Raw genomic sequence first — 243,793 nt, 5'->3', positions numbered from 1 at the left:
TTTTGGTCTCCAGATTTCAGTGACGTCTGTGTAATGACTACATTTGTTCCAGCATTTACAAGTTTGAATTACACTTGTTTTTGATCAGTGACGTTTTGCAAGAGGGTTCGCCGGGGAGTAGTGTGTAACACGGAGTGTGAGAAATATCAAAACACATCTGGGTTAGAGTAAGTTACTCCACACAGTAGTAAGCCAGCCGAACAAGAAACGAGTTGTTGACAGATCTAGACAGGCACCTACGGAGCCCTCCACTTCTAAGACTCGGCCACGGGGTAACCTCATCTTTTGCAGCCCTGGGAAGCTGTTTTAGGAATAGCTGTTCGTTAGCTGAAAGGCAGCCAAGGCCATTCTCGTACCGCAGTTTACCAGGTGTGTTCACAAACTTTAGTTCATGAACTTCTTTCAAAAGTCTGAAAACTGTTCCGTCCATTGGCTGGAGGATAGAAAAACAAATCAGTAATAGGAAGGAAAATTTGAGCGAAAAGACAAACGGGCTGGAGCTCGTTTGGGCGGGAAGCCCAAAGCCCGGCGTAGCGGGGTTGCGCGTCCCGCCGGGTCTCAGGCCAGCGCCGGCAGCGAGGACCCGGCCGGCGGTGGCGGACGGCGGCGGGTCCCGGGCTCGGGGCGGTGCCGCGGCCTCTGGCTCCTCCCGGGGGCGGGCGGGCTGGGGGCAGGAGGAGGAGCCGCCGCACAGCGCGAGAAGTAGCCGCTCTGGGAGCGCATAGCGCCCGCGCTTCTCCTGCCCGAGATGGTCTGAGTCGCGCCGCCCGCCCGCCCGCCCGCGCCGAGTCAGTCCTGCTCTCGCCGGGTCCCGCGGCGCCGGTCTCAGGGCGCAGGACACCGTCTCGCGCGTTCCCCGGGAACGGCCGCGGACCGGCTGCCGCGCCGGGGAGATGTCCGGCGGCCGGAGGAGGGGCGGCGCCCCCTGGCACAGCTTCTCCCGGTTCTTCGCTCCCCGAAGCCCTTCCCGGGACAAGGAAGAGGAAGAGGAGGAGAGGCCGGGGACAAGCCAGCCGCCCGCGCCGGGCCGGGGCGCAGCCAGGTGGGAGCTCCGGGGGGGACGTCGGGGGGCCCTGCGCCGACTCGCGGGACGGGGGGCTCCTGGCCCCGGTGCCCGCAGCCAGCCGCTCTCGGCCAGGCTGCGCTCGTCACTTTCTGTTCTTCCTCCATTGCTCAGGTTTCGTCCTTCTCGCCCAGTTCTCGTGCCGCATCGCTTGGTTTGTTAAATCCGGGTGAAGTTCGTGACCCGAGGCCGCGCCAGCCCGCGGGGCGCTCTGCCTCCCCACCTCCCCTCCCCGGATGTGATTCGGTTCCCGTCCCACAGTCGCGTCTGCTCTCCAAGTTCTGCGGCAAAAGCGAGTCCCCCGGCGTCCTGCCGACAGTAATGGGGAACAGTTGTGAGCCGAGCCATCCGCCAGGGCAAAGAGGGCGCGATCCTAAAACCACTTCTGTGGGAAAGGTAACGCTTTGGAGCGCCACCCCCTTGGCTGGGATTTTGCCATTTTTTTCATAGTTTCTCAAAATGATTTTTTTTTTTTAAAAAAGAATGGTGATGCTGAGTTCCCAAGACTCCATCAAAATGTAAAACCCTCGCTAGGCTTATTTACCATTGCCTGACATTTAAATGATGCCGCCCTTCTCTCCCATGTCTCTTCGGAAACATCTGCCTCAAGTTCCCAGACAGATTCCAGAAACCAGGACTCGAGCTGTCTTGGTTTCAGTAATGAAAACTTGCCCCTTCTCTGCAGTCTTTTTTTCCTTCTCCACCTGCTGCTGTAAAATCGAAATTAAAAAAAAAAATTCATGTCTAATAAAACTACCTATTCCTGAGTCCTTTCATCTGTCCCGAGGGAGGAAGAGGGGTTAAGTGATATACAACTCGCTGTTTTAAACTTTTGATGGCAAGAGAGGCTTACGGCTCCGTCTTCCCCCAATTTGCGCTAGAAGGTCACTCATGTGATTGAAAGGACGCTCTCCAGAAAGCTGTGTTTACTTCAGATGTTAAAGGCTTCGTGGAGGGCTTCAAAGAAAAATGGATAGGAAACAACTGTAACTGTAACTGAGCTGATTCCATCAATATTTATTCAGGTCTTGTGATTTGATTCTAGTCGTTTATCTGTTCCTCAGTTTCCCTATTTGTGAAACATTTCCATTATGACCATCTGTTAATAAAATGCCACATCTTTCCAAGAAAGCTCCTATAATATTTGGAAAACTTCTCCTGGGAAGCTTCAGCTATTATTGCCCTATTAAGAGAAAATTTAAAATTCAGAGTTAACACAGTAGTTAAAAATAGTTTTGAAGTCTGACAGGACTCATCCAGAATGTCAGAATGCTGGTGTGGGCAGACAGCCTGTGGTGCCTGCCATCACTGCAACAGCACTAACAGTCTTGGATAATATGGAGGCAGTGTTTAAAAGAAATCCCAAGTAGACTCAGCAAAAGTTGGAAACTTGTGTCAGTGTTAGCAGGGAACAGGCAGGCCAATTTCAGGTTTATATCAGAATTGTCCTGAAACCCTGCCTGCTGCCCTGCCCTATTTTGGCTTTTTAGGCACTTCTCAAATCTCTTTTCTGTCTGGAGCTAACCACTGCAGCAACTTGTCTCTTGTCTCCTTACCACTTCTCCATTCTCATCTCCAGAGAGGCACCCACTGTGGCTTTTTGACAATGAGAAATTTAATTGTGCTTATATGAACACTAATTGTGTCCTCATCTTTTTTAGAACTTGCCAGATGTTAAGGGGATAGCAGATAATCCTTTGTGTGGGTGTTTCACCTTTTAAATGAGTTTAAATCTTTCTTTTCAAGGATATAAACAGACACAAAGCCTTTATTGAAAGTTTAATGAAACAAATGGAAACAATGTCCTAGTAACACAACACCCTGGTGTTAACAAGATTGGAAACAATTGCGATTTGTCACTGTGATCTTATTTCAAAATGAAGGGGGTTTTGGCTGTTTATTTTAGAGGCAGTAAGAACTTCTGGTTTTAGTGGGAGGCTGGTTTACCTTTTGTACTGGTGATTTTAGATGCAGGGGAGTCTGTTCAGACACGAGGGGCTTGGTGTGGCAGGGATGTAAAGATGACTGAGAAAAAGGTCCTTTCTCTCAAGGAACTGGGAGAAGGGAAGAAGACCACTTGAAAACAGTCATCCTACCATCTATGGTGTGTCTGGCACATTACAATTGACAGAGTATTTTAATAATATTACACTTTGAGGTTGGACAGACCTGTACAATCAGTATTTTCATTTTACTATAAGAAACAGTTAAAGAAACTTCCCCAAAGTCACACAGCTGCTTTTCAGTTAATGAACAAGTATTAAGTCCTATGCAGTGCCTGCAACTCTGAGCCCCCTTAACATACATTAAGGATTAATCTCTGCATTCTGACTTTTTCATGTACTCAAAACAAAATGCATTCTCTCAAACTTGGGTTGTATAGTCTCTGTTTCTGCACTTCCAGTGTTGGCTTACGTGAATTTTGTGACGTAACTTGTGTGTGTACAAATACCAATGGGACATAAATTCCTTAAGAACAGAATTCCTTAACAATTTCTTAAGAACAGAATTAAAAATTAAACACAAACGTAACCACAAGACCAATACAAGTAAAATTTACAGCATTATCCTAACAGCTGTTTTTTGGCTACTCACAAAATGCATGTGGTACCGACTGGGACAAACACAAGTTTTTTGGGGATTGCTAGGACTGTAGCACTGTGTACCACGCCATGATTCAGGTTGTCCAATATTTCCCTATTTGAACCATAGGAAAACTTTTGCTTTCATGGTGTGCTGTAATTTATTTGGGCATCATTTGCTGTGAACACATCATTTTTATATTGTGTTCATTGCTGTTCTCATTAACCTTCAGCAGTTAAAGAAGGCCTGTTTGCATCAACACTGTTGTATATGGGAATTCAGGTGTTGGCAATGGAATTACATTTCAGTACTTATGTCTTGGGTGGTTGACTAGATCCAGGAAGTGTTTATATTAATTTGTTTTAGGTTTTATAGAGATGAAAACTGCAACTGAATTCAATTCACTGCTCTAATGTTTAGCCCAATTTATGAGCATGCAATGAATGGACTCATTAGAAGTGATAGGGGAGAGCAGGGAGGGCTTCATGGTGGAGGTGGTTTTACCTGGGCCTTCAAGGCACTGGTGTTTTCCACAGATAGAGAATTTAGCCACGAAGAGAGAAACAGGGAGTGGGTCTTCTAGGCTGAGCAAAGGCCTTCAGAGGTTATGATCTCTTCGGGGCTGTATACATTAGTGGGGCAGAGTGAAAGAGGCGTTAAGAAAGCTAGATTAGCGCTGGGCCACAAAGAGTGTTTGGCTCTCGATTTAAAGCTTAGAGAATTTTTGTGAAGGTCTTTTAAACAGATACTGCTAAACTGAAATTTGGAGGATACCTGCCTTCTAATTTTCCCCACTTTGAGAAGATGATTGCTCAGTTTTGTTTCTTTGCTATATCACACATGATGGACGTGTTTAAAATGAGCTCTGTACAATGTTCGTAAACTCGGGAGGGAGATAGTAAGGCGAGAGCAGCATTTATCAGGGGCCCACTGTGCACTTCCTCCTGGGCTGGGTACTTTTACTTGCATTGTCTCATTTAAATGTCACTCTCAGCCTGGAAGGTTGGTATGCTTATCACTATTCTGACAGTTGAGCAAACTGAGGATGATAAGGTTCTTAGGTGTGGACACTGTTGGCATCTTGGGTGGAACAATTCTTTGTCGAACTAGGCTCTCCTGTCCTTTGCAGGACATTTGGCATCTGTAGCCCCGCCCACTAATTGCCAGTTGCATCCTCCAGTCATTGGGAGAACTCAAAACACCTCCACCCAGGTGGGTGGCAGGGAGAGTGATAGCACTGCCAGTGGAGAACGATTTACTCCAAATCATGACAGGAGTAAGTTTCAGGGGTGAGATTTGAAATTGGGTCTCTCAGACTCAGAAGCTCTGATTCTTTTTGCACACCATTCTGCCCACCACCCTGCTGAACTATGCTCCTTCAAAATACATCTGAATATGTAAGTCAGTTGGACCTTTCCTTCCTTTATTCCAGAATGGGTAACGCTGTGGCCCATTTCACATATACTCTTTTTGGCTGTTCCTTTGAGCATCCCAATATAGTGCTATTGATAGAAGGTAAGACAGGATCACTAGACCCAAGGCAGGGCTGTGTCTCATCTTGGTGTCCCCTTTACCTAGCTCAGGTGAGGGAGTGAATCTCTGTTGAGGAGCATTAAAGCACTTATTACTGGCTTTAAGCGAGGGTTAGTACACTCGTACCCTTACGGTGGGCATTTTGAAACATGGGGGCACCATAAAGCTCTCTAGACAGAGGGTTTGGCTATTGATTTAAAGTTCAGAGAATATTTGCTTTTCACCATGGCTGAGTGTGATTGATAAATGGGTAGAGCCAGGATGCTAATGGGATGTAGTGCAGGAGATAGTCTCATAAAAAATGTCAATAATGCCCCTGATACCAGCATGAGAACTGTTGGCCTTCAAGTTAAATGTTGACCACAGCATCAGTTATGTAAGGAAAAGGAGCTTTGTTCTCCGAATTTTTATCATGATTGCATTTTCATTGATTTGAAAGCACTATAGAGAATAATTGGTAACTAGTTTAGTGGAATAAGAGATACCTATGTGGTGTTGAAGGACCACATCTGTAGTTCATGCCTGCAGCAATAAAGGTGACTGGAAAATTCCAGAAGTCCTCAGCCCTGTGTATTTTGTGAGAATCTTGAGCTTCCAGGTTAATGGAAAGCACAGAACCTACCTATGGCAGTGGAGTAGAAATATAGACTGTTTTATGGTGTTGAAACCATACTTTTATTCAAGTGAGATTTCTGACTTTTGGGCTTAACAGGGTGTCTGCCAGATGTCTACCTTGGGGATTCTGTTTCTTGCTGAGGAAACTCCTTGAAAGCTAACTCAATTGTACACTGTAAACGGGTTCAAGTTGCAAGTGTACCTCAAATTGGCCTGCAGTAAATTTAATCAGCACTTCTAACTTTGAAAGTTCTGATTAAGCAAACATTTTGGGGGTTTTTTTTTCATCTCAGTGGAAAATATGTAAAAAGGATAATAGCACATTCCGTAAAGTAAGAGGAAAATAATACTCCCTCAGTAAAATATTTTGTTTCCTAACCAGAGTTTTGATGAAATACACTGACATGCAGATATACCAGAAATGCCAGTACAACTGTGGTAGTAAGAAAACATAGGTTGACATAAATTGAAACTCAGGAAAGTAATCCAGGCTCTCTACTGAAAAGAGAGTATCAGCATGAAGTAAAAGTTAGAGTCTTATATTTTTTTAGTCTGTTCATTCCATAAATTTGAGTGACTGCTACTTGTCAAGTATGTTGCTAAGGAGTGGGATACAAAGATGAATGAAAGACCAAAACTGCCCTCAGAGAGTTCCTAAATTAATGGAGGAGATAAACATGTATGTCTCTATTTTCCAGATGAGCTCATTATGTGCCAAACATGTATTTGGGGCGTGTGACATGTGGTTCAGAACGCACGTACTGTATCATGAGGGTCAGACGTGGTATGAAGACTTTCTCATACGAAGTGTCCTCTCGCTGCTCTGACCTTCTCTCTGAGCGTGGTTTGATGAGCAGCCTTGGCCAAGGCAGACTAGTGGGGAGGTGTGGCAGTAACTATACCAGCAGGGATGGAAGTGCTTTCCCTCAGTCCCACCTGCTCCTCCTTGACTCAGCAAGTCTTACATGGAAGCAGAAAAGCGCATCCTTTCAAAAATCAGCATTCCAAGTAAGCGGAGATCCTTATACAAAATGGCTTGGTGTTGATAGAGAAATAAGTTGAAGTTTTGTGACCAGAAATAACTAATTCTTACTGTTTACTTGGCAGTTGTGAAGGCCAAGTACTGGTACAACTCCAGCAGGATTACCTCTCAGTGTTTAATCCCTGGGGGTCTGTAATTGGAAATATCCCAAAGCAGCAGAAACAACAGTTTGCTTAGTCAAGTGTTTCTTTTTGCCTGACAGATTAATGATGACAAAAGTAAACCACCCTTAACCGGGAGATTGGGATTGAAATATATATACATGAATGAAATATGTAATGAAATAGATAACTAATATGTATGAAATAGATAATAACCTGCTGTATAAAAAATAAATAAAATTCAAAAATTCAAAAATTTAAAAAAAACAAAAACCTAAACCACCCTTAATTGAGGCCCTAATAAGATCCAAGCCCTATGCTTGGGGCTTTAAACATATACATTCACTTAATCCTCAAAGCAACCTTGTGAGTGAGGAATCTTTACTCCATTTTACAGATAACGTAATTTAAGGCTTGGAGAGGTCCAATAACTAATCAAAAGTGTCAACATCTTGTGGTAGAGTAAGGAGTCGAATTCTCCTTCCTGAATTCAAAGCCTACAGCATTATGTGACTACATCCCCTGCTTAACTTGGGAAGACCCAAACAGAAGGCAGGCCTTAGAAAATGGTATTGAATGGAAATAAAAAACAATGGCATGCAGCTGGATGTCTGCCCAGATGGCCTGGGTCAGTGCTCTGTACAATAAAGAATTTATGGTCCTGGCAGTTGAGAGAGGAAAATATATACACTTATACAACTTATAAATTTATATTTGAACACATAAAAAGAGTCAATCATCTCCTTCGAAAAAGATACAAATTACGACTAGCAAGATACCATATTCCACCTGTTTGATAATCAAAACTTGAGTTTGTTGGCAGGAGCTCTCATACACTACTAGAGGGAGTGTAAATTGATACACCACTTTGGAGGGCAATTTGACAAGTTCTATCAGTATTATACATTCACATACTCTGATTTAACAGTCCCCTTCTAGGAATTCCATTGGCTGTATACAGTTTGCAAACAGGCCAAAAGTTGCCTCTACAAGTTTAGTCATTGCAGTGTTGTTTTAATTAGCAAAAGATGAAAAATAAAGTGTAATCCCATCAATAGTGGACTAATTGGTAAATCGTGTTATATCCATGTAGTGGAATATTACACAGCTGTCAAAAAGAATGATAAAGCTTTTTATGTACTGATAAGAAAATGTCTCTTAGATACATTAAGTAAAAAAATAAAAAAAGCAAGATACAAACCACTGTGTATAGTATGCTCCTGTTTGCATATGAAAATGGGGGAGTATGAAAAAAGTCTGTTACTAGTGTTGTGTTAACTACTTAGGGAGGATGAGAGACTGGGTGAATTAATGAGGAACAGGAGGGAGAATTTTCATTTTAGACCTTCTTATACTTAAAAAAAATTATGTGAATTATCTATTTCAGAAAAAAAAAAAGACTGGTTATGACCTAGTGAATATCTCTGTATAAAAGAGGAAAAAAGAGAGAGAATTTATAATCCTGAGTTGGCAAAAATTCTCCAAAGAAAGAATGAACTCCATTAACTTGTTCAAGTGAGAAAAGTTATGATTAAGGCTATAAGTAAATGGAATATTTATAATGCATAATAATTAGATATTTTGATACTTCCTACAGGTATGAGGAAGGCTTATGCATTATTAATCTGCAATGTGAAACTGGGTGGAGTTAACAGAGCATCAAAAATATCAGCTCATTTTTGTGAGATCACCTAAATCATCTGCTTTAAGTAGCAGTGTGACTCTGGGCAATTCATTAGCTCTCTGTCTTTGATTATAAAGCGAGGGAGGTGGACCTCATTGCTAAGGTCTCTTCCAGCTTTATCATGCCAGCCAAAACTCCATAGGGTAATAGATGTGTAGATTAGGAAGACTTTTGTTTTACTGGAAAGGTTACATATGAATATGCATTGGGTATTTCCTCTCTGTAGTTCTAACATTTTCATCTGTTGATTTGAAAACCTCACCAATGTTTTAACAAGAATTCATTTGGTACCACTTGTGCCAGGCCCTGTACTAGCCTCTGGGAATCCAGTGCAGCATGGTCTTTGGTTCAAAACACTCCTGCAGTTTTGTGGGGAAGGCAGACATAGCACAAATCTTTCTTTTCCTCTTAAAATAAGTACCAAGGTGTCTCACGGGGCTGTGGAGCATTTAACAGGTGTAGGCCCATTCTTGAGACTCTCTTCTTAGAGGAAGCAGTTTTAATCTCGTTTAAGCTGTTTCTTCTGGCCTTTCTGTACATGTGTCTATTTACTATTCTTTCTTGATTTGTAAACTTTAGACAGTTTATATTAATTTCTGGTGATGGTAGATGAGGACTTAGCTATTTTACACCTCTTCCCACTTCCCTTTATTCATTCAGCCAAGATAAGTGTTATAATTTTGGGATTAAATCAAAAGTCAACCTTTCCATGTATATAAAATACAGTTTTGTTTAGAGTAGTACAACATGCTTTTGAAGGAGCACATCTTTTATGTGTTTTTTATGGCAAGTAGCACAAATGGTAGTGCCAGAAATGACATGAAAATGGTATTTGAATGCTCTCACAAATACTAATTTTGTGTGATTTCTACATGATATGTTAGAAATTTCTGCTTTGCTCTTTGTACTAAAATTTATACAAAACATGGATGCTCCCCTTAGTGGCAGATCATAATTTTTTATAACTTCCATGCTTCTTATGACAAGGAATGAAATACTTTGAATTTTAAATTTTGATAACTGGGAATAGGTTGGGTGAGATGTAAACTCTCAGCCTTTTATTGTCTTCGTTGTCGAAGCAAGAAGGATCATACCCTGGCTGGAGGGGTGGCATTGTGCTGTATTTCAGTCAAAGCTGAAAATATGTATGGTAATAATTTTGATTGTTCCATTGTTCTAGGTAGGCAGATAGGGATCTTATTTGGCAATGTTGTGTTTATTATGATACAAAGAAATTGCCATTATGAAATATTTGTACTGTTAGTATTTAGTTATTTGTCTACTTTAAATTTGCTAGCATTTTTTCACTAAGTTGTTTTTATGTTTTAAAATCAACTACAATACTTGTTTTTTCTTCCTTTTGATAGTAATATATGCTTTTCTAAAACAGCTATGAAATTATAAGAAAATCAAAAAGAAAAAAAGCACAACTCATACATAACCCTATCCACCCAGAGACGAGTACTCTTCTTCTAGATCATTTCCTATGTGCATGTCCACATGCATGTATACATATTTTTAGAAAAGTAGAAGTTCTCTTCAGGATTTTGAAACCTGAATTTTTTTTTCACTTAACAATGGTGCTTTGTCATTTTCTACAATAGTACATATACTTCTACAAATTATAAAGATAATTTTCACCCTTTGAAAAATCTTAGATGGGTCATTACTTTTCAGAATCTAGTTTGAATATCTAAATGTGTCTCTGCTTACAGAGGGTTTGTATTCCGATGGGAAAGTTATCTAGATTTATATATAATGTGCTTTGAAGTAAAATAAAGCCGGGTGAGGGAAGAGGACGTGATGGAAGTAGTGAGTCTGTAATAAGGTACAGAGAGGATGGTCATGAAAGGCCTCTCTATTGGGTAACATTTGACCCAAGACCTGCATGATATTTGGAAGTAAGGACATGAGCAAATCAGAGGAAAGGTCTTTCCAGGAAGAGCGAAGAGCCAGTTTCAAGGTTCTGGGGCAGGACCATGTTGGCACAGATGCCAGAATAGGCAGAGACAACAGAATGGAAGGGAGCCAGGGGCCAGATGAGGTAGGTCTTGGTAAGGAGTTGAGACGATGAGATTACTTTTTTTAAAAAAAAGTAATCACTGGGGCATGGGTTTATATGTATTTGTATGTTTGTATATTCTCACACAGTTTATCCGCTTATTGGTATCCAGAAGAATTGACAGAGGAGGAAGAATTTGAGCTGGGGGCAAGGTCAGCCTTGGTCGGCTCTGGGAAGACCCAGTCTCACCTGTCCTTGGATCTCCAGTGCTCCTCCCTCAGGACAGTTTGTTGAATGGTACACGAATGGGTGTCCCATTTTAGACAGCAGCTAGAATACTGCTTTGAGTTCACGTCACAGCAAAAGTTCAGGGTATTGATTCTTTTTTTTTTGTTTGTTTTTTAAAGACATCTTATTACTCTTTTTTTTTTTTTTTAATTTTTATTTATTTATTTATTTATGGTTGTGTTGGGTCTTCGTTTCTGTGCGAGGGCTTTCTCTAGTTGCACCAAGCGGGGGCCACTCTTCATCGCGGTGCGCGGGCCTCTCACTATCGCGGCCTCTCTTGTTGCGGAGCACAGGCTCCAGACGCGCAGGCTCAGTAGTTGTGGCTCACGGGCCCAGCTGCTCCGCGGCATGTGGGATCTTCCCAGACCAGGGCTCGAACCCGTGTCCCCTGCATTGGCAGGTGGATTCTTAACCACTGCGCCACCAGGGAAGTCCCCTGTGCTCCAGTCTTATATTAAAAACAAACAAACAGAACACGGTTTCCCCAAAATACCGTATTCTCTATCACCTCCTGCCTTTGTACGTCCTCTGTGGGCACTTGACTGAGCAGGCAGAATCACTGCCTCTTGTTTCCTCTGTGCTCCATGGCACTTCTTTCATTCAGCAGTTATAACTTGTATCAAGTTGTATTATTTGTTTGTTTGTGTATCAGTCTCCCCTACTAGACTTTTTACAAAGACCCTGACCTACTCCTTCTTAAATCCTCAAGGCCTCGCACAATCCCCAGCACATGGTAGAGTGTCATGATAACCTTTAAAGTGGAGCTACTCAATTTGTCTAGGATTATCAAAGTATGGAAAGAAAATAATATGTAAGCATAGAGACATAAATATTTAGATCTAAAACGTATGTGTGCCTAATAGGCAAAATAGGTTATTGTGACATCTCATAAGGCATCTGTGAAGGTATTCCAGACAGGACAATTAGAAGTGACTATCTGGAAAATCAGAATTTTAAGGGGCCATCTGGGACACATTCGGGGTTAGATAAACCTGCATCTAGTTTGAATATCCCCAGAATTCGCTAGATGACCCTATACATTTATAAAAATTTGCTGAGTAGAAATATATTCCAAATAACACTCAGCATAGGCATTAAAGAAAGATTACACTGTGGAGAGCCTTAATATAGATAAAATCAACGAAAGGTAACACTTTCCAAGATTATGATAGCTGTACACTGGTGCTCCTTTGTTCAGGTGCATCATTAGTGTGATGCTGGTCGTCAGCATAAGAAAATACAGCGCAGAATGGACTCACAAAAATGTCTGGAGCCTGGATGAGCATTTTCAAATGTGTGTTTCAAGTGTAGAGACTCCTATCAACATCTTCTTAGTATAACACTTTGTATATGAATCTTTTGAGCATGGCAGATATAAAGGACCTTTCAGTTTTTTCATTAAACACAGAAACTGTATGATTTTAGTAATTCTCTTTTAATTTCAAAAGAAACTGTGGTTTTTATTTTTCAGTGTTGAAAATGAGCCCATGAGCACAAGTCAGAAAAAGGAAAATGTACTTTCATCAGAAGCAGTAAAGGTATAGTTTTAAATTAATATTATTTTATATCAAGCAAATATGTTTCTTAGTTTCTGCTGTTTCTTATTCTTTTAGATTCTGTCATCTCATTTTATGTTTCAAAAAGAGCATAAAGTCTTATTACTTGATGTGGAACTCCAGCCCAGCTCTACTGGACAGTTGCATCTTGGGGTGTGGGTAGGGGGAGAGGACTGAGGAGAGACTTGAGGCAGTGGTGCTCTTACCCCAGCCTAGCCACTAACCAACTGTGAGGCCTTCAGCTGAGGCATTTAACTTCTTTGTGCCTTGGTTTTCTAATCTGTAAATTGGATCATCTGACCTCCACAGTCTCTTTTCTCTAGGAACTTCTTTGATTTATGTTGTGTTTTCTCAAATGCTTCTGACAACTAAGAGTGCTTTTGAGGGCGTAGAAGTTAATGACATGTTCGTACATGTCATTAGTATGTGATGATATGTTTGTCAGCTCATATATGAACTGGCTTTTCCTGCATCTACAGGACAAGCATGAAAAGAGTATAAGGTACACTTCTACACAAATAGTTACTAAAAAGTGTGATTAAAAATCCTGGAAAACCACTAAACCTTATAACATTTCTTTTTAGTCATAAGTGATTTTGTAGAAATTGGATGTTTGTGTTGTTTGGGGATGTGAGGCCAGGTATGTGATCAAGTTTTGGTAGCTGTCTCCCATTCATGGAGTTTGGTCCCAGTTAACTTTCTTTTTAAACGATTTATGACAGTCAAGGAGAAAGCTTGTGCTTTCCAGGGATTTCTGGGTACATTAGCTTGGTCAGTGGAAGGACCAGAAAGTCATCTGAATTCTTCATTACTGATATGGGGACTCTTAAACATTATATGAGATCCAAAGACCTTAAATATGGTAAAGATAAAGCTGTTTTCATTCTTTATTCCCTCCTCTATCATAGTTAGCAATATAAATATTTTTTTGAAAGAAAAAAAAATCAGAATCTGATTTTTTTTAAAAACTTCATTGAAAGAAAAAAATCAGGATCACCTTGCTTCCCTTCCCTTTCTTCTTCCTTTGTGAATTTGGCTACTAAATCCTGCTCCCAGGTTTTATAACACCTGCTACCTATTCTGTTTCAGCCAGTCGTTAGCCAGCTTGCTGGTTTACCACTGCATGGGCTCCGTAGCTTCCTCCCTCTTGCTCAGTTTTTACATGTCCTGAGTTGCCTTACTTCAAGATTTTTCCTTCTAACTCTATACGTGCAACCTTGCTCTTGAGTTGCTTCGCAGGAAGTACGTATGTTACTTCTTTTTTTTTTTTTAATAAATTTATTTATTTATTTATTTATTTTTGGCTGTGTTGGGTCTTCGTTTCTATGCGAGGGCTTTCTCCAGTTGTGGCGAGCGGGGATCACTCTTCATCGTGGTGCGCGGGCCTCTCACTGTCGTGGCCTTTCCCGTTGCGGAGCACGGGCTCCAGATGCGCAGGCTCAGTAGTTGTGGCTCACAGGCTTAGTTGCTCCGCGGCATGTGGGATCTTCCCAGACCAGGGCTCGAACCCGTGTCCCCCGCATTGGCAGGCAGATTCCTAACCACTGCGCCACCAGGGAAGCCCCGTATGTTACTTCTGAGATCTCACACTTCAAAGTTGCTTTGGCTGCCAGCTCCTGTCATTCTCTCTCTTAATCCCTCATTACCTCTGCACCCACCCTTGAGCTTCAGAGAACCTTCATGTTTTCCCTGCTTTTTTCTCCTCTCTTGGTCTCTACTTGTTTGTCTGCTTAGCCTGGAACTGATATGTAACACTTCAGCTATTAATCTCACTGAAAGAAACCTTTAGTCTTCACACTTGGCCCTCAGACTTTAATTTCCAGTAGTCCTGCTTTCCACCTGCAGAGTTTTGCTCCAGAAAGTTACATCTTTGTGGCTTCAGTGTCTATGTGGTGGCAGATATAGTGGCTGGGCCTCCATGATTATGATCTTTTCTATCCATTCTTAGTATCTTGGTTTGAGTGCCCAGGATAATTTCAGTTAGGGATTTGGGCCTCCAAGTAAACAGGGCTCATGTTGTGAAACTGTTTCTCTTATGGTTTGAGGCCTATAGGATTACTTATACTTGGGCAGTTTTGTTAACCCATGATAGAAGGGCACCATGGCACTCTCATTGGACCATGTAACTGTATTTTTTTACTTTCTGGAAATTATTGGTAGGATTTCCTCAACCTCGCTACACAGACCCAGTTGTTCTGGGACCTGCTGCTGCCAGGCATCAAAAATACTTACATTTTGCAGATTATATTCCATTATAGGTTATGACCGGATATTGGGTATAATTCTCTGTGCTATACAGTAAATCCCTGTTGCTTCAATTAAAAAAAGAAAAGAAAAGAAAAAAGTACATATTTTGATAATATCAATAGTCAGCTGCATACCTAGGGGGAAAGAAAGGTTAGCAACAATATCTATGATCTTATTATTTTAAATAGCCTCATTTAAAGTTTTTTATTTAGCAATTAGCATAAAACACGCATTTACTTTCTTTGTAACGAATGGTTTTCTGAAACATAGCACTCCACTGTAATGTGACATTTCTTGCCATGCTTCCATCTTCTTAACCTGAATTTTATGATAATGCCTTCCATGATAAGGAAAAATGTGTACCATTTTTCCTCTCCAGTGTAAAATGTAACAGATTTATGTATAATGAATGTTTTTAGTGCATTTCTTTTTGTATTTGACCTTGAGATACCAAATCAAGATATTGATTGTTTTGTTATAAATTTAAGCTACAAAAAATTAATTATATTTTTCAAACAACTGGAGACTGTAGAAGCTTTATATTATCTTTGGACATAATTAGATTCTTAGTTCTTAAAATATCATTTATACGCTATACAAATTTTGCTGTTTTGCTAACATTGGAATCTGTTTCTCACATGTGCAGCTACCGTTCCACTGAAATATATATTTCTTCTATGTTAATCAGTTTTTGTATCTAGCTGGCAAAATTCCAGATATTTAGTCCATATTCTATGTTTATTTCTCTATAGGGGATGTAGATTCTTGTCTTGCAGCCTTAGACTCTTGCTGTGTTCATGTCTACTGTTATTTAAAAGAAAGGGAAGGCATGTTATAATGCCCTGCTCCCTTCTGCCTGCTTCAGAGGACTGTTCATCCCTTCCTGCCTTCCAAGGCTAAGCTCCCTAAATCCCCCTGCTAGTGGTACTGGTCTCTAATTTCCCACCTTCTTTTGGACTTCGCTTTGCACTGCATCCATCTCTCCATCTTCACTGGCTTCCTCTATTTCTCTCTAAATATATAAAATTTTAAAAAATATTTTTTTTTCCTTTCATGGGTCTGGTTTCCTTTCAGGCTGTCATTTCATTTTACTGCTACCTTTAACTCAAAGATTTCTTATGAAAGTTTGTCATAATCACTGTTTAATTCTTAATGCTTTCTAATCTGACTCCGGTCTCTCTCCTGGTTCCCTTAGACATTGGAAAATCAGTACTGTGCCTGCCATACATTGTCATAGTTGTTAAATGAGTGAGAGTCATTCCATGAAACCCTGACCTCTTGCTAAGATCAGTGGCCTTTTCTTAGTTCTTATTGTATTTAACCAGTTGAGACACTTGATTTTCCAAGTCTTGTCTCCTTTCCAGAAAGTTTCTTTTTTATATTTGCACTTATGATATTGTACATTCTTGTTCCAATTCCTGCCTCTGGCCATTCCCTTCTGTTTCCTTCACTGATTCTCTTCTGGCTAAATTACTTTTCATGTAGATGTTTCTCAAAGTCCTCAACCCTCCTCAACATCAGTCTTTCAAAGTAGTATCTTCCAATCTTATTACTTCATCTTTTGGCTCTCAAATCTCTACCCGACATCCCTCTTGAGCTCTAGACTTGATTGTCAGAGTTCCAGACATTTCTACATGGATGGCCTTTGATACTGCAAACTCAGTCCGCCCAAAAGTCTCAATATTTTCAGAGATGTTCTCTCTATATAAATTTGTTTGGGAGATAGAGGTGTTGGGAGGTAGGGAGGATCGTTTAACTGCTTGGGATGGAGGAAGAGCCCTGGGGGTCAAGTACTCCATTTGGAGATTTTCAACCAAACTCTGCTCTTAAGCCCATGTCTCATATTGCCCTAAGTAGTACCTAGAGTCTTCAAATCCTGAGCTTTTCCAGGTGGTCTGCTGACAATCTGTCTGTAGATTGTTTCCCCCTTATGATCAAAGTTCCCTGTTGCAGACACTTGGGTGGAAGCTTCTTCTGGTCAATTACCATGCCTTCATCTGCTTTTGCCTCCTAAACTTTTTCTGAAATCTCTTATCTGCTAATATCTACTCTCTTCCTCTCCTTGTATTTATAACTTAAAAAAAACCCTTTACTGTCATTTTAGAGTGTTTTGTACAAGACAAGAAATCAGTGTGTGTGGTTTATCTCCAGTGTTAATCAGAATTTTTATCTGTTTTTCTCTTTATAAATTTATTTATTTATTCATTTATTTAATTTTTGGCTGCATTGGGTCTTTGCTGCTGCGCGCAGGCTTTCTCTAGCTGCTGAGGGGGGGGGGCTACTGTGTTGCGGTGCACAGGCTTCTCATTGCCGTGGCTTCTCTCGTTGCAGAGCACAGGCTCTAGGCACACGGGCTTCGATAGTTGTGGCTCACAGGCTCAGTAGTTGTGGCTCGCAGGCTCTAGAGCGCAGGCTCAGTAGTTGTGGCGCATGGGCTTAGTTGCTCCGCGGCATGTGGGATCTTCCCGGACCAGGGCTCGAAGCTGGGTCCCCTGCATTGCCAGGCGGATTCTTAACCACTGTGCCACCAGGGAAGTCCAGAATATTTATCTCTTAATAGTTGAGGAAAGTGAATCTCAGAGAGATTGTCACTTGACAAACTCATATTATTATTGAGAGGAGGCAGGAGAATTCAGATGCAGTTCTATACCATAGTGCTTCCCATTTGTGAACTTAATTTGTTAAGGTATACTTATAAACTTAATTTACCAAAAAGAAATCCTATTAAAAATTAAAAGAGCTGTGGCAGTAAGTCTGTTTTCAGAATGAGTCATGAGCTAAATAAAATGAATTAAATCTGAACCATAGGTTATAGATTTTCCAAACCAGGCCTGAATAACTTGATGATTATTAGGCTTGTTCTCAGTAGCTTGGCGTCTGCTTTATATAAAGTTTAACTCTTGCCCCATTTTAGAATTGTTGCTCATAACTGATCATACAACTTTGGTGAAGGTTCTGGTATTTTTTAAGAGATGTCTGGTTGCTATATGCCTATGATGTTTCTAGGGACAACCGAGGAGTGTCAATCTAGTGCATATTACTGTTAGTTGTTAATAATTCATAACCCTTATTTTTAATATTATCATAAATAATTTACTAGAAAGAACCACGCTTTTTTTTTTATTGTTGCCACTGTTCACTGATATGTAAAACTGGGAGAATTGTAGCTCAAGAGTATCTCACTGAATAAAAATAGTCACAAATTGTCCTTTATATCAATGCCTATATTGAGGGTACAGTACTGTTTAGTAAGGTGAATATATTAAATTATGCATTTGTTTATATTTTGATTTGTGTAACTCTTCTTTCCTTATTGGTCTTTTTCAACTCTTTTTTGGCCAGAGGTGAAATGGTAGTCAAATTTAAATATATTAAATGTTTGCATGGTTAGGAGAAATATAATTACTGAACTAATTTTTAAAAATAAATTATAGCCTTAATGCATGCTTGCTGTCCTTTTTTTGTCAGCGATACAAATAGCAATATGACGTCAATTTAATATCAAGATTTTAAGATTTTTCTTTTTCAAACACGGGAACTCTCTTTTTAAAAATTTCAACTATAGTTGGACTTGGAAGCCCCTATATAAACAGATTCAAGCAACGCTCCCCTGTTGATGATGGGGAGGAGTAGCCTGGAGCCTCTGAGTCGGCCACTGTTCCCTGCCTCTGTCAGCCACGGCACCTCCTTGGAACAGTTTTAAAATTACACGTGCAGTGATGGAAAGAACACACTCTTTGGAATCAGACATATCTGGGCTTAAATCCCAGGTCTCCATGTGGTAGCTTTCTAACCTTGGAAAATTTACTCAACCTCTCTGAACTTTGGTTTGCTGCTCTGTAGTGGGAGGTGTCAATCCTTATTTTAGAGAAGTGTTTTAGAATTAACTGAGATAACACGTGCTGCACTGCACGATACCCAACACAATTTAGGTACTGAGGAAAAGAGCTGTCTTCTTGCCATATACAGTCTGACAACAACTTAGAATCTAACTCTTTGCTTAAGAATGGTGCTGACTTTTTCTGGGTGAATGGTATGGAAATCAGCTATTAGAAACATTGATTCTCTGTAACATTTGAAAAGAAGACATAAATGAACGTATGTATGCACACTGAACTTTAGCTAGAAGTCAAAAACTCTCACCCTTGATTGCTTCTATAAAGACTGGGTGCTGTCAGGGTGCCTGAAGTGGAGATTGCACTGCATGTTACTGCGCCATTCACATGACCAAAGGGGCTGCCAGGGCTTAAGCCTGTTGATATGGCTGGTGCTGCTCTGGGGCCTTGATATCTCAGAGTTCTTGGATGTTGAATGTATTGCATGGTATCTGGTTCGATTTGCAGCGGCTCCAACCTCTCATAGACCTGGAATAGTCCTACTTTGTGGTGTGGTGGCATACCTTATGAAAATGGAAACTGGGGATGAAGGGTCATGTACATACTCTAGATTTTTGTGAGTAAATTTGCCTCCCCAGGTGCCAGATACTGATTTGAGAGCTCCAAAAGGCTCTCATAGAATTAAAAACATTTATTATTCTGGCCCAGTGTTTTTGTTGGAGAAGTGTTTATACCATAACAAGAAGGAATGGTTTTCCCCTACGTTATGTCATCTTGTTCTTTTCTCTTCTCACCTTACACACCTGCCCTGGTTGATTTGATTTTACCTACATCTTAGCCAATGACAAAAATCACATCTGTCCCTCCAGCCCAATGTGTTCTCCTGAGCTTCAGGGTGATGGAGCCAATTCTTTGATGGACCTTTCCTGTGAAGGTCACTGAGTATGAGATTTGACTTACTCAAAGTTGAATTCAGTGTGTTTTATCCTAATTTCCTTCTGTTCCTGTATTCCCGGTCCTGCTGAAAGGTGCCACCAGTTACCCAATCTTGATATCAGGGAATGATTCTGCCAAGTAATGTGTTGTGGCCAGATATCTTAGGAGAAAACTAACTAGAATTGTCTAGTAAGCAGCTGGGTTTAGTTTATGAATGCCAGATTTTGGTAACTGTAAGTAATCTAGGTAATAGTCCTACTCATGCTGAAAGCATAAAGTTGTTTGCCCTAACCTTGTGGTGACAAGGAAAAATAGGGTGTTAGAGTTGTTTATTGGAAGAACACACACACACACACACACACACACACACACACACACACACACACACTCATGCACGCATGCACGCATAAGTGTAGGCAGTTTCCATTCTGAAAAGCTTTTGAGTTGTAGTAGGAATTTCCCAGGCAAAGAGGGCAAGGGAGAAATGGTCTCAGCAGTGGTAATAGCTTTGTGCAAAGACATACCTGTAGTAAGAGAAAGAGGAAGCAAGAGGAGAGGGGGGAGAAAATAGGCTCCCATGAATGCCTGAGACTGCATATGGTGACATTAGGCACTGTGAGCATTGCGAGTGACAAGAGATCGAATCAAAGAGGGGCTAGATCCACCAAGACCTTAAATGCCATGCTAGGGAGTTTGGATTTTATCCTGACAAGGGTGCACAGCCAATGGAGGCCTTTAAGGATGATTAGATTTGAAATCTAAAAGATTGCTGTGGCTTTTATCTGGAGAGCAGACTGGGGAACTTTAGGAATGGAAGCAAGGAAACAAGTCGTTCATTGCTGGCAGTATTCTAGGAGAGAGGTCACGGTGTTCTGATGTTTCATCTGACTTTTTAACAAGTGGGAATGTTACAGTTTACAGAAAATGGAAGAATGGAGACACAGCATGATTAAGTTCAGTTTGGGATGTATTGAGTTTGAGGTGCCAGTGAAGCATCCAGGTGGGTATGGATGTTGGGTTGATCGTTGGATATACAGTCTGAGTTGAGAATACAAATCTGGCAATCATCTGATTAATCTGTGAGAAATGAGACCTCATAAGAAGATCATGAAGGTAAAGTAGCCCCGGGCTAGAAGTTGGAGAAACATGATATGTAGGGAGTGGCTAGAAGGATGTGAACTTGAAGGAGATGGAGAGAGCATTAAGAGAGGAAGAAGGGAAACCTCAGGGTGATGTCATGGAAGCCAAGGAAGATTGGTTTTCAGGATCAGATTCAGTCTCACCTCCTGCAGACACATCATATGAGACCAGGGCAGAAAAAAAGTACATTGAATTAGCAAGTAGGACAGTGTCTCTGAGAGATAGTGGTCAGAGCACAACTGGGGCAGAAGCCAAATTGCAGGGGCTCAAGGAGTCACTGGGAGGAAAGGGAAAGAAGATGGTGAGGGTTGGTGACTCCTTTTAAGGAGGTTGGTCGTGAAGGCAGAGGAGAAGTCTGTCCCTGGACTTAGACTTTTGAATGGTGGGCTCGCAGAAGGGGCAGACGAGGAAGTGGGGTTCCTTAGGAGACATCAAGCGTTATGATGAAGTGTTGCCCTGGTGGATCCTTAGAGGAGGAGTCCTTCATCCCTTTATGGTGAGGGTGAGTGAAGGAAGTGGGACAGATGTGCTGTGAGGCAGGTAGAGGAGGGGTGGAGGCAGGACCATAGGAGAGCATCTCCATGAAGTAGAAGGTAGGTGCCTCTGCTGGGCGACGGATGGGATGGTGGAGGGGGCGTGGCTTGAGGGGCGTGGCAAAGGTTTGAAATAGCTGCTGTGGAAAATGGGGACTGTTGCAGACTGATTTCCAGCAGAGGCTGTAAATCGTGAATTATTGGCAGCCTACATCTGCATAGTTGTGCATATCCCTGTGGATTTTTAAAGCAAGATGCGTTCACTTATGTGGAAAAGATAAAGCTGGAATCTTTCCGGGTGGGGATGACCAGAGAACAAACAAAAGAGGCTCTGAGGGTGTTAGCCATATTTGATGGCTGGATAGAAAAGATACGAAAATTTGTGGGAGCTGAAAGGGACAGAGTGAGAGAGGCCGGAAGCTGTGATGAGGCAGGAGGACTGGTGTGGTGGGTGCACCTGGGACAGTGGGTTAAGAGAGCTGGAAAGATGACAGGGTGTGAACACTTGGGGATGCCTGAGATTGAGGTTCACAGGCTGGGTGATTATGGGTAAAGACAAGGGTCAGGGGTTGCCAAACTGTGAGGTCCGGCGGAAGTGGAGGTCATGGGAGTTGAGGACGCTAAGGAGCTGCAGGTCAGGGCGTTGTAAGGATTCTCCCTGCTGCGTGCAGTGAAGGCAGAGCCTGCGCGGCGGAGGATGACCGAGCCGGGTGCTTGAGACACTAAAGGAAGGGCCATCTGGCTCTTCACTGTTTCTCACTCAACAGACTCTTTGGTGACACTCTCTACCCCTTGGCCTTCTTGACCTTGTTCCCTGTGCCAGTCACCAGGTTGGGACAGCACCGGCCACCTGTTAGAGGCTGATGAAGGAGGTGACAAACTAATGCCAATTAGACCTGAAAATAAGTTCTCACATCCCTAGAATGTAGGCTCTGTGAAAGCAGGGCTCTTGGTATATTTTTTTTCACTGTTGGATCAAAGCACATAGAGTAGTATCTCACTGTTCATCATTTATATAAGAATGAATACCTTAAAATTTGCATTGACCCCGACTGTTCCTTGGTACACCTGGTCTCAGCCTGTTGCTGCATTCCCCCAAACGCTCTTCCAAGTCTTCTCTATTTTGGGAGCTCAGATCCCAGCTCCACCTCTGTGTCCCTTCAGCTAAGCATCTCTCCTCTCACTTTAGTGAGGTCAGAGCCACTTGTGGGACCTTGCTCATAGTCTTCTCCCCCTTACAGAACTGCTCAGGCTTTAGCCACTTCCTTATCACTGTAGCTGGAAGAGGAAGTGCCCCTACTCCGCTCCAAGGCTCGTGCTTCCCCTTTATTAGGAGTATTAGAGACTGTACTGGTCTCTTCATCTCATCACCTTCTGCTTTCCTTTCTCAAATCCGTCATCCTTCTGTTGTACACCCGTTACTCCCTTCCCACCAGGTGTAGAGCTGAGCCACAAAACAAGAACAAAAAGTCATTTCTTCTGTCTTGGACCTTAAACTGTCACCTTTTTACCTTTTCTCTAGTTAAAAAAAAAATCTCTCAAAAGTGTTGCCTTCTATTGAATTATTTACCGAGTGTTCCTATTTCTTTGCTCTGTGTTCACTGTTTAACACCTTGCATTTGGGGCTGTACTCACAAATTCCTGAGCTGTTATGACTATTTCTCCTGCATTCCTAGGGCTTTTCTATGGTCTTCATTCCTTCGTTTATTAGTCCAACAAGTATTTAAGCACCCCTTATCGTCAGGCACATTTCAAGGTGCTAGAGATAACAGCAATGAATAAAACAGACAAAAAACCCTGCACTTGTGGCTTTTACTTTCTAGAGGAAGAAACATATTAAATAATATGTGTGTGTGTGAGATGTGTGTATTTGATACTAGCAAGTACAAAGGCGAAAAATAAGGCAGAGAAGGGATATAGGCCGTTTCAGAGTGGAGGAGTTTACGAGTTTAGATAGAGTGACTGGGGAAACTTCAAATGAAGAGATGACAGTTAATAAAGGTGTGAAGGTGGTGAGCGGGTGTGAGTCATATAGCTCTGTGGGGGAAGCACATTCTAGGCAGAGAGAAGAGTGAATGCACAATTCCCGAGGGATGAGTGGGCCTCATGGTTTTGAAGAACAGTGAGGAGGACAGTCCTCATCTTTCTTGACCTTACAGTGGCGTTTGGCATTTGCTCCCCTTTGCTTTTGGAAATATCCTTCGGCGTTTGCCTTTGGAGACCAGCATTCTGGTGGGATGACTGCTCTGGTTTTGGCCTTCCCCATCTCTTTCACTGATTGTTTTCTTCTTTGTGCCTGCCTTTTAATCTTTTCTCCCCAAGGCTCTTTCGTTGGTCCCCCTTTCCCCTGAACACACTGTGTGTCGCCAAATTGTGTTCTTAACTGTGCTCTGACTGCTTCACCAGGGGACCACAGATTCTACACGTTTGACATCTAGTTTGTTTCCTCACCTCCCCCAAACCCCACAAAGGCTCTAATCTCACCTTTCCTTCTATTTCCCGTATCCATTTTTGTCTTAACTACTTAGATAGTTTCCCAATTTAGAAAACTTAATCATCTGTGACTTTGTTATCTCTCACCCTCCACTTCTAATTGGTCATCTTATCGACTTCATTCTCTATCCTCTGTGCCCCAGTCTTCTTCACCCACGGCCCTGCCGTAATAAACGTCCTTCACACTTCTGTGTGCTCGACCCAGGCGCTACCTTATGTCTTGAATGCTCTTCTCACCCTTCAGGAGCAAGCTCAGACATCACCTCCTCTGTGTAGTGGATTCTCCCCATCCCCAGCCAAATTAATTTTGTCTTCCATTGTGTCCATATCTCTCCTGTGCCCCACACAGTGATATAATGATGAGTATCTTGCTACACTGTAAGTTCCTTGAAGCCACAGCTGAGTCTTATTAATCATTGTACTTAATGCTTTCCTGTGTTTCCCTGTATTGGGCACATAGCAAAGAGCATAGATAGATAGACGGATGAATTTGGACCTAAGGACACTGCGTTACAACATATTGAGTATGAAGGGGAAAAAAAATTAAATTCCCAAGATACATGTGCCTTCATTAGTAGCCTTTATATGTTATATTCGTAAGCCCAACATCTTTGAGGGCAACTGGAATCGATGTTTTGTTAACGCTTGCTTGAATCCCGAGTGCTTTCATTCTAGTACTCTAGTATTGGAACAGTGGCAGACAGTCCTATTGGCGGGTGACATTGGCCCTAGCTTGTGGCAGGCTGAACTTCATTGTTGTCTAGGCTGAGGGCAAAGAGCAGCTATTTTATATCACATTTTAAGATGTATTATATAAATCCTGGGTTTGTTGTGTTAACTTTGAATAGCAGTGCTCTTTCGTGCTAACTTTTGTCTCTAAATTTAAATAGTTTTTTGGTGGTGGTGTTGAAGGTATTTTAATTACTGATACAAATTTCTTATAAGATTAGTAGGCAGAAATTAAGCAACTAAGACATTAAAATGCTCTGAAGTACATTTAAGATACAGGGATTCTGGAATAGCAAAGAAGTGATAATTGAGGGGAAGGAGAAACAAGTGATTTTATTTTTTTTTTTTAAAGAGCTCCTGACTTATTTATTTATTTATTTACTTTATTTTTTTGGCTGTGTTGGGTCTTCATTTCTATGCGAGGGCTTTCTCTAGTTGTGGCAAGCGGGGGCCCCTCTTCATCGCGGTGCACGGGCCTTTCACTGTCGCGGCCTTTCTTGTTGTGGGGCACATGCTCTAGACGCGCAGGCTCAGTAGTTGTGGCTCACGGGCGTAGTTGCTCCGCGGCATGTGGGATCTTCCCAGACCAGGGCTCGAACCCGTGTCCCCTGCATTGGCAGGCAGATTCTCAACCACTGCGCCACCAGGGAAGCCCGAAACAAGTGATTTTTAAGAATTTTATATGTATCACTCTAAAAACGTTAAATGGGAAGGCTTTCAGTGGTTTAGCAAAGTGTATTTTCCTTGTTGAGACAGCAGTCCATTATATTTTGAAAGGAATTGTCAAGTAAAAATAATTGAGGCAGTGAAATTGTATTTTTGACAAATTATTTGCCTTGAGATTTTATGGATGTCAAGAAATGTAATTTCTGTGTTCTCTAAGTTTTCCTTTTCTAAAAACCATTGCCCCAATTTTATAGAACTCCTTTGTGAATCTCTAAAGCATTTTAGGAATATTTGTGTTATTTTAGTGAGTAGCTTGTGGTTCACATTCCTCGGGTAGCCTCCCAGGATGAGTGATCATACTCGTTGCAGAAAACAAATCACTCTTCTCTTCGTGTTGCAGTCTTAGTTCATTTTGAAGCAGGAAGAAATATTGTGGATGGCCATTACAACAAATTAAATGGAGTAGTTGAAGGCAAAAAATATATGTCTTTCATACACATGATCACTTTCAAAATGTCAACTAGCATATTTTCTACTGCTGTACCGAGAGACCATTTATGCTGTCAACACGAGGAGAGGGCGCAGTTAATTTATAGCGCAGACCCCCATAAACAGCAGGAGGCTGGGTGGATGAGGTGGAGGCACGTGGGATTGAGTTGCCGTTGAAACCAGTAAAAGGTGAGACTTTGAGTGACTCTGGAAGGCTGGTGCTACTCTAAACGTAGAGACTCACAAGTTATATTAAGGACGTAACACATAGAAAAATGCTATGCTGTGTGTTTCCTCAAAAATATCCCTGACTTCTAAGGTGGGAACAAACAAAAGATATTGTTCGCTTGAAATTAATTTCCTGGGCTAATGGGTTCTAAACATTTTCTCAACCATTCATATGCCAAATATTATTAGTGGTTAGTGGAACACTCCTTTAAACTGTTTTGAATTTGGATTAAAACAGGGAAGGGAGGTGAACAAATGACATTATACTTATGATGTTCTTGCCTTCTTGAAGATCAGCTTCTTACAAAACTTTTTCCTGTGAACCTACAGTGGCCTAAGTTGGTCTCACCTTGGTGTCCTGATATTTTTCTGACTCACACTTGAGCTTTCCTTTTATAAGGACTAGTGAGTGAGTGTGACATCTGACAGATACTGTCAGACCGCATTCCTTTTACAAGTAGGTTGAGTAAGCATGCTGGGGAGGCCGGCTGAGCCGGCCCTTGGCCTGAAGCTAAGGAAGCTTTCGGGAGCAGTGTGCCCGGGAATGCCAGCGCGCACTCTGATGGAGCAGCTCGGTCTCCTCACACAGGGTACGCGTGAATGGGAGCTCGCTTCACTAGTAGGTTAATCATGAGCAGGTAGAATGCACCCCTGAAAGTGTTTAACTAACGTCTGCAGGAATTCCCGGTGCTGCCCACCGTTTGCATTAATGCACATATCAGGGCTTTGTGTTTTACCTTGAAGAGTTTATAGCGGGCTTTTCCTCTAAATTGATACACCATGTTGCTGTCTTTCCTCATCTTCTTGAGGAACAGTCTTCCACCGTGTGGCAGCTTCAGGGGTTAACACAGTACTGAAATGATGCAGTCTATTTAGGTGTTGTCTGAGGTACCGAGTGGGTGAAAATACTGTCCATTAGCTCTGTAATAATAAAGGCTAAATTTAAACACCTCTGAGGTCTGCCATGATCTGTCCTTTTACTTATCTCTCCATACTTACTTTTTGCTCTTCTCATTTTACACTCTTATCTCCAGTCATTTTAAACTCCTTAGAAGCTGACACCTCTCTAAATGCAGAGAGACGGGGAGAAGAAGGTGCAGGGAGCGGAGAACAGAGAGTGAGGGAGGTGCACAGGCATCACATAGGCACTTTTTAGGTCTCCTTCAGAGGGCACTTCCTTTAGGAAGTATCCCCTGAGTTACCTCCTCTGCTCTCGCCGCAACCGAATCTGGACTAGTTACTCCTGGGTCCCCACGTGGGCTGTACTTCCCCCTTTGTGACATTTACTATATAGCTTTGTTAAAGTTGCGCTGATGGTGCCCTTCAGTAGCTTGTAAACTACTAGGGAACAGAAGCCATCTGTCTTAGTCACAGATGTATCCCTGGCGTCTGGCACAGAGTGTGTCATGTAATAGGTTATCAGTTAGCCTATGTCATTTTTTAAATGATGTTGCTTAATATTCTCTATTTTGTTTTCAAAGATTCCCCAAAGTGAGGACAAAAGGAACCATGCTGAGAAGCTAATCACTCTTCCAACACAGGAAGATTCCAAAAAGCCAAATGACCTTTCCGGTTCCACTTCAGATGCCAAAATGGGAGAAAGCGATAAACAGCCGAAAGAAAGCTTTTTTCAGTTTCTTGGTAGCTTATTCAATATCTCAGGAAAATCATCTCTTGGTGAAGCCAAGCAATCTTCTTTCAAAGATGAACATGACAAAACTGAGAAAGACTTACAAAATCCCAGTGACCATCTTGAGGAAGGGGTCCAAAGGGAGAGGGCTGTTGTCAGTGGCTCCCTGGGAACCCTGGCACTTCCAGCAGAAGCACAAGAGTCCAACTCAGCTGAATTCTCAGATGCCTTTTCTTTGGATACAACACAAGACAGTGAACAGGAAACCAATGATTTGCTAAGAAAGTAAGTTTAAAATCTACTTATCCAAAAAAACTGAGCTTTTGGACCTAGCTTTTGAGCCTTAGTTCTACCACTGTTCATTAAGGGGATTAGAAAAAGTATTCTGTAACGTCCCTGCTACTAGGTGAAAAATTATATGATTCTGTGTACCATACACATATCTAGGGCCCTTTGAGCTATTTTAGGGGGTGGTACTAATACCTTTTAGGTGCTAACTTTGTCATAGTAAACAATTTATTTCTGATTTAAGACTTCCTTAAATGGGAGTGTTTTCTGTTGTCTGAATTCTTCTGTAGTAGGACAGGCAATGTGTTCAACATCTGCATTTTGGGAACAAAAATAATCCTACGGTTTGTGTTCACATTCCATCAATATCTTTTCTTTGTGGAATCCAATTAAAGGGGTTAAGAAAAGAAATTAAATTGACTTTATTCATGAATTAGCCTTTTGAACCTTTCCCACAGCTCCAAGAAACAAATCTTGAACAAATTTAAGGAGCATTTCACCACCCCTTTTTTCTTTCTTTGATTTACAAATGAGCACTAACTTGTTTTTCTTTTACTCACATGAGCTAGAAGGAACATTTTCTATCCAGAAAATGTTTATAACAATGTTGAGTCCATTAGACATTTTGTGTAACATAAAAGTATTCATTCGTAACTGATAAGGATCTGTTTTATTTCATTTTAAAAAATTTATTAATTTATTTATTTTTGGCTGCATTGGGTCTTCGTTGCTGTGTGGGCTTTCTCTAGTTGTGGCGCTCAGGGGCTACTCTTTGTTGCAGTGCTCAGGCTCTAGGCGTGTGGGCTTCAGTAGTTGTGGCACAAGGGCTCAGTAATTGTGGCGCAAAGGCTTAGTTTCTCCGCAGCCTGTGGGATCTTCCTGGACCAGGGCTTGAACCTGTGTCCCCTGCATTGGCAGGCGGATTCTTAACCACTGTGCCACCAGGGAAGCCCGAAGATATTCTTAACTATGTAATTTGAAAGGAAATAAATCTTAATGCTAAAAAAGTAGCTTAATCATACTTACTAAAGTGAATTAGATATACTGAATACTTTTGCTCTAACGCTATTATTTTCAGGTTGCCTTTATAGAATTTTCTTTGTAGAATGACACATGTCTTTGGTTGACCTTTGTAGTATCAGATGTATTAAGTTTACAGCCATACGTAGTACTTGGAGGCTTAATAAACGTTCACATGATAGGTAGTTATGTTTGGGCTGAAATGCATAAAAACCTTTCCAGATTTTCAATATGTATGTCTATTCCCTTAAATATTTGAAATGTCTAGATATTTTACTTTTTCCTTAGTATTGTTTGGATCACATATCTCTAATTATATTGGATAAGCTACAGATCCCATGCACAATTGCATAATACATGAAATGAATATGTTCTTTATTCAGTTTGTGAAAATAAACCTTTTTAATTTTCCATCTTTCGTTTGTTTGTAAAGTTATGTATTTTTGACATTTCCATTTTCTTTCTATTTTTCTTTATTAGGGAAAATCTTAATTAAAGGACAGTTTTATGTTCTTAATACTATTCAATTATGAAGACTCAACTACAACCTGTGAAAGAATGTTGTAGAAAACAGACTATCTTGGCATGACTAACCCTTTACAACATGTGAGTGTAGCTCATTAGTACCTGAAAGGACTAATTATAATACATGAAGCTAAGCTTGAAACTTTGATGTTCAGTGCTTTAAACATGATAATATAGTTGTTTAGTATAAAGGGTACATATTTTAGTCACAAGCATATAACATTTCCACCTAGGGTGCTGAGGGAGATTATTTCATTAGAAATTTATACTGGTTCATATAAATCAGTTTAATCATTCTAGTTGACAGTAACCAGAAAGTTCCCAAGACGGGAATGGAAAACAATTATCCGCCCCTCCTCCCCCAAAAAGGACTCCAAAACTACCAAAAGGCATTCTTACAGTGAAATGAAATTTTTTCTGGAGTGGATTTTTCTCTGTGCTTTATTTTAATAGAAGTTCTTTTAGAGCAAAAGTTGCATTATTGGATTGATGTAGAATAAAATGCCTTGACGTCTCGTTAGGATGGAGTTGGTAGTAAGAGAACCTGAGTTTACCATACTTGAAGAATAAACTTCCGATCCTTATCTCTCGAGTCTTATTTCTTTGGACATCATGTACATTTTGGTGATCTTTTAGGGAAAAAAAATTTGCAGCCTTGAAAGTAGGTTTTAAGTACAAAATTTAAAAGCTTTGAAAGAAAAATCAAACAATAAAACTTCTTGTCATCTGTTCATACTTCTGGATCTTTGTGTATTGTTCTGAAAGGCTCTTGTATTTTCTAAATAATTTACGCATTTCGATATAGGATTTTACCAATAACATTAATTTACCTATATATATTTTTTCTTCTTGTATGTTTTCTTAGATAGGTTCCCTTATCCAACTTTTAACTTTGTTTATAACTGTCTTTGATCTAGCCTGAAATTTGTGTAGCAGCTAAAATCACTTCTCCAAGGCAAAGCTTTTCTCTATACATCTCCTGTAGCTGTTTTAAAGTAGACAGTAAAATGAATGTAACTAATACAAATTTTTACAATAGTGGTGTGGTAGGATTTTAGAGGCCAGCAATTATATAGATTGAAATAAATTATTTCAGCTAAAATTTAAGAACTACGTTAAGGGGCACAGTTAATTGAGATTTTACATGTCAGAGGTTTACTTTGTGTTCTATCATGTGGACAAACCTAGCATTCTTCATGGTGTTGCTTTAAAGTTGGGGAGAGGGCTTCCCTGGTGGCGCAGTGGTTAAGAATCCGCCTGCCAATGCAGGGGACACGGGTTCGAGCCCTGGTCCGGGAAGATCCCACATGCTGTGGAGCAACTAAGCCCGAGTGCTACAACTACTGAGCCTGTGCTCTTGAGCCCACGAGCCACAACTACTGAAGCCCACGTGCCTAGAGCCCATGCTCCACAACAAGAGAAGCCACCGCAATGAGAAGCCCACACACCACAATGAAGAGTAGCCCCTGCTCTCCGCAACTAGAGAAAGCCCGTGCGCAGCAATGAAGACCCAACGCAGCCAAAAATAAAAAATAAATAAATAAATTTATTAAAAAATTAAAAAAATAAAGTTGGGGAGAAAATACGTCATTTTTATATACTGGAATACTGATAACTGGATTTCTTAGTTATTCATATGGGTTCTATAATGTTTTGTTTTCTTTTTAAAAATTTTATTTATTTATTTATTTATTTATTTATTTATTTATTTATTTATGGCTGTGTTGGGTCTTCGTTTCTGTGCGAGGGCCTTCTCTAGTTGCGGCAAGTGGGGGCCACTCTTCATCGCGGTGCGTGGGCCTCTCACTATCGCGGCCTCTCTTGTTGCGGAGCACAGGCTCCAGACGCGCAGGCTCAGTAGTCGTGGCTCACGGGCCCAGTTGCTCCGCAGCATGTGGAATCTTCCCAGACCAGGGCTCAAACCCGTGTCCCCTGCATTGGCAGGCAGATTCTCAACCACTGCGCCACCAGGGAAGCCCTCTCTATAATGTTTTGTTAATTATATGTTTAACCTGAAAAAATTAGAGCATACATCAAGTTTTTCTACCATACATTTTTGTAGCTGGGACCCTAAAATGTAACTGGAGAGCAGAATTGAAAACACTTCTGTATCATCTATAAGGATTAAGACAGTCAGAAACAAATTACTTAGCATTTAGTATCATTGCTTTACTTAGCATTCATTAATTCACAGAAAGTTATTAAACATACATCATTTGCCAAATCTTATGTAGGGCACTTAAAAATATGAAAATGAGGAAGATGTAGTGCCTGCCTTCAAATAGGCACTAGGTTAGTGGGGAAATAAATCAGTGCATAGATCTTTATGATCTGATATGGCAAGTGATGTGCTCAGGGCCCTTTGTCCCCACAGATCAGAGGCTAACTGCCCGTTCTAGCAGTAATGGGGTCCTGGGGTAGGTTTGCATTGGGGATAACTTGGGAACTGAGTCTTAGAGGACAGAAGTTTCTGTCTGGGGCTGGAATTGAAGGGGAGAGAAAGGTGTGTGTTAAGGGCTGTAAGGCAGCATAGCATAGCATCCGAGCTCCCAGGGGTAGATTCTCCAAAAGAAGTTAGATGCTGAGGACATCAGGAACTTTATGCTAGGGTTGAGAAACAGTAGGGAACTTGTGCTAGAAATCTTTTTTGATTTCTGCATTCACCCAGCCAGTTTAATACTTACTCCGCTAATTGAAGAACTTAACAGGAGAAAGGATTTTTAAGGCAATTCTGTCATTTATTGACTTAAATATATATTGAGTGCTTACTGCAGGCTAGACATCTTGCCAGGTGTTTTCTTTACAACTTCTCTAACTCTGTGCTAAAAGTTGCTGTTCCAAATTCACATCTAAATAAAGGAAGAGAAACTCGCTACGATGCTCTGATATGGTGGAGAAACCAGTGATTAGCCATGAGGTACCAGTATGAGGCACAAAGGCAATGTGGTTCCTTCTAGTCAAAAACTCCTTGGAGATCAGAGCTAGAACTCAAGCCTCAGGCTTGTCAGCCCATGTTCTCTCCATTAACCACCGTGAGAGAGACAGATGTAATCAGGTGAGAGGGACAGTTCTGAGGAGCTCAGACATTCATGCTGGCTTAACATTCATGTGCTGCTGGTCACGTCTGTATTATGCTTAATAACGATAGGTTGAACTAAAATATTCTAGGATTTCCTTCCCAAGTTTGGACATATGAAGAATAGGAGTGTTTGAAAGATATACTTCACCATGATTTCTGGAATTACTGTTAAGTGTTACTAATTATATTTCCTGATACTCTCATGCTATTTCTTTTTGCAGACAAATGGATGGTAAACCAGAGAGGCCTTTAGTAACATATGCAACGTACCGAGGCCCCAGACAAATTAGGAAGTATTTGAAGCAGCAGACGGCGCTGGAAACCTTGAATCCCTTAGACAGAGAAAATGAAAGTTCCGACTCTAGTACGAGCACACATATTGGCGCTGGAAGTGAGATAGAGGCCGGGATGGTGTCATTGTCATCAGCTAGCACAGACGTTTCTGTGAAAGGACAAGGCCTGATAGAAGACTCTGATTATAATAAAACAAATATCAACCCAGAAAGCCATTCAACAAACAACCGAGAACTGTCTGACACTGCTTCTTCTAGGGATGTTTTAAATAAAAACGATCCTGGGGGACCTGAGAGAAGTCGGTCATCCTGTTCTGAGACTAACTCTAGCTCCACTGATGGAGAAGTTGACTCACAGCACCACTTAAGTTGTATACCAGTTTCTCAGACTGACAGAAATTTGGTATGTTCAGCATTGTTTACAGAAAGTAACAGTAGCAAAATTCCTTGCAGTCCAGACTTGCAGAGGACAGCGACACCAGAAACTACGGTGATAGAAAACAGCTCGATGATGAGTGATGGGACAGTGGTGCAAAGAAAGGAGTGTGCTGAGCCTGAGAACCCTGCTATTCCCGACCTCTCTGGTAGTAAATCTGATGGGAGTGACACTGCCAAACGTGGAAATACAGATTTGCCAAGTCCAAATAAATCAATTCAGCGTGAAGCTCTGCAGTGGCCAGAGAGGAAGTGTTCTGACAAGCACACCGAAGGTAACTCGTCAAAGCACGCTGCCAATCACACCAGCAACATTGCTCTCCAGAGACATGCTGTAACAGACGCAGAACTTGTAAGTGAAGAAAACAGATTGTCTGCCCTGGACACACAGGAAAATTTGGCTCCTACAGAAATCAAGCAAGAAACAGAAAGCACCTCAGTCGGTGCACCCATAACTTCAAGTCATGTAAAAGCTCCGGAAGATAGAATCGAGTCGTTACCCAAAGGTACTGACAAGTTGTTGGTAACAGAAGCCAAAAAGCTTGTTAGGCCACATAGCAAAACGCCTCCCATTATTAGAATGAATCAAGAGGACGCTGCCTCTGTAAAACACACCAGTGAATTAGCAGTTGTAGCATGCTTAGAAAATAACATATCACCTGAACTGGATAGAAATCACATTTCAGAATCTATTCTTGACTCTGAGAGTCCTCAGCAAGCCAAAGCATCACCTGATGCCAGGCCATCTCTTAACCTTGACCATAAAAAATCAGATTTCAATACTTCATCTCCTACCTTTGTTTCCCGAGTTGGCATGCTGAGCAGGTTGGCTATTCCTATTTTAAAGAATGAAGGCCCTTCTGTGCTCATTGAAACTGGGGATGTCAACATCATTGGTATTTCCCATCAGCCTAGTAAGTGTCAAGAAGAAAATGTGGCAAATCATGCTGAGGCCACAGACAGGAAGAGTCTCCCTGCTTGCCTTCATCCTGAGCATGCATCTGCAATTCTTGAGTCCAAGGAAGTTCTTCCTGATAGTGAAAAATGCCAGTTTCCACTAGGTCTTGAAGCCAGTGACACCCACTTAACTGCAGTGGACTTGAGCTTTGAGTCCGAAAGCCTCTCTAAGGACCACAGTTCCACTTCATCTCAAGACCGTGATAAAGCAGAGTTAATGCTGTCAAACACCAAAGCAAGTAAGGGCACTATAGGCAAGTCTGATTCTTTTTTCTCCTTGGAAACCAAAACTGATAACCTTGCAGAAATGTTATCAACATCTGAAGTTGATGGTCAGAACAGCGTTCCTGTTGGGTCACGTTCTGGAAGAGGAAAAACTCTAGGTCTCTCCAAGATACCTGTTCCCCAAACAGAGCCCAGAGACATTTCTCAGGATAAAATCTCTTCTCCACTTGAAATTACAGATGTGCCAGCGAGTCCTATTTTATCAGAATTGACTTCCCTAGAAGTTGAACAGGACAGAAGTTTTCAGTTAGTGGGTCATAAAGAGATTAAATATTCAGATGCAAGCCTTAAAGAGAATTGCCAAACTGAGGTTTCTCCTTCTGCCTCCAAATATCAAGGTACACAGGAAACAGAGGTGGAAGCCTCAGGTGATCCTCCTGCTCGTCTCCAAAGTCATATACTTGGGACTTTACCTCCTGTTCATGATGGAAAAGTCACTAGGCAAATGGCACAGAACTGCGAAGCCAGCCCTTCTGTGATTCATCAACCTTCAGTTATTTGTGGGACCAAAAAGATTTCTGGTTTTTCAGAAATGGCAGAACTCAGTTTAACTAATACTTCCCCAAAATTCCAAGAAACTGACAGCACAAAAATAAATGCACCTTTTCTGGGTTCCGGTATGAGTTTGGAAAAAAATGCGTTTGCATCTGAGGATTCAAATTTTCGTACTAATCCTTCTGTGCTGAGATCAGAAAAGAGAGCCTCATCTCACAGAAAGAAAGAGCGTGCTCATTTCCTAAGTGGTGGTATTGATGGCATGCCTTCTTCCTCCAGTAACTCTGAAGAAGTTAGCACGGTTACAAGTTCACAGAATCCCCCAAATAATTTTAGTTCTGTAAAAGTTACCATAGATGTCCCACATGAAGGTACCTCCTTAACTAACCTGCTGTACCCTAATAGCTCTTATTTGGAATTTGAAACATCTATCCCAACAGGGGCAGAAGTCACCCCACTTCAGGACCATTTTGGGGATCACACTGGGATGGTATTACTTGATTTCCCAACTGCTGCCCAATTTGAGAATCCTATGGAAGCAGAGACTGGAGCAGTTGCTGGGGCCCCAGCGTCAGTTAACAGCTCAAGCCAGCAGTGTTCTGAAGCATCTGCTGAGCACATAGAAGCAAGGAGGAGAGCACATGAGCAACTTTTGGACCTCGAAAGTGGTTTATGTAAAAAGGCTGATACATTGATTGGTGAGATCTTTAATTCTGTCAGGGAAGAGCTAAAATCCAGACACACAGTTGGTACCTGCCAGGAGTATATAGCCGTAGACAGCATAATGAATCCAAGTACCCTAAGAGAAGACATCCCTGAGAAAAACCCATCAGAAGTGACACGGACAGGGATCCAGCTGACGGAGCATTTGGAAGAGCAGGCCATGGAAAATATGCCTGAAGTCCAAGGGGAAGAACAGGCTTGTGCTTCACCTGTGGTTGGTGAGAAGAGTCTCCTTTTTGATTCTGATAGAATGAATGTATCTTGGTTGTTAGAAGATGAAGCTAGGGGATTAGTCAATGAGATTATTTATTCAGCCCAAGAAACCTTAGCAAATGATGCTCAGGGTACCCGGGATTCTGAACTTCAGGCTAATACTTCAAAAATTCTGAAGAGTGATAGTGTTAAGCCGCTTGATATGGTAAGGGAGTTCTTGGTGTCAGAACAGGCAGTAAATCAAAGCACATGTGAAATTAGTGAAAAAGTATTAGGTAGATTCTTTGCTGTAAGTAACTTAGTTAGTGACACAGAGTCAATTAAAGGAGGAGAAATTGTTCTCTACCAAAAATCCCCTTTTTCAGGAAATAGAGGTAGACAGTCTGATAGTATAAGTTTGCAGGAGTCAGATACTGTTTTACTAGCTGAAGACACACCCCATACCGGGTTAGATGATAAGGCAAAAACACATTCGTTTCTCAACGAGGACTGTAAAGAAAAAATGGAAATAAAGTGTGTTGATAATCACAAAACTGAGACAGAGGAAAGAAGAACTCTTGTATTAAATTACACATGGCCTCCATTTGTGAATGATGGCATCCATGTACCTGAGACATCTACAAGCAGTTTGTCTGATACTCTTTTATGTATATCTGAAAAAAGCTTGCCAGGACACGGTAATAAAAGCGCACCCCTTGCAGTGTCAGAAGTAGGGAAAGTACACAAGAAGGATACTGAAGTAAATATAGGAAGAATTGAGCTTATACCTTCCATGGTAGAAATGGGAAAACCAAATAAGAAGGATGTTGAATTGATTATTATGAAATATGAGGCAGTCCCCCCTATGTCAGAAGTGGGAAGAGCACATAAGGAGGATGCTGAATTGCGTACCTCAAAAACTGAGCCAGCAACTGAAATTCTTAAAATGAGAGAAGCGTACCAAATGGATGCTGAGAGGTATATTGAAAAAACTGAGGGACTACCTGCCATTTTAGGAATGGGAAAAGCTTATGAAATGAGGGATACTGAAGGGGATATTGGCAAAACTGACATGACACCTGATATGTCAGAACTGAAAAATGTCTACCAAAAAGATGCAGAGGGAATCACTGGAAAGACTGAAGTGATACCTGCTACGTTAGAAATGGAAAATGTTTACCAAAAGGATGCTGAAGGGGATATTGCAAAGGCTGAGGTGACACCTGTTACATTAGAAATGGAAAATATTTACCAAAAGCACGCTGAAGGGGATGTTGGTAAGACCGGGGTGACTTTGGTTATGTCAGAAATGGACAATTTCTACCACAAGGCTGTTGAGGGGACTGCTGAAAAGGTTGAAATGATACCTGCTACACTAGAAATGGAAGATATTTACCAAAAAGATGCTGGAGGAAAGATGGACAAAACTGAGGTGATGCCCATTACATTAGAAGTGGTAAATATCTACCAAAAAGATGGTGAGGGGATCACTGGAAGGACTGAAAGACCTATGATGGACATGGAAAACACTTACCAAAAGGATGCCGAAGGGGCTATTAGGAAAACTGAAATGGTACCTCTTGTGTTAGAAGTGAAAGAAGCACACAAGAAGGCAGTACCTGCTTCCTTAGAAATGGAAAAAGCATGTAAGAGAGATGCAAAAGAGACAGTTGGGACGATTGTGTCCATGCCCTCTAAGATAGAAATGGAAAGAACATCCCCAGAAAATTCTGATGGGACTATCAGGAAGCATAAAGTGTTGTCCACAGTGGTAAACATTGAGAAAATATATGGAACAGATCTAGAATTGCCCGTTACACAAGAAGAGGCCACGCCTCCCATATCTGAAGCTGAAAAAGCAGCCCAAGAGGTTGCTGAAGGGAGTGGTGGAGAAATGGAGAAGGAGCCTCCTGAAATGAAGGCATGCTTGATAGCGTTTGACACTAGACTCGCCTCTTTCAGGGGTTATGAATCACCTACGCTAAGTAAGGACTATGAAAGCTACCCGGCCTTAGCAATGCCAGATTTTCAACCTGAGGCTACCATAGGAAAGCTAGACAGAGGAACCTCTGTTACTGCAGTACATAAGAAAATAAAAGATCTAGATTATGGAGCTGAAAAGGAAGAGCCTAACCTAGTCTTCATTTCTCAGGATGAACAAGAAAATTCTTCCTTTACTATATTATATGAAGAGCCTCTTCAAGATGAGGACAAGTACGCTACTGCAGAAGTAAGAACACATTCCCTCCTGATTGCTGACACATCTACCAACAGCATGCCTGTTTTCGCGTGTGAAAGGTCTGAGAGTAGAACTGACCTCGTCCATCATTTTGAAAAGGAAACTAAATTAGGTGAGACATTCGATGATGATAGTTCAGAAATGTTCTTATCAGTAGAGGCCAAAAGGTACAAGATTTATCCCTTAGCTTTGTCTCCCATTTATGAGGATGACAGCTCTCAGGAGGACATTCTATCCAGCGAAATCTCACCTGGTCATCATGGCTCCACGAAATCAAGAGAGAGTGCAAACCAGCCCTCTTCTGTTTTATCGCTTCTCCAGTCAGTATCGGAGCGTTTAAAGATGAATTTTGATGAAGATGACAGACAGAGAGGAGGGGAAGAGGAGGAGGAGGAAGAGGAGGAAGAGCCATTGCATAAAGGAAGTCTGAGAGCTAGAAGGCGGGAAACTGTTATCTTCAAGCTGCCAGATTCTTCTATTGCATTTTGCCCTGATGATGACCAGGAAAGTACTGGCGTTTCTAAGAGTCCTTATGTGATGTCAGATGAGCCTGCTACCTCTAATCTGCAGATTGGTCTGTGGCCAGAAAAGGCCTCATTTCTACAAAAATCTGACCTTACTTCCAAACTACATTCTTCTTTAAAGAGTGCTTATCATCAGTATTTGCAGACTTCCAAAATCCATTCCTCAGAAAAAGGAGCCAGATTTGGTGGAATTTTTCAGGAGCCAGTGTCAAAATATTTCCGTGCTCAAGACACCTCAGGCCGATTAAGCTCATTCGCAGAGGTAAGTTATTTTGATTATTAACTAGTGAAGTAGTGCTTTGGGTCATGAAATGATCTAAAAGTTTATTAAGAAAATCAGTGTTTTGAGGTTGTGAAAGATTGTTTTAAAAAATACCAGAGGTTACTTTGTTCTTTGAAGTGTATCATAACTCATGTATTTTATCTGGACTGTTATATTTGAGAAAACAAAATTGCTTCATCAGAATTTAAAAGGCATAAGAGAGAAGCAAGTTATATCCCAGTTCTTGGCTAATTTTTAGTTTTCAAACTAAATTAAGTGACAGCATTCTGAGTTTTTCAAGGTACTGTATGTAGAAAAATTGTCACTTGCTGTTGAGCTCATGTGTCTCATGAAAATATTTCACAATACTTAAAAATATTTTAACTACTTAAAATATTTTAAGTCTTTGCTTGACAACAGTCTCTCACTGTAGTTGGTCTTGTTCTTGTTCATACATAGCAGGGCGATGAACAGACTAATTCAGAGAGAAGGAGATGAAAACATTATAGCTGGAAAATGTCTTGAAATTCAATTACACTTTTCTTCAACTTAGAAATATTTAAATGTTTACTATAGACTATTCATTGAATATGGGACATTCCTTTTATTTTTTTAATATATTTATTTATTTATTTTTGGCTGTGTTGGGTCTTCATTGCTGCGTGCAGGCTTTCTCTAGTTGTAGCGAGCGGGAGCTACTCTTCATTTCGGTGCATGGACTTCTCATTGCGGCGGCTTCTCTTGTTGCGGAGCACAGGCTCTAGGCATGTGGGCTTCAGTAGCTGTGGCTCGCGGACCCTAGAGCACAGGCTCAGTAGTTGTGGCTCATGGGCTTAGTTGCTCTGCGGCATGTGGGATCTTCCCAGACCAGGGACCGAACCCATGTCCCCTGCATTGGCCGGCGGATTCTTAACCACTGCGCCACCAGGGAAGTCTCAGGACAGTCCTTTCTGACATTCCAAGATCATGGAACTTTCTCTAGGATTCCCAAGGACTGTTATCTGTACTTTGAATACCCTTAGTAGCAAGTACTAATACTTGAATACCAACCAATAGCTTGCAAGGCAAGGTCCTTTTAAAAGAAAGCTTGGTATTTGAAGAAATGTTTCTTTAATGGTTCCCGATTTCCTTCTAAGTCAAGTGCAACCTCTTCACTCTATGACGAGGTCCCCAAGTCTTGTTTGCTCAGCGTTGTCTCTTTGTGCACTGGTTCCACGCCCTGTATGATGTCTGCACTTTTTCTCAAGATGGTCTCTTCCTGGAATTTTTTTCTTTACTACCTCCACACCAACCCGCCACATTTTTTCACTTACTGAAGTCCTGTTTTTCAAGGTCTGCCCCATACCACTTCCTCACACAAGCCTCTTGGGAACCTTCTTCTGCCATCACCTCACCTCCATGCTGGTGCCATTTCTCTTGACTTCCATAACTTGGCATTTTGATTGTATTTTACCTGAGGGTTTAACTTAATCCCCCACCTGGAAGAGACATGGGAATGTGATCCTCTGTTTCCCCTTTCTAAGCTGTAAGCTTCTTGAGGGCAGAGACAAAGCTTTATTTTCCTTTGTGTTTACCTTTATATCCCTTATGGTACCTAGAGGTGCACCTTGTAATGGTGCTCACTAAATAAATATGCAATAAATTGGATCTGTGACTGCTAAGAAAGTGAACTGTATATCTTTCTGTTTATGTTTCTTACGGCTTACTTCTTCCACTTTTATTATTTCAGAATGTTGACAAACAAACTCTGAAGTGTAACCCAAGACCTGGGAAGGTAAGCATAAGTTTCTTAGGTAGACTAAAATAAAATATAAGAAGTAAGGTTACTTTTACGTTTGGGAGTTTAAAGTAGGTACTTTTAACTGACTTAGAACATGATTGTTTTACTCAAGGATTTAGCATCTAAAGTAATGTTTACTTTTATATATTTAGGATGTTTTATTTTCTACATTCTAGGACATTTTGGAATTTTAAATGCATTCTTAAAATTAGTTATTGTGCCTACTTACTGTGTGTTGCAGATGGTTATCTATGATCTCCATGGAAGTAAATATAAACAAGAGATCTACTGTAATATTCCCGACGCTACATCTTGGTCCTTTCCGAATGGGGTACTGATAAAAGTTGTAAGGGGCTGGTAAGAGATCTCTTAAAATTTATAGCATTTTCCCCCTAAATTAAGTGTTTTCTCGCTGTTTATGCTTTATGTTTTTTGTATTGAGGTCACATTCCTTTTCCTTTAGAATAACTGTTTGAAACGTTATTTGTATTTTATAACTTAATTGTTCTCTTTATTTACTGTGACAGAAAATATAGGTTGTTTTTAGTACTTACAGCCTGCAGTAAGTAGTAAGTCCTAATATATATAGTATATATAATCAGTACCATTTTGTAACTGCATTATTAGGATAGATTTGGCAAGTTTAGTTGAAGGCTTCAATTGGATGAAGCATAGCTTTGAAAATGAGTTCAAAATTTGTGGGACACTAAGGAATGTGAAGGCCACATGCTTAAAGTCATTTGTATCGGGCTTCCATGGTGGCACAGTGGTTAAGAATCCGCCTGCCAGTTCAGGGGACATGGGTTCGAGCCCTGGTCTGGGAAGATCCCACATGCAGTGGAGCAACTAAGCCCGTGCACCACAACTACTGAGCCTGCGCTCCAGAGCCTGCGAGCCATAACTACTGAGCATGCATGCCACAACAACTGAAACCCGTGCGCCTAGAGCCCGTGCTCCACAACAAGAGAAGCCACCGCAACGAGAAGCCCGCGCATCGCAATGAAGAGTAGCCCTCACTCTCCGCAGTTAGAGAAAGCCCGCGCACAGCAACAAAGACCCAACGCAGCCAAAAATAAATAAATAAAATAAATTTTTTAAAAGTCATTTGTATCACTGATATGCTCAAGAAGTGAAAGATTCTTTGTATGGTGTAAAAATGATGGAAAACCTCATTTGTTATTATGGACCATGTCCCCTGGACATGTGGGGGCCAGAGTTTCTTTGTCCAGTGTTTGCGTTACCCACTGGTCAGTAGTCACATTAAAGCAGTGTGGTGTAGTGTATCTTCATGTTATAAAATGAGACACGTGAGCTCTATTGTCCAATGACGGGAAAATTAGGGTAGAAGTGGAATTTGGAATTGTTAAGCTATTGTTTTTAATGTAAATGTGTATACAGCATCTGTAAAGTGTATGTATACATAAATATAGGCACAGGCATAGACTGTGGTGCTGTGTTCAGGAAGTATTACTTCCACGTTCTGTGCACTTTTATTCTTCACTCTTTGCTTATCCTTACATTAGCGTATTTATCATTGTTTCAAAATAGGATTATATGCTAGTAGTGGAAAATAGCCCAGATATTAAAATTTAAGTAGAGAAGATGGTCTGTGAATTATAAATATCATTTGTTTTATGCCTCGTTTCTTAGAAAATTAATTATAACTGATCATGCTTTCATATTTGTTCAGCTGGATTTTATATGAGAAACCACATTTCCAAGGTCAGAAATGTGTACTAGAAGAAGGGGAAAAGGTGTTAAATCGTGACTGGATCCTTCAGAACAGAAAACATCCACAAAGAAACTTTGTATTGGGGTCTATCAAACGTGTCTTAAAGGTAATGGAACAGTTGATTTTATCCCTATTTTTTATTTTGTTTTGTTTATCATGTAGTAAAGCTGTACTTTGGTCCAGCAATGCTTAAAAATGGTTGCTAATATTTGTGCTAATTTTATTAATCTTCATTATCATATTGATAATTTTTTGACCAGATATGTATAAAGTGTTAAGTGAATGAAAATTTAAAATATTACATGTAATCTGGCACATAAAATGTTACATGTTGTAATATATATATGTATTTTTAATAGTAGTAGGAGTATACCATCCAGACATCTTTAGGATAAGATATTTCCAAATATATCTTTTTCTAGTGGTAGATTTCTACTCATTGTAGCTCTGTGTGTGTGTGTGTGTGTGTGAGTGTGTGGTGTTTATGAGAAAGGGGGAGAGAGACGAGTGTTAGAAGAAATTAGAGAAGGAAGGATGGGGAGAGGAAGCGAAAAAGTGTTGCTTTTTTATTTTCTGTTTAGAAAATATTATTTAATACTAAGATGAGGAAGGTCTTGCCATATAATGAAACATTTTGTGGGAAGTGCCTTGGTGGTTTAGAGGAGGGGTGAGTTAGTGATAATGACAGAATTCTCCCATGTGTTCTTAAGAGTTCCTTCAGCAGTAATGTAGTACATGATTTAGCGCAGTTAACTCCTGTGACAGTCGTGGACATATATATTTTTCAAATTATGGAGATTCCATTTATATGCTAAAAATGTCTAAATTGGAGTGGACCCTATCATGATGACTTGAATCAACATTATTTAACCCTTGATAGTTGCAGATAGCATACAGAAAAATAAGAGAGCATACAGGAAAACTCATATTATCATAAAGGGGTGTCTGCATGAATTAATACCTTCTGCAAAACCGTTAAACAAACTTGTGCCTAACAAATGTTTGTGTCTTCTTTTGGACCCAATACTGTGATAGGCACTGGGAATAGAAATACAAGTGATGTACGGTCTTTTACTTCAGATTGCTCAGAGTCTAGGTCAGAGACAGCTGAATCACATGACCATATGATGTGAGAAGTACTATGCGGGGCCCTACAGGTGCTCGAAGAAGAGGTACCTCACCCAGAGGAGGTGGTACCTGATTGGCATCTTGACAGAGTGAACAGGAGTTAGGCAGCACGGGGGATGTGAGGGAGTCCCTAGCAGAGCCACATGTGTCAGATACTGAGGTGAATGTTGGTGGCTTGCTGGTACTTCAGGGAGATTGATGGCTACAACATAGAGGGCAGTGTTCATTTTCGTTGAAAAATCTAATTGCAAGCAGTTCAGCTCAGCAAGCAGCATTTGAGTGCTCACGTAATTAGCTAACTCACTAGAAATTCCTTGAAACAGATAATTAGTTTGTAGGTGGAATCTTCTAAGGTTTAAATAATGTGTGGTTTTGTGCCTGCCTTGTGAATGTCAGGCACTGTGCCAGGCCTAGTGGGGGAAAAAAAAAAAGAAAGATGAATAAAGTATTGTAAGCAGCAACCTCCACCCAGAATCAAACAACAATAAAATCAAACAAAAATTCAATCTGTTGAGCCTGGGTATATAAATGGGTATTTGCACTTCCGCCATTTGCTTCGATATATTATAAGAAAGAATAAGTCATACTTGCATTTTTTTCTTCTTCCACTGTTTGTTTGTGGAGTCATTTTTTAAATTGCAGTGTTAGTGCCCACTTGTCTTGGACATGCTAGCAACTTTTAGTGAGGAAGGAAAATAAAACTATTGAGCATTGAATGGAAAAAGCATTAGCATTGTTCTAAATATTTTACAAAGCAAGAGTCAGGCATCAAACTGCTTCCTTTCTCCCACCTTGTCAAAATTCTGCCTATCGATAGCTTCATTTTCATGGCAGCCATTCCAAATTCACCTAGGCCTACGCCAGCTTTATCTTGTTTCATCATCTTCTAGTGGCTCTAATCTGAGTAGTCAAACTTTTAATGTTCTTTAAAGAAAATACTTTCATGATGTCTTTGTTTTGCCATGAATAGATAGAGCAAGTAACAGAAGATGCCATCAGTCATCAGCAGCTGTAGATTCTGCTCAAGGGTCATCTTTGCCCCCAGTGGAAATAATTGGAGGTGGGGTAAGCAGTGCAGTGAGTCTTGAGTCAAGTGCTTTCTTTTCTCAAATAGAAAAAAGGAATATTGCGCATTACTCTGTTTATTATGCATTTAATATTTATTTTCAAAGAATGACGTTTCCTTCTTTCAGAAGTTACTTCGGTTGTGCCCTCATTAATGAGCTGGGAAGAGAGAGATCTGTTGTTAGATCAGGGACTGAAGGTATTTTATGTAATTAGTGGAGGCAAGTTTTTCTTACTGTTTTTGTAATTCATTCCCACCCTGTTTCTCTCTATAGCTTTGTCTCCATTCCTACTAGTTGCTTTAATAGTCTAAGCTTGTAGATTTCACCGAGATATTATAAAGTATATCATGACTAGGAAAGTCTGGGGCGAAGCCATATAAATTCTACTAAGAGTAAACTGCTTATTGTTGCTAGGTTACTATAAGGCGCCCTTCAGTTGCTAGTGTTTACTGCCTTTGTCTGTCAAGAATTATACAAATCTTGCAAAAGACATTACTTCTGTGAATAGCCACCATGGAGAAAATAGAACTTATCAGTGAAATCTTTTTCAGTCAACTAGAGAAAAAAATTTGTCCTCTAGTAAAGATAGTTGAGAACATAAGCATTCTTATTTTTATTTTCAATTTTTTAGCCACCATTATGCTTTTTCCATTATCTGTTTCCTTCTGTGTTGTGGTAGACTCATGCCTCTTAGCTTTTTCCCTTTTAAAATACACCACCCAAACACTGTTTGTATAACGCAATGCAGAGGAAACTTATTTGTGTGAGACACTTAGTTATGTATTCTGTTACTGTACCTCAGATCCCTGGGGGAACATTAATATGGCAGCATTTTAAATAACGTTACTAGAGCTCTATTTTTAATAGCGAACAAGAGTCTTGAAGATTGGCAGGTGACTTATGGAGATTTCTGGCTATTTTTTAAATGAAACTTTAGAAGGAAATATACCTTTTATACTTTAAAGGATATTTTAGGTTATACCTTTTTACCATATTGCATTTTAGAACTAACTTTCTGAAAACAAGATGTATCAATTTGCTTGCTTTTACATATTAATAAGAATGATTAATAAGAGAACTCAGGTTGAAGAAAGATTAAAAAATCAGAAAATTGCAGTTTTAAAATTGCAAAGCAGATTATAATAAAAATATAATTGTTTAGTCTAATAAATGTCACCTCTAATTGCTATTGCATTTACCTATTTCATTAAAGCACAATCATTTGAATTTCACAATGTCTGGGATAAGAATTATGCTACTGAAACTTGAGTTTTGTAATTAAACACTCATGATTACTGAGATAGATTGTGTGTTCAGACAGAAGCACATCTGTAGTTTTAGAGAAGAGAAAAATAATTGTGGTTTTGATTCTTTAAGAAACGATAAGGTATTTTTTAAAATTAATTTATTTTTGGGGGGGTCTCTCCCATTATTCTTTTTTTAAATTTTTTTAATTATTTTTTTAAACATCTTTATTGGAGTATAATTGCTTTCCAATGGTGTGTTAGTTTCTGCTGTATAGCGAAGTGAATCAGCTATACATATACATATATCCCCATATCTCCTCCCTCTTTCGTCTCCCTCCCACCCTCCCTATCCCACCCCTCTAGGTGGTCACAAAGCACCGAGCTGATCTCCCTGTGCTATGCGGCTGCTTCCCACTAGCTAGCTATTTTACATTTGGTAGTATATATAAGTCCATGACACTCTCTCACTTCGTCCCAGCTCTTTTTTGAGTTAGGACTTGACTACCAAAAACAAACTTATGGTTTGCAAAGGGGAAACGTGGCTGGGAGGGATAAATTAGGAGCTTGGGATTATCATACATACTACTGTATATAAAATAGATAACCAACAGGGACCTACTGTGTAGCACAAGGAACTCCACTCAGTATTCTGTAATACCTATGTGGGAAAAGAATCTGAAAAAGAATGAAAATATATATATATATATATATATATATATATATATAACAATCACTATGCTATACACCTTAAACTAACACAAGATTGTAAATCAACTATATTCTGATAAAATTTAAGAAAAGATTTTCGTAAGTAATAATACAGAAAATTTTGTCTTTAGTTACAATAAGGGAAACATTTACAAAGCTTAGAGAGGCCAGAAGCAGAGGTAGTATGGATACCAGTATGACTGAAGAGTTGTGGGGAGTTAGTATAGCTCACTGGGTTGTTGCCATATTATAGAAAGGAAAACAGAAATATAAATTTGAAATGCTTGGGTCTTGAGCCAAGGAGTATGATGAGGGAAGTGGTGTTCTCACAAGCCCAGTTGTATAAAGAGTAAGCTTACTCGACTGGTGGTCTAGGCCCATAATCAAAGTCTTGGCCTTGATGAAGAACCTTGACAGTAGAAATTTTAAAGGAAAGTTTGACAGGACATGGTGACCGTGGATGTGTGACGGAGTATAGGTTCAAATTTCATAATGCCTTTCTTCTTCAAACCAACTTGTACTAAAGAAAATAAATACCACAAGTAGGAAAACATTTCCTTTACCCTCACCTCTAATTCCTATTTCTTTTGTCAGTGTAAATTGGATAACATGCTGAGGGAGCAGTGCCTCTCTGTTATTTATTTTTTATGTTCCCCATGAGATCAGCTTTTATTTAACTCCCTTCCTCCCTATGGCTTTGTTATGCTTCTAAGAAGGAAGGCTTACAGACTCTTGGCACTCAGATAGTTTGGTAAATCGGAACCTTGGTTAATGGAGCAAGACGTTTAAAAACAAAGCAGAGAGAATTGGAGTAATACTTTTTCAATCAATAATATTTATAATTTTCATGTTATCAATGTAACTCCTTAGAAAAATTTATTTTAACAGACTGGCAAGGAGAAACAGTACTTCCTTTAGGCTGCTTTTGGATAGAAATTCAACTGAACAATGAGAATAATTGTAACTGCATGTCCAGGGTGTTGAGAATACTGGAGTGTGTGTCTCTAGATATTTCAAAGCCATTTTTTTTTTCAGGATTGCAGCATTCCAGAGATAGAACTTTGCCCACAGTCTGACCCAGCATGTTGTCCTATCTACCTACAGCGAGCAGTCCCCAATTTGGAAGAGCTGAATATCCCCAAATCTGTGTCTTTTACTGTGAAATCAGGAGTGTACGTATCCGTTTCTCTTTATTACAGTGATTGGTGGTTACCAAAGTTAACTTTGTGTTTAATGTTTCAACTGGTGACATACACATTTCTGAAGTTTTAGTTAATTTTACTGTTTATACTTCTGGATACCCAAGAAAGACTTTTGCAGGGATTACAACAGATTCTGTTTTTTTCAGATCCAATTAAGTCTTTGATATATGACTCAACAGGAGCAGATACAGATTCTCAGACGTAGTTCTTGATAGATGCATCCATTGTCTTTTCATCCACCAGACTGTGGGACTGAGAAATAAATACATGTCCCTGGCCTAAAATTCTGGAGCCTGAGCTATTTGTAGAGTGTTTCAGTGCTGATAGTTATTGAGGGCCTTCGTAGGACCAGGGACATGGCACTTTTTTTATTACTCCTCTATTCCTGGAAGACAGGTAGAGCTACCCTCATGTCATAAATGAGGAAATTAAGTGGCTTGTCCCAGGCTACCAGCTGGTAAGCGTTAGATTTGATACTAGGCCTTTCTGATTCCAAAGGTATCTTCAAGACTATGGATCTAAATTCAATCTTAATTCAGTCCCAGATTGGCTTAAATCATAAATTTTGTGATGCCTGGTTCAACATGGATCCTTCTTCTCTCTTTCAGCATTTTCATCTGCTCTGGAGATGGTTAGTGTTGAATTTGGGGGTCACTGTTGGACATCTTTCTTCATCTCCCCCAAGTGTAGATTAGAACTGTTGGGCAGACCCAGTAATTGACACGATCCTGAGAAATGTCTGTAATTATCAAGTTTAGCTGGTTGCTAAATGGGTCTTTAGGAATCTTATTTCAAATACTGTTCCTGAGGCAGCCCAAGAACTGATATTGATTCTAAAACTGTGGGTCAAAGGTAGAAAATGCTTAGTGGAATCCCTACCTCTTATTGTTCTAGTTTAAAAAAGAATGGAATATAGTGGAATGGTTTTTATTTTTCAGTTACATCCTAATTGAATTAAAGGTTTCACACCTTTTAAATATTGGAAAATTCTAAGGAAAGCAATGCCAGTGCTTGGAAAACATATAATAAACTTAGGATAGTATCTGAATGTAAGTAGTTAACAACTTGTTAACTCATTGTCATATGCTGTCTGGCAATGTCACTTTGAATGTGTTTTACTAGTGTAATTCTGTGACAGAGGTTTCTTTTACTTTTTGTAGCTTTTTTTTTTTTTTTTTTTAAACTTTCAACTCTTACAGAACCAGATTAAGGTATTCCTATTATACTTTAACCAACCATTCATTTCTTACTTAGTTGGCTTGCCTACCCGGATATTAATTTCAAGGGGCAAGCTACAGTTTTGGAGGAAGACCATGGCCTCTTTGAGATTTCTGCAGCAGAAATGAAATCGTTGCATCCACTTCAAATGGTAAGCAGATTTAAAAAGAAGCATTTTCCCAAGTGTCCATGAATTCAGAATTAAGATAGCTCTGATGATTGGTCATGCATCTCGGTCTTGAGAAATGTATATGTATACTACTGAATGGGCAAACTATTCATATATTGTTTTTCTGTTTCTTTCAGTGTGTGTGAAAATATTTTAATGTTTTCTAGAAGACAGATGTCTGAATTTACTTTGTGCTAAATTTATCACAATACAAGCAGTTTCCTTATAGTAGTATTCTGTGAAATTTTGCATACTTTAAAAAGTTCTGAATTTGTTTTTTTGATGCTTATTAGAAAATTGCTTGTTGTAAATTATACTCTTCCATTGCAGTAATGAATGATAAGTTCCGCATTAATAATAAATGGGCAGTTCTGTCAATGGTTGCTTTCTTAAAAGTAATAAATGCCTGCATTAATGATTTATTTTGTTGCAAACATTTTTACTTGAGGGGCAAACTTCAATTAAATGGTACTATGTGATAAACCATTATGGTTCTGCTGTGCCTTTAAAAAAAACAACAGGAAAAACTGAGAAATTTTAAGGAATATCACAGTGTGGAGTAGCACTGGAAACAAGGAAATTACAAACTAGAGCTTTTGTGGGGAGTGGGTTACCTTTTATGCTGTACATCCATGTGGTCACAAAGATAGTAAGTGTGATACGAAGTGTTGATAGAACTTGGAAGAGGAAGTGCTCTCTCTAATGTAGAAAGCCCAAGCAATTGTAGAGAAGAAATTTAGTATTAAGTGGTTTAGAAATCTACTCTGCCAAATGAAAGTTTTAAATCTACTAACAACTCCACTGTTCTGAGACACTCTGCTGTGGGATTAAATCTTTAATGGGTCACATGTACTTAAGCACTAAAGTTTGGTTTCCTTCCTTGTAGTGGTTATACTGTGGGAAGTATCTTTTAAGATTTCTTACCCCATCTACACTGATGTAGAGTAGTCCGACTTGACTTTGACCACTGTGGAGTTCGCTACTTAAATTTTTAAATTTTAAAATACACAACTTAAATTTGGTATGTAATCTTCACTAATCAGATTTTTATATGACCTACATACACCACTTAGTTACTTTTGAGTATTTTAAATATGTGTATGTCTAATATTAAAATTTCTTGTCATCTTAAGGGTGGACTGAAAGTGGAAATGCCTATGAACTTAAAGGTGAGTCTTAAACACACTTTGGTAGCAGGCTAAAAAGTTTGAGTATTAATCTTTAAGTATTTTGGACTATTAAAATTAAAAAAATGATTACCTGAATGTATGCTAATAATAGCTAGCTAATGCATATTGGGGTGGTGGGAAGTGACTGCACACAGTGGTTGCTGAGAGCCCAGGCTTGAATGAGGAGAGGGCTCAGTATGCAAAGGTGGAGGTCTGTTCTGACAACCTAGTCAGACCCAATAAGTACCTCCTAACAGGGTGGAAAGATGACAGGTTTGATATTTGTTTTGTGGAGTGGTTGAGGGTGATAGCTAGACATTCAAGTGGAAATACCTGGCAGGCATTTGGGAGTGATGCTGAGGATGGAGATGAAGGATGATCGGAAGGAGATGTAGGCAGCTCCTATCAGGTGATGTCAGTTTGAAAGTATGAGTATCTGAAGGGAACGGTAGAGGCAATGAAACCTGGGGTAGTAGTAATGCCAGGATTAAGTACGTTTTGGGAAAGGAAAAGAAATGGAATTATAAAATGATTGTAAAGAGAGATAGGAAGAAAACCTCTGTTTAATTAAGTTACAGCATTTCCAGAGACAGGCAGTGAGACGGGGATTCATCCTCCTCTCCTCCAAAACAAGGCACAACTCCTCCGGCTTCCCCATTTCTGGGCTTCCTAATTTGTGGAATTGACTACCGTTCTCTCAATCACATAGATGGAGTTTTTTAAAACTTAGTATCTGACTGTCTCTAATACACCTTGGCTGTATGTTGGAATCATACATATGTGAGTTTTAAAAAAATACTTATGCCTGGGTTCCACTGGGAGAGATACTTTTTTGGTCTGGGGTGTGGTTAAAATTTTTCAAATCTTCTTAGGTGATTCTAACATGCAGCCAAGGTTTCGAACCAGTGACGTAATAGATGCAGAATTAGTTGTGACACAGTTAGTTGTGACACTCCCTGAGTGATGTCTCAATCTCCTTGTCTGCTGAATGAGAACTTCAGGTGCGACAGGCTGGGAGTCTGACAGGTTGTAGAGGTGTGTGAAAGGAATACCTATCCTAGATAGTCACAATTTTCAAGTTGTTAGGTGTTGGCTTATGACTTACTCATCAAAGAATTATTGCTTCTTACTTAGTTTGAATGTGTTCAGCATATGTAGCATGTATTAAACCCAAATAATACTTCATCACTTCCAATAAACACTCTGAAAATTTAATACGTAGAAAACAGCAGGAGCAGTACTACATATATTTTTCAGTCTGTGTAACGTTCTCAGTTTTGTTTTTTTTTTAATAAAGAAGCTATAACTTGCTGGTTCAGTGTGTCTAAGCATGGGTCTTATTTGCCAATTGTACACAAATTATGCCATTAGCCATAAGTAGGACCAGGTGGTAAGAGTGTGAATAGATGAGCGCTGTTACCACTCTTCTCACTTTCCTGTACTAAGGGCAGCTTGTGTTTGGGAAGTCAAGAGCATCAGAATGGTAGAAGAGAAGCACTTGTACCAATACAAGTTTGAAGTAAATGAAATGCTAGAAATCTGTTTCCTACTACATTCCCTCCTCCCCCGTTTGAACCAAATATCCAAGAAAAATACCAAAATTCTTTCAATCATTTCAAACTTTTAGGAAGTTTTGTATTTAAATTCAGGAATTTGCATATCTAATTCTTCTCAATGATTAGTAGTGACCATACAAGCAGTGCTACAAGAAACAGCATGTTTTCTCAAACCAGTAGATAATTTGTCATTATGCCCTGGAACCTCTAGAGAGTTTTTATTTCTTATAGAGGAAATTAAATAAATGTAAGGCAGGTCTGTATCAGATTTTGAACAGAGAGAAAAACGTAGAAAGATAATTCAAGAACCAGTTATAAGACAGTTTACTACATGAGATGGTCCTAGGATTTGGGTAACTAGAACAATGTAATCATACTTGAGTATAGTGATACGAGAGAAACATATTATCAAGATGTTTTAGCTTTATGATAGTAAAGACTCACATATTCCTTGTGAATGTCAGACAGTGTGCTATATTTTGAGTATGTATTAATGAAGAAAATGGACAGTGGCCCTTAATTCAGGTTGTGGCCTTTAGTGTCACTTAAGTAAATCAGTATGTATCTATTCTAAAATATGAGCATGCTAAGTAATTTTCTTTCATATTTTTCAGGTTATTATTTATGAAAAACCTCACTTCCATGGACAGGCCAAAGAGTTTAGTGAACATGTAGATTCTGTCCCTAATTTTTTAAAAAATGATGTAGACTTTCATGGAATTGGATCAATTCGTGTCATCGGTGGAGTGTGAGTGTTACATTTTCAATATGTGATTCAGTTGTCCATTTTTGAAGATCAGCACAAAAAATGTGCTAAGCAGAGCAAAAACAACCTACCTTAGTCTAAAAATATACATCCCTTCTGAAATGTAGGAAATAAAAAATACTAGTTACTGACAGCTTCCTGTGAACTCTTGTTAGTATTAGAGATTTTGAGATGGATTAAATGAAGAAAACAGTGTCTAAAACTTAAACAATATTTCTAAACACAATATAGAATATAAGAATTGCAAGATAAAATTATTTTTTTGACAGATTGTGCACATGAATGAGAGCCCCAATTTTTACCCCCTATTCTACCTTAGTTGACTTTCTGTGCTGAGGATCTTGGCAGTGAGTCCTCCCTCATTAAAGAAGTAGCCTGGATTGTGTGTTTACAAAGTCAAGGATTCTTGACACTGGTTATCCTCTGGCCCTGCATTGTTTTAAGAAAGCTCCCTAAGAACTTCTAAGTACAAACCCAAGTGTAACCATCATGCTACTATCCCAGTCTCAGTCGGCAGTTACTGGGGCAAGAACCCCAGAAAATCCATGACTGCCCTGGGATGTGCCTTTGTATTTGTATCCTGGCAGGTAAAACCATAGAGAAGAAGCCTTCCTCAGAGCTTATTTGCCATTGTCAACTCAGTGCTAGAATTCCTTCAGACACATTGTGTTAGTCTCTCTGTTGATAGGTTGGATTGTTTGGAATGATGGTTTATTTTAATTTAAACATCGATATCTCTTATTATTTGCAGTAATAACATCATATAACTTGTTCATGCTATTCTAGCAAAAGATGCTACTCAAATATTTTATTCATAGAAGTTAAATAACTTGTTTAAGATCAGTCAAGGGTCTACATTTAGAGACTTAACCTTTGCAATTTCTGACAGTAAATCAAACAATGGCCACACTAGCCAAAATGGAAATATAAGAGAGTATGCAATGCGTTAGATATGTAGGTCATGTCCATAATTGGTCTTGTTACCGACCAGGGTTCTTGGCCTCTTTAATCAATAGGAGGCAGACAAGAAATTCAGGCAAGGCTTCATTGGGGCCCCCGCTGTAGCAGCGGGGAGAGAGAACAAACAACAGATTCCCTTGCTTGCTCACTCCCTGAGCGGGTGGCGAGCTTGTTCCTTATATGGGGTGAGGGTAAGGGTGTGTCCAGGGGTCGAGCCAGAGGGGTGGCTTAGGTAGTTTGCCCACCCCTTAGGTGGTGTTGTGTGCAGGGGGCATGGGCAGTACCCTGCCTTTGCTCCCCAGCCCCCTGCCTTTGCTCCAGGCACTTCAAAAGTGGCAGTTGGGTTTTTTGGTCTCTTTGTATCTTTTGTCCAGAATTTGCCCCAACTGCACATGTACTCAGTTATTTTTAGTCCCATATAGTTTCTTTGTATTTTGTTGCTCCAGGAGAGGTTTGTTCAGGTGCAAGCATTGTAGCACTGCAGCAAAGGGTCCCAGGTTCCAGCCTGTCTCAGTCTGACATATTAGTAATCAGCTAATTCCTTATCTTTGAATTTTAAAAATTTATTAGAGGCTTGAAAAGCACATCTCTTTTAGATAAACAAATTTTTATTGTGTTGTATTTAGTTGCAGTGTTCTCTGATCTGTGGACACACATGCTTCTTGTTAATCCTGCTATAAAATATTTTTTGCCTTTTCTTTCCTTTAGTATCTGAATGGTTTTATCATTAACTATATAGTGATTTGCATTGTTATTTTCTAAGTGTATTTGCAGTTATTTTTAAAAATCTCAAAATATTATGGCTGGTAAAACAGTATACACACTTTCATTTTTTATATGACACCTGCAGGAGAAAAATGTGATGTCCTAATTTAAAGATGAACAGCTGACTTCGTTATTTTTTCACTATTTCTACTATTTTTTTGTTTTGTTTCATTATTTTCACTTTTAACTTTTGAACTTTATTTGTAAGTAATAGGAACTCTTCCTCACCTCTGTCTTGTCTCGAGGAATCTAGGGAAAGTGAGGTTGATGTGTCTTAATTTTTCTCAGATAACATCTATTTTTAAATATCCCAGATAGATATATAAATTGAATACTAATCAAAACTTAATCTACTGAGAAAAGCTGGGCAGAAGATTTTTGAACTGTCATTATATAATAATTACTGATCTGTCCTTTAATATTAGATCTTCTATATCATATTATTTTTCCCATTCAGGAGTATTAAAAGCATGTTTCAAATAGCCACATTTATATAAACTTAGAATTTGAAAGTTCTCTTGTGAAATTTATTTTCACATAATAGTATAAGAATAAAATAATGTTAGTTTCTTTATATGTTACAAATTAACGAAGATGTATAAAATGTTTTTTCCAACTCATGTGGACCCTTTCCCTGCCATATGCACTAAGGAAGTTGGAGACAGGTTCATGATTACTGAGTGGCCACTGTTATTTTTGTACCCTATGAAAACGGTTCTTTGGAATATTTTTTGTATCTTCCCAAAATAATCGTAGTCAGCCCTACCTGGCTTCATTTTGTCAAGCTCCAGAATTCAGAGGTCCCCAACCCAGGAGCCCAAAATAGTCACCCTTGAAATCTGCCCCATTGGAGGGGGTCCCACTCTAGTTACACAGTGCCAGCTGAAGGCAGATTTAAGCAGGTCAACGTGTGTTTTGAACCATCTATGCCCACGTTGCATTAGCTACTGTGGATTGCTCCAAATAAAGGTAAGTTTCCTGGAGGACTAATGACTAACGGTGTTTATCAGTGTTCTGTACTGATAATTTTAGAAGTCAAGAAACCTGTGTCCCTGGAAAGACTGCCACAGTGCTTCCAGTTTCCATTATCACCACGGATAAACTAGTGGGAGCAACATTTCCTACCCATACATATTTACAGAAGTCTTTGTATATATTTAGGCCATGAGGGCTAATACCAGCCCAGTCGCATTTCCCAGTTCTTGCTTGCTAAACCCACCTGTAATGTGTTTCAGATCTGAAGCTGGTAACAGGTTCCTTTGATTTAAACCCTAAATAAATACTTAATATAGTAATCATTCTGTGGTTCCAGCAGGGCTTAATCAGAAAAATAAGACTGATTATCTTTGAATCTCAGTGTAGGCTTGCAGTATTTCTCATTGGCTATTTGTGCTTTCCATTATTTTTTACTCGGCAAACTATTCTCTGACCACGTTGAGATGTGGTATCGGGTCATGCCACAAACATTTAATGAGAGTTCCTCTGTTGCAATTCTACAACAGTTAACCTTTTGTTGGGAAAAGCCTCCAAACTATAAAAACTATTGATCCATGAGGCATACACCATTTGTTTGTCTTTGTAAATGGTAGCAAAATAAATGTGTTGCTTTTTAAAATATGGTGATGTGCAACTAGGTGCTTTATTACGATTTTCTCTCTTGCTTTCTTGACTGCAGTTTTATTAATGACTCAGTTGGATGTCCTCTGTATTTCTAGGTGGGTTGCCTATGAAAAAGAACATTTTAAAGGCCAGCAATTCTTGCTTGAAGAAGGAGATTTTGAAGACAGTAGTGCCTGTGGGGCGTTAAGTGGTTCCATCTTGTCTTTCCGGTACTTACAAGCTGTGAGTTAGCCTCCTTGTTCTTAATTTTCTATTTTGTTTTTAGCTTTCCATGAAAACTGGATATGACCTCTGGTAGAACATAAGATTATAAAATGTTTCTAATACCTGAGAGCATTAAACTGAACGGCTTATGTGGCTTGCATGCCTTTCTTAACTGCCATGATTAATGTAGAATATTTATGTTTAGTTCTCATCCATTGATTTCATAATCGTTTTTGACCACCTGCTTTGTTAGATGTATTGTGTCAGGTGCTGGAGATATGGTGGCCAGAGACTCAGTCCCTGCCTTCGCAGAGCAGGCAGTCTGATAGGGTAGATAGCACCTATATAAATGTTTGCTATTGTTTGCCTATGACTGGGTTAAGCACAAAGTACTCAGGATACCCAGAGAAAGGTCAAGTACTTCCCCTTGGAAGTAGAGAGGAAAAGAGGGCAACTGAGTTGAAATTTCAAGTTTGAGAGTTAACCAAGTGAAGAAATTTTGGGACAGGGTGAAGAGGAAAGACAGGTGTTTTAGCAAGAGGTTAACATATAAAAAGGCAAGGATGTAAGCCAGTGGTTCTCAGCTGGGGGTGATCTTACCTAGGGGGCATTTGGCAGTGTCTGGAGACATTTTGGACTGTTATGACTTTGGGGTGGGGGGTGGTACGGCATGCTCCTGACATCTAGCGGGTAGAGGCCAGGGAAGCTGCTAAGCCCCTGCAGTTCACTGAACAGCCCCCCACAACAAAGAATCATCAGCCTAAAATGCTAATAGTGCTGAGCTTGAGAAACCCTCATGTCAGTGAACCTGGTGTGTTCTGGAAATGCAGCAAAATCAGGATATTAGGCAGAACTTTGGGAAGATGAATCCAGAGCCAGATAACGAAGGGCCTTATGTGCCATGTTGAGGAGTTCACACTTTTTTTCTTGACCTTCTTGGCATGAGGTGAAGAAGGTAAGTAAGCTTGGAGGCAGGAGGTCTAGAATGTTCCAGGACTCCAGGTGGAAGCTGATGAAGGCACAGGGAAGAGGAGATAGATGTTAGAGAGTTCTGCAGGATATCAGGGCTTATCAAATGTTGCTCATTTTTCTGACCAGCTCTGGAGACTTTTTTAGTGTGTTCAGAGGGGCATGTTTTCTCATAATTCAGGAGTTATACCACTGCAGTGTATTTCCAAAATAATCTTTACCCATATAAACTCTAAACTATCTGGCATGGCCTCCAAAGCCTCCTTTAGAAGGAATTGATAGTGAAGTGAAGGGTGATTATTGGGTCCACGTGGGCTTTGCATGAGCACAGGGGTTATGTGCTCTGTTCCTTAAGTTTCTGTCTGCCGGGGGCCACCAACACCACTGTTGCAAACCCTCAGCTGGTCGGGCATGAGGAGCCCGAATGGGAGAGAAGAAGCACAGGGAACAGGAGAGCTTTTTTTTTTTTTTTTCCATGAATGATCCTTGTTAGTAAGAAAGTGAGTTGGAAACCGGTTCTACCGAAAAGAAATGTAGCACAGTCCACTGAAGGTTGGGCACTGAGTTTGCATGAGCAATGGATAGATAGCTTTTGAGGTAGTTAGTTCACAATTCTAATGTACAAGGGCCACGGGTTTTCTCTACATAGCTACTCCTTACTTGAGCACTAAAAGGCAAGCCAGACAAAACACGATACAGCCTTTTTTTTCTTTTAGGTCATTGTGACCACATGCGTTGAGGAAGCTAAGGGTTGTGATGCAAAGCATCTTCCACCAAGTATTGAGTAATTTTTAAAATTTTCCCTCCTGATTTAAAAAAAAGAGTTGGGTGGAAGTGTTGCTCCTAGAAATGTTCAGCAGTGAATATGATGGTATCTTCCAAAGATGACCGTGACTAAAACAAAAACCAAAACCCCAAGATTTCACTAGTTGAACTCTCCCAATAGTAGAAAATGTAAAAATAAAACATACTGTATAACTATGTAGCTAAAAATTTAGGAGATATTTGATATAGACAGTCTGATAAAATACATTGGAAAAATTAGCAGAGATTGGCATGTCAATTACCTCTGCAAACAAAAGTTTTGGGTATTTACAAAAATGATGACACAGTTTTTGTACGAATAAGTAAGACTTTCCTTCAAAGAAAATCTTTTTAAATTAGATTTTTAAAAAATTAGGACTATGGGGCTTCCCTGGTGGCGCAGTGGTTAAGAATCCGCCTGCCAATGGAGGGGACACGGGTTCGAGCCCTGGTCGGGGAAGATCCCACAGACCGAGGAGCAACTGGGCCCGTGAGCCACAACTGTTGAAACCTGCGCCCCTAGAGCCCGTGCTCCGCAACAAGAGAAGCTACTGCAATGAGAAGCCCACGCACCATGACGAAGAGTAGCCCCTGCTCGCCTCAGCTAGAGAAAGCCCACGTGCAGCAACGAAGACCCAACACAACCAAAAAAATTAGGACTAGTTTACCTTGTAAAGATGTTAGCATAATCCTCATTATAATAATCCTAACATTTTCAGGTACTTATTAATGGCTTTACATGCATACTTGCACTTAATCCTCACAAAAATGAAGAGATAGAGACTCACGATTCCCATATTATAGATACAGAAACTGAGGATCTAAGATGTTCGGTACTGTGCCCAAGTGTAGAGCTGTGATTTGAGGGGCAAGTCTGTCTTACTCTAGAGCCCATGTCATATTACCCATTTTCCTTTGTTTGAATGATTAGAGTAAAAAATTTAAGCACTTCAAGAGTAGAAAGCTGGAATCTCATTCAGCCAAAGGATTATTAGCATTGCATTTGTAGCTATAAATATATAGTTACTCTGCAGACTAATACACATGTATAATAAATAATTATTTACATAATTTTCAGATTATTTATAATTTAAATTTATGTTCACGAAAATGTTTTCAGATGAAATATTTTACACTCTCCAGGTACAGCATATAATTGGGGAGGAGTTCTTTTTTTAAAAACCACTTTATTGAGGTATGATTGACATGTAAAAAGCTGTACATATTTTTTGTATACAACTGAGGAGTTTGGGGATAAGTATACACCCATGAAACCATCACTACCATCAAGGCCATAGACATATCCATCTCCTCTCAGTTTCCTCGTGCCCTCTTTATAATTATTATTAATTTTTTTGTGCTATAAGACACAACATAAGATCTATCCTCTGAAAATTTTAAGTATATGATACAGTATTGTTAGAAATAGGATTTAAAGCTCTTGGGGTTGTCACCTATGCCAACCTATGTGATTAGCAGGCAGAGTTGATGTGAGACATCTTTTCCCCATGTAGACTCTCAGAGGTCTCTAACCTGGGAAGAGTGAAGCACTGCATTTAAGATCTAAGCTGAAATAATAGAAAATAAACAGAGGACAGATAGAAAAGTTGCATAACACAATGCAGTCTTCTAACATCCTGGCTCTGGAACACTCTGGATCTACGAAGGTCAGATCCTGGATATGTTCCTTCGGGATAATGTGATCTGCGTCATGGATTGCTTTGGAGAGGACAACCAGAAATGTGTTTCTAATTCCAAATGAGTCAAGCAGATATATTGACTTGGAGTTGATTATTTTCTAAAGCGAAAAGGACCAGAAGGAATTTAGCAGTATTTAGACTCCAGGGATTAAAGAAGGAATGTTTATTCCTTGGCTTCCTCTATAAAACTTTCTTGGGATGCTTGTTTTTCCTCAGTTTCATGCTAGCCTAACTTTTGGATTTGCTTTTGTTATGATTTTCAGACTTGGGGCCTCTTTTTAGATCTCTGAAACCAGGTGGTATGCAGCAGACACTGTTATGTCTCCTAAATTAATGGATACACCAGATCTCCGCTGGTGTCTCGTATTACTCTGCCCACCCCGGGGGGTTGTAGCGTAAGAGTTCCAGGGCCCAATGAGCTGAAGGATTTTATGGAATTTAAGAATAATCAAATTACTGATCCTTAAGACTTATTTTTGGTCCTGAAGCAATGGCTCGTTAGCTTGCTGTAACAGTGGGGAGTACTGTACCTGAGACCATATTAGACTACCCAGATTTTTCATTGGATTTAAGTGCTTTAAAAATATAAAATGGAGTACAGATTTGAGGTTGTTCCATCATTATTCATCCTTCTGGAGCAACAGAGCTCCACTTAAATCTGTGTGACTTTCAAAGTTATTTAATAAATTTAAATATTACGTAATTGTGCTTATAGTTGGAATGACAGTAACCTAGTAACCTCACAGGACTTGTGTCCTGTTGCAGTCACCTCATGAGCAAGGCAGTTAGAAGTTTTGTTTTTTTGTTTTTGTTTTCTTGCATATTTTATCCCATACTTTTTACATGTGACCCTTGAGATTTAGCCCCAGATGACTGGATTTGGCTTGGAGTTAAGAGCTCTGACCAGCAGGGACACCATATTGATGGCAACTAGTCAACTGGATCAGATATTATATATTTGGTAGGTTTGAGTGAAAAATGCAGAGAGGGTCAAAGCCAGAAGCCTGGCTCAGAAACATACTTAGAAAAAGATGGAAGGCAGAAGCTACAAGGCATGAATAAACAAAAGCAGGAGATTAAGAAAGAGAACAATGTCACTTAGGAGTCTCCTGTGGCCCTTGGCCACATCTCTGGGAATGGTAGCCAGAGTAGGAAGGACACAAACTCAAGCCACATGAGTAAATTTATTAGTGAACCCATGTGCTGCCAGCACTTGTACTTGGCACTGGGTCCTGTGACAGTGGGTCCCTCCTCCTCTGCTCAGCTCCCGGCTGCATCATTGCCAAATGGCCTGGGCCTTCAGCCTGCTTCCCAGCTCACCCTCCTCACTGCTGCCACTCTCCCACGACCCACACAGTAGGGTTTGTGCAAATCAGTGCTCAAATAAAGTCCATGACGCCATAACACAAGTGATTTCTCAATGGAAAGGCACAATCACAGCACATGTGCACATATCTGTGATTATCTTTGTCTTTGTCCCGTTTCACTCCAACGTGACGCAGTGACCCACGGTTTATGTCAACTTATCCCCACTCAATTCCTACAACCCTAACAGGGAGTAGAGAACAGTTGTAGGGGCAGAGGAGATAAAAGCAGAGATGCAGCGTTCCAGAATCACCAGAGTAGGGGAGGAGGGGTCCATGTGTGAGAGCTGCTGAAGACCTGCCCATTGTCATTGGGCCTGACTTGGTCGGTGGCTGTTGATACCAATTCCTGACCAGGACCCAGATGGGCGCCTTCAGTTATCATTACCGTATTGTATTCTCACAGCCGCCTGGAGCTATTTACACACTTTCAGGTTGCAAGAAACGGAGGCATGTTCATGTTCCTTGGATGATGGAAGTTTATGTTGTCAATATAACCAGGTTTGTTGATGTGGCGCCCAGGCTGTAAAATGTCATTGGGGAGGCTTGTCCTGGAGACCTTAAGGCAAATCTCTTCTAGGATGTTGAAGCCTTGATTTTAATATACGTATATTCTAGATTTGTATCTGGAAAATGGCAGATCTATTATCTGTAACAAGATAGATATAGACATCTATGTGTATATGTGCACGTATATGTATATATATATGTGTGTATATGTACACATATGTATGTAAAATAAGGGTTTAAGGGAGCTCAAAAGAGATAACAAGTGCAAGTGTTTTGAAAAGTGTTCTATTAATAAAATGAGGGATGGTGGGAGTCATGAAGAGTAAATCCACCCTGCTCCCGTTTTTTTAAGAACCATGAGAAAGTAATGAAGGTGACAGGTGTTCTCAGCTTCCACATGTTTACTCTCAAGGAGGAACTGAGAACACGAATATGGGTTAGAAATTATTTTATAATAAAAATTTCTGGTAAAAAGCCTTTATCTTTTAAAGTTTCAAATGAAATTTGACCCAGCTGTGTCAGCAGTTTTTAAATCCTTCAAACTTGACAAGTTGTAAGGGCAAGAGAATTTTTTTTAAATGTGTTTTCTTTCTCTCCTCATAGGTGCTTTGTTTTTATTGGACACTGTTTTGCTTGTTCATGTAAAATGAATGGTTATACTAGAAATCTTAGATGATATTTATAATAATAATCATCATAATGAGAAATTTGATGGTGTTTGAGATGTATAGAAGCTGATAACTTTTTTCCATAGGTCTAAGACTTGAGTTACAAACAATGAAATAGTAGGCAGAAAGGAAGAGTCTTTGTTTTTTGGTTTTTTAAAAAAAATATTTACTTATTTATTTACTTGGCCGTGCCAGGTCTTTAGTTACAGCACGCGGGATCTTTAGCTGCGGCACGTGGGAATCTTTTAGTTGGGGCATGCAGGATCTAGTTCCCTGACCAGGGATTGAACCGGGGCCCCCTGCATTGGGAGTGCAAAGTTTTAGCCACTGGACCACCAGGGAAGTCCCTTTTGTTTTGTTTTTTCATTTTTTAATGCATTCTGTATTTTCCATTTAAAAATATACCTATTATAAAGTTTTGAAAAAAATATAGGGTAAAATTGTTCAACTTCTGGACCCAAAGATAACCACTCTTGGTGTTTTCTTTTTTTTTCTTCTAGTCTTTTTTTGATGGAAGTTGGGGGTTTTTTGAGAACTTGTAATCTTACCAAGTTTATAAGTTTTCGTTTTTGTCCTACTGTTTCATCCTTACATTTATATCTGACAGTGATTAAGAGTTTAGAGTAGACAAGTAGACAGATTTGGACTCAAATTCAATCTCTGCCACTCAGTAGCTGTGTTATATCAGGCAAATTACTCAATTTTGTTAGCTGTAAAATGGGAGTGATAGTAATATAATCACACTGGAAATAAGGCATGTAAAGCTCCTGGCCAGTAGTAAGTGTATGATATAATTTTTAACTGTTAGCTTGTTAAAAACTCTGCTTAGTTGTATTTATTCCATCAAGCAGTGGATGCATAAAGGTTTATGTTTGTAAATCTTTTGGACATTTACACTTTGTACAGCTTTTCACTATGATAAATAATTCATCTTTGCATATAAATTGGCTATCATTTAGTTTTAGGAAACTTAAGAAAAAAGGAATTTCAGACTCAAAGAATGTAAACAATTTCAGTCTTTTAAATATATATCTAAATTATTTTCTAAAGTAGCTGTAAAATTTATATTTCCACCAGGAATGTTCCCTGGTAAAACTGGGTTTTTAGATCTTTCTTAACTTAAAAAGTGAAATTGTATCTGTTTTAATTTGAATTTCTTTATTTTTACTAGTGAAATTATACATTTGTTTGTTTTTAACATTAATCTTTTTTGTGAATTATGGGTGCCTTTTGCTGATTGTCAAGTTGGGTCTTAGAATTTTTCTGTTATTTTTGTTTTAAATATGCCGTCTGACTATACGGAGGTGTCCTCTGATTTTAATTTTTAAAAAACAATTTTTTTGTCAAGCAGATTTTATTTTTTCTGTTACATTTAAGCTCATAAAATCCTCTCCCACAATGCCCACAGTACATTGTGTGTTTACTTTCTGGTTCATATGGCTTTTGCTTTTTAGGCACAAGTGATACTTTAGTTTCCTTTACAATTAGTGTTATATATGATAGTCTGTAAGTCCTGGCAATTTACTAACTGTTGACTAATTTCCAATTTCATAAAAATGTGTTTTCCTGATTAAAGTAAATTCAGACTTATGTTTTTCTTTAAAGTATATAGGAGTAGTGACTATTAAAATTGTTTTCAGTGCCATTTAAAATTCTTCCTGGATTTATTTGTGTGAAAATTATCCCACAAGTGTGTGAAAATTGCTAAAATACAGCAATCCATAAAACAAAATACCATTGTTCTCCTAAACTTTCCTCTTCCTCCTTTTAGAATTTCATGGAATCTTCTATCACACTGTTTGAATCTGATCTAGAAAGTGGGAAGGTTATTGACATTACAAATCAGGAAATTTCTGACTTAGAAGAAATGGGTTTTGGCAGTGAAACAAGATCCATTCACGTTAAAAGTGGCGTGTAAGTTGTCTCCTATTCTGAGAACCTAGAGCTTCTTTGGTGTTTAAAATTATTGGTTACTCGGTTCTGTGTCACCTCAGTTCTTTTTACTTTTTATCTTGCTAGATGGGTTGCCTACCAGCAGAAGTTCTTCTGTGGAGAACAATACATTTTAGAGAAAGGGAAATACAAGTGCTTTTTTGACTGGGGAGGATCAAATAATATAATCATGTCAATACGACCTATCCAACTGGTGAGTTAAATGTGAACATAACCAATGCCAGTGGCATGTAATGGCATACAATTGAACACATGGAACAGGCTTTTATAAAGTGGAGCTGTTGGGTTATTTTGTATGTATCTATAGAGAAAATGCAACAGCATATGGGTTTCTGCAGATTCCATAGAGAGCTAGTAGATGGCATTAGCACCTCGATGATTAGGGCCTCTGTAATTTGATCAGTTCATTCATTCAGTAGCATTTATTTAGTGCCTTTGCTGTGTCAGACAGGACTGATCACTGGAGATGAAAGATGAATAAGACTGCCCTGTCTCAGTCTCTTAGAGAAGACAGGCATATGCACAATTGCTTATGGTATGACTAGTGAGAAGATGAAGTGTGTAGGCAGTGCTGAGGGACCAGGGGAAGGGAGAATGGAGAGCCTGGCGAGCTGGGACCATGCCTCTCCTCAAGAAGAGGATGCATTGAGTGATGTCTTAGAGGATAAAAGCAATTTTGCCAGGAAGGGAAGTGGGGCAGAAAAGGCAGCTCACCAAGAGGGAATCATCTCCTCATGTGCAAAATTATGAAGTTATGAAAGAGTGTGGCCAGTGTGGTCAATAACAAACACTGCAGCACAATAGGGTGCCCAGGAGATAGTGATGGGAAAGAGAATGTTGGCAAGTTCAGACTCTATCTTTCTAATGGACTATTGGGGCACATTTTTCTTCTAGCTATAATATGACTCAAAATGAATTAGTAATAAACATTAAAATTATAAGCTAATCTAGTAGATTATTTGAGGGTCCTAACCAGTTCAAGGAACCTAGTAAATCGGTCAGACCATATATTTTTTCATTTTTCAAAGGAGATTTTCAGCACTTTCAAAGACAGCTGTGATTATATGATTATAATTTTTAAAATGTTTTAATATATGTTTCAGGAACCACTTGGGATAAATGAGCCTCCACATTTGGTATGTTTAAAAATATTCTTAACTTATAATTGTTAAATTGTTTACTAAAAACGTATGCCCTTTCTCTCAAGTCTGTCCCTTTCCCTCAGATAACTTTTATGGGTCTGTATGGCAGGGCAGCTTCTATCGTCCTAGGAACCTGTGAGCACAAGAGTACCCATCTTTGTTACTGGTCATATTGACCTGGATTTGTCACGGTTCCTTTCTTTTTCTCCTACTAGAGCTTCAGCACTGACCACTTTGGGTTCGTTTTGAACCTCTGCCACTCCTTCTTTCCTGTTGCCCATCCATTCCGCGGTGTCACGTTCATATTCAGCACAGTACGTTATGCTGTCTGTGGAGGAGCAGACTTACCATGGAGAAATGGCATGCTTATTATGTAAATGTATTTCTAATACCTAAATCCCATATTTCTTAAAAGCACTGATAAAACTGCAACCCTACTCTTTTATTTCTAGTGTGTTAATGGTTTGAAGGATTGGGTAATACTCTGGAGCCTAAATGTTTGTTTATTATCCATTGAGGGCTAGAAATTGTGCTTATTTAGTGCTTCTAATAACTCTGTGAGGTCAGGATTTATTCCCATTTATTAGTGAGAAAGCAAAGATTTAGAATTTAAGTAAGCGTCATTTCACACAGCTAGAAGTAGCAAAAGAGGCATTTTTTTAGTACCTAATTCCAAGATTTTATGTCAAAGAAAGATATATCATGATATGAGCAGTACAACCATAAAAGAAAGGGGATGAGTTACAGTGCTTCCTCTGTCTCATTTTAAATAACAAATTTAGAAAAATTTCTTCAGAAAACCAAATACAATGATTAATTTTAAATATTTGAAATTTGCTAGTTTTCCATAACACTGAATCTTTTTCTCTGAGTGCGTATGTTTTTCGTGTTCATGTCAGTGTTTATATATTTCAAATCAGCTTAGTTTAACTGTGATTCTGTTCACAATGCTTCCAGGTTTTATTATTTTCCGATTAGCTCAGGCCTATTGGGAACATTTCCTCTCTGAATATAACTCAGTTGCTGTTCTGGAGACACTTCCTGCCAGATCTTTATTTTGAATCTTAGAAAACTCCAACTGTGGACTTCCAAAGCACTTTTTCACATGAATCAACACAACATGAGTAGATAAAGAGGTAAAGTGGGGTAATTCCAAACTGCACATTCTCTGAGTTTTAAGTGCAGATAAAAAAATCACATTCTTTTAAGCTCTGTTTCTCCCCCTCCTACATCCCTGTTCTTTCTTATGAACTTCCTTGTTTGGGGCAGATTGCTCAGAGGATTTTCTTTATAGTATTTACAATCCAACTTGAAGAGAAAGTAAGCAGCAGCAAACACCCAGTGAAATTGGCCCTGCTTATTTTTCTCAATATAGCTCAGCCACTGCCCTGTGAAATACAGGTCTCTGACTAGTGTAGGACAGCTGGATATTTGGTAACATGCAGACAAAGCCTCCTTAGTTTACCCAGTACTGAAGCCCTTATTATTTCCATTGGACCAAATTTTCAGAAAGTTTTGCTTGTTTTCACTTACCCAAATAAAAACAAACAGATCTTGGCTGATAGTCTGGTTCCATTCAGTAACTAGAAGGTATCTTCTCCTTCGCAAGTAGTTGTGACAGTCAGGTTGACAATGCAGAAGCTGTGTTCATATGGGGTAGTTAATTTCCCTATCTAACGTATAAGGAGGAAGTTACATCTCAAGTTAAAGTCAGAGAGGGAATTCTTGTGTGCTGGTGATTTGAAAGGAAACCTCAAGCAACCTAAGAAGGGAAAAGCCAGAAGATATACGTGTGTAGAAATTAATATATAGCATGAGAGTTGTGCCAATAAAAATATTATTGCTGATGTGTAAGCATATTATGATGATATATGTCTTTTTTGGGGACACACAACACCACCTTTTATTGAGAAGATTATTTTTTCCTGTGGCTGAAGATTGATCACCAAGTCTGATTGCCAACTCCCAATATTTGATACAATGACAGGATCATTATAGAGTTCTTCATAGTTAGCAGCTGGCATTTTATTTTTGTTTTTATTTTTTCCCAAACAAAACAAAAAACAAACAGAATGTGGATTATGTTCATAATGTCCTCATCTCTCTCTTTTAGCAAGTCCTGAATATCAGAAATCTCACTAGATTAAATCTTATAAAAGTGAGTTTCGTTTCCAGAGAGGCTGTAGTCAGGCATCCATTCTCTAGAAATTCTAACCAGTTCCCCACTTTGACCCAACCAAGGACCTTTCTTTCCTTGAATCTTTTAAAAGTCCATTTGCAAATATAATTAGAAGTTTGGATTTCTTTAAGTACTGAGCCTCTGTTCCATTTTATACATGATTCTAGCTGAGAAAAAGCAACTGAGTATTTTCTTCTATGGGATAATTCGGCCAAATTGAATTTTAGAGCGATCACAGGATCTTTAACAGTGGTGGTTACTGTTATCATGTATGGAGGATAAGAAAACAATAGTTTTAGTCAAATATCAGTAAGATTTAAGAGCAGTAGAGGAAAACATTTTTTTGGTACTACGACCAGATCATTTTTATAGAATCCAGAGACCAGAAATACTCAGGAAGGTAGTACTTACCTAAGTAAAGAAAGCCTTCTATGAGTAAACAGGGAAGTAAAATTATTATAGAATATGTAATTGATGTGAAAACTACATAGCACTGCATTATGAGACAATGTGATGTAATGGAAGAGTGGAAACAAAACTGTTCTTTGTTTAACAATCAGTACATTTATTTGAGGGAAGTCCAAAGGGCTGCAGAAAGTCTTGTTTAGACAGGATAGAATGTTTCTCAGAGAAATTATTTTAGCATTGGGATAAATAAAATTACGTTCAAAAATTTTTCTGATATTGTGAAATAAATTGAGAAAGCACAACTGTTGTTCAGTAATTAAGTTCTTGAGGTTTTAGTTTGTCATATTGAAGAACTATTACATCTATTTCTGTATATCATAAATGAAAAGTACATAGTAAACAAAGGATTTTACAAAATTTTCATCATAAAGGGGTGATAATATCTGCTTCAAAGGGTAGTTCTAAAGAAGATAAAAGATAGATATGTGAAAAGGCACCTTGGAAACCAGTGATACACTGTTGTTTTTTTCTTCCTCCATACAGTTCCATTTGGTGCTGGTAGGGATTAAGCCATGCTCACATGGCACGGAGGAATGGGGATAGTTCGAAATACACTCATTTCTTGTTCATCTGACTATTCATCTGTGTTCTAAGCCACCTATCCGAGTTGTTTTGTACATTTATTCTCCATTAACCTGGAAAGGAAACCAAAATAGTGAGTCACCCAGCTAGCTTTTCACAAGACTTATTTTCACCAAGGCACTGCCACTTAATTTCACCAAGGGTAGAAACCACAGATTAATTATTACAATTAGAAAGTGCAGAGTTGGTTTCGGGTGGTCCATCCTGAGGACATTATTATGAGAATTATTCTATTCTGAGGCATTTGTAAGGTACTCGGAATGGGGTGTTACTTTTCTGGGGTTGGACAAATCTTGAGTGAACTGTGTATCAATACCATACCTCATTTGGGGGGTAAAGATAAACTCAGGTCAATATAATAGTCCTTTTTTTTAAATTTGGGTAAAGAGTATTTTAAATCATCAAATCAAAACAGTACTTTATGGCAGAGTGAGTGTGTGTATGTGTGTGAATTTTAGTGCTTCTGGGTGTGATGACTGAGACTGAAAAGTATAGGTGGCTGCTACATACACCATCTGCAGTATGATTCGCTTGCATTGTCAGTTGTCCAGGATTTGACATTTCACGACTTCATGGTGAAATACCGAAGTGTAAGTCTTAGGCTCAGCAATATGAATATAATTAATTCAACAAACTGGGAATACACGTAGTGAGTCAGACAACCGTGATGTCTGTTCTCATGTGCCTTTTCTGATTCTTATTGTGAATAAAGATAATATTTGTCTGTAGGAGAAATTACTCCACATTTTTGGGAGTTAAATGCGATTTACTTTTTAGCCTCATGTTTTATAAACCTTTAAGTTAAAAAACGTAGTCTGAAAAACCACTAACTAAAATATACGCTCTTATCAAGGAATCCAGGGCAGTTTGCCTGGACATGTAGAATTGTTCTTATACAGGGAATCAATCGTTCCAGAGGTTTGTATTGTTTTGGACTTGCTTTTTCTTTCTATCCCCTGTATCCACCGAAGGACCATGGTGTAGGAACTTGACGGATCACACTTCCTTAAGGCAGGGAGTCCCTTGGTGTTTTAATGCTCCAAACACAGCCTCGTTTCACGTTAGGAAATTGTATTGTGCAAGCCCCGGTTGGTCAGGGGGAATGGGTTCTCTCGGCTTTCTGGTTTTGGCTTCGCTTTGATATCAGACCTAGCAAGGTCAGAGCAGGATGAGATAGCTAAGAAACAATTCCTCAGAACTCAGAGACCACCCGTCTCTAAGAGGACCCGTGGGAAAATGAAGGTGAACATCAGCTGCTCAAAGAAGCCGTGTTCTCCGTGACAGCCGTGGCAGGAGAGAGGGCGGTGCTGTAGATGATTATCATGATGCACTCTTAGCTACGACGCAGGCCTCTTGGTGCCGGGTGGATCTGGGGGCCGTGTTATTTCAGGGCTCCACTGTATTATGAAATATTTCTAGGCCTCATTCATTTTTGCATACTTATTAGAGATCCAAGGCCACTAGTGTTGCAGATTATTATATCTCTGGTCTAAAGGGAATTATAGTTGAGACTTCTTGAATTTTCCTTGACAAAAAAGGACTAAAGCAGACATGTAGTTATATAAAGCTGTAAGCTGTGCATTTAAGATACTCTTAAGGTAAGCGGAAATATACGGCACAGACATCTTTCTTTCTTCACCATAAATCTTCCGCTAATCCCATCATTACTGTCTTCTCTGCCATCTGCTGCTATGGTCTCACAGGCACCCTCATGCTCATTTACGGGCATGCGCTTGTGCTTTCTCCTTCTCCCTCTTATTAACTGTGGATCAAGAAGGCTTGGGGAGAGAAAGGGCATAGCCACCACACCTCATACCAATCCAAACCGCCTTCGTGTTTAGCACTAAATTGCTTCTTATTTTACACATGTAGTCTCACCACAGGGGATAATAATTGCTTGATACAATGGACAAGGACCACATTTTAGTAGAGGAGGGATTCTGATTTACTCTTATAGGTAGAATTATTTTCTAGGCCTCTGTGCCCAGTATCTGATGCAAGAGATGGATGGAGATGATAAATAAATCTTGACATTTCTGGCAAATACGTAAGGGGAAAAAAAGTGAGTTTAAGGAGAGTGTCATCCTTAACATGGATTCCTTGTTAATAAATAAAACACGAGTCTAGTATTTTGCTGAATTTTTATAAGTACATGAAACAAAAGGTTTTCATTTGCTTTGTGATGGTGTCAAGCAACTGTTTTCTGTTTAATTGTTGTGTTGTTGCTGTTACAGCTCAAAGCATTCAGTAAACCAGGGTTCCAAGGTGAATGTATAGATTTTACCAAAGAAATTTCGGATTTGACTTCATCATTCACACCATGTTCTTTTAAAGTTCTTCGGGGTTGGTAAGTATGCTTATGGAATGATTTCTGCTGTTGTTTACATCACTAAATTTCTTTTAAATTTACAGAGATTTAACTTTATTTTTTGCGTATACAGTGAAATAAACATATTTAATCATTAGTCAACTGCTAATTTGCCTATATGATCTTTGCCCAGCTTGTATTACAAGCTACTGTGAAATAGAATGCTGATTAGCCAACTTTGGGAGCATTTTGGTGGGTTTTTTTTTCTCATTGTTATCTTAGATTATTTCCTAAATATTTTGAATGTTTATATTGTGTGTTTACTGTGTAGTATAATAGAATGCTATAAAAATTAGCATTTTTGTCCAGATAAGACATATTACTCCTAAATTTAAAAAAATTTAAAAACTTTTTGTTTGTTTAAAGTATTTGTTGTCCCCATTTCACAGATGAGGATTCCTGATTCAGAGTTAGTTTCCCAAGGTCACACACCAAATGTCACACCCAGGATTGTTGGGCTGTTTTTTTTGTTTGTTTGTTTTTTTATTCTGTATTCTTTCAACTGCGGCAACGTACTGGACCTTTGTCACATGTATATGAGACTGTATGTGATTCTCCATTTATATTCTAATATATATTCTATGTATCATTTTTTATTGTGGTACAATATGTATAACATGAAATTTATCATTTTAGCCACTTTTAAGTGTATGTATCTTTACAGTGGCATCTCTGTATGTCAAGTTATCTACCTAATAACTCATCAAAGTCTCTTTTCTCCCTTCAAAATATCTTGGATTCATCCGTTCTCCTCCATTTCTCTTGAACCGGTAGAGACAGGGGTCCCATCTTCCACTTGAGGAATTTCAGCCCCCTAATGAGCCACACTCCAGTGTCATCTTTTTGGTTTTTAATTAATTAATTAATTAATTTTTTGGCTGCGTTGGGTCATGGTTGCTGCACGTGGGCTTTACTCTAGTTGCGGCGAGCGGGGGCTACTCTTTGTTGCAGTGCGTGTGCTTCTCATTGCGGTGGCTTCTCTTGTTGCGGAGCACAGGCTCTAGGCACGCAGGCTTCAGTAGTTGTGGCACACAGACTTCAGTAGTTGTGGCTCAGGGGCTCTAGAGCGCAGGCTCAGTAGTTGGGGCGCATGGGCTTAGTTGCTCCGCAGCATGTGGGATCTTCCCGGACCAGGGCTCGAACCCGTGTCCCCTGAATTGTCAGGCAGATTCTTAACCACTGCATCACCAGGGAAGTCCCCCAGTGTCGTCTTATTTCCAGTGTTTACCACAAACCAATCATAGCCCAGTTATTTGTCCCAAAATCCAGCTTAATATTTTACTACTCTTCTTTAAATCCCAGTCACTCTCTAATACCAGTCAGATCAAGTTCAAACTCTTCCTTTTCCAGAATTTACCATCAATGAGTCTCATTTTCCATATCCATGCTCCATTCTATCCTTGTACTATCCTCCTTTCCTCCTGTCTTCGGGCATTTCCTTGGCTATGTGTTTTCCTCCTTACCCTCTGTACCAGGGGTCAGCAAACTTTTTCTGCAGAGGGCCAGGTAGTAGATATTTTCAGTTTTGTGGGCCATACAGGCTCTGTCCCAGCCACTCAGCACTGCCACTGTAGCACCAAAGCAGCCATAGGCAATACATAAACGAATGAGCATTGCTGTGTTCCAGTGAAACTCTGTTCATGGATGTTGAGATTTGAATTGTATATAATATTCGCATATCACAAAATCTTCTTTTAATTTTTAAAAACCGTTTAAAAATGCAAAAACCAGTCTTAGCTTGTGAGCTGTTGGAAAACTGGCTATGGGGTGGATTTGGCCTACATGCTGTAGTTTGCTAACCCCTGCTCTGTATCAAAGGTGGTAGGTTTCAGGTAAATCTAGCAGATGTCATTTGGTTGGCCTAAACACTATGTTTAAAAAGTTTTTTGTATCAATACTTAAGTTTAGGATATTTTTTCAGAAGAACCTGTTTTTCACCTTCTCTTTAAAAATCAGAAGATTTGGAAACTCTGGGGAAACATTCACCTTTGGGGATAATTAGCTGGTGTTGAGTAGAGGCATATGTGCTCCCCAGTGTACCATAGGATATATTGCCAATTTTTTTTCATCTGGTACACTACTCATTTATATTACCTGCCTGACCTCCTGCAGGTACGTAAGTTCGTGAACCCTGCTTAATACTAACCTGCATATATGTTTTCAAGGTTCAGTCCATCCTCATTCCCTCTGTTAACCTTCTTGATTAACCCTAAATCAAACAGTCTTTTCCCTTTCTGATTTCCTATAACTCTTACTACTTTGAACCTCTCTGCATCTGTTACTGTTTTTATACTTACTTCCAAGAAGGATATGAAAGTTTTACAATGTGAAAACACATAAAGTAGGACACGGTTAGTTAAATAGATTATCTGCAACTCTTTAGTGAGAAATATGTATATCAAGGGCCTGAAATAGTCTTGTTCCTAGTATTTGACTCTTGAATTTTCTTCTCTAAGAAAAAAGAAAGTATTTTGCAAGATATAGTTTAAATTTTCTGGTAAAAGGAAGCACTGGAGTTTTTTTTGTTTTTTGGAGGGAAATGTTTTTGTCCTAGACACTGAAGTCTAGGACAAATTAGTCGTATGTGTTGCTTCATGTAGGAAATGTGTATGTTATTTACTTATAAATAAATATATATGTAATTTATACATAGTGTACACATATTTTTCAGTGTAATGTGTGTGTGTGTATATATATATATATATATAATTTATATATACAGTTGTCCCTTGATATCTGTGAGGGATTGTTTCCAGGAGTCCCCACATATACCAAAATCCGTGGATGCTCAAGTCCCTTATATAAAGTGGCTTACTACAGTCGTGCCTCTGTATCTGCAGGTAGGAAACCTATCGATACAGGGGGCCAACTACATACAAAATGTACATCTTATTTATATATTTTATTTAGATTTATGTGTAGTTTATTAAACTATAGTTTTAATAAAAGAATACAGGAAGCATGGTGATAGTTTAAGTACCGGGGATGCTTCAGAGATGAGGATTGGAGCCCAGTTCACCACTAGGTAATCTTAAGCAAATTGGACCATCTCTCTGCACCCCAGTGTCGTCCTCTGTGAATGTGGGCTAATAACAGTACTTAGCTCAAAGGATTCTTATAAGGACTAAATAAATAATGCACGTAAGGGCTTAGCTGCATGCCCAACACATTGAAAAACCTTTCGGAAATATTGGCTATAAAATGCTTATTACGTAGGAGACATGGCAGTAAATTTTGTCACAGAGCATTTCTGTGGTTATCTAAAGTTAACCTCGTATAGCTAGGGCACAGTTCTGGTGATCTTAAAATATAGAGCTAGAACTTAAACACACCAAAGCTGAAGTAGTAACAGTCAATTCATTTCTCCCCTGTGCCCCTTCTTTCCAAAATGGCATGTCTTAACCAAGCTTTTGATGAGTGCTATGTTGAAGATAATTTGCTATGGAAGATTCTAAAGGGTTCATTTCGTTTTAAAAATCTCTCCGCTAGCTATCAGCTATGCAGGTGACAGGTTTTAAGTACTGTTGTGTGATTTTAGGAGTCTAGCTTCCAACTCAACCTAGACTGAAAGCAAACTCATCATTAAATAAGGATACAAATTTTTGTTTTTCTCAAAAAGAATTTCTAATCTGTTAAAGTACTTAATAATTACTATAATTTGATCCCAGGTTTTTATACTTGAAAACACTGAATGAAGTTAATGTCTTTAGCTTACAGCAGATGTTTTATTTCAAATTTATTTAATAGTTGGGGGAATCTTGGGCAAATCACCTAACTTTTCTACCTCACTTGTTTCTACCTCATAAAGTAATGAGTACGCAGTGAAATAATACATGCAGAGTACCTAGTCTGGCACATGGTTAGCAGTCAATAGGTGATAGTAGTAGCTTTTTTTTTTTTTTTTTCCAAACTGACTCTGGGTATTTGCTGCTGACCAGCACCAGGAGTTTTATGTCCTCCTCCTACCCTGGCTCCCACTGCATGATGACGAGTCAAACTGCCAACTGATGCACTTTGACTGAATGTTTCACTGCTTGTTTTTTCAGCTGGCTCCTGTATTACCAAGAGGACATTTCTAATCATCAGTGTGTGTTAGAAGAAGGGCTGTATGCTGACCTTACTTCCTGTGGCTGCCCAACATCTAGAGTCAAATCCCTCAAGCCCATTGACTATGTAAGTACTTCGCCGATGCATATTTATAAGACTTTTTCTCGTCCAGTTTAATTACCATGAATGATGACATGAAGTTGGAAGAAATAATACAGGGGAAAATATAAAAATGTAAGTAACTTGCTTGAAGATTGTAAAATTGAGATTCACGCATGAAATCCAACTAATGAAAGATTGATTTTTTTTTGCCACACCATGCAGCTGTGGGATCTTAGTTCCCTGACCAGGGATTGAACCCTGGCCCTCGGCAGTGAAAGCACTGAGTCCTAACCACTGGACCACCAGGGAATTCCCAAGATTGATATTTTTCTTCTTTCTTTGTTTTGTTTTTTTTTTTTTTTTTTTTTTTTTTTGATCAGAATGCAAAATTTAGGAAGTAGAGTAATATAGCCCTGAGCTTAAATGAATACTTTAATGACTTTGGGTGACATTGACAAAGTTACTTAGTTTCCTCATCTATAAAAAATAGTCGTACTTTGTAAGGCCACTGGGATATTAAATGTGATGGTGCTTGTAAAATGCCTAGCACATGGTGAGCGCTCAATAAGTATTAGCTATTAGTATCATGGCTGTAATTGGTAGAGCTGCTTAATAAAAATAATAACCTGATCATTTTATTATTCTGCTAGATAAGTCACATGACAGCTTGTCTGCTGCTTAGGTTTGCAATGTTACTTGAAGTCATGGAACACAGTTGGTATTGATTTCAAACCATGTTTTGGGGAAACTAGGGCTTTCCTGCCTAGAGTGTGCAGACTTATCTGGGTCACCTTGGAGGCTTACATTTATAGAGTAAGTAATTTCTCCTTCCTATCATAGTTACTCAGAATTTTAAGTGTGAGAAAAACAGGATAGCTATTCTGGGACTTTCATTCCGGGTTCCTAGTTAGTGGTGTCTTTGCAGAGGAAGTAGTAAGGATCTGGAATATTTTCAAGATGTCTAGTTACGATGATTCCCTAGGAGCATTTGGTCAAAGCTGAGATTTACACAATGATGACTAGAAGCCCTACATGGTGACAGGAGTGACTCAGTCAGATCTTTCAACCAGAGCTGACTCCAGGAGTGATGATCATACTCAGGATCTTCGATCCCAACCTCAGCAATGTAGTCTTTTTTTTTTTTAAGACTTATTATTTATTTATTTATTTTTAATTTTTTAAATTTTTGGCTGCATCAGGTCTTAGTTGCGGCAGGCAGGCTCTTTGTTGTGGCACACAGGCTTCTCTCTAGTTGTGGCATGGAGGCTCTAGAGCTCATGGGCTCTGTAGTTTGCGGCACGTGGGCTCTCTAGTTGAGGCGCATGAGCTCAGTAGTTGTGGCTCATGGGCTTAGTTGCCCCGCGGCATGTGGGATCTTAGTTCCCTGACTAGGGATCGAACCCGTGTCCCCTGAATTGTAAGGCGGATTCTTTACCACTGGACCACCAGTGAAGTCCCAGCAATGTAGTCTTATTTCAAGGCATTCCTGGAGAGAGTATTCTTGGTATCAGGGTAAGAATAGAGTCTTGGCTGAGGAACAAGAATAAAAATAGAGCCTCGGTCTCTCTTAGTGGCCTTTAGACACCAACTTGGAAAGACTAAGTGGCTACTGATGCTTCCTGTCTATTGGAGGAAAACTGGATTAAAAAAAAAAAAAAAAAGAATGTGTTTTGGTCCGTCTCTCCAAGTATTGATAAGGCTGAAAAAGGCATGGGAAAGTAGTCTGCATTTACTGGGAAGGGAACTTTTTAGCAATTTTTAGTGGTCAAACTAGCAGACAGATACTTAGATGCTCCAAATGAATGGTATTACTATTTTTGTTTGAGGAGTTACTTTTCTTCCACATTCATGAAGTCAAAAATAAATAATTAAAATTAGGAGTAAAAATACAGACAGAGAAAAGAAACATCTCTACATACGTTGAACTGTGCAGTTGCATGTCCCTGGTTTCATCCTGTGGAATCCAGGCAGTGTAGATAAAGGTGCCTCTTGGAAAGGATTTGAGAGCTATAGCCTTTTCACATCAAGAACTGATTAAAGAGTGTATTCAGTTTATGTAAGGAGAGCATATAAGTTTTCTTAATGCCTTTACCAGGTATGTTTTGAATCTTTGAAAGGTCTTTGTTGAAGCCACGTTTAGGCAGTAGGTTTGGTGGTGAAATGGAAGGAATATGAGGTGAGGTTGGGCATCCCAGTAAAGATCTGCAAACTGTCCAGGAAGCAGCCTCAACAGGTAACATTTCCTTGGTGAAGTCAACCATGCTTCACCCTGGTGGCCCTGAAACCCTGAGTTGATCAGACCTAGGAGATTGATAGGTAAACCAGAAGGCCAACCTGGTAATTTGTAGTAGGTGGATTCTAGTGACTAGAATACTTGAGAATTCTGTCCTGGGCATTTTTCTGCCTCTCTGGAAGAACCCAGGAAATGAAATTAGTCATCAGACATTTTAAGATTTGGATAAAATTAGGTAGATGTCTTGAGTAGTTTACCTAGGCTAATATTCCCCACAAAAGAGACTCCCCCACCCCACCTCCCCAGTTGTTTGCATTCTCCAGATTCTGTATCTCCTTTCCTTGGAAAATTCTAGACACACTATCCTGTATCTATCCTGCTTCTCTGATTACTTTCACGGCCCCTGTCCCCCTACTGTGTTCCTACTTAGGAATTGATATGCCTTTTTCTATAGATTGGTTAATATTACTGCCTATGCCACAATCCAGTGTGATTCTGGATTCATTGTGGGAAATGTTACATCCAGTTGAGTTAACTTTATGTATATATGAGCTAAATTTTTGATTTTTGCTTTTATTAGTTAAAACTGCAGAATTATGAGGGTGTTGCTTGTAGCTGGCATTCCCAGTCATGCTGTGACTTTTAGTGCTAAAGTGTCATAATGGTATAATATTGAGGAATCCTAACACTTCATCTTCATACAAGATCAGTATGTCTTGCAAATGACAGTTTGCTCCAGGCTGAATTCTATCTGTGCAGACATACGTTACATTCTAGAGGTCCATGGATGCATAATTTGCAGTCATTTTACAGTGAAAGGAGCTGCGAGCATAGTTTACAGTTCTCCTTTTCACTAGGGTGACCTTGTACAAATCACCTAGTTTACTTTGACCTCAGTTAACTCATCTGTAAAGAAACTGTTAGAACAGGTATTTTTACATCTTTGACAGCCTCCACTTCAACAGAATAAGTATCCTGGGCATATTCCTAACTGGACATGAAAAGCAATGTGTCCAGTCTTAGGCCTCACATGGTCTGAGGGAATAAGATGGTATGTTAGCTTTCAATAAGGTTATGCCATATAACAGTCCCCAAAACAGTTGGTGAGGGGCTAGAGGTGGGTGGGGAACATTAAGTAAAATGTTTTAAGCATTGGTCTAGTAGTGTGTGGGGTAACCTGCTTTTGTTGCATTTCCATGGGAGCAGCAGTCTTCTCATTACTTCTTTAGTGTCTCCATGGCAGCTTGGCATGGAAGTTGGCCTCCTTTGAAGTATAATCCAATCCTGGTAGCTATAAGCAGGCAAAGCAAAAGAAACATTGTAACACGAGGTTGTAGAAAAAGTTCAAATGAAATTTATGACTGTGATGACATAAATGATCTTAAAAGGTGGAATAAGAATTGGCGAGACAATAATTCTTTCTGTGCAAGAGTAATGAATAAGGGAGGGGTACAGCTATAAATAGAAGATGACTGTAAATCCAGCCACAGATGAAGGGAAGCAATGACTTTATAAAGTGTAGAGGAGTTTGGTTACTATTAAATTTTCAGATGAACTCATATATAGTTAATAGCAGTAACTACTGTGTACATTTTGAACATGAAGGCCAACAAAAACCTACAGTAAACATCATACTTGCAAGTGAGATATCTGAAGCATTTCCTTTTAAATTCAGGCAGAAGACAATGGTCTCTACTATCACCACTTCTATTCAACATTATTTTGGAGTCCTAGGCACTTTAATAAGATTAAAACCAAAAAAGTTATAAAGGAAGAAGCAAAATTGTCAAGAATATCCACAGACAAGTTATTAGGATTAATATGAAATCTTTAAAAGTTGCCAATTACAAGGTAAATAGCAATTAAAATATAGGATACTTAGAAATAAATCTAACATAATGCAAGTAAGTTCTTTATGAGGAAAATTGTAAAAACTTTCTTGAAGGACATAAAAGATGGAGAGAGATTTTATAGATGAAAAGACTCAATATTGTAAATATTTTAGTCTTCCCCAAATTAATAAAATTTCAGGCAGAATGCTTATAGAATCTTTTGTCTTTTGCAGGGGTGGTGGTAAAACATGACGAGCTCCTTCTAAAATTAATTTGGCAAAGATAGGGGTTCAAAATAGCCAAGATTATTTTTAAGGACAATAGGCAGGATCACTTGTCCTACCAAATATAGATATTGCATTATTCATCAGTAATAATTAAGATAGTGAGTGCAAGGAGAGACCAATAGAAGAGTGGGATAGGAGAGCACAGAAACTGACCTACGTGAATAATGGAATTTGGAAGGTGACAGAAATAGCATTTCAGTGGGGCTATTACGAAAGACGGTTGGCTCTTTACATGGAAAAAGATACCATTTGAATCTTGCTTTATTCCAAACACCAAAAATAAACTCCAGATGGATTAATGGCAACCTAAATGTGAAAAACAAACCTGAATGAAATGTACAGTGCCGGGCATATAGTTAGTAATTACGTAATATCTTTGTAAGGTGACAGATGACAACTCGACTTCACGGTGATTGTTTTGAAATGTATAGAAATATTGAACCACTATATTGTGCACCAGGAACTAACATGGTGTTGTAGGTCAATTATACTTCAAAAACAAACAGACAAACAGACTCATAGAAAAAGAGGTCAAAAAGAAAAAGAGGTCAAAAAGAAAAAGAGGTCAGATTTGTGGTTATCGGGGAGTGGGGGGTGGAGGAGGGGGAATTGGATGGCAGTTAGTCAAAAGATACAGACTTCTAGTTATAAGATAAATCAATACTAAAGATGTAATTTGTAATATGATAAATAGAATTAACACTGCTGTATGTTATATATGAAAGTTGTTAGGAAAGTAAATCCTAAGAGTTCTCATCACAAGGAAAAACAATTTTCTCCAATTTCATTTTGTATCTATATGAGATGACGAGTGCTCACTAAACTTACTGTGGTCCTCCTTTCACAGTGTATGTAGGTCAAATCATTGTGCTGTACACCTTAAACCTGTACAGTGCTGTATGTCAATTATGTCTCAATAAAACTGGAAGAAAAAAACAGAAGAAAATATGGAAAACTATGCTAATGATATTGGAGTAGGATGGATTTAAACACAAAACATACAAGTCAGTAGTAAAAGGCAAGTGTATGCGTTTCCTGTTGCTGCTGTAACAAGTTACCACAAATTTAGTGCTGAAAACAACAGAAATGATCCTATAGTTCTGGAGGTGAGAAGTCTAAAATAGGTCTTACTGGGGTAAAATTATGGGGTCAGCAAGACTGCATACCTTCTGGGAGACACTAGGGGCGAATCTGTTTCTTTACCTTTTCCAGCTTCTAGAGGTCCTCAGCATTCCTTGGCTCATGGCCCTCTTCCATCTTCAAAGTTTATCACTTCAACTTCTGTTCTCTATCCTCTGTCTCTGACCCTCTTATAAGGACCTATGTGATTATATTAGTTCTATCTGGATAATCCAGACAGATATCCCCATCTCTAGATTCTTAACTCTTAATCACATTTGCAAAGTCCCTTCCACTATTTCAGGTAACATATTCATAGGTTCCAGGATTAGGATGTAGACCTCTTTTTGGATGGTGGTGGGGGAACAATAATTATTGAGCCTACCACAGCAAGCCACAGACTGGAGAATATATTTTCAGCCCTTATAAGCTACAAAGGTTTAATGTATAGAATATAAAAAGAACTCTTTCAAATCAATTGAAATTTTAAAAATCAGCAGAGACTATGAATAGCCAGTTCATAAATGTGAGAAAATGGCTAAGGACATTCAAAGGATATTAAACCTCACTAGTGATCCAGTAAATGCAAATTATGAATAAAATAGTAATTAGGTAGCATTACCTTACTTTAGATACAAACATTGGAAGATCTGACAATACCAAAGTTTAGTTTAGTGGCAGAGAAGTGGGATCATTCATACAAAGCTAGTGGAAGGAGTATCAGTTGCTATGAGGGAAAAATAAGGATGTTTGTTGCAGCATTGATGGATGAAACAAACTACAGTACAGCACAATCATAAAAGGAAATATATATTAAGTTAGGTTCATGTGTTACTAAGGATGTTACAGTAAGATATATTTCTGTGAAATTTAAAAACAAAGGATGTATAAAGATTCACAACTTCAGCATAGTGGTTACTTCTAGGGAGGGGGGAAAATTAAAATTCATCTCTACATGTTATGTTTTTACTTGTTTATACAATTTGATATAAATATAGTAAAATTCAAATGTATTACTTCTGGGTGCTGGATACATGATCATCTAGATATTATTTATTCTTTTTGAAATGCATTATAACTTTTTTTTTAAAGGAAGAAGACCAGTTAGAAAGGTAGGCCTGTGATGAAACTGATTTTCTAAGCCAAGTGAAAGAGGCTTTTATGAGGGGCATTATAGTTCACTGGAGAAGAGTTTAGCTTGAGAGTCTGACAGACCATTGCTTGTTAGCTGAGTGACCCTGGGCATGTTTCTGACCACTCTGTGCCTCAACTTTCTCATCGAATAAAATGAGGATTAAATGAGCTAGTGCATGTGAAGCCTTTAGCACATGAAAACACTCAATAATATTATAATAGCTCATCCACAAGAATTAATATTTGTTGTGCAACATTAAGATTTGATAAGACTGAAAGTATTTATGTGATTTTGTTTTAAATGGGCCAAACTTAGAAGATTCCGGATTAGAGTCTCATTAGAGATTTATGAGCCTTCTATTAAATTTTCATCACTGCAGATACCTTTTTGCCAGCACACTGTGTGGTATTTCTCTGGATTGGAATGGTATTTGAGGTGCACATTATGGTTACTTTCCTTGAATTCAGTCTAGTTGTTCTTAGTTTTTTAGCCATGGTTCACTTGGCAAAGATTAGGGTGAAGTGATATTGTTGGGCTGTACAGATATGGCTGTTCTTAGTGGCTGTTTGCTAGATATTTTTAAAATAAAATAACATGTTATATTTAGAGTCTAACCAACTAACATCATCCTGAGGTAATATCAACACCTTTTCCATACAAGCAGTAATTTGAAACTCAAAGAACTATACAGTGCTAATGTACAAGTCTTTATGGTTTTTTGTGGGGTTTTTTTGTATGTAAATAAATGAGCATGTTTACTGCCCAAAGGGAAAGAGCCAGGAAAAAGTGGAAGGTGGAAATGTCAGAGACAGATGATATGGGACAAAAGAATTCCCCTGGACTTGGCAACTGGAAATACCTGGAAGAGTGAAGATCTGGTTAAGGCAGATAAGGATGTAAAGTGCTGAAAAGCAGTAGAGATGATAGCTAACTTTGTTACTCTGACAGGTGAGGCTGCAAAGCCCTTTGGAGATCAGAACGTGAAGGGCTTTGTATACCATGAAAGGAAGTTTTGGACACTTCCTGTTAGAGATCAGAGCTCAAGAGCTTCCTTCCATCTCAGCGTTTGAACTTCTTTAAGTATCCCAGGCACTTGGCAAATTATCTGGCATGCAAGAAAAATTCAGAAATGTTTGCAAAATTGAATAATTTCTTCTTCTAAGCAATGAGAAGTAAGGCAAAATTTTATCAGTTGCTTTGTTTTTAGTATTAATAGTCAATAAATAAACTGTCCAAGTAATTTTCACCTCTGTTCTCACTTCCAGAATGGCCTCTTTTTCTCCAGTAAATGTGGTCTTTGAACGGATGTTCCCTTTCATTATGTTTTTGTCAGAGGTCTCTCTCCCACCCCTGCCAACTCACCCCTTTTAGTCTAACACAGACTCTAACTAGAGATATTCTGTGTGATTACACAAACCATGCTTCTAGGACCCCAACATATTTCCATTTCAAACATCTTTTGACTATGTGCTTTCAAGTTATGGTTTATGTACTTCCTGGAGTGAAAGATTGAAGTCTTGGTCTCATGTTGACACTGAGCTAACCAGTATAATTCAATATTTGCTTCGTCTTTAAAATTAGGAAAAGACCATTTGACAGACTTCATTCCACCTCAAAGACTTGCTATATGGATAAAAAAATAATGAAAAAATGTATAAAGTACATATATTCTCTTTACCATCTTGCAAACTCATGCAATTGATGATTAGGGAAACTAATTCACCCCCATTGTTAAATACTATTCAAGCTCTTATTCAAGTCTGTATAGTTTTAATAAATGTCAAAAATTAGTAGTTAGATTTAAACATTTTATCCAATATATATTGAAGATGTGTTGCTATAAATGTAATCCTTCTAGCAGAGTACCTGTACCCAGGTCTCAGAGCTTCAAATTTAGATGGTGGACACACTTGTTAAGTTGATGGGATGGGTAAGAATGGGGTCATAGATATTACCCAGATGAGCAAGATGAAGTCAACTGCTTCAGATAATGTCACACATGCCAATCAAAAATATTCTACATGATAAAATTACTTAGAACATTTTAAAACTATAGTGGAAGGGTTAAGAACACAGCCTCTGAGGCCATTCTGTCTAGTTTCAAATGCCAGCTCTTTTATTTACTGTATGTGACCTGTGCCTTCATTCTTCATCTGTAAAGTGGGGATAATAATGGTACCCATGTCAAAGGAAAGTTGCATGGATTAAAGGAGTGAATACAGTTCTACACTTCCTAACATGAATGTATTTTGGGATTTGGAATATTTCCCATTTTAAACAGTAATATGGTTCATAGATAGCATATAAGACAATAACTCCAGAAAGGTTCTGGGCAACACCCCATAATTGAACACATTTCTGTTGCTGTAGCAAAATATAATCATGGCTACACAAGTTGGATAAATATTATAAATAGTTTTCTACTTATTCAGATCAGATTTTGTTGCCAAATGAATTAGGTTAAAAAAAAATGGGATATATATATATGTATATATACACACATGTATATATACACATATATATGTATATATACACACCTATATATACATATATATACACACCTATATATACATATATATACACACCTATATATACATATATATGTACATACACACATGTATATATACATATATATATCCATCCATCCATTAACAATCCCTTCTATATAGTTTGTGTGTGTGTGTATGTATATATGATTCCCAGCACATATTGTGTCATGTATGTTAGTTATTACTATTATTGTCATTTAAAATATTATTTTAGTTGATGGAGTGATAAGTTTTCTTTTCATTTATACAGTTTAAGTATTCTTTTCCTTTCTTAACCACATCCTCCTTTTAGAAGCTGTATCCTCTTTGCATGGCTTAGACTTCACCCAGCAGGAATGTCCTGTTCCTGCTGACACCTAAGAAGAGCCTGTGGCCCCAAATGGTTGGCTGTCTTCTAAGTTAGCATGGACTGAGGCCAAGACATTTGTAGAGCTCAAACTGTAATTAAGTTCTGGTGGTTTCTATTGTCCTTGGAAAGATCAGATTACTCTGTCATCTTCAGTTTTAAAGACTGTTAATAGTTTATATATACTCTTCCTACTTTCATATTTGGAAAATGTATCAGAAAAATTAGATTTTAACATAGTTCTTCAGTGCTCTTTATTTCTGAATGATTGCCTTCCTAATCTTCCTAACCTTTAGGTACATTTGTAAATCGAGTACATTTATAAATTTAAGTACAGTTGACCATTGAACAACACAGGGGTTTAGGGGTGCTAACTTCCCCCTCTCCACCCCCTTATAGGCAGTGGAAAATCTACGTACTGCTATTTCTGCCTCTAAACAAAGGAACTGATAAATGTCTCACCCAAGGGCAGGAAGGTGAAACAATTTGGATAGAATCAGGACTCAAACCCAGTTCTTTTGATTCCATATATTGTGATCTCTAATGAACACAAACTTTCCCCATCGCTTATTTAATTTAAAGAACTGTAAAATGAAAATACAGATACTAAATTTATTGGAAAAAAATCCATGTTCAAGTGGATCTGCACAGTTCAAACGCATGTTGTTCAAGGATCAACTGTGTATTTATAAATTAAGACCATTTAAGTAAAAATAATTTAAATAGAGAAAAGTCAAGTTAAATATATATATCAAACCTCTAAAGAGGGAATGACTTTAAGCTTAGAAACAATAGATGCTCGCAAATGAAAAGTTTGATAGATGGGACCACATGATGATATCTCGTTGTTATTAATGGAAAAGAGGGAGGTTTGTCCATGCCTGTTAGTCATATTTCCTCCTTGGTTAATGCTGTTGGTTTGTGTTCTTTGCCCATTTATGTATTGGGTCTCTTAGAGGATCCTTACTGATTTATGTAAACTCGTAAAAATAGCCTCAGTCATTTTCTGCAATTTTTTTCTCAATCTTCCTGCATCATCATTTTTAAAACAATTTTTGAGATCCCCTCCATCAGATTTTGCATTGTTATCGTAAGATAAATTTCTAGGTATAGAATTGCTAGATTGTCTTTGAAATGGGGAGTGAATTTGATGCAATTTGAGTGATAATGGTAGTCTTTTAAAAAATGCCTTTGAAAGAAAGAAAATAAAATAAAAAACGCCTTTGTGGACATTCCACCAAAGGAAGATGAAAAATGTACACAGGACCTGTTTTCTTAGAATATCACTTAGCACTTAAATTATATCCTCACATAAGATTTTAAGTTTTCCCTGTGGAATATGAAACAGTTACCTCATGTCAGCGTTAAATGCCTGTGATGTAAGTGCCACTCTTAGCACAGCAAACTCCTTACTGAGGAGAGAGTTGCTGACGGCTGATCATGAGCCCAGCCCAGGCTCCTTGCCTGTCTGCCCTTCCTCGCTAATTAGTAACTCAACAAGTAGAGGTGAGCTGAAATGCTTTTTCGTTAGCTGAAGGGTGAGAATGTTGGGAAAAGTCCAGCAATAAAGTCAGGGGCTTATCTGTGGATTTTGACTGTCCATTAATTTTCGGTCACCGGTTTTAGTGGGTAATTTAGAGCCTGCTATTGGCTGCATTTCTAAACTACTGCTGTTCTGGACCCTCCTATAAGGACATTTCTTCTATAAATTGTTGGGATGCTTCCAGTTTTTATTTTGCAGATAGCAGAAGAGAAGCCTGATCTTGTCTGCAGTCACTCAGGAACTCAGTGACTTGAGATGAATTTCCATTCCTGACCCAGTTTATGTTGTTTACTGAAGGAAAAGCAGTGCTCCCGGGCAGCTTTTTTATGCTTAGCTTACTGTCTCACTGCACACAGTGACGCTTACCTTCTTTTTTTTTTTTTTTAACTTTGGGTTTATTTATTTATTTATTTATTTTTGGCTGTGTTGGGTCTTCGTTTCTGTGCTAGGGCTTTCTCTAGTTGCGGCAAGCGGGGGCCACTCTTCATCGCGGTGCGTGGGCCTCTCACTATCGCGTCCTCTCTTGTTGTGGAGCACAGGCTCCAGACGTGCAGGCTCAGTAGTTGTGGCTCACGGGCCTAGTTGCTCCGCGACATGTGGGATCTTCCCAGACCAGGGCTCGAACCCGTGTCCCCTGCATTGGCAGGCAGATTCTCAACCACTGCGCCACCAGGGAAGCCCATACTTACCTTCTTTTCCAGCATCCTCTAACCCCTCAATCTGCACTATCTGATACCATAGCACTAGCCACATGTAGTTTTTTTAATTAAAATTAAATACAACAAATTCACTTTGGTCACACGAGCCACATTTCAAATGCTCAATGGCCACGTATGGCTAGTAGCTACCATACTGAAGATACAGGTATACAATATTGCTATCACTGCAGAAAGTTCTGTTGGACAGTGCTTCACACCTTCCGTGATCCACAGGCAACCTTTGCCACATAACATAAAGAGAAAATTACAACACGTTTTACCTATTTTAGAAACCTGGAAATTTCTCAGTATCCTTTCTCTGTCTTTCCTTGTATTTCAGAGGAAGCATAGTTCATCCTTTTCAAAGTGATCCTTTTCCTCATGGACTGATTCCAGTCAGGGGTTCTGAACTGATGGGACAGTGGATTGGACCTCCGCCTTCTTCCCTAGAACCACCCCTCTTGTCTTGCGTCATTCAGATTCTTCCCATTATGCCACCACCTTCCACCGTGCCTGCCACGTGGACCAGCTGCCGATTTCCCTCCTCTTTACCAAACTTCTCTAAAAAATAGCCTGTATGCCCTGTCTACAATCTCTTCCCGCTTATTCCTCAGCCCTTGCAGCCTAGATTCTGCCCCTCATCTGCATGTGGCTCAGTGAGCTCTCTCATTGGTTACCAGCTGCCCCCTGATCGCCAAACCCAAGCAGCCTCGTCGCAGTCACCCTCTTCCTCGACATTACAAAAGTATTTGATGCTGTGGCCAACTCTTCCGTATAATTTTCTTTCTCCTTTACTTCCGTGATACGTCCTCTTTTGGCTCCTCTCTCCTACTTCATTCTTCAGTCACCGCCACAGGCCTGCCTTTCATCACCACCCCCTTCGTTCGTCAGCACAGTTCTGTCCTCCTGTCATTTCCGTTTTCTTACCCATAACTGGCTCCAGTTATTACCCAGATTCTGAGAGTTCCCAAATTATCATCCCTACATTCGATCTTCTCCCTTCTCCCAGATCAGAAGGTCCAGTGTTCTTTGGACATTTCTGTTAGGATTATCCTGCCTCTATCTCAACCTTCAAACCTCCAGTTCTCAATATAAGTTCTTAGCTGCGGGGCATATTTCCTCTCCAGATTTTCTTATATATGACAAATCAGTGTTGACTCTTGAACAACATGGGGGTTAGGGGTGCCGACCCTCCGCCCAGTTGAAAATCGGCGTGTGCCTTTACTGGTGGCCCTCCATTTCCATGGTTCCACATCCAAGGATTCAGCCAACCTCAGACTGTGTAGTACGTATTTATTGAAAAAAATCCCTGTACAAGTGGATCCGTGCACTTCAAACCCTTGTTGTTCACGGGTCAACTGTGTACCACCGTGCCCCCAGCCACACTCTCGCACATGTTTTTTCTCACTTTCTCATTCCATCTGTTTGTCTCACTTGGTCTCTCTCATCACTGCGATAGTTTTTCTGGCCATCCCTTCCTTATTCGCCAATCCTAACCTTCCAACCCCCCCACCTCCTGTTTTAGGTCTGACTCTTCTTCTTTGGCCTGGAGGATTCTTCCCCTGTACTGATACTTGCATTCTTTCTCTTCTTCACTCATGTTGTTGCCAGATAAGTTTTCTGAAGTCCATTTAAAGAAAAATATATGCAAACACATTTACTTGCAAACATAGGCATAATAATTACCAGTTTAAATTTTTGAATAAATATTTCCATGGTTCAAAAATCAAAAAGTACCAAAAGGCATGCAGTGAAAACCTTTGCTCCCACTTGTTCTTTTTATCTTCTCAGGTCCTAGTTTCCTGACAGACACATTCGCCATGGAGTAGTTTTATATTGATTTTTTTAGAAAAATTTTAATGTGTATAAAGCACATGTTATATATGTGTGTGTGTACATAAATTTTCCCTTCTCTACACAAATGGCAGCATAAGAAATATGCTCTTCTGCACTACTCTTAACTTTGTCTTTGCCACTAAAGAACATATCTTAGAGATCTTTCATAAGAATCTCATTCTTTTGTACAGCTGTATAGAATTCCTCCACAATTTACTTAACCCATGCCCACTTGATGGACGTTTAAGTCATTCACCATCCTTTGCTATTCCAAACACTGCTGCCAGGAATAATGCTTTGATAAGTCATTTTGCTCTTATGCAAGTATATCTGCAGGTCACTTGTGAGAGCTGGTTGTTGGACTGTTTATTTACTGTTCTCTGAACGTCCACAGTCTCTGCCCCCAGTGCTCTGCTTCTCATGTACCAACTTACACATAGTTCAGCCCCTTCCTACTCCTCTGCCCAAAAGCCTTCAAGGACTCCCTGTTGGTAATAAATCTGCCTCTGCCCTGTCAGTGTAAAGGAGAAGCAGGCAACTCAATACACAGTAGCAAACAGCGGGAGCGCTCGGCACTGTTTCTTGTTGGACTCTGTGTTCTAGCTACATAGGTCTACCTGCTGTTTTCCCTAACATGGCCCGTGCGTGTCTGTCTCCCATCTTTGCACAGAGTGCCTTCCCTTTATTCTCCATAGGCCTCTCCAGATCCATGGCATCTTTTGAGACTGAGCTCCTACACTACCATGTCTGTGAAGCTTCCTTGATTCCTGCACCCTTCTGCTAAAAAGAGTCTGGGCTTCCCCTGGGTACTTTCATAGGGCATATCCTTCTCTGCCCTGGATTACATTCCAATATCTGTGCAATTCTCCTAGTTTAGCTTCTAGTTAGTAATGCCCCAAACATAAGGATGGTGACTTGTTTTGATTTCTCATCCCCCCAAAGTTGCCTAACATGGTGTCTTGTATATACCAATGAATGAGAAAGAGCAAAGTTGATTCTATTCTTGTCTGACATGAGGGTTGGGGGAATACTTAAGAGCCTAGAGCCAAGAAGTCTTGTATTCTCAGTGACTGCTCCTGTGACCTCCTGGGAAATGAGAGTGCTGTTCCATTCTGTGTTTATTCTATGGCCAGCTAAAAGCATTGGCAGGACCAAAAATGCGGTCTGTATTACAGCACAACCAGACCTTAATATGTAATTGGAACCAGGTCTCCGTTTTTATTATGACAGCAAGGCTCCTTTTTTAAAACTTCAATTTTAATTTACAAAAAAATTGAATAAAAATTATTTATGGAATCTAGTCTCACCACTGCCACTTTGACTGTAAGGCCATTAGAGGGTAGAGCAGTAAACTGCATTTGAAACAGTGGATCCAGGGTACCCTACGTTCTAACTGGGATGTCACTGAGGTGTGGCCACTGTGTATGGTGATGTTTTCTCTTTTCTGTGCTGTTAGGTTTTTGAAGAACCCTCCATTAGCCTTTTTGCTCTGGAACATTGTGAGGGGAGAGAGTTACATCTAGAAGAGGCTGTGAACTCTGTTCTGAACAAGGACCTGCACTTCTACACCCAGTCTGTGTGGGTAAAAAGTGGCCTGTAAGTATGGGACAAGGGCTTGGCCTGCTTCAGTCACTCTTGTAGGACAGAGTTGCACAGTTGCTTTTTATTCCCCCACTGCTGCTGTTACTTGGTCTGATGGTACTCTTACTCCTTCTTTTCTCTCTCCATGTAATAATAGTAGTTTCTCTCAAATAAGAGAAGACAGTGGACTGTGTCCAGTATGTAGTAGCAGGCAGTGGTCTGGGAGAAGAGCCCGCTGGGAGAGAAGGGCTGCCATGTGTTCAGAACATGTGTCCTAGAGAAGGTGGACCAGATGACCGTAACAATTTGAGCCCACTTTCCTTTCAGAAGAAACCTAATTAAACCAGCAACTTTGACTGGTTGAGACCATTGCCTGCTTATGACAAGTGACTAAAACTAATAGGATTTTTTTGTGTTTTGATTTGACATCTTGTTTATTCTAGAGCTGTTTGCTCCAAGGCAGTTATTTTCAGGCTGGATGTCCTGGCTGACCCAGCCCACCTACCAAAGGTGCTGTTCATTCAGGATGTCAGTCACGGTGGATCCAGGTCTTGCGGGGCCTGCACTTTTACAATCTGGGGAGATGACTCTAAGAAAAGAAATGAAAAATGATGGGTACATAAATTAGGTATGAACTTGCAGATTTATTCAGAACAGAAATGGTAAGTGGCCTGCAAGGGAGAGGCCCTGAAGTCGAAGCTCTAATGCTTCCTAGAAAATCTACATCTCAGGCCATTTCTGAGAGTGGCTGTCAGCCTGCCCCTCCTCCTGTACCTTTGGTGTTTAGGTACCAAAAGTCATCTGAAAGAACACACATTGCTCTCAATGATTAATGTAAAGATGCCTATTTTTATGTCTTATGACTTTGAAATTGTGTGATAATCAACTCTCCTTGTTAAACTATCTGGGGATAATGAAAGACAAAGCTGAGACTATAAGTTGATTTGAAAACTGAGTTAATTATTATAATAAGTGGTTTCTGTATCATTCACATGTACAGCAGTTTAAACTTTCTTCTGCAAAGCATTTCACATGGTTTGATGTTTATTAAACATAAATTGATTTACTCTCTCTAAGCATAATAATGCCTATATTATATTCCAGTATATCATTTACCACTTAACTAACTCTGAACTGAATTCTACATCCCTGTGATATAGGACTTTCACAGCACTTTTTTTAATAATAGATTTATTTATTTTATTTATTTATTTTTGGCTGCGTTTGGGTCTTCATTGTTGCGTGCAGGCTTTTTCTAGTTGTGGTGAGCGGGGGCCGCTCTTCCTCGCGGTGCACGTGCTTCTCATTGTGATAGCTTCTCTTGTTGCGGAGCATGGGCTCTCGGCGTGCAGGCTCAGCAGTTGTGGGATCTTCCTGGACCAGGGATCGAACCCGTGTTCCCTGCATTGGCAGGCGGATTCTTAACCACTGCACCACCAGGGAAGTCCCTCACAGCACTTTTATACATTTCTTTTCTTTACATTTCTAAGTGGAACTGGTAGTTATTGACTTACTTCTGGAAATTTCTCACGAGCTTATTTCACTCTTTTGTAGAAAGCTGGTGCCATTTTACCTTAACATTCTTACTGCTTCTCTTTAGTTTATTATGTACCGCCTCTCACTGTTCTGGATTCTCTAAAAGAGAATTGGTACATGGAGTAAGGACTAGTGAAGGCTGTCTGAAGGTTTTCCTAGGCTACAGATGGCTCCCAGAATACTACTTAATGTACAGCCAGCTGCCCTCAGTGACAAGTTTTGTTTTGTTCTGTTTAATCCCTGTATTATGCCACATCTCTGATCTGTGGTGGTAATGGGGGCCAAGTTAATGCTTTTCAACTGTGAAATTCATTAGATTAATATATAATGAGGTATAGTTTATTGAACCCTTGCCTAGGTTTTATAACTGAGACATCCCTGCCTGTCTAAAAAGAATCTGCAAAGCTGGAGAGGTGGCTCAGCCTCTCCATGGTCATGCTGTCCTGACTCTGCACCAATCTGATGGTTTAGATTGTGTTGGCAAGAAGGGGTAGAGGGAAGGTCATATGTCTCGTTCATCCATTCGTAATTTGGCCAAGCCTGATCTTGGCTGTGGAGAGCAGGGGGCTTTGTCTGAACCAAGCAAGGCAGCCACCTCGTCTTCATGCATACTTTCTGAAAGCACCATATGCCATGACCTGGAGTCCTGCTGAGAATTTCAGATCCTCTTGGCGGTCCCGGCTTATTCTCCTTAGCTTGACAACCACCTCAAGCAGGGCTCAGCAAACCTTTTCAGTAGGGGCCAGGTGGTCTTTTCAGTTTGTTGGCTATCCTGCCTCTGTCACAAGCATTTAACCTGCCATTGTGGTGCTGAAGCAGCCGAGGCCAATCCGGAAAGGAATGGGCGTGGCTGTGTGCCACTGAATGAGTCTCCAGGCTCCAGACACTCACCTTGAGGCCCTGCACACTTTGACACACTTTAACTTGGCCCGATTTGAAGGCCCCTGGGGTCCTGAGAAGTATTTGCAAAGGAGCTAGACCTTGAAGTAAGAGTTCAGACCAGATTTCTGTGGATAGTTTTAAGTAGCCCTTGCTGGGAGTTGTTGTGGAAGGAGGTGTGTCTGCAGAGGTCACTGGAGCTGTCCAGAGAGGCTGTGAAGGACGTGGGACAGTGAGCCTAAGAGTGGAGAGGAAACAGGTGGTTTTTAACTGGGTAATTAGGGAGGAATTATGGTCTATCTCTGAATGTTAAAATGTTAGGGAAAAAACTTGGTATTATCGAAGAAACAAAGAATTCTAAAGCTGGAGGGAACCTTGTTTTGGAAGTAAGAAAACCAGATTCCTGATGAATCTAAATCTTCTAAGCCACAGTCCAGTGGGCTTTCTCCTAGTCCTCCCTGCTTTTTCCGTTAAAATATACAATTACACAATGTTTTTTCTTAAAAACAGTCTACAAACCTGGAGGTTTTAAAGAAGGAACCCTATATGGTATAGTAAGAGGTATTTTTGTTAAGAGATTGCTTTCTGTTTTAAGCATCCCATTTTTTTTCTTTCCTGTTCTCATATAGGTGGATAGCTTATGAAGGACCCAATTTCTTAGGAAGACAAATCCTACTCAAGCCTAATGAGATCCCGAATTGGACAGCATTCAGTGGATGGAAAACAATTGGTTCCCTCCGTCCTATGAAGCAGGTAAGGAGAAGAGAACCATACGATCCAAAATAGCTGCTCCATTTGTTAGTAGGAATGTCAAAAACGACAGCATCTGAACTATGGACCATTTAATTTAGTTTGCCATTTATGTTATGGGAGGATCTGATTAGGATAGGGATTTTATAGATTTTAACTAATTCATAAAATTGTACCTAAGGTCAGCACTGGGTTTTAGCTTTGAGTCCAGAGTCTTATTGACCTTGTTGTCTTTTCATGGGAAAATAAGTATCATAAGCTCTGTGGCAAGCAGTGGAAAGAAGAATGAACTCTGAGAGTGCACTAGTTTTACTTCCTAAGTACTTGGCTTTTTCCCCCCACTTACGTAATACTCAGGATGGATCCTGGCAATTTAATTAACATAGTATTTATTGCACACCTACTGCTTGTCAGTCTTCTATTCAAAAGCTTCCCACTGCACTTTGGATATAGTCTAATCTCTTCAACGTGTCCTGTGTGATCTGGCTCCCCCTGGCTTCTCCAGCCTCATCTCTCATCATCTCCCACTCACACGCATGGCTGTCACATACACCAGTGCACAGAGTGTTTTCCCACGCTTAACACAGGCTCTGCCCTCTGTCTAGAAGTTTCTTCCCTCATTCTTTGCCTAGCTAGTTCTTACTTCTCCTTCTAAGTTCATCTGTAGTGTCAGGTCCTCCAGGAAGCCTCTTTCACTCTCTCCCTAAATCCAAATTACATCCTTAAAGACCTGGTTCTTTTTCTACAAGACACTGCCTGCAGTTTGTAATGACATAGTTGTTGTTGGATTGGGCACTTTCTCACTCTACTACAAGCCCCATGAAGGCAGGGGCTGTGCATATTTTGCTTATTACTCTACCCTGTCACAATGTCTGGCACATTGTAGGAACTCAGGGACTATTTGTTTAATGAAGGAATGAATGTATAAATGGATAAGTGAATGTTTGACATTATGCAGAAAAATTATGGAAGATATATAAGGGTAGACATGATTTTGGCCTTCTTGGAGCTTACATTTTTGTTGGGTAAAAAACATGTCCAACTCAAAGCAGTAATATAAACTGCAAAATGGGGAGGGGCCAAGATGGCAGACTAGAAAGACCCTGAGCTCACCTCCTCTCACAAGCACACCAAAATCACAACGATCTGCAGAACAACCATCGATGAAAAAGACTGGAACCTACCAGAAAAGATATTCTATAACTAAAGACATATAGAAGGAACCACAACGAGTAGGAGGGACAGACTTGCAATATAATCAAATCACATACCCCTGAGTGGGTGACCCAAAACCTGGAGAATAATTATATCGCAGAGGTTCTCCCAAAGGAGTGAGGGTTCTGAGCCCTACATTGGGCTCACCAGCCTGGGGGTCCTGCACCAGGAAGATGATCCCCCAGAGCATTTGGCTTTGAAGGCCAGTGGGGCTTAATTTCGGGAGCCCCACAGGACGGGGGGAAATAGAGGTGTCACTCTTAAATGGTGCAAACAAAATCTCATACACGATGCCCAGGGCAAAAGCAGTAATTTGATAAGAACCTGGGCCAGACCTACCTGCTGGTCTTGGAGAGCCTCTCAAAGAGGTAGGTGGCAAACGGATCAGTGAGCTGGAAGACAGAGTAGTGGAAATCACTGACGCTAAACAAAAGAAGAAAAGAGAAAAGAAATGAGGACAGTATAAGAGCCCTCTGGTACAACATCAAGCACGCTAATATTTACATTGTAGGGGTCCCAGAAGGATAAGAGCAGGAGAAAGGGCCTGAGAAAATATTTGAGACATCATAGCTGAAAACTTCCCTAACCTGGAGAAAGAAACAGTCACTCTAGTCCAGGAAGCACAGAGAGTCCAATACAGGATTAACCCAAAGAGGAACATACCAAGACACATTGTAATTAAAATGACAAAAATTAAGGATAAAGAGAGAATATTAAAAGCAATGAGGGAAAAGCAACAAATAACATACAAGGGAACTCCCATAAAGCTATCAGCTGATTTTTCAGCAGAAACTCTGCAGGCCAGAAGGAAGTGGCATGATATATTTAAAGTGATGAAAGGGAAAAACCTACAAGCAAGTATACTCCACCCATCAAGGTTCTTGTTCATATTTGATGGCGAAATCAAAATCTCTACAGACAAGCAAAAGCTAAAAGAGTTCAGCACAACCAAACCAGCTTTACAACAAATGTTAGAGGAACTTCTCTAGGCAAAAAAGAAAAGGCCACAACAAGAAACAAGAAAATTATGAAATGAAGAAGCTCACCGGTAAAGGCAAACAAGCAGTAAAGGTAGGAAATCATCCATACACAAAGCTAGTAGGGAGGTTAAAAAGCAAAAGTAAAATCATCTATATCCACAATAAGCAGTTAAGGGATACACAAAACAATTAGGTGTAAAACATGACATCAAAAACAGTAATCATAAGGGGAGGAGAGTACAAATAGAGGCTCGTTAAAATGCATTTGAGATTAAGAGATCAGCAACTTAAAACAATCATTTATATATATAGACTGCTATATAAATACCTAATGGTAACCATAAACCAAAAATCTACAACAGGTATACACACAAAAAGGAAAAATGAATCCAAACATAACACTAAAGATAGTCATCAAATCACATTAGAAGAGAACAAAAGAAGAAAAACGGGGAGAAAAGGGCCTACAAAAACAAATCCAAAACAGTTAACAAAATGGCAGTAAGAACATACATATCGATAATTACCTTAAATGTAAACTGACTAAATGCTCCAACCTAAAGACACAGAGTGGCTGAATGGATACAAAAACAAGACCTGTATATATGCTGTCTACAAGAGACTCACTTTAGATCTAGAGACACATACAGACCAAAAGTGAGGGTTTGGAAAATGGTATTCCATGCAAGTGGAGATCAAAAGAAAGCCAGGGTAGCAATACTTACATTAGACAAAATAAGACTTTAAAATACTGTTACAAGAGACAAAGGACACTATATAATGATCAATGACAAAGAAGGACACTATATAATGATCAAGGGATCAATCCAAGAAGATGACATAACAATTGTAAATATATATGCACCCAACATAGGAGCACCTCAATATATGAGGTAAATATTAACAAACATAAAACGAGAAATTGACAGTAACACAATAATAGTAGGGGACTTTAATACCCCATTCACATCAATGGACAGATCATCCAGACAGAAAATCAGTAAGGAAACACTGACCTTAAGTGACACATTAGACCAAATAGATTTAATTGATACATAGAGAGTATTCCATCCAAAAGCAGCAAAATACACATTCTTTTCCAAGTATACCTGGAACATTCTCCAGGATATATCACACACTAGGCCACAAAACAAGCCTCGGTAAATTTAAGAAAATTTAAATCATATCAAGTATCTTTTCCGACCACCATGCTATGAGAGTAGAAATCAGCTGCAAGAAAAAAACTGCAAAAAAACACAAGCCTGTGAAGGCTAAACAAGGCTAAACAACTAAACAACCAATGGATCACTGAAGAAATCAAAGATGAAATCAAAAAATACCTAGGGACAAATGAAAATGAAAACACAACAATCCAAAACCTATGGGACACAGCAAAAGCAGTTCTAAGAGGGAAGTTTACAGAGATACAGGCTTACCTCAGGAAACAAGAAAAATCTCAAACAACCTAAACCTTATGTCTAAAGCAACTAAAGAAAGAAGAAACAAAACCCAAAGTTAGTAGAAGGAAAGAAATCATAAAGATCAGAGCAGAAATAAATGAAATAGAGACTAAAAGCACAATAGAAAAGATCAATGAAACTAAAAGCTGGTTCTTTGATAAACCTTTAGCTAGACTCATCAGGAAAAAAAAAAGGGGAGAGGACCCAAATCAATAAAATCAGAAGTGAAAAAGAAGTTACAGCCAACACCACAGAAATACAGAGGCTCATAGGAGACTACTACAAGCAACTATCTGCCAATAAAATGGATAACCTGGAAGAAATGGACAAATTTTTAGAAAGGTATAATCTCCCAAGACTGAAGCAGGAAGAAATAGAAAATATGAACAGACCAATTACCAGCAATGAAATTGAATCAGTAATTTGAAAACTCCCAACAAACAAAAGTCCAGGACTAGACGGCTTCACAGGTGAATTCTACCAAATATTTAGAGAAGAGCTAACACCTATCCTTCTGAAACTATTCCAAAAAATTGCAGAGGAAGGAACAGTTCCAAACTCATTCTCTGAGGCCAGCATCACCCCGATACCCAAACCAGACAAAGACATCACACAGAAAAAGAAAATTACAGGCCAGTATCACTAATGAACATACATGCAAAAAGCCTCAACAAAATACTATCAAACCATCAAGTGGGATTTATCCCAGGGATGGAAGGATTTTTCAGTATCTGCAAATCAATCAATGTGATATACCACACCAACAAATTAAAGAATAAAAAAGCATATGTTCACCTCAACAGATATAGAAAAAGCTTTTGACAAAATTCAACATCCATTTACAATAGAAACTCTCCAGAAAGTGGGCGCAGAGGGAACATAACATAATAAAGGCCATATATGACAAACCCACAGCTAACATTATACTCAAGGATGAAGAGCTGAAAAAATTTCCTCTAAGATCAGGAACAAGATAAGGATGTCCACTCTCGCCACTTTTATTCAACACAGTATTGGGAGTCCTAGCCACAGCAATCAGACAAAAAAAGAAATAAAATGAATCCAAATTGGAAAGAAGTAAAATTGTCACTGTTTGCAGATGACATGATACTATACAAAGAAGATCCTAAAGACACCACCAGAATACTAGAGCTTATCAATGAATTCAGTAAAGTTGCAGGATCCAAGATTAGTATGCTGGAATTTGTTGCATTTCTATACACTAACAATGAACTATCAGAAAAAGAAAGTAAAGAAACAATCCCATTTACCATTGCATCAAAAAGAAGAAAACACGTAGGAATAAACTTACCTAAGGAGGCAAAAGACCTGTATTTGGAAAACCTTAAGACACTGATGAAAGAAATTGAAGACAACACAAACAGATGGAGAGATTTACCGTGTTGTTGGATTGGATGAATCAGTATTCCTAAAGCAATCAACATATTCAATGCAATCCCTGTCAAAATACCAATGGCATTTTTCAAGGAACTAGAACAAATAATTTTAAAATGTATAATGGAAGCAAAAGACCCCCGAATAGCCAAAGCAATTTTGAGAAAGAACTGAGCTGGAGGCATCACACTCCCTGACTTCGGACTATACTATTGTACAAAGCTACAGTAATCAAAGCATTATGGTACTGGCACACAAACAGACACATACATCAGTGGAATAGGATAGAGACCCCAGAAATAAACCCATGCACCTACAGTCATTCTATGACAAAGGAGGCAAGAATATGTAATGGAGAAAAGACAGCCTCTTCAATAAGTGGTGCTGGGAAAACTGGAGAGCTACCCATAAAAAAATCAAAGTAGAACATTCTCTAACACCATATACAAAAATAAATGCAAAATGGATTAAAGACCTAAATATAATACTGGATAGTATAAAACCCCTAGAGGAAAACATAGGCAGAACACTCTGACATAAATCACAGCAATATTTTTTTGGATCCATCTCCTAAAATAAAGGAAATAAAAGCAAAAATAAATGGGACCTAATTAAACGTAAAAGCTTTTGCAAAACAAAAGAAATCATCAACAAAATGAAAAGGTAATCTACTGAATGGAAGAAAATGTTTGCAAATGATATGACTGATAAGGGATTAATATACAACACATAAAAACAGCTTGTATAGCTCAACACAAATAACATACAGCCTGATTTAAAAATGGGCAGAAGAACTGAACAGACATTTTTACAAAGAGGAAGTGCAGATGGCCAACAGCCACCTGAAAAGATGTTCAACATCACTAACCATCAGAGAAATGCAAATTAAAACCACAATGGGATATCACGTCACACCTGTCAGAATGGCTATTATCAAAAAGAAGACAAAAAAGAAATGTTGACAAGGATGTGGAGAAAAGGGAACCCTTGTACACTGTTGGTGGGAATGTAAATTGGTGCAGCCACTGTGGAAAACAGTATGGAGGTTTTTCAAAAAACTAAAAATAGAACTACCATATGACCCAGCAATTCCACTCCTGGGTATATGTCCAAAAAAACCAAAAACATTAATTCAAAAAGGTACGTGCACCCCAATGTTCATAGCAGCATTATTTACAGTTGCCAAGATATGGAAGCAACCTAAGTGTCCATCAACAGATGAATGGTTAAAGAAGACGTGATGTGTGTGTGTGTGTGTGTGTATACACACACACACACACACACACACACACACACACACACGATGAAATACTACTCAGCCATACAAAAGAATGAAATTTTGCCATTTGCAGCAACATGGTTGGACTTGGAGGGCATTATGCTTGGTGAAATAAGTCAGAGAAAGACAAATACTGTATGATATCACTTACATGTGGAATCTAAAAAATACAACAAACTAGTGAATATAACAGAAAAGAAGCAGATGCACAGATATAGAGAACAAACTAGTGGTTACCAGTGGGGAGACTGGGGAGGGGTAACATATAGGGGATGGGGAGTAGGAAGTAGAGACTACTGGCTGTAAGATAGGCCCAAGGATGTATGGTACAACACGGGAAATACAGCCAATATTTTGTAATAACTGTAAATGGAAAGTAACCTTTAAAAGTTGTACTAACACTTTTTTAAAAAATTAAAAGCTCAGAAAAGTGCAAAACAGTGTGTAATCATCTAAAAGCCACAGGCAATGCCTGATTCAGAGGAAGGAAGCATGAACATGTGTGGGAGTGGTGGGAGGTTTCACGGAGGCTAGGAACCCATGCTAGGCTTTAGGGGTACTGTGGCCAACGGATATGCCATTTGTACTTCTCTGAACCCTTTAGAAACACTTTCACACTTGATTCCAACAATAGTCCTTTAGGGTAGGAGTTATTACAGTTGACTCTTGAACATGGGTTTGAAATAGGTGGGTCCACTTATACTCCAATTTTTCCAATAACTACTACGGCACTACAGTACTACAGTGATCCGAGGTTGGTTGAATCCACAGATGTGGAACCGAGGATACAGAGGGCCGACTATAAGTTATGCTCAGATTTTCAACTGTGCAGAGGGTTGGTGCCCTTCACCCCTGCATTGTCTAAAGGTCAACTGTATTCCTGTTTTCTAGAAGGAAAAACAAGGCTCAGAGAGAGAAAGCAAATTGGCAAAAGTCATCCAAGTGTCAGAAGCAGGATTTGAACCCATACCTATTATGCTCTAACATCTGTGTTCTTAAAACAACCACACCCTACTTTCCTCCAAAATAAGAGAAGCATTTACAGTGTGGTACCATATACTTCAGGCACTGAGCTGAGTGTAGGTAGCATAGTGGGTATAAATGCCGAGTCTCTGATTTTCAGGTCTGACATATAAGTGGTAAATAAATGGTAGCCAATAAAGTTACCCTAATTATTGGTATTGCTGCCCCCTTCTCTCTCTCGCTCTGTCTCACACACACACACACACACACACACACACACACAGAGGCATGTACACACGTGCACACACCATGCTCATCCCTACCACTCTGGTTCTGTTGGTTCAAATCCTAGCTCTGCCACTCAGAAGCAGTATGACTTTGGGTGAGTCACTTCATTTCTTGGCACCTCAGATTCCTCACTGGTGAAACAGTGATCACATTGCTTACCTCTCAGTATCATTGTGAGGGTTAAATAAGAGACTGACACAACATGTGGCTCATATTGCTGTGGTAACACATTTATTTTGAAAGGTTCTTTATTCACCATGTCCTTTGAGAGAACCAGAGATGCCCGACTGAGGGATACTAAACATCAGTGTGCTTTCTTGGCAGAGCGTGTGGTACAGGATTTCCTGACCCTCACATCTTGCTTATTCCTCAGTCCTGTCACATGGGATGATGGGTAACCGCCCTGAAAAGCCGTGGGGAAAAAGCTCTTCTGAAGTGGGATTTCAGTTTAGCTTTTACCGACTATATAATCACGCTTAGTCCCATGTTGTTAGAAACTTCAGAAGCCAAGTAGGATGCTGAGAACATTTCCCTCACTTTTGAAAGGGGGTTCCTTGCTGGGGAAGGATGTCCCTGCCTGTTGTTCAGGGCCCTGAGATAAAGGATAGCTAGAGTAGTAGCCTCTGATTTTACATAGGTTTTTGACAATTAACATTATATATTATTCTCCTTGCATTGTGCTTGGGGAAATTATTCCTGGTTAAACGTTTAATTTCAAAATAATATTTTAATAGATTATTTTCCCTTTGTTTATTTAGGCCACAGCTTTGAAACGCAGCAAAGGAATTCTAGGTTTCTAAAATAGTATTATGGGTCCTATTTCCTTTTTGGTAAAGCTCTTGGCACTGCTTTAGTTCATATTCTTGTTTAGAAATTCAGAAATCATTGAAATGTGATCCTCTTTGAGGTGGGGAATTAGGAAGTCACTAAGGCACTTATACTGCATATCAGTGTTTTAATGTATAATTACAGAGGAGTCAGACTACAAGTGTGTAATAAGGGTAATTAGTATCTTGTTTGAGTTAATGGATTAAAACTGTGATGTTTGGTCCTAACATAATTGGAACCCTCTCCTCTGTGAAGGTCACACCTGTTTTCTTATATATATAAGGTAAGGAAACTGTAGCAAAGAATGTAGTGAAGCGTCCAGAATTAATTGCAGTGGGAAATTTATAGAATTATATGATTTATAGACTTTTGAATTATAGGAATTTAAGTACCTACTGTTGCACTATGAATGTGGAAGTAGTGGTTTGAAACACATAAAACATTTTGCCTAGTAGAGGTCTTTTTCACCTGTTTTAAATTACCAGATTAAAAAAAAAAAATGTCTTTCTATTTGCTCATTCAAGTGCTCCGAATGTTTATTTCCTTAGGAAGGCAAACTTTAACTGGTCTCATGTTGACCCATCTTAAGTTTCAAAACAGAATATTCATTGGTGGGTTTACCATGATACCTTGTTGAATTTACCTAGCTCTTACATTTCTCAGAGTGAAAGTGCTCTTTTGTTAAATAACAGATCATGTGTTACTATTATTTGACAGGGTTGTAATTGGGATGCCAACACCTGACCCAAGTTGGGGATGTTGGGTGTCCTGTGTTATATTACATTAAGACTGGCAGACTAAGTCCTGGGGCTGAAAGAATAGTTTCTGTGGAGCTTCAGTCATGTGCTGTGTCCTCTTGTCATCTTATTTCACTGCCACTTTTGGAATCGGTCTCATTCCCTGTGTCTAAGAGTAACTAGTGCATTTCTGCACAGGCCTTAGAGCATCAGGGTGAAGAGGGAGTGTTTTGGTGCGGACAAACCTGGCTCTTCCTTATCTGCGTCACCCTTATTTGTAAAAATGCGGGTCATAATTGTACTTTCTTGAGGGGTTGTTCTGGTCATTAATTCTGACAGATGATATTACTGTGGCCTAGAAAGCATTTAGGACTAAGTCTCAATAAATAATAACTGTTATCCATAGAGGCAAGTCTCAGATTTAATATTTTATTTGAAAACTTCTTGTATATATTCCAGGCCCAGGAGATGAAGTCCTTTGTTACCCAGTTGTTGAATACCTACATAGTGATCACCTACATGCATGGTCTCTTTCCTTGAAATATTAAGGTCAACAAAGTATAAATATAAACAAAGAAATTACCAGTGCTACTAAGGCCCTCAGCTACCTGGGTTTTTCAAGACCTCCCATAGCATTCATTTGGCACTTAATCATCGCTCAAGCCAGTATGTCTGATTATTGTACTGTCTCTGCTAAGTTGTTGTTACATCCATGTAGGCAGTACCCTGCCCTTACTCCTACTCCTCTGCCTTCCTCAGGCCAGCTAGGACATAGTAGTTAGGGAATGAACCTCATTAAGTCCCTAATTCTGCACCGCCCCTTGCCATAATGGAGTGTGAGTGAATGAAAGTATTACCTTTCACCCTTCCAAAAGAGTGTATTTCAGAAAAAATATAATAGAGACTGTACAATTTAAGCTGTGTGTTCTGTGGTATAAGGATTTGTTAATAGAAAGTATTAATTTACACACATCTGCTAAAGTGAAACAGATATAAATAAGCTAAATTCTGTTACCTCTCACATCCCCCTCAAGCTCTCCTTTGGAAAGATGGATTTCCAGATTCAAAAGGTTTTTTCAAAATGTCTCTGTTCCTCCCGTCACAGCCTGCAGTGTACATTAGAATAAAGAACCGAGCCCAGGATGAGTATCTGACAGTCACTGGAAATGTAGCTGACACAAGGGCAACATCTGTGTGCATTTCTCCCTACAGTGGGAAGAATACTCAGATCTGGCACTACTGTCGAGGACTCTTTAAATCCAAGGTAACCAACCCCACTGATAGTATACCCCGCTTTTCGGTCTTTGGTCTTTTTCGTTTGGAAACCAGAATCTTGCCAAATCAAATGGCATGATAAAATAATGCAATTTCCTATCAACAGTGTTTTGCGTAATTATAAGAACATTGACATATATATTACTGAAGTATCTAGGTGAAATGGACTTAGAAACTAGATTTTCTACATCAAAAAATTCTCTATTTTAAAGTAAAAAGTAAGACTAACACATACTATGGATATTCCTAAATGGTTTTTTAAACCAGTGATAAAACTCACTGTACCCAAATGGACAATGTGCTTTTTTTTTTTTTTAATTTTTAAAATTTATTTATTATCTATTTTTCGCTGTGTTGGGTCTTCATTTCTGTGCGAGGGCTTTCTCTAGTTATGGCGAGCGGGGGCCACTCTTCATCGCGGTGTGTGGGCCTCTCACTATCGCGGCCTCTCTTGTTGCGGAGCACAGGCTCCAGACGCGCAGGCTCAGTAGTTGTGGCTCACGGGCCTAGTTGCTCCGCGGCATGTGGGATCTTCCCAGACCAGGGCTCGAACCCGTGTCCCCTGCATTGGCAGGCAGATTCTCAACCACTGCGCCACCAGGGAAGCCCCGACAATGTGCTTTTGTGAGACGTTCCTTACACTCTGTGGCCCAGATTAATTTAGCTGTCTTTGTGATTCCAAACATGTTGAAGCCTCCTCATCTTCAAAACATACAATGAAGGTAGAAGAAAGCTGCTGTTTTTTGGAGGAAGCTTAGAAAATAAAATTTAGGTTTCTTTGTTTTTCTGCAACCCTTCCATTATGTTTGATGCTGTGGGGAATAAGACACCAATTTTATTATATCACCAGTGGATTATCGACCATTTTCTCATGCTTCAACAAAAATGAAAAGCACTTAAAACTAATTATTGTCTGGGTATCTAGCACATCACCCAATGTTTTTGTAAGAAAAACAGGCTCGACCTTACACATTTAAGCTAACAGAGATTCAGCATTTAATTGTAATTCAACAAACCTTTGACCATCTGTTGTCAGATCCAGACCATCCTTTTAAAAACAAGTACCTCTAGTTCAGTACGTTTATTTCCATACCATCTCCTTCCCTCAGCCATAAAGAAGACTTAAAAAGTTGACTGAATTTATAATTATGCTAGTTTTCTTTTTAGATTAGACAGTCATGTCTCTGATCTGCTCACATGAAAGAAAAGGGGCCCAATCCAATTGATTTTAGTAAACACAGTACTGCCAATTTATTTCTTGACCCTTTTAGGCCAGTGACACATGTCTCGATGTGATTGGTGGTCGAGACATACCTGGAGCTAAAGTTGCCCTATGGACTGAACATGGGCAGTTCAGGCAGAAGTGGAGACTGAACAAAAATGGGACCATCAGCTCCTACCTCAGTGACCAACTTGTCCTTGATGTTAAAGGTAGGCCTGTGATGAAACCCAGTGTTCTGTGTCCTTGGATATTCATTTTAAATTCCAAGCCTCCTCCTCCTTATGGGTAAAAGAAGGCCTTACGCACAAGGGAAATATTAAATCATTTTTAATTATGCTTGAAAAAGTCAAGATACGCCATTTTAACAAACAAAACAATTAGGTATCTACGGATCAAGGAAAAGCCTAAGGACCAAGCCTACAAAGGTTTTTGTTTATCAGTACAGTTGTAAAATTTTCATTTTCTACATGATCTTTGAGAACATTTCTAAATTTGAAGCATCATCAACCATAAAATGTCATCCATTTCCTAAAGAAATATTTCTCACTTTCTGTTGTGAATTACTGTGGCCCTTAACATTTATGGTCCTTTAAATTTACCATTTAAACTTGTTTTTGAGTTCAGCAAGGTCAGGGCCAATATTTGTTCAGTGCTGTTGCTTTAATTGAGGTAGTCATAGCCACTCTTGGTGTAGAAACTAAAAGCCAGTGCCTGACACTGAGCTAGGGCACTCTCAGAGCGCTGTATCCTTAAGAGTCCCATTGTTAGGGCGCGCCGCTTATGCAGACATCTGTTAGACACACCTCTTAGCTTTGCAGTCAGTCATAATGTCTGATTTGAGGTGAAGAATAGCTACGCCTGTGTAACCTCAGTTTCCCATTTCAGACCGCTTTACAAACGACATATTAATCTACCCCAACAGTGAGTGGGCTGAGCAAAAGCTTGTGAAAACTGTGACACTGCTAAGCACCTGTGTGAACAAATGATCTTTCCTTTTGGAATTTCTGTTTTAGGAGGAAATTATTATGACAAAACTCACGTAATTGTAAATGAGCCCCTGGAGGGAGAAGAAACACAGAAATGGGACATTGAAATATTGTGAGAGAATCTGCAGCATCCCTGCGAGGGAGCAAAGGGAGAAGGACCCTCATGCCCCGTGAAAAGGAAGCTACCTGTCCTCATGCTTCTGGGATCACTGAGCAGAATGAACTTCTGCCCCAACCTTGAAGACTACTGCTCTTAACCATGGAAAAGCTCAAGATATTCTTGCCAGTCATTCAGTGTTCCTATGAAGAATGCATTAACAATTTCTGGGAAAGGTTCTACTCCTGCTTGATCTCCAGCTTCGGTGAGCAAGTTTCTTGAAGTCTGTTTTCTCTCCTTTCCACCAAACACGAATCCTATTCCTGATAGCCATTATAGGACACTGGTGATGCTGTCATCCTGTGTTAGTTATTAATCTCCTAGTAGATGTGTGTGTGTGTGTGTGTGTGTGTGTGTGTGTTAAGTGCAAGGCACAGAGAAGCAGAGTCCTATAGGTCAAGTCATACTTTTAAAAAGATGAATAATTTTTTTAGCAATATCTGAAAACATATTTAATAAACCTTACTATTAAGCTGCTGTATTAGATAAACATTGAAGGTTCCCTACTGAAGCTTTTCTAACTGAAGCACCGTAAGTATTCACACTTGTAACTGACCCCAGGGAGGGACCTCAGCTTTGTAAGGAAAAGGCTCAAGTATAGGAGTGTTTTCTGTGGCTGTTCTTTGCTCGGTCCTTCAAACTAAAAAAGCACAAATAGCCCGCGGCTGTCCTTGCACTGCACCCTTCTGGGTGACAAGACTGTAACCAGGGCTTAACCTATCCTGGTTCTGAGACCTCACCTGATCTACCCTCAAGAAGTGTTTATAAAGACTCTGTCACCTACGTGTAAGAATAGTCAAATTTTTCTTTGCCTGAAGTAAAGGGAAATTTCAAATGTTCAAATTAAGACCAAGTAGTATTTGATCCTTGACTATACCATTTTACTTTACAAAATGTGACAGAAAACTCAGTTTTTCACTCCCATTTTAAATAGCTTTCATTCAAGCAAAATCAGGGAGGATAATGTCTTTGACTTAGTTTCAAGTAATCATCACCACCATCACTATACAATTCTCAAGCATTTTTCCCTCCTGAGAGTTGGTTTTAAACTTACATTGAGACAACTGTTCCCTTCATCTCCAACTTTTGCCAGAAAGCAGAAAAAGGTCTGCTCTATTTTTATATATAGAAAGATTAAATTCTCCAATGATATTTTTAAAAATATCAACCTATATGCACTTTAGAATGTAAAGTAACAGTGAACTGTTTGAACTCAAAGACCCACTATTTTGAGTATTTTTTATAGAGACTTGGTCTTTCCATGTAAATATTATTGGCTTTTTTATTCCTTCCCTCCAGTCTCAGGCTCTTTTGTCATCTTTCAAGCAACATCTGTAAAACTATTTTATGCCCACAGATGTGAGTGCGTGCCTGTTAGTGATTATTTAAAGAAATTGATGTTATAGGGTAACTAACTAACTTTATTTTAATGGGAGGCCTTGTGTATACACAAAGGTATGTATATTTTCACTGTAAAAAACCAAGTTAAAAAATTCATGTTAATTGTTTAAAATTTTTCTAGAGCCAGTGAGGCTCTTTAAAGAAGTTGTTTCTTCCAAAGAACAAAGACAAAGCCAGGTAACGACATTTAAATTTAAATGATACATTTATTGAGCTGTGCCTTTTCTACCACACTGGATTAAATAAACTTGTCAAGAAGTATGGTTTTTGTCACCTTCTGGGACATTTAGTAATTTGCTGTTCTTTCTTCTATGTACCTCTGTTAGTACATACGGCCAACTGGTCACCTGTAACAGGTAGGTCTCATGTTATGTTACTAGATACACAGGTAAGGAAAGTTACATTCATTATGTCCTTGGTTCAAAGCAACAGGGGCTCCCTAGCACGTAAATCTTTGCAGAATCAAGTGTCTACTATTTTATATATACATATTAAAAAAGAAGCAAAGGCACTAGACTACTTGGATTAAACATTCTGTCCAGAGGGATAATACCAGGCTTTGCTTTTCCTCATCTGTAGTAAGTTTCAGGTCCTTGACAGAAATAGCTGAACTGTTCCAAATTTGCTTCAGTGCATCGATATGTGATAAAGGAAAGCGAAGTCCATGAGACTGAAAAAAGACAGATAAACCATTTAGTCACTTAGGTGGCATTTTCCATAATTCTCAATACATCATTACTGATATCCTTCACAAGTATGAAACTTGTTTCAGATAAGCTACTTACAAAAACTATTAGATAACTTACAAAAGTTGCTAATTCCCATATGAAAACTCAGACTTCATGAAAGGTATTCTATTTTATAGAGTAAGAAATATTAATCATTTGAAACGCTTTCACATTTGTTACACCTTTCCTACTGGGCCACAGGTCCTAGTACCTTTTAAAGCGGGTATATATAGCACAGAAATGTCTGACTGACTTAATCATCCTTGTGCAAGGGCTGTCAATTTGTGAAATGTTAAGTCCACACTGCAGTCATAAAAAATGTCATTACCCATAAATCAAAGGTAACAGATTCTTCCCAGCCACCACCAAATCACAGGAAAGACATGCATTTTAGGTTGGAACAAACCTCTGTTTCCTCATTTCCCATCATGTGTGTCTCTCGCCTATTCTTTAAGGAATGATAGATGTAAACCATCTTTTCTCGAGTTTCGTCCTTAAAAAAAAAACAAAGCCAAGTCGTCAACACCAAAATATTGAGCACTTCAATACTAGGAGGGTTTTCCAATACCAAAGGTCAACACCAAGAAAAATCTTAATGCCTCAGTGCTTAAGTGAAATTTATAGAACACTAAAGAATCCTTCTGGCAAAAAGTTATGAGATACAGATAAATATATATACACATGCAATGTAGGATGAACATATTTCATTATAGTGCTCACAGATTACTACTTGTGTGCAGCAAATAACCACTCAAGTCATCTTTTAAAAAGATAACAGCATCTTCAGAAACTTGATTTAATGAAAAAGCAACCATTTATATATCAACTTACCAATGAAACATTCAAGTTTTTCGTTTCATCATACCTGCACTATCTTTTTGCATCAGAAAAATTTGACATTCCTAGGTATACATAAATGGACAATTTATGAACACCACAGAGTAAATATTAATTCCTAAGAAATACCAGCTATGTGATCTATAAAAACGTCTATTCCACGTATAGTAAGTAGGCTCCCGAATGGTCTCTCTCTACTTCCCTTCCCTCTCCACCCACCTTAACACAGTGCAGTTTATTATCTCTTCCAGAACCTTTAGAAATTCCTTGTCACCTCTCACTCACTCAGATGAGGACTAAAAGCCTTAGCCTTGAAATAGAATGCCTCAAACTGAATGATTGGTTATCAGAATAACTAGGCTTTTCTTTTTTTTAATGGGGATGTGGGAGTATATACTTCTGAGGTTTTTATATATATGTTATAAACCAGTCTTCTCCAGGTCTGGCCCTGATGGCTGGAACCATCTGGTTATGGAGACATCTAGGTGCCCCCCGACTCTCATCCCCTCCAGACATTCACTGGACACCTCCCAAGAAAGCTGATTAGGAGGAACAGGGTGAAGCCACAGGGCATGGGAGAGTTCCCAAGGGCTTTAGGGTTGTGTAGGGTGCTTTCAAAATAAATGCAGAGGCTCCACACCAGACGAAGCCCAGGAACTTATAATTTCTAAAAATTTTCCAGTTGATTGTAATCAGCCAGTTTGGGGAGCCACTGGGCTAGGGGGCAAGGTTATGGAATGTAGACTTTCCTCTCCATCATCTACAGAATAGAGATTTTTTTGAGAAGGACCATCAACAAAACCGTATGTAAAGGCAGGTCTGCGCCATATACAGGATGGGAGAGGGACCGAGACAGGGAGACGCATAAACAGGGTCTGCAGCCGTCTAAGCAAAGGCAACCTGGCCTGAATTAGGAGACAGAGACCAGACGTTAATTACTAATTAGGGGAAAGAAGGAGGGTTCTGTGGGGCCGAGGACAAGCCCTCAAATGCCCAACAGGCAGGAAACTTTGGAGCCGTAACAGTGAGATCTGGGCATGATCTGATGTAAAGAGATGGCGTTCAGCTGTGCGGAGGTGGATGCCCGCAGGAGGAGGGCAGGGCCATTTGTCAGTCTGATAACCTGAGGCCTGCGATGGAAATGCCCTGAGAAGGGCGGAACCCTCTTCCCCTCTGGATACTCACGGATGGGTCCTGATCGGGTCCTACAGTGAGGACGACGTGGTCTCTAAACTGCAGCCTCACAGTGCTGTCCAACCCCGGTAACTGTCCACCTGGAAAACCCAGAGACAGGGAAAGCCAGCCTTCAGAGAGGAAAGCAGCAGGCTCAAACTTGCTTGCAGGAGCAACTCTTTAGGAAGTACACTTAGTAACAATCTGCAGGTGAATCCAAATGTGGGGGCGCCCTCTCCAACTCAAGTATTTGCTCTCCCCGACATTTACGGTGATCTGAAAAGTGTAGCTTACACCCTGATGGAGCTCATCCTTATACTGAAGACACACATACAGACTTCTGTCGTGATTTATCTAATTGTAAGTTCATTAAATAGTTGTCACCAGTACCCAGGGAGCACATACTATCACGGTACAGACAGGGCCACCGTGCCTTCTGCACAGGACGCTCTCACGTCTCCAGTTTCTATTCCCTGCTTGCTCCACATGTGGACTCTGAAGGGACTTCCTGAGCTCAAAGTGCACCACCCCTCCAATTACTAGTTGCGTGACCATGGCAAATTATTCAGCCTGTGTAGGTCAAGTGCAGTGTCATAAAAAAGCCACCTAATATAAGTCCACAGAAAAAACTACTCTTTCCTAGATTGGATTTAACTTAGTGAAAAAGCAGCCACTACAATCAGACCAGCCTTACAGGGTCTTCTGGTTGGAGAAAGAGTTGAGGGGTCATAAGTTTATTGACCATAAGGACTAAGGCAAGGAAAACGTTAGATAAAATGTCCTAGGCTCTAAGCTGATACTCAGAACACTGTTCTGCTAACGATTAAAATATGTGCTGGGAAGACATGTGCTATTTTGAGTAGATGCTACCAAAAACAAATAAACTCCCCCCACACCAAGACTATAATAAAAATGTACATAGAATCAATGTTAGGAGGGACCTTGTAGAGTGTGTATCTCGGTGGTTCTCCACTGGTGATAAGGCCTTTATGAAAATTAGTGAAAATGAAACTCTCCCTCTACCTGACTAAGAGAGAAGCAGCCTGCGAGCCAGCCCGGCACTCACAGCTGTGTCTCCATGTTCTCCTGCTGAACACAGGCCATTACACAGAACCCTGATATTAAACAGGGCCCCGCTGTGACTGAGAGAGATCGAGACAAAACCAAGACCACTTCCTCATCAGGTCAGAACTCAGGCCAAAGCAAGGACATTGTCCAAACCACAGAAGTGACCAAACGTGCCCTATGCTGGCTAATCTGAGTGACTACTGCTGCTGCTGCTTTACCAATTGTCACTTTGGCTTCATTTCACTCCTCCTGCTACTAGCTAAGATTTACAGGAGACCCAATCCGAGAATCTCTCCTTCTTCCCGACAGCATTCAATCCCGAGCAAAGCCCTGCTTCCTTGAACCCTCCTGAAAATCACCTAACTCAAACCCAAATCCTATAAATCCTTTCCAACATCCTTTTACTGAGGTGCCTACAGCCCCCAATGGCGTGCTGTCTTCCCTGTTACAAGTCAATAAACCCAGCTCTGTCCGACTACAGGGGTGTGGTGTGGTCTCTGCTCCAGAACACCGATATCACCATCCACCCAGAAGTCTGTCAATGTCATCTGTACCTTAAACCTGTCACAAAATAGTCACCTGGGACTTGGGAGAAGGTCTGATAATCTTGGGCATTCCGGTAGTTCCCCTGCTGATGGCAACATTTTACCCATCCCTGAGTTAATTCCAACAAGATTATTTCAATGTTCAAGTTCTTAAAACTTCCTGAAGCTGATGAGTTCCAGAGGGGCCGTAAACACACATACTTCTCACCCCAAATCACAGGGCTCTCCTTCCCCATCAGGCTGCATGTCCTGACCAACCTCACACTAAGGATGGGCCCACATTAATCCTCAAATGCTTCATACATTCCATCAGCTCAAAGAGGTGCCCACCCAGAAAAGCTCAAAATATCCCACGTCAGCCCCTGACCACCTAGAAGGAAAGAGCAAGCTCTACCTGGTGTTGAAAGCTCTACTCCATCCCCCAAATAGTAAGGTGGGAGCCTGTTCATAGCAAAGTCCTTCTTCATGTCTGCTGAGAGCAGTTCTTTGGTGCCCTCCAGCTGGTCTGCAAGCATCCTCAGAAAGCCACTTAATTTTCTTGTTGCAACGGCTGTGGTTTCCACCTGCTAGAAACACAGAAGTGAGTCCGGGCTCAGACTCCAGCGACCTTACTTACAGCACAGGTCGCAGTCTCTGGAGTAGCGCACTGAGCACCACTGCCCAGGGCAGACGCAGATCCCCTTAAGAACAGTATCCCTTTATTTCCTCATAACCACCGTTCATCTTAAGCTGCCTACCGTTTGCAAAAAAAGATCAATTTTCAGGGTTTTGCCTGAAAAGAGGGATCCCTGGGGATATAGTACAGTCTCGGCTTTGCCTTTTGAAAAGCAAATCACTGTCTAAGGTGACTGCTTGAGACCGCGAAAGCACCCTTTGCTCAGCTCGGCACTAATGCACTCATCTTCTCCAAAATAGCCAACAGGGCCGCTGTTTCAAAGGTAAAATCAGGACGGACAGGAAAGCCAGGGAGCACACCAAGGCCAGGCTCTCTCCTAACTAGTGATCTCACGTGTGCCGAGGCTACAGTTCCCAAGCCAGGTTAGTTATTCATTCAACCACTGACTCAGCCAGCGTTCCCGGTGCCTGCCACTGCCGCCATGAAGTGCAGCAAGCGGGCCACCTGCACAGCACTGTTGGTCCTTTGGGTGGCACGCAATGTGCAGCACTCCATTCGTTCTGCAAACCACCCCGCCCGGGAGAAGACAAGCTTGGCTCACACGGGGAGGATTCTGGGGTCCCGAGGAGGGAGCCACAGCTTCAGCTGGCCTGGGCCGTGGTTACCCCTCCTTTCCCACCTGCCTTTACTCCTTACCAGGAGCAGCTGCCGGGGTATGCCGGCCCGTAGCTCTACATCTGCCTTTGCGGTATCAAACACGAGCCCTGAAATGGTGTCCAAAAGGAAATCTCCCCATGAACTGGAACACGTACCAAGAAAAAAAAAAAAAAGAGTGAACACATAAGAAATGTGCATAGAACACTGATTACTAAAAGCCTAAAGCTACAAACTGTCACACCAATTCCCCTGCCCTGACATCTTGAGTTCCACTAATTTCACATTACTCAGCATAAAGACTTAAGGCTTTCATCAATCATAGTCTTCCCTTCCTCCCCATCCCAGACACTCAGGTGCAAAATTAAAGGTGGGAAGCTAGGCTTCCTTCATGATTTGTCTTAAACGTAAAGATACCAAAGAATTAATTACAGACTGTCATAAAGTAGGAAGTTCAAGGGACCAATTTTTTTTTTTTTTTTAATGTTTTCAACTATATAACACAGAGCCTTGAGGAGAGCTTTGCAGGAAACTTTAACCCTCAATCATTATAGGACCTAAAAAGATTTTTATGTGCAAAAAATCCAAAGGCAACACATTTAGGGTAACAGCAAGATCCCTGGACTGTGTAATTATCTGAACAGTTAAACACTTCTTTTTCCTTTGTTCCTTATAAAAAAGACGGGTACTCTTCCTCAGCAAAATATCCAACATCAACAATTTCAAAACAATTGATTTTGCAACTTGTTAAACTCTGGCAGTGGTTTTACTGGGGTAGGAGATAGAAGCCAGAGGCCAAAAATACCATCTCGGGACGAGCATCAGTGTTCAGTTGCCTCTGCTCTCTCTGGGGCATTTAGAATCGCTCGCGCCTCAACGTGTGCCAGTGTGAGAAGCACACGCTGTGGGGCTGCTCTCTTTAAATACTTCTGAGCTGTTTAAAATTTTCCTCTGTGTCACCAGCAGATTTCAAATTGCTGGCTACATGCAAAATGGAAATTCACAGTATGACTTTTGCTTCTCACTCAGTAAGCAAAATTAACACTTTTATGCTTCCCTCCTGGGAAAGTGGCAAAAGAGGACAAAAGCCACATGAGAGACACTCCCCCCAAGACGTCCACTCCTCCGTGGTAGCCTGACCACTTTGTGACATAATGCTACACCCAACCTCACACCTTTGATTGAACTTCGACCTGGAGGACACATACAGGCCTTTCAGCAGCATGAAATAATATCGTCCTTTGAAAGGTCCCAGGTACAAGTCACGCAGCAGTAGCTCACGGAGGAGTTTAAGTGCAGTTAAATTGAGCTCCGTGTTCTTCTAGGAAAATGGATCTTGGGCCTTTCCAAAGTTTGGAAATAACACCTCTGGAGGGGTTCACTTTGGTAAAGCAGCCAAATCGACAGGCCACTGTCTCATACAGCTGGCCCTAAATGTTCCAACGGTGCTGCCCTTGAGAGGGGTTAGGAAAAGGCCCAAGCCCTCACTCTGCCACAGGCCTTCAGGAGCACCAGGACCAAAGCATAGGGACATCTCTGGGGAGCGATGGTCCTCGAGGTACATCTGTCCCGTCCTAGCACCAGCCCCGCTGACAAAGGCACAGGTCGGCATCCAGCTTAGATACACGGGTCACGGTGCCTACCCACAGCCCCCGGCAGGCGTCCTCTGTAACTCAGACTGCTCTTCCCCAGCCCTGCTGCCTGCAGAGGGGGTGGGTGGGACCAGGGAAGGCTACCAGTTCATCCTGGGGACTGGGAAACAGCGAGTCAGGCACTCAGCGGAAGCAAAAGCTAATAGGTTCAACGAGACAGAGGGAGGTCAGAGAGGTAACTGAGGATGCCTTGTCATGAGCCAATGACGTGAGTAAATAGAAACCGAGGAAGGAAAACAAGGGAGCGAAAACCGATTACTAGGAGACCAAGAGAAATGAAAAAGAGGGAGAATTAGAGAAAGAGGGAGCAGCTGAGTAACATCCACGGCGGGGCACCATAAGATGGACATTCATGGGGCCAAACTATCAATATGTGGCTGCGAAGGCCCAGAGCTGCTTTGGTCCAGAACGAACTTCTGGTTCAGCCTCCCTGCAGCCTGCCCTTCCCCAGTTCCTACGACCCGCCCCCTCAGTCACCCCTGCTCTTCTTGAGCTGCGCTCAGAGACTGTTTCTCGCTATGCAAGGCACCTAACCAGCCATGGTGACAGGGCATTTTACATAAAGGAAACCCCAAACAAGCTTTAGCTTCTACTTGTGGGCAGAGAGCCTAACTTCAGGCCAGACTCCAGCTAGCTCCTCCTGTCTCTTAAACACAGGGGGTTCACTTCTCGCTGAAAAGCCAGATGAGGAGGCAGAAGAACGCTTACTCACTTGTTCTGCAAGATACAGCTTTGAAGTTAGGAGGCGACCGGCTGTCCCTCAGGCCGGGAATATCCTCTCCTACTCTGACCTCCTGACCCACCTCTACTTACTCATCCTGTAAATCTCCCTCAGCTTGGGAGTCAAGTCATTTCCGAAGCCTTCCCTGAGGCCCCGGCTTAGCTAAGTGCATTCCTCTGTGCTCCCAGAGTCTCCTCTGCAAACCTAGGATGGGATGTATCACACTGTCTGGTAACTACATGCCTATCTCCCCTCCTTCCACCACTTCCGGAGAGTAAGTTCTCTCAAAGCGCCTTCAGTCCCATGCCTACGATCCCAGCAACTAGCACAAGGTGTAGTGCTGCATGAGGAATAAATTAATGACTGGCGTTTTTAACGGGACCTGGACTACTGAGGTCGCTGCTACCAGGAAATGACTCACTGGGCACTGCTGCCCAGGCCCTGTCATGTGACGAGGCACTTGCTGAACTGGAACATGGTTTTAATTGGAATTGTTCTCAGCACACGTGCTTTTAGGACTCACTGTTCCAGACTTCCTTTCTGACTTTAATTTCATGAACTGTAAAAAATGGAAGCCTTAAAATAGACCCAGAGGTTTCAATGGATAGAGTTTCTGTTTGGGGCGATGAAAATGTCTTGGAAACAGGTAGTGGTGATGGTTGCACAACAGTGTGAACATAATTAATGTCAGTGAATTGGACACTTAATGGTTAAAATGGCACATTTTATGTTATAAATATTTTACCACAATCAAAAAAAAATTTTGAAGGAGGCAGGGGGAGAGAGAGAGAGGGGAGAGAGAGAGAGAGAGAGAGAGGGGAGAGAGAGGGGGGAGAGAGAGAGAGAGAGAGAGAGAGAGAGAGAGAGAGAGAGAAGAAGGGAGGGAGGGAGGGAGGGAGGGAGAGAGGCAGCGGATAGGGGTGGGGAAAGAGACTACAAGCCCAGCCTGGCAACACGAACACACTGCCACACCCACAGCTATGCTTCTATCTTCCCAAACCATGGGAGCCTTTATCTGGGCAACTCCCAGCGTTCTGTAGAGTCAGGGTCATGACGGGCCAGGAGGAAGCCCAGACGAGTGGGTCAATGGCACAGGTAGGACGCTGAAGGAACAGGAAGTCAGCCGCAAACCCCGGGGGGGCCGGATAAGTAGGAGAGAAGCAGCTAACTCCCTCACGTCCCCTGAACACGCCGCTGCGGCCACAGCTCGGAGCTGTTGGGGACGCGAGGTTGCAGGTGAGCGCTCACCTGCTCTGGTAGGTGCTGATGGTCACGTGCGTGGAGTGGGCCAGCCCTGAGGGAGTGTCCGCCTGATGAATGGTCCCTCTGGGAAAGTACAGCAAGTCTCCCGGCTAAAGGAAAAAAAAAAGGGGGAAGGAGTTAGTAAGGAGGATATCTTCTCGTTCCGCTAGAAAGGCTGTGAGTTTCAGTTCTGCATTCTAGAAACCTCTGTGTGGTGATTCGAGCAGTGGTCTGCATGCTGGTCTCTGTGGTATCCACCAGTCTAGCTCTGCTGTGTCTGTGAACCTGTCACCATGAACCCCAATCCTGGAGAGGCTTCCAGAGCCTGAAGTCACTTTCTTTATTCATAAGCTGAGACCAGATACACCTGAAGCCACCCTGGGATCAAGGTGACAGCCCGTGCCTGGGCAGCCTGCTCCCTCCTTCCACACCCTTCCAAGGGGGCAGTGAGGAGTAGGAGCTTCAGAGCCATACAGAGGCTACACTCACTGGCTGGCGACCCCAGCAAATTACTTAACCTCCCGAGGCCTCAGTTCCTTTATGTGTAAAATGGAAGCAATCGCCCCAAATCTCACAAAATTATTTTGAGGATTAAAGGAAAAAAGTTCTTGGAGCTGCCTTCCCTGGCGGTCCAGTGGTTAAGACTCTGCACTTCCAATGCAGGGGCCATGGGTTTGATCCCTGGTTGGGGAATTAAGATCCCACATGACGCACGCGCAGCACGGCCAAAAACAAAAAGCTCTTGGAGCAATGCTGGGCAAGTGGCTGTGGCTGTATTGTAATTCTTATTTTACCTGCCAGTCCCTGAGAGTCTGTGAGCTCTTCCAAGCAGGGTCCATATCCATCTTGTATCCTCAGGGCCTAAACCACCTAAGCATCCAGCACACACCAGAGGCTCAAAAGATGTTTGGAAGAATGGATGAAAAACCCTGTAACCCTTCATTTGAACCTAAACACTATATGTAACTGAAGATCAGTCACTTCTCGGGCAGTCACTTCTCCTCCACCCTGTTCTATTTCTTTCCCAAGCCACGGAACAGAAATATTTTCCCCAAATCACTACTTCCCTGGAGCTTCCTCCTCCCTAATCCCATCCAGAAAAAGAACATTCTGTATAGAGCAGTTGCCTGAGCAGAGGAGAGGAAATCTTGAAGAGTCGCTTATCTGCTCTCTGCAACCCTGCGAAGCCTTCTGTCTCACTGGTTGAGAGCATGGGCCCTGGAGAAAGAGCTCAAGAAATATCAGATTAAAAAAACTTCTTTTTGGGGGGCTTCCCTGGTGGCGCAGTGGTTGAGAATCTGCCTGCCAATGCAGGGGACACGGGTTCAAGTGCTGGTCTGGGAAGATCCGACGTGCCGCGGAGCAGCTGGGCCCGTGAGCCACAACTACTGAGCCTGCGCGTCTGGAGCCTGTGCTCCGCAGCAAGAGAGGCCGCGACAGGGAGAGGCCCGTGCACCACGATGAAGAGCGGCCCCCACTCGCCGCAAGTGGAGGAGGCCCTCGCACAGAAACGGAGACCCAACACAGCCATAAATAAATAAATACTTTTAAAAAAAAAAAACACTTTCTTTTAATGCTAGGTACATACATAAGTAATTATGTATGTACTCATAAGAGCTATCTTGCCCTGAATAACACCAATCTGACAGGGAAACTAGTACTTCAAGTGAACAAATGCATTACTCATAATTACAGCTACCATTTGTGAGAGTCTGTGTGCCAGCCCTGTGACTAAGGCCCTCACGTACATGTTTCATCCATCCATTCATTTATTCATCCCACAAACACCTGATTAACCCTTCCCTGCCCACCACCCACGCCAGGCACCTGTGCTAGGCACCGGGGGAGAGAGCACTGAACAAAACAAAGACCTGCCCTGATGGAGCACATTCCAGAAGAGAAAAACATTTGAGAAGGGAGAAGGTACGCTAGACAGTGAAGACAGTCTAGTGGGGCAAGAAGGATAAAATAAAGCAGCAAATAAATAATGTCAAGTGATGGTGAATGCAAAGAAGACAAAGTAAGCAGAAGGAGGAGGGGAATGATGCTGATGGAAGTGGGGGGTGGCGGGGTGTGTCTGGGATTAGAGGTGCTATTTTACCCAGGATGGTCCATTAAACCTCACTCTGCTAAGGTGACATTTCAGTAGAGACTTTAGGAAATGAGCAAGCCAGCCATGCAACGACCTGGGGAGAAAGGATTCCAGGCGGAGGGAAGAGCAAGTGCAAAGGTCCTGAGGCTGGAACGTGCCTGGCAGGTTGAGGGGCATCGGTTAGGCCAGTGTGTCAGGAAGGTAGGTGAGTGAAGGTGGGAATGATGGGAGGTGAGGTGAGCAGGCAGCAGAGGGGCCAGATTACAGGGCCTTCTAGACCATTTTAAGGACTTTGGCTTTTCTATAATGATAAGACAATTAGCCATTTGACATACCATTGTCCTGTTTTGTTTATTCTGAAAGAACTAGAAAAGCTAATTTTTTTAACCAAGAAAAAAAATATTTCTGGCTTCAATCCAAAGGCTACATAAACTAGCAGCATAAAGCCTTGAGAAAAGGAGAACTGGGTATAAATGAGTTCCATTTTCAATGTCTTTAATTATTCCATTGATATTAATGCCTCTGAAAGTATACACAATGGTAATGAATATGGTGGTATACTAGGATGTTGAAAAAAATTTTTAAGAAATTTTATTACAATTTTCCATTAATTAGATCATCAAAACGTACTGTGCTATCAATTTTCCATTTAAGTAATAAAGCATTGGTTATTTTTTTTAAAAAAGGACTTTGGCTTTTATTCTGGGTTTAACAGAAAGACAGTAGAGGTCTGGGCAAAGGGTTCACGGGATCACAAAAGGATCATCATGGTTGTTATGTCAGAAAAGTCTGCAAAGGGGACACTAGATAGGAGGCTTTTGTATAAATCTATGTCCAAGGATTTTGCCCCGAACAAGTAGAAGAATGGTGACACATTTGCAGGGAGAAGGAGGTTGGGGACAGGGTAGGACATGGGATTTTGGTTTCGGGAATATTAAATTTGTGGTATCTTTTACATTTCCAGGGAAGACATTAAGTGGGCAGCTGGATTATGAGTCTAGAGTTTAGAGATGTGGGCTAGAGATCTAAAACAGCATTTAAAATACATCAGTGTAGAGGGTACCTGAAACCTTGGGAGGGGATGCTGATTGATCAAAGAAGTCCAGGAAATGAGCCCTGTACCCCAAATTAGAGAAGTAGGAAGACTAAGGACAAAACAGCGAAGGAGAATGAACAGGACAGTCAGGAAGGTGGAGAGAGAACCAAGAGAAGGTTGCATCCCGGAAGCCAGTGGAGAGGGTGGAAGTGACCCACTGTGTCAAATGCTGACGACAGGCAGACTAAGATGGGGACTAGGAGTTGACTGCTGTACCTGACGACGTGCAGGTACCCTTGAGAATATTTCTAGAGGAGCAATGGGGAAGAAAGCCTGCTAGAAAGGGTGCCCAACAGTGGGAGAGTAGAGGAAATGAAGACTGGGCATTATGGCAGGGTCTCCCAAAATGTCTACATCCTAATACCTGGCATCTGTGAATACTTAGGTTACACGGACAAGGTGAATTAAGGTTGCTGACAGGGGGATTATTCTGGATTATCCAGGCAGACCCAATGTAATCACAAGGATCCTTAAAAGTGGAAGAGGGTATTGGAAGAGAGAACCAGAGAGAGGGCAGCATGAGAAAGACCAAGCTCCATGTTGCTGGCTTTGATGTCGGAGGAAGGGGCCATGAGCCAAGGAATGTGAGCAGCCTCCAGAAGCTGGAAAAGGCGAGGACATAAATTTTCCCCTAGAGCCTCCGGAAAGAACACAGTCCTGCTGACACCTTGATTTCAGCCAAGTGAAACCCCTTTTGGACCTCTAAACTGCAGAACTACAAGATAATAAATTTGTGTTGTTTCAAGCCACAGAGTTTGTGCTAATTTGATAGGCAGCAATACATTGACATATAGCCATCACTTCCATGGAATTTCACTGTAAAGGCAGCATCAAAGTAATATTTTTAAATCTTTACAACCTACAAGATAAACATTATGATCTCCCTTTTAATAAAGAAGAAACTGAGACAGAGATCAATAACTTGCCCAAGGACATGCAGCTCGTAAGTGACAGCAGCTGAATTCAAACCCAGGTTTGTCAGATCCCCAAGCCACAGAGATGTGTTTCCATTATAGGGGTGGTCTTCACCCCAAGACCTCAGGTTTGGCAGACGTACCAGTCAGGCTGCCACTTGGGTAGGAAGGAAGAGGGCTGAGGAGGGCTCCAGACCGCTCATCGTAGCCCCCAAGCCCACCCCCACCCAGGGCGACTCAGATCTTCGATTTCATACACGGGGCATTTATGCAAGATTTCATTTTAAGAATTCCACTGATTAAAAACTCAATAGACGTACAGCTTGAAAATCCCCGCGGGACACAGCGCCGTCTTTCTCCTTCCAGGAGACTCAGGGCTCCTCGTAGTGAGCTGTGATCAGGATGGGTATGATTAGCGTGCAGTGCTCCACCTCCTCCAAGCCCCATGCCCTCTATGACCACCATGAAGCCTGACCTTCTCGGGCAGGGCAAGTAGCCAGATGTCAGCCTGAGTAACTCAGCCCTGGCCTCAGAGGCCACGGACAGCTTAGTCTTTGGCTTAAAATTAATCAGCCAAGAGCAGGGTTGGCAAACTCTCTCTGTAAAGGGCCAGACAGTAAATATCTGTGGTTTTCGAGCCACATGGTCCCTGTGGCAACTCGCTGACTCTGCCCTAGACAGTACATAAGGAATGAGTGTGGCTGTGTTTCCATAAACTTTATATACAAAAACGGGCAGCAGGCCCGATTTTTGGCCTATGGGCCATAGTTTGCTGATTGCTGACCAAGAGCATTAACAAAATGAAGAAAGGTATCTTTACTGTTGTAGTTATTCAAGTCCCCTATAACACAGGCACCCATCCTAAAAAGGGAGATTGTTTCTCCCAGTTATGGCAGGCAGGCAAAGACCTTAAAATCAAGAAAGATTTACGAGGCCCTGAGGAGGAATTAGATACTAAGTATAACTTCAAGACACAAGAAATACAAAAACAATAACCATATGCAAGTCTATCAGTTTGGTTAGAATCTTCGGTATGGTTTAAATTACCTATTTTCTTATTACCACTGAAGGAAATTAAATTTTAAGTTCTGTAGGAAAAGGTATAAAATTGAATTATGCAGCTATTCTTATCCAAGATTTTTTCCTCAACAACCCCAGCTGCTGGGGATTGGCTATGATCCCATCCAGCTAACTGCTCAAAGACACACTTTCTCAGCAGCAGGATGCCAGCAAACCAGCACATGCTCGAGCCACCTGGCTTCCTGGGGAAGGCCTCCTCAAGGGCTTTCGTGATGACTGTTCTTCCGGGGACTATGTGCAGGGGGAAGGGAGCGCAGAGAGTCCACCGCACCATCAGGAGGAAAAGGGGTCAGACTGGAATTTTACCAACAAAAAAAAACTAAGGGGTCCCTGGCCGTGCTCTGCTCAAGCAGCCTACGACCCAGCGGTGACCACTGGCCATGCCTTCCACTTTTGCTCTAGAGAAGTCAGTGGTTACCGAATTCATAATTCATTCCTGTTGCACTTGGATTATATTTGGAGACAGGTGATTTGGAAAATGAACTTAACATTTCCTCAGCTCACTTCCGCAGCTACAAACTACCAAGTGTCCTTTAAGAAGCGCCCCACCCCCCCCATGCTGGCTAGCTGGAATGAGAGCCACTTGCCCCCAGCCTCTTGGGTACATTTGCCAGGGACCATTACACAAACCTCAAACCAAACCTGTCTCAGGAGAGGCCCCCACAAAAGCAGGCCCGTACCTTCAATGTGAACTCGTGTGCTGGCCTCCCGATCCTGTCCTCAGCCTCCAAGCTGTACTCCCGCGCCAGGGGCACCGTCGGGTGGTACAGGCGCCAGTGTTTCTCTCCCTCCAGCTGCAGGATGAAAACCTACAGAAAGCACAGGACCCCGGAGTGTCAGAGAGCCTCCAGACAACTCATGAGGCAAAGTGCTTCTACAGTGTCAGCCCTCTCAGGGCTTAGATGAATCACAAATTTCAGATAAAAAATAAAAATAAAAGATCACAGATACATTTCACTATACACTTAAAGTTGCCACTACTGGTATTCACTTTTAAAAACAGGTAATCGTGAAGTCTGACACTGGAGGGCTAGTCATTCTTTTCACTTTCATGAAAGCCTCGCTGAGTTCTTTATATCCCAATATCTATCCCGCTATCTCATTCTTTTAAATCTTCCATCAGACAGCTGAAAGCCCATAATCTCTGATGGAAAAGCCAAGCTTCAGATATTACTGAGTGTCTAAAATCCTGAATACAATCCTTGGCACATAGGAAAATGTCAAGTTTTTTTTATTCTTCATTCAACCAAAGATATTTTAAAGTTCTGTTAGAAATATATATTTTTTAATTTATTTATTTAATTTATTTATTTTTGGCTGCGTTGGGTCTTCACTGCTGCGCGTAAGCTTTCTCTAGTTGCAGCGAGCTGGGGCCACTCTTTGTTGCGGTGCGCGGGCTTCTCATTGTGGTGGCTTCTCTTGTTGTGGAGCACAGGCTCTAGGTGCGTGGGGTTCAGTAGTTGCGGCACGTGGGCTCAGTAGTTGTGGCACGTGGGCTCAGTAGTTGTGGCTCGCGGGTTCTAGAGCGCAGGCTTAGTAGTTGTGGCGCATGGGCTTAGTTACTCCGCGGCATGTGGGATCTTCCCAGACCAGGCCTCAAACCCTTGTCCCCTACATTGGCAGGTGGATTCTTAACCACTGTGCCACCAGGGAAGCCCTATTAGAAATATTTTTTTAAAAATTTTTTTGGAAACTGTATTGATATCAAATTGCTCTCAAAGGAGGGGGAAAAAAAGAGGTTTTTTTACTAATAACTCTGTGTTCACACATTGTCTTGGTACAAAAATAAAACTATGAAATACCTAAGCCAAACAGTTAACTCTTTTTGGCAGCCACATGAGAATGAAATCAACACTTGTCAAGGCGCCAAGTGCTTAAGTGAAACCATGACTTTCATTCAAGCTGCCCCAAGATCTTCACAAATGGAAAAAATATATACTTTTGGTAGCTACAGAAAAAGGACAAAAGAAAGCAGATGTGAGAATTACTTAAGACCTCACCTTATTAAAGACCATACATTATGAAATTAAAGAAAAAGCCAATCACACTTTTCTGCAGAAAATTCAAAAAAACCTATTTCGGAGGAATGTGTGGCTCTTTGTATTAGTAAATAAACAATCTCCCCTTTCTGAAGGAGCAGGAAACCAGTTTGATGGGATTAATTTTGGCCCAACATCCCGGTGAGGGAGGTCAAGCTCTGCAGAGCCCGCACAGGAAGAGTGGGCAGAGACCCGGCCCGAGAGCTGAACTGAACCCTGACAACCCACTAACCCGGGCTGGCAGCAACTCGTCCTCCCAGAGCCGAGCAGTTTCCTCCCCCCTCACCTCTACGTCATCATAATGGGGCGGCAGGCCCTGAGAACCCGCAGGGGTTATGTACACATTCGAGCCAACCAACGAGCCAAAGTAGCACTCCAGCTTCTCCTGGATCCTCCAAAGCTCATCCTTTAAAAAAAAAAAAAAAAAAAAGATGGAGGGGAAAGAGGTGAAAAATACATTAGAAACAAGGAATATGTTCTTATGCGCTCAGCAAGTCTCTATCGCACAGCTATTATGTTCCAGACACCTGGAATTCAATGGTGCCCAAGCCAGCACCTCTGTCCTCAGGACCCTTGCGTCCTCGTGCAGAACAGCACAGAGAAGAGGCAGCGGCAGACGAGACTGGAGAGGCAGGCAACAGGGAGTCATAGGATCTTAAGCAGGACAAGGACAGGATCCAATGCACACTTATAAAAGCTCACTCAGGCTGCGGTGTGGGGAATTGATTGTAGAAACGCAAGAGAGAGCCGCGGGGAAGCTATGAAGGCAGCAGCGTGAGCTGGGAGTGACCAGGGTGGTGGGCGAGGGACAGAGAAGTAGAAAAGTCGAGATGCGCTCAGGAAGCAGCACTGACAGGACGTGCTGATGGCAGGGGTATGGGAGTGGGGAGAATAAATCAGAGAAACATTCTTGGGTTTTTGACTGAAGCAGTTACTCAGCTCCCAGTTCCACTGAAATGGGAAAGATTTGCTAAAGAACAAGCTTTCAGGGGGGAGAAAAGAAAAGCCATACATTAGAAGTGTTAAGTGTGAGCTGCTAAGACCCCCGTGTGCTGGCTGGCTAAGTCTGAAGTTCTGGCAAGACGAAGAGCTATAGGGGTTACATCTGGGAACTGCCTGCACAAAAGGGTACTTACAGCAATGGGAGCAGAAATGACAACCTAGGAAGGGGGTACAGACAGCGAAGGGGTAAACAGGGTCGAGGAATGCTCCCTCTCTCCAGTCCCTAATCAGCTCTTCAGGGCCTAAGTCGGACTGAGGGGCCTAGAGAGGAGCCACACATCCCTGCACGGAAGAAACCTGACTGTCCCAAGGCAGGTGAGGAAGGAGAGTCAGCGGTTAGGCCACGTAGGTATCAGCACTTCCTACGTGCCAGGCACTGTTTCCAAGTGCTTTACCTACTTCAGTTGTACAACCCTCCCAGCCACCCTGTCTCATAGGGTGGGGCCTATCAATATCTTCAGTTTGCCGATGAGGAAACGGGCACGAGAACACACAGCCAATGAATGATGGAGCCAGGATTCAAATCCATGCAGCCTGGCTCTGGAGCCCACACCTTTAACCATGACTCTATATTGCCCCTCTAAGGAACTACCTTAAAGAAGTCACCTACAAAGAACACTGCAGAGCCCCTTCAAGCACATGAATGTACAGTGCCTGCCACACACAAGACATTGAAACATTTAAAGTATTTGCTGAGTACACCAGTGACCACAGCTTGGGAGTCAATCCTACCACTGGACTGAAAAAAAAAACAAAAAAACAAAAAAAAACTACAGTATTAAAAATGCCAAGTGGGAAAGAATTGGGTCAGCATGAAAAAAGCTTTGGGAGACATCTTCAGTATAGACCGCTGAGCTTCTCTACTTACACATCTCAGGCAACACAGGAAGAATGATTTTATGGCATCTGAATAGCTCCAGAGAGTTAACAGATCTCCCAAGCTGCCTAATTTATACCTGGGAGGGGCCAGCAGGACCTGGCCCTGTAATTACATTTATACAGTAACTGGAACCAGTTTCTCTCTCGCTCTTTCTCTCTGTCTCTGATGGCCTGAGAGGTGTCTCAGGACCATATGGGTGACTTTATGGCCCCCAACTCAAGCTTCTGGGTCTGTAATTAAGGAGTACATGTCTCTTTTCTTCTTAAAAGTCCCTCGTGGCACAGTGGTTAAGAATCCGCCTGCCAATGCAGGGGACACGGGTTCAAGCCCTGGTCCGGGAAGATCCCACATGCCGCAGAGCAACTAAGCCCATGTGCCACAACTACTGAGCCTGCGCTCTAGAGCCCGCAAGCCACAACTACTGAGCCCGTGTGCCACAACTACTGAGCCCGTGTGCCACAACTACTGAGCCTGCGCTCTAGAGCCCGCGAGCCACAACTACTGAAGCCCGTGCGCCTAGAGCCGGTGCTCCACAATAAGAGAAGCCACCGCGATGAGAAGCCTGCGCACCGCAATGAAGAGTAGCCCCCGCTCGCCGCAACTAGAGAAAGTCCGCGCGGAGCAACAAAGACCCAATGCAGCCAAAAATAAAATAAAATAAATTAAAAAAAAAAAAAAGTTACTGAAAACCCCATCATTTGTACAATTTTTCTCTCTCTCCTGGAAATAGAACCTTTAGCTTCTCAGTCTGCCCAGTGTGGCCCAGTAGAAAGGGATCTGGAGACAAATCACCACAGTCCAAGTTGTAGGTACAAGTCAGCTTCTTTATTTGCAAAGGAAGACTCCCACCCTAAGACTGTGGGAAACAACATATTTATATCAAAGCCTATTTACATTGCAAAGCAGCGTACAACTGTTATGGCTTCACCAGCGCTGACTTTGGCACAAACAAGGCTCCTGAAATCTGTCTCCTTTGACTCATGACTCCCAACTATGTGTGGAGATGCCAAGGAGGACCCCAGAACAATGGGAAAGGGAAAGGGGAGCCTCCTCCTCTCTCCACTGACCTACCTGCAGACTCAGCTGAACACAACAGCTAAGACCAGAAGCCCACACTCACACCTAAAGGTGAAAGCAAACATGCCAAAAGCCCTACTACATTTCAATTAATATCTTTAGATATATGGTTAGGAAAACGCTTTAATTTTGGAATCAGAAGTCCTTACTTAGTAGCTATGGAAAAGTCACATCTGTGAACTCATTTTTTTCCACGTAAAATGGAGACCACAGTGATTGCCCCGATTATTTCAAATGTCTGTTGGAGGGTTCAAAAGTGAACACATGTAAATATCTGGTAAACTCATCTGGACTCTTGATACACGGATTACCCAAAGCAGATGGGGAACAACCCACCACTCTCTGGTTACCTCTTTACTCATTTCCAGACAAACTAGAATAATAAACTGTGCACACTGTGTGACCTGATAAAGAAAGGGCTGACTGCTCACTCTGATAGTCTCTCAATCTGGCCAATGAGGAACTGCCTCTACACTTTCTCTATCCTGATATCGACATATCCATTAGTAAACACACACACACACAACACTAAATCTGGTCATAATACTTGGAACCCAGCTTCTAGTGTAAGAGGGTGAGCTCCTGAGGCTTACAGACTTCTCAAGTCCTGGTGGTGGAAAAAACAAAGCAAAACAGGATGCATCCTAGTCTAGCCTGGGGGCTGAGTTGAGATGGGAAAGCTCATCCTTCCTGCTTTAATAAACATGGCTAGAGAGCTGAGTCAACAGGGCAAAGGAAACACAGTCTTGGCCACTTGAAATTGGGGAAGAGGAACATGCAGCACTTAAGCAGACGAGCAGAGAAGAGCCCAAGATGATACTAAAGCACAAAAATGACAGCCACAGAGGACACCACACATATGCCAAACAGTAACTTTCTGCTGGTCTGTGAACAAATTACATGTAATCAACATCAGTGATCTTTTCTATTCATAGTTCTTAGGTGTCTAAAAACCACTCTTTTAAAAAAAGTGCTACTTCTAGCTAAGTAAAGAGTCAAGGACAAGCTCAGAGGGAAGTACCTCTGTGTCCATATTTTCTGAATACACGTCATGACTTGGTCTGCAAGTGATTTATAAATTCCTTTTGGGAGCTAGGGACAAAAGGATGGCATTCCAAGGACATTTCAACTGCTCATGATTGCCTCACTCCTTTGGAATGAGTACTTGTACCGAAAAGTCTAAGAGTACTTGTACTTTATCCAGAGTACAAATAGGTTCAGGATCCTGTAGACAAGAAAGGGAAAGGCATTCAACAGATGAGGGAGGCCTAATGGATCTAACAGGGCACCTCGAGTTCAGTCATGAGAAGCATTACTGGTAATTGATGACAAAGTCCTAGGAGCCATCACACAGCCAGAAGCCACGCCCTCAGTGTGGAACTGCACCGCGCTGCTCTCCTCCTCCTCCTCCCAAGCTGACATTTTGATTCAGCCATGGGTCACAGAAGGGCATTTCTGAATGGGGATAAACTTTATCTAAAACTCAGAATGGGCCCTCAATTGTTCTGGGCCACCTGTCACATAAAGATCTCATGCCTCTAAGAGCACATTAGCTCATCCTAAGTCTACATTTTATAAACACAGAAACTGAGCACAGAGGAGGCAAATTATTTCTCAAATGTCAACCACTGATGCAGAATAAATAAAAGGTTAGCCAGTCTTCCCGACTTGCAAATCCAACCTACCCTCCACCTGCGAATGCCCCCCAGCAGCAGTTCCAGGACCCTGCCCCTCAGTGCGAGACGGGCTGCTGTTAATAAGGGTGAAGTCTCTTTCTTAAACGTGCATCTGGTATGTGGTCTGGTCACTGCTCAGAAGCCTCTGCTTAGGTAGATGTAGGCAGTAGAGGGAGGCAACTTCAAGAAAAAAATGATCACCTTGACACTATCGTGCCTTAAGTTCCAGTGAAGGGACAAGCCAAACAGAAATGTCTACCATGTGTCAAAACATAAACCAGCCCACGGAAACGCTCCTGGAGGTGTAACGTCACTTTAACAAACTTTATAAACCTGAAGTATAATTTAGTTTTTGCAGCTCAATGACACCTCACCATGTCCAGCCTGAGTTGTTGCAGATTCTAACAGTTTAGCCAAAAGGGAACATAAAGTCACTGAAGTTGTAATGCATTTGAAGACCAAACAGGTGCTACCTCTTCTCAAACTGGCAGCAGCCTAATCATCATCAAAACAGATTTACCCCTGAGCTGATCTGTGGCCAAATGTCAGCACTTTAATACACACCAGGATTCTGCACTGGGGAGAACCTGTTACCTTAAATCTCTGAGGTTGGTGAAACTGAATTGTTGCCCTTTTCTGATCAAAATCTTTTCTCAGCTGAAGAAAGTGCACTTTGCCATCTTTATTTAAAACCTTCTTCTTCCCATTGACACAACGGCAGACATTTACGTCTCTTCCATAGTACATACCCCGGCTGCACAGACTCTTCAGATCTGAGAGCCTGAACAGGGACCGGTAGTATGTGGCCAGCACAGGGTCGTCTCTCTGGATAAGAAGGGGCTTCTGCTCCCAGAATTCCTTGAAAAAAGTCTCTGTCTTGATGGGCGAGATTAAACTTTCAAAGAGGCCACTGGGACTGTCAAGGTTCAAAGGGGAAGGCCCACCAGCTGCCTCCACCTTCACCTGCTTACAGGGCACAGGCCCCTCTTCCTTCCCATCCTCTGCAGGCTTCACTTTCTTTGGCATCGTTGTCTTCAAGGCAAGGCTGTGAGGAAACGCAAACCTGCCAAAAAGAAGAAAACACTCGTGTTTAGGCGTCCCAGTGCCGGTGTCAGAGGATCTCATACACACAACTTGCATGACGATTAGGCCTTTGTGCGAACTCTTCCTAAGCCAAGGCCATTTCTACCAGAATAAGATACAGCCTGAAGCCAACACCATTTCTTCCAAGATGTGATTCAGCCTCAAACACTATGCAGATCACATATTCACAGAAAGGAAGGCATGTTTTTCTTGTACACAAGCGCTAAGTCGTGGAATTCATTACTTATTGGAAGGTATAATTATCCCAAATTAAATGATCCAACTATCTCAGCAGTTCCTAGTCACAGTTTTAGCCTGTGGCCATTGACACAGCAAAGTCGAAATCTTAAAGTTGGCTTTACTCAGCACCAGATCCCAAATCGAATTAGATGCACTCTGAGTTATAAGTACTTGACTCAAGAACCACCAAGAGCTGCACACGGCCAGGTGCTCCCCACCAAAGCACCACCCCCAGCTGCTGTCCTGGGGGCCACCTGGGCCAGAGGTGCCACCTGATGGCTGGGGCAAGAAGCTGCCTGCTCCCAGGTCCTTAAGCACCTGAATTGCCTCACTTCCAAACCTCAGCTTATTCCTAAAAATTGCCACTTTATCAGAAAAATAAAAATAAAGCAGAAAACTAATTGGGGGCTGAAAGTGAAGGGTAAAGATAGTTATATCTCAAGGCTTTTAAAAGCTCTACCTTTTTAACTAAAATAAGACAAAATAAAATGGCAACGTCATTAACTTCTAACAAAGCTCTCCTCCCTCCAGCCTTCACACGCACACACATCCCCTGGGCGCCTAGGGCTCAGGTGGGACTTGAGATTCTGCATGTCTAACAAGCCCACAGGTAGTGACGCTACTGCTGGGCCACAGACCACACTCGAGTAGCAAGAGAATCGACTCCCCTGAGTATCGCCAAAGGTCTCTCAGAACTGCCTCAAACCACAACTGTCCTCACGTTTACAATGCAGGTGTCCGCCTGCATCTGGAGTTCAAGAATGTATGAACTTAAATTATATGAATTTCCTGAAACTGCAAAATGCTATTTTAAAGTAAATTTTTTTTCTGGGAAAGGGGGTAGGTCCATTGCTTTTACCAGATTTTTAAAAGAGTCCCCATCTCCAAAAAAGGTTAAGAACCACTGTGCTTATAAAAACCAATTTTTCCCAGAGACCATTAACTTATTTACAAATGTTATGCTATTCTATTTTGTTGGGCTATCAGAATTGCAAGCACACAGTTTTCTGCTCTTTTGTCATTATAACTAAGCTGTATTTCAGCTACACTATGGACTGAGTAGAATTAATGGTCTGGCCTGGGAAGTAGGCACCTGAACAATGTGTTACACATTGCAACAACTAACTTACAAATTTATAATTGATAAATTCAGAATAAACCTAGAAAATAAATTTAGAATTAATCCCTCTGTCTAGTGTACCCAGCCCATTAGTCACTTAGTGGCCGTCTTGGTGATCAGATTGACTGTCCTAGTATCACAAAGCTTGTGTTCCAGTGACCCTTATTTTACTTGATAATGATGGCCCCAAAGTGCAAGAGTAATGATGCTGGCAATTCAGATATTCTCTTACTGTGCCTAATTTATCAATTAAACTTTGTTATAGCTATTTGTGAATAGGGAAAAAGCACCGTGTATACAGACTTCAGTACCATCCACGGTTTCAGGCATCCACTGGGTGTCTTGGGACGTTGTCAGCCGTGGATAAGGGGGCGCTGTTTAAAACTCTCTAGTGGCTTCATTTTAGCTTCTAAGTATTGTACCCACAAATAGCTCAGTTCCTTCAAAAGGTCCAGTGCTTTTGGCAGGAAACACAGGACCATGGTAGGAAACTAACACAAATTGATACTAAAAGCTTGCGTTGAAGGGGTAAGGGCTTAAGCTTTTTTCTTAAACTTTGGAAAAAAAAAAACTTTAATGTCTTACGATATATTATCAATGAGACACATTTTCTGAAAATGTTTCTTATTCCTTTTAAGTTAAACAGACCAGCGTGCTTTCTCAACTGAAGAATCAAAGCTTCAGTGGGACAAAGTACTGCTAGTACTTGGAGCCCAGAAGTGATGTAGAAATACAAGAGATACGAAAAGATTCAGTAGACAGCACTGCTTGTGCAGAAAAGAGCTACCTGCTATCCTTTGAAAGGTCAGCATGTGGTGGATGTCAGGTCTGGGAACTAAGATTTCAGATGTGTTCCCACCACCATTAACTGAAAAGAGGGACTCACTGTGTCTAAGAGGTTTGGACAAACAATGCAGGTTATACTGAACACCTGCATTCCTTCTGGGTGTCTGGAATTTTGATACATGCCAGGCAGAAGGTCCTACATGATGAGCCCCCAATAAAAACCCTGGGCATTGAGTGTCTAATGAGCTTCCCTGGTTGGCAGCATTTCACACATGTTGTCACAACTAGCTGCTGCAGCAATGAAGCACTTGGTCTCCATCTGCTGTAATAAATCAGCTGTGAGTCCTAGCAAATCACTAACCCTGGGGATGGTGTTGGGGACCCGGGATACACTGCTCACATTTAATTGTTAAAAACTGTTAGGTTGCCTCAGAAGGTTTGTATCATTAAAGGTGTTCATCAATGAAAACGTAATTTCATATTCAGCTACACATTTCTTATCCCTCACAATTGGTCAGTTTAAAATTTATTTAAGGGATGTGAGCAGCAGGAAGATGCAAACAAAAGGCTTGTTTTCCTTAAGCACAGTATATGAATACAGTATAAGCATATTCACCAGGAAGTGTGGTGAAACAAAGTGTGCAAAATACTTAAGCCAAAAATAAAATCACTTGAAGCATATTTCCCATCTACAATCAGTAACAAAATAAATAACAGTGCATAACAAATGCTTTTGTTAGACTATGAATTTCACGACTTTTACTGCCAAAAGTTACATCATTTATTGTTTCTATGTGTTCATTTTGAAATGATTTGAGGCTCAGTTAATTGGAACCCAGCTTAGAGGTTATTAGGCAAACATACTATTTCTCTGATTCTCACACTACCCATACTGTAAGACAACCATTCTTTTTAACAGCTTTTGGGAGGTTGAGAGGAGAACAGATGACATACTACACCACATTAAACTTACAAAATAGTAAGCTGCATCACAATTTCAGAAACATAAAAAGTAAAAAAAAAAAAAAAAAAGTGTGTTTTGTAATGTAAGAAATATAGGAACTAAACAAGAGAATGCTTTATCTGGAAAAGTACAGCCTGATTTTTATAGGAACTAAACAAGAGAATGCTTTATCTGGAAAAAACACAAGCCTGCCTCTGAATCTCACAGACCACCCAAACAGCAGTTAGAGTAAGTATTTTTATAAGCTACAGGGGGAAAAAAAAGCAAGCCTTTAAAAAGCAATTGTTTCCAACTTAAGTTGACCATAGCGTTAAAAAGTAAAAAGATTAAGTTAAAAGATTCAAGGTTCATATTTTACTAACTGCCCACAGATGAAAACCAGCAACTAATCTAAACAATTTTGAAGGATTAAACTCCACAAGAAAATCAACAGTGATACCCATTCTACAGGCAACAAATACAAACAAAGCCTTCATATTTTTAAGCGTCCTTTCTTTTCTATGGTAATATTCACTGACCAGAAGTCTTAACACAGGACAACTATCTGCACATTTTCAGAGCCTAGCACAGAGCAGGGCACATAGGAGGTCCTCAATAAACATTTGCTTAATTTTTTTTCCCTTTTTCATCTTTTGTATACAATTTTAGAGAAAAAAAATCTCAAAAGCCTTACACAAAACAGAGTTAGGGGAAAACAGATGGTTTGTTCAGTGGGGATTATTCTTCTGATGGCAGCTGTAGCTTGAGTATTCAACAGTACGGTCAGAGCTGAAAGGCACCTTAGCCATCAGAGGTCATTACCAACCAGGAGAGGGAGGTGTGTCTTTATAATCTCCAGAGCTGTGTTTTACAAAGTGTAGTCAAATCACCAGGAAAGCTTGTTAGTATGCAAATTTCTGGGCCCCATATCAAACCTACTGGACTAGCACTTCTGGTAGCTGAGCCCAGAAATCTGCAGCAACAGAGTTTTAAAAAAGTTAAAAAAGAAAAGTAACAGTTCTCCACAGGAGAATTTTAGATCCACTAACATAGAGGAGGATCATAGGCAAACTCAGCTCAGTTAAACACACACAAACTGACAGAAACGATATATTGCCTGTAACAAGGTTGCCTAGGCTGACTTAGAACATTTCCTTTGGGCCTGCATTGATGTTTATCAGTTCAGAGAGGGAAAAGTGGTTCTCCTGTTGACCTAAAGCTGTGATTGGCACTTATCTTTTTAATTCTATTTTAGAAATAATGGATTGAACCTCATTAATGTATTTTAGTAACCCTGAGGTTACAAAGGATGAGGGCAGAGAGGCAAAACTATACAAGCGATGGTGTTAGAAGCTGGATAAATCAGGCTTTTCCACTTAAAGATGAGCCCAGTGAAATCAAAGGCCCGGTGCCGAATTTACAGCTGATTATTGGAGTAATCAGAGCCTGCGATTCCCAGGCCAATACTTCCTGAAAACACAGTGAACAACCTGGTCTTATTAACCTGATGGACGACCCTACAGTCGAGCAGCCGTTCTAGAAATATTCGGTGACAAATGAAAGAAAGGGAGGGTAGGCTGTCGTTTTAAAGTTACGGTGGGGCGAGAAAGACGCAGCTCTCCCGCCCGCACTTCAGGTTTCCCTGCTGTAAAGCCGGTCTCCTAGGCCCGCCCGGCCGCCCGGGAGGACAGCCCACGTGGCGCTCCCAGACAGCCCGCCGCGCGGGGCCAAGGCCTGCATCACCCTCCCTGCAAACCTCCAAACTTTACGTGTGCTCGTCCCGTCTCAAGACCACCGGCCGAGCACGTGGTTACTCTTGGTGCCCTGGCCATCCGCGACCCTGGGCGGCACCAGACCCAGCGTGCCCACTATTCCCGTGCCCGGGATCGTCGAGCGCGTCGGCGCGCGTCCCTCGTCCCGAAACCAACAGCGTCCGCCGGCCGGGGCCCGGCAGCACCGAAGCTCCCGCCCCGAGCCCTGCGGTCCCCCGCAACCCCGACCTTGCTCCACCCACACTCGCGCCTGGGCGCCCGGAAGTCGAGCACCACCCCACATAGCAGTGGCGGGGACGGAAGGCCTGGACCGCTCCACTCACCGGGCTCTGCCTGTTGCGCGCGGCCGCGAGCCAAGCGGGCGGCGGCGTGGGTTCGGGGCGGGGCGGCGCAGCGCTGCGCGACGTGCGCACGCTCCGGCGGCCCCTCCTGCTGGGCGCCCTTCTCCACGCCCGCCGGCTGGCCCGCAGCGGGTGGGAGGTGGGTTGCTTCTAGCTCCCGGATGCAGGGTTATGTTGGGAGTTAAAGCCCGCACATTTTTTTCTCTGGTGCTAAACGAAATAAAATGAGGATTTTTTCTTGAATTGGGGCGGGATGAGGCTCAGGATTTGGGGACGTACTCTAGTACCACCCTGTTCCTTTAATGAATGGAGAAACTGAGGCCCGGAGGGGGTAAGTGAGCTGCCCAGGTTTAGGGAGCTAACGGTCCCGGTTCTCCATCGCTGCCCTTTGGGGCTCTCTGCTACACTGTGCTGCTTTGTACTAAGTCAGCTATAATTAATATCGTGTTCCTCCCGGAGAGAGAATTAATCCTGATTTAAAAGGATGCTGGAAATTCTTGCGACTGTGGCTGTAGAAGAAAAGAACAAAAGTAATTATTTGAGTAATTTCGGCCTAACACTCTCTCCTTTTGACTCATTATCAGGACTTTTGGGTGGGGAGGCTAAAAGGAGTTGTCAGGGGATCAATTGCTCACCTCTGCTCTGGCCTGTGCGTTTCATAGCTCTGTAGACAGGCAAAGGGGTCACAAAGAAAGTCCTTATTTCATTCTGTTAAGATGATTGAAACCAGAAGCTCTCTCTGATGATCAAGGGACACATGAACAAATGGGAACAAAGTTTACCCTTACCCAACACTTGTCCAAACTAACAATAATCGCAGCCAGTAACGAATATTTCTAAAAATGAATGCATAAACTGTGATGAAATAATTTGTATAGGAGTATACCTAATGAGATTTTCACTTGCAATTTCAGTTAATGCCCCAAAACAAGAGACAATCGTAATACTTTTGTTGAGCACCTACCGTTTTCCAGGCAGTTTTTAAAATTTGTACTCAAACTTACTAATCCATACAAAAATCTATGAGAAGGATGCTACAGTTATCCTCATTTTGCATGTGAGGAAAATGAGGCACCAAGAGACTAAGTTATTAGTCAAAGGTCACAGAGTACACCGGTCAGAATGGCCATCATCAAAAAATCTACAAACAATAAATGCTGGAGAGGGTGTGGAGAAAAGGGAACCCTCTTGCACCGTTGGTGGGAATGTAAATTGATACAGCCACTATGGAGAACAGTATGGAGGTTCCTTAAAAAACTAAAAATAGAACTACCATATGACCCAGCAATCCCACTACTGGGCATATACCCTGAGAAAACCATAATTCAAAAAGAGTCACGTACCACAATGTTCATTGCAGCTGTGCTTACAATAGCCAGGACATGGAAGCAACCTAAGTGTCCATCGACAGATGAATGGATAAAGAAGATGTGGCACATGTATACAATGGAATATTACTCAGCCATAAAAAAGAAACGAAATTGAGTTATTTGTAGTGAGGTTGATGGACCTAGAGTCTGTCAGAGTGAAGTAAGTCAGAAAGAGAAAAATACTGTACGCTAACACATATATATGGAATCTAAAAAAAAAAAAAAAAGGTTCTGATGAACCTAGGGACAAGACAGGAATAAAGACACAGACGTAGAGAATGGACTTGAGGACACGGGGAGGGGGAAGGGTAAGCTGGGACGAAGTGAGAGAGTAGCATTGACTTATATACACTACCAAATGTAAAATAGATAGCTAGTGGGAAGCAGCCGCATAGCACAGGGAGATCAGCTGGGTGCTTTGCAACCACCTAGAGGGGTGGGATAGGGAGGGTGGGAGGGATATGCAAGAGGCAGGGGATATGGGGATATATGTATGCATATAGCTGATTCACTTTGTTATACAGCAGAAACTAACAACACTGTAAAGTAATTATACCCCAATAAAGATGTTTAAAAAAAAAAAGAAGGTCACAGAGTAAGAAGAGGTAGAACCAAGATTTTAATCTAGTCAGTCTGGCTTTAGAGCAGGCTTTCTTAACCTGGGCATTACTGACATTTGGGGCCAATAATTCTTTCTTGTATGGGGCTGACCTATGCATTGTAGGAGCATCCCCAGCGTCTACCCATTAGATGCCAGTAGCGCCCGCACCCAATTTGTGACAGCCTAAAATGTCTCTAGCCCCTCCGTAATTTCTCTGTGGGGAACTACTGTGTTAGTAGTAACCCTTACCCAGCTTTTAACCTCACACTATGCTGCAGTTACATTCTGCACTTCTCCAGAGGAGGTGCTCAACATTGCCCTATAGGACTCACTAAAATAGGTTCCATGACCATCACCCACATTCAGAGTATGTAAAGAGAAGACTGGAAATTGAAGGGCAATCTGTGGCAGTAGGGAATATATGGGAATAGAAGCTCATCAGACTAGTGGAGATTGCTGTAGCATTTCTCTTCCTCCCCCAAGCCAAGTGACAGGGACTCCAGAGCCCAGCAGAGAGACTGGGGGCATCTGCAGAGGAGTACCTGACCTGCTGCTTGCTGAGCTGTGAACCTGCTGGTCTGTTCTGGGGCTGCTATCAAGTAAGAGCCCGGTGTAGTTACAAAGTTCTTGGATCCCTGAGACATGGCTGTGGGAGCTGGGGGAGGGTTTGTGGACAGACACAAGTGGCTGCTTCTTGCCGGGAGGATCCTGAAGGAGGCGGCACTCTGAGGCCTAAAGGCAGCATGAGGAAACTGCTCTATCACCCTTTGTCTTGTCAAGGACCCTTGAGTATCCTCTGGGTGGAGGGGGTGCTGAGGAAAGTATCAATACTTGGGCTTGGTCCATCGGGAGGTACCGTGCCAAAGAGAGTGACGTAGCAGGTGATGAAGGCCAAGCATTAGGAGGCAGTGGGGTCCACTGGCATGGACAGGAAAGGAGGTATGGGGCCGCAGGAGGTCAGTCAGAGATCTCAAGTTTAATTTTAATGCAGCCTAGTGCGTAGACCTCCAAAAGAACCTTCACCTGCATCCCTTGAAAGCTTCAACATCTGAACACCCGTTATCAAGGCCAGCTACATAATTGGTGGGCCTCAGTGTGAAATGTAAACGTGGAGCTCCTTGTTCCAAAGGTAGGGGAAAAGTGTCATTAAAGGTTCTAAGGTATAAAATGGTTCCTTTCTTTTGCAGCCTCTCTCTTCACTATGATGGCGGTGTTTTCAATTTGCTATTTAGTGTCACGCTCTAGGGAGCATAGGAATACTTGAAAGGTGAGTGCAGACATTCAGGAGCACTGGAGGGCCCTTCAGTGCCACTTGGACCCATGTATGCCCAGGGGCACCTGCCCCACAGGCTGTCGAGGTCCCCCACCTGCTAAACTCTGGTCCAGCACTGCTGTGCCCTGGCCAGGGGCAGAGAAACCAATCCCTGATGCACTAGTCATGGCCCCAATCCACAGCAAACCAGCAAAGCTCAGGAGATTGCAACCTTCCACCCAGGGAACACTCCTTACCTGGGTTGGGGTAGTGAGAGCCTTGCTCTAGTTCAGTCACCTTCCAAACACACCAAGGTGCTACCTGCCCAGGGCGGTTACAGGGTGTGGGATGTGCGCCCCGACCCAACCCACCCTGCATCTGTGAGGCTTCGGACAGGGGCAGAGGGCAGCCGTGGGCTTCGGGCGGGGCAGGGAGAGGGGGCCAGGAAAGTGAGGTCCAGAACCCATCTCACAGGGAGGGAGGCAGAACTGCACAGAAGACTTCACTTGAAAAACCAATTCAGATGACATTATTAACAACTATAAGACAGCAACTGCAGAGCATTAAACTCCAAGGGTGAGGCCCTGTGTGAGGGCACTGACTGCACACCCGGGAAGCAGACCCGACCTGCCAACCAGAGGACATCAGCAAACTAAGCTAAAATCCATGTCATTTCAGTAGAAGATTTGCCAACTCTTTCCCTAATCCTCCCCATCCATTCCTTGCCCCTAAACCTGGTGGAATGGAGGAGGGTGGGAGAGAGGTGTGTATTGAAGAGTAGACTCTACGTTCTTCCTTGGGCCGTTTCCTCAGTTCAGGGTGCAGGCCTGAGCTGGGAGAAGGGAAAACAGACTTAATCAGTCTAGGCATTACAACTGAAAATTATTATCATTGTTATCAAAGTGAGTATTTTGTATGTATGTATGTGCTTGTTGATTGATTGATAATTCAAAGTATCCAAAAAGCAATGGGATTCACCTGAGAAGTCAGCAAGGGGCAGAGAAGGAATAGCTAATAAAGCATGTTTGACAATAATTGATGAAAAATACAGCCATTTTCTACCTGTACCTCCAACAAGTTCCAACTGTTTCACGTAAAACTATGGTTCAGGAAGAAATATGATAAATGGGTAACCAAGTAGAACTCACTGGAAATTCTCCACCAGTAAATTCACTGCATAAAAGGGATAAGTGATAAGGTCATGAGAGAGTAATTTGAAATGGGTTATTTGTGTCAAGATGGCATATTGATTACTTAGTGACCAACATGCAATTTAATTGCTTTGATTGCCCAAAGACACACCATCTTTTGTACTAATGAGCAATAGTCATCTGATTGCATTAATCTAGACCAGGATATTATCCAAAATAATCAAAGTAATTAATTCTACATTCAAATCCAAATCTTTCTTCAAGATATATGGGACTTTAAGGAGTTTGTTTTGTGGATCCATCACATTTTTAGCTACCACCTTGGTCTTTCCTTTGCCTTATTTTTCTCTCCTACTTTAAATTCATATTATCTTTATAAGTCGTATTAAATTATTTGAGCTCATTTTCACAAAGCTTTCTCTTTCTTTTCTGTCTACCTGAATTGCATATTTATTTAAAAGCTGTTTATCAGGTCCCAAGTGAGCCTCCTTTCACCTTGATTCGCCATTTAATTTAAATATGACCTCATCCAAGGTACAACCTAATTAACAAAAGATATTTTAAGCTATTTTGGGGTGGTGTGATAGCTCTAAAAATGTATTTGATGAGTGGGTTTATGTTTATAACACTTCTTTAAAGTGCAAAATGCTTGAAACACCTGCATTAATGTTCTCTGAAGAAGTAAGAGAAGAAACGAATATGGGTGCAACACATCCATCCTTCGGATGCCTTGTTCAAATAGTCTGCTTGGAAATATTGGAACTTATGTGTCACTTTTAAAGGACACAGTCTTGTATATCAAACCTCAGAAAGTCTTATTACTTCACACTAGCTTTAAAAATAGTTGGTAATGACACTGTAACTTCATCTATTGATACTTTTGATTGCCTAAGGCAAGAAGTGATCAACTAGCAGCACAATTTTGTAGAAAGCCTTTGAAGCATTCTTGTATAAATAAGTTTCTATAATGAATTATATTGATCCTAGGTTTAAAAGTAATAGTTCATCCTTCATATGACCTAACTGATAATAAAACATAGTTCAGTTTTTCCTACAACAAATTAAGTATCTATATATTGAAAAGAAAACTATGGTAATTTTTCCCAATGACCGTGAAATCTGTCGTCACTTGGCCCCATCATTGACCAAAAAACATTATGATTCAGCAGTGGATTAAAATGGAAGAACAACTGACAATGTTGAACTTTTTCTGAAGCCCCAGTGTTCATGGAAAGCACAGCAAAGGTTGAAAAATCCCCCCACCATTTTGTTTTCTGAGAAATGGCCATTTTGCTCTCATATATTCTGAGATAAGACCCACCGCTACCCTTCCTCAGTGGATCTGACTCCCATGTTTAATCTACCTCTTCGGGTTTCTCAGTCCCCTTCCTTTACTTTGAGATGTTCCTAATTATGAACATCCTTCCTGTTGCAATAGCCTGAAAAAATCATCTCCTTAATTATCCCATGCATTTTGTCTTTCATAACTTCTTTTTTTAATTTAATTTAATTTATTTTTGGCTGTGTTGGGTCTTCGTTGCTGCGCGTGGGCTTTCTCTAGTTGCGGCGAGCGGGGGCTACTCTTCCTTGCGGTGCGCAGACTTCTCATTGCGGTGGCTTCTCTTGTTGCGGAGCACTGGGCTCTAGGCTCTTGGGCTCTAGAGCGCAGGCTCAGTAGTTGTGGCACACAGGCTTAGTTGCTCCATGGTATGTGGGATCTTCCCGGACCAGGGTTCGAACCTATGTCCCCTGCAATGGTAGGCAGATTCTTAACCACTGTGCCACGAGGGAAGCCCCATAACTTCTTTACAAGAGGAAAAAAAAAGTGTTCAAGTTCTTCATTAAATCCTGGGAAGTCAAATTGCAGTTGGAAAGTGATATGACTTTGAAATTAGGCAGGACTTTAAGTTTGATCGAGTGTTTTAAAACAATGTTTACAAGGGAAGAGTGGATGCCTCCATTCACAAATGAGGTAGTTGGAGTGTAACACTGACTGCTTTGCCTAAGGCCCTGCCAGGAAATAACAGTAGCACCAGGTATAGAATTGTAGTTGAAATAGCAATTTCCTTACCACCGCTTTCTCTTGCTTCTTTAAGGATGTTACTTAATTTCATTGGAATTTTGACCTTTGGTATGGTAATAGAATTAGATATAATTATTTTCCTCATTAATCTTCATGTTAAAAAAGTATATGTATATATATGTGTGTGCATGTGTGTGATTTGAACAGGCTTATGAGTGGTACAAAACAAAATGAGACCTTACACATTAAAACTAACCCACCTGCAAGGATTAAGACAATGTAACCATAAATTATGATTTTGTAGCAACTCATATGCAACTATTTACAATCTCAGTTATTCTTCTACTTACAAAGATGGTTTGTGGTGGGAATAGCCATCATGCAAGGAAGCAGGATTTCAACAAATAGGACTGCTTTAATATAAGCATTTTATACAATGCTGAAACATCTTTTATATAAAAGGAATGCCAGTGGATATATATTCATATATATACATATATGAAGGCTCTGCTTTGGGGGGAAAATGAACTAAAAATTAAAAAGTTCCTTTAGTTACAGTAATCTATACTCCAGAGCTTCTGGACAAATAGGTGAGTCTGACATGGCAGATTCTAGTAGCAAATAGGGATTCTTATAAAGAGAATAAATGCTGAAATTTGGATAGGGCTAGAAATTTCATTTGTTTCTAAAATAATTTCACCTCTAAATATTCTTTATGTTGCTAACTGCAACCCATTATAATGGCACACAATGGGAAATAAAACAAATGTCCCACAGGAGGAGATGGGTTAAGTAAACCACGGTGCACTCATTCAGTGGGCTGCTCTGCACGTATAAAAATTAGTTTGCAGGAAAAAATGGCATAGTGGTCTATGGAAAATAATAAACAAATTGAAAAAAATATTGTTTATGATCCAAGGAGGAAAATCTGGCTACAAATGGCACAGTTTAGACACATTTTCAAGTACAATATATGTTCAATAAGTCAGAGGGTGTTCATCTTCAGTTACTGTATCCCCAGCAGTGTTTGGTATGACATAAGGGTTTACATTAATAAATGAAGATATATACAAAATGATTTCGTTATATGTTATGCATAGAAAAACTCTAAGAATATTCATTAAAATGTGAACTATTTGAGTGGATTTTTTTTTTTTTTTTTTTTTTGCCAACTGGTATTTTTAATTTTTATAATGAAATTGTATTTCTTTTGTAATCAGAACAAAAACAATAAACTTAAGTTAAAATATATCTTTTCATAGGTTTTTCAGAGCAGTCTTGATAAAATAGCCCATTTCTATATTTAGGCAGTTTATAGAGCTGGCTGGCTCTTTCTTAATCTTGGAAAGCAACCTATTTTCTGAAATCTTCACATTTTATCCAAGCTTATCCCTCAGTGAACAATCACACACAGTCTGTTCCAGATTGTAATCAGTAAATGAAGTGAAAATCACAATGAGATAACTATTATATGCTGTCTGTCACTCACAGATTTCCCAGGTAGCTGTGATTTCATTCTTCATGAAATAAGAAGCAAACCAGGAATGTTGTTGCTCCCCAGCAGAAACAAAGCTCACAGGAACAGTTCTGTCCTCACCATCTTCAACAAGCCACCGATTTGCGAAGAAAGTGAGCTAAAATCCTAGGAGCTTATTGTGAACGCTCTAATTAATGCTCTTGAGCAGTAAATATATTTTAGACATTTATTACTGAAGAATGCAATGACTGTGTTTCTAGACATTAACAAAAGTTACGTTTGCTTGGCCAACAATTGTGCATTAATGCCCCTCAAGAGGAATGCCAAGTGTATGTGTCCTGTGATAGAGACCCATTTTTCTGGGCTAGATTGCCAAATGTATACAATGATGCATTTAACATTGTGCAATGAATATGCCCAACGGAAGTGTTAGCTGTCCTGAACGTTATAGATCAGATGGAAGAAAGAAAGCAATGTCTGAAAAACCGGAGACTCAGAAGAAGGGAATTGTGCAGATTTATTCTGTTCATTTGCAGACTTGTCTTTTTTTTTTTTTTTTTTTTGCATCGATTATATACAGAGTATATCAGAAGTAGAAATGTTAATCCAACTGTAGTATTTTGCTTAAATAATAGCTACAAATTCCCAAAGAACCACATAGGATATTAATCTGTTCTAGATTTTGAAAATATAATCCTAGAAAATTTTACCCCCTTTAAGTCAAGCTTAAAAACTATTAAATGAATACTTATAAATTACATTTATGGTTTTTCCAATTAAACAGAGAAAGTTTTAAAATAAATTATATTAGCTCAATTTTGGACAGTTTCCTAGAAAAATATAATCCTTGGAAAGTTTTGAAAGAACTGAAAAAGTTGTATTAAGAAAATAGAATGAAGTATCCCAGAATTAGCCTGCCCATGAGGGAAGTCATAATAGAGAAAGAATTTGCCTTTAAATCTTTTGCACCCAAGAGGAAAATAAGTTTCCAGAACAGTATGTTATTCACAATAGAGAACCGAAACCAATGTTATTGGTAAACAAGCAGGACGTTATTTGTCTCTTCACCTGGCATGAAATAATTCAAATCATTTTAGTTCACTTTATGGTAAAATAAATGGCAAGACACTGAAAGTAATACACCGTTTAATTTATTTCCCTTAATTCAATCCCAGAAATCAAAATAGGATGGGAAATATTTCATACTTCCTATCAAGAACTTATCTCTAAATGGAATCTTTTTCACAAATACTCAACACAAAAGCATGCAAACTGTCAATCTACAAAATGAATGCTGATCATTGGAGGTTTTTCTACTTACCAAACATTTATTTAATACCCACTTGACCTGATTTACTTGGTTCAACCAAAGTTACTAAAGATTGCTACGGGATACATAAATTTCATTCAATTTTTTCACTCAATACCAAGTCTGGAAGCATCTTCACTTGCTTTTAAATTGAGAGTCCACATCCCTTCATGGAAGTTTTTTCCCTTCTTTTGATATCCCCTTTTCAGAACCCAGGTAGTGTAGTGTATATACCTCTATTTTAACATCCATTACATTTATTATTTATTGTAGCTGCCATTTCACTGTTCCTACTATGCTGTGCACTCACTGATGGCAGGAATGTCATTTTGTATTCATTTTTTAGTACATAACACCTAATAAAAAACCTAGTACATGTAGGAGGTCAATAAACATTTGGTGAACAAAAGTAACTAATTAAATACCTCCAAAAAGCTATGAAAGCTATAACTACGAGATGGTATTATTGAAGATTAATGTATTAATTTAACATTAGGATGGGAAGACTGAGTGATGTTTAGATTTTTTGTCCCCCCTTGGTGTCAATAACATATGAAACTTAATAGTAAAATAAGATGAAAGACTTGATTGGAGATGGAAGAAGGAGGCTTTTCATGGGAATCTCAGCTGTGTGAGTGACCATGGTGCCACCTTGATGCTGATATTCTACCTCAGAGGGATTCAGCACTGTTAGGTAATCTAGCACTAAGGAACAGACTCTCCTGGAATTATTGTGATAGTCCAGCTTTATTCCTCAGTTAAATGCAGACAATTTACATTTAGAAAGCAAGGAGAATCTAGATGAAGCAGGTACAAAGCCCTTCCCTATGGAAACTGTTTTTCCATACTATGCATGCCTGTGACTCTTATTTTTTTTTAAATATCTTTGAGTATAATTGCTTTACAATGCTGTGTTACTTTCTGCTGTATAACAAAGTGAATCAGCTATATGTATACATATATCCCCATATCCCCTCCCTCGTGAGCCTCCCTCCCACCCTCCCTATCTCACCCCTCTAGGTGGCCACAAGGCACTGAGCTGATCTCCCTGTGCTATGTGGCTGCTTCCCACTAGCTATTTATTTTACATTTGGTAGCGTACATATGTCAATGCTACTCTCTCACTTTGTCCCAGCTTACACTTGCCCCTCCCCATGTCCTCAAGTCCATTCCCTAGTAGGTTTGCGTCTATATTCCTGTCCTGCCCCTAGGTTCTTCATGACCACTTTTTTTTTTTTTTAGATTCCATATATATGTGTTAGCATATGGTATTTGTTTTTCTCTTTCTGACTTACTTCACTCTGTATGACAGACTCTAGGTCCATCCACCTCATTACAAATAACTCAATTTCGTTTCTTTTTATGGCTGAGTAATATTCCATTGTATATATGTGCCACATCTTCTTTATCCATTCATCTGTTGATGGACACTTAGGTTGCTTCCATGTCCTGGCTATTGTAAATAGAGCTGCAGTGAACATTGTGGTACATGACTCTTTTTGAATTATGGTTTTCTCAGGGTATATGCCCAGTAGTGGGATTGCTGGGTTGTATGGTAGTTCTATTTTTAGTTTTTTAAGGAACCTCCATACTGTTCTCCATAGTGGCTGTGTCAATTTATATTCCCACCAACAGTGCAAGAGTGTTCCCTTTTCCCAACACCCTCTCCAGCATTTATTGTTTGTAGATTTTTTGATGATGGCCATTCTGACTGGTGTGAGGTGATACCATATTGTAGTTTTGATTTGCATTTCTCTAATGATTAGTGATATTGAGCACCATTTCATGTGTTTGTTGGCAATCTGTATATCTTCTTTGGAGAAATGTCTGCTTAGATCTTCTGCCCATTTTTGGATTGGGTTGTTTGTTTTTTTGATATTGAGCTTCATGAGCTGCTTGTATATTTTGGACATTAATCCTTTGTCAGTTGCTTCGTTTGCAAATACTTTCTCCCATTCTGAGGGTTATCTTTTCATCTTGTTTATGGTTTCCTTTCCTGTGCAAAAGCTTTTAAGTTTCATTGGGTCCCATTTGTTTGTTTTTGTTTCCATTTCTCTAGGAGATGGGTCAAAAAGGATATTGCTGTGATTTATATCATAAAGTGTTCTTCCTATGTTTTCCTCTAAGAGTTTTATAGTGTCTGGCCTTACATTTAGGTCTTTAATCCATTTTGAGGTTATTTTTGTGTACGGTGTTAGGGAGTGTTTCAATTTCATTCTTTTACATGTAGCTGTCCAGTTTTCCCAGCACCACTTATTGAAGAGGCTGTATTTTCTCCATTGTACATTCTTGGCTCCTTTATCAAAGATAAGGTGACCATATACGCGTGGGTTTATCTCTGGGCCTTCTATCCTGTTCCACTGATCTATATTTCTGCTTTTGTGCCAGGACCATACTGTCTTGATTACTGTAGCTTTGTAGTATAGTCTGAAGTCCGGGAGCTGATTCCTCCAACTCCTTTTTTCTTTCTCAAGATTGCTTTGGCTATTCGGGGTCTTTTGAGTTTCCATACAAATTGTGAAATTTTTTGTTCTAGTTCTGTGAAAAATGCCATTGGTAGTTTGATAGGGATTGCATTGAATCTGTAGATTGCTTTGGGTAGTATGGTCATTTTCACAATGTTGACTCTTCCAATCCAAGAACATGGTGTATCTCTCCATCTGTTTGTATCATCTTTAATTTCTTTCATCAGTGTCTTATAGTTTTCTGCATACAGGTCTTTTTTCTCCTTAGGTAGAATTATTCCTAGGTATTTTCTTCTTTTTTTGCAGTGGCAAATGGGAGTGTTTCCTTAATTTCTCTTACAGATTTTTCATCTTTAGTGTATAGGAATGCAAGAGATTTCTGTGCATTAATTTTGTGTCATGCTTCTTTGCCAAATCCATTGATTAGCTCTAGTAGTTTTCTGGAAACATCTTTAGGATTCTCTATGTATAGTATCATGTCATCTGCAAACAGTGACAGTTTTACTTCTTTTCCGATTTGGATTCCTTTTATTTCTTTTTCTTCTCTGATTGCGGTGGCTACAACTTCCAAAACTATGTTGAATAATAGTGGTGAGAGTGGGCAACCTTGTCTTGTTCCTGATTTTAGAAGAAATGGTTTCAGTTTTTCACCATGGAGAATGATGTTGGCTGTGGATTTGTCATATACGGCCTTTATTAGGTTAAGTTCCCTCTATGACTACTTTCTGGAGGGTTTTTATAATAAATGGGTGTTGAATTTTGTCAAAAGCTTTTTCTGCATCTACTGAGATGATCAAATTGTTTTTATCCTTCAGTTTGTTAATATGGTGTATCACATTGATTGATTTGAGTATATTGAAGAATCCTTGCATTCCTGGGATAAACCCCACTTGGTCATGGTGTATGATCCTTTTAATGTGCTGTTGGATTCTGTTTGCTAGTATTTTGTAGAGGATTTTTGCATCTATGTTCATCAGTGATATTGGTTTGTAGTTTTCTTTTTTTGTGACATCTTTGTCTGGTTTTGGTATCAGGGTGATGCTGGCCTCGTCAAATGAGTTTGGAAGTGTTCCTCCCTCTGCTATATTTTGGAAGAGTTTGAGAAGGATAGGTGTTAGCTCTTCTCTAAATGTTTGATAGAATTCGCCTGTGAATCCATCTGGTCCTGGGCTTTTGTTTGTTGGAAGATTTTTAATCACAGTTTTAATTTCAGTGCTTGTGATTGGTCTGTTTATATATTCTATTTCTTCCTGGTTCAGCCTTGGAAGGTTGTGCTTTTCTAAGAATTTGTCCAATTCTTCCAGGTTGTCCATTTTATTGGCATAGAGTTGCTTGCAGTAATCCCTCATGATTCTTTGTATTTCTGCAGGGTCAGTTGTTATTTCTGCTTTTTCATTTCTAATTCTTTGATTTGAGTCTTCTCCTTTTTTTCTTTATTAGTCTGGCTAGTGGTTTATCAATTTTGTTTATCTTCTCAAAGAACCAGCTTTTAGTTTTATTGATCTTTGCTATCATTTCCTTTGTTTCTTTTTCATTTATTTCTGATCTGATCTTTATGATTTTTTTCCATCTGCTAACTTTGGGGTTTTTTTTGTTCTTCTCTCTCTAATTGTTTTAGATGTAAGGTTAGATTGTTTATTTGAGATGTTTCTTGTTTCTTGAGGTAGGATTGTATTGCTATAAACTTCCTCTTAGAAACGCTTTTGCTGCATCCCATAGGTCATCGTGTCTTCATTGTCATTTGTTTCTAGGTAGCTTTTGATTTCCTCTTTGATTTCTTCAGTGATCTCTTGGTTATTTAGTAGCGTATCCTTTAGCCTCCATATGTTTGTATTTTTCACAGATTTTTTCCTGTAATTGATATCTAGTCTCATAGCGGTGTGGTTGGGAAAGATACTTGATACGATTTCAATTTTCTTAAATTTACCAGGGCTTGATTTGTGACCCAAGATATGATCTATCCTGGAGAATGTTCAATGAGCACTTGAGAAGAAAGTGTATTCTGTTGTTTTTGGATGGAATGTCCTATAAATATCAATTAATTCCATCTTGCTTAATGTATCATTTAAACCTTGTGTTTCCTTATTTATTTTCATTTTGGATGATCTGTCCATTGGTGAAAGCGGGGTGTTAAAGTTCCTTAATATTATTGTGTTACTGTCGATTTCTCCTTTTATGGCCGTTAGCATTTGCCTTATGTATTGAGGTGCTCCTATGCTGGGTGCATAAATATTTACAATTGTTATATCTACTTCTTGGATTGATCCCTTGATCGTTATGTAGTATCCTTCTTTGTCTCTTATAACAGTCTTTATTTTAAAGTCTATTTTGTCTGATATGAGAATTGCTATTCCAGCTTTCTTTTGATTTCCATTTGCATGGAATATCTTTTTCCAGCCCCTCACTTTCAGTCTCTATGTGTCCCTAGGTCTGAAGTGGGTCTCTCGTAGACAGCATATATATGGGTCTTGTTTTTGTATTCATTCAGACAGTCTGTGTCTTTTGGTTGGAGCATTTAATCCATTTACATTTAAGGTAATTATCGATATATATGTTCCTATTACCATTTTCTTAATTGTTTTGGGTTTGTTTTTGTAGGTCTTTTCTTTCTTTTGTGTTTCCTGCCTAGAGAAGTTCCTTTAGCGTTTGCTGTAAAGCTGGTTTGGTGGTACTGAGTTCTCTTAACCTTGCTTGTCTGTAAAGGTTTTAATTTCTCTTTGAATCGGAATGAGATCCTTACTGGGTAGAGTAATCTTGGTTGTAGGTTTTTCCCTTTCATCACTTTAAATATTTCCTGCCACTCCCTTCTGGCTGGTAGAGTTTCTGCTGAAAGATCAGTTGTTAACCTTATGAGGATTCTCTTGTATATTATTTGTTGCTTTTCCCTTGCTGCTTTTAATATTTTTTCTTTGTATTTAATTTTTGATAGTTTGATTATTATGTGTCTTGGCGTGTTTCTCCTTGGATTTATCCTATATGGGACTCTCTGCGTTTCCTGGACTTGATCGACTATTTCCTTTCCCATGTTAGGGAAGTTTTCAACTAAAATCTCTTCAGATATTTTCTCAGACCCTTTCTTTTTCTTTTCTTCTTCTAGGACCCCTATAATTCGAATGTTTGTGCAATTAATGTTGTCCCAGAGGTCCCTGAGACTGTCCTCAATTCTTTTCATTTTTTTTCTTTATTCTGCTCTGCAGTAGCTATTTCCAGTATTTTATCTTCCAGGTCACTTATCTGTTCTTCTGGCTCGGTTATTCTGTTTTTGATTCCTTCTAGAGAATTTTTAATTGCATTTATTGTGTTGTTCATCATTGTTTGTTTGCTCTTTAGTCCTTCTAGGTCTTCTTTAAAACTTTCCTGTATTTTCTCCATTCTATTTCCAAGATTTTGGATCATCTTTACTATCATTACTCTGACTTCTTTTTCAGGTAGACTGCCTATTTCCTCTTCATTTGTTTGGTCTGGTGGGTTTTTACCTTGCTCCTTTATCTGCTGCATATTTCTCTGTCTTCCCATTTTGCTTAATTTCTGTGTTTGGGGTCTCCTTTTCACAGGCTGCAGGTTCGTAGTTCCCGTTGTTTTTGGTGTCTGCCCCCAGTGGGTAAGGTTGGTTCAGGGGATTGTGTAGGCTTCCTTGTGGAGGGGACTGGTGCCTGTGTTCTGGTAGGTGAGGCTGCATCTGGTTCTGTGTTTTGGGATGTCTGTGAACTTAGTATGATTTTAGGCAGCCTCTCTGCTAATGGGTGGGGTTGTGTTCCTGTCTTGCTAGTTGTTTGGCATGGGGCATCCAACACTGGAGCTTGCTGGCCGTTGAGTGGAGCTGGGTCTTAGCATTGAGATGAAGATCTCTGGGAGAGCTCCCACCGGTTGATTTTACATGGGGCTGGGAGGTCTCTGGTGGTCAAGTGTCCTGAACTCGGCTCTCCCACCTCAGAGGCTCAGGCCTGATAACAGGCTGGTGCACCAAGACCCTGTCAGCCACACGGCTTCTGAAATATAGTCATGTTCTCCATTTAATTTGCAGCTCCTTGTAGAAAAATGATCAGCCAACAATAAAGACTGCATCCGGGCAGCGCTCTCTGTCTCTGTCTGTCTCTCTGACTCACTTTCCCTCTCTCTCTGTATACAGTCCAGATGTCTCAGGAACCCCTTACTATCGCAAGGCTGTGTCCTTAAGGCAGCTTCTGGCATGGGGGAGGCAAGCAGAATGCCGACTCTCACTGATGGAGCCAAATTCTCCTAAGACCTTAAACTCTTTCCTAGATGTGAATCAGTTAACTTTCAAATCTTATTTGGGCCAGGAGAAGTGACTGGCTGACTCCAGTGTAGTCTAGTACCATCCAATTTATTGTTAAGAGTTGGTGGGTTTTATTGTTGTTTTTAACATAATCTGACTCCAAAACAAATTTTATCAACTGGGATTTCCTCTTCACATGTAAATACTCCAGTAAAACAAATTAAATGTAATGTACACAATGGGAAATAAAATCCTTGAATAGGTGTCAATGACATGGTTTGTCTCCAGAATGATTCTACCAACCTGCCCTCCTAGCGATTTTCTTCTCTTTATCCGAGGTGAATCTGTGCTGAGGTTGCCTGTGCATCTTTCTTGCATGGAGTCCTCTTCTGAGTGTAGAGAAAAGGAAGTCTGGTCCGTGTCAGTTGTACTGTCATGGTAACAACCATCGAAGGCCATGGCTTGAGCTGCATCAATACTGTACATTCCAGAAATCTGACAAAAAGACTTTTGTTAGTTAGTCATGAATATGGTTTTAGGAGTTGGAATTACAGTAAAAATCTAAACAATCAAATTTTAAAAATAGTTTTAATAAATACTAGAATGTTTGCTTATTTTAAAGAATAGAATTCTGGTTTTGCTTCTGGTGTCTGATTAAAAGTCATTTTCATAATAAATGGAAAACATCATCTTAGACATCCATTTTTAATAGGGATTTAGAGAGAGAGATATTTGAGCATTATACAAGTAAATGTATCACAACTATAATTGTCAATGTTTCCTAATTTAGTCCAGGCCTGACAGACTGTTACAGTCAATGTTTTTTTTTCCACAAAAGGGAACATTGTTTCAAATTTTCCTCTTTGTTTCTGAGTAGTATGAATTGTTTGCCCTAAGTTTGTGAGTTGAAATTGAATATGATTTATCAGAAGAGCAATATAAGCCAATTGGACTTGTTTTTCAATGTATTTTTCCTCTTTAGAGAAAACATGCCTAATCAGTGTGGGTTTTTTGCCCCAAAACAGAACAATATCATCTGGTGATCCATTTTTGCTTGAATTTGGGGTGGAGATAGGGAATGATTTTAGCTGCTCTTTTAAAATGCAAATTGACCAAGCCTTCCCACTTTTGCTGAAAAGTACCTTTAAATGATACTAACATAGCTCAATTAAACAACTTGAAATTGGTGTATTTTTTTGAAGGAGTGAGTTATCAATGCTTTCTGGCTCCATTGCTTGACTGAATCTAAACCATTGTTTTTCTTTAAGGTTTTACTCTGCGGGAGATAGTGGTTCTCCCTGATACAGAGCTGTGTCTAGGAAGCAGCTGTTACTAATTGCTTTCTGAGAAAACAAAATTTCTTTTTGATCTCTAGGGAAGTTAAAAAAGGAACAAATATGGACAGGCTACTACTGGTTGAAAGTATTCATAGTTCAAATTGGAGGCTGCAGAGTAAATTCTGCCAAAACGTGTATTTGGTTCAATACTGACTCAAAAACCTAATATTTTACTGAATTCAAGAGACATAAGGACTATTTTGTGCAGTCAGTAAACTAACCAGGGACCCATACTCGAATTATGTTGTCCCTTTTTGTTTTAGTTGTAGAAACTTTTCATAGTAAAATGGGTAAAATAAACATGAAACAACATTGAGACTGAATTACTAACCAATAGCCAATAATAACACTAATAATATATCCAACTCTGGATCTGAGGATAGAATAACTATGTACTGTCTCCTTGGTTTTGCTAGCCCCTCAGAACACTGCTGAGTCATCCCACTGGACATCCACACTTTTAACAAAAATGTCATTAGTATGTTAAAAAAAGACGTAATCTTCTTTGAAAAACAATGGTACCATTTTCTTTCTCCATTATGATAATTTAGATCTATAAAATTGGTTAAACCTTGCAGTGCACAATTTACCAGTAGGCTGCTAATGTCCACAAGTTTGTAAGTTGGTTGTTCCAATAGAAACAGTTTTAGAACTGGTCTTTAATTTTTCACTCCAGCTTACAAATAAGCACAAAGATAAGGCATATTATATCTAAAGTATAGATCTGACGGTTTTAGACTGAGTTCTAAGTCCTAGAATTAGGAAAACATTTGGATGAAGAATAAGAAAGAAAATAGCTTCCTTTCTCCTTTCTGGGCAATGGTCAATGCTAGGGACAAATTTTCCATGGACCTTGCTGTTCTCCCATCTCTTGGTATCTGGGGGTGGTTGGGACAGGTGTGTGATGGTGGTGATGGTGGTGTTGGGAGGAAATGAGCTTTGCTTAACTTCATGATTTCATAGGGAGGAACTCCATAGCCTAACATTCCTGGTCTTTCTCATCAGCCCTCAATCACTCTACCCTAGGGGTTTGGAAGAAGGAACTGGCACGTGTGGTTTTAGCCCTTTTGGAGTCACTTTAGGATCTGCATTGGTGTCCAGGTTCATTTTCTGCAATGAGGTATAGGAGACTGTCCTCACAGGGGAATCCTGAATTGTCTAGCTTCGCCAGTGACCAAGAGAGTAAGTACACTGAATACAGCGATGAAATATTAGTGGGACCCCCTGCTCACAGAACTAAGGCAATTTCTCCAAACTGCTTTACCAATAACAAAGGTAACATTATCACATCCATCAGTCTGGCTCCTACATCTCTCTCTCTCTCTCAAACTGGTTTCCCAACTCACATACAGAGGGGAGAGGTATCATTGATTAGCCCCCAAACCTACAGACATATCTTTCTTCCTTGCATCTCACCAGAGCATCCCACCCCTTTAAAGATCTCTCATCTCAAACAGCCTGTTCCCACTATCCCTATCAAAACTGCTACTCCTTCAGAGCATATGCTCTGGGCACTAATCACAATAAGAACATAACATTTGTGTAGCACTTTATAGTATGCAAAAATGTTAAATGCGTTTATTATATCATTTGATCTTCACAACAGCTCTGTGAGGTAATAGGGAAGAAATTCCACCATTTTGCAAATGCAGAATGAGGTTTAGGAGACAGCCTGGCACACAGAGCTAGGATATTAGGTTTGGCATCACTTCTGACTCCAAATCTGTGCTCTTTCATTTGTACCACAAACATATGAAGGGCAAGTAGGACATTTCTTTGAGATAATTGCTCCTTTGAAGGAGAATGCATAGAATGGTGGTTTCCAGAGGTTGGGAGGAGGGGGAAATGGGGAGTCGTTTAATGGGTACAGAGTTTCAATCTTGCAAGGTGAACACTTTCTGGAGATTGTATGGCAATGTGTATACTCTTAATACTATGAAACTGTACACTTAAAAACAATTAAGATGGCAAGTTCTACGTTATGTATATTTTACTACAATTGAAAATAAAAAATAATTTTTAAAGTGAACAATGCTTATTAATTCAAAAGAATATCTTCTGGGGTACACAGAAGATTGTGAACAACCCGATCAAGTGAAAAAGACATGCAGGTAGTGTGAGCACATGTGTTTTGTGGTGGGGTGGGTGGAGGTGAGGAGTCAAAGGACTGCATAGAGGTGGCCGAAATTACTACAGTGCCTCTGTCTTGGGTTCACCACTCCCCACATGAAAACAAAACAAAACAAAATAAAACAAGAACAAAATTCTTCTCCTCATCACACATTTATCTCTTTCACTTCACAGCTTATCTAATCATTGCTATTCACGGTGTGGCTATGGATTGGCAACAGCCGGGGCTTAGAAATGCAGACCCTCAGCTCCCACCCCAGACCTACTGAACGAAAATCTTAACAAATCCCAGGTGATGCGTACATGCCGATTACTGTATACTCGTCTAAAAGCTCCTGATTTTCTCACGCCTGCCTAGCGGTCACTGTGGATATGTACGTGACAGAGACTCATACTTCCATGCTGTCAACAAAAGAAACTAAAGCATCTGCAATGAAGCAAAATCAGTTTCTATGACAGCTTTGACTCAAAGGATATGAAATAAAAGACTGAAGTAGCATTACAGGAGATCTGAACTGCGATTGCAGCTCTGTTGGCTGTGGATCTCTTGGCAAATCACTTTACGTCACTAAAACTCTGCTGCTTCAGTTTAAAAACAGAGGTAATCATCTCCGCAAGGCCTACATCATGGAGTTGATATGAGGGTTCAGTTCGAGAAGAGGATATAAAAATGCTCTGAAAAGTATGAAATACTCTCACTAGAAGTATAAAAAATATTAAATAATGTTTTGGGTGTGTATAAATACTCATTATAAGAATTTCTTAAACAAATGTGAATATATCACATTAAAATTGTGCATATATATATACACATATACACACACACATACATATAGCAAACAAATTAATTTGATCGGTTAGGTTTCTGAAGTAAAATATCATGTGTCAGTTCTCATAATAACAGGAAGTTGATGCCCCACCCCTTTGTGAAATGAGGCAGGTAGAGAGCAATCTATCCAGATTGATAATGTCACAAGAAACATGTGATAACATTTAGTGCCCAGAAGGCACCTTATTCCCAGTACACTGTGAAGAGAAGAACCTTCCCTCATGCTCTACCACTCTCCCGAGTGACTAGGAAAGAAAAATAAATCCTAGCTCTTGGGGGAGAGCTATCATTGATTGGTTGAGAGCACAGCCTTTGGAGTCAGGGTGCTCCAGACGCAAATCCTGATTCCTCTTAAGCTGTGGGGCCTTGGTCAAGTTACTCTCCCATCTGCTCCTATTTCACCTCCGTAAAACAAAGGTGATAAAGTACCAACCTCTTGGGGTTACTTTGAGAATTAAAAGACATAATATGTTGGATGGTTAGCACAAAGCCAATATATAAGAAACACTCATTAAATGTTAGCTATTATTATTATCATCATCATCATCTACTTGAAAGGATGTGATTTGTACATCAACCCCTTCTTTTCAAGGGTTAGAGTCAGTGGAGGGGAGCACACTGAGAGAAGTTCCTCACACAGAAAATCTCTTGGCAAAGGTGAATGAGGATGCTGAGGAAACCAACCAGCACAGAGCAGAAAGAATAAAGTTCATTATCAAATTGTCATCACCCCATAAACTTGCATCTTGCCAAGGCACATGGACTTCATACAAGGGTTGCAATGCTGTCAGGAGAGGGCATAGATGAGGATAGTCTTTTTCACATTCCAGAAAGGATACAACAGTCAAAACAAGGCAATACCTTCCCTGTCTTCTTGAATTGTTTCCTCTCTTTCACTGTGGTGAGGTAGTTCACGGCTGCGTACTCAAGGACTGACAGGAAGACAAAGAGGGAGCTAACCCACAGGTACACGTCCACCGCCTTGACGTAGGACACCTGGGGCATGGAGGCACTCACCCCAGAGAGGATCGTGGACATGGTCAGCACCGTGGTGATTCCTGCCATTTGAGAACAGTGATGAGTTCAGTGACATAACCATTCAGCTCCAGGTGCTGGTGCTAGATGACACCAGGGGATACATTTCCAGATTGATACAGATTGATACCTGGTGATCAAAGGTGTGTGTGTGGGGGGCGGAATCCCAGCATGTTAACCTAGTACACAGCTTGAGCCTAAGCAAGAAACTCTCCTTGGATTTATCTTTCCATCTCTTTTTCTCACCCTCACCCCCATTGTCTGTGACGTTTCCTTCCCTCCAGCTAAGGTCTCCACGGAGTCAGACTTGTCTTTAAGGATCGATTGCTTCCCACCCTCAACTGGGCCTCTTTTAACCATCCCAGGAAGGTAATAATGTATTCAAGTTTTAAAAATTCTTCTGAGAAAGAAATTCTAAAACCATTTCCACTACCCTTCCCCATCATTTCACAACTTTTACTGTTCAGAAAGCGTCTTCATGTCAATCTTTAATCTTTCATTTGTCAGGGAGTGATCTTTAGTAGCATTAAAGATTGCTTTCTCTGTATTTTTCTTTCATATAGAATACTTACAAGCCATCGTTATTGGTATCACTTTGCCCCTTGTTACTGAAACTACAATTCAGTTGAGATTCAGAACGGAAGTGTGTTAGTGGAGGCTGGGTTCAGTGTAAATATTTACTAAGCAACTGCTAAATGCCACTTAACTTTTTGCCCCTCCCTTCCCTTTCCCTTGTTGTCCAGTACTCCCACCGCTTTCCTTCTCTTCCCTTCCTCTCCCTGACCACTGCCTTCCCCTTCCCTTTCCTTTTCTTCTCTTCCTTTCCCTTCTTTAATCCCTGCCATGGGCGTCAGAGGTAACGATATCAATGTTCTGGGGGACAATGGAGAAAGAAGTGACTGAGATTTCCTTAATAAAATGCCAGCCTTGGCGAAGGCTATTCTGTGTCTACACTAATTTCTCAGAGGCATACTGCAAGAGTACTGCCTGGAGAGAAAGTAAAGTATTGTAAATATTTGAAATGTACACTGGCTGGCATGGTTTTATTTATTAACTTCCCAACAGGGAAGTGCAAATGGAATCCTTAATGATTTTTATAAGTTGTGAGGACATTTTAATGTCAACAGACAGAGTCCCGAACAGCAGGAAGAGCACTGCAATTTACTCCTAAATGTACAGACACAGCACGTGGACAGCTTTCACCCACACATTTCTACCTTTTCAACAAATTCTATAATTCTGCAAGGTTCTCATTTGAGGGAGGCCCATATCAAAGACAGTGACAGTGCTACAGAGCTATTCGATTTCAAATTAAGTTTTTCCTTTGGACGATCAAAACCAATGCAATTTGGCAATTTGATAGTCGCCATAGGAGGGCCTGGAATCTCACCTTCACACTGATTTGAACTTCAGAATAAGAAACCTAAAAGCTTCTCTAGCACTTACCATTAAATGCAGGCCACTGACCCATTGAGTCTCAGGTTTCCCCAACAATGGTAATATCAATAATCTGTGTATCAGTGGATGCTGCTTGCATTCCTTGCTACATAAACATGGAGATGTGAAATTTTTATTAATGGATCAGGTGTATGTATAGCTGAAGCTGAGATTAATAAATAAAACTTGCTTGCCTTTATTGAATGTTTACCCACCACAAACCTAGGTAAATATTAGCCACATGTTGCAGTAAAGAAATATGAGTGGAGAGTGGCTAATTAGCCTGAGGTTGGTCAGGAGCAGGACTGAAACCTTTCTCTCTGAGTGTAGAACCCATGCTTTTTTCATGCAAACCTGTGGCCTCTCATTCTGAACCCGTAGAGGAAATTTCCTTTTGTTTTTAAGATTATAAACCAATTTCTATATATGGAGTATCTCTGAGACAAGATGCTGTAAAATTGAGTGTAGAATTATGTCAGGAAGCATGAAGGTACTTTGTGCTTTACAAGAGGCCAGAAGTCTTATTCCTGTCAGGATTTCCCTGGTAAAACTGTGAAAACTGTGAAAATCCTAAATGAACATTCCTATTTAGGAATGTTTACCTCATTTGTTCAAAAATTTTTAAATGTTTTCTCTCACTGGTTTTCTAAGATATGGAAGATAGAACTTGAATTTTTTTCAATGAACAGTAACATGAAGCTTAATGGACAAAATAAGGGTTTGGAAAAACACACAAATACATGCTTTTGTCATGTATTTTAAATTGATGACTGTTGGGTCAATAAAAGGGAATTGCATTATCTATATTTGCCAGACAGCAATAAACTAGCAGTCATTTTCTTTAGAAGGGTGCTTAGTCCAACTAATTTATGGTAGCTTTATTTATTTTTAAATCAGCATTCTAGACTTTCTTCTTTAAAAGGAGCAAACAAAGAGAGAGAGATAGAGGGAGAGACAGGGAGACTGGGGAGAAGGGAATGTTGAGTATAGGGAGTAAGGGGTGAGAAAACTGATATCTAAATTCCTAAAGCAATAGGACTTGGAGTGAGGAGTATTACAGCTACATTAACCACACTTACTTTGTCTTGAGCCACCCCTTAGAAATACATTAACCTTGACAAACTGTATTCCTTCCAAGCCCATTAAAGTTAACATCTCAATAAAGGAGTTTTGAATTATATGAAGTGACCATTTAGTCAAAGAAAGGTCCTGTGTTGGGATTAGAGAATTATTTTCCCACCTACTGAAATTGCTATGCATAGTTAGGAAAGCGTTAAGAGGCAATACTTAGTCTGGCCTCTGGGACTCAACTTCCCTGAGCCTTGCAGTTTCACTCACCATATTAATTCTTCAGGACACATATGAGATCCAAAGAGCCCTGCAGTTAGGGGAGAATTATTCATCTACCTTTGTGTTTCATTGGCTATTTTTTGCCATATATGATGGAGAGGTTCATTGACCTGTGTGAAAGCAGTAGGGCCTGCAGACGTCACTTAGAACTGTTGAGTCAGTTCACCCCTTCAGTGGCTGTGTGGTGGGGAGCTCTTTTGAAGGAATAGGTGTCTACATTCATCTTTAAATGAGTAAAAACATTTTCCCTGTAGGCTTAGGCAGAAGAAAAATATTAAGTGATGTGAGGGAGAGAAACATAGGCTGGATATCCAAATACCACTCTATGGCCAGAAAGTAACAACCATTATTCCACAAAGGTGGTGCCAGAGTCCATGGCACAGAAGTTCTGGTTACTTCTATAATGGTAAAATGAATAGCTCCTAAGTATTTACTTTTCCAGGTAAATGGGATATCCCCGTTAGACATTTTTCTTTATGAATGACTACATGCCTGAAAGTTTTGGTTGCCTTTCTCTGCCATGTTTATTTCCTGATAAATGACCCCATTACTTCATACATTGTACATGAATGGCATACCCCAGCAGAGGGGTCAAAACAGGAATGATGGAGGCAAGGAAAGAAGGAGGGAGATAGAAAGGAGAGGAGAACCCTCCATGAGGGTTAAAACATCCTTGAACAGCTCGTAATAGTCTCACACCAAATCGAATAGAAACATAGAATGGTATTTTAACCCATTACACATTCCAAGTTATGACAGCTATTATCTCTTATGAGAAGTGCCTAATCACAATTGATACTTTTGTGCTGTTCAGCTTCCATTGTTCTTTATCTGAAACATGACAAATGTGGAAGGGTCTTAACCAGCAAATGATTCATCCTCAATCAGCAAATGAACCCAAATGTGGAGGAGTCTTAATGAGCAATGAATCATCATTGTTTTCAGTTAGTAGCTAAAATATAGTTATTAAAAACATGGTGGGCTAAATACTGGTAGTTTAACAACTATGTATTGAGCACAAAATATGTGCAGGACACCGTGCCAGTCACGTAGGGACAAAAAAGAGGATAATAATGATCCTGGTCCTTAAGAAACTCATATTCTAATACAGGAGACAAGATGAGCTACCAACCCATCCCATAGCTGAACATGAAATAGAGGAAGTAGGGGTCTCAGGAGAGATACAGAGTGCTATGTGGTCCAAAGATGGGAGAGACCATATCTGCCTGGAACCATCAGTAAAGGCTTCTGGCTGTATAGAAATGGCTGAATTTGACACAGAAAGACAGGTAGGGAGGGCATTCTAGGCAGAGTGAGAGCCAGAACAAATATATAGAGGTGAGATAAGCAGATAGGCATGAGGGCCTGTTTGAGAACATTGAACATTCAAATTGGTTGAAGCTTATTAGGGCTAGTATGTTGGGGCAGGAGTATGATTGAAAATTTAGCAAATAAAAATACAGAACACTCAGTTATATTTCAATTTCAGATGAACAATGAACAGTGTTTTAGTATCAGTATGTCCCATACAATATTTGGGATATACTTATACGAAAACATTATTTGGTGCTTATCTAAAATACAGATTTAAGCAAGTGTCCTGTATTTTATCTGGTACCCCTCAAGGGGCACCTTGGATTCCAAGTTGAGTGTATTTACTCCAGTGGCATTTGAGATGAGAGTATTGTGATCACATTTGCGTTTTAGAGATATCACTCTGGTCAGAGGGTTGAACTGGGGCAAGAAGAGCAGGAGGTGAAGTAAGCTATGACAAGGCGTCTGCAAGCCCAAACTACATCTTAGTGCAAATTAGTAAGAGGTGCCCCTTCCTCTGGAGGACGTCACCCCAAACCATGTCCCATGGAGCTTGGGCTGGATTTCTGCTCTCTACTCCTCACTGGGTGCACTGAAAAATTAGGAGTTTGGGATTAACAGATACACACTACTGTATATAAAATAGATAAACAGCAAGGACCTACTATATAGCACAGGTTACTATACATAATATCTTGCAATAACCTGTAATGGGAAGGAATCTGAATCACTTTGCTGTACACCTGAAACTAACACAACATTGTAAATCAACTATACATCAATAAAAGAAAATTTTTTTAAAACAGAGGGCAAACTATCTTTGAAAGAACTTGAAGGTGGTAGGGAGGAAAAGCCTGAGAGGATAGCAGTGTTCTAGGAATACTACAGTTCTCTTAAAAAGAAGGAGAGGGACACTTCTGATTTGTATATTATTTTACATAAATCTGCATAGCAATTTCCTAACCCTGAGGAATCAGATGTAGAAGCATAGAATTTCAGGGGCGACTTAAATGGATTTCAGTGTTCTCCATTCACCGCACCCTGCCCTGGAACCAGCTTTTACTGTTGACATTTTCAAAGTATAAGAGTTGAGCAGTCAGCTTCAGGGATCCCATTGAAAATCATATCCATAAACCTTTAGAGACTGAATGCCCTTCTCATTCTGTCTGGAGGGCTGGAAATAGGCCTTTAGTCTCCTCTTTTGGGTCTACACTGCCCTACTGCCCTACTGAGGTCAGGGCCAGGCTGCTCTGATGTGAAGGAACAGCCACAATAATTTAATTACTCATTCAGATAGTATGTTTCCTCTTGAAGACATTCAAGCCTCAAATGCTTGTAGATTGAAGCTTTTAATAGGGGAAAGAGGTGAACAAATTATTAACATTAATGACGATTTATGTCTTTCAAATGATCTTTTGAAGTATGCATATAATTTGTGAACATTAACTTAGAAATCACCCTTTCTGGAATGAATTGTGTGATAATTACAATGATTATGAACCACTTATGACAATCTTCTCTCTAGATAGAGCATTACAGGCGAAAGAACAAAATCAGCCAAAATGATAGAGTTCTGCCCCAAACCAGCTAAGAAGGCAGGTGGGATTGACTCTTGGGTTCCCGTTAAGTAACACGTTATCTAAGTGCTTAGCTTGGCAACTCCACTTTGTAAGGACTCAATAACTGCTAAGTGGGTCTGAAATCATTCCCGTAAATCTGTATGTGTGACAGTGGCATATAACATATGTAGATAGAGGAGATAATATACCTGTTAATGAGGCTGGAAATGTTTCTCCACCTGAAAGCTCTTGCCCACTAATGTGTCACCATACCTAAAATTCCACTGCAGCTGATTCTGATTTTAGCATTTAGATTACGCCCTAATTTCTAACTAGTGCTCATGTTTCCAAATTCAAACATCCCCCTCTCCAAGAAGTAATTTATTAAGGTACCAGTAGTATAGTGTGAATTGGTTTGAATTGAAATCTTCTGTGATGTATGGGTTTGTCAGGGAAAGTGAAATGAACTTGGGCAAGGGATAGGGAGGTTTTCAGTAACTATCCCTACTAAATCATCAGTCTCTTTCCCTCTCCACTTATCACCCTTTTTATTTACCTTCCTCGACATTTCTCCCATATTAACATTTCACAAAGGTGTGGAAAGACTTACCCGAGGAAACCCTTGCAGGAACAGCTCTCTGGTCAATCCAAAATGAAACCCAGGAAAGCATTACCATCAACACAGCCGGGAAATAGGTTTGCAGCACGAAGAAGAAAATATGCCTCCTTAGCACAAAGTTGATGAAAAGCCTATGGTACCAACCTATGAGAAAAAGCCAAAGTTTTCATCAGAACAGGCTTCTTCGTGGAAACCCCACACTTAGTGAAACAACCTGCTTCTTTAGACCCCAAGCTCCTAGGGAACATGGAACTTAACACACTCACCCTTGTTTACCCAGCACTGGCATAGGACCTGGGCCTGGCACTCCATCCAATGTTTGTTGAACTAACTGAACTGCAGTCTGTTTAATTATCTGACTCAAAGATCCTCCTTTAAATTTCATACCTGCTGTTCAGGGATGAATGGTAATTCCATTTTATGGGATGGCCTTTAAAGACCTTTCTCCAAAATATACTGTGTTTGCAGTGTTTCTGCAGGTGAGAAAGTCTTCAGTACATGGCTAATGACTGATGCGATAGCCAATAAACTATTTATTAGCTATAACAAATGAAATATTTTATGTGAAGGAAAAGATTCACAGTAGCTACTAGGTCACTGGATTCCAAGTTAGGATCCAGACAGCTAGGGATTCAAAGAAGAGCTAAAAGGGAGGGAGTATCCATAAACTATTTTTTATTATTTCAAAGTTTCATGGGTACCATTAATTTATCTATGATAAATCTGCCAAAACGTAGCCAAATGATGTTCTTTTGCTTGTTGTTGGAATTATATAAACTCACGTTGGTAATATTGATTAATTTGTGCTGATCAAAAGTACAAATTGTAGTCACATCCACACACACATTTTGTTCAGGTTTCCCTTTTCACATTGGCTGCAAGGAAGTTTAAAGCCATATATTTGGACCATCTATAGGACTCTCTGAGTGCCATTCTCTAATAACCACATATTATATTCTATAACATAACTTACCCTTGTTTTACATTTTTCTTTCTCACACATTTCTAATTAATATCATGCTTTATTTCACAATAGCTGTGATGTCAATCTTATTAAACCTTTTCTAAAATAAGGCAATGAATAATGAAATGATAAAAATGAAAGTATATCTTTTATAAATAAGTGGTAAGATTAATTTTTCTATGATAAATGCAGTTTACTTTGAGACAAAATTATTCAAATCACAGAGACTATAGGTTAAAAAAAATAAAACTAAATCATAGATGTTGCAAAGTTGGAGAACTCTTCTACTTCCTCAGTAGTAATTTCTTAGGTAACCCAAGATGGCAAACCTATTTAGACAGATTAAGTAAATATTTAGGCACTTAGTCTAATATATACACCTAGTCAATCCACACTGAATTGGCAGACTGCATGCCTAATATTCTACTCTTAATTAACTGCTGGTTACCCTTCTCTTTCCTACTTGTTCTGAGTTTCTCTCACCATCAGTTGATATGTTTCAGGAACACCAGACAATTTCATTACCAAGGGTAATAAAAGATACACTACATAGTACATTCTAAAATCAAAATATACATTTTTTAAGCTACTCAGTGTCTTGTATTACCCATGTCACAGCCCACTTCATTATGGTTTGCAACTGAGAATTTTGATTATGGTTGTAGAATGGAATAATAGCATCTCTGACGTTATAGTTTCATATAATTATTGTGAGATTAAAAGAGATAAGGAAAAGCTGTGAAAGTACTTCATAAAGAAAGACATTAATGCATATGGTTTTAAGTCTTGAAATATATTTAGGTAACGAGGTCCTTTTTTTTTTTTTTTAAAGATTTATTGATTGATTGATTGATTGCTATGTTGGGTCTTCGTTTCTGTGCTAGGGCTTTCTCTAGTTGCGGCAAGCGGGGGCCACTCTTCATCGCGGTGCGCGGGCCTCTCACTGTCGTGGCCTCTCTTGTCGCGGAGCACAGGCTCCAGACGCGCAGGCTCAGTAGTTGTGGCTCACGGGCCCAGTTGCTCCGCGGCATGTGGGATCTTCCCAGACCAGGGCTCGAACCCGTGTCCTCTGCATTAGCAGGCAGATTCTCAACCACTGCGCCACCAGGGAAGCCCGAGGTCCTTTCTTTACTCATAATTTTCTGAATTTTTTTTCTTTTTTTGCAACCGAGCAGGAGAAATGTTGCTCTGTCTTGCTGTTCTTCTGGGAAGGGGAGACTAGGGATGGTTTTGTCGTTGAAGCTGTAGCCAGGAAGAGCTCCCTTTACTAACCAGGAAAGGTAGTGCTGCTTTGGAAAGATGTGGAGCCCTCATTTTGGGTAGTGTAATAAATAGAGTGTGACTCCATTTTTCATATTTGATTTCTGATAACTTTCTAGCCCCACTTCCCCTTCTGTTCCACCCCTGGGCAAGCTAGGAGGAAAGCCAGATGTTCCCTCTTTGGCACTGGTGGGATGATCAAACCATGCAAACACTGCCCCATTTAAGGGAATCCTCACCCTAGCCCCACTTTCTAACCACCATAGAACCCCAAGTCAGGCACCCTTTGCTGTTCTCTCAGACATTTTCAGACCTGCTCAGGAGCCTGCCCTGCTCTCTCTAGAAAACCTCATTATGTGAGTAATAAATCTCTTTATACCCTTTTGGCATGTGTGTGGCATCACAATGACATACTTGGTTGATTGATTGATGATTGATTGATTCAGCTGCTATTTACTGAGCACCTATCATGCGCCAGTCACATTCGAGGTGAACAAGAGAATGAAGAGATGGTGAACAAGGCAGACAGATCCCTGCACTCTTTCTAGTGAGGCACTCAGACAATAAGGCAGTCAAATAGAGATGTATTTCAGGACATGGTTAGTGATGTGAAGACAAATGCACATGGGGAATGGTGAGGAGGGAAGTCTATTCTAGATAGGATGGCTAGGAAAGCATTCTTTGAGGAGATGATATTTGAACAAAGCTCTGAGCAAAATGAGGAAGCTGGTCATGAAAAGATCAGGGGAAAACATTCCAGGCAGAGAGAGAAAAGGCCAAAGCAGAAACCCTGCAGATGGAATAAGATGGGTGTGTTTGAAGACAAACAAGAAGTAGGGAGATGGGGCACAGGTAGTTGGTGAGGTCAGAGCCTTAGGCAGAGAGAGATCATGTAGGGCCTTGCAGGCCACGGTGAGAAGCTTAAATTCTGTTGTAAGTTTGGTGGAAAAACACCAGAGGGTTTTGAACAGAGAAGAATTGTGCTGTTTATGTTTTCAAAAGAACACTCTGTCTGCTGTATTAAGAGTAGACTGCAGGGGCCGAGAGGAAGCAAGGCATCTAGTTAGAGGTGGTTATATGACGAAGACAGAAATCTGTACGGATGGTCCCTGACTTAAGATGATTTGACTTACAATTTTTTGACTTTATGATGGTATGAAAGCAATACACATTCAGTAGAAACTGTACTTCCAATTTTGAATTTTGATCTTCTTCCCGGGCTGGCCATATGCTCTCGTGTGATGCTGGGCAGCCACAGTGAACCAGCCCCCGGTCAGCCCCAGATCACGAGGGCAAACAACCGATACACTTACAACCATTCTGCACCCAGGCAACCATTCTGTTTTTCACTTTCAGTACAGTATTTGATTAAATTACAGAAGATATTCAACACTTTATTATAAAATAGGATTTGAGTTAGATGAATAAGTGTTCTGAGCACATTAAAGGTAAGCTAGGCTACTTATGACATTTGGGAGGTTAGGTATATTAAATGCACTTCAACTTATGATGGATTTATTGGGAGGTAACCCCATCATAAGCTGAGGAACACCTGTATTGGAAAGGTAGAGGCGGCTGCCTATAAAAGAAGGATGATGTTACTGGCCAAATGGGATGCTTGTTTGGACTCGGGTCTTTCCACACGTACTTTGCAGACAGTAGATGCTCAATAAATGCTGATGAATTGTCCACATAAAATACTGTACCTGTGCTGCTATAGAAAGCAAATCCACTGGATGCACTGAATTCCTCGATGAAGAACTGAGAAAGTGAAATATGCTCGTCGGTATTTAGGGACTTGTTTCCATGTTTCCAGTACAGCATTAGATCCTCCTCATTGTAGGCATCTAAGACAAGAAAATAACATTCTTTTTATTGGAGTAAGCTCTTGTAAGTTCCATGAGGTCTATGACCATGTTTTATACAGTTCTGTATCCCTGGGGTCTGGTCCAATGTCATGGCTCTGAAATGTATGTTTGCCAATAGACTTCACATCTTCAAAAAGAAAAAAAAAACCTCCAAAAATTAGACCCCGATTACTGGCATAGTGTGGCAGCTTTTCTTGTGCCCATGTGACACATTAAAACTCTCCTGATAGCTGTTTCCATGTCTGTGTGCACCGTGATGTAACAGCAATGCCTTTCACTCACAGGTCTGATGCCAAGTCTTTAGGCCCCTTTAGTTTTGTAGCTCTATTGGATGAAATTCCAGAGTGAGCTGGGCTTGTACAGTATTTTCTTCTATAATCAAATACTATTATAGGGAGTTTCTAATGGATTTGGGGAGGAGCATCTATGTAGGAGACATCCATTGAGATTCCCAGCATTTTACCCACATTATGGAAAACTGCAGTCAGCTTTTAAGATATCATGTCAAAAATAGCTGGTGGGTCAAAGTAATTGACAGGGAGCTGGCTCAGATGCCCTCTGACAGGGCTTTGATTACGAGGTCTATGTCTAGAGCTAGGTTTTTCCAGGGAAACAAAGTATACTTAATGGAAGATTGGGATTCATACGGGAACATAAATGGCAGAGCTTTCTAAATCTGCCAGTCTCTGTTAATAGCATTAGCAAGAATACAACTTTTTAGGGAGCTATTCCTTTAAAATCATTGTGGAAACTGCAGAATATGTAGTTATCAAAGCATTTTTTTCCTTGAATCTTCTATCTTCTCATTTGAGAGACAATTTGCCATCATCATTCTCACTAAAAAACCAACCAACCAACCAACCAACCAACAAGCTGTTTTGGACAAATATATTTAACTTATATCAACATGTTTACATGCTTGTTAAGAGTATGCTTATTTATATGCAAGTATGTGATGGTGTGTTCAGACTACACATACTCCATAGGGAAGTAAGACTTACAGCTTTCCAGTTCAAGGGAACAGTTTTGAGTGTCAAGTGGAAACCTGCTGAAATCCATAAAGCACATTGCTGAAACAGTTATCCTATAGCAAGAATGAGAAAAAGAAAACTGCAGATCATTCAACCACATGGTCAAATAAGCAATGCAGCATTGAAGCTCTCTGACACTTTTGAGTGCCTTTCAAGACTAATGCAAAACAGGTGTTACCATCTTCTTTCCAAGTAACCCATAAGGAAGCAAACCCAGGAAGGTAGTTGATTTGCTTAAGACAAGAGTTAATGAGTGAATTCCTGCCCTAATAATTGTTTCTGATCTCACCATTTCCTGCTTAGCTTCCTCTATATTTCTGGCTCGGGTGTTTTCAGAAAAACACACTTCAAAGTGAGAAGACTTTTAGATAGATTTAAATATTTTCTGCTTTCTGGAAGATCCAAACTTAAATAGTTTCCAGTAATAAAGAGCTGGAATGGTGGTATTAAAACCCTATGAGTAAAGGTTTCTTTCACAAAGCAAGTTTACCTGAGGAAATTATCTTTCCAGGAGCGAGGGGAAAGCCTGGAGCATTTTCAGTTATAGATCTACGTGCTATTAAGCATGTAATTCAGGTGCTATTAAGTTGAAAGGCTTGCATACTGATGAGGACTGTTTTTTCAAATTTTATGTCCTTTTAGCTTTTCCTGGCTTCAGGCAGAGGCTGTTGAACTTTGGTACCTGCAATAGCAGATCAGAGGTTCCTTAAAAGGCCCCTGAGCAAGTCTGCAAAAAACAAAGGCAACAGCTGCTCCTACCCATGGTGTCCCCAAGTTAATCAGAGGAGTAGAACCATTTCATCTGCCAGGGGTTGAATTCTACTGTCAATAGTCATGCAGCAAAATGCCAAGCCAGGAAGGTGTCTGGATAACTTTGTTTCACAAAACATATTCATTTTGGCATCTTCCTTGTACTTTAAAGCTGGAAAGGACTTCTGAAATCTTTGAGTCTACTTCCTTCAGAGTACATACGAATAAATTAACCACCAAGGAGATTAGGCAGGCACTATTAAAGAAAAAATTATTCATGATACTTGTTAAAGAATGGTAAGGCAGACTCTATTTAGGAGGGCTACTATAAATTTTTTTTTTAATGGGTAAGAGAGATTGGGCTCAACTCCAAATATAATGAGTGGGAATTTATAGTGAAGGAAGAGGGAGTGGGGTGGAGGTGCAGAGGTCAGTGGATGAACAATTACCAAGAGGAAACATCAGGGCTTGGGGGATTCTGGCTAAATGGACCTAACAGGATTCTTGCTGAAGGGGGGCCAGGGTGATCAGATGTCAGCTGGGGGTTAGGGGGTGGATGAGGAACCTCATCAGATATGGAGGGTGATCAGATATTGAGAATGGGGGACCAGGGCCTAGGTGAGAAGAGAGTTCAGAGGAGACTGAGTAGAACTTGGTCAAAGAGAGAATCTTTGTCAGTAGACGGTGTCAGAACCAAGCCTGAAACCAGGTGACTGGCTGGGCTTTGACTGGCTCTGCTGTCAGCTGAAACAGCTGTGCAGACAACAGTTTTGAGTCCTTCTGTGTTGGGGGATCTCCAAGACCAACCTCAGGTTCAATGTTTCACTAGAAGGATTCACAGAACTCATCAAAGCTGTCATACTAACAGTTAATGGTTCATTGCAATGAAAGGATACCAGTTAAAATCAGCAATGAAATAAGATGCATAGGGCACGTTCCAGGAGAGACCAGGAGCAAGTTTCCAGCTGTCCTATTCTAGTGGAGGTAAATGGACAGTGCTTATTTCTCCTAGCAATGATGTGTGACAACATGCACGGACAATTGCCAACCAGAGAAGCTACGTAAGCTTTGGAGTCCAAAGTATATATTAACTGAGGGTTGGTCACATAGTCATGGCTGACCTTAGTCTTTAGCTCCTCCAGAGATCGAGTTGATACAGTGTGGCTCAAGGCCTCCGGGTAAACAAAGACATACTTATCAGGCAGGATATTCCAAGGGCTTGTAGGTTATTTCCCAGGAGCCAGGCAAGAGCTAAATCTTTCTTTGGAATGTGCAGGGTAAGGATAATCCACTGAGTTAATTCTCCAGTGGATATCGCCTCATCAAAATAATTAATTTAAATCAGTTGATTCCTTGGCCAGATGCTGCCATTCGGCTTCTGATTCCTGGTAACGCTTGATTCCAGCACTTATTAGAGGCCTATGTTACTTCTGATTTAAAAGTCCTATGGAAAGTAGTATTTTCCTTTAATTTCTTTTTTTTAAAAAAAAAGCATATGAAACGTCTGGTAATAGCACCTTTGTACTAAAGTGAGCAAGGTGTTTTTTTTTTTTTTTTTAAACATCTTTATTGAAGTATAATTGCCTTACAATGGTGTGTTAGCTTCTGCTTTATAACAAAGTGAATCAGTTATACATATACAATATGTTCCCATTTCTCTTCCCTCTTGCATCTCCCTCCCTCCCACCCTCCCCATCCCACCCCTCTAGGTGGTCACAAAGCACCGAGCTGATCTCCCTGTGCTATGCGGCTGCTTCCCACTAGTTATCTATTTTACATTTGGTAGTGTATATATGTCCATGACACTCTCTTACCCTGTCACATCTCACCCCACCCCCTCCCCATATCCTCAAGTCCATTCTCTAGTAGGTCTGTGTCTTTATTCCCGTCTTGCCACTAGGTTCTTCATGGCCTTTTTTTTTTTTTTTTTTCCTTAGATTCCGTATATATGTGTTAGCATACTGTATTTGTTTTTCTCTTTCTGACTTACTTCACTCTGTATGACAGACTCTAACTCCATCCACCTCATTACAAATACCTCCATTTCATTTCTTTTTATGGCTGAGTAATATTCCATTGTATATATGTGCCACATCTTCTTTATCCATTCATCTGTCGATGGACATTTAGGTTGCTTCCATGTCCTGGCTATTGTAAATAGAGCTGCAATGAACATTTTGGTACATGACTCTTTTTGACCTATGGTTTTCTCAGGGTATATGCCCAGTATTGGGATTGCTGGGTCGTATGGTAATTCTATTTGTAGTTTTTTCAGGAACCTCCATACTGTTCTCCATAGTGGCTGTATCAATTTACATTCCCACCAACAGTGCAAGAGTGTTCCCTTTCCTCCACACCCTCTCCAGCATTTATTGTTTCTAGATTTTTTGATGATGGCCATTCTGACCGGTGTGAGATGATATCTCATTGTAGTTTTGATTTGCATTTCTCTAATGATTAATGATGTTGAGCATTCTTTCATGTGTCTGTAGGCCATCTGTATATCTTCTTTGGAGAAATGTCTATTTAGGTCTTCTGCCCATTTTTGGATTGGGTTGTTCGTTTTTTTATTATTGAGCTGCATGAGCTGCTTGTAAATCTTGGAGATTAATCCTTTGTCAGTTGCTTCATTTGCAAATACTTTCTCCCATTCTGATGGTTGTCTTTTGGTCTTGTTTATGGTTTCCTTTGCTGTGCAAAAGCTTTTAAGTTTCATTAGGTCCCATTTGTTTATTTGTGTTCTTATTTCCATTTCTCTGGGAGCTGGGTCAAAAAGAATCTTGCTGTGATGTATGTCATAGAGTGTTCTGCCTATGTTTTCCTCTAAGAGTTTGATAGTGTCTGCCCTTACACTTAGGTCTTTAATCCATTTTGAGTTTATTTTTGTGCATGGTGTCAGGGAGTGTTCTAATTTCATACTTTTACATGTATCTGTCCAATTTTCCCAGCACCACTTATTGAAGAGGCTGTCTTTTCTCCACTGTATATTCTTGCCTCTTTTATCAAAGATAAGGTGACCATATGTGTGTGGGTTTATCTCTGGGCTTTCTATCCTGTTCCATTGATCTATATTTCTGTTTTTGTGCCAGTACCAAACTGTCTTGATTACTGAAGCTTTGTAATATAGTCTGAAGTCAGGGAGCCTGATTCCCCCAGCTCCATTTTTCGTTCTCAAGATTGCTTTGGCTATTCGGGGTCTTTTGTGTTTCCATACAAATTGTGAAATTTTTTGTTCTAGTTCTGTGAAAAATGCCAGTGGTAGTTTGATAGGGATTGCATTGAATCTGTAGATTGCTTTGGGTAGTAGAGTCATTTTCACAATGTTGATTCTTCCAATCCAGGAACATGGTATATCTCTCCATCTATTTGTATCATCTTTAATTTCTTTCATCAGTGTCTTATAATTTTCTGCATACAGGTCTTTTGTCTCCTTAGGTAGGTTTATTCCTAGATATTTTATTCTTTTTGTTGCAATGGTAAATGGGAGTGTTTTCTTAATTTCACTTTCAGATTTTTCGTCATTAGTGTATAGAAATGCAAGAGATTTCTGTGCATTTATTTTGTATCCTGCTACTTTACCAAATTCATTGATTAGCTCTAGGAGTTTTCTGGTAGCATCTTTAGGATTCTCTATGTATAGTATCATGTCATCTGCAAATAGTGACAGCTTTACTTCTTCTTTTCCGATTTGGATTCCTTTTATTTCTTTGTCTTCTCTGATTGCTGTGGCTAACACTTCCAAAACTATGTTGAATAATAGTGGTGAGAGTGGGCAACCTTGTCTTCTTCCTGATCTTAGTGGAAATGCTTTCAGTTTTTCACCATTGAGGACAATGTTGGCTGTGGGTTTGTCATATATGGCCTTTATTATGTTGAGGAAAGTTCCCTCTATGCCTACTTTCTGCAGGGCTTTTATCATAAATGGGTGTTGAATTTTGTCGAAAGCTTTCTCTGCATCGATTGAGATGATCATATGGTTTTTCTCCTTCAATTTGTTAATATGGTGTATCACATTGATTGATTTGCGTATGTTGAAGAATCCTTGCATTCCTGGGATAAACCCCACTTGATCATGGTGTATGATCCTTTTAATGTGCTGTTGGATTCTGTTGAGCAAGGTGTTTTTAATGAACAGAAAGAATCTGTATTGGTTTCCAATTTCCATTGTAACAAATTACCATAAACTTGGTGGCTTAAAACCACAGAAGTTTATTCTCTCACAGTTCTGGAGGCCAGAAGTCTGAAATTAGTATCACTGGACTGAAATCAAGGTGTTAGGAAGGCCCTGCTCCCTCCAGAGGCCCTAGGGGGGAAATTCATTCCTTGCTTCTCACAGCTCCTGGTAGTTGCCAGCATTCTGGGGCTGGTGGTTGCATCACTCCAATCTCTGTCTTCATGGTCACACTGCTTTCTACTCTTCCATGTGTGTCAAATCCTTCCTCTGCCTTTCTCTTACAGGGATACGGATGATTGCATTTAGGACCCATCCAGATAATCCAGAATAATTCCCCTATCTCAAGACCCTTTATTTAATCACATCTGCATAGATCCTTTTTTTTGCCATATAAAATAACCTTCACAGGTTCCAGGGATTAGGACATGGATAACTTTTGGGAAGCTAATTCTTTTTTTTTTTTTCAGTTTACTACTGAATCTTTCTGGGATTTCTAAGACATAAAAAAAAATGAATTGCTTGGATTTACCAAACATTTTTAGGATTACCTATGGTAAGCCACTCAGTAAGCACAGGACTCAGGCTTAAAAACATATGGTATATTAAAGATGGAGGGATATTATAGCATAGTGTCAGAACAAATGTTTTAAATTAAAAATTGTTTTTCATTTTCAAAATTTTTTAAATGAAGAAACTAGGGGTAACTTGGACGATGACTATATATTCCTGTGAAAAATGAAGGAGATAGTTAACAAATTATTTAGTTAATCCAAGATTCCAAGACTGCTTGCTGGGGTGCAGGGTTGGGTGGAGTTGGTGAGGAGGAAAAGTAGTTTTGTATACTTATAAAATTGTGGACCAGATTCTTAAGGATTTCCATAATTCAGCTCCACTCTGTCCAACCTTATTTCCTATCATTCTCCAATACATGCCCAGAGTGGGTACAGTTAGACTAGGAAACCATTCTTTAAAATCTGGAAGTTAGAACCAGGAAAAATCACATCTTCTGCTTGTGTCCCAAGCTCCAGCATTACTAAATACAGCAATATTGGGAGTTTAGCCTGAAGTGAGACCCATCAGCTTTGGTGTAGATGGTGCGGTATAAGGAAGCCAAAGGCAGTAGACAGCCCTCCTTACCTGACACTGAAGAGGACATTTCCATCGGGGTGTACACGCAGCATGATGTTCTCCACAGTTGTCTCATGGATGAAGGATCTTTTAGAATGGACAAAAAAGATATAAGGCACCCAAATCTTTTCGATTAATCTGTGATCAAAGGTCATGCTTTTGTTGGTTTTGCTGGGAAAGGCAAGTCTTTCATCTTTCCAGTAATGCCTGAGATAAAAAGTCATTGTAAAGTCCTAGGCAGAGAGAAAAAGAGACAAATCAAGGCCAGTAGGAATATGGTTCAGGATGACCAATCAATACTATTAGTCTTGACTGGTTTCCATGGGTGTTAGTGACCTGTCCGTGAATAGCTTATGTTTTCAGGTAGATTTAGAATGAAGCTACTGAGCTTCAGTCACAGAGCCCCTCCCTCACCTGGACTCTGGTGAATGTTGAGAGTTTCTGAAAACCATCAAGTATTCAAGTTGGTGGAGGGAAACAGGTTATAACTGGGAAGCATTTCTACCTAAGCACTCTGGTAAATCACCTAAAGAGATCTCAGAAGAAAGGAACCTGAAACTCCATGGTCTGGTATTTTATTTTGCTTTTTTTCTCATTATAAATAAATATTCACTTTTGTGATTGATTTTGTATCCACACATTTATATTGTTTTTGTTCAAGAAGCCCTCCCCAAGTTGAAAAATCTACAGTCCCACAAAAACCTGGACACAGCCTTTATTGGAGCTGTTAGTGGAAAGCATGTTTTCAGAGGTTCTGAAAAAGCGACAATGATCTCCCTCTTCTTGAGAGACAGAAAGAATGCCAGGAAATGGTGGTGCTGGAATTTTAGTGTGCAAAAGAATCACCTGTGAATTCGTTAAAATGGCACATTCCCCAGAAGCTAGTTCCCAGAGATTCTGATCCAGTATGGCTCAGGTATTTGAATTGTTCATGTGCATTCCAGTTGTAAGGAGGTAAGGATGAGGGGAAAAAGCTATATTAACATTATGTTAGCAGAAAAAAAAAAAAAAAAGTTTAGTCAATAATTTGAGTTTTATTTGGCTCTCAGATACTACATTAAATATTTTGTTTGAACAGAAATTCTCCTATCTTCATCCAAGTCATTGGGTGTGGGCAATGACAACATGTTTTACCTTTCCCAAATGCTTACTTCATACTATCATTTATTTCCCAACAACACCCCTATTTTTCTTGAAATAACACGTATAATAGAACTTTGACATTTATTACACAAGCAAAGAACAAATCTCAGTAAACCACAAATAAGTCATCAAGTAATGATGAGCTCATTTGTTTTTCTTAGGATCAGAATAGAGGCACATTGTATTATCGCTCTGCGTTAATCTGGGAGCATCAGCCCTGTGTAATTTTGGATTACGGTGAGGGTGAATAAATAGAATGGTTCATTCATTACTGTAACACTACTCCACAGGGAATCCTGTGGGTTACTGCATGGATTGCTTTAATGAGCATATATTTGGTTTTAGATGCTCAGTCTGATCAGAAGGGCACTGGGCAAATACTGGGCCTATGAAGTCAAATGGCAGACACTGGTATATACATGTCAGTGGTACATCAGCATCACCACTAGTTGGCACTATCATGAGAAGCGGGCTGAAGAGCCTGTTTTGAGGAGAGCATGACCAAACTAAAAGGGATCGAAAGTGAATTCAGGGTGGGACAAGGGAGCATGGGAAAATGATAAATGAGAAGCAAAAGAAGCCAACACTGGAGGTCACTGATAATTTTTTCAAATTAGGCATGGAGAATGCAGACCAGTTTTTGCTGATACTGAATACTAAGGCTGAACTTATTCAGGAGAAAAGGATGAGGTCCAGTTTTGGGGGCTGTGGGGTAGACACAACGAGATTTTTAGATGCAGACTGGGTCATTCAGGTGTCACTTAGAGATTATGCCAGGAGAGGCGAAATGAGAGCCTGCTTCTGGAGCACAACAGGCTCAAGGGAATGTCACTAAAAGCCACTTTTGGTAAGGGAAAAGCCAACGCTTTCTAATCAAGGCATTTTTGAATAGTGGGCACTATTGGTGCTATTCCCTCTGGGAGTAGGGTGCTTAAAATGAAGGAAGTTTCATTTAAGGTTTGATATTGAACTGAAATAAATATTAAATTAGATAATGACAAGGACTAGAAGGACATTAACTGAAGACTGAAACCAGATGTTGGGCCATAGAAGATCTTGTTTAGACTTTTCTGGAATTTTTATGTGTCCTATAATTTTCATTTAGTTAGCATTTGGATGGCAATGACTAGTTGAAGGAATCACTATAAATACAAATATTAAGTTTACATATGAAAAGATTATTTGCTCTTTCAATTTTAAGTAATTTATATTTTCTAGGTCCTGCTTCCTTAAGAGATCCCTACTTTATTCTCTCTCTTTCATCCTCTTTTTTCTTAAAAAAAATTATCTTTGTGGTAATTGCATATTAAAAATAATATGTAGAATCTAAATTTCAATACTTAATTCTATGAAAAACACTATATATAAGCCACAGTTCATATATCAAAAATACTTTTATTCTAAAAAATATCCCAAGCAACTTTTGAAAATTTCACAAGAACACACATGTAAAAGATTCCAGAAAAGGGAATAAAATGCAAGGATTAACATACATAACAATGTACATGAAATGACCAGATTAGATAAACAACAAACTAAATCTTTCCAGATGGAAAACGGAGTTTGAAAGTAATTCATATCTTCTCTATTCATGGAGGGGGTATTCCCTGGTTTTATTCTTATCACCCTCCAGCCCCCTGCAAAAACCAAGCTTCCATATTCAAAGTAGAAAATGAAAGACAATAAGCATTTGGCTAAGAGTTGCAACTTCAGATGACTCCCTGGACCAGGACCTGGCAGGAAACACCAATGAACGAAGCAGGATGAACCTAAGAGGAAAGCCAGGCATGGGTTCCAGGGCAAACTGGAGGACACAGGCCCTATCTAATGGCATTCACAAAGTGTCTAAAACTTGGGGGCAGGTAGGAACAAATCCAAAATTGAAACCACAACCAAAACCAAAAACATGTTCAAAGCTGCATCCTACCTGTGAGTACCTGTTAGGGCCCTTGTCATTAATAGTTGCACATAGTGTAATGTTGATAGGAAACAAAAGAAAGACAACTACAGGAGATGATGGAAAAGACAACACAACTGAAGAGAACAAAATTAGATGGAAAGAGTGATTCAAATATAAGAATATACATCACGTAGGTAAGAACAAGGAAATGGACATTGAAAATTTGAAACTATAACGCACTTTTTATTTGGCATAGAAAAATATACTAAAGTGGGCTACACAAAGCTCTGAGACATTAACAAATTAACAGAATAGTAGTAGGTAAAAAGGAATTACATCAATAATGTATATGTTTGTGCAAGTAAATATTATTCTTGAAGTACCTGAAAAAAACTTAAAATTACTTAAATGAAACACAACTCTGGTAATTATGTAGACTTGGTAGTTCTAAAGTGGGAGTAGAGAAAATGAAATGGAAAAATTATGGTAGGGGATATTAAAACATAAAAATAACTAAAATGGTAAAACCGGGTTGGGGGAATGGGGAAGAGGAAACAAAAGAGCATAGCATATAAAATGGCAAAGGAAACAGAAAGAGGCTAAAAGGAAGGCTGAAGATGATAATAATCAATCAGTTTAAAGTTTTAAGGGATGGTGGTTTGCAAGTACTACTCCATAAAAATGGCAAATATTTCAGTGCAAAGATAAAATAAGGGCAGTCTCTTCTGGATTTCTAGAAACTATAAGGGAATGGACAAACGTTTCTTAATTTAAATTTTTAGTCCTATGAGTTTAAAAAATCCTTTGTTCCCTGCTATTGTTTGTCTACAGATAAGCAAAGTTAGTATTAACTGAAAAATCTGGAAGCATTCTATCAACCCAGATTCAGGTGTTTATCATTTTGTGGGTAAGGACTCATGGTTGTGACTTCATATTTCACATATATTATGATCACCCTTTCTTCTTGTGCAATTGTTTCTGGTTCGTGTCACATAGCTAAATATATCATGTGCTTCAGTGCTCCACCACTGTAAAGCCATTAGAAGGGAAAGAGAAGAGGAGGAAAGGAATGAGAATTTTAATCAGAGGTAGAAAGAAGTGGATAGAAGAGAGTAAAGCAACTTCAGCATTGTTAAGCAAAGGAGGAAAAATAAGTAACATATATAATTAAGATGATTTATTAAAACACCAGTGACGACACTATTGAGACTCTATCCTTTCAGAAAAAGTATCTCATGGAGAAACTTACCATGTTAACCTCTGAAATGCTGTCAATGCTTTCAACCTGGACATCTATACCCACTGGCACTGGAGAGCCTTCAGAAAGAAGAATGGGTAATGTAACGAGGAATCAGGATGACTTTGGAAACATTTAAAGTGGAGAGAGATCAATGTCGCAAATGAGTTATTTTTCGAGTTTTGACAATAAATCTCCCCATTGTCTCTTGATATATTATTACACATTCAGGGAGTGGATGTAGTCATGGAGTTCATGACTTCGGTAAATATGGGAGCCTTTCCTCCCTTGCCAAAAATTCAGCCTTTTTCACCTGGGCAGTGCACGGCAGGCTAGAGGAACACGCTGCTAGTACAGGCTACACAGGGATGCTGCACATTCAGAAGTGTCGCTTCCCAGATCATCGGTAACCACAGCCTGCATCTGGGATAAAGCAAGCATCCTTTGAAATGTGTGGCTGAGAGTATTCTGAAAGGCAGAACTGGAGCAAATTCAGACAGACAAGTGCTGAGATTGGTGTGCAGTTGGGTCTCACAGAATCAGGCTCGTGCACCCAGAGAACAGACTGAGACCAAGACATTTCCTTGTTACACCTTACAAAGGGTTTCATCTGTTCCTGTGTGAGGGGATGCTGATGTTGATAACTTCGTTATTTAGCATTGTGTATGAAATTTGATGCATATATATATGTTCAAATAGTTTGTATATTTATACATATAGTCTTCACATGTTTTCTTTCCATGGTGACCAATTCTCAAACTTTGTAGTCCCGAGTTAAAAAATGCTTTCAACTATTGTTGAAAAAACAGAAATCTTGCCTAGATGGATCCCAGGTGGCTGTTTCAGTCAATATTCTGGGATTTAGAAGGGACAGGCCAGAAAAACTTCCTTCCTTATTGTCTGGATGTGCTACATGTGACATGTATGTACGTGTAATTTAATAAGGCACCTAATTATTGTGTTTTAAATGCACATTATAAAACAAGATATGCCTCGCCAGTCCCTGTGCACCATCTATGACCCCCCTGCCCCATTCATTGGCTGACGTTACCTTCACTTTATCGATCCAGATTCCCTCTTCCATTCCATAAGTCTAAACCCTCAATACCATTCTTCACTTACAAGGGTATCAGCTGGCCAGGCACTGGGCCCGTCACTAGAATATATTTCTGTTTCAGGCTTTAGGAGTACCTTACTTGCATCTAAACCACCAACTACTTCCTGCCATATTGGACCAATTACTTCCTGCAATGTTAATAATGACAATTCTATTAAAATTTTGTGTAATGATAATTATGATTAAGCATTAACTTGTGAACAGCTCAGTATTATTCCTTTATCAGCTTCAACTCTGGTGCTTTTATTTTGTTTGGTTGTCTTTTTTCTTTAATTGGTAGAGCTATCAAAATAAAAAAATCATGGAAAGATCTCATCCCTGCCCCCATCTGGCCTTTCAGGATGAGTAAGTATTCCCATTAACTCCAATACTCCAAGGGACTGAGGGGATTGGAGAGGTCTTGGACAGGGAGCAGAATGTCCTGGAGAAAATTCTGGCATTAGAGTCCAGACCAGAGTTTGAATCCAGCTCCATGACTCACGTGTGCTCTAGGGTCAGTAACATCTCTAAGCTTAGTGTCCTCAGCTATAAGATCCAGTAGTAGTACTCACCTTGGAGACTTACTGAAAGACTAGAAATAATGTACAGTAAACTTAATTGATACTCAGTAAATAGCACAGAATAAATGTTACTCTTACTGCAATTCAGCAAAAATGTGAAACTGTTCCTAGGACTGCAAACCACAATTCCCAATATTACACTCAAACATTTAGACAATCAGTCCACTCTTCACTAAAAAATGATCCAGTGCTTCTCACAGAGAGCTTATTTTATGACAAAACCTGGACACAGCTTGGATTCAAGATCTCATGACTTGTAAGTAGGACCTATTTACTGATGACTATCTCTGCAATCCAGGAACAGTCTTATAAAGCCACCATACAAGGACATTCATGCCACCACTGGACAAGCGCTGGGCCCTCGGGGTTGTTTGAAGGTTGGACTGACAGTCGGGTAATAATATGGCTTCTCTCTTAGGAATGGGTTCCTGGAAACATCTTAGATTTCTTCTTTCTTCCCTCCCATTTTTTCTGTTCTTGTGGGGATGAGCTCTTCCATCTCAAAGGAAAGTGTTTGTCTTCAGATGCTGTCTGACCTCATTTTTGTCTCCTTTGCATTTGATGCCCAAGTGTACTTTCTCCTGGGTCTAGGACTCTATACTCTGCTCTGACATTCTGAGGACAGAGTGGAGGGTGAAGACGTGTAAAGGCAAGATGCAGAATCATAGAATTTTGGAGCTGGATAAAAGCTCCAAAGATCATTCTTTTTGTAAAATAGGAGCTGAGTCCCAGAGAAAAGGTGGCAAGAAAGCAAAAACAAACGAAAGCAAAACAAAAAACCATGAAATTTGTAGCCACATAAACCCGAGTTAAAATTAAACTTCTGTAAATCCTTAACTCCTCTAAGCCTCAGTTTGCTCATCTGTAAAACAGGGCAAATATATATATGGTATGTGCCTAATGGGGTTGCTGTGAAACAAAATGAAAAAATGCATGTTAAGTCCTTAGCCTAACCTAACATTCAAATGTCTTAACCAACTTATTCAGTATCTATTCGATGTGTAATACATAGAACAAGAAATATAACACTTTCATACTCTTATTAATTCTCTATGTAAAGCATTTGGAATATAGTAAAAATTAAATGACTATTAACTATTACGATTAGGTGTTGATTTCCCAGGATCACTAGCTAGGTAGTGGCATAGACATTTATACTGCTTTATATATATATATATATATATAGAGAGAGAGAGAGAGAGAGAGAGAGAGAGAGAGAGCTAGATCATCAATCTGGTTTTATGCGTGCTGGAATAAGGAGAGCTAAATGAAAGTTATTCATCTTATTTGTGAGGTGCATTTAAAATACTTTATATATTATCTAATGTTATTATTATAGCCACTTAGTTAGCTGGGTAGAATCAATTTTAACTCCATTTGATATGAGGGAACTCATGCTCAGCAAGGCTGAAGAACTTGCCTGCAACCTAGAGCTGTTTAATGCAGGAATATAGCCAGGTCCCTCTGGCTCCCAATCTGGTCCTCCTGTTTGACAAGCAAAGACTACACAAGCGGCTTTTACAGCTTTAGCTTTTGTTTTGACTCAGTAGCCAGTATCTAGATGCTGAATTGTTTTCACTTTAAAGAAACAAAGAAATCATCATCTATAAAACTAAAACAAAAGAAACCCTTAGTTATGGGTGATGTAAAGGGTAGGGAAAGTGTAAATAAAGAAAATGAGCTGCAATTTATAACCCAAGTTAAACAAAAAGCTCCCTTAAATATGTATCCTCCTTTTTCCACATAATGAGTCAATTAATCTTCTAATGCTTTATAAAAGACACTGCAGTAGCAGCTGGTTTTACTGTTAAGGCTAATTAGGAAAACATTAAGGCAAGAGAAGTGCTGAAGTTACATTTAGCTCAAGAGGAAAGAAGTATGTGTGTGTGTTTGTGTTATGGACAAGTATAAAGAAAGAGAAGATAAATTTAAGCCTGTCTTTTATATCCTGCAGGCTGATTTTCCCAGGAAGGCAGGCTTGAGAGAACAGAGAAGGGCTCACCTGTATAAAAAGCGGTTCTGACCAAGACAAGAGAAGGTTAAGGACTATATTTCACAGGGCTACCAGACTGACACTTCTGACTGAATTTATGGATTTTTCTGCCTGAACTGACTGAACACACAAGCCATTTGGATACCATTTAGCCCCAGTCCACGATTGTCAGAAAAATTTCTTAATCATGGGATGATTTGCCACCTGCCACTAAGTAGTACATTTCAATTGCATTTTTAATGACCCCACAAAGTAGGTCAGGAAAAAAATTCTTAACATGTATCCCTAACAGATCAAGAGAAGTGGAATTTTAAGATCAGTTTTATGTTTTTCTGAGGGATGGGGATGATATATAGGAGGGAGAATGGAGGCATAAATGCTTTAAGATAAAAGTAGAGGGTCAGCTCTTGGTAATCTATGACAGTGCTTGTCAAATTGTAAAGTGTATTCAAATCACCTGGAGATCTTGTTAAAATGCAGATTTTGATTCAGAAAGCCTGGGGTTGGGCCTGATCTTCTGCATTTCTAACTAACTCCCAGGTGATTCTGCAGCTGGTCCTTGGACCACTTTGAGCTACAAAGTGTAGCGTGCTTGTTTCAAGGTCCAAATTCAAGGACGGTAATTTTTCTCTTAATCTTTCTGGCTTTCAATGGTCTAAAATAAGCCCATAAAACCCTTTCCTCTAGGATAGGAGTTCATTTAATTGAGGAACCTAACTCGACAGGGATTAGGGCAGCTTTTTGAATTGGTATTGAAGAGAGTACATCATTTTGAGCTGCTAACCGCTACTCGGGAGAGGCCCATTCCAAGCCATTCCTGTGCGTCTGGAGCCCCCTAATGGCTCAAAGGACCCATAGCCCGGCAAGTTTAACTTCGTAAGATTTTCCCCAACTAAACCGTGGGAGGGGAAAGATTTTATAAACTCTTTACAGAATCATAGAGACCAAGGTTCAGAATACCTGAGTAAGAGTTGTAGAGTATATTATCCAAACTTTGGGCAAAAATTGGGGGGAAATAAACGGTCTGTTGGGAATGGTAGTTAGATTTCGGGCATCTTTTGGAAAATTGTCATCCTTAATGACACGTCTGAGAAGTAGTGATGTAAGACAACAACAACAAACCAAAAAAACAAAACAAAACAAAAGAAGATTTAAAAAATAGACCTATAAGTGAAAAGAAAAAAAAACAACAGAAACGCACACATCTTTAAACCTGATTGATTTTGAGGTTTCTAAAAATCTTAAATTAGGGTCATTAAGTGTGAGAAATGCTCTGGAAAACAAACAAATTCTACTCACCATGATTTAATCTGATGCTGATCATCTCGTTCAGTAGTTATCAACTGTGATCTCAGACCAGTACCATCAGCATCACCAAGAAATTTATAAGACGTGACAATTGGTGACCCCACTCAAATCTACTGAATCGAAACCTCTGTGGGTGAGGCCCAGTAACCTGGGTGTTAAGGAGCCCCCAGGTGACTCTGATGCTTGCTAAAGTTTGCATCATTAACCTAATGAAATCAAAACCATACCCTTAGAACTGCAACCCAATGGATTCCAGGAAATGAAAGAACAAAAACCAAACGACCCTCAACATAACAGCTACCTGATGTACTTTTAAATTTTACCTGTTAACAAATGAGTTTTCTGTGGTACCTACACACCTGTTGTGCTTCCCTTTGTCATAACCACAATATGGTGAGGATCAAGTTCTCCTCACCCCACGCTGAGTACTTGAAGCATTGGTTATTTATCGAAAAGCGGTACCTGTTCTACTGCTGGGGGATCCTGCCTCCTCACCACCACGCTCACTTCTCCCACCTCCATATCTCTAGCATGAAAAATTGTCAGTTCAGGAATTGTGGGTGCGGGAGACCTTAGGTCAATGACAGGAGAGTCAGGATGGATTTAGCAGTAAGACGGGGAGTTCACTTTACCTTGTGGATTTTACCACCTCCTGCGCATCTCTGGGAAACTTGGTACCCTCAGTGATGCAACTACATGCACAGTAAACAATCTGACGGGAGGAAAGGCTTTCTTACAAGTGTATCCTTCTAATGTGGTTTGCTTCTGTTCTCCTTATCAGCCATTGCATCTTGGTTGCACCACTTACTGCTTTTTTCATGGCCTTGAGAAAATTTCTTGACTTCTCTAAGCCCCAGTTTCCACATTGGAATATTAGGGATCATGATAACGCCTACTTCATAGGGTCACTGTGAGCGTGGAATGAGACAGTGCATTAAAGGGCATGCCAACATTTCGATCACTTTTTGTTGCTAGGAGTAAATAGAAGAAAAATCCTCAGCAGAGGTGGTTCGTAGGAAGCCATGGCATTTGTCAGACTAGTTCTTCAACAAAAGCCAGGCATTCCAGCTTATAAGAATGTTCAACGAGATTTTATGAATATTATCATATAATCCAACTTAACAAATTTTAATTAAAACAGTATGTTGCTGTATGGGCAAGATATATACATTCACTATTTTTGAACACATACTATTTGTTGAACACACTATTTATGATAATGTATATACTAAAAAATGAGTCTTTTTGGTTAATTTAAAATGCATAAATTATCAACTGTTCTTATTCAAGAGAAGATCATTGTAAAAGGTTTTTTGTTTTTTTAAATTGGTGGTCTTGTGTTTTGGTCTTAATTCCTTCAAATTTTCAACTCAATTTTGACAGTGCAATGGATTATGATACAAGAGTTTTGTAAAGATAGTACTCACCTCCAAATCCAGGTCTCACTGCAAAACTGTGGTCCTCTATATGGAGAAGTTGCTTATACTTCAGGGGCCACACTTTGGTACTGTCATCTTTCCTCATTCTAATTTCTTGTTTGCTGTACCTCCAAGGGAGAAAAGTGCTTCTGAGATACATATGCTTCTGGATATTTTGATTTAGGTTAGCTTTCTGTGCTCATCATGGTATGCTCTAAAATATACACATAAAAGCTCATTTTCTCAGTTCATATTACATATAGCCAAAGATCTGCCAGCATTTACTGTTTATTATACAAGGGTGGGGCAGGTAAGCAAATCTTGGCGCACCTTAGATGATAAACTGAGTTTGGATGTGATCCTGACAGGCAATGTTTCTCAGAATGTGGGTTATAGTAGGAAAACCTGGTCACTAGCGCCTGGGTGGAGGTGATCAAGATTCAGTCCACGGACCCCAACCCAGATCAACTAAACCAGAACCAGAGGAAACAGGGCCTAGGCATCTGCATTCAATGTACTACCTAAGTGATTCTTAGAGTCACTGAAGTTAAACTACCTCTTGCACTAAGACAGTAAAAAAAAAAAAAAAAATGAAAAATTGTAAACTGATGAAAATAGTGTTTTACAAAGACAGAATGTGCAAAGACTATGGGTGCTGGTTGAGATTAGAGGAAGTACGCCTATGGCAGATTCTGGAACCTGAGAGAAGGCGATGGGCATGGATGGAGAGGAATCCCAGGGAAAGATGGATGATCTGACAGCTGATTGACCTAAGGTCAGGGCCAGCTGTGAAGCAGGTGCAGCCTATTTTCACCTGCAGTTTTCTAGGGCAAAGGCAAAGAGTGTGGCCTCTCCTGTGTGTGTGGAGTCCTGATCTGGGAGTGAAGCCTGTTCCTCCCTGGGTCTTTGAACTCTGGCAAGTTGCTGGGCCTCCCTGACTCATTTCCTGTGCTGTGACACATACCTCCCAGACGTGTTCTAAGTGTGGCGGCAGAATATCTGTGGAAGTGCACACAGCTCCTCTGTATGTGACATGCTGCTGTCTCCTCATCCCCGGTGCCCAAGACCTAGTTCACTGCCTCTTCCAGAAGAACGTTCCTGTCTCCATCACCGTCATCACAGCAATAACACAGCAGCAGTAACACAAGACACTGAGGGGTCTTCTAGGTGAATTCTAGTTACTCTGAATTCCTGACTGGCTTTTGCATTGATACATGTCTTCTTCAGGAAACACACGTACATTTTTAACATAAGACTTGTGAACGCAGTTTCCTAACGCATTGATACATGTCTTCTTCAGGAAACACACGTACATTTTTAACATAAGACTTGTGAACGCAGTTTCCTAACTCAATAAAGTGACTTTGACGGTGGGAATTTCACATCCTGAAGCGGCTGGTTTAAGAAATATGTCCAGGCTTATGGGCACCTCAGATCACCTAGTATGGTCTTTAAATAGAGAAGTTTCTGGCTGAAACCCTCAGAGATATATGTATGTATTTTTGCCATTGATAGAAATGGCGAAGTTGGAGGAACAAATCTGTTTTGAGTAGAAGACAAATGAGTTTGATTTTAAACATAAGTCATTTTATCCTATGAATAATTGAACATATAGAACTATTTCTTCCAAGGATCTCTTAACTAGAAAACTTCTTTCAAGGAGCTAGAATGAACCATTTATTGAAAAAGTAATAGCAGCTAGTTTTTATTAAATGCCTACTGTGTTCAAGGCCCCCTACCAGAAGTTTTGTAAATACTATCTTTGGAGTGCATCTGAATCACCAGGTTTGCTGGGCCCCATGCCCAGAGTTTCTGATTCCACAGTTTCAGGGTAGGAGAATTTGCATTTATAACAATTTCTCTGGAGAACTACTGGTCTGGAAAATAGCAGACATTTTATAAAAGCTAGCTAGTTGTTATTATTTTATGAAAAGTGGAATGTAAGCTTGGGTGGAAATTCATGGAAATTTGTGAACTTCTTCAGTAATATACACAACAAAACGGCAATCTCTAATACTCTTTTCAAAAGCATACCCCTCCGTGAGATCGGGAATCCCCAGAACAATGAACATGCAGCCTGCTATGAAAGGCACTCTTGGCAGTACCTGAAATCACACACACATTTTTTTACCTGAGGGCTCTTCTGATGTACAGTGAGATGTCCCACCTTTATTTATTTTTGACTTTATTTATGCATCTACTTCTCAAAGAGGTTTATGTGGCTTAGATACCCTCTGAAAGAATTTTGAAAACCTCACACATATTTAAGTAGACACCTACAATTTTTTCATCATAAAAGTTAAAATTACTTAAATATTGATAATAATTTAAAATAAAACATATTCCTGCTTTTAATGTATCCAATGAACCTAAAATACCCACTTTATGCATTTTAAAATACATGAATAAACTCCTCTTTAAAAACCAGAAGTTTTATCTCACTCCTTGTTTTCTTGGAACTTGTATTTTATTTTATTTCCATTTTATTTGAAAGTTCATTCGGATTTTTCCGTAAGATGGTACGGAAAAACCCGAATGAACTTTTTGGCCAATCCAATATTTCCTTCATTGAATTTTATCACCCCATCATACTTCTTTGCAAGAATATATGTATACATATTGAAATAAACTTTTTTAGCCTCTGTGACTATTACAAATGGAGTAAAACATAAGGCATATAAATGTTGATAAATACTTATTAAAATCATGAATTAAGTTTTATAGGAAAAGTATTTCTTAATAAAGTGATGGTACATTTTCCCTATTTTGTGTATCTGTATATGGGTATTACTTATTGCACTTGTTATTTCTTGTCTTTTTGATAAAGCCCTTCTAATAGGTATGAGGTGATATCTCATTGTAGTTTCGATTTACGTTTCCCTGATCCTACTTTTCACTTCTATAGATGAAAACATTGAAAAACTTTGTTCATATATATGTAAGTACATGGAATTGGAAGAAATTTTGTTTCAGGAATGTAACTTAATTATTTAAATTCCTTCTTATTTTCCAAAATTCACATTGTGGTCTATCATCAATTATTTCTATTGATTTGTAACCTGACAAATTAATTAGGTTCTTACTTCAATACTGATGAATGCAAAAAAAAAAAAAAGAAAGAAAAAAGAAAATCATGCAGTTTGGAAAAGGATGTGTTATTTAAACTAAAGTCATCCATTACCTCAACAACAATATCTGTAAAGGTTTCTTTGTACCTGGGAGGATTTTAGACACTGGTGTAATACCCATAGTTAAGATTCAAGAAGAGGGAGAGGTATGCCTTTATTTTGCCAAATGGGACAGAGCAATCATTAAAGGAAGGCTACAGAGGAGATTGCAGGCAAGTTTTCAGGAGGATCAATTTTAGGAAAGAGGTCAGAGGAAGTCAGAGATCCAGAAATAATTATTTTAAAACTATCCATGCCCACGTGCCCCTCTGATAGCTTGCATGTACCCTAAGGGGAACATTATACTCTAGGAGTATAAGTGCCCTATTTGAAGACCCCTGCCTTATTAAAAAAAAAGACATATATAGAAAGGTTAATAAAATGAAGACTGAAATAGAACAGACAAAGGCAAGAGAAGTAAATATGCTTAATAAGGGGATTCATTTATGACAGAGAATCAGATTTAGCTCAGAGCTTTCTGGCCTGATTCCATATATGTATCATTTTAAGGCCCTTTGTCTTCTGCCCTCTTCCCTTTCCTAGAAAAAATGATTTTGTTTTTAGTAGTTACTGAAAGAAATCTTTTGGATGACTTCTGTCTGAAGAGAGGGTCTTCTAGAAGGCTAGGTGCCAATGGGATAGAGCAAAGAAATCTCAACTCATGGAAGAGTCTTGCATCATTACAGCATTCTTAATCTTTACAGAATTCTTAAGCATTACAGCATTCTTATTCTTTCCCCACAAAGAAAGATTATGAACATTGTTTGAGAAACAATAGGTAAGGCTCGGTAGTAGTTATCATTTTTCTTTTTGAGTTAGAACCTTTTTCTTTCTGGATGAAACAAAGGAACCATATTTTTATGTTCCCCCCTCTTGTCAGTATCAGAAACTTTACTATAATTTTGTCACTAAGAAAGTGTGGGTTCAGGGGGAAGGAAGGGCTGGATTTTGAGTGGTTTCAGGGGAATAAAGGGGTCTTTGAGGAGGATATACTAGGCAGAGAATTAAAAAGTACCAGAACTGCTTGAGGAAAAGCAAATACATCTAACTCATTCTGATACATTGGTGTTTAGTAAGTGGAAAGACAAAAACTCATTTTAACTGAGTCATACTCAGCTGGTTGCTTTACCAAACTGCTTTCCCAAGGGCCTATATAGTTGATTAGTTTACGAGGATCAGGACTTGAAAACGACTAGGCCTGACTAAATAGACTATTTACCCAAGAGAGGCTATAATTAAGAAACATATTAAAAAATATTTAATCTAGAAGGTTAACAGTGAGATACCAATTAAAAGTATGAATGCCATTTTATACCTATTAAATGAGCAGAAAACAAAAAAATTTTAGTACCCATTGCTGCTAAGAATAGGATGAAATAAAAATGTTTATACTTTGTGGGTAGCAACATACTCATAAAACCCATTTAGAAGTTGATTTTGAGAGCTAGGAAGATAATTCATATCCTTTGATGCCAATCCAAGGAATGCAGTAAAGTAGTCGGAAGAAAAATCAGTTGATCCAATGTTTAATCACAAAGAAAACCTTGATAACTCTGGATCCAATGTTTATTTTTAGGTCCCTGATGCTTTTGAAACTTCTTAGAGAGGACATGGTGCATTATATGGAGTGAATCTTGTGGCTTCAACTGAACTGCCCTTGAACTCATGACTCTGGGAATACACACTTGACTTTAGTCAACAGCCCGTTTCTTATAAAGGAAAAATCTACACGGACGAGCATTTCTGTGGAAGAGCCAGCCAGAGAGAGTGCCCCACTTGAGACACGACAGTTTCCATGACTTAACTTGTGTCTCTATCAGATCATGAGCTCAGTGAGGTCTCAGTTTCCTCATCTGTGAAATGAAGAAATCGGACCAGATTAGGAGCTGGTTTGCAGACATTTTTTGGATAGCCCATATGGTGTATTAAAGTGGAAAACGTCACATGACAATCTGAATTTTTCTCTTGAAAAATCAGAAAATCTGGCAATACCAGGCTCAAGTTGTCTTATAAGAAGTCTTGACCTGACCAGCCTCTGCCCCCAGAGGAGCATATAGCCTGTAGTTGCCACAGTCTCTGCCACTGCCTTTGTTATTTGCAGTAGCAGTTGAACTGGCAATCTCTAGGACCCGCTTGGCTTCTACATTAGGTTCCTGGATGTGCTGGTAAATGTTTAAGTGGCTCTCCTGGAAAAAAAAGCCCTATTTGTAGTGTTTGTTGATTTCCATGATGTAAATACTGCCACCATAGCTGATTTCCAGCTACGGATATGACAGAGATGTGTGTAGCCCATAGTGTAGTATAGTATAATATAGTATAGTTTTGTATATTATAGTATACTACAGTTTATAGGATAGTATAGTACAGTATAGTGTAGTATTTCTACCAGACATAAATAGATATAAATAATGGAGAACAATAGACAATAGCAACATGTAGTAAAGTAGTTAGGAAGTGGTGAGTTTTAAGTATTTATTACCTTCGTTTTAAAAATAATTTATTTAATTGTATATTTATATAATTTAATTTTTAATAATGCTTATATTTAACAGCCTTAAAATTTAACAGTTGGCTCTTGCAAGCCATTTTGTGCAGACACTGGCACTCTGCTGATTATTCCTAAAGTCAGAGACAGTGTGTTGTTCTTAACTCTCAACCCAATACTTATCATACAAAGGGCACTCAGTACAATTGTTGAAAGAATGAATAAATATTCAGTGAGTCTAGATGCCTAATCCTCTTTGCATCCCTAGAGAGCCAAATCTCTCCCCTAGGCAAAACAGGAACGTTTCCCCCTGCCATACTTAATTTATTCACCAACTCCTCCTCTCCCCCATTTTGTCTTTAAGAAATAAAGGGAATGTTTGGATGAAAGATTTTTAAAATACTTGGATAAAAAAGGGAATCTTTGGGCAAAAAGTAAGATTATATTCTGAATGAAAAAGGTTAATAGCGAAGGATTTAAGGACCTGATTGTAGGAAAACTGGCTCAAAATAATGTACATAAATGTGAGCTAATATATAAAGATACACTTCCTAATTTTCAAAGAAAGATCAGGCCTTTCTTCCATGTTCATTCTGTTAGTTCTCTTGCATTATGACAGAGTGGATTGTTCATTCATTCATTCATTACTTATTTAATTACCGATAATCAGATTGTGTGTAGGGCAAAGAACCTCACAGCATTTATTCATATACTAAGGTCTAAAGTATCCTGGGCTCTTTACTCTAGAAACTATCCTATACAGTAATTTCAGTATTTTTGTCAAAATGCCTTAAAATCTTCATGCGAGAGTGCTGAGTGACAGCTCAGAAACAGGCTGGCTGAATTATTCTGTTCACTGGGGAAAATGCCTGACTTTCATCCTAAGTGGCTGCTTCTGAACTAGGGTCTATGTTTTATGCAATCCCTAGTGTCCTAGAGGATTTTTCTTTGAAAAACAAAAGAAGCAGATATAAATTTTAATGAATCATATTGTAGCTTATCGCTGAAAGGGGTACCTCACTTAGGATATAGAGAAGTGAAAACAAACATGCTTGGCCCCATGGAGTAGGAAGCCCGGGGTTCCCTCTTCATTTAAATAGATTCTAAAAATGAGACACCTAACATAAGAGAGAAATTCCCACCCCACCACAAAGAACAGATGTTCTCCTCTTGTCCCGTAAATGACACCTAAAAAATACACATGGTAGGTTTTTCTGCAGCAGCTCTTCCACTGAGAGTGTGCTGGTGAGATTGATGAGTTCCTATGACCATCCCCCTTCTTATCTGCACATCCACCAAACAAACTGGACAAACTTCCCATTGTTTGAGTCGTATGATGATATTTTAAGCAGTCTCTATTTGTTTCAAAATTCGATAAAATATACTACTAAAATATACTAGATGTTATAAGCAATCTGAAAAAACATACAGTTTGGTTGTATAGCCCCACATTTCCCAAATATTGCTTGCCCAATTGCCTTGAAGAAGACTCAAAGTGTTTAAACTGGGCGAGATCTCATAGCATCTCAGATCTGCGTGTGGGAGCAGAAGCCTGGAAGGGAAGTGTGGGAGGTGGTCCTTGATTTTTAAGAGCAGAGCAGGAATTAGGAATCTAGTGACCTCTCCTCCCCTCCCCCCATACCTCTTTTGTTTTTGGTCATTAAACCTGAGGCTTCAGAAGGATTTATTAAATTTTTATGTTCTTTCCTGATGTTATAGTGAGTGCTTCATAAATATCCAAGATGTGAGGGGAATCTGGCTGAAACAAAAGTTACCTCACTGATTGCTAAGGTTGGCTGGGTGATATTACTCACCTTTATTCCTCAATTTCTCCTACTGGGTCTTTTTGGGAATCTTGTGCTTGGTGAAAAGGAAAGACTTTCCCTACAACAGGAGGTCATTTCTTGGTTATTAAAGGGTAGTAGGGTGACTAATCGTTCTAGTTTGTCTGCGACTTGAGGGGGTTCCTGGGACTTCTAGTGCTAGAAACCATGGAACCCCAGGAAAATCAGGATGAACTGGTCATTCTAGTAGAGAGCTATGCCCCTTCACTAGCAGGTCCAAACATACTCTGATTATTGATGATAAGATAATAATGATGATGTATTGACATTCAGGATGATATTTCAAAGATGATTTTCAAAGTGGGAAATGAATTTTTAAAAACAACAAATGGCTTTAATGTCTTTCAGTACTGTCTCATCGATATACAGAACTATACACTCTGCAAGTACTTGACATTAGAAGTTGGTGCTTAGACTAATTTCTACTCAAAAAATTTTGAAGGAACATTAAACTCATGTCGTTATTTATAATAAATGCATTAGTCATTGGAGAAATACAATCCTTGAAAGAAGATTCATACATGAGCCCTTTAACTGTTTTCTCCAAAACTAAGCAAGCAAATGCCAGCAGAAGCCCCAGATTCTGCTCTTTCTACGCTAATTAGAGGTGATTTATTTTGATGGGTGAATGCCATCTCTAGAGACAATCGCTGCCACAAATACGTGCTACCATTAAAGATACAGTTCTGAGGCAGGTGGTGAGAGAAACTGGGACTACACTATGGATATCTTACAGGGTCGGCTTCACTGAAGAGAGGGAGCGCTGGTGGGGCTTCTTGATTTCACCAGCAGCACAAGCATTTGACATCAGTGTGATCCAGATGCAGGTGAAGAAGACCAACTGGGAAGCCGGGATCATCTCTGCCAAAAGAAAGGAATGTAGATGGATGCAACCAATGCTGTTACCAATATTGCTTCTTCATGTGTCTTTTAAAAAGTAATTAGAGGTAAAAAGGTATCAAGGAAAAAAGAGAGACATTGCCTTAAATGCTACGTCTTTTGTTTTAGTAGGTTAAATGGATTGACATCATTCACAGGCAAACATCTGACTGGATCACCAGCAATTTAAGAAAAACAAAGCAGATTTTTTCATTTTGTTTCCATCCTTCAGTCCCTCTTTCCAGGGAAGGTTCTTCGTGGGATGCTTGATCCCCTACTCAGGAAACTCTCAGCTGCAGTCCTCGGCAGACAAAGAAGTGAGATTAGGCATTAAATCCCCTTAATCCAACACAGTATCATTTAAATATATTTAATGACTCAGCAGAATAATATGCTTAATGAGAATAAAGATGATTAGTTTAATATTTGTTATAGTTTTAAAGATCCTTTCCTTTATCTCATGGTTGTTTTTTTAATCCAGAAAGGAATCTTTCCCTCTCCAAATGCATACAGATGGCCAGAATACAAACAAACTTAAATTATTATTTTGTCAAATAAATAATCATATTTTAAGATGATCGTTTATTCCGTTGATATAAAAAGTAGTTCAGTTTAAGGTTTAATGTGGTGAGCAGCCAGATAAATAAAAAAAGAAATTAGTCTTGGGCAGTGGGTAAGGAATTACGTTAAATTATGGCCACATCGGCTCCTAAAGATACTTTGCACACATCGAGTAGAAATATTCCCTCCACGTATGCAAAGTACTAGGGAATAGGCAGGTTAGTGAAATTCAGTTTCTCCAACTGGAAAATCACAGGGTGAGCAATCCAGCAACAGCTGACCTGTTTACTAGGACTTAAGAAGAATGCTGTTTTCTTCCCAGGGATATACTGTGAAGGAATTCTTAAACTTCCTCTAATTGATTTGTCTCCTTGACACTTCATATCCTGTGTTATTGCTTGATGGTGTTAATTTATTTTGATTTGGGTTACCTCTTCTCTTGGCCCATGCATCTCCTCCTATGTTTCTTTGGCATGTCTTTCCTCTTTAAAATATGTGTTTAATATAAAATATTACAAATATTAAAATATTACAAATATACAGAATGATGTAATAAATACTTACCTCTCCCTTGATCCCCTATTTAGTGTTTATCATTGTATACAGTTATACTATTATGTATATTATGTACAAATTTTTTGTATATTTCAGAAAGCTTTATAAAAATGGTGTTAAATTATACTTTTACCTCTGCAACATACTTTTCCTCTCCACATTATGCTTAGATTTATTGTGTTGATAGCTGCAGTCCTAGTTCATTAATTTTTGAGTGCCATATAGTGTCTCACTGTGTAGATAACTAACATTTTATTTATTCTTTTGCTGATGGGCATTATTTCTTATTTTCAATGATAAGCAATCTATTATAAGCAAACCTGCAGTGAATTTTTGTCAATATTTTCTTGTTCTCATACATAAGAGTTTCTCTAGGGTAAGTATCTAGGAGTAAAACTTCTAGGCTGAACAATTTTCACATCTTCAAATTTATAGGAGACTACCGTAATGCGCCTAAACATGACTGTACCAATTTACAGCCCCACTAGAAGTGAATGAGAGCCCTCATTTCTTAAAATCTTTTTTTAACATTAATATTATCAGGCTTTTAAATGTTACCCAATCCAATCAATGTTGTAGTTTTAATTTTAATGTCCCTAATGGCTAGAGAAGTTTGAGCATTTTTTTTGTGTATTTCTGGGCCAGTAAGCTTTCCTCTTCTGCAAAGAGCCAGTCAATAGAAGAAATATGAAGAAAGTTGCTGGTCTTAAGCCACTTCTGGAGGATGCCACCATGGTCAAAGTTTGTTTTCTACCCTAGTGATCTCATGAGATCCAGGGCCCTGACACTTGACCCGAGCACTCTCTGCTACCTGGGCCTGTTCTCTTCATTAAGTACCAGGATTTACACCAACATTTCCCAAAGTAGTTCTTGGCTACACTGGAGATGTTTTGTGAAAAAACGTTCTGTGCCAAGTGAGTTTGGGAAACAGTATACAAAAAAAAAAAATTTTTTTTGTGGCTGTTTACCAATAAAATTTGTTTGTTGACATTTGAATTTCATAGAGTTTTCATGTATCATGAAATCTTCTTCTCTTTTCTCCTCCAATTAAACACTATAAAAACCATTTGGTGGGATGGATACAGCCCACGGGGCATAATTTGCCAACTGTGAGTCCCCAGTCTAGGTTGGGGACTCAGTTCACATGACACAGTTCATTGAAAGTGCTCTCCTCCCTCAGCAACGAGGAGGATGTGAGTTCAATGGTCTAGCCTCAGTGCTTACCTTACTAGATCTGTTGGAAACAGCGACACACCTGAGCTCCCCCTACTTGAAATATTTTCTTCACCTGCCCTCTGGGATACTGGACTTGCCTGTTTTCCTCTTACATCTTGCTCATTCCTGCTCGGTTCTATTATCTTATCTCCCTTCCTCTAACAGATTTCACACTACTCGAATGGCCCTATGCTCAGCACTTCAGTACTTTAGTACTCGTCTTTCCTACCAACTCACTCATTTTGTGATCTCAGCCAGTCTCAAGGCTTTAAGAACTGTACATACACTCCCAAATTATAGAATCAGTCCAGGCTTTTCTCCCAAAATTCCATCTCATATTCCTATGGTCTCAATATTTGTGTCCTCCAAATACAAATGCTGAAATCCTAACCCCCAAAGGTGATGGTTTTAGTAGGTGGAGTCTTTGGGAGGTGATTAGGATGAAGCCCTCAAAAATGGGATGAATGGTCTCATAAAAGAGGCTTCAGCAGAAGGGAGTGGCATGATACACTTAAAGTGATGAAAGGGAAGAACCTACAACCAAGATTACTCTACCCGGCAAGGATCTCATTTAGATTTGATGGAGAAATCAAAAGCTTTACAGACAAGCAAAAGCTACGAGAATTCAGCACCACCAAACCAGCTCTACAACAAATGCTAAAGGAACTTCTCTAAGTGGGAAACACAAGAGAAGAAAAGGACCTACAAAAACAAACCCAAAACAATTAAGAAAATGGTCCTAGGAACATACATATCGATAATTACCTTAAACGTGAATGGATTAAATGCCCCAACCAAAAGACATAGACTGGCTGAATGGATACAAAAACAAGACCCATATATATGCTGTCTACAAGAGACCCACTTTAGACCTAGGGACACATACAGACTGAAAGTGAGGGGATGGAAAAAGATATTCCATGCAAATGGAAATCAAAAGAAAGCTGGAGTAGCTATACTCATATCAGATAAAATAGACTTTAAAATAAAGAATGTTACAAGAGACAAGGAAGGACACTACATAATGATCCAGGGATCAATCCAAGAAGAAGATATAACAATTATAAATATATATGCACCCAACATAGGAGCACCTCAATACATAAGGCAACTGCTAACAGCTATAAAAGAGGAAATCGACAGTAACACAATAATAGTGGGGGACTTTAACACTTCACTTACACCAATGGACAGATCATCCAAAATGAAAATAAATAAGGAAACAGAAGCTTTAAATGACACAATAGACCAGATGGATTTAATTGATATATATAGGACATTCCATCCAAAAACAGCAGATTACACGTTCTTCTCAAGTGCGCACGGAACATTCTCCAGGATAGATCACATCTTGGGTCACAAATCAAGCCTCAGTAAATTTAAGAAAATTGAAATCATATCAAGCATCTTTTCTGACCACAACGCTATGAGATTAGAAATGAATTACACGGAAAAAAACGTAAAAAAGACAAACACATGGAGGCTAAACAATACATTACTAAATAACCAAGAGATCACTGAAGAAATCAAAGAGGAAATAAAAAAATACCTAGAGACAAATGACAATGAAAACACGACGACCCAAAACCTATGGGATGCAGCAAAAGCGGTTCTAAGAGGGAAGTTTATAGCTATACAAGCCTACCTAAAGAAACAAGAAAAATCTCAAGTAAACAATCTAACCTTACACCTAAAGAAACTAGAGAAAGAAGAACAAACAAAACCCAAAGTTAGCAGAAGGAAAGAAATCATAAAGATCAGAGCAGAAATAAATGAAATAGAAACAAAGAAAACAATAGCAAAGATCAATGAAACTAAAAGTTGGTTCTTTGAGAAGATAAACAAAATTGATAAGCCATTAGCCAGACTCATCAAGAAAAAGAGGGAGAGGACTCAAATCAATAAAATCAGAAATGAAAAAGGAGAAGTTACAACAGACACCGCAGAAATACAAAGCATCCTAAGAGACTACTACAAGCAACTTTATGCCAACAAAATGGACAACCTGGAAGAAATGGACAAATTCTTAGAAAGGTATAACCTTCCAAGACTGAATCAGGAAGAAATAGAAAATATGAACAGACCAATCACAAGTAATGAAATTGAAACTGTGATCAAAAATCTTCCAACAAACAAAAGTCCAGGACCAGATGGCTTCACAGGTGAATTCTATCAAACATTTAGAGAAGAGCTAACACCCATCCTTCTCAAACTCTTCCAAAAAATTGCAGAAGAAGGAACACTCCCAAACTCATTCTATGAGGCCACCATCACCCTGATACCAAAACCAGACAAAGACACTACAAAAAAAGAAAATTACAGACCAATATCACTGATGAATATAGATGCAAAAATCCTCAACAAAATACTAGCAAACAGAATCCAACAACACATTAAAAGGATCATACACCACGATCAAGTGGGATTTATCCCAGGGATGCAAGGATTCTTCAATATACGCAAATCAATCAATGTGATACACCATATTAACAAATTGAAGAATAAAAACCATATGATCATCTCAATAGATGCAGAAAAAGCTTTTGACAAAATTCAACACCCATTTCTGATAAAAACTCTCCAGAAAGTGGGCATAGAGGGAACCTACCTCAACATAATAAAGGCCATATATGACAAACCCACAGCAAACATCATTCTCAATGGTGAAAAACTGAAAGCATTTCCTCTAAGATCAGGAACGAGACAAGGATGTCCACTCTCACCACTATTATTCAACATAGTTCTGGAAGTCCTAGCCACGGCAATCAGAGAAGAAAAAGAAATAAAAGGAATACAAATTGGAAAAGAAGAAGTAAAACTGTCACTATTTGCGGATGACATGATACTATACATAGAGAATCCTAAAACTGCCACCAGAAAACTGCTAGAGCTAATTAATGAATATGGTAAAGTTGCAGGATACAAAATTAATGCACAGAAATCTCTTGCATTCCTATACACTAATGATGAAAAATCTGAAAGAGAAATTATGGAAACACTCCCATTTACCATTGCAACAAAAAGAATAAAATACCTAGGAATAAACCTACCTAGGGAGACAAAAGACCTGTATGCAGAAAACTATAAGACACTGATGAAAGAAATTAAAGATGATACCAACAGATGGAGAGATATACCATGTTCTTGGATTGGAAGAATCAACATTGTGAAAATGAGTATACTACCCAAAGCAATCTACAGATTCAATGCAATCCCTATCAAATTACCAATGGCATTTTTTATGGAGCTAGAACAAATCATCTTAAAATTTGTATGGAGACAAAAAAGACCCCGAATAGCCAAAGCAGTCTTGAGGCAAAAAAATGGAGCTGGAGGAATCAGACTCCCTGACTTCAGACTATACTACAAAGCTACAGTAATCAAGACAATATGGTACTGGCACAAAAACAGAAACATAGATCAATGGAACAAGATAGAAAGCCCAGAGATTAACCCACGCACCTATGGTCAACTAATCTATGACAAAGGAGGCAAAGATATACAATGGAGAAAAGACAGTCTCTTCAATAAGTGGTGCTGGGAAAACTGGACAGCTACATGTAAAAGAATGAAATTAGAATACTCCCTAACACCATACACAAAAATAAACTCAAAATGGATTCGAGACCTAAATCTAAGACTGGACACTATAAAACTCTTAGAGGAAAACATAGGAAGAACACTCTTTGACATAAATCACAGCAAGATCTTTTTTGATCCACCTCCTAGAGTAATGGAAATAAAAACAAAAATAAACAAATGGGACCTAATGAAACTTCAAAGCTTTTGCACAGCAAAGGAAACCATAAACAAGACGAAAAGACAACCCTCAGAATGGGAGAAAATATTTGCAAATGAATCAACGGACAAAGGATTAATCTCCAAAATATATAAACAGCTCATTCAGCTCAATATCAAAGAAACAAACACCCCAATCCAAAAATGGGCAGAAGACCTAAATAGACATTTCTCCAAAGAAGACATACAGACGGCCACGAAGCACATGAAAAGATGCTCAACATCACTAATTATTAGAGAAATGCAAATCAAAACTACAATGAGGTATCACCTCACTCCTGTTAGAATGGGCATCATCAGAAAATCTACAAACAACAAATGCTGGAGAGGGTGTGGAGAAAAGGGAACCCTCTTGCACTGTTGGTGGGAATGTAAATTGATACAGCCACTATGGAGAACAATATGGAGGTTCCTTAAAAAACTAAAAATAGAATTACCATATGACCCAGCAATCCCACTACTGGGCATATACCCAGAGAAAACCGTAATTCAAAAAGACACATGCACCCGAATGTTCATTGCAGCACTATTTACAATAGCCAGGTCATGGAAGCAACCTAAATGCCCATCAGCAGACGAATGGATAAAGAAGTGGTGGTACATATATACAATGGAATATTACTCAGCCATAAAAAGGAACGAAATTGAGTCATTTGTTGAGACGTGGATGGATCTAGAGACTGTCATACAGAGTGAAGTAAGTCAGAAAGAGAAAAACAAATATCGTATATTAATGCATGTATGTGGAACCTAGAAAAATGGTACAGATGAGCCAGTTTGCAGGGCAGAAGTTGAGACACAGATGTAGAGAATGGACATATGTACACCAAGGGGGGAAAACTACGGTGAGGTAGGGATGGTGGTGTGCTGAATTGGGCGACTGGGATTGACATGTATACAGCGATGTGTATAAAATTGATGCCTAATAAGAACCTGCAGTATAAAAAAACAAACAAAACAACTAATACTAAACTTTCATTGGGTTATTTGTATGGAAATATGTTAATATAAATGTTTCAGACATTACATGAAATTTCTAAAAATCTTATATTTGTATTTGTATGGAAATATGTATGGAAATATGTTAATATAAATGTTTCAGACATTACATGAAATTTCTAAAAATCTTAAAAAAAAAAAAAAAAGAAAGATGGTAAAATAGATAGCTAGTGGGAAGAAGCCGCATAGCACAGGGAGATCAGCTCGGTGCTTTGTGACCACCTAGAGGGGTGGGATAGGGAGGGTGGGAGGGAGATGCGAAAAACAAAAAAAACAAACAAACAAACAAAAAAAAACAACAACAACAAAAAAGAGGCTTCAGAAAGATCTCTCACCCCTTCCACCATGTGAGGATACAACAAGAAGTCTGCAACCTGGAAAACAGCCCTCATCTGACCAAGCTGGCACCCTGATCTTGGACATGAACTGCGAGAAATAAATTTCTGTTGTTTATAAACTGCCCAGTGTGTGGTATAGTGTGATAGTGGCCCAAACAGACTAAGACACATATCCAACTGCCTGCTTACTTGGATGTCTGATAAGTATCTCAAGCTCAACATGTCCAAAAGTAAGTATGTTAATATCCCTCCCCCCAGCCCACCAATAGCCTTCTCTATCTCAGCTGATAACAACACAGTCCGTTCTTGACAAGGAATGTCTCTGACATTCCTTGTCCAGCCCACCTTAAAAATACATCCAGGATCCAAGTGCTTCTCACCAGCAGCTCAGCTACTGCCCTGGCCTTTCAGTCATCATCATCTGTTGCTTGAATTACTGCAGTGGTGGCCTGTCTCCTCGCTTCTTCCCTTGCCTTGCTTCAGTTAATTCTCAACACAGCAACCAGCGATCCTTTAAAAATATAAGTCAGATCAAGTTACTCCTCTCTTCAAAACTCTGCAATGGCTTCTCCTTTTCTTCAATTTGAAAAGTCTTTACAAAGGCTAGGAAAGCCTTACCTAATCTACAGTTCCCTCCTCTTCCTTGCCTTCTGGCTTCTCCACTGTTCCCTCCCCCACCACTGGCTGTAGAAATACTGGCCTCTTTGTTGTTCCTGGAACACACCAAACACACTCCCACAGCAGGGTCTTTGCACAGGCTGTCACCCTTGCCTGACCCACCCATCATATAGATCCTGACCCACCCAAGGATCTATATGACTAACTCCTTTAACAAATTTAAATCTTTGCTCAAATGTCGTTTATTCAATGAAGCATACCCTAACCCCCCTTTAAAAAATGCAGTATGCTCCCTTTCCTCCAAACACCTGTTACCAATCTACCATAGACTCCACTTAGCATGTTTTATACAATTTACTTATTATAGTTATCATTCATTCTCTGTCTAATCATGCTAGAATGTAAGCTTTACAAGGAAACATTCTTTGTCTGTTTTGTTCCCTGGGGTATCCTAAACACTTCTAACCATTTTTGGCATGTAATCAGTGTTTAATAAATATTTGTTACATTAAAAGCATCAGAAAAAATCCTGTTTAGTTCTGCTGAATTCTGTGTTTCCCAAACTAGGTTGACCTCAGATCTCCATTTAAAAAAAAAATCCACCAGACTTACTAATATTGCTCAAAAAAAGTGCTCCTCCAGAGTACCCAGTTTGGGAAATTCTGATTTATCAGTAAATCTGTGCTTTACAAATACTCCTTATCAAAATTCTATGTCCTAGCATCTCATGACTACTTTTTATTTTTTTAACATCTTTATTGGAGTATAATTGCTTTACAATGGTGTGTTAGTTTCTGCTTTATAACAAAGTGAACCAGCTATATATATACATATATCCCCATATCTCTTCCCTCTTGCGTCTCCCTCCCACCCTCCCTATCCCACCCCTCTAGGTGGTCACAAAGCACTGAGCTAGTCTCCCTGTGCTATGTAGCTGTTTCCCACTAGCTATCTACTTTACATTTGGTAGAGTATATATGTCCATGCCACTCTTTCACTTTGTCCCAGCTTACCATTCCCCCTCCCCATGTCCTCAAGTCCATTCTCTAGTAGGTGTGCGTCTTTATTCCTGTCCTGCCCCTAGGCTCTTCATGACCATTTTTTTTTTTTGATTCCATATATGTGTGTAAGCATAAGGTATTTGTTTTTCTCTTTCTGACTTATTTCATTCTGTATGACAGACTCTAGGTCCATCCACCTCACTACAAATAACTCAATTTCGCTTATTTTTATGGCTGAGTAATATTCCATTGTATATATGTGCCACACCTTCTTTATCCATTCATCTGTCAATGGCCACTTAGGTTGCTTCCATGTCCTGGCTATTGTAAATAGAGCTGCAATGAACATTGCGGTATATGACTCTCTTTGAATTATGGTTTTCTCAGGGTATATGCCCAGTGGTGGGATTGCTGGGTCATATGGTAGTTCTATTTTTAGTTTTTTAAGGAACCTCCACACTGTTCTCCATAGTGGCTGTATCAATTTACATTCCCACCAACAGTGCAAGAGGGTTCCCTTTTCTCCACACCATCTCCAGCATTTATTGTTTGTAGCTTTTTTTGATGATGGCCATTCTGACTGGTGTGAGGTGATACCTCATGGTAGTTTTGATTTGCATTTCTCTAATGATTAGTGATGTTGAGCATCCTTTCATGCGTTTGTTGGCAATCTGTGTATCTTCTTTGGAGAAATGTCTATTTAGGTCTTCTGCCCATTTTTGGATTGGGTTGTTTGTTTTTTTGATATTGAGCTGCATGAGCTGCTTGTAAATTTTGGAGATTAATCCTTTGTCAGTTGCTTTATTTGCAAATATTTTCTCCCATTCTGAGGGTTGTCTTTTCATCTTGTTTATGTTTTCCTTTACTGTGCAAAAGCTTTTAAATTTCATTAGGTCCCATTTGTTTATTTTTGTTTTTATTTCCATTTCTCTAGGAGGTGGATCAAAAAGGATATTGCTGTGATTTATGTCATAGAGGGTTCTGCCTATGTTTTCTTCTAAGAGTTTTATAGTGTCTGGCCTTACATTTGGGTCTTTAATCCATTTTGAGTTTAGTTTTGTGCATGGTGTCAGGGAGTGTTCTAATTTCATTCTTTTACATGTAGCTGTCCAGTTTTCCCAGCACCACTTATTGAAGCTGTCTTTTCTCCACTGTATATTCTTGCCTCCTTAATCAACAATAACGTGACCATATGTGTGTGGGTTTATCTCTGAGCTTTCTATCCTGTTCCATTGATCTATATTTCTGTTTTTGTGCCAGGACCATACTGTCTTGATTACTGTAGCTTTGTAACATACTCTGAAGTCAGGGAGCTTGATTCCTCCAGCTCCGTTTTTCTTTCCCAAGATTGCTTTGGCTATTTGGGGTCTTTTGAGTTACCATACAAATTGTGAGATTTTTTGTTCTAGTTCTGTGAAAAATGCCAGTGGTAGTTTGATAGGGATTGCATTGAATCTGTAGATTGCTTTGGGTAGTAGAGTCATTTTCACAATGTTGATTCTTCCAATCCAAGAACATGGTATATCTCTCCATCTGTTTGTGTCATCTTTAATTTCTTTCATCAGTGTCTTATAATTTTCTGCATACAGGTCTTTTGTCTCCTTACGTAGGTTTATTCCTAGGTATTTTATTCTTTTTGTTGCAGTGGTAAATGGGAGTGTTTCCTTAATTTCTCTTTCAGATTTTTCATCATTAGTGTATAGGAATGCAAGAGATTTCTGTGCATTAATTTTGTATCCTGCTACTTTACCAAAGTCATTGATTAGCTCTAGTAGTTTTCTGGTAGCATCTTTAGGATTCTGTAAGTATAATATCATGTCATCTACAAACAGTGACAGCTTTACTTCTTATTTTCTGCTTTGGATTCCTTTTATTTCCTTTTCTTCTCTGATTGCTGTGGCTAAAACTTTCAAAACTATGTTGAATAATAGTGGTGAGAGTGGGCAACCTTGTCTTGTTCCTGATCTTAGTGCAAATGGTTTCACTTTTTCACCATTGAGGACGATGTTGGCTGTGGGTTTGTTATATATGGCCTTTATTTTGTTGAGGTAAGGTCCCTCTATGTCTACTTTCTGGAGGGTTTTTATCATAAATGAGTGTTGAATTTGGTCGAAAGCTTTTTCTGCATCTATTCAGATTATCGTATGGTTTTTATCTTTCAGTTTGTTAATATGGTGTATCACATTGATTGATTTGCATATATTGAAGAATCCTTGCATTCCTGGGATAAACCCCACTTGATCATGGTATATGATCCTTTTAATGTGCTTTTGGATTCTGTTTGCTAGTATTTTGTTGAGGATTTTTGCATCTATGTTCATCAGTGATTTTGGCCTGTAGTTTTCTTTCTCTGTGACATCTTTGTCTGGTTTTGGTATCAGGGTGATGGTGGCCTCGTAGAATGCGTTTGGGAGTGTTCCTCCTTCTGCTATATTTTGGAAGAGTTTGAGAAGGATAGGTCTTAGCTCTTCTGTAAATGTTTGATAGAATTCACCTGTGAAACCATCTGGTCCTGGGCTTTTGTTTGTTGGAATATTTTAAATCACAGTTTCAATTTCAGTGCTTGTGATTGGTTTGTTTATATTTTCTACTATTCCTGGTTCAGTCTTGGAAGGTTGTTCTTTTCTAAGAATTTGTCCATTTCTTCCAGGTTGCCCATTTTATTGGTGTATAGTTGCATGTAGTAATCTCTCATGATCCTTTGTATTTCTGCAGTGTCAGTTGTTACTTCTCCTTTTTCATTTCTAATTCTATTGATTTGAGTCTTCTCCCTTTTTTTCTTGATGAGTCTGGCTAATGGTTTATCAATTTTGTTTATCTTCTCAAATAACCAGCTTTTACTTTTATTGATCTTTGCTATTGTTTCCTTCATTTCTTTTTCATTTATTTCTAATCTGATCTTTATGATTTCTTTCTTTCTGATAACTTTTGGGTATTTTGTTCTTCTTTCTCTAATTGCTTTAGGTGTAAGGTTAGGTTGTTTATTTGTTTCTTGTTTCTTAAGGTATCATTGTATTGCTATAATCTTTCCTCTTAGAACTACTTTTGCTGTATCCCATAGGTTTTGGGTCATCATGTTTTCATTGTCATTTGTTTCTAGGTATTTTTTGATTTCCTCTTTGATTTCTTCAGTGATCTCTTGGTTATTAAGTAGTGTATTGTGTATCCTCCATGTGTTTGTATTTTTTACAGATTTTTTCCTGTAATTGATATCTAGTCTCATAGCATTGTGGTCAGAAAAGATACTTGATATGACTTCAATTTTCCTAAATTTACGAAGGCTTGATTTGTGACCCAAGGTATGATCTATCCTGGAGAATGTTCCATGAGCACTTGAGAAGAAAGTGTATTCTGTTGTTTTTGGATGGAATATCCTATAAATATCAATTAAGTCCATCTTGTTTAATGTATCATTTAAAGCTTGTGTTTCCTTACTTAGTTTCATTTTGGATGATCTGTCCATTGGTGAAAGTGGGGTGTTAAAGTCCCCTACTATGATTGTGTTACTGTTGATTTCCCCTTTTATGGCTGTTACCATTTGCCTTAGGTATTGAGGTGCTCCTATTTTGGGTGCATAAATATTTACAATTGTTATATCTTCTTCTTGGACTGGTCCCTTGATCATTATGTAGTGTCCTTCTTTGTCTCTTGTAATAGTCTTTGTTTTAAAGTCTATTTTGTCTGATATGAGAATTGCTACTTCAGCTTTCTTTTGATTTCCATTTGCATGGAATATCTTTTTCCATCTCCTCACTTTCAGTCTGTATGTGTCCTTAGGTCTGAAGTGGGTCTCTTGTAGACAGCATATATATGGGTCTTGTTTTTGTATCCATTCAGCCAGTCTATGTCTTTTGTTTGGAGCATTTAATCCATTTACATTTAAGGTAATTATCGATATGTATGTTCCTGTTACCATTTTCTTAATTGTTTTGGGTTTGTTTTTGTAGATCTTTTCTTTCTCTTGTGTCTCCTGCCTGGAGAAGTTCCTTTAGTGTTTGTTGTAAAGCTGGTTTGGTGGTGCTGAATTCTCTTAGCTTTTGCTTGTCTGTAAAGGTTTTAATTTCTCTGTCAAATCTGAATGAGATCCTTGCTGGGTAAAGTAATCTTGGTTGTAGGATTTTCCCTTTCATCACTTTAAATATGTCCTGCCACTCCTTTCTGGCTTGCAGAGTTTCTGCTGAAAAATCAGCTGTTAACATTATGGGGATTCCCTTGAATGTTATTTGTTGCTTTTCCCTTGTTGCTTTTAATATTTTTTCTTTGTTTCTAATTTTTGATAGTTTGATTATTATGTGTCTTGGTGTGTTTCTCCTTGGATTTATCTTGTATGGGACTCTTTACATTTCCTGGACTTGATTAACTATTTCCTTTTCCATATTAGGGAAGTTTTCAACTATAATCTCTTCAAATATTTTCTCAGTCCCTTTGTTTTTCTCTTCTTCTTCTGGGACCCCTATAATTCAAATGTTGGTGTGTTTAATGTTGTCCCAGAGGTCTCTGAGGCTGTCCTCAATTCTTTTCATTCTTTTATCTTTATTCTGCTCTGCAGTAGTTGTTTCCACTATTTTATCTTACCGGTGACTTCTCCATTCTTCTGCCTCAGTTATTCTGTGATCGATTCCTTCTAGAGTATTTTTAATTTCATTTATTGTGCTGTTCATCATTGTTTGTTGCTCTTTAGTTCTTCTAGGTCCTTGTTAAACGTTTCTTGTATTTTCTCCATTCTATTTCCAAGATTTTGGATCATCTTACTATCATTACTCTGAGTCCTTTTTCAGGTACACTGCCTATTTTCTTTTCATTTGTTTGGTCTGGTGGGGTTTTATCTTACTCCTTCATCTGCTGTGTGTTTCTCTATCTTCTCATTTTGCTTAATTTACTGTGTTTGGGATCTCCTTTTCACAGGTTGCAGGCTCGTAGTTCCCGTTGTTTTTGGTGTCTGTCCCCAGTGGCTAAGGTTGGTTCAGTGTGTTGTGTAGGCTTCCTGGTGGAGGGGACTAGTGCCTGTGTGCTGGTGGATGAGGCTGGATCTTGTCTTTCTGGTGGGCATGTCCACGTCTGGTGGTGTGTTTTGGGGTGTCTGTGGCCTTATTGTGATTTTAGGCAGCCTCTCTGCTAATGGGTGGGGTTGTGTTCCTGTCTTGCTAGTTGTTTGGCATAGCGTGTCCAGCACTGTAGCTTGCTGGTCATTGAGTACAGCTGGGTCTTGGCGTTGAGATGGAGATCTCTGGGAGAGCTTTCGCTGTTTGATATTATGTGGAGCTGGGAGGTGTCTGGTGGACCAATGTCCTGAACTCAGCTCTCCCACCTCAGAGGCACAGGCCTGATACCTGGCTGGAGCACCAAGACCCTGTCATCCACATGGCGCAGAATAAAAGGGAGAAAGAAAGAAAGAAAGAAAGAAAAAAATAAAATAAAGTTATTAATATAAAAAATAGTTATGGAAAATAAAAAAAAATTTAAAGTAATAAAAAAAAAGAGAAAGAAAGAAAGAAGGGAGCAACCACACCAAAAAACAAATCCACTAATGATAACAAGCGCTAAAAGCTATTCTAAAAAAAACCAAACAAACAAAAAACAGACAGACAGAACCCTAGGGCAAATGGTAAAAGCAAAGCTATACAGAAAAACCACACAAAGATGCATACACATACACACTCACAAAAAGAGAAGAAGGAAAAAAAAAAAATATCATTGCTCCCAAAGTCCACTGCCTCATTTTGGGATGATTTGTTGTCTATTCAGGGATTCCACAGATGCAGGGTACATCAAGTTGATTGTGGATATTTAATCCGCTGCTCCTGAGGCTGCTGGGAGAGATTTACCTTTTTCTTTTTTCACACATCTCCTGGGGTTCAGCTTTGGATTTGGCCCTGCCTCTGCGTGTAGGTTGCCTGAGGGTGTCTGTTTTTCGCTCAGACAGGACGGGGTTAAAGGAGCAGCTGATTCGGGGGCTCTGCCTCACTCAGGCCGGGGGGAGGGAGGGGTACGGATGCGGGGCGATCCTGCAGCGGCAGAGGCCAGCGTGACGTTGCACCAGCCTGAGGCGCGCCGTGTGTTCTCCCCGGGAAGTTGTCCCTGGATCACGGGACCCTGGCAGTGGCGGGCTGCACAGGCTTCCAGGAGGGGAGGTGTGGAGAGTGACCTGTGCTCGCACACAGGCTTCTTGGTGGCGACAGCAGCAGCCTTAGCGTTTCATGCCCGTCTCTGGGGTCCACACTGATAGCCGTGGCTCGCGCCCGTCTCTGAAGCTCATTTAGGCGGTGCTCTGAATCCCCTCTCCTCGTGCACCCCGAAACAATGGTCTCTTGCCTCTTCGGCAGGTCCAGACTTTTTCCCGGACTCCCTCCCGGCTAGCTGTGGCGCACTAGCCCCCTTCAGGCTGTGTTCACGCAGCCAACCCCAGTCCTCTCCCTGGGATCCGACCGAAGCCCGAGCCTCAGCTCCCAGCCCCCGCCTGCCCCGGCGGGTGAGCAGACAAGCCTCTCGGGCTGGTGAGTGCTGGTCGGCACCGATCCTCTGAGCGGGAATCTCTCCGCTTTGCCCTCCGCACCCCTGTTGCTGCGCTCTCCTCTGTGGCTCTGAAGCTTCCCCCACTCCCACCCCCTGTCTCTGCCCGCGAAGGGGCTTCCTGGTGTGTGGAAACCTTTGCTCCTTCACAGCTCCCTCCCACTGGTGCAGGTCCCGTCCCTCTTCTTTTGTCTCTGTTTTTTCTGTTTTCTTTTGCCCTACCCAGGTGTGTGGGGAGTTTCTTGCCTTTTGGTAGGTCTGAGTTCTTCTGCCAGCGTTCAGTAGGTGTTCTATAGGAGCAGTTCCACGTGTAGATGTATTTCTGATGTATCTGTGGGGAGGAAGGTGATCTCCACGTCTTACTCTTCCGCCATCTTGAAGCTCTTCTCATGACTACTTTTGATGACTACTAAACTTTTAAGTTCATAATGAAATATTGACAGCTGATGAAGGGTAGGCAGGACAGTAAGAGGGGATTTCTTGTAACAATACTTTGAGCTGAAGGAATGAAGCACTAAAGTAGAATTTCATCCACCTGTCAGGCAGGCAGTGGAGCTATTTTGGGGGACACATGGTTTTCACAAATGTCTGGCAGGTCATATGCCTCCTCACCATCACTTAATCATATCAGGGTGCCCTGGGTGCCCCCCTCCACATTGTAGTAATGACACAAATCCATGTGACCTCTTCATTGAATAATCTTTGCTAGAACAACTATCCATATCAACATTAACATTAAGGGAGGAATAAAAGCAGTTTAAAATTTGTTAGTTACAAATTTTAAGTCTGCATAAAAATAAAAATAAGGCAATGGCCTAAGATACAAAGAGGTGGCTCACAGAAGGTCTTAGGGTTTCAATTCAATTACAGTAAGACATCTGTCTCTGTTGCTGCGGAATCTGCTCCTTATCCCTTTAGTGCTTTCTTTGCAAACCCAGTAAGCTTCTTAAGAAAAGAGCAGAAAACCACATATGTCAAAATTAGCAAGTGGTAACTACCAGGAAACAAATAATCACAAGGAGACTTTTGTAAATGTTTAAGCTCTCCCTCACGTAAATTGCCTCCTGTTCACTCTCCTTCCATTCTGATGATGTCAGCCAGTTTCTATTCCTTTGGCAGGGAGCCAAAGGGAACACTTGGATAGCAGGGCTGTGTCCTCAATATTCATCTTGGGATATGCAGCTATTTTGCTTACAAAGAGAAAACACAAGGTAAGTGGAGGCCTTATTTATATTGGATCAAGAACATCTGACAACAACAATAACAAATTCCAAGCCTCCACAGATTTCCCACTGTGTCCGCCTGATGCCAAGTAGGCAAAATATCTTGAGTGGGAAATTGTAGAGTCATAGAATGTTGATATGCAAAGATCTTTGGAGATCATTTAGACTACCTACATCCTTCTCTTTTTTGTATATGAGGAAACTAAGACTGGAGAGATTAAGCACACAATTCATTTCCTTTTTTTTTTTAACATCTTTATTGAAGTATAATTTCTTTACATTGTTGTGTTAGTTGCTGCTGTATAACAAAGTGAATCAGCTACATGTATACATATAACCCCATATCCCCTCCCTCTTGCGTCTCCCTGCCACCCTCCCTATCCCACCCCTCCAGGTGGTCACAAAGCAGCGAGCTGATCTCCCTGTGCTATGTGGCCGCTTCCCACTAGCTGTCCTTTGGTGTATTGGAAATGCAGTATAACATGGCCATGTCAAGAGCAGCCACTAGGAGGCATTTGCTATCCCTCCAAAAAACCTTGCTCTCACTCATAAATGGTGTTTTCTCTTCCGTTTCCCAGAATTACCAGAGCCCCGATAGAGCATCTTTCCAACCCACTCCCCTCTTTCATTCCCCTCCCACTTCATTCCTGAGATACAGAATCAACAGTGATGGGAGCGGGGACTCCACGTTAGTGGAAAGTGGGTGACAGGAATGCAATCTTCATCATAGTGTAATAATACAATATAACCACGAGATGGCAGCATAGGCTACACAATATTGTTTAAGCATTCTCTTCCTTATGAAATGAAAACCACAAACTAAATGATTAGCACTTATGATACTGCATAATTAAATGAAAAGATTAATAATATAATGCCAAATGATTCAGGCAAAAAGAAAATCCCTGTTTTTCAGGAAAACGCAATTATTTACCTTGCGTGAAGATTGAACATAGCATATTTTAAAGCATCTTTTATAGATATAAGAATAGCATTTTGTTTTATCTCTGGGAACGCTAGGCTATAGAGGTGAACACTGGAAAAAGAAACTTTCCAGAGAAAGACAAATATCATATGATACCACTTATATGTGGAACCTAAAAAGATGATACAAATGAACTTATTTACAAAACAGAAACAGACTCACAGACATAGAAAACAAACATAGACCAAAGGGAAAGGGAGGGGGGGCATAAATTAGGAGTTTGGGATTAGCAGGTACAAACTACTATATATAAAATACATAAACAACAAGGTCCTACCATATAGTAAAGGGAACTGTCTTCAATATTTTGTAATAAACTATAATGAAAAAGAATATGAAAAAAAGCCTATATATAGGCTGAATCACTTTGCTGTACACCAGAAACTAACACAACATTGTAAATCAACTATACTTCAATAAAAATGAGACTTTCCATCAAAATAAAGTGCATGTCATGAGTAATGTATTGAAAGGACATGGGATCAGGAACTAGGAGACTTGGCTCCGGGATGGGATGTGGCACTTAACTGTATGATTTTTAGAAAGCTTCTTAACCTCTCTGGGCTTCCATTTCCTCTTCTGTATTCATTAGGCAAATGGATTTAGATGATTTTTGAAATCCCTGAGGAGACAATCAAATATAGAGGTTAAGAATGTGATCTTTGGCAACAGACTTCCTAGGTGCAAATCCTAATTCTTGCACTTACTAGATGTGTGAACATTGGCAATGGCTGGATATTTTTCTCTGAGTCAGTTACATCATATGTCAATTCGGGATGACATCACTAGGACCTATCTCTTAGGATTATAGTCAGAATTGATGGGATAATACCATGTGTTTAGCACAATGTCTAGTACATTGAAAATACAAAATTAACATAATTAATGTTAACTGCCAACCTTATTCATCTTTATTAATGTAGTCTTTGCATTTCCAACATCATGACTTTGATCAAAACTACCAGCATTCTCCTAGTCTTCCAGTCTTGAAATTTTGAAGTCATCTTTGACCCCTACCTTTTCAAGGCTTGAATGTTTTTGGTTTGTTTGGTTTTTTGCTTCAGAACTTCTTCTTTTTTTTTTCTTTTTAGTTCCCTTGTCTTCCCAAGGCCACTAGACTGTTTTGCCTCTAACGTAAATAAATACCTCAATCAGCCTCCTTGCTCTAAGCTTTCTATTTTACTCTCTTCCGTATGCTTTTGCCAAATTTCTATTAGTGATACTTCTTTTTTCTAACTTTTCTCTGGTTAAAATGTTTTCATATTGTCTATAGGAGAAAGCCTATTCTGTTACATTGGCCTATGTTACTACACCTTTGCAAATACTGTCATCACTGTAGCTTTATTGTAAATAAATCTTAAAATCCTCCAATCTCATTCTTCTTATTCAAAGCTGTTTTAGTTATTCTAGTTCCTTTGTTCTCCTGTATAAGTCTTAGAGTCAGTTTTCTACATCTACAAAATTCTGCTAGGATTTTGATTGGCATTGCATTAAATACGTAGGTCAGTTTGGTGAGAATAGACATCATATGTTGAATCTTCCAATCACAGAGCATGGTATGTCTCTACTTAGGTCTTTTATGACTTCTTTCAATAGTGTTTTATAGTTTTCAGCATCTAGATCTTGTACATATCTTATTAGGTTTAATGCCTAAGTATTTATATTTTTGGAGTTATTATAAATGGCACTGGCTTTAAAATTTTGGCTTCCAATTATACATTGCTAGTATATAGAAATATAATTAATTTTTTCCTCAATTAAGAAATTGTGGGAAAATACATAACATAAAATTGATCATCTTAATCATTTTTCAGTTAACAGGTATGTATTAAGTACATTCAAATTATTGTGCAACCATCAATGCCATTCATCTCCAGAACTCTCTCCTCTTTTGTTTTGAAGACAATTTTTAAAGAGCAGTTAACGGTTCACAGCATTTAAGTTTCCTCCATATCTTTTCATGGCTTGATAGCTCATTTCCTTTTAGCACTGAATAATATTCCATTGTCTGGATGTACCACAGTTTATTTATCCATTTACCTACTATAAAGGACATCTTGGTTGCTTCCCAGTTTTGGCAGTTATGAATAAAGCTGCTGTAAACATCTGTGTGCAGGTTTTTTGGTGGGCGCATAAGTTTTCAACTACACTGGGTAAATACCAAGGAGTGTAACTGCTGGATCATATGGTAAGAATCTGTTTAGTTTTGTAAGAGACCACCAAACTGTCTTCAAACGTGGCTGTACCATTCCATATTCCCACCAGCCATGAATGAGAGTTTCTGTTGCTGCACATCCTTGTCAGCATTTGGTATTGTCATGGTTCCAGATTTTGGCCATTCTAGTAGATGTGTAGTGGTGTCTCATTTTAATTTGCATTTCCCTGAAGACATATGATGTGTAGCATCTTTTTATATGCTTATTTACCATCTGTATAACTTCTTTGGTGAGGTGTCTGTTAAGGTCTTTGTCCCATTTTAAAATTGGGTTGTTTGTTTTCTTTTTGTTTGTTTGTTTGTTTTCTTATTGTTGAGTTTTAAGAGTTCTTTGTATATTTTGGACAATAGTCTTTTATCAGATGTGTCTAGCAAATATTTTTCCCCATATTGTAGTTTGTATTATCATTCTCTTGACATTGTCTTTTTTCTTTTCTCAATATTCAAATTTTTATTATGTGCTTGATGAAAAATTAAAGAACACATTACTTAGTGTTACCCATAATTCTTTTTTTCACACACACTGTATTTTATTTTTACAAGAGATAAATAAACTGACACCAAGCATTGTAAATGGATGACCACAACAAAAGCAACAATGATTGCAATTACCAAACACGAAACACACTCATACTATTGACATTGTCTTTTGCAGAGCAGAACTTTTTTTTTTTTTTTTTTTAAAGAGAACATGCTGTGATCAGAGCAGAAATTTTTTTTGGGGGGGGGTTTGTTTATTTATTTATTGATGGCTGTGTTGGGTCTTCGTTTCTGTGCGAGGGCTTTCTCTAGTTGCAGCAAGTGGGGGCCACTCTTCATCGCGGTGCACGGGCCTCTCATTATCGTGGCCTCTCTTGTTGTGGAACACAGGCTCCAGACGCGCAGGCTCAGTAATTGTGGCTCATGGGCCTAGTTGCTCTGCGGCATGTGGGATCCTCCCAGACCAGGGCTCGAACCCGTGTCCCCTGCACTGGCAGGCAGATTCTCAACCACTGCACCACCAGGGAAGCCCCAGAACTTTTTAATTTTAATGAAGTCTAGCTTGTTTTGTTTTCTGGGTTTTTTTCATGGATTATGCCTTTGGTATGGTATCTAAAATGGCATCGCCATAGCCAAGACATCTAGGTTTTCTCCTTTGTTATTTCCTATGAGATTTATAGTTTTGCATTTTATATTTAGGTGTGTGATCCTTTTTGAGTTAATTTTTGTGAAGGGTGGAAGGTCTGTATTCTGCTCGTTTTGGATGGCATGTCCTATAAATATCTGTTAAGTCCATCTGGTCTAATGTGTCATTTAAGCCTGCTGTTTCTTTATTCATTTTCTGTCTGCATGATCAATCCATTGATGTAAGTGGGGTACTAAAGTCCTCTACCATTATTGTGTTACTGTCAATTTCTCTGTTAATATTTGCTTTTTATATTTAAGTGCTCTTATATTAAGTGCATATATGTTTATTTATGTTATATCTTCTGCTTGGATCGATCCCTTTATCATTATATAAAGCAGTTCTTTCTCTTTTATTACAGACTTTGTTTTAAAGTCTATTTTGACTGATATGGGTATAGCTACCCCAGCTTTTTTTGTTTGTCTTTTTCCATTCCTTCACTTTCAGTCTATCTGTGTCTTTAGCTCTGAAGTGACTCTTTTGTAGGCAACATATAGATGGGCCTTGATTTTTTAATTTTTAATCCAATCAGCTACCCTGTATTTTTTGATTAGAGAATTTACTCCATTGACATTTAAAGTAATTATTGATAAGTATGTACTTATATCCATTTTTTAATTTGTTTTCTGGCTGTTTTTATGGTTCTTCTCTGTTCTTTTCTTCTTCTTCTAGTCCACTTCTTTGTGGCTTGATGATTTTCTTTAATGTTACATTTGGGTTCCTTTCTTTTTATTTTTTGTGTATCTATTGTAAGTTTTTAATTTATGGTTACCATGATGTTCATATATATATTGACCTATAACTATATCTACTTGTTTTAAAATGATAGTCTTTTAAGTTCAAACACATACAGGGATTCAGGGTCTTCCTACTCCACCATCTTGACTCTGTCTCTCAGGCCTGCTTTTTACTGTTATTTGTTAGCAGTTCTAAATGATACCAGTAATAGTATGCTCCTCCATGAAAAAAATATTTTGTTAATCTGTTTGAAACAACTGCTGCCATTACTGTTAAGTATTACTCATATGTATATAAATTTAAATTAGCATGTGTTATTAAAGAAGCATTAATAAAGAGTACATTCTGTTTAGAAGTTTATTCAGAGAACTTCCATTTGACAGTTGCTCTAGACCCATGGGAATTCAGCTATTTGTACTCATTTTAAGAATAAGCTTATAAAAGTTTGAAATTACTCAGATTGAAGTTTTGTCTCCAATCCCATTGGTATTACATATTCTTATATTTAAATGTTAGATTAAAAATTAATAATGAGAACACTTTGACTAAAAAGACAGGGAGAATTTAAGTTACTTTAATTATATCATTGTATGGGAATCACTTGAAGATTCTATCTGTGTTTAAAATCTTTAAAAATGAAACAGCATGCTAATTGCAAGGTAGGATACTTTTGTTTGCAAAGTGTATGTTTTAGTTCTTCCATCAGCTACAGCAAAGATGTTGATGACTCTGGTTATAGGTCTATTGAATGTAAGTGTAAAAAGAAGATAAAAATTTGGAAGATCATTGGCAAAATTGTAGAAGTTGAGGCATAAGAACAGAAACTAATATTAATTATTTATTATGGTGACAGAAATGTAAATGTATATTCTTTTAAACATATAAAAATGTAGTTAAAAACATTAATCTGTTGCTTTTTCATTTTTATGCTATAATATTTTATTTTTTACTGACATAATGTGAAATTAAAGAAAATTTTTATTGCTTGTATTCTTTTCTGACCATTGTTATTATTATTTTATTTTGTGATTATTACTGAGAATACTTCTATCATATAGAGGAGGCATTGCTGAGAAATTTTCAACTCCATCTGTCAAACAAGCTTGTTATGCCACTGATCCTGACTACCTTACAAAACAGCAATTCTAATCTATTTCTAGGTAAAAACCTAGGAATAGAAAATGAGTGCACATGTCCACTGAAAGACAAATTCATAGCTAGCTTATTTACAACCAAACCCTGGAAACAACTCAAAAGTCCATCAACAGGAGAATGGATAAACTGCGGTGTTTAGGAAAACAATGGACTTCTATACAACAGAAAGTTGATTAAACTAATGGTACACAATGACATGGATGAATATAAAATATTACATTGAGTAAAATAAGCCAGATACAAGAGTACTTCCCATATTATTTCATTTATAAAAACAGGCAACAATGCTGTGATAAAAAATCTACATTAATAAAACATTAATGTAGTATAAAAATAATAGCTTAATTTTGCTCTTGATAAACACTATTTTCTCCTGACTGTGTTTAGTTCATACTCTTGTTTTCTTTCAGGTGTAGCTAAAGAAAAAGTGAAAGACTGAATCTGTTTTCCATTAGCCTCTGCTTAGACAAATGGCTATAGGATTCCTCTTACAGAGAATCCTGTATCCATCTGTCTGCCTCCTGAGACATGTTCCTTAAAATTTCCTTATGATCATACTTTGTATACATTATTGTTTTAAATGATGAGCCAGTGAATGAGTTTATGACAGTTTAGCAAGGCTGCTACTATTCCTAATAACCACCAGTGACTGTCAGTTGAATATGTATGAAGTCACAGAGCATAGGGCTTGGCATATGGTAAGTGCTCAAATAAATAAATTCTTGATAAAGGAAAAATATAGTCCTAGTTGTTTTAAATACACTGATGTAAGATTTATACACAGTATTACCATTTTCCTCATATGGATATTCTTTTATTGTTTTTGGAGGTCTGACACAACTGTCTCTATGGTAGCAAATATGAACTTGGTGTTTGCTCTCTAAAAACAAGTGCATTAATGAAGAAATTGTACATGACACCAATTTTTTCAAATTTCCAAAAGATAATTAGTTTGAGGAGACTGGCTATGCACATCTATTCAGTTTATAAAAAGCTAACTGCAATTCTTTCCTCACAAATATTTCTCTTGCCTTCCTAGAGTCCCATATTTCAGCAGGTGTTTCATTTATATTGGCAAGTTCTCCATTTTTGTCTATATTAGAGTATAGTATAATCAATCCATTAAATATCATTAAGCTATTACAAAGTGTCTGCTAGGTACTTAATTTATGTAATTGGAGTAAATGGCCTCTTTGTAACATTTATGACAGGTCACTCAAGCAGAAGAGGAGCCAATGTTACAGAGATTTTTTCACTTGAGATTGTCATTCTCAAACTTCAGTGAGCATGAGCTCACAGGTATTGGCAGACAATAGCCAATATTTAATAATAAATTAAATGGAGTATAATCTATAAAAATATTGAATCACCAGTTTACCCCTGAAACGAATGTAATAATGTAATCAACTATACTTAAATAAAATAAATAAATATAATCCCTATAGGTTTTTCCCTTCCAGGTGATGTGTCTCATTTACTCCACAAAAATCACTATTTTCTGGTCTCTGTGCCAACTTGCAGATGGCATGAGATAGATGTAAAAGTTGTTTTATGTACAAAGTTAAACTGTCATTGTCACAAGTTAGCAATATCTCAATTTGGCTCACCCCAAATACCATTCCCTAACAAAAGAGCTTACCTGCTTTACTTATAAATAACTAGAATAACTAATGCAAATAAAGTTAATATTTAATGAGCCCTTTCTACCTGTGAAGTACAGCACTAAGGCTTGTTGTTTATCCTCTCATTTGATTCTTGCAACAGTCTTATAAGTGCACATTATTTACTTTCTTTCAAAATGAGGAAATCAAGGCTTAGATAATTTAAGTTACTGATCATAGTTTTAGAGGCAAAGCCAGTTTTGATCCCAAGTCTGTCTTTCCAAAGTCTATGCTCTTAATCAACTTCGCTACTCTTTCTTTCCATGTCTAGAAGTAGACTATCACATTTTAGTGAATTCATACCCATTGTGAACCTAGACGACATCAAACATAGTTTCAATTGTTACAGCTAACTTTATGATATACTGCAATATTAGGCATGGAACATCTCCCATCTTTATTCTTTTTGTAAAATTCTTTTGACATAAAACAATCAATTTGATTCCTGATGAATTAGAATTTAGTAATCAAACTACCTCCAATTATTTTGTTTGAGATTGCATATAATTTATATATTAATTTGGTAAAATTAACAACTTTACTAGATTTCAAGTCTTCCTAAGACTTGAAATGATTAATTTTCATACATTAAACAAATTTTTATGCCTTTCAGTAGTTTTACATTTCTGACAAATACATTAGGACGGATATATTTCTTACCAAGTTTAATCATAAATATAGATTATAGATAAATACAATTATGTGAATATGTGTGTGTGCATATATATATATATATATATATATATATATATATATATATACACACACACATATATATTTATACACAGTTGAACTCTGAACAATGTTGGGGTTAGGAGTGATGACCCTCCGCTCAGTTGAAAACCCAGCATAACATATAGTTGGCCCTCTGAATACATGGTTCCTCTGTAACAATGGTTCTGCATCCATGGATCTGACCAACAGCAGGTTATGTAGTACTGTAGAAGTTAATGCTGAAAAAAATCTGAGTATAAGTGGACCTGTGCAGTCAAACCTGTGTTGTTCAAGGGTCAACTGTATTATAAATTTCTTTTTGGTAGCATAAAGTTAAGGAAATTAGTAATTTCAAAATTCGTATTGTAAAACAGTACAATTTTCCAAGAGGCCCATGACTTGTTGAAAGAAAATCCTTAATATCATGCATATATTTGGACAAATTATCTTTATCTCTATAACTTTATAATTATAGATTTTTATAAAATTGATGTAGCCAGAGAGACAACCTCCATGTTTTTCAAACTAAGAACATAGGAGAGGAGAGGAGCTTCAAGATGGCGGAAGAGTAAGGCGCAGAGATCACCTTCCCCCCCACAAATACATCAGAAATACATCTACATGTGGAACAACTCCTATAGAACACCTACTGAACGCTGGCAGAAGACCTCAGACCTCCCAAAAGGCAAGAAACTCCCCACATACCTGGGTAGGGCAAAAGAAAAAAGAAAAAACAGAGACAACGAATAGGGATGGGACCTGCACCAGTGGGAGGGAGCTGTGAAGGAGGAAAGGTTTCCACGCACTAGGAAGCCCCTTCGCGGGTGGAGACTGCGGGTAGCAGAGGGGGGAAGCTTCGGAGCCACGGAGAGCGCAGCCACAGGGGTGCAGAGGGCAAAGCGGAGAGATTCCCACACAGAGGATTGGTGCTGACCAGCACTCACCAGCCTGAGAGGCTTGTCTGCTCACCCGCTGGGGCGGGCGGGGGCTGGGAGCTGAGGCTCGGGCTTCGGAGGTCAGATAGCAGGGAGAGGACTGGGGTTGGCTGCGTGAACACAGCCTGAAGGGGCTAATGCGCCACAGGTAGCCGGGAGGGAGTCCGGAAAAAAGTCTGGAGCTGCCGATGAGGCAAGAGACTTTTTCTTGCCTCTTTGTTTCCTGGTGCGTGAGGAGAGGGGATTAAGAGCACCGCTTAAAGGAGCTCCAGAGATGGGCATGGGACGCTAAGGCTGTTGCTGCCGCCACCAGGAAGCCTGTGTGCAAGCACATGTCACTATCCACACCTCCCCTCCCAGGAGCCTGTGCAGCCCGCCACTGCCAGGGTCCCGTGATCGAGGGACAACTTCCCCGGGAGAACGCATGGTGCGCCTCAGGCTGGTGCAACGTCACACTGGCCTCTGCCGCCGCAGGCTCGCCCTGCATCCATACCCCTCCCTCCCCCCGGCCTGAGTGAGCCAGAGCCCCTGAATCAGCTGCTCCTGTAACCCCGTCCTAAGCAAAGAACAGATGCCCTCAGGCGACCTACACGCAGAGGCGGGGCCAAATCCAAAGCTGAACCCCTGGAGCTGTGCGAAAAAACAAGAGAAAGGGAAATTTCCCCCAGCAGCCTCAGGAGCAGCGGATTAAATCTCAACAATCAACTTGATGTACCCTGCATCTGTGGAAAACCTGAATAAACAACAAATCATCCCAAATTGAGGAGGTGGACTTTGGGAGCAATGATATATATATATATTTTTCCCTTTTTCTATTTTTGTGAGTGTGTATGTGTATGCTTCTGTGTGTGATTTTGTCTGTAAAGCTTTACTTTTACCATTTGTCCTAGGGTTCTCTCTGTGAGTTTTTTTTTTTTTTTTCTAGTATAGTTTTTAGCACTTGTTATCATTGGTGGATTCGATTTTTGGTTTGATTGCTCTCTTCTTTCTTTTTTTTTATTACTTAAAAAATTATTTTTTAATAATTATTTTTTATTTTAATAACTTTATTTTATTTTCTTCATTCTTTCTTTTTTGTTCTCCCTTTTATTCTGAGCCACGTGGAAGACAGGCTCCTGGTGCTTCAGCCAGGCATCAGGGCTGTGCCTCTGAAGTGGGACAGCCAATTTCAGGATATTGGTCCACAACAGACCTCCCAGCTCCACATAACATCAAATGGTGAAAATCTCCCAGAGATCTCCATCTCAACGCCAAGACGCAGCTGCACTCATCGACCAGCAAGCTACAATGCTGGACACCCTATGCCAAACAACTAGCAAGACAGGAACACAATCCCACCCATGAGCAGAGAGGCTGCCTAAAATCACAATAAGGCCACAGACACCCCCAAACACACCACCAGACGTGGACCTGCCCACCAGAAAGACAAGATCCAGCCTCATCCACCAGAACACAGGCACTAGTCCCCTCCACCAGGAAGCCTATATAACACACTGAACCACCCTTAGCCACTGGGGGCAGACACCAACAACAACAGGGACTAAAAACTTGCAGCCTGCGAAAAGGAGATCCCAAACACAGTAAGCTAAGCAAAATGAGAAGATAGAGAAACACACAGCAGATGGAGGAGCAAGGTAAAAACCTGCCAGACCTAACAAATGAAGAGGAAATAGGCAGTCTACCTGAAAAAGAATTCAGAATAATGATAGTAAAGATGATCCAAAATCTTGGAAATAGAATGGAGAAAATACAAGAAACGTTTAACAAGGACCTAGAAGAAATAAAGAGCAAACAAACAATGATGAACAACACAATAAATGAAATTAAAAATTCTCTAGAAGGGATCAATAGCAGAATAACTGAGGCAGAAGAACGGATAAGTGACCTGGAAGATAAAAGAGTGGAAATAATTACTGCAGAGCAGAATAAAGAAAAAAATGAAAAGAATTGAGGACAGACTCAGAGACCTCTGGGACAACATTAAACGCACCAATATTCGAATTATAGGGGTCCCAGAAGAAGAAGAGAAAAAGAAAGTGACTCAGAAAATATTTGAAGAGATTATAGTTGAAAACGTTCGTAATATAGGAAAGGAAATAGTTAATCAAGTCCAGGAAGCACAGAGAGTTCCATACAGGATAAATCCAAGGAGAAATATGCCAAGACACATATTGCTCAAACTATCAAAAATTAAATACAAAGAAAAAATAGTAAAAGCAGCAAGGGAAAAACAACAAATAATGTACAAGGGAATCCCCATAAGGTTAACAGCTGATCTTTCAGCAGAAACTCTGCAAGCCAGAAGGGAGTGGCAGGACATATTTAAAGTGATGAAGGAGAAAAACCTACAACCAAGATTACTCTAGCCAGCAAGGATCTCATTCAGATTTGAAGGAGAAGTTAAAACTTTTACAGACAAGCAAAAGCTAAGAAAATTCAGCACCACCAAACCAGCTTTACAACAAACGCTAAAGGAACTTCTCTAGGCAGGAAACACAAGAGAAGGAAAAGACCTACAATAACAAACCCAAAACAATTAAGAAAATGGTAATAGGAACATACATATCGATAATTACCTTAAACGTAAATGGATTACATGCTCCAACCAAAAGACATAGACTGGCTGAATGGATACAAAAACAAGACCCATATATATGCTGTCTACAAGAGACCCTCTTCAGACCTAGGGACACATACAGACTGAAAGTGAGGGGCTGGAAAAAGCTATTCCATGTAAATGCTAATCAAAGAAAGCTGGAGTAGTAATTCTCATATCAGACAAAATAGACTTTAAAACAAAGACTATTACAAGAGACAAAGAAGGACACTACATAATGATCAAGGGATCAATCCAAGAAGAAGATATAACAATTGTAAATATTTATGCACCCAACATAGGAGCACCTCAATACATAAGGCAAATGCTAACAGCCATAAAAGGGGAAATCGACAGTAACGCAATCATAATAGGAGAATTAAACACCCCACTTTCACCAATGGACAGATCATCCAAAATGAAAATAAATAAGGAAACACAAGCTTTAAATGATACATTAAACAAGATGGACTTAATAGATATTTATAGGACATTCTATCCAAAAACAACAGAATACAGTTTCTTCTCAAGTGCTCATGGAACATTCTCCAGGATACATCATATCTTGGGTCACAAATCAAGCCTTGGTAAATTTAAGAAAATTGAAATTGTATCAAGTATCTTTTCCGACCACAACGCTATGAAACTAGATATCAATTACAGGAAAAAACTCTGTAAGAAATACAAACACATGGAGGTTAAACAATACACTACTTAATAACCAAGAGATCACAGAATAAATCAAAGAGGAAATCAAAAAATACCTAGAAACAAATGACAATGAAAACACAATGACCCCAAACCTATGGTATGCAGCAAAAGCAGTTCTAAGACGGAAGTTTATAGCAATACAATGCTACCTTAAGAAACAAGAAACATCTCAAATAAACAACCTAACCTTACACCTAAAGCAATTAGAGAAAGAAGAATAAAAAATCCCCAAAGTTAGCAGAAGGAAAGAAATCATAAAAATCATAACAGAAATAAATGAAAAAGAAATGAAGGAAACTATAGCAAAGATCAATAAAATGAAAAGCTGGTTCTTTGAGAAGATAAAATTGATAAACCATTAGCCAGACTCATCAAGAAAAAAAGGGAGAAGACTCAAATCAATAGAATTAGAAATGAAAAAGGAGAAGTAACTGACACTGCAGAAATACAAAGGATCATGAGAGATTACTACAAGCAACTATATGCCAATAAAATGGACAACCTGGAAGAAATGGACAAATTCTTAGAAAAGCACAACCTTCCGAGACTGAACCAGGAAGAATAGAAAATATAAACAAACCAATCACAAGCACTGAAATTGAAACTGATTAAAAATCTTCGAAGAAACAAAAGCCCAGGACAAGATGGTTTCACAGGCAAATTCTATCAAACATTTAGAGAAGAGCTAACACCTATCCTTCTCAAACTCTTCCAAAATATAGCAGAGGGAGGAACACTCCGAACCTCATTCTACAAGGCCACCATCACCCTGATACCAAAGCCAGACAAAGATGTCACAAAGAAAGAAAACTACAGGCCAATATCACTGATGAACATAGATGCAAAAATCCTCAACAAAATACTAGAAAACAGAATCCAACAGCACATTAAAAGGATAATACACCATGATCAAGTGGGGTTTATCCCAGGAATGCAAGGATTCTTCAATATATGCAAATCAATCAATGTGATACACCATATTAACAAATTGAAGGAGAAAAACCAAATGATCATCTCAATAGATTCAGAGAAAGCTCTCGACAAAATTCAACACCCATTTATGATAAAAACCCTCCAGAAAGTAGGCATAGAGGCAACTTACCTCAACATAATAAAGGCCATATATGACAAACCCAGAGCCAACATGGTCCTCAATGGTGAAAAACTGACACCATATCCACTAAGATGAGAAACAAGACAAGGTTGCCCACTTTCACCACTAATATTCAACATAGTTTTGGAAGTTTTAGTCGCAACAATCAGAGAAGGAAAAGAAATAAAAGGAATCCAAACTGGAAAAGAAGAAGTAAAGCTGTCACTGTTTTTGCAGATGACATGATACTATACATAGAGAATCCTAAAGATGCTACCAGAAAACTACTAGAGCTAATCAATGAATTTGATAAAGTAGCAGGATACAAAATTAATGCACAGAAATCTCTTGCATTCCTATACACTAATGAAAAATCTGAAAGTGAAATTAAGAGAACACTCCCATTTACCACTGCAACAAAAAGAATAAAATATCTAGGAATAAACTTACCTAAGGAGAAAAAAGACCTGTATGCAGAAAATTATAAGACACTGATGAAAGACATTAAAGATGACACAAACAGATGGAGAGATATATCATGTTCTTGGATTGAAAGAATCAACATTGTGAAAATGAATCTACTACCCAAAGCAATCTACAGATTCCAAGCAATCCCTATCAAACTACCACGGGCATTTTTCACAGAACTAGAGCAAAAAATCTCACAATTTGTATGGAAACACAAAAGACCCCGAGTAGCCAAAGCAATGTTGAGAAAGATAAACGGAGCAGGAGGAATCAGGCTCCCTGACTTCACACTATACTACAAAGCTACGGTAATCAAGACAGTATGGTCCTGGCACAAAAACAGAAATACAGATCAATGGAACAGGATAGAAAGCCCAGAGATAAATCCATGCACATATCATCACCTTATCTTTTATAAAGGAAGCAAGAATATACAGTGGAGAAAAGATAGCCTCTTCAATAAGTGGTGCTGGGAAAACTGGACAGCTACATGTAAAAGAATGAAATTAGAACACTCCCTAACACCATACACAAAAATAAACTCAAAATGGATTAAAGACCTAAATGTAAAGCCAGACAGTATTAAACTCTTAGAGGAAAACATAGGCAGAACATTCTATGATATAAATCACAGCAAGATCCTTTTTGACCCACCTCCTAGAGAAATGGAAATTAAAACAAAAATAAACAAATGGGACCTAATGAAACTTAAAAGCTTTTGCACAGCAAAGGAAGCCATAAGCAAGACGAAAAGACAACGCTCAGAATGGGAGAAGATATTTGCAAATGAAGCCACTGACAAAGGATTAATCTCCAAAATTTACAAGTAGCTCATGCAGCTCAACATAAAAAAAAAAACCAACCCAATCCAAAAATGGGCAGAAGACCTAAATAGACATTTCTCCAAAGAAGATATATAGATTGCCAACAAACACATGAAAGAATGCTCAACATCATTAATCATTAGAGAAATGTAAATCAAAACTACAATGAGATATCATCTCACACCGGTCAGAATGGCCATCATCAAAAAATCTACAAACAACAAATGCTGGAGAGGGCGTGGAGAAAAGGGAACCCTCTTGCACTGTTGGTGGTAATGTAAATTGATAGAGCCACTATGGAGAACAGTATGGAGGTTCCTTAAAAAACTAAAAATAGAACTACCATATGACCCAGCAATCCCACTACTGGTCATATACCCTGAGAAAACCATAATTCAAAAATAGTCATGTACCACAATGTTCACTGCAGTTCTATTTACAATAGCCAGGACATGGAAGCAACCTAAGTGGCCATCAACAGATGAATGGATAAAGAAGATGTGGTGGCTTCCCTGGTGGCACAGTGGTTCAGAATATGCCTGCCAATTCAGGGGACACGGGTTCGAGCCCTGGTCTGGGAAGATCCCACATGCCACGGAGCAACTAGGCCTGTGAGCCACAATTGCTGAGCCTGCGCATCTGGAGTCTGTGCTCCGCGGCGGGAGAGGCCACGACGGTGAGACGCCCGCGCACCGTGTTGAAGAGTGGCCTCCACTTGCTGCAACTAGAGAAAGCCCTCGCACAGAAACAAAGACCCAACACAGCCATAAATAAATAAATAAATAAATAAATAAATAAATAAATAAACAAACAAACCCAAAAGTTAAAAAAAAAAAAAAGATGTGGTACATATATACAATGGAATATTACTCAGCCATAAAAAGAAATGAAATTGAGTTATTTGTAGTGAGGTGGATGGAACTAGATTCTGTCTTGCAGAGTGAAGTAAGTCAGAAAGAGAAAAACCAAATACCATATGCTAACACATATATATGGAATCTTAGAAAAAAAAATGGTCATGAAGAATCTAAGGGCAAGACAGGAATAAAGACACAGACCTACTAGAGAATGGACTTGAAGATATGGGGAGGGGGAAGGGTAAGCTGGGATAAAGTGAGAGAGTGGTATGGACATATATACACTACCAAATGTAAAATAGATAGCTAGTGGGAAGCAGCCGCATAGCACAGGGAGATCAGCTCGGTGCTCTGTGACCACCTAGAGGGGAGCTGTAGGGAGGGTGGGAGGGAGGGAGATGCAAGAGGGAAGAGATATGGGGATATATGTATATGTTTAACTGATTCACTTCGTTATAAAGCAGAAACTAACACACCATTGTAAAGCAATTATACTCCAATAAACATGTTAAAAAAAAAAGAACATAGGAGAATATAAATGATATATTATTCAATTACAAGTAGTTTGTGAAAAATATGTGTAGCTGTAGCATAATCATATATATAAAATTTTCAATAAATTATATATATAAATGTATGTAAAACAAATATATATGTAAATATACCAAGAGAGGTACATGCATTGGTTAAAGGTGAAAGAAAAAATACCCAAAATTTAAATGTATTTTCCAGTGATTAGTGAGATTACAGCAATTTGTTTCCTTTGTGCTTTTCTACATTTTCAATTTTTTTCTACAATTAGGTTGTAATTTTTCTACTCTTAAACTGAAATTGCTTTTAGAAGAAAGAAACAAGCTATGAAAATAATAGTTGCAAATGAGTATGTTCAAAATGGTATGTTGATTAACCTATAGTACCCAATAGATTGACTTTATTCTACAGGGAATCTTTTGGTAGCATTGAGGGAGTTTCAATATTATCTTCACAAACAGATTTGAAGATGGGAGGATATAAATACCTTTCCTTCTAAACTGCATTTCTCAAAGAAGATTAATGAGATGAATAATTGTTTTTGACATTTTTGTTCTTGTACTTTAAGAGTTCTTCATGAAAATTTATATTTTATGGCATCTCTGCATCTTCTTATTGGGATTGGGTGAGAATTCAATGCTTTATTTTATTGTCATTATCCTTTCCATGAAATGTGATAGAACATATCATTTTAGTACCAAGAGTTTCTCAGGAGCTGTCAAAATATCTGAAAAAAATTTGAAATGATTTAACTACCAAATGGAACAGGCAGCAATCCTGAACTGAACAGTTAAATAAACATTATGTTCAAGCCTCTGAACCCTTAGGGATACAAGCTATATATTTGTAGAATGAAGATTTGAATTGGTGATATTACATATAGAGTTTGTGTGTTTAACCGTTATACTCTACTAGTTAACTAAATAGCAAAGAGGAGTCATAGACTCATAGACTGTGGGCAGATGTGCCTTAGAAAATCCAGTGCACTACAGATGAGAATCTTAGAACAAGGTCATAAAGTGGTTTAGGCACTGTCATTTAGTAATTTAGAGGTGGAATTGAGACTCAAAGCTTCAGAAATTTTGTTACATTTTTGTGAACATTTTCTTTGCCAGGATAATGAGTTATGGAACCAATCTATTTAATAGTTTGTGTCTGTAAAAGTGGAATTCATTCTAGCCTTTACTGTACTGTCACAGAATCCAGAAGATTTTCCAACAGTGAAGAATCATAGGGTTATGGAGTTTTAAGGGCAGTCTATGCCTTTGTCTTCAATCCGGTTCTTGTTTAGATTGTTACTTCTCTGGAGATAGGCAGAAAGAAGGAGTTCACCACATCTGCCCCAAGCCATACCTCATTATTGTATTCTAGGCAGAATGTAAAATGTAGATAATCTGCTACTTTCAATGATATGACAGCAGTGTGCTTGCTCAATGACTACTGCCAATGTTACCAGCCTCTCTTTTTGTACTTTTAAAGTCTAATCTTAATCTCAAACAAATTTTCTCTTTTCCTATTCCTTATGAAGTTTGCAGAAGTGCTTTCCTCAACATAGCCTCCCTTTTTAAAGGAAAAAAATAACAAACAAAAGAAAAAAACAACCCTCCCCCCACAAAACCTCTATGCGCATTTCTGTAGAAAATACCCCAATTCTTCTATATATTTACTGTTCAAATATTATTCTTGTCAGAACTGAATTCACAAACCCTATCTTCCTCAAATTTTCTACATTGTTTCCTTTTTTTGAATTACAATGCAGGCACTTTGAGAAAATGTTTCAGGCTAGCATAGACTTGGCAGTGAAATCTTCATCTACGTTCTGCAGAGTTGGTGACTAGGATATAGAAATAAAAATTTGTGCTGGAGTGACTCCCATGTGGTTGGACATGTCATAAAAGCCAGGGAACTGTGAATCCAAGTCTTATTCCCTTGCATGGTTATATACTTAGATCAGCTGTTTCTAAATGGCTAGATCCTTCTTTAGATAACCGAGGCAGGGATTTGGATGCACAGAACACATTGTATATTCAGAAATGTATACAATTTGTCACTGATAAAATGCATTGTGATGATGTGGACTTAGGTTTATCCCTCTGGGTTTCCACAGGATCTAGCCTTCTCATTTGCTTCACAGAATTGTAAAATTAACAGGCACATTTGTAATTTGGGGCTCTCTTCTGCCTTACCTATCTTCATGCTAGCCATTGCCTACCAACGTGTTTCATCGTTTCTCCTCATTTGATTTGGGTGTAAACAAAATCTTAATTTTTACTATTTAAATTGAATCCAGATATTCAAAACATTAAACACTGGCTATTCTTTCCACTTTGGTGTTTTTTGTAATGTTACATTCTACCCTGACTTTGATAGTCTCACTTGTAATCTGAAAAAGGGCAGGGAAGGAAAATCCTTATAATTGTTTTAGAATTATGTGCTTCTGACATATTAGAAACATTCTTGGTTAACTGCATGATAATTGTCTACACTGGCATGTAGAGTCCTAGCTCTTAGATTCTTCCCAAATCTGCAGAGAAGCTGGCTAATATCTGTTCTTTTCTCTCTTCTTAAAGGAGGGGTTATTTTAACATCATTGGTAAAACACAGAGTTACAGTTTTACAGTGTGGGTGAGCTAGGAATGACAGTGTTCTAGCTTAGGAGACACTAGATAAATGTTTGATGATGATGTTCACATATGAGAATTTATTGAGTAAAATTAAAAAGAGTCTATTTGAAATTTGGTGTTGTTTTGAGGAATGTATAACCAAAAGAGTCTATTAGGAATTTGGGGTAATTTTTGATGAATACATAATCAAACGTAATGATAATGGATAGGAAACAGCAAAAATGAAATTTTAACTACTGTCTTACTACTCTAGCCATTAATGTCTTAGCAGGAAATGATACATATCCACTGTACAAAGATACAGTCTAGTTTTTTGGTTCAATAGAAAAGTTACAATTGAGTTCTTGAGAAACGGTGAAAACACTTTTGAACCTGCACCAGTCTCACTTTTTAGAGACTGTAGAATAAAACGTATTACATATTTTTTATTCTTAATTTTGTAGAACATTTCACTGTTAATACATTCAGTCTTAAGGTATTTATGAGTGACAAGTTACGGACTAAGTCAAATGGTGTCCACAGCTTGCTCCATAAACCTTTTAGGTAAATATATATTTGAAAAACCTTGAAAAAACTCCTTCCTCCTCAGGATTCTTTATAATATACTTAACACTCTTCAGCGTGTTTTAAAAAAGAGAGACCCTTTACCTTCATATTTGTTCAGTAAAGGGCATCTGAAATACGGAAATGTGACACTGCAATCCAATATAAGTTTTCAATTAACCTTGATTAATTTTTTTCATTTCATTTCACCATTGCAGTGATCAGCCTGAGTGACTATGATAGAAGCAAACAAGACACTGGTGACTGAGTTTGTTCTCACAGGGCTTATAGATCTTCCAGGGCTGCAGGTCTCCTGTTCCTGGTGTTCTTGGTCACCTCCCTCACCACTGTGGTGGGCAACCTTGGACTGATTTTTCTCATCTGGAAGGACCCCCATCTTCACAACCCCATTTACTCATTCCTTGGCAGTTTAGCCTTTGCAGATGCTTGTTCTTCATCTTCTGTAATTCCCAAGATGTTTATACATTTTTTATCAAAAAATCATGTGATACCTTTCCTTGTATGGCCCAATTTTATTTTTTTAGGTCCAGTGCCACCTCAGAATGTTTCCTCCTGGTAGTGATGGCCTATGACTGCTATATAGCCGTATGCAACCTCTTGCTTTATCCAGTGGTGATGTCCAACAGATTCTGTATTCAGTTTATAGGTGTTTCATATTTCATTGGTTTTCTACATTCAGCAATTCATGTGGGTTTGTTATTTAGATTAACTTTGTGCAGGTCCAATGTAATACATTATTTCTACTGTGAAATTTTACAACTGTTCAAAATTTCTTGCACTGATCTTATAGTTAATACACTTCTGGGTTTTATCTCTTCAGCTTTTATACAAGTCTTCAGTTTTATGACCATCATGGTTTCTTACACCCGTGTCCTCATTGCCATCCTGAAAAAAAAGTCTGAAAAGGGCAGGGGCAAAGCCTTCTCCACATGCAGTGCTCACCTGCTCTCTGCTTTCTTGTTTTATGGCACTTTTTTCTTCATGTATGTGCATCCTGGGTCTGGGCCCTCTGGAGATCACGACAAAATGTATTCTTTATTTTATACGATAATAATTCCTCTACTAAATCCTTTTATTTCCAGCCCGAGGAACAAAGAGGTTATACGTGCCTTGAGAAGAATAATAAAGAAATGAATAGTTGCTAGACAATTTTCAAACTGTTTCTTCTTTACTGTCTGCTGAAAAAAGCCCCCAGTCCTAAAGATTAGCCATGACTATGCCACTTCATCAGAGGGCTAGTGGTCATTGTGGTCCATGGCTCTGTGTGAAGGAACCCAGCTTCCTATTATGTTTACTTGGATATGGGGCCAGTGAAAGTTTGGTAATCTTACCTATAACTAGCTCATTTAGAAACACTGTGCTCCATTTTTGTTTAAGCATTTAGTTTATGCAAATTAGCTATTTTCCTGGGACTTTAAACATTCTAGATAGTAATTGACAGTTTTACTGAGAAATAGCTGTGAGGCTGGCATACAGGGTTAGTCACTTAGTTCCTGAGTGAGCCTAGCTCACTGCTCTGGACCTACAAAGTAATAAGGCTTCACTGTTCTCTGCCGTACACAGTAACTCCAGTAGACTGATAAAAATAAAAGTGCTTCTTGACAGAATATATTCCTGAGAAGAAATGTACTGTTTAGTGATAAAGGAAAAAGTAAAAAGTTCTAAAATTTGGTGGATCTTAGGAAGACAAATGGAAGCTGGCATGAATTGAATTAAAGAATGGAGCATTAAAATTAACCACAGTTCGTATGTATAACTCCACATACTGTTTTTTATAAGGGATATTGCATGTAGCATGATATTCCATAACTTATAAGTTTAGGAATATCTGAGTGTAATAAGAAGCAATTTCAGAGATCAGCCTTGATTGCATTACTGTTCCAATCAGTTTTAGCAGAAGCTGACTGGGAAGAAGGCAGGGAACCTAGATCAGAGTCAAGAACCTGGTTTAGTATGTAAAGATATGGATGAAAACTTGTGTCAATGAATTCCCTACCACTAATGTACTTCAGTTTGGCACGTGATCACTTAAATATATATACATACCTCAATTTATTTTAGGAGTATTAAATAGACATAAATGATTCAACTCCTCTGTTAGCAAAACATGTTCCTTGGACAATCTGTTTTTTTCTTAGCACATTCACTTAGGAAAAATAATTATACAAAATGAGAATGTAGTTTAAATTGTTTAAGAATAAAAATATGCTTGTTGTTCTAGTATTTTAAAAACACTTTAGATCTCAATAGTTCCAACAAACATACTAAAAGTATTATCTAAAAGTGTAGGCATATGGTAAATTTATTTTATCACTTAAATTTAGCATACAAGCATTAATGGAAAAATTCAACTTGTTCGTATGGTCTCAAGATTAATTCAAATTGGTCCCCAATAACAAAATTTATTTTAAAAATATCCCACATGATTAAAAACTTTAAAAACTATCTGTACTTGTAGGTGATTTTCAGCAATTTCAGTCTTTGCAACTCATCTTGTAAACTAAATTGGTTTCCTTAACATTTTAATTTTCTTTTTGAGTAAAATCTTTTTCTATAATTTACTATTGGTCTTTTAAAAGTAAATACTAAATACTTTTTATTATTTATGTACATGTAAATACATTTATTTCTTAATGTACATGGTACAACATGTTTTATCTGAAGTATTTGCAAAAGCAACTACAGTAGTCTCCCCTTATCTGTGGGGAAATACGTCCCAAGACACCCCGTGGATGCCTGAAACTGCTGATAGTACCGAACCCTGTTTTCTGTTCATGTTTTCTACCCACAACTTTAATGTCATTTCCAGCTTAACTAAACATTTATCACACACTGTGCCTGTAACTTTTGCAGTTTGAGGTGCAACAGCAAAACTAGCAAGAATTTATTTCTCTTTCTTCACAATTTAACGAATAGAAGATTTGTTCTTACCATAGATGTTAGCAGCCTCAGCATATGATTTTTTTTCTTTCCTATTAAGTTGAGAACTTTCATATTTTCACTTAAAGGAAGCACTTTATGACTTTTCTTTGGCAATTTCAAATTGCCAACATCACTACCCTTGTGCTTCAGGGCCATCATTAAGTAAAATGAGGGTTACTTGAAAACAAACACTGCAATACCGCAAAAGTCAATCTGATAACCCAGACAGCTACTAAGTGACTAAGGACAGGTAGTGTATACAGCGTGTATGCTAGGCAAAGAGATGGTTCACATCCCGGACAGGATGGAGTAGGACGGTGTGAAATTTCATCATGCTACTCAGGATTGTTGTACAATTTCAAACCTATGAATTGTTTATTTCTAGAACCATTTAATATTTTCAGAACATGATTGACCTTGGGTAATGGAAACTGTGGAAAGCAAAACTGTGGATAAGGGGGAACTACTGTATATGTTATGGTATCTTAATATCTTTACAATTGCACAAGTAATACATGATTTTATCAGGATTATTTTCAACAAAATTCCAGCTATTATACACATTAAGTTGAACTTTAGTAGTTTCCTCCAGTTTGATGGCCCCCTGAGGAATTGACATTTATACAGTCTTGCAGTGTCAACTCAGGAGATGCATCAACTTGGGATAAATTAGATCCTAGCTAGGGTTGGTATGAACTGATTGCTGATCTGAAATGTTCCTAAGTGTGTTGTATGTCAAGTATCTCAAAATTGTTTATTGTACAGTCTGTATTTTATGGAATGCAGCTGCACTAAAAAGTGGATGTGAGGCAAATGTCCTTCTAAGTGGTGGGTGACAAGCAAGTTATTTATGCTGAGAGACTGCAGACCCTCCCTGCACCTTCCTTGTGCTGAGTGATCTGTACTTAGATCAGTTTGCATTCAGTGAATGACTTTGGATCAAAAAGTCTACAAATAATAAATGTGGGACAGAGTGTGAAGAGAATCCTCCTACACTGTTGATGGGAATGTAAATTGGTGCAGCCACTATGGAAAACAGTATGGAGGTTCCCTAAAAAACTAAAAATAGAGTTACCATATGATGCAGCAATCCCACTCTTGTTCACATACCTGGAAAAGACAAAAGCTCTAATTCAAAAAGATACATGCATCCCAATGTTCATAGCAGCATTATTTACAATAGCCAAGACATGGAAGCAACCTAAGAGTTCCTCAACAGATGAATGGATAAAGAAGATATGGTATATCTATCTATATCTATCTATCTATCTATCTATCTATCTATCTATCTATCTATCTATCTATTTATCTATCTATCTAGATATACCATATATATATTTATAATATATATATTACTCAGCCATGAAAAAGACAAATAATGCCGTTTGAAGCACCATGGATGGACCTAGAGAACATCATACTAAGTGAAGTAAGTCAGACAGAGAAAGACAAATATATGGTAGCACTTATATGTGGAGTCTAAAAAATAGTATAAATAAACTTATTTACAAAACAGAAAGAGACTCACAGACATACTTATGGTTACCAAAGGGGAAGTAGCAGGGGAGGGATAAGCTGGGATTATGGAATGAATAGATGTGCACTACCATATATAAAATAGATAACTGGTTACAGCCGCAGCAAGATGGCGGAGTACAAGGAGGTGGAGCTCACCTCCTCACACAAGTATAACACAAATACATCTACAAATGGAAAAATTCTCACAGAACACCTACTGAACACTAGCAGAAGACCTCAGACACCTGAAAGGACAAGAAAGATCTCCATGTAAATGAGTAGGATGAAAGAAAGAAAAAAAAGGAAGTGGGATGGGACCTGTGCCCCTGGGAGGGAGCTGAAAAAGAAGAAAAGTTCCCACATCCTGGGAAGACCCTCACTGGTGGGGAGATTAGCCAGGACAGAAAGGGAGCTTCAGAGGCTCAGAGGAGAGCGCAACAACTGGGTTGTGTCAGGCAGAACAGAGAGAGCTACACAGACAGTCGTGCCACCACCCTGCACACCCCAGACTGAGATGTGTGTCCGATGGTACAGGGGGCACTGGGTGCTGAAACATGGGGCTCAGAGGACAGATCTGGGGAGAGGACTGCTATTGGCTGCGAGAGACAGCCTGAAGGGGCTGGAGTGTGGTATGGCTGCAACCAGGGGTGTTTGTGGAAGAAGCCTGGGCCCACCAAAGAAGCGAAGCTCCACTGTTAAGTGGCACATGAAGGGGAGGGGCCACCATAATAGCCTCTTTCTCCACATGCCGGCTCCTGCCTTAGTGGCTCCCATGCCCCAGCCACGGCCTCAGGGGCGCCCACCTTTGTGGGCTCCTGCACCCCAGCCACCACCTCAGCAGGCTCTCGTGCCCCAGCCACCACCTCGGGGGCTCTTGTGCCCCAACTGCTGCCTTGGTGGACTACTGCACCCCAGCCGCTGCCTCAGCAGGCTCCAGGAGCAGATGCCAGTGGGTTGCCCATGCCCATAGGTGGGGCTGAAACTACAGCTGAGCCCCAAAGGCCACGTGACTTAGGAAGCAAGGCTGAAATCTCTCCACACAGCTGTGTGAGCCACAGATTTACACCTCTGCTGCTGGCTTTGTAAATTCAGCACCTGCAGGACATCCAAGTGGATAATGGGTGTTCCCGTGGCTGGGTAGGTTCTGGCCTTAGCAGCTATGGGCTTTGTGGGCACATGCACATGGGAACTGGGCCGGGCCAGGGTCTGAGCTGCCTCCATAACTCCCACAGTGGGTCCAGGTTCATGACTGCTGTAGTCCTGGGACCTGACTTCAGTGGACCTGTGATGGTGGCTTTGTGAAAACAACACCTGAGGGACACCAGGGCCAATTGCCAGCATTCCCAAGGTTGAGATGGGGCCAAGGGCAGTGCCAATAACAGAGTATTTTGTGAGCCCACACAATGGGTGATGGGTGACACCACAGAACACACTCACCAGTGAACAGCTCTGACAGAGGAATACTCAGTGGCTCCTCTCCCAGTGGGAGCATTCCAATCCCACCTATCTCACACTGCAGCTCAGAAACAGCCTAGAAACAGATCTAGGGACTTCTACTCCAACAACTAGGGAACAGACCCAGCCCCTGACAGGACAGTAGCAACCACAGAGCAAAGAGGAGGCCTTACACAATATCCAGTGCAGGCTCTGGTCACCACAACACCAGTAACACCTCCTATCAAGAGGATAATGACCAGCATACACTGAGGAAAGAGGTGGCAGGCATTCACACTGAAAAGAGCCCTTGCACCAAAAAAATTAAACCCACACAGGCTACACAGGGATGCTCCCACACAAAAATAGCCCTCCAAGACCAAGTAGATAACTGTTTCTCCTAAACTCATAGAGCAAGAGAAATACAAGTAAAATGAAGATGCAGAGGAACCACTCTCAATTAAAAGATCAAGCGATTCCCCTGAAAGAACAATCAATGAAACAGACCTCTTCAGTCTCATAGACTCTGAGTTCAAAAAGAGATAATAAAAATAGTGAAGGAATTAAGAAGGACTATTGATAGAAATGCAGATTACTATAAAAAGGAATTAGAAACTATAAACAGGAACAAAGAAAAATTAGAGAACTCATTCACTGAGGTGAAAGCTGAACTAAAGACAATGAATAGCAAAATGAATAATGCAGAGGAACAAATAAGTGATGTGGAAGATAGAAATAATGGATATTGCTCAGTCAGAACAGCAGACAGAAAGCCAAATGAAAAAATACATAAATAAAAGCAATATAGGAGACCTATGGGATAATATAGAGCATGCCAGTCTACAGATAGTAGGGATTCCAGAAGGAGATGAAAGAGAAAAGGTGATTGAAAATGTATTTGAAGAAATTATGGCTGAAAACTTCCCAAACCCAAAGAAGGAAACAAATATCCTGGTCCAGGAAGCACATAGGGTCCCAAACAATATAAACCCAAACAGACTTACACCAAGACATATCGTAATAAAAATGGCAAAACTTAATGCTAAAGAGAGGACTCTAAAGGCAGCAAGAGAAAAACAAAGAGTTAATTACAAGGGAGCCCCCATAAGGCTATCAGCTGATTTCCCTACAGAAATGTTGCAGGCCAGAGGGAGTGGTAAGATCAAAGTCCTGAAAGGGAAAACTCTGCAACCTAGCATACTCTACCCAGCAAGATTATCATTGAGAACAGAGGGAGAGATAAAGAATTTCCCAGACAAGCAAAAACTAAAAGAATACAGCAGTAGTAAACCTATCCTAAAGGAAATATTGAAAGGTCTTCTCTAAATAGAAAAGAAGTAAGAATCTATAGGAAAGAGAAAATCATAATTGGAAAATAAATCATTTAAATAAGCCAGTAGACAGAAGAAAAAAATTTGAAAACTTTCCGTGAAAGTGATGATAACCACAATGAACAGCAAAAGGGTGAACATGAAGATATAAAAAAAGACGTCAAAATCATAAAATGTCAGGAAGGAGAGTAAGAAAATGTAGATTTTTTCCCCCCTAGAATGCGTTTGAGCTTATATGACTACCAGTTTAAGCAGGCAGATATAGGAAAGGGTTAATATACTTGAAAAACAGGGTTACCTCAAATCAAAAACATACAATAGATTTACAGAAACCAAAAAGAAGAGAACATAGGCATAATCCAAAAGAAAATAATCACAAAAGGAAAAGAAAAAAGAAAAAGAAAGGGACAAAGAAGAAATATAAAATCAATGGGAAAATAAGGTTTAAAATGGCAATAAATACATATATCTATTAATAATTACCTTAAGTGTCAATGGACTACATACTCCAATCAAAAGACACAGAGTGGCAGATTGGATAAAAAACAAGAGCCTACAATATGCTGCCTACAAGAGACCCACTTTAGGGCAAAGGACACACATAGATTGAAAGTAAGGGGATGAAAAAAGATATTTTATACAAATAAAAATGACAAGAAAGCAGGGGCCACAATACTCATATCAGACAAAATAGAATTTAAAACAAAGGAAGATAAAGAAAGACACTATGTAATGATAAAAGGATCAATACAAGGAGAGGATATTACACTTGTCAACATATATGCACCCAATATAGCAATGCCCAAATATATAAAACAAATATTAACAGACATAAAAGGAGAAATTAATGGGAATACAATAATAGTAGAAGAATTTAATACCTTACTCACATCAATGGACAGATCTTTGAGACGGAAAGTCAATAAGGTAAAAGAGATCCTAAATTATGCAATAGAACAGTTCAACTTAATTGATATTTTTAGGACATTACACCCCCAAAAGCAGAATACACGTTCTTTTCAAGTGTACATGGAACATTCTCTAGGATTGACCACATACTAGGACACAAAACAAGCCTCAACAAATTTAAGAGTATAGAAATTATCTAAAGCATCTTTTCTGACTACCATAGCATGAAGCTAGAAACCAACCACAGAAAAAGAATTAGGGGAACCTTCAAGATGGCAGAGGAGTAAGGCATGGAGATCACCTTCCTCCCCACAAATACATCAAAAATACATCTACATGTGGAACAACTCCTACAGAACACCTACTGAACGCTGGTGGAAGACCTCAGACTTGCCAAAAGGCAAGAACCTCCCCACGTACCTGGGTAGGGAAGAAAATAAAAACAGAGACAAAAGAATAGGGACAGGACCTGCACCTCTGGGAGGGAGCAGTGAAGGAGGAAAAGTTTCCACACACTAGGAAGCCCCCTCACTGGCGGGGATGGGGAGTGGGTGGTGGGGAAGCTTTGGAGCCACGGAGGAGAGCGCAACAACAGGGGTGCAGAGGGCAAAGCAGAGAGATTCCCGCACAGAGGATCAGTGCTGACCAGCACTCACCAGCCTGAGAGGCTTGTCTGCTCAGCTGCCGGGTCAGGTGGGGGCTGGGGGCTGAGGCTCAGGCTTTTGAGGTCAGATCCCAGGGAGAGGACTGGGGTTGGCTGCATGAACACAGCCTGAAGGGGGCTAGTGCACCACAGCTAGCCGGGAGGGAGTCCAGGAAAAACTCTGGACCTGCCTAAGAGGCAAGAGATCATTGTTTCACCGTGCATGAGGAGAGGGGATTCCTTCTCTGTCTGCCCATAGAAGGCAGAGCACCGACTAAACGAGCTCCAGAGACTGGTGCGAACCACGGCTATCAGCGCAGACACCAGAGACAGGCATGAAACGCTAAGTCTGCTGCTGCAGCCACCAAGAAGCCTGTGTGCAAGCACAGGTCACTGTCTATACCTCCCTGGGAGCCTGCGCAGCCCACCACTGCCAGGGTCCCGTGATACAGAGACAAGTTCCCTGGGAGAACACATGGCACACTTCAGGCTGTTGCAAAGTCACGTTGGCCTCTGCCAACGCAGGCTTGCCCCACATGCCGTACCCCTCCCTCCCCCTGGCAGGAGTGAGCCAGAGCCCCCTAATCCACCGCTTCCTTAACCTCCTCCAGTCTGGGCAAAGAACAGACACGAGAGGGTGACCTACATGCAGAGGCAGGGCCAAACCCAAAGCTGAACCCCAGGAGCTGTGCGAACAAAGAAGAGAAAGAGAAATCTCTCCCAGCAGCCTCAGGAGCAGCAGATTAAATCTCCACAATCAACCTGAAGTACCCTGCATCTGTGGAATATCTGAATAGACAACGAATCATCCCCAAATTGAGGTGGTGGACTTGGGAGCAACTGTAGACTTGGGTTTGCTTTCTGCATCTAATTTGATTCTGGCTTTATGTTTATCTTAGTTTAGTATTTAGAGCTTATTATCATTGGTAGATTTGTTTATTGATTTGGTTGCTCTCTTCCTTTTTCTTAATATATACATATATGGTTTTCCTTCTTCTCTTTTTGTGAGTGTGTATGTGTATGCATCTTTGTGTGGTTTTGTCTGTATAGGTTTGCTTTTACCATTTGTCCAAGGGTTCTGTCTGTCCATTTATTTATTATTATTATTTTTTAGTACAGTTTTTAGCGCTTGTTATCATTGGTGAATTTGTTTATTGGTTGGTTGCTCTCTTCTTTTTTTCTATTACTTTTTAATTTTTTTCATAATATATATATATTTTAATTTACTAACTATTTTATTTTATTTTTTCTTTCTTTCTTTTTATATTTTTCTCCCTTTTCTTCTGAGCCATGTGACTGACAGGGGCTTGGTGCTCCGGCTGGGGGTCAGGGCTGAGCCTCTGAGGTGGGAGCGCTGAGTTCAGGACATTGGTCCACCAGAGACCTACCAGCCCCACATAATATCAATTGGGAAGAGCTCTCCCAGAGATCTCCGTCTCAACACTAAGACCCAGCTCCACTCAACGTCCAGCAATCTCCAGTGCTGGATGCCCCATTACACACAACTAAAAAGAGAGGAACACAAACCAACTCATTAGCAGAGAGGATGCCTAAAATCATGAGTTCACAGACATGCCAAAACACACCACCAGACACTGTCCTGCCCACCAGAAAGATAAGACCCAGCCTCATCCAGAAGAACACAGGCAACAGTCCCCTCCACCAGGAAGCCTACACAAGGCCCTGAAACAACCTTACCCACAGGGGGCAGAAACCAAAAACAATGGAAACTACGAACCTGCAGCCTGCGAAAAGGAGACCCCAAACACAGTAAGTTAAGCAAAATGAGAAGACAGAGAAACACACAGCAGATGAAGGACAAAGGTAAAAACCCACCAGACCAAACAAATGAAGAGGAAATAGGCAGTCTACCTGAGAAAGAATTCAGAGTAATAATAGTAAAGATAATCCAAAATCTTGGAAATAGAATGGCGAAAATACAGGAAAGGTTTAAAAAGGACCTAGAAGAACTAAAGAGAAAACAAACAAACAATGATGAACAACACAATAAATGAAATTTAAAATTCTCTAGAAGGAATCAATAGCAGAATAACTGAGGCAGAAGAAGGGATTAGTGACCTGGAAGATAAAATAGTGGAAATAACTACTTCAGAGCAGAATAAAGAAAAAAGAATGAAAAGAATGGAGGACAGTCTCAGAGACTTCTGGGACAACTTTAAACGCACCAACATTCAAAAAATAGGGGTCGCAGAAGAAGTAGAGGAAAAGAAAGGGACTGAGTAAATATTTGAAGAGATTATAGTTGAAAACTTCCCTAATATGGGGAAAAAAATAGTCATTCAAGTCCAGGAAGTGCAGAGAGTCCCATACAGGACAAATCCAAGGAGAAACACGCCAAGACAAAATATCAAAAATTAAATACAATGAAAAAATATTATAAGCAGCAAGGGAAAAGCAACAAATAACATACAAGGGAATCCCTATAAGGTTAACAACTGATCTTTCAGCAGAAACTCTGCAAGCCAGAAACGTGTGGCAGAACATATTTAAAGTGACGAAAGGGAAAAAACTACAACCAAGATTACTCTACCCAGCAAGCATCTTATTCAGATTCAACGGAGAATTTAAAACCCTAACAGAAAAGCAAAAGCTAAGAGAATTCAGCACTACCAAGTCAGCTTTACAACAAATGCTAAAGGAAATTCTCTAGGCAGGAAACACAAGAGAAGGAAAAGGCCTACAAAAACAAACCCAAAACAATTAAGAAAATGGTAATAGGAACATATATATCGATAATTACCTTAAATGTAAATGGATTAAATGCTCCAACCAAAAGACATAGACTGGCTGAATGGATACAAAAACAAGACCCGTATATATTATGTGTACAAGAGAACCACTTCAGACCTAGGGACACATACAGACTGAAAGTGAGGGGATGGAAAAAGATATTCCATGCAAATGGAAATCAAAAGAAAGCTGGAGTAGCAATTCTTATATCAGACAAGATAGATTTTAAAATAAAGACTATTCCAAGAGACAAAGAAGGACACTACATAATGATCAAGGGATCAATCCAAGAAGAAGAAATAATAATTGTAAATATTTATGACCCAACATAGGAGCACCTCAATATATAAGGCAAATGCTAACAGCCATAAAAGGGGAAATAGACAGTAATACAATCATAGTAGGGGACTTTAACACCCCACTTTCACCAATGGACAGATCAACCAAAATGAAAATAAATAAGGAAACACAAGCTTTAAATGATACATGAAACAAGATGGACTTAATTGATATTTATAGGACATTCCATCCAAAAAAAACAGAATACACTTTCTTCTCAACTGCTAATGGAACATTCTCCAGGAGAGATCATATCTTGGGTCACAAATCAAGCCTTGGTAAATATAAGAAAATTGAAATCATATCAAGTATCTTTGCCAACAACAATGCTATGAGACTAGATATCAATTACAGGAAAAAATGTGTGAAAAATACAAACACATGGAGGTTAAACAATACACTACTTAATAACCAAGAGATCACTGAAGAAATCAAAGAGGAAATCAACAAATACCTAGAAACAAATGGCAATGGAAATGCGATGACCCAAAACCTATGGGATGCAGCAAAAGTAGTTCTAAGAGAGAAGTTTATAGCAATACAATCCTACCTCAAGAAACAAGAAACATCTCAAATAAACAACCTAACCTTACACCTAAAGCAATTAGAGAAAGAACAAAAAAACCCCAAAGTTAGCAGAAGGAAAGATATCATAAATATCAGATCAGAAATAAATGAAAAAGAAATGAAGGAAACAATAGCAAATATCAATACGACTAAAACTTGGTTCTTTGAGAAGATAAACAAAATTGATAAACAATTAGCCAGACTCATCAAGAAATAAAGGGAGAACTCAAATCAATAGAATTAGAAATGAAAAAAGAGAAGTAACAACTGACACTGAAGAAATAAAAAGTATCATGAGAGTTTACTACAAGCAACTATATGCCAATAAAATGGACAACCTGGAAGAAATGGACACATTCTTAGAAAAGCACAACCTTCTGAGACTGAACCAGGAAGAAATAGAAGATATAAACAGACCAATCACAAGCACTGAAATTGAAACAGTGATTAAAAATCTTCCAACAAACAAAAGCCCAGGACCAGATGGCTTCACAGGCAAATTCTATCAAACATTTAGAGAAGAGCTAAGACCTATCCTTCTCAAACTCTTCCAAAATATAGCAGAAGGAGGAACACTCCCCAACTCATTCTACGAGGCCACCATCACTCTGATACCAAAACCAGACAAAGATGTCACAAAGAAAGAAAACTACAGGCCAATATCACTGATGAACATAGATGTAAAAATCCTCAACAAAATACTAGCAAACAGAATCCAACAGCACATTAAAAGGATCATACACCATGACCAAGTGGGGTTTATCCCAGGAATGCAAGGATTCTTCAATATATGCAAATCAATCAATGTGATACACCATATTAACAAACTGAAAGATAAAAACCATATGATAATCTGAATAGATGCAGAAAAAGCTTTCGACAAAATTCAACACCCATTTATGATAAAAACCCTCCAGAAAGTAGGCATAGAGGGAAGTTACCTCAACATAATAAAGGCCATGTATGACAAACCCACAGCCAACAACGTTCTCAATGGTGAAAAACTGAAAACATTTCCACTAAGATCAGGAAGAAGACAAGGTTGCTCTCTCTCACCAGTATTATTCAACATAGTTTTAGAAGTTTTAGCAACAGCAATCAGAGATGAAAATGAAATAAAAGGAATCCAAATCGGAAAAGAAGAAGTAAAACTGTCTGCAGATTACATGATACTATACATAGAGAATCCTAAAGATGCCACCACAAAACTACTAGAGCTAATCAATGAATCTGGTAAAGTAGCAGCATACAAAATTAATGCACAGAAATCTCTTGCATTCCTACACACTAATGATGAAAAATCTGAAAGAGAAATTAAGGAAACACTCCCATTTACCATTGCGAGAGAAAGAAAAAAATACCTAGGAATAAACCTACCTAAGGAGACAAAAGACCTGTATGCAGAAAATTATAAGACACTGATGAGAGAAATTAAAGATGATACAAACAGATGGAGAGATATCCCATGTCCTTGGATTGGAAGAATCAACATTGTGAAAATGAGTATACTACCCAAAGCAATCTACAGATTCAGTGCAATCCGTATCAAACTACCAATGGCATTTTTCACAGAACTAGTGAAAAATTTTCACAATTTGTATGGAAACACAAAAGACCCCGAATAGCCAAAGCAATCTTGAGAAAGAAGAATGGAGCTGGAGGAATCAGGCTCCCTGACTTCAGACTATACTACAAAGCTACAGGAATCAAGACAGTATGGTCCTGGCACAAAAACAGAAATATGGATTAATGGAACAGGATAGAAAGCCCAGAGATAAACCCACACACATATGGTCACCTTGTTTTTGTTAAAGGAGGCAGGAATATACAATGGGGAAAAGACAGCCTCTTCAGTAAGTGGTGCTGGGAAAAACAGATAGATACATGTAAAAGAATGAAATTAGGACACTCCCTAAAACCATGCAGAAAAATAAACTCAAAATGGATTCAAGACCTAAAGGTAAGGCCAAACACTATAAAACTCTTAGAGGAAAACATAGGCAGAACACTCTATGACATAAATCACAGCAAGATCCTTTTGACCCACCTCCTACAGAAATGGAAATGAAAGCAAAAATAAACAAATGGGACCTAATGAAACTTAAAAGCTATTGCACACCAAAGGAAACCATAAACAAGATGAAAAGACAACCCTCAGAATGGGAGAAAATATTTGCAAATGAAGCAACTGACAGAGGATTAATCTCCAAAATATACAAGCAGCTCATGCAGCTCAATATCAAAAAAACAAACAACCCA

General features: G+C 39.6%; 3 protein-coding genes and 1 pseudogene across 13 annotated transcripts; 2 read left to right on the top strand and 2 right to left on the bottom strand.

Moving 5' to 3' along the window:
* The first annotated feature begins 806 nt into the window (after nucleotides 1–806).
* CRYBG3 (crystallin beta-gamma domain containing 3) lies at nucleotides 807–106,265 on the top strand. 2 transcript variants are annotated; one of them, XM_068546884.1, is made up of 22 exons: nucleotides 807–1,042; nucleotides 12,383–12,449; nucleotides 27,246–27,679; nucleotides 32,528–38,711; nucleotides 40,441–40,485; nucleotides 40,733–40,848; nucleotides 42,182–42,329; nucleotides 47,409–47,545; nucleotides 48,830–48,944; nucleotides 50,096–50,131; nucleotides 52,302–52,435; nucleotides 55,894–56,020; nucleotides 63,789–63,931; nucleotides 64,037–64,163; nucleotides 65,074–65,106; nucleotides 70,576–70,688; nucleotides 74,756–74,882; nucleotides 89,893–90,032; nucleotides 93,062–93,185; nucleotides 103,433–103,591; nucleotides 104,874–105,033; nucleotides 105,838–106,265. In XM_068546884.1, exons 1-22 carry the CDS (start codon nucleotides 894–896, stop codon nucleotides 105,924–105,926), a joined length of 8,907 nt encoding a protein of 2,968 aa, XP_068402985.1. In that variant the 5' UTR covers nucleotides 807–893; the 3' UTR covers nucleotides 105,927–106,265. The 2 variants fall into 2 exon arrangements, with proteins under 2 accessions (XP_068402985.1, XP_068402986.1); XM_068546885.1 differs by lacking the exons at nucleotides 807–1,042; nucleotides 27,246–27,679.
* On the bottom strand, nucleotides 104,375–134,781 carry RIOX2 (ribosomal oxygenase 2). 10 transcript variants are annotated; one of them, XM_068546889.1, is made up of 12 exons: nucleotides 134,389–134,616; nucleotides 133,327–133,493; nucleotides 129,055–129,523; nucleotides 124,112–124,231; nucleotides 122,467–122,595; nucleotides 116,611–116,714; nucleotides 113,032–113,134; nucleotides 112,114–112,285; nucleotides 110,119–110,207; nucleotides 108,503–108,589; nucleotides 107,922–108,038; nucleotides 107,555–107,715 (listed from the first exon to the last, which is right to left on the bottom strand). In XM_068546889.1, the coding sequence occupies exons 3-12, from the start codon at nucleotides 129,484–129,486 to the stop codon at nucleotides 107,620–107,622; spliced, it is 1,449 nt and encodes a 482-aa protein (XP_068402990.1). In that variant the 5' UTR covers nucleotides 129,487–129,523; nucleotides 133,327–133,493; nucleotides 134,389–134,616; the 3' UTR covers nucleotides 107,555–107,619. The 10 variants fall into 10 exon arrangements, with proteins under 10 accessions (XP_068402996.1, XP_068402990.1, XP_068402989.1 ...); XM_068546895.1 differs by lacking the exons at nucleotides 107,555–107,715; nucleotides 133,327–133,493 and adding an exon at nucleotides 104,375–104,414; XM_068546888.1 differs by lacking the exons at nucleotides 133,327–133,493; nucleotides 134,389–134,616 and adding an exon at nucleotides 134,728–134,781.
* Nucleotides 134,782–150,822: 16,041 nt separating this feature from the next.
* Nucleotides 150,823–192,446, bottom strand: GABRR3 (gamma-aminobutyric acid type A receptor subunit rho3). Its single transcript, XM_068545590.1, has 9 exons — nucleotides 192,322–192,446; nucleotides 184,101–184,213; nucleotides 177,708–177,775; nucleotides 173,425–173,648; nucleotides 167,334–167,416; nucleotides 166,171–166,311; nucleotides 162,232–162,384; nucleotides 155,788–155,984; nucleotides 150,823–151,125 (listed from the first exon to the last, which is right to left on the bottom strand). The coding sequence occupies exons 1-9, from the start codon at nucleotides 192,444–192,446 to the stop codon at nucleotides 150,823–150,825; spliced, it is 1,407 nt and encodes a 468-aa protein (XP_068401691.1).
* Nucleotides 192,447–229,335: 36,889 nt separating this feature from the next.
* Nucleotides 229,336–230,254, top strand: LOC137765943 (olfactory receptor 5AC1-like; annotated as a pseudogene).
* Nucleotides 230,255–243,793: the final 13,539 nt, after the last annotated feature.

Source organism: Eschrichtius robustus, chromosome 6 (assembly GCF_028021215.1).
Source record: "Eschrichtius robustus isolate mEscRob2 chromosome 6, mEscRob2.pri, whole genome shotgun sequence".
NCBI classification, from domain to species: Eukaryota; Metazoa; Chordata; class Mammalia; order Artiodactyla; family Eschrichtiidae; genus Eschrichtius; species Eschrichtius robustus.
This window is presented reverse-complemented; position numbering and strand designations above follow the sequence as displayed.

Excerpts from the sequence above, each read along its gene's own strand:
- CRYBG3 (XM_068546884.1), top strand. The coding sequence starts at position 894 with ATGTCCGGCGGCCGGAGGAGGGGCGGCGCCCCCTGGCACAGCTTCTCC. Across the intron at positions 12,450-27,245 it reads TTTCATCAGAAGCAGTAAAG|ATTCCCCAAAGTGAGGACAA; the intron begins GTATAGTTTTAA and ends TTGTTTTCAAAG. Across the intron at positions 64,164-65,073 it reads CAATACGACCTATCCAACTG|GAACCACTTGGGATAAATGA; the intron begins GTGAGTTAAATG and ends TATATGTTTCAG.
- RIOX2 (XM_068546888.1), bottom strand. The coding sequence starts at position 129,486 with ATGCCAAAGAAAGTGAAGCCTGCAGAGGATGGGAAGGAAGAGGGGCCT. Across the intron at positions 110,208-112,113 it reads AGTAGAGCTTTCAACACCAG|GTGGACAGTTACCGGGGTTG; the intron begins GTAGAGCTTGCT and ends TGGGTTTTCCAG. Across the intron at positions 108,039-108,502 it reads TGGGAAATGAGGAAACAGAG|TCTCATGGACTTCGCTTTCC; the intron begins GTTTGTTCCAAC and ends GTCTTTTTTCAG.
- GABRR3 (XM_068545590.1), bottom strand. The coding sequence starts at position 192,446 with ATGATCCCGGCTTCCCAGTTGGTCTTCTTCACCTGCATCTGGATCACA. Across the intron at positions 173,649-177,707 it reads GCATTTCAGAGGTTAACATG|GACTTTACAATGACTTTTTA; the intron begins GTAAGTTTCTCC and ends CTCTCTGCCTAG. Across the intron at positions 155,985-162,231 it reads TCCTGCAAGGGTTTCCTCGG|GAATCACCACGGTGCTGACC; the intron begins GTAAGTCTTTCC and ends CTCAAATGGCAG.